General features: G+C 41.9%; 6 protein-coding genes across 6 annotated transcripts; all 6 read right to left on the reverse strand.

The window, feature by feature from the left end:
- Nucleotides 1–6602: 6602 nt before the first annotated feature.
- On the reverse strand, nucleotides 6603–37431 carry LOC142219112 (alpha-2-macroglobulin-like). The gene is made up of 36 exons (XM_075288079.1): nucleotides 37298–37431; nucleotides 35931–36014; nucleotides 33953–34136; nucleotides 33335–33494; nucleotides 31712–31764; nucleotides 30468–30488; nucleotides 29264–29417; nucleotides 27619–27703; nucleotides 27293–27392; nucleotides 27009–27123; nucleotides 25687–25796; nucleotides 25441–25596; nucleotides 24067–24303; nucleotides 22960–23026; nucleotides 21667–21812; nucleotides 20074–20223; nucleotides 19804–19947; nucleotides 18868–18985; nucleotides 17438–17579; nucleotides 16853–17078; nucleotides 14743–14869; nucleotides 14019–14140; nucleotides 13849–13906; nucleotides 13082–13165; nucleotides 11970–12146; nucleotides 10493–10574; nucleotides 10055–10211; nucleotides 9238–9312; nucleotides 8791–8953; nucleotides 8328–8536; nucleotides 8000–8215; nucleotides 7783–7907; nucleotides 7559–7649; nucleotides 6971–7039; nucleotides 6796–6898; nucleotides 6603–6673 (listed from the first exon to the last, which is right to left on the reverse strand). Exons 1-36 carry the CDS (start codon nucleotides 37429–37431, stop codon nucleotides 6630–6632), a joined length of 4488 nt encoding a protein of 1495 aa, XP_075144180.1. The 3' UTR covers nucleotides 6603–6629.
- Nucleotides 37432–39453: 2022 nt separating this feature from the next.
- Nucleotides 39454–66329, reverse strand: LOC142183465 (alpha-2-macroglobulin-like protein 1). The gene is made up of 35 exons (XM_075258565.1): nucleotides 66177–66329; nucleotides 64530–64713; nucleotides 61957–62128; nucleotides 61138–61190; nucleotides 59928–59948; nucleotides 58515–58668; nucleotides 58341–58425; nucleotides 57038–57161; nucleotides 56488–56605; nucleotides 54461–54567; nucleotides 54197–54364; nucleotides 53878–54105; nucleotides 53697–53763; nucleotides 53039–53184; nucleotides 52304–52453; nucleotides 51533–51694; nucleotides 50313–50412; nucleotides 49248–49446; nucleotides 48233–48458; nucleotides 47804–47930; nucleotides 46657–46778; nucleotides 46482–46542; nucleotides 46298–46381; nucleotides 45840–46016; nucleotides 45404–45485; nucleotides 45147–45303; nucleotides 44735–44809; nucleotides 43975–44137; nucleotides 42913–43118; nucleotides 42567–42782; nucleotides 42254–42378; nucleotides 41074–41164; nucleotides 40558–40626; nucleotides 39970–40072; nucleotides 39454–39522 (listed from the first exon to the last, which is right to left on the reverse strand). The coding sequence occupies exons 1-35, from the start codon at nucleotides 66242–66244 to the stop codon at nucleotides 39479–39481; spliced, it is 4434 nt and encodes a 1477-aa protein (XP_075114666.1). The 5' UTR covers nucleotides 66245–66329; the 3' UTR covers nucleotides 39454–39478.
- Nucleotides 66330–76746: 10417 nt separating this feature from the next.
- On the reverse strand, nucleotides 76747–116279 carry LOC142219113 (alpha-2-macroglobulin-like). The gene is made up of 36 exons (XM_075288080.1): nucleotides 116212–116279; nucleotides 114049–114232; nucleotides 113178–113337; nucleotides 112583–112635; nucleotides 112253–112273; nucleotides 111924–112077; nucleotides 110468–110552; nucleotides 110148–110271; nucleotides 107919–108033; nucleotides 107574–107683; nucleotides 107341–107499; nucleotides 106826–107044; nucleotides 106373–106439; nucleotides 105690–105835; nucleotides 104727–104876; nucleotides 104098–104211; nucleotides 100801–100891; nucleotides 98902–99001; nucleotides 97305–97530; nucleotides 96330–96456; nucleotides 94836–94957; nucleotides 94173–94230; nucleotides 93708–93791; nucleotides 92566–92742; nucleotides 91804–91885; nucleotides 91190–91346; nucleotides 90575–90649; nucleotides 84260–84422; nucleotides 82560–82765; nucleotides 81790–82005; nucleotides 80954–81081; nucleotides 80653–80743; nucleotides 79693–79761; nucleotides 79491–79593; nucleotides 78513–78554; nucleotides 76747–76769 (listed from the first exon to the last, which is right to left on the reverse strand). The coding sequence occupies exons 1-36, from the start codon at nucleotides 116277–116279 to the stop codon at nucleotides 76747–76749; spliced, it is 4269 nt and encodes a 1422-aa protein (XP_075144181.1).
- Nucleotides 116280–117469: 1190 nt separating this feature from the next.
- LOC142219114 (alpha-2-macroglobulin-like) lies at nucleotides 117470–179945 on the reverse strand. The gene is made up of 36 exons (XM_075288081.1): nucleotides 179878–179945; nucleotides 177314–177497; nucleotides 172962–173121; nucleotides 171702–171754; nucleotides 168951–168971; nucleotides 168614–168767; nucleotides 168446–168530; nucleotides 166844–166946; nucleotides 166577–166691; nucleotides 154931–155040; nucleotides 154696–154854; nucleotides 153361–153588; nucleotides 148906–148970; nucleotides 148245–148392; nucleotides 146628–146777; nucleotides 146311–146433; nucleotides 144924–145041; nucleotides 142715–142856; nucleotides 141671–141896; nucleotides 140999–141125; nucleotides 130825–130946; nucleotides 129769–129826; nucleotides 128989–129072; nucleotides 128609–128785; nucleotides 128329–128410; nucleotides 126122–126278; nucleotides 124884–124958; nucleotides 124310–124472; nucleotides 123128–123333; nucleotides 120870–121085; nucleotides 120044–120171; nucleotides 119803–119893; nucleotides 118783–118851; nucleotides 118589–118691; nucleotides 118393–118434; nucleotides 117470–117492 (listed from the first exon to the last, which is right to left on the reverse strand). The coding sequence occupies exons 1-36, from the start codon at nucleotides 179943–179945 to the stop codon at nucleotides 117470–117472; spliced, it is 4335 nt and encodes a 1444-aa protein (XP_075144182.1).
- A 5477-nt stretch (nucleotides 179946–185422) lies between these two features.
- Nucleotides 185423–221764, reverse strand: LOC142219115 (alpha-2-macroglobulin-like). The gene is made up of 36 exons (XM_075288082.1): nucleotides 221697–221764; nucleotides 220139–220322; nucleotides 219195–219357; nucleotides 218621–218673; nucleotides 218257–218277; nucleotides 217897–218050; nucleotides 217729–217813; nucleotides 217120–217222; nucleotides 214295–214409; nucleotides 213417–213526; nucleotides 213183–213341; nucleotides 212360–212587; nucleotides 208988–209054; nucleotides 206868–207013; nucleotides 206299–206448; nucleotides 205099–205224; nucleotides 204067–204172; nucleotides 201475–201616; nucleotides 200330–200555; nucleotides 198913–199039; nucleotides 196790–196911; nucleotides 196330–196387; nucleotides 195303–195386; nucleotides 194144–194320; nucleotides 192620–192701; nucleotides 191623–191779; nucleotides 190825–190899; nucleotides 190410–190572; nucleotides 188900–189105; nucleotides 188293–188508; nucleotides 187264–187391; nucleotides 187060–187150; nucleotides 186524–186592; nucleotides 186350–186452; nucleotides 186154–186195; nucleotides 185423–185445 (listed from the first exon to the last, which is right to left on the reverse strand). The coding sequence occupies exons 1-36, from the start codon at nucleotides 221762–221764 to the stop codon at nucleotides 185423–185425; spliced, it is 4329 nt and encodes a 1442-aa protein (XP_075144183.1).
- A 3366-nt stretch (nucleotides 221765–225130) lies between these two features.
- Nucleotides 225131–285625, reverse strand: LOC142219116 (uncharacterized). The gene is made up of 69 exons (XM_075288083.1): nucleotides 285558–285625; nucleotides 283920–284103; nucleotides 282439–282598; nucleotides 282172–282224; nucleotides 281952–281972; nucleotides 281569–281722; nucleotides 281400–281484; nucleotides 280897–281017; nucleotides 279084–279195; nucleotides 278783–278892; nucleotides 278547–278705; nucleotides 277884–278111; nucleotides 277091–277157; nucleotides 276467–276612; nucleotides 275558–275707; nucleotides 274897–275064; nucleotides 273765–273873; nucleotides 272705–272843; nucleotides 271467–271692; nucleotides 270960–271086; nucleotides 270057–270178; nucleotides 269727–269784; nucleotides 268338–268421; nucleotides 266481–266657; nucleotides 265326–265407; nucleotides 264298–264454; nucleotides 264047–264121; nucleotides 263451–263613; nucleotides 262762–262967; nucleotides 262384–262599; nucleotides 261460–261581; nucleotides 260549–260639; nucleotides 259650–259710; nucleotides 258796–258892; nucleotides 254862–255045; nucleotides 253923–254082; nucleotides 253755–253807; nucleotides 253409–253429; nucleotides 253058–253211; nucleotides 252892–252976; nucleotides 252272–252317; nucleotides 251219–251333; nucleotides 250743–250852; nucleotides 250505–250663; nucleotides 249658–249885; nucleotides 249019–249085; nucleotides 248229–248374; nucleotides 247315–247464; nucleotides 244530–244709; nucleotides 242943–243045; nucleotides 241687–241825; nucleotides 239504–239729; nucleotides 239075–239201; nucleotides 238280–238401; nucleotides 237961–238018; nucleotides 235481–235564; nucleotides 234609–234785; nucleotides 233898–233979; nucleotides 232512–232668; nucleotides 231742–231816; nucleotides 230212–230374; nucleotides 229575–229780; nucleotides 228969–229184; nucleotides 228198–228319; nucleotides 227125–227215; nucleotides 226212–226280; nucleotides 225994–226096; nucleotides 225768–225809; nucleotides 225131–225265 (listed from the first exon to the last, which is right to left on the reverse strand). Exons 1-69 carry the CDS (start codon nucleotides 285623–285625, stop codon nucleotides 225243–225245), a joined length of 8541 nt encoding a protein of 2846 aa, XP_075144184.1. The 3' UTR covers nucleotides 225131–225242.
- Between the last annotated feature and the right edge of the window lie 2733 nt (nucleotides 285626–288358).

Genomic DNA, 288358 nt, shown 5'->3' on the forward strand with positions numbered 1-288358 from the left:
CTGCTGGCCCTGGAGATGTTGGTGTTTGTTTATGCTTCTGGAGACCCAGGCCTTCCGTCAGCAGACGGCAGCTGGGGCACCTCCCTATGCTGGGCCTAGCCGTTACTACTTCTCTTGGTGTGCTGTCTCTGCCTTGCGCCTGCATGTGTCCCATAACATCAGTCGGGCCCAGAGCTCTGCGCTTTGCTGCAAGGTCCACTTGACCACCGACACATGGACAAGCGCCTGTGGTCAGGGATGCTGCAGTGCTTATCTTTAATGACAGGCAGGGTGAATGTGGTGGAGTCTGTTCCCCGGGTACAAACTGGGGTGGCCTATCTCCTCTCCCAGGCCAAAATTCATGGCAGGAGTAGACTGAAACCCTACGAAGCTGCAACCTCCACCCCAGCTACTAGCGGAAAACACTGTAACACTGGCATGGGGAGATGTCAGCAGGCCGTGCTGAAACTGATCAGCTTGGGGGACAGACAGCACAGTGCCTCCGAGGTCAGGGATGCCATCCTGGCTGAGATGGCATTTTTTTTTCCCTGCTACACCTGGGGCCTGGCATTTTTGCGCCTGTGATAATGGCTGGAACCTGGTAGCAGATCTGGAGCTTGCCAGACTCAAACACTGTCCACGCATGGCCCACGTTTTCCAACTTGTTGGTGCCATGTTTCTTTGAAACCTACACCATTGTGCCTGATATACAGGTCAAAGTGGGGCCATTTTCGTAAGTGAGAACTAGCCTCTGCTAGGCAGAAAACATTCAGAGCACACTCCTCTCATCTTCGCACCGTTGGCTGGCGGAGGAAGACGAGGGGGTTGGAGTGGCATCTGATGTCCCTATCCCACACGAGGCTAGAGGGTGCACTTCAGTGCATCCCATTGCTTCACCACAAATGGTGTGAAGGGGAGTGGAAAATGGAGGAAATGGAGAGTGACCCTTACAGTTGGGGCCAGCAAAGGCATGCCAAGTAACACACTGGCACACATGGCTGACTTCATCTTGGGTTGCTTTTCAACACATATTTCACATCATGAAGAACAAATAATACTGGATTTTTTCAAGCCTCGAACCCCGGTCTAGGTCTAATGTCTGTTCCTTTCTTATATTAGGGGAGAGGGAAAAAAAATTACTTCAGTGATACGTTTAGCGTACATAGACTGACTATTAATGTGTATCCCACTTAGTGTTGTTAGGGTTACACACCGTCACAACCTGGCTAAAGTTTCTATAGCTGTTAATAAAGTCAACATAACTTTACGGTATCCAAAAAGACAGCTGGTACCGACAGAGAGCAAGACAAATGTCACCCAAAGCTGTGAGCTCTGAACACCCACAGTGACTTTGGCGTCATCATCATTATAAGGGAGCGGGTGGTAATAAATAACTTGGCAGTGCCTAAAACCCAAAAAGCTTATACAACTATATTTACATTAAGATACACAAATGAAACTTTTCAGTAGCATGTCATGAGACAAGCTGATAAGCTCTTCCTTTGTGCAGTGCTATTTGAAAGTTAAACGCTGCCTTTATTTTAATTCTGGAGAAGGTGCAGACATTAGATTTAGAACATGTTGTCTTCATTGTCCAAATCCTCTATATAGGTAACGTGTTTTTCGGGCCGAGCTGTCTGGGAACGAGCTGGTGCAGCACTGACAACCTGGGTGAATATGGCAAGAGCCTGAGATGTAGGGTGAATGAATCCCCAAATTATTTGTGGAATTCCCAGTGAGACAATGGCACTGTATACCAGTATTAAAAATTGTGGGTGCACATAACCCCCATATATTCTTTGAATTCCCAGTGAGACAATGGCACTGTATAGCAGTAGCAAAAATTGTGGGTGCACGTAACCCCCATATATTCTTTGAATTCCCAGTCAGACAATGGCACTATATACCAGTATTAAAAATTGTGGGTGCACATAACCCCCATATATTCTTTGAATTCCCAGTGAGACAATGGAACTGTATAGCAGTATTAAAAATTGTGGGTGCACGTAACCCCCATATATTCTTTGAATTCCCAGTCAGACAATGGCACTGTATACCAGTATTAAAAATTGTGGGTGCACATAACCCCCATATATTCTTTGAATTCCCAGTGAGACAATGGAACTGTATAGCAGTATTAAAAATTGTGGGTGCACGTAACCCCCATATATTCTTTGAATTCCCAGTCAGACAATGGCACTGTATACCAGTATTAAAAATTGTGGGTGCACATAACCCCCATATATTCTTTGAATTTCCAGTCAGACAATGGCACTATATACCAGTAGTAAAAATTGTGGGTGCACATAACCCCAATATATTCTTTGAATTCCCAGTGAGACAATGGCACTGTATACCAGTAGTAAAAATTGTGGGTGCACATAACCCCCATATATTCTTTGAATTCCCAGTCAGACAATGGCACTGTATACCAGTATTAAAAATTGTGGGTGCACATAACCCCCATATATTCTTTGAATTCCCAGTCAGACAATGGCACTATATACCAGTAGTAAAAATTGTGGGTGCACATAACCCCAATATATTCTTTGAATTCCCAGTGAGACAATGGCACTGTATACCAGTAGTAAAAATTGTGGGTGCACATAACCCCAATATATTCTTTGAATTCCCAGTCAGACAATGGCACTGTATACCAGTATTAAAAATTGTGGGTGCACATAACCCCCATATATTCTTTGAATTCCCAGTCAGACAATGGCACTATATACCAGTATTAAAAATTGTGAGTGCACATAACCCCAATATATTCTTTGAATTCCCAGTCAGACAATGGCACTGTATACCAGTATTAAAAATTGTGGGTGCACATAACCCCCATATATTCTTTGAATTCCCAGTGAGACAATGGCACTGTATAGCAGTAGCAAAAATTGTGGGTGCACGTCACCCCAATATATTCTTTGAATTCCCAGTCAGACAATGGCACTGTATACCAGTAGTAAAAATTGTGGGTGCACATAACCCCCATATATTCTTTGAATTCCCAGTCAGACAATGGCACTGTATACCAGTATTAAAAATTGTGGGTGCACATAACCCCCATATATTCTTTGAATTCCCAGTGAGACAATGGAACTGTATAGCAGTAGCAAAAATTGTGGGTGCACGTAACCCCCATATATTCTTTGAATTCCCAGTCAGACAATGGCACTATATACCAGTATTAAAAATTGTGGGTGCACATAACCCCCATATATTCTTTGAATTCCCAGTGAGACAATGGAACTGTATAGCAGTATTAAAAATTGTGGGTGCACGTAACCCCCATATATTCTTTGAATTCCCAGTCAGACAATGGCACTGTATACCAGTATTAAAAATTGTGGGTGCACATAACCCCCATATATTCTTTGAATTTCCAGTCAGACAATGGCACTATATACCAGTAGTAAAAATTGTGGGTGCACATAACCCCAATATATTCTTTGAATTCTCAGTGAGACAATGGCACTGTATACCAGTAGTAAAAATTGTGGGTGCACATAACCCCAATATATTCTTTGAATTCCCAGTCAGACAATGGCACTGTATGCCAGTATTAAAAATTGTGGGTGCACATAACCCCCATATATTCTTTGAATTCCCAGTCAGACAATGGCACTGTATACCAGTAGTAAAAATTGTGGGTGCACATAACCCCCATATATTCTTTGAATTCCCAGTCAGACAATGGCACTGTATACCAGTATTAAAAATTGTGGGTGCACATAACCCCCATATATTCTTTGAATTCCCAGTCAGACAATGGCACTATATACCAGTAGTAAAAATTGTGGGTGCACATAACCCCAATATATTCTTTGAATTCCCAGTGAGACAATGGCACTGTATACCAGTAGTAAAAATTGTGGGTGCACATAACCCCAGTATATTCTTTGAATTCCCAGTCAGACAATGGCACTGTATACCAGTATTAAAAATTGTGGGTGCACATAACCCCCATATATTCTTTGAATTCCCAGTCAGACAATGGCACTATATACCAGTATTAAAAATTGTGGGTGCACATAACCCCAATATATTCTTTGAATTCCCAGTCAGACAATGGCACTGTATACCAGTATTAAAAATTGTGGGTGCACATAACCCCCATATATTCTTTGAATTCCCAGTGAGACAATGGCACTGTATAGCAGTAGCAAAAATTGTGGGTGCACGTCACCCCAATATATTCTTTGAATTCCCAGTCAGACAATGGCACTATATACCAGTAGTAAAAATTGTGGGTGCACATAACCCCCATATATTCTTTGAATTCCCAGTCAGACAATGGCACTGTATACCAGTATTAAAAATTGTGGGTGCACATAACCCCCATATATTCTTTGAATTCCCAGTCAGACAATGGCACTGTATACCAGTAGTAAAAATTGTGGGTGCACATAACCCCCATATATTCTTTGAATTCCCAGTGAGACAATGGAACTGTATAGCAGTAGCAAAAATTGTGGGTGCACGTAACCCCCATATATTCTTTGAATTCCCAGTCAGACAATGGCACTATATACCAGTATTAAAAATTGTGGGTGCACATAACCCCCATATATTCTTTGAATTCCCAGTCAGACAATGGCACTGTATACCAGTAGTAAAAATTGTGGGTGCACATAACCCCAATATATTCTTTGAATTCCCAGTCAGACAATGGCACTGTATACCAGTATTAAAAATTGTGGGTGCACATAACCCCCATATATTCTTTGAATTCCCAGTCAGACAATGGCACTATATACCAGTAGTAAAAATTGTGGGTGCACATAACCCCAATATATTCTTTGAATTCCCAGTCAGACAATGGAACTGTATAGCAGTATTAAAAATTGTGGGTGCACGTAACCCCCATATATTCTTTGAATTCCCAGTCAGACAATGGCACTGTATACCAGTATTAAAAATTGTGGGTGCACATAACCCCCATATATTCTTTGAATTCCCAGTGAGACAATGGCACTGTATAGCAGTAGCAAAAATTGTGGGTGCACGTCACCCCAATATATTCTTTGAATTCCCAGTCAGACAATGGCACTGTATACCAGTAGCAAAAATTGTGGGTGTATATAGCCCCAATTCTATTGCTAGGGGACTTGCAGGGTATTTCTGAGGTGAAGGTGGGGGGCACACCGTTGGAACGGGGATTTGGGGTGTATATATGGGGTATACGGGAATACACTGTCAGTGTGTTCCATTCAGGATCCTGGGAAAGCTGGGTTGCGGCGATTGAGCCCGTCAGTGCCACGTTACACTGACAAGCTTCTCCCTGGAATTGAAGTTATATGTAAGCCCAATATATTCTTTGAATTCCCAGTGAGACAATTGCACTATATGGCAGTAGCAAGAAATGAGGGTATTTGTATTCCCAATATATTCTTTGAATTCCCAGTCAGACAATGGCACTGTATACCAGTAGTAAAAATTGTGGGTGTATATAGCCCCAATTCTATTGCTAGGGGACTTGCAGGGTATTTCTGGGGTGAAGGTGGGGGGGCACACCGTTGGAACGGGTATCGGGGTATATATCGGGTATACGGGAATACACTGACAGTGTATTCCATTCAGGATCCTGGGAAAGCTGGGTTGCGGCGATTGAGCCCGTCAGTGCCACGTTACACTGACAAGCTTCTCCCTGGAATTTAGCTCTTATAAGAGCTGTTGGTTGTCTTCTCCTTCCTATCCTAGCCTGTCCCTGCCTACCCAGAATCTAAGCCCTAGCTAACTGGACGGAAACCTCCGTCCTCGGTGAATTGCAAGCTCAGAATGACGCGAAGCTGGGCGGCGCTGTTCTTTTAAATTAGAGGTCACATGTTTTCGGCAGCCAATGGGTTTTGCCTACTTTTTTCAACGTCACCGGTGTCGTAGTTCCTGTCCCACCTACCCTGCGCTGTTATTGGAGCAAAAAAGGCGCCAGGGAAGGTGGGAGGGGAATCGAGTAATGGCGCACTTTACCACGCGGTGTTCGATTCGATTCGAACATGCCGAACAGCCTAATATCCGATCGAACATGAGTTCGATAGAACACTGTTCGCTCATCTCTAATGGCAAGTTTTATCCTACAATGGCTTATTCATCTTATTCATCTCAAACCTAAAATATTGTAGAATATTTCTGCTGATCGGAAAATTACTTTATGTTGAATATAGCTCATAAATGATCAGGGATATGCACAAGAATCCTAGGACCACAAGAGAACAATAATGGACCCTACTCTCTAAATATATTACAACTATAATATAGATCGTACCCTTGATTCTGTTTACAGGATGACAATTCTGTTCAGAGGAGCTGAATACACAAAACTGTAGGAAATTTCTAATTTTTGATTCTAGATGCATTAGCACAAATAAATTGTGTACAAAAATTGCACAGACTTTTTAAAGAGGACCTTTCATGGTCCGGGGCACAGGCAGTTCTATATACTTCAGTGCACTGTCAGCTTTCCCGATCTGTGCACCGGGTAAAGAGCTATCGGTCCCGGTACTGTAGCTCTTTACAGTCAGAAGGGCGTTCCTGATAGTCAGTCAGGTACGTCCTTCTCCACAGCAGCGCCTATTGCCATGAAAGGTCCTCTTTAAGCCAAGACAATCATTTTATATATATTTGTTACCTTGATGTGTCTGAGTTTGGTCTTACTATCCTCTGCAAGGCGAATTGTATTCTGCAACTGCATGTTCATCTAAAGACAAGAAAGTACTGAAAATCAGAAACTTGACTCCCTTGGAAATACATATAAAAATATATATGTGTATGGTTCTTACAGGCCCACCAAGTGTCTTCAGTTGTATAAATCCATCTTACCAGTCTCATAGTAGTCGTAAATTTTCACTACGGCTGGTTTTAGGTCCTTGACTTTAATATCTTGTTCAACAAGGAATGAAAGATTGACAGACTTTCGTCCGAGCTACAAACAAGAAGACACATAGCATTACAGATCAGCCGGGCATTATGGTGGACGTCTACTCTGTGGACTAACCTCCTCCAGATACAGGGTCACCAGATCAGTCTGGATGTCGCTTCTCTTTATCAATTTATCCATCTCCAACTGTGAAGAAAAGAACATCAGAGATCAGCGTATAGTTCATATTTCTGTTCTTTTTAAATAGTTTTCCAGGATCAGACTTTGGACCTATTTTTCGGACTTAGGATCAGTTTAGACTAGTTGTGGGACTTGTGACGTTGCCTATTTATGTCCTGTTTACTTGAATGAACAAAGTTACAATACCATACACCACTCCTGGACTAGTAAGTACAAGTAGACCCAACTATACAAAGTGACCACAGAGCTCAGACCCTTCAACAGTTGATCAGCAGGGATCCCAGTGATCCGATATCAATCAGATTGTTATCCTGGAAACCCCTTTAAATTTACAAAATATGAATCAACCTGACAATCCAAACCATATATTGCTCTTATTTCTAGGACTGACACTTTTTAGGACTAATCATAGATGTCCCCAATGCAAGGAGTCTCTGAGCTAGATTCAGTCCAGGTAATGGAGGACAACATATGATCTGGATTTTTTCCCCCTAAAGTTGACCATACACCGAAATAGGAACTTACTTTTCTCACTGTGCTCTTTATTGGGATGTATCCAGACAGCATCTTCACATCTATAACAACCATATTGGATTTTTCCCGAGAACCTGTATATCTACAGCGTAAAAATACCAAAAAGTAACCTGAAGGCTTTTTATTGTAATGTGAAAATATGGCAAGTATAGAAAACATTCCCATGATGACAACATGACATCACATACATGGACAGGACAGTAGAGGACACCTACTGAGCAGTGATTTTGACCTCCAGCTTTCTCAGTGGATCTTTTATACAGTCTCTCGATTTAGCCTCCACTTTAATCTTAAAGGTCTCTTCTCGCCTTGGTGGAGGGACATTGTATCTCAGGATTGCCTGTTGGATTACAAAAATGAGTTCAGATGTAGTTTATATGGACTATAAATGGAGGCTCAAGAATGAAGAACCTTAGTAGAAGTTCAACTTACTTGTACAAAGACACAACCGCTTCCAGAAGAGGTCACCGTATACTCTCCAGGTATAGTCGGTAGTGATGTACTCTGTAGAAGTAGCCGGTTATTGTTATCTACATGGAACTGCTTCATAAAGTCTGTCTTGGATGTCACCGTCACAGTCACATCTCCTTTATCGCTATATGTGGCCTCTGCATACTTGGCCAAAGCCTGAAGAGCCACCACCGTGTCCTGTATGGAACAAGTGTTAAGATGACATTAGCAGAAAAGTTACTGTAAATTTCATTAACGTTAGTCAGAAATGGTGAATCATGTAACTGTGTCATGGTAATGACTTCTGTACCTGCGTAGAAGAGAATCCTCCATATGGATTCTGCTGTTTGCTCAACCAGTTCACAATTTCTGAAGATTTGGCCAAATCTGGACCAGTTGGACCAGAAAGGAGAGCCAGGAGCACATAGGAGGTCATCTCCACCTCTGCTGATGGGGCACGGTGCCAGTAGGAGTCTTCAGATTGGGGTTTGGACACTCGTTCCCAGTATCGTCCTAGGTCTACTCATAACAGATAAATAGTAAGAAAGATAAGACTGTCTTTACCAAACCTCATTCACCATTACTGACCATTGTTAGCATGTGATCACATCTATCTATCTATCTATCTATCTATCTATCTATCTATCTATCTATCTATCTATCCATCCAGGGTGCCGGTGGAAGGGGAGATGTCACCAACAAGCCACTATGTTTACTGGCAATGTTTAATGTGTCTGTAGCTAAGGTTTCTTTTATGAATAGATATCACTTACTTCCTCTCACAGCTTGTGCCTCTAGTTTGTCCATCAAATCCTCCCTGAGCTTTGCATCTCCATATAAAGTGAAGGCGTATACCATCAGTGCCTGGCTGTATACATTAGTGACCTTCCCAGCTTCCTTCTCCAGGCAGGACATGGCATCTCTAACCAGAGGGTCCTGAAAGATAAGTTTATATCTCACTAGGGTGGCCAGATACCACCGTTACACCATCATTTTTGGCTAGCTTCCTCGTACCTCCCCTGGGCCTCCGCTTATAATAAATGCACTTTCAGTTTGGACAAAAAAAGTTTGGTCCAAATCAAAATTTGTGGGAGAATCTCAAAAATATTCACAAGGCTTATGTCTGTATCATGTATCGTCCATCTGTTTTACGGAAGACCTTCCAAATATCCATCACCCTCAACTCAACCAAAATGATATCACTGCTTTGGATCCCTTACCTCCTTAGATACTCCAGACTCCAGTAGAGCTATGGTAACATATGCGGAGAGAGAGATTTCATCTGTTACTCCACCCTTGAAGAAAGCAGAATATCACACAAGAATCCACATTTGCATACTTCTTATAATCAGTCGCGCTCACTATTTGGCCATTCAGACACCATTGTATAGTTGTTTAGAAACACTAATAGACAACAAAACCTGCCTGATATACAATGTAAGCTCTGCAATGTCAGAAGGGCGGAGTCAAGCAGGGTGTGTGACTCAGAGCTTTAATCAGAGGCATCCAGTGTCAGAGCTCAGAATCACACCCTTTGTCTGCTCCTGCCTGACACCGCCCACCTGACACTTCGGAGACTAAATACCATATCAGGCACCAAACTAAAATTGATTGCTCCGGAATGGTGGGGGCTAGAGAAAAAATTCCAATTGTGCTGGAATCAGTGGAGCAGTGACTAGTAACTGATGCCCAGAGCTGGAATTGTAGGAGGTGGTAAAAAGATGTCCCATAATCAACTCTTACCAGTATTATCCCCAGGATAGGGAATAAGTACCATATCCAGTGGTGGTAATGTTGACTGTTAGTTTTTAATAGGAGAATACCTCTAAACACCATATTTCAGTGCAAATTTATGTACTCGTCTCACAGAGGGTTCATTGCATAAGGAGCCTTAATAGGATGCAAAAGAATTTAACCTACATACAACATAAATGAACTCAAACTACATCAAGGTTGTCTTCTCAAAGAAGTGGTCTTATGGAAAGGTTTTTCCTTGCACACTGAGGTTATACATAGAACTACATCTCTCCATTGTACCTTCATAGCGTTATTAAAAAGTCGTCCTACGCTCCTAAAACAGCCATTGGCTTGTTGGTTTTTCTTCAGCCAGGATAAGGAATGCTGAAGGTGTTTTTCATCTATGAAGATGTATGGCCGAGCCTTGCTGAAGGATTTCACTACAAAGGCAGTCAACCTGCAAAACAGGGAAATATCTAGTTATGGACTTGCAGTTATTTTTGGTCCAGTTTGCTCATGTGCCATTGGGTTCTTGGATCCAACATTCCCCTTCTTGCTTCTTCCACTTTTACAGAATGATTCCAGAAATGACTCGTGTTCACATTTACACCTCATTACAACATATGGTACCATGGCAATCCATAGTAAATAACAGAGGATCCTTCATCACTCATAGCATCCTGGCCAAACCAATCTTCACCTTACGTTACACAGCAATGATACAGATTAATAACTTACCAGGTGTTTCCACTTTGGTCTCTTTTCCCAAATGCGCTGTATGATCCATCATCACGTTTATAAGTCAGTTCTCTCTGATATCCTGAATGGAAATGTAGAAATGTACCACACATGAGAGGATTAGATACGCGCATCAGCACACAGTACCACATGCTGGAGGATTAGATACGCGCCTCAGTACACAGTACTACACGCCGGAGGATTAGATACACAGCTCAGCACACAGTATCACACATTAGAGCTTTCCTCCAGGTTTCCATAGCAATCCATCCATATTTCTTCACTGATGTATGTCAGCTTTAAAGGGGCAGGGCGCTGTGGATGACACTGTTACACAACATCACATTCACAAAGTTTTACTCCAGTTATCCATAACCAATTGCAGGTTTTTCATTGATATCCAAACTAAGATACATATGATCAAATGATGCTTATGGACACACACAAACAACATACAAAATACACCAGTGCAAAACTGGGCAATTATTATGGGGCCACTACACAAATAAAAAATGAAATATACCCGTGCAAAGCCGGGTCCTCCTGCTAGTCTCTCATATACATAAAAACGAGTTTCTCTCTGTCTGTCTGTTCTTTATGTGCGACCAAACAACTGGACCAATCTTCACCAAATTTGGCACACAGATATATCAGATGTCCGGGAAGGTTTTAGGTTGGGTATCAACTCTCTTGGCTGTACCGTTCCTGAGATATAGTATTCCCAAAACAATGACTTGCATTAGCAATATAAACCTGCAAGTCTTTCACTCATATTCCAACTGCCATACACACGGACACTCCACATTCACACAGCATTACTCCAGGTTTCCATAACAGATATCCAAACTGAGATACACGCATCAGAGGATTAGATACACAGCTCAGCACACAGCATCACAAATCTGACGATTAGATACACAGCTCAGCATACACCATCACATATCAGAGCATTATAGACACAGCTCAGCACACATTATTAAACACCAGAGGATTACCTACACAGCTCAACAAACATCAGAGGATTAGATACACAGCTCAGCACACACCAACACACATCAGAGCTTTATTCCAGGTTTCCATATCAACCCAGCCATTTTTCTTCACTGCTGTATGTCAGCTTTAAAGGGGCAGATGACACTGTTACACAAGGTCACATACACACAGCTTTACTCCAGATATCCATTAAAAAAATTGCAGGTTTTTCACTGATATCTAAACTGATACACACATGATCACATGACGCTTATGGACACACATACAAACGACATAAAAAATATACCAGTGCAAAACTGGGCAATTCTTATGGTACCACTACACCAACAAAAAAATTAATTATACCTGTATGAAGCTGGGTCCTCCTGCTAGTGTGTCTGTGTGTATATATATATATATATATATATATATATATATATATATATATATGTGTGTGTACAGTACATATATATATATATATATATATATATATTCAGTCACTCACCACTTTCAAGAAACTTGGTAGCTTTGTCTTTAATCTCACTATTCAGTTGATGAGTCTTCTCCAGATACTGAAGGATAAAAATATTAGGGGCAAATAGGACCATGTTCTGTTCTCCACATCCATATGGCATGGCCAGGAGACGATCCAAATTTTGCATTGCAGTGCCCATCAGATCTCCTGTTAGAATTCAACTGCTGGTTAATGGGTTCTTCAGGTTTACAAAAAAATATATATATATCTGATTTAACCTAGTACATTTCTCTTTAGGTAGCTATATACTGTCAATTGAATGATTCCCCTACACACATACAAGCTCAGCCAAGGAAGAGAAAGAAAACAACTGCAAAATTCCTGCCTTCAAATTGCCCAGTCTTTTTTTCCTCCAGGATCTACTATCAAGGACGAGTCAGGAAGTCCCGTACATTAGATGGTCAGCTAATCCCTTCGAAATTGGTGGGTTTGGCCAATGGTGACACACATCTAATGTATATGGTAAGCTTTCATTTCTAAGCCAGTCTGCTGAAGTCTCTTCTCCCTTTCCCTTATACGGACTATGGACATATGGTTCACATTATCACTGGGCTCTCTGTCGTTCACCAGCAGCAGTTACCTGCGGACACCCACTGACACCATACACTATAATGGGGTTCACTGGTTGTCTGCTGGGTTTCCACATTTTTACATTGAAACTGATGGAGAGAAGTGTGCTGTGTACAGATTTTATGCAGAATTTTCTAGCGGAACCTCCAATGTAGATGTGAATGTAGCCCAACACAGAGCGGTGTATATAAAGAGAGGGCGCCCATAAGGATCAGACTGGAGTCTTCATTACGCTGGTGATGAGTTTGCCACCTAGTTCTGGGAGTTTGCTTCTTCTTTTTCTATAAATCTTGAAATAATTCCTCACCCCCATGTTTGTTAATACTAGGTGAGGAAAGAGGAGTCCTGAACAGGTTGCTGTCTTCCGATAGGTAATAGAATAGGACCAGTCAGAGCTTTCTCCTTTCTCCTAGGAGCTGCTCCTATGATACATTTGCCCTTATTCACACTTGAACCACAATTCACAGATGAGATTATAGACATGTCATACAGGTATCACAATTCCGTTTTACCAATCACTGCAATATGGGCTCTTTCGGAATCCTTCAGAATGTTTTCGGGAATCTTCAGTGAGATCTCCTCTAATTTAGAGTCATCTAGGACAAAGAGAGATATTGAATAGACATGGATCGCCTTCACAACTTCAAAGAGCAGAGACGTTCTTGTATTGTTCTTGTCTTCACATCAAGCAGACCTCTTGAAATTGAGACGTTATAAAAATAAACCTAAGCTATATTGAAGATTTTGGTACATGGATCTCCTTAGGCTGGGGCTACACAGTAATTTTGGCCACATTGTGATAGCCGTGTAAACATTGCAATTCCGAGAGTATTGTAACTGTAGCTTTTACTTGCAAAAAACCCCACTGAATTGACCTCAAGTGACTTTGCAAACTTTTTTCTCTTATTTATCTAAATCCCCACTGCAACCTCCAAGCTGTACAGACCTGTAACACAGCAACCATACAAGTGTATAGAGCTTTACCGTACCTCCTTGTGCGTATCATCACACAGAGGTTTTCTTTGTCAAATTGCGTACATATCCAATTGTGCAACATATTTCTGGCATATCACTGTATTCCTTCTAGGGGACAATAACTCTGTACGTGCAGGTCCTGACGGAGTCTAATATGGCAGCACACAGACACTGTGCAGCTGTATACTAGATAGCTGTATATATATAGCCTTCAAGTGCTGCCATACAGGTTCTGTGGAATTGAGTGTGTATAAGTTTCCATCACGGCTGGAGTATCATCAATGTAATACATTTCCATTCTTACCTTCCCCCTTGCTGCACAGTAGAGCGCTGTATGATTTCTCCTCCAGGACTCCTCCTGGCTGAGCAGAATAGAAATATGAAGATATACAGTCAAAAAGAGAAAGATGCAGAGAAGATGTCTGTGTTACTGTGTGTCAACGTTTGGCTTTTTTGTGAACATAACATACTGACCTGGACAAGTAGAGGTTTCACCACTGTATCGATGCTCCCCTGCCCGGGGACAACAGGCACCTCATTGTCACATAAGTCTTCTGTGTCCACAGCTTCTGTGGTCACAGTAATGTTCACCTCTCCTGGATATAGCAAAAGAGGAAATGTCATATTATGGAGGAGCGGCGGTACTTGGTCACCCAATATGGTCCCATCTACTAGCCTCACTCTGCAATATGGGGGATGTTTTGATGGCAATGCTTGTATAGATGAATGGGAGAGAAGTTGCTGTAATAAATCTGCTTTGGAGTTCATGCTGCAAAGATCTTTGTATTTGGAATAACAGGGACCTACAGGCAGCAGCAATACCCATAGGACCAAATCTAACATCTTGGTTACTCGAGCATGGCTATAATATTTTTTCCTTGTAAGGACCATTATTTGGTGTGTGCTCAGAAGGATGTTGGGGGGTCAGAGTGAGATACAAAGTAACTACTACATTTTTATTTAAAATTGAACTTAAATTGCATCAGTCACTTTGCAATGACCGCCACCTAGTAGAGACTTTTAAAGGAAACTATGACCATATGATTGTCAGCAGTAGTCCAGTGGCAGGCTCTCTACATGGCCTGATAGGAGGGCTCAGTCTATCTCTGTGGTACTGAAGGGATGTCACTGGCACCTGATGTACACGAGGACTTCTGTAATATTACCCGGACACATCTCCTGCCCTGGAGGACATTACCTAGTTTGGAGGCTTTCAGGTTCCAGTAGAAAGTTTTGCTCCCGTCTACACAGAGGCAGCTGCTATACTGACAGTCATCACATGGTCTCTCCTCCAACTCTACAGATGGGCGAAGTGTCGTCCTGACCTGTCAGTAAGAAAATATAATCTGACGGTGAATTATATTATACCACAAATTAGAGATTGAGAGACAACGAACAGATCACATTATCAGTAACATAAATCAGTAATCGATATTAGTAATAAAGTTATATACTGTATTATCCCTGTACTGAGACATCACTGTGTGTATTATCCCTGTACTGAGACATCACTGTGTATTATCCTGTACTGTGACATCACTGTGTGTATTATCTCTGTACTGTGACATCACTGTGTATTATCCCTGTACTGTGACATCACTGTGTGTATTATCCCTGTACTGTGACATCACTGTGTGTATTATCTCTGTACTGTGACATCACTGTGTGTATTATCCTGTACTGTGACATCACTGTGTGTATCATCCCTGTACTGTGACATCACTGTGTGTATTATCCCTGTACTGTGACATCACTGTGTGTATTATCCCTGTACTGTGACATCACTGTGTGTATTATCCCTGTACTGTGACATCACTGTGTGTATCATCCCTGTACTGTGACATCACTGTGTGTATTATCCCTGTACTGTGACATCACTGTGTGTATTATCCTGTACTGTGACATCACTGTGTGTATAATCCCTGTACTGTGACATCACTGTGTATTATCCCTGTACTGTGACATCACTGTGTGTATTATCCCTGTACTGTGACATCACTGTGTGTATTATCCTGTACTGTGACATCACTGTGTGTATTATCTCTGTACTGTGACATCACTGTGTGTATTATCCCTGTACTGTGACATCACTGTGTGTATTATCCTGTACTGTGGCATCACTATGTGTATTATCCCTGTACTGTGACATCACTGTGTGTATTATCCCTGTACTGTGACATCACTGTGTGTATCATCCCTGTACTGTGACATCACTGTGTGTATTATCCTGTACTGTGACATCACTGTGTGTATAATCCCTGTACTGTGACATCACTGTGTATTATCCCTGTACTGTGACATCACTGTGTGTATTATCCCTGTACTGTGACATCACTGTGTGTATTATCCTGTACTGTGACATCACTGTGTGTATTATCCCTGTACTGTGACATCACTGTGTGTATTATATCTGTACTGTGACATCACTGTGTGTATTATATCTGTACTGTGACATCACCGTGTGTATTATCTCTGTACTGTGACATCACCGTGTGTATTATCCCTGTACTGTGACATCACTGTGTGTATTATATCTGTACTGTGACATCACCGTGTGTATTATCTCTGTACTGTGACATCACTGTGTGTATTATCTCTGTACTGTGACATCACTGTGTGTATTATCCCTGTACTGTGACATTACTGTGTGTATTATCTCTGTACTGTGACATCACTGTGTGTATAATCCCTGTACTGTGACATCACTGTGTGTATTATCCCTGTACTGTGACATCAGTGTGTGTATTATCCCTGTACTGTGACATCACTGTGTGTATTATCCCTGTACTGTGACATCAGTGTGTGTATTATCCCTGTACTGTGACATCACTGTGTGTATTATCCTGTACTGTGACATCAGTGTGTGTATTATCCCTGTACTGTGACATCACTGTGTGTATTATCTCTGTACTGTGACATCACTGTGTGTATTATCTCTGTACTGTGACATCACTGTGTGTATTATCCCTGTACTGTGACATCACTGTGTGTATTATCCCTGTACTGTGACATCACTGTGTGTATTATCCCTGTACTGTGACATCACTGTGTGTATCAACTCTGTACTGTGACATCACTGTGTGTATTATCCCTGTACTGTGACATCACTGTGTGTATTATCCCTGTACTGTGACATCACTGTGTGTATTATTCCTGTACTGTGACATCACTGTGTGTATTATCCCTGTGCTGTGACATCACTGTGTGTATTATCTCTGTACTGTGACATCACTGTGTGTATTACCCTGTACTGTGACATCACTGTGTGTATTATCTCTGTACTGTGACATCACTGTGTTGGTCTTTACCTTTATACATTGTTCCAAGTAGTTAAACACTGTGGCTTTAAGAGTGAAAGTTTCTCCTCTGATCACAGAATACGGCAAAGTGATGTCCACAAAGAAAGGCTGGAAAACACGAAAAGAAGCAGAAGGGGCAAGTCCGAAACCACTGGGGCCCATACAGAAAGCTCCCCCGTGCCAGTCTGTGATGGTGTCAGGAGCCGCATCATGGAGAACGGCAATCCCAGAATCCCTAATCCAAGCAGATTAGAAAGAAATAACAGGCAATGATTATTTATCAGAATCTTAGTGCTCAATGACTAGAGGAATAATAGAATAACTATTGGCTATAACCTATTGTAGTGACTGTAGTATAGAATATATAGTTATTATGTGCCGTGTACTATCTAACCTAGATCTTCACAGATTGCCCTTTAAAATATCAGGTACAGCTAGAGAGATATTAGACAGTCTGGATTACAAGGTGGACAGATGACGGCATCCCCTGCTCCTTCAGAGTCTTAATCCCATTCTCTGGTTTAGGGTGAAAAGTAAGGGAAAGACTTCTTTCGTCCTTTGCTCTGGCCGGCAGTCCAATGAATGGCGTCTTACCCCACGGCTTCCAGCTTCCATATCCATGTTTCCGGGAAGTAATGTCTTATCACTGACTTCTGCTTTTCAAATATAATTATGTTTGACGCTGGAAACATATCCATATATCCTTTCTCATTAGAGGAAAAATGGCGATAAATTCCTAGGATAAAAATACACAATTGACATAAACTGTTTCGAAAGTTGAATAAAAGGGAAGGAACGACGGCTTTTCCTGTTCACACAGCGGTACGAGGGTTTACTTTTTACAGGACAGATTTTACTTCATGGTGTTACCAATTACTATTCTATACTAGATACTGGGAAGCTAAAGAAAATGGGGGGGGGGGGGGGAGATTTAGAAAAAAAAAAACTATTTCCTCCACTTTGTGTTTATGAAGTTCACTGTGTAGTCAAGAGGACACATTACCTATATTCTGCAGGTCAGCACAATTAGGGAAATACTAAATTTTAGGATCTCTTTACATTATTTAATTACATTATTTATTTAATAGGTGCTGCTCCAGTGATTTCGCCACAGTAGGATTTTTTTCTCTAGCCCCCACCATTCGTAAGCAATCAATGTTGTTAGTTTTGGTGCCTGGTATACTATTTAGGCTCTGTACTGTCAGGAGGGCGGAGTCAGTAACAAGGTGTGTGATTCTGAGCTCTGACACTGGCTGCCTCTGATTGGAGCTCTGAATCATGTGCCTTCTCCTGCCTGACACCGCCCACCTGACAGTACAGAGCCCAAGTAGCATATAAGGCACCAAAACTAACTGTACTGATTGCTCAGGAACAGTGGGAGCTAGAGGAAAAATTTCAATTATGCTGAAATGAGTGGAGTGGCGCCTATTAACAGATGCTAAGAACTGGAGCTGTCTCTTTAAGGGACATTGTGTCCTGCCCTAATATGGGGGCATTATGAACTGCTCTGTTTGGGAGGTTTCGTGGAGGCTTTTTAAGGGGTCCACAGGACACTCATCCCCCTGGCAGCTCCTTCAACTTTCATATCATCACTTCCTGGTTGTTGAAGACCATTGTCCACTCCTTTCAACCCAATGATATTGAATTCTCGTCTTCTTATTTGCGATCCCTGCCACCAATGTTCACAAGTCTCAATGGAGGAGACGGGTGCTGAAGAAGAGGATTAGAATGGGAATCACACCGCTGCTTTCCTGCTGATCATCCTTATTATCCATGAAACTGCCCCCCTATGTATGCCCCTGGCTTTGCTCTGCAAGAATCAGTCCAAGGCAACACCAGACAAAACTTGTAAAGCTAAAACGTAGAGCGCTAAAACCTAAGACTAATACTGTAGCACACAGGTCTTTCCAAAGCGTTAGGAGAGCCGGCGTGCCGAAATGTTGTTTATAAAAAAAACACAAACGTAAAAAGCATTAAAATATGAAATATTGGCTCTAAATACATAGATTGCATTAAAAAGTTACTTGTTCCATCTGGGGTGTATACGTAATGACCCCATGCCTTCCTGAAACGATTTCTATGTTCATCATTTGTTGTGGAACGTTTCATTGTAGCGCTTGTCATTATTTTTAGGCTCAAGTCCTGTATGGAAAGAAAGAAAGAAAAAGTTACTCGTCTTCTCTCACATCTCCAGCCAGATAAGGAGTTGTGTCTACTCTTCAAGTCCTGTGTATGTCTTATGCGTCATTAACAGCCAGAGACTAATGGGGACCCCCGAAGTGGTGGAGCTGGAACAATGGGGGATGATGAAGAAGGATACTATACTTTTTATCTTTTGCCATTATTTTTTCCTATTCCGTGTTCTCTTTGGAAAGTTTAAGAAATAAAAATAAAAATCCCTTAAGGCCGTGTCCCCAAGTAGTGAAAACACCATACAGTGCCTGGAAAGTGGATGGGACTCTTGGTATTCCATTCAGGGGGGTGTCTCCATGCGGACTCCTTGCGGACAGAATACAAGCGCTAGTGTGAACCAACCCTTAGATCCCATTCAGATGAATATGAGTTGATCAGCAGTACCTGGTCTGCTTTCTGCTTCCAGCTCTATTCTCTGTGTATCCGTTTCTGAAAACAGGTGATCCATGGAGGGGCCAGATGTTAGACCCCCAAAGATTTGATATTAATAATCTACAGTTAAGATAGGTCACCAATATTTTTAGCCAGGAAAAAATGGGATAAAAAAATCCGGTTTCGCGGCGGAGAGCATAAAACGCTCACCGCCGCTCACGGCCGGACCCGGTCAGAGCTTTCCGACTTCTGGCATGAAGAAGACGGAAAGCTCAGAACGGACAGGTGAACGCTAGTGTGAACTTAGCGTAAGCACAGGATGAGGTTGCATACAGACCATCAAAGTAATCCTCTATATACCTGAATATAATAATTTATAAGATGAATAAATATACCTCAAAATAGGTGCAGACATCAGTGTCTTTTCTATACTCTTTATCATAATATCTGTAACGGTAAGTTCTTGGTTTACATGAATCTTCATCTACAACGCGGCTGTTATATATCTCAGGACTGGGAATCGGGAAAAGGTCATAAACCTTTGGAAATAAAATATTGAGAACGTAATGCGTTAGTGGACCTATGAAGGAGGGTACGAGGAAAGATCACACAGACCTCACACGTGCCTATATCTGCTAACTGACTGTATAGAAAACGGGAATCACCTTGTCGGCCGTCATCTCCTTCTCCGGTTTCATCAGTACCACGCTCTTATCCACCACCCGCAGACCACAGAGAGATCCAGGAGCAGCCCCAACCTGGAGAGACACATCTGATCCTGGAAGAACTTCGCCTGGGAAGAATCCGACTGACACCTGACAACAGAGAAATAATACTCAAAAGACACAATGGGACAGATTTACTATTGTGGTTATCACTTGACTTTGGTGTAAGATTGGCATCTTGAGGAATTTTGGCACATCCAGTTTTAGGCCATACTCTCTAATTCATTTGACAAATGGGTATAGTGTCACAGGGAAAAGAGGCGCCGCACCTCCCATGAGGCGACCTGAAGCGACCGCTTCAGGCGGCGCTATGCCAGGGCCTCGGGAGGACGGCATTTTTGCTGACCTAAGCCAGTCCAGGACAAGCTGCTCAGCCCCACCCCTTTCTTGTGACCCCATCCCCTCAGCTCCGCCTCTCCTGGGGGGGGGGGGGGGCGGCTTTCTGACGTCCGCTTCAGGCGGCAGAAAGCCCAGGTTCACCCCTGAAAGAGGGCATGGCTTAAATGTGACAAAATAAACCAAATTTTACTAAAATTTTGGCACAATGTAATCCAACTAATGGGTAATACTCTGAATTCTGCTGCAAAAAACACAACATTCTGAGAAATATTTCTGGGGTGGAATTTGAGAAAATCCACTGCTTACTCCTCTGAATAGATGTATTGCTCTTCAGGGGCAACACGGTGGCTCAGTGGTTAGCACTGCAGCCTTGCAGCGCTGGAGTCCTGGGTTCAAATCCCACCAGGAACAACATCTGCAAGGAGTTTGTATGTTCTCCTTGTAAACCTGTAAACCTGTGTGAATGTGAATTTGTGTATCAGTGTCATCTACAGCGCCCTGCCCCTTTAAAGCTGACCTACAGCAGAAAAAAAATGGCTGGGTTGCTAAGGAAACCTAGAGTAAAGCTCTGATGTGTGAGTGTGTGCTGAGCTGTGTATCTAATCCTCTGATGTGTGCTGAGCTGTGTATCTAATCCTCTGATGTGTGATACTGTGTGCTGAGCTGTTTATCTAATCCCCTGATGTGTGATGGTATATGCTGAGCTGTTTATCTAATCCCCTGATGTGTGATGGTATATGCTGAGCTGTGTATCTAATCCTCTGATGTGTGATGGTGTGTGCTGAGCTGTGTATCTAATCCTCTGATGTGTGATGGCATATGCTGAGCTGTGTATCTAATACCTTGATGTGTGATGGTGTGTGCTGAGCTGTGTATCTAATCCTCTGATGTGTGTACCTCAGTTTGGATATCAGTGTTGGATATACCTGGAGTAATGCTGTGTGCATGTGGAGTGACTGTGTGTATGGCATTTGGAATATGAGTGAAAGACTTGCAGGTGTGTATTGGCTAATGCAGGTCATTGTTTTGTCAATACTGTATCTCAGGAACGGTACATCTGAGAGAGTTGAGACCTGATCTACAACCTTCCCGGACACCTGATGTATCTGTGGGTCAAATTTGGTGAAGTTGTTTGGTCGCACATAAAGCACAGAAACTAATTTTTATATATATAAGAGATAAGATTGTACTCACTTTATTCTGAAAACACTTCTCCATATTGAACTGAACAGAATCTGCTGCAGCGCCTCCATTAGGAAGCAAAATGTAGCCAAGGATTGTAAAAGATGGAGCTAAGTCGGGAGTCAGAGGGAGCTTCAGTACCGCAGTGCCAGGTTTAGCTGGACAAATCAGAAGATAGTAATGAAGTCTGATCAGAAGGAAATGTGAAATAACCGACAGGAGAAGGAAAGTAAAATGATACAAATATAAGAGGCTGGATATTACAATGTGCTGTGAGCAAAAAGCTAAAATTGTAGAAATGTTCTAGAGCTGTAATACCCATCTGGTGGTGGTCGGTGGGACAGACGTGGTCTGCATATACCTGTAGTCTCTGCTTTCAGATTTGTGCTCAGATACTGATTTAGGGTGATGCAGTTTGCTGGCCCTGCTGCTCTGGTGTGTGTTAGAATTGGACCGGGGGGCTGTGGCTTCTTTGTCAGACTATTGTCACTTGGCTGTCTCTGCCATCACATACTCTGCACAATACATGGATCTGAAGAAAAACTACTCTCTTCATGGCACCATTTGCAAACCTCCGCCTCTAGCATTATCTTCATGCTTCCTGCTCCTTCTACTACAGATTCAATAGCAGGAATCAAAATATTCTTCTCTAACTTCTGGTGCTTGTTTACCCCAACAAAGTAAATTCCAGAGGAGAACATGTTCTTAACACCCACTAGCTAAGGTGGTGAAACCAAAGATAAATTGTTGTTCCCTCTAGGGACTTCCTAGCAGTCACATGGACATCCTATAATGGTACGTAACCTCACTGGCAGCCTACAGTTTGTGCATGGAACAACCAGAGGGTTTATTTCTTGTTCTGTCAATGTCTTGGTTTGTTCTGTTTCTTCTGTAGGGAGCTCATGAGTAGGAGTAGGGAATGTTCCAGAATAATAAGGATATATAGATTAGCTTACGTCTGTAAGAAAGTGTTACCTAGTAGAGGCAGTTAGCCTATAGTCAATGTCCAAGTCTTTAAGAAGCCTTGTCACATGATGAAGGATGTTAGCCAAACCCATACATATATATATATATATATATATATATATATATGTACACACAAGCAGACATTAATATATATATATATATATATATATATATATATATACACACATATATATATATATATATATATATATTAGTACCAGCTCTAGAGTCTGCTATATTCCATCCACACGTGCTGTATCCTAATATCGGGGACACCAGATACTCTAACACTGCAGTCACATTGAATATTGTAGACATGGCAGTAATGTCATTCTTTACCTCTTTTTCTACTTCTTATTGGGATTTCCAGCTGTCCAGAGTGTTTTATTGAAAATCTAGAAATGACCTAAAAATAAGAAGAGAATGCTAAAATGAAATAAAGAAGAACATGTAATCCTATATTATATAAAGTAATTGTATATGTGTCAGTCTGTGGTTATGAATATAACACCACCTGCGGTTTAACCCCCTGCTGTTAGAGAGAGTCTATCATTGGGGATACCGTGTTTCCCCGAAAATAAGACAGTGTCTTATATTAAATTGTCGGCCTAAACATAGGACCAGTCTTATTTTCGGGGGACGTCTTATTACACCCAGAGGTCATGCCGGCACTTCCTTAGCGGAGCGTCAGCATGACTGCCGGTTGTAGGTAGTGTAGGGGAGGGGGGGAAGGTATCCTACTTACCTTTCCCATCTTTATAGTAGCGCTGGTGCTGCTGTTCGTCCCGGCAGTGGTGGGCGGAACTTAGCAAGCCTTTGGGGGGCGGGGCTTAGCGATCCTCACTTCACTGACACAGCAGCCAGCTGGATGCTGTACTCTGTGCTCCGTGTGCAAAGGAAAGCCGGCTGCTGCCTCTGGGATGAGCTGGGAGAACTCATCCTACAGCAGCAGGGACAGTGGACACAACAGCAGAGGCAGCAGCCGGATTTCCTGTGGACACCAAACACATCGCACAGTGTTCAGTCGGCTGCAAAGATTTTTGGGCATGCCTTATTTTCGGGGGGTGCCTTATATTAGGCAATTCAACAGACCCCCCCCCCCGCATACCTTACTTTTGGGGGGTGTCCTACTTTCGGGGAAATACGGTATGTATTGTAAACCAAGCACATGTCGGCATAGCCTTTAGACAGGCAATTATACTCCTACCTTTGGTTCAGTCTTGAACGTCGCCATTTTATAAATAAATCACTTTTCCCATTTATGTAAGGGGTACCCAGGGAGCACAGGAGGAGTTCCCTAGTGCTCTGTGCACAGCTTAGTCATGTCTTGAATGCTGCCTCCTGGATCATTGTGTCACACCCCCTGAGATGTCTTGGTCCTCCTGGAACAATTACCCTGACCTCAGCTTAGTTAGTGACGCACCCATTGTCTATCCTTGTACCCACCAGATAATATAAGGTAAGATGACTGACTCCTTCCTTTATGTCACCCTTTCTGATGATATAGTCCACCTCGATCTCTTGCTGACCGTCACATGGCAGGACGTTATCCAGAGCATTCATCTTGATAAAGCTCCTGCTTTGAGCTTTATAAGGTCTTACATTCAGGTACGCAGGTTTATGACTGGAGAACATGATGGCAGACATAAGAGGATGTTGGTCGTCTGTGCGATTTACTGTTGCCTGTAAGAAAAGAATAAGAACTGATCAAAGGGTCAAAGGATCCTCTCGATCTACCCATATGGCTTTCTTTTAAAAAGCCAAACCTTGTCATCCATATGTTGGCTTGGTTTCCTATTAAAAGGAAATGTATCACCTATATTTTTAGTCATTTACATGAGATATATTTTTTTCTATACTGCTTCTGTTTTCTAATTGCCTAAACTTGTCTATGAGGATAAGATATATGTTGAGTAGTGATCTCTACAGAACAGGAAGTGATCTCTACAGAACAGGAAGTGATCTCTACAGAACAGGAAGTTGTTATGAGAAAATATGTGAAAATAGCAACATATCAGGGTTTTTTATATGCACCATAGACAGTGCCAGGGGGATCCTATATACACACAATGTGGTCCCTTTATAGGGGGATCATGGACAGGGACAGTGGAATATTATCTAGATTACGTAGGTGTCTGCTGCTGTTGCACCTATGGTGTTAGTATGGTGCCCTGTAATTATTTGAGGGTCAGGCTGAGCTCACATGTGCACCAAGTGTCTGTCTGATGCAAAGTTATCAGAAATGCTGGAGGAAAAAAATTCAGCAAATTTCAGGGAAAAAAAAAACTGTGTGTCGACAGACCCCATTACAGTAAGTGGGATCGATTTGAGTCCCCCATTAGCAGGGGTGAACCTGCCCCTTTCGCCGCCCGAGGCGAACAACAGAAAGCTGCCCCCCCGGGGGAGGAGGGGGGCGTGGCAGAGCGGAGGGGCGGGGCTTATCAAAGGGGGTGGGGCTTAGCGCCGTTCGCCGGCAGAGAGCAGGCACGGAGACGACCTGCTCTCTGCCTGAGCGTGAGGGGAGGCTGCAGGAGCAGCGCTGCTCCAGTGGCCTCCCCAAACCACTGCTCGGTGCTAAGCCAGTCCAGGACAGCTTGTCCTGGACTGGCTTGGGTAAGAAAAAATGCCGACCTCCCTGGGACCCTGGCATAGCGCCGCCTGAATAGGTCTCTTCAGGTTGCCTCATGGGAGGTGCGGAGCTGCCCATTAGCCAAACTATTTCTCCAGCAATGGACCAGAACAACAACTAACCAATACAGATATGAACATAGTAACAAAATAGAAAGAAATAAAAGGACTTCTACACACTATGAAAAAAACGTCTCCAATCCAGTTGTTGGTATTGTCTATGCTGTAGAAAGCTTTTCCATCGGGTCCTGTCGTCAGGGATTCCTTTGTTGTATTAGATCCCATTATGTAGGTGAGGTAGACTGGTATTCCTGGTATGATGGCGTCATTGGCATCTGTTACTCTAATCTACATAGTGATGGATAAAGATGGTAAGCACAAGATTGGTAATGGACTATGAAGTTCATTGATCCCAAAGGAAGATTTAGATCACATTACCTGAATTCTAAATGGGATTCCAGACCTGTATTTAGTATCAGAGCCAACCATATGGACTTTAGTGAGAATGTGGGAGATTAGAGTATTGCTCGTTGTTGAAAACTCAATTCCTGAGTGAGGAAGAACAATGAAGGAAACAACAGACATTACTTATATAGGAAGAGGGTGGCCATGGTGGGCTGATGCCATACCTTACACTTAGACATTGGTTTGTTGTTTTTGTTGCATATCCTAAGAGAAAAATTGGACATAGGGGCAGTCACCCAGTCCATGGAAAGGGCTATTTAGGCTCTGGACCCTTGATATCAGGGTAACCGATATGAAACAGAAAGGAAACATTAGAAAACCTGAGCACACAGCTATTTGCTATCAAAGTTACTATGGCATAGAGGAAGCTGGTTGTCATTGGGTATCATCCATAACCCAAGGAGTTGATAAACTGCCATTAGCCCTTAACTTGTGTTCCTTTGTGCATTTCCTAAGTGTACCTTCACCTCAATTCCAGGAATAAAGGTAACTGACCCCCTATCTGACAGGAATCTATGAATCGTGGTTCCCTTTACATGAGGCAGATCAAAAACTGGTGCTTGTATTTGGGAGTTCTCTCTTTTGTTCTGGTCCTTGCCTGACCATGTGACCAACATTCTCCAGTTGACATAGAATCTTATGTGTGGACCAGAAGTCAACTTCTCTATTCATTCCTTTAAGACTCACATTAATACTCTCATAGGAACTTTAGAAAATGACTGTTCACATGTAAGACACTGTGCCAGTTAGAAAGTCTTATTGCTGGTCACATGACACAGCTGAGGACCAGAAGGAAGTTGATAACTCACAAACAAATCCATTACCCATACTTGTCAACTATTCTAAATGGATCTTTAGGAGACCAGGAGAACCCTGGCTGTTCCACCTCCTCTTCACAAATCCCCAACCCATCTGATGGTCCCTTTTTATGACATGGGCATGGTATGTGCCACATGAAGGGCCCTTGTTACATAAAATATATCAGAGAACCCCAGGGTCCTGGGAGATAAAGTTGGCAAGAATTAAATTATGTAACTTGTAAAGTAAAATGTTTATGGGACTATCTTGGGGTGTTTGTTATTTCAGTCTATATGCTGCCAAGAAATTTTTGTAGCTGCAAATAAAAACTTAAGTGATACCTGATTTAGTGTGAAGACATGAAAAGGACAATGTGCAGGACTCGCATGAACGTTATTCTTTTGTTAATACTGAAGATGTGTAATCAGATTGGTTCAAGTGTACATGATACAGCCCTTATATACCCCGATCTATATATATATATATATATATACAACCTGTCTCCGCTTCCTTGATGGACGCTGTCCCCAGCAGATTCATCTCCATTTCAAATTCGTCTAGTTGAAAGGTCTCACAAGGAACTTCCAGGGTTGAACATCCTGAGATATCCAACTAGAGAAAAATTGTCAGAGTATAAGTATCATAGTAATACTAACCTATGGACCATAGTGGCGTAGTTTCTAGAAAAAAATAAAACAAAAAAAAACTATTTTGGAAAAATTTGGATTTTTTTTTCCATTCAACCACTTCAAGTATCTGCTTTTCGTTTAGCACAGCTTACCTCTCCCTTTAGGTCTACACATTTAGCATCTGTGCTGAAAAATTCCTTTCTGCATACTTGGACCTTATAATCCCCTTGAACTGGCTTCCCATAGGTATACCTAATAGAGGAGAGAGACAAAGGTTAGATACACATCAAAGGGTTTTTCCAGGTCTACAGGATAGGTCATCAATATCAGATCGGTGGGAGTCCAACACCTGGCGCCTCCGATCTGCTGACTGAAGAAGCAAGCAGTGCTTGGGTGATTGCCACTTTGGCTTGACAGCTAGTGACATCGTGTTATTTGGTCACATGGTCTGTTTGGTGCGCAGTCAAAGACATCTTACCTGCCACACACTGTTAATGTGAATCGCTCATCGGTGATCACAACAGCATCGGGCATGTGTAGAGTGACCTCGAATTTTGGCAGAACTGTGGAGGCATACAATATATCAGAGAAATCAGGAGAAGGGGCGAGTAATAAGAATCACAAAAGATGTAACCCTTTCTCTGCTGTCCATGTATTTATACGTCCACCCCAGTGTGGCACTTTTGTAGTAGAGGACATATCTAAAAGGAGATATCTTATTAGCAAAGCCAATATCTCAAGATATGAAGATGATCTTGCATTGATTTTAAAGAAGAGAGCCATCTTTAAATTGATACCAAGATCATCATGATAACCCTTATAGATCTGGAGCGATTCACTGGTGAAAACACTATTGGGCACTGAAATCCCAATGCAGATCTCAATTTCTGACAGAATTTTTAACAGCAGATTTTTGACAGCCTTAGTGATATGAATTAACTCTTCACTAGGGTTGAGCGATCCCGATCTTCTTAGGCGGGATCGAGGTCGGAGGTTATTTCCCATAATGCTTTGCTAGTGGCCAAACATTGTGGGAAAAGCTAACAATGTTAGCTAGGTCCCATAGGAATGAATGGATGCAGCTTCTGCGCGCCGGCTGCATCCATTCATTTTAATGGGAGACTGGCTAACATCTCTAGTACTTACCTGCACAGATCGCTGGTCTGGTCCGTGCTGAACAGTGGGGACCGGACCAGCGGCAGCAAATCTGTGCAGGTAAGTGGACAGCAGGGGGGGGGGCCTAAGTAGCCAGAGGAGTTTTTTAAATCACTACACAGGGTGGAGATTAACAGTTAAAGTGTTCAATTTTTAGACTCCATGCTGTGTAGTGAGTAGGATCGTTTTTAAAATACGATCTTCAATTATTAAAAAAAATCCCATTGACTTGCATTGGGATCGGAATTGGGATCGGGTTCGAATGGAAAATGATCGAAAATCAGATTTTAAAAATGATCCTGAAATCTCAAGATGGGCTCAACCCTACTCGTCACATGTGGAACTCTTATTTTTATGAGGTTTGGTCCAGATAACTTTTTGTTTGGTATCCATATTTAGCAATTAATATACATTTATTTGCATTTTTTTTTTAAATAAAACACATACTTTATATCAAAATTGCATGAAGGTGCCTGTTCCTATACAGTACCAAGTGGCATTTTGACAATTCTACAGGTGTCTATTTTAAGAAAATATATACATATGGGGGGGTTGGATGATTTTTTAATTTTCAAGTTTCAAGTTAGGTTTTATTTATCCATCTCAAAACTGTGAAAATTGATCTGGCTACCAGAGGTGCAAAATATTCAGAGACCTGTGGTTACCAAAGGGGTTAAAGTGAATCTGTCACCCAATCTACCGGCATCAAAAATAGTAGGAGAAGCCAATGCAGAGTGATATATAGTCTGTAGAAATATATAGCTTGTAGACCTAAATGTGTACAATGTCTATGACTAGGGTCCTACTCAGTGACAAACTTCCTTGTATGAACATGCACATATAGATAGATAGATGTTAAGTTATTATTTTCCCAAAATACTATATATCACTCTGCTCAGTTCCTCGGGCACCAGAATAGATTACAGATGAATGTGATAGATTCCCTATCTTAGATATCACTTCCTTACCATATTCTTCCACACTGAAGGTATGGACATTGTCTTTCACCTTGATTGAATATTGACCTAATGGAGGCTCAGAGGAAAGAGGGAGAGAAAGCTCAGCAATTCCCTGACGGAGACTCACATTCAGCCACTGGCCGATTCGATTCTTCTCTGGATCCTGAAATATAGAAAATGATGTCCAACATAGAGAAGTCTCCAACCTCGGACTGTCCGGCTATGCCAAAAACTACAACGCTCGGCATGTGCTCAATGGCATAGTTTCGAAACAGCTTGAATACTACAGGTTGGAGACCAGAACCATGGGGGTTCCTCAATAAATTATACTGCGAAAAGCTCATAGGATGCATAGACACAACTTTATTATGGCATGTGAGAGAAATGGCACTGGGGACAGGCGGGTCTACTTGTTACCCAAGTTGCCCCAAATCTTGCACAACCCCACAAGTGTGTGCACCAGTTTTTTAGTTATTTGCAATAATGTGCCTGTATTCAGATGTGACTAGTAATTTGGGTGTAGTGTAGATGGGGCGCAGTTGTAGTCTAGTTCACTATATGAGAACAAAACAGGGCTGGGGAAAAAGGAAATCACAGTCTACTTACTTGAACCTTCAAGATGTACAGTCCAGGTGGGTCAATGCCAAATGTCCAAATATCCTAGGATGGAGGATGCTCGAAAATTGAGCCCATCGGCCATGGGATGTATCCAGAAGAAAAAGGAAAAAATCCAGCTCCACTCCAAGCTTCCTTAAAACGTAGCTTTTATTTGCATCGATTTAAAATTCAAAACATGTTACAAGCACTGCTGCTCTTGCAATGATATCATTCTACTGGGAAAAGCGACCAGCTGACGCGTTTCGAGGATAATGAGTCCTCTTAGTCGTAGTAGAATGATATCATTGAAAGAGCAGCAGTGCTTGCATCATGTCTTGGATTTTAAATCAATGCAAATAAAAGCTACGTTTTAAGGAAGCTTGGAGTGGAGCTGGATTTTTTCCTTTTTCTTCTAGTTCACTATATGGCACTTTTTAAAAGGTTGGAACGTGTGGAATTAAAAAAAAAAATTCTGCTCCTATTGTTCCCTAAACCATTGGTCACTCCAGCGCTTAATGCTCATTATGTATTGTCAAGATGGCTGTGAATACTGAAGTGTAATACAGATATTATCATCCAGATCAAGAACATTTACCCTCAGTATAGAAAGACTTACCTGTATCTCAACAACTGGTATCTGCAAATACAGACGGAGTGAATATTAGTTAAACTGTTAATATTTGTGATGTGAATTTCATCTATCTATCTATCTATCTATCTATCTATCTATCTATCCCTGGTGGTAAGTGAAGTTGCATGTACATCCACCAAGGGGGACTGAGTCATAAAGAGATAATATTATGGAATGAATACGGATACAGGTCTGTTGCTATAACTGGGTTCTTCATGGTCCTGAATTGGCTACAATTCAGACCTGACCAGCAGTAGATATACAGGTTCAATAATAGACCTCCCAAAAAGTAAATGTCTTGAACACAAGACCAATGTATTTTGGTTGACCACTGCTCTGGCCTAAATAAACAGTAAGATTAACCTTATATATTACTTACATCTTCTACTCAAACCTTAAACTCATATAATGCTAGCAGGACCCGACTTCACACGGGTATATTTTATTTTTGTTTGTGTAGGGGCCCCATACGAATTGCCCAGTTTTGCACTAGTGTATTTTGTATGTCATTTGTATGTGTGTCCATAAGTGTCATGGGATCATGTGTATCTCAATTTTGATATCAGTGAAAAACCTGCGATCGGTTGTTATGGAGGCCTGGAGTAAAGCTGTGTGTATGTGAGCTCGTGTAACAGTGTCATCTACAGCGCCCTGCCCATTTAAAGCTGACCTATAGCAGTGAAGAAAAAATGGCTAGGTTGTTATGGAAACCTGGAGTAAAGCTCCATTTGTCATTGTGTGTGCTGAGCTGTGTATCTAATCCTGTGTGTGTGATAATGTGTGCTAAGCTTTGTATCTAATCCTCTGTGTGTGATACTGTGTGCTGAACTTTGTATCTAATCATCTGATGTGTGATGGTGTATGCTGAGCTGGGTGTCTAATCCTCTGATGTGTGATACTGTGTGCTGAGCTGTGTATCTAATCCTCTGATGTGTGATACTGTGTGCTGAGCTGTGTAATCCTCTGATGTGTGATACTGTGTGCTAAGCTGTGTATCTAATCTTCTGATGTGTGATGGTGTGTGCTGAGCTAAAACTTTTTCACAGTATGTTTAGCTTCTGTAAAATTTTACTCTGAAAATAATATTATATTTTGTAGAAATAATGGTTTCTTATACTTTTGAAGTTTGTATAGTCAACGTATTTCTAAATGATTTACAATACATAATCTTCTTCTATCTTTTCTGTGCCATGGTCATCTGCTCCAGTAATATTACAACTCCAGGTTACCTTGATATCTCCAGGCTGGAAATTCTCCTTGAGTGAGAGAACTCGAAATTTCACTGATTAAAAAAGGTAAAACATAAGAATATTCTGTAAATTAAAATCCAATGTGGAATAGAATCAGTAAATTGGCTATAATAGAACAATATACGTTGCAGATGCCGCATCTCAGATAAATAGTTAGTGGTAGAGATAAGATAATCGATTTGGAACATTGGAACATTGAATTTGGTCCAAATTTCTACAATTTTTTGGATTCTGGTGTTCTTGGTCAATAATAGTATGTCATTCATCTAAATGGAATCAACAACAGTAACTGGTGTAATCCAACCAATGACCATGGTAATAGTATTCACACAATAATAATCTATGTATAAGGGTAATATTACACCTATAGATATTTGTGAACCAGAATCTGATTGGCTACATTAGTGATCGGCGCCTGTTTCGCACCGGCCTCGTAACACAAGTCAATGCAGGGGCCTGCAGGAGAAACGATCGATAAGAAAATCATTACTGTGTCATATGCTTTCATTGTCCATTCTTTTATTACACAAGGATGATGTGCGGCCAATGGACAACAATCTTTTGTCAACCGATCACTGAGCAAACATGGGGGAACTGTCTGTTCTATTAGGCAGGCTGATTATAGGAAAAAGACTCTTGTACGAGGGTTAGTTTCCCATAGCTTCCTCCTAAATCGCTCTGTCTAATAAGTCCTTATCTTGGAACTACTATGAAATGATTATTGAATTAATAATATAACTAAAAAAATAATTTCCATGTTTATTTATTTTTTATTTTTTTTACTGCAATACATTTCTCACATTTGTTATATACTTTTTCACTTGTTTTCTGTTTAGGGTATATATTTCATATTAATATATATATTTATAATTCCATGGTACAGCCTGGATTAAATAGTCTACAATTTGATGCCTTTTACACCAGCTATTATTTGCCAACATATACTGTGTGTATTATTTAGGCATTTTTTTGTATAAAGAATATATTTTCATGCTGTGCTAGGTACGTCCCTCACATATTAATGTGATATATATATACTTCTTGTACAATTGGTTATTGTTATATTATTCTGAGAATATTTATATTTGTATATTTTGGATGAATTTTGTTATTTATCTTTGGTGAAATGTTGTCATTGATGTATCAGTATATGAACTGGATCTTATCCAAGCAACTAAGAAACAATTTGCACATTAGCACCTTACATTTGCACTTTGTGCGTCTGAACCTTAGGTCTCGCCATGACCTTCACTTCTCATACAATTTTAATTATATTTTTACAATAGTTCAATTAAATTATTTGATATGACGTTAGATGTGTTTTTGTATTTTAACCCTTAGTTATACTCGTGTAGGTATTCACTTTAGTATAGTGAGATTAAAACAGATAATATATTTTTTGTCTTAGGCCCAGTTCACATCTGCGTTCAGGTTTCCGTTTGGGGAGTCTGCTTAGGAACTCCTCGAACGGAAACCCGAAGTGAACCGGGTCTTGGTAGATTTGGTAGATTTGTAGGTTAATAATGGAATCTAGAAAATAATTTTTACAACTGAGTGTTCATTTGATAAAGTTAGTAAGTCTTTACGTTGAATTAACTTTACCCGTCTGGCCGGGCTTATAGACGGCTTTGTCTGTCTGGATAAGGGTTCTTGTTCCCATTCTCTTTAGAAGAAGTTTGCTTTTTTTGTACATTGTATTTCCAGTATGGTGAATTGTAGCGCGTATGGTGGCGACTTCTTCATTACCATCTGGTTCAGGGACCTGTAAAGAGTCCATCAGTTCTAGATAGTACAGATGAAGGCACTGTCCAGTATAACAGGTAAGGTGACCATCAACATCACATGAATATTGTCCCGACCTAAAGACAATCTACAGAAACACAGAGTTGGATGGAATACCAGACCTGGCTTAACCAACAGCTATCTAAGGTGTATGGCCATCTTTTATCCATAAAAGAAGGTTTATAATTCTGAATGTGTCCTCACCCTAATTTTTTCAATAAATAACCTCCACCATTTTGTATCACAGCTCGTGTGCAGTCCCATGTGTCTCCATGGTCACAGACTACAGAAAACCCCCGAGTAGTCTGTTTCTGCATTAATTTCAGATTCATATTATTGTTTTTTTTTGTTTGCACTATTTTCGACAAGAATATTGGAAATCCAAAAAGGAAGATTGATGATAATGACCTAAAAATAAGATTCCTTGACTAATGTTACCTGGAAAGGAATACAGTTGAAGTAAGTGGTGTCCTCCAGGGTGTTTTCAAAGATGGTTACGTTACTGGTTGCCCTCTCTAAAACTAGCTGGACACTGGTTTCTTCCAACATGCCCTCTAAGTGTAGACAGACAAGTTCAGATTGTTTTGAGTAGACCTCTGATGGGAAGATGACAGCATAGCGCCTGTATAGAACAAGACGTATTAATATGAGCCTAGAGGACTAATATCTGGTATATAATGCAATGATACGAGATCCACAGGCAGGTTTTATAATCCACCATGAGACATTAGCTTCTGAAACCAAGCAAGAGTCTTATAGTGGATGAACTAGAGCATCCATATGTTTTATCTTTGCCTTGAGGGAGCTTATTATGAAGGACCCTTAGATGAACTTCATATAATTTGGCAATCATGTGACCAATCATCTTGTTGCTGAGATCCCTCAACATGGACACAGATCAGCCCCACCACTGACTCTCATATGGATGCCCAAGATACAGTATAAAGATGGCACCATGTGCAAAAAGAAAAGCAAAAATATAAAATGCACATACAATAAGGGAAATTTATCAATCCTTTGGTCCAACATACTTATTATAATTTGCACCAATTTCCATGACAGTTGTAAAGGAAATCTGGTGTCTGGTGTAGGTCTCCATTCAGATACATGGACGGGCAACTGATTTAAGAAGTGAAACTAATCTTATTAACCAGTTGCGCCCTGTGCCAGTTGTGGCATTTAATAAGACAGGAAATGTCGGTGTAACCACATCTATAAAATCACTAAGGTTACTTTGACACCACATTTATGGTAGAAGCCTCCCTGGACACCTATGGGGGACACATTCTACTCCATCAGGTGCATCATTGTCTTTTTGAATAAAATCCTGTTGTGACCTGAGAGCGCCGTCTTTCCATTTCATTGAAAACTCTATCTTCCCTGGCCTTGGCCGGTGTCCATCAGACGTGCTGCCTCCTCCACCTGACGGTAAACCCCAAACGTAGTTGTGAGCGATTGTCACAACCTCATCAGGTGAGAGGCCATTTGGTCCTTTTAAATCTTCTGGTTATTTCCACCAAAATTTATCAGACATTCTACACTATATAGTGTGCTCGGTGTCTCTTTTGTTTTTTACATTCTACTCCATGGCATTTGCTTTATGTGTTGGGAGCTTTCCAATATGATAGACATGGCATACGCTTATCCTAAAAAAGAACCTAGTTTTATAGACCAGATCTCTTGAATGGTAAAAGCTGACATTTATGTGTTTGCAGTTTATCTCATCCCATCTATTTATTGTACATGGAATATAATATTTCTGTAAAGACTGGAGGGTCCTGGGGTCGCTTAGTAAAGTGGAATAAACAGGAATCTCCAACAAGCAGTAATAGCAAATATTTCACTCCATGATCCCTCCTTACACCAGAGACATCTACATACATGTGGTATAAAGTAGGTCAGATGTACTTACAAGTTGGCATCACAGAATCCATAGAATATCACTATGATCAGTCCCGTAAAACCACTCAGAGACAACATTGTTCACGAGATTCTGTCTATTGCTGTTTTCTCCGGTGAACAGATGTCTTATATCCAATTCCCTGCTGATGGACGGGACAAGAGCCAAGGCATTTCAAATATTTGTCGACCTCTTCAAGGTTTGCGGTGGGTGGAATAAAGAGTTGCACAATTTGGACACTGGTTAATAAAGGAATATATTCTTCATAATGAATGCTTCCATATTGCATATGGAATATATTGAGCATAGATGTACACCTCTCTTTTGGTAGATTGTAGTCCAGCCTGTTATGATCTGGGGATCTGATTACTTCTCAGTAAAGTGTAAAAGTAAGGACAAAAGAAAAAAAAACAACTTAGTAATGGATACTCCTGATCCCTGCCTTGCACACTAGAAGTAGCCGTGGTTCCGACTAACTAACCTGAGACGGCAAGAACAGCCGGAGAAATAACTCACCTGCAAGAGAACCAGAAAACCTGACTTGTTTCATATTTAGAAAGGAGAGGCAGATACAAAGCCCCACCCACGTGTCCGACTGGACTAACGGTGAATATGAGGAAACACAAAGTATAGAGCAAAAAATCAATGTGAAACAACAATACTGACACTATGCAAAGGGGTAGGAAAAACTGAACTTATTATCACACAAAAAAACTGAGAGAAGTACTGGTGGCCTCTAGTCTCCGGAAATACCGAAACGGAACGTCACCAGGAAATTAGAAAATGTGCCTGGGGCGGTCACATGGTCAACAAACAGGTCAGCAACAGAGCGGGCAGGCAAGGTACAATAACGGGAGACAGAGATAAATTCAGGGAGTGTAGCCAAATGGGAGCAGGGTAGCAGAATCACAATCCAAGTGAGAGGTTCAGAAATCAAGCCAAAAGTCCAAATCCAGTAGTCAGTATAGGAGAATCAATACAAAGCCAGGTCACAAACGGAGCTAATAGTCCGCACATGTGTCAGGAGGGCATGGCCTTTTAAAGGCCTCCTCTGCTGCTAACTGGACCAAACTAGGAAGCCTATGCAACAGCAAAAGCTTCCCAGGTTGTCCAGGTAACATTAAAGGTGCAGCAGCCAGATAGAGAATCCTGACAGTATTAGGGTGCATTCACACAGAGTAACGTTGGCGTTTTTTGTGCTTATTTTGGCACATAGTGCCGCGTTAACGCCGCGTTTGCGCTGTTTAATGCGACCACAAAATAGCGTATACGGCGTATACGCGGCGCTATGTGCCAAAATAAGCACAAAAAACGCCAACGTTACTCTGTGTGAATGTACCCTTATACATCATGTTGAATCCAATGTGCACCATGCAATACTTATTTTCCCCTGTGGAGGTGCTGCAGGGAATCTGAACACCTGCTGCCTTATTCTTTTGCAGATTACCTAACAAGTGATATGTACAGCAATGGGACAACATATTTTGTAAGAGAGCAATAGCTGAATAATTGGGTACAACATTACACAATACTTTATGAAGAAATATTAACCACTCTGTAGACCAACTTTTGGCAGGTAACAAATATGGAACATTGTGCAAAGTTTATGAAACACAGTGTAAAGTGTAATGCCCTTCATGTATATACGGAAACATGCACACACTACTACATGTGGTAAGAAAGGAGGTTCTGCTGGTATAATAGTAATATGTACAGATTGTAGAGTTGTGTGAATGACATTATTTGGGTGGAGGACTGGAAGCTTGCCTTTGTACCTTGTGTCTGCCTTATGTGATAGCTGTTCTTCCCCTTAGTGGTGACATTCGGCTCCTGATCCTTGACTATGTTTATGGTCTGTTGTCTTTTCTAGTAGTGCTACCAACCTGATCTTCAGCTCTGAACTCTGGCTATACTTCAGCATATCCTTCACCTTGCTTGTTCCTGCAGGGTACTGTTGCAGGACTATACCGGAAACTAGCTTTGAAACATTTTGCACCGAAGTCCATGCTTTAGTCATGTAATTAGTGGTGAATACATGGCTCCTTTCTTCTCTACATGCTAGGAATTGTAGTATTAGGAATCTCGGTGTCTGTGTTCCTGTTCGCCACCTTGAAGTCTACCTTGACCACCAGTCAGACTCTGCCTGGGTGTGATCAGCCTGTCAAAATTTTGAGACACAGACCCAATCACTCTCCGATCCAGGGATGAGACAGGGTATATAAACCTGACTAGTTATTTGCCTGATATTTTCTCTGTAGCTGGACCCCTGGCATACCTTGTACTTCTCCCTGATATCATTGCATGTTTGGTTATTTACATTTGACTTGCTCTTTGTGATTACCCTCTTTTGTTGATTTGACTACATACATGACCCCCAGATATTTTAGGAATATGTCAACTGTTCCTGTTCCTATGTATTTCTATGTAATTTAATTGCTTGCAGGCTTAATTGTAGGTAGGATTCCCTTTATGCAGAGCAAAACCTCAATTCATAGCTCTGGTTCTGTATCTTTGTACCAAAAGCAAATTGGTTCGTTGCTGCCCCACTCCTTTGCACCCAGCAACTGCTCACCAACAGCAACCAATACCTCCCAACTTTTAGAGGACAGAAAGACAGAAAGAGGGACAAAATGTGCATAAAACTTAGCCCCACCTACTGCTTAATAGACACTGCCCATTCCTATCCTATCCCACACAGTATAACGCTCCTACAGTCACCCTAATATTATATGCCCCCACATAATAATAATAATAATAATAATGTTCTTCTTAAATTGACACCACAGTATAAAGTCTATCTCTTGGTGCCCCCTCAGTTTAATGTTCCCTTCCAACTTAATTCAAACTCCAATTTAATGTCACCCTCTAGCTGTTCCATAGTTTAATGTCCCCCTCCAGTTGCCCCAGTTTAAACTGGGGGCAACTAGAGAAGGTCATTTAACTGGGGCAGCTGTAGGGGGACATTAATCCATGGGGGCAAGTGGAAGGGGAAATTAAACTTGGGTATCTAGAGGGGGACATTAATGTCCTCCTCCAGTTGCTCTCAGTTTAATGTCCCCTTCTAGTTGCCCCAATTTTAAAGTCCTCTCCCAGATGTCCCCATTTTACTGCTCTCCTCCAGTTACCCCCCCCCCCCCCCAGTTTAATGTCCCCCTTCAGTTGCCCACAGTTTAATGTTCTTCTTCATCTGCCAAAGTTTAGCATAAAAAACACTGATACTCACCTCTCCTCACTCCCCACTGCGCAGTCTGCAATCTCTTGTCCCGGAATGTTCAGGGAGTTACAGGCACAAGGTGAGTGATGTCATCACATTGTGCCTACAGCTCCTGGAGTCGAAATACGCAGGAGCATAGTGGTGAGGCGCGGGCTGTCCACTCCTGCTTCACCACTGTATTCAACTCATCTGCATCCTCTCCTGAACTGTACCGTTGTATTCGGGATGGCTGGGAGGTATGACAACCTGCCCTAGCTATGGTCCACCCAACACCTGACGCACATTTGTAGGTGGTTTTTCCCTTATCTCTGATCCTGAAACATGTAATGTGTCACTGTACAACATGTCAGGTTTTACCTCCGAAAGTCTGATATTTTAAGTCTGTTTTTATGCATAAAACACAAGGACTAGCATATCATAAGATGTATCATTTTATTATCATCAGCACATCAAACACCATTTATGGTTTCTCTCTATAGACTCAGTTGATATTTGAGGTTGGGATTTTTTGAGGTGGAATCCTTATCTTCTTTTAAAACCTAAAGAAAATAAGATAAGATGGTGTTTAACACCAAGATTTGTTCCTCCTTTCCAAAATAAAGTCTTTTACATGGGTTAAAGTGGTCTCCGACTCATCGATGTTTTTAATACTGATGATCTATCCAGTATCGGATCATGGGATTCTGACACCCAACCCCACACCGATCACCTGTTCCCGTCAACCTTTGCAATTGGGCATTATATGAAGTCAGAAGCAGAAGGTGCCATCTGTTTAATAGAACTGTACTATGGGCCCCACCGTCTGCTTCTAGCATTCAATAAAGAGTGATTTTACCAAAAAGCCAATGTCTTACCATGTACAGGGTGAGTTGTATTCTGCAATGGCATATTCCTCTGAAACAGAAGAATTTTGTCAATTATTTGTACAGGTTCATTTTTTCAGGATTATCTCAGGAGTGATCAGTGGTATGCACATAAATCATAAGGCCACCAGACAACAATAATGGACCCTACTCTTTAAATAGACCACTATGGTGAGCTGACTGCGCCTGGATCTGTAGAGTAAAGCCCCAAGTACACGCAATTGCAGATAAAAGTACGGGCCCATGCATTTCAATGGGACTATACACATCCATAGTTGTGTGTCCATGCCGCATTCAAGAGTCGGGAGCAGGCCCTATACCTGACCACATTAGTGGTGTGGCTTATTCAATAAAATGGATGGGTCAATGAAGACCGTGGATGACACCTGGATATGAATCCTCAATTTAGTTGTGTATCAACCCTCTGTGATACATACTGTATACCACTCAGAGTGATGACATCACCAGACACACTTACCTTTCTCATAGTAATCATAGATCTTTACAGCTGCTGGTTTCAGGTTCATTACAGGAAATTCCTGCTCAACTACTAGAGCAAAACTGGTGACCGTGCGTCCGAGCTATAGATTATATGAAATATGGCAAAAGAAGAAATAAGGCAGAAAGTGAAATAGTGATAAAAGACAATTATATGTTCTTATGGTGATGGAAGTTATGATTTAGGGCCTTGCATTTGTTGTATTATTAGATGTGAAACTTATGGGTCCGTAAAAATGTAAGCCCAAGATTCAGGGGCCGTGAGGTCAACATGGGTTTTTTGGGTGGGATCCAAAGGAATATGTATAAGGGCCCCTTCACACGACGTAAGCGCTCGGCTCATTCCGAGCCGTACACGCGAGCGCTTCTAAACACTTCCCATTCACTTCAATGGGAGCGCTTGTAAAGCCGGCTTTACGCGCGCTCCCATTGAAGTGAATGGGAAGTGTTTAGAAGCGCTTGCGTGTATGGCTCGGAATGAGCCGAGCGTTTATGTCGTGTGAAGGGGCCCTAAGAAAATCAGTCTTGATACAATGACCAATGTTATAAACATAGAAATAGATCAGACCTCATCCATGTAGAGTGTTAAAGTGTCATCCTCTTCTTCTGACCGCTGAATCACCTTATATGCCTTTAGCTACGAAAACATAAAAGATAAAAAATATAAATAAAAATTATACAAATGAAACTCATCAATGAACGTTTAGTCTGAATTACAACTTGGACTGCTCACTTTGACCAATACTATGAAAACAAACATATGGAAAATGTCAATTATTGGTTTTGTGTTATTTGATCATTTTCCAGGAAATTATTTGAAGGGTGTCCATAAATGGCCAAAACATATCTTTGCCGAGGATTTACATATTAAGAGAACAATAATAGGATTAGATGGTATAATGAGTTATCAAGAAAGATGTAGCCATGCTGCCGTCATCAGAGAGATGTCCAAAAGTGAAGGTCCAAGTACCAAGACCACCAACAATAACTTCTTCTGATGTGTTTAATAACCAATAAATCTTTGTAATTTGCATGTTATATGTGAGGACACAGTGAAGCCATATATGAGATATACAGTACTCACCTGTTCGATTGAGCTTTTCACTGGGAAAAAACCTGACAGCATCTTCACCTCAATAAGAGCCATGTTTGATTTCTGTCTTGATCCGGTATAACTATTAAAAGCAAATAAGAAACAATGACGATTGTATAATAAGGGTTTGCTTATTGTTATTACAGAATTCTGTCTAGTCTCTTTAGCTTGTGTACACTCGCTGCAGACTAATGTCGCAATATTACTCTAGGTTCACACCTGCGCTTGGGTATCCATTCTTAGGCTCGAAAAATGTAAACCCAATCCGCTTAAAAAGCGGTTACCCATTATAGACTATAACAGGTCCGCTGGGTTTCCGCTTACATAGTTACATAGTAGATGAGGTTGGATGAGGACATCAGTCCATCAAGTCCAACCTATTGTAAGACTTTTCTCTCTGCATTGATCAAGCAAATTTAGGGACAGAATCCCCAAATGGAATCCAAGCCATTAGTTGCACTGATACTCCATAATAAAGTACAGTGCAAACTAGGACAATAGTATTTAACAACCTGCATTTACTTACAGTGTAACATAGCCACAGCTCATTGTATACACGCTTTAGTTTCTCAAATCCCCAGCATATCCTAAATGTGCAATGTATCTGGTATACCATTCCATGATGAAGTGACCTGAGCAGTCTCGCAAGCTTGCCTTGTACCATTTTTTTTTTATTTCAGGTATCATACCTATTATTTTCTCCCTCTTATTTAGAACAATAATGCATGTCCCAATAAATGGACTTTGTGGAAAAAGATATTACGTAATTTGCAACTTTCCAATTCTCCTTGCGTATTGCTCTATCATGGGTTCTGACTGCTGGGACCCTTGTTGATTGCTAGAATGAAGGACTTGCAGATTTCGATGGGACACCACTGCACCTTCTGAATTTTCTTCCACCATTTCACCCTAATCCAGGCACTATGCAGGTTATGCTGCTTATCCCCATTCACTCTGGTCATAGTATTGCACCTCACCTAGACAGTAGAGGCACTTCGCAGAACAAATACCAAGAGTTTCTCAGTTCCTTTATTTTGCAATACTTGCAGTAGACATTCACAGATCGGAAAGTGATGACACGTCCTAGGGTAAGTCGAATATAAGAACTCTTCTAGGAGTTGGGACACAAACCCTATATTGGATTATTGTGGAGTTACTTATTCATACTCACGCTACAAAAATGTTGATTTGTAGCCTTTTCCGAAGACCTCTAGTGCATTGAATTGTTCTTACATCCAGTCGGATCATGAAGGTAGCCTCGTTCCTCTGGGATGGGACATTATATCTTAGTAGTGCCTGCAAAATAAGAAGCTTAGTTAGATTACCAAGATACTAGAAAGCTACTGTTAGGGTCATACCACCCCCCCCTGCCCCAGTTGCACGGGCTGAACCAATGTAGAATGGCTTCATAGTGAACATCTAAATTACAACTAGTAGAATGGTTGTAGACATTATGAGCAAGTGAGCTGACTATTCTCACCGACCTGTACAAAGACACAACTACTTCCACTCGATGTTACAGTATATTCTCCAGGGATTTCTGGCAGTGTTGTTCTCTGAAGCAAAAGTCGGTTGTCCTTGTTCACATTAAACTGTTCCTGAAAACCTTGGGTGGAAGTCACTGTCACAGTTGCACCTCCTTTGTTACTGAACGTGGCCTCTGCATATAAAGCCATGGCTTGAAGTGCCACAATAGTGTCCTAATGAGAAGGAAAGATTGGAAACACTCAGCGTTAACATTAACATTGGATTGCCTATGTAATATACTGCTGCAGGGTCAAGCTATATGCAGTATAAATACCAATTTTAATAGAATATCAAAGACTTTACCTGAGTGGAAGAGAAGCCTCCAAATGCATTTTGTTGCTTGCTCAACCAATTTACAATCTGTGCTGCGTGGAATAAATTTTTTGTAGGTGCTGAGAGCAGAGCCAGTAACACATAAGATGTCAGTTCGACATCCGTAGAGGACGCCCGATGCCAGAATGGCTCATCCGATGTGGTTTGGGGTTTTGGTTGCCAATACAGTTGCCCATCTTTACCATTGATCATCGTAATAAAAACACAGTAAGGATAAGTGAGAAACAAATATAACAGGTTGCAGTTTTTGCTCACTGGTAGAGATGAGCGAGTAGTATTCGATCGAGTAGGTATTCGATCGAATACTACGATATTCAAAATACTCGTACTCGATCGAGTACCACTCGCTATTCGAATTGAAAAGTTCGATGCAGAACCAGCATTGATTGGCTGAATGCTATACAGTCGGCCGATCAACGCTGGTTCTTCTCCTACCTTTAGAAGTCTTCTCTGTGCAGCGTCCCTGTGGCGTCTTCCAGCTCTGAATTCACTCTGCCAGGCATCGGGCCTGGGCAGAGCCGACTGCGCATGTCCGCTTGTATTGCAGGCCCGATGCCTGGCAAGTGAATTCAGAGCTGGAAGATGCCACGGGGACGCTGCACGGAGAAGACTTCTCGGAGGATCCAGCCCGACCCTCACTCGTGGACTTGGTAAGTATAATTTGATCGAATGTTGCCTACCCTTGAAACGAGCATTTTCCCCCCACAGACTATAATAGGATTCGATTCGAGTAGTCGAATATTGAGGGGCTACTCGAAACGAATCTCGAATCTCGAACATTTTACTGTTCGCTCATCTCTACTCACTGGCCATATAAAGCACAACGTATTTTCTGCTGCTTTTTCCCTCTGCATTTCTACAACATGTGGCCTCAGTCTAAAGAAGTTGCAATTTTTTTCTAGCAAGGTTAGAAAACTTAAGATAAGATTTAATTGGTTGTAATAAAAGACAGATAATACTATAAGATCTGTCGTGTTCATTACGTTTCACATCCACATTGTTGTAATGATCTATCAGTGTTACAACGTTTACCCTTTTTCACAGCTTTCTGCTCCAGTCTATCCAATAAGATCCTTCTGTAATCCGTGTCTCCGTATAACGTGAAGGCGTAGGCCAGCAATGCTTGGGTGTACATATTATTAATAGTCAAAGCAAGCTGTTGTAGGCAAAGAACTGAATCTCTTACAAGAGGGTCCTGGAAAGCAAAACGTCTCTATTAGAGCTTTGTGGATACATTCACAGTTCTTTTCCGTAGATTTCCAATCATCTAACCTCTCAAAATACTGGTATATGGTATTTTTCCCCTCCTTGGGCTCGCTTTTGGGGTCAATAGTACCTAAATGTTCCTGTTTGAATCAGTGATATACCCTTTTTATACAATGTTTGTGATATAACCTTACCATACCAGTCTTTCACTCTAAACCTCTGATGTGCTGGCTCTTGAGGGCAATTGCCACTTTTTGTCTTTTTCTACTTTTTTCAGTACGAATCTCAAAAAGTTCTCAAGTATTCCCATTCTGCACTGGTGGTCCATTTGAAACAAAGTAAGGTGTCCGCTATTTTACAATAGATTTGCACATTTCTCTCTATTAGCGTGCTCAGATTTTTCATAGGGGGGCTCTAAATCTTAGGATCCAAAAAGACAGGGGGCTGTGGGAAACTTCCGGTTTAACCACCTTATAACGCTACCTGTATATTTTACACTAATGTTGCATAGGATATAAATATAGACTACTTAGAACAGAAATTTAATCTGTATATCAAATGAAATTATAAACTGGTGACTACTTACTTGTGGAGATTTACCTGCCTCCAACAGTGCTATTGTTACATATGCAGAAAGGGACACATCATCTTCAACACCCCCCTGTAAGATAAATAGAATAAAATTCATGGACGTATTAATCATTGGAGACTTATTTTCATTTGATTTTTAGGAAACTTCATAAATTTGTCCTCGGCTACAGCAAGCAATGTAAACGCTTCAAGGACTCTCTTCTCTGATGCTTGCAGAATGTTGGCACGTAAGGCAATGGAGAACTGGATGAAGTATTATATGCCAAATTTTTGCCAAAGAAAGGAATGAATTGAGGCTTCTACTAACCCATTAACTTGGGGCCCATTTTATTCTTTGGTTTTCTCTTCATTATATCTATTACTATGCCCTAGATCATTCATACCACAAACCACACAATTGATTGTACCTTCATGGAAGACTGGAACAGCTTGCCCACATTACGGAAGCAGCCAGTATAGTATCGGTTTCTTATTAACCAAGTATAGGAAAGGCTGAGCTGATCTTCATCAATAGTGATATAAGGTCGGGACATACTGAATGACTTCACCACAAATGCAGTCAGCCTAAAAAAAATGGTAGATGAAGGTAAGGGTATATGTAACTTTTTGCATAGATACCCATTAAGCTTGACCAATTTATATGTAAGTATCTTAGAATACTCACCACGTGTTTCCTTCAGAGTCACTTGTACCATATGCACTGTAAGAGCCATCATTACGTTTGTATTTCAATTGTCTCTGGTACCCTGGAGAACAGCAAGAAATTTTTAAAAGTTGTGTGCACTTTATTTATCAACTAAACTCAGGATTATATGTCATCATCCATAACTGCTTCTGGATAGATGGATGTGTTCTCCGTGCCCTATTTATTTGGTCTACTATAGTATGGTACCATAAGATGAGATGAGATCCAGTAGTCTTGAATTTGATTGACAGATGCCAATGGGAGAATACTATTTGGACATGAAAATGGAATTACATGGGAAAGTGGCTACAATCATGTTACTAGGCATGTTGTATCTGGAACACAACTCTCAAGTTGATTTGTCACTGAACTTGAACCGGTGAAAGAAATGAAAGAAATATTTATGATGACTTACCATTCTTCATGAAGTTAGTTGCCTTACTCTGAACTTCATCAGTCAACTGGTTAGTCTTCTCCAGATATTTCAGAACAAAAATATTTGGAGCAAAACGAATCATGTTTTGTTCACCACAGCCAGAAGGCATGGAAAGGAGGTGGTCCAAGTGCTCAAGAGTTGTGCCCATCATATCTCCTATAGTAAAAAGAAGCAACAGTGTACAAAATGTGTTTAACCAACAGAAAATCTGATTTATAGAACAATGAAATGAGTAAATTAGAAAATGTGTTTTTCCATTTTAAGGATGAAATAGAAGACACAGTTTATTTTTAAAGGGGAAGTACATAAAAATGATTAAAACTAATAAATTAAGAAATTTCTGAATGTGGAATTACGAAAAAAAAAAAATTACTGTGCAAATCGTCCAAGCTTAGTTAAGGTAAATTAAAGATGCATAAGTGATAATCTTTCCTTACCCACAACAGTCAAATAAGCTCTCTCAGAATCTTTTAAAATATTTAAGGGTAACTTCAGGGACATTGTTTCGGTTTTTGAATGTTCTAAAGAACAAAGATATAAAATGAAAGCCAAAGTTTCAGTATGTTTGATAATAAATGAACCTCACCTTTAATAATACGTAATAATGGTGCTACTGCTTACCTTGTCCTTCTTGGATACAGATCATAGAGTTGTGAGACTTCTCCACCAACACCCCACCTGGCTAAAGATCCAAAGTAAGAGTAATGGATGAATGTGTAATATACAAACAATTCAGTCTGATAGTGGATCACTTATATTGTATTTGCTTCAATGTACAGTATATGAGGTCACTGACCTTAACAATGAGTGGCTTTATTACTGTATCAATGTTGCCCTCTCTGGGCACAAGGGGCACTTCATTATTACACAAATCTAGAGATCTCACAGCCTCTGTCCTCACAGTGATGTTCACCTTCCCTAGAAAAGGGTATACAAAACATATAACATAATCATGAAATCCTTCAGTAATATGTTGTCCACAATAAAATGAGACTTCCTGTTTTGTAGAGATCACTTTTCCTGTTTATACTGTGAGAAGGATCAGCATTTATCTTATTAGTGTTATGACATTGACAATAATTAAGAAAAATAGTTCAACTACTCGCTACTATCCTTCCCCATATAGTAACTTTTTGCACATTATACAGACATTTTATGTTTTTGTTTAATTATATCTAGAGTCCTCTTCTTAAGCAGATCTCTCAAATATGGCTGTCTAAGATACCCCTATGCCCTAAAAGGTCACATAGACAGGACCAGGGTTCTCTTTAATAGACCACAGATAATATTTTTACCCCATAGACCGACAGATTATTTAAAACATTGAAAGGTTTATGGAACTAAAACACTGAAGGGATAAACTTACTGCATTTTTAGAATTCTGTCCATTGGACAAAGTTCATCTTTTGCTTTGCTTTTTGGCAGAATTTTGTATGTTTTTGTTTCTTATCATAATACAACAATAAATGGATCCTACTGATTTCTATGTTGCTTCGCACTGGTGTTATTGTTTCCATTTTTGCAGATATAAAAAGTCTGACTAATAACTTAGAAATGAATTGATTTCTTACAAACTTTATCTATTTTTCCTACATGTGAACACATAATAAAGTGTGACCAATGTCTTAAGTTTTGCTTATACGACCAATAAACTGGCCAGAGACATTCGATTTTGGATGGCTGTAATGTTACAATCTAATGAATGATGAGATTGTTTGTATATCAAACATCGTATATCATACTGCAGCTGTAAGCCGGTCCCCAATCCATCAAATACCTCATTTATATAATTATTTATTAACAATATCTATTTCTAATTTATCTTTGGGGTTGATGGTTGATGATCTGAAAAAATTCATGAAAGCTCACATCATTTACAAAAAATAAAAAAGTGATAAAAAGCAATAAAGTTTTTGATTTTAGGACAGAGTTTTATATGTCACCTAGTTGGGCAGCTTTGACGTTCCATTGAAATGTTTTACTCTCATCTGCGCATAAACAGCTGCTGTACTGACATTCGGGGCAGGCCTCCAGTTCTAGCTCAAGGGAAGGAAGCAACATTATCTGAACCTGTCCAAAAAACAGAGGTCAGTGAGTAGCAATTTCTTAAATATAGAGATGATCACATGATCCAGTTTCTTGGTGGTTGGTGGACTTGGTGGTCTTGGTTGGTCATAAAAAGTATCAAGCAGGAAATAAAATAAAGAAAGTTCTGCATCTTCAGCACAATTCGGCTGAAGATGCAGTCACTTCTGCGCCAATTTTCTACATATGTTTGAAAAATATGTCCTTACTTCTCTTTACTATGGCCACCGTCAGTCGAAATGTAATGTGTACTGAAATATGTAGATAGTTTATGATGATCTTATTACCTTTATACATTGCTTCAAGTAATTAAATACAGATGCTTTCAGAGCAAGTGTTTCTCCCCGGACCACAGAGTATGGCAAGGCAAGATCCACAAAGAATGGTTGGAAAACTCTCAGGGGTACCGAGGGTGAAAGGCCAAACCCATTTGGTCCTATACAGACAGCTCCTGCTACCCAATCTGTGATGGTGTCTGGAGCCAAGTGATCCAGTTTGGCCTTACCAGAGTTACTGAAAAATACAAAGTAAAGGGTTAGTTAATTACTTTTACTATATCAACTAGTACGGTGGCCTCGTAACCCAAAACAATAAACATCAGCCTGGAACATTGAAGGGGTGCAAATATTTCCATTTTAGTTTTTTTCTTGGTTATGGCTGGTACAAAATACTTACCGTATTTTGCCATGACATGTTGGAATTTTTGAAAAAAATAACTAGTTTTCCTTAGAGTTCTAGAGAGCGGCTATATTAACAATTTTTGAATCAACCAATGAGATAAAAAACAACATCCCCAAATTTGTTTGTCTTCCAGAATATTAAGGCCCTCTTTTATTAGGGGCCTATTTTTGTGCTATTTTTGGTCTAGGAGATTTTCGGTATTCTTACAGAGAAACCCAACCCTTATTAAGCTGCTCTCCTACTTCAGTCAGTCTGTTTGTTTACATAGAGTCCATTTCCATATCCAGCTCACACACAATCTATGGAGAGGGGAGGGGGAGGCTGTTAATTGCTGTATTGCCTCATTTTGTGCAGTGGTAGAGTCTTGTCTTGAACTTAGCAGTGTTACAAGGGTTCCCTCACTCACAAAGTAGCAGAATGTAGCAGCTGCATCTATTAGTATGTCATTCTCCTCCCTTCTCCATAGACTAGTATGTAAAAAGTCATTCTGTCTGATAAGTGCAGAAGGAAGCATATTTCTTATATTCATCCATACTATTAATTAATAGAAAACTGTGTTATCATTGACAATAAGCTTTACATTTGGCTTTTGCTACTTTGCATTTTAAGTCAGTGACTTACCCAATAGGTGTCAGCTCCCATATCCAAGTTTCTGGGAAATACTTTCTAACAACTCCAATTCTTCCAAGGGAATTTGGAATTTCATTGCCAAGTGTAGTAGGGACTGCAACTGGTAAACCAGGTCCTAAACCACCAACTCCAGCAGCTCCAAAAGCAGGTGGTACACCACCAACTCCAAAAGCAGGTGGTACACCACCAACTCCACCAGTTGCAAGTCCAACTCCTGCAGGAAAAGGTGCCATGCCTACACCTCCTTCAATAAGAAGAAAAAGACAAACATTATTTCTACAGTCAAAGCATAATAGACAACTATAAAGAAAAACGTGTCCATTTTATAAAGCAAATCTTACTATAAGAACTGCAATGAATATCCTATACACATAAACATTACCACGACCAATATGTTCTATGACGAACATGTCCATATTTTTCAATTTCTTTAAAGGGTTAATGGGTTTCCTATGAAGAGGTTTTTCCAGGACTTGGTGACCTATCCTTAGGATAAGTCATCAATTGAAGATGTGTGGGAGTCCTGGGTGTCGGCTGTTTGAAGTGGAGGTAACACTTTTGAAGCCCTGATTCCCCTTCACAGGCCATGTGACATCATGTCCATCAGTCACATGGCTTGGTGACACCTCAATCCCGTTTAAGTGAATGGACTGAGCTGTGATACCAAGCACAGCCACTGTATAAATGTACGACACTGTACTGGTTAGTATATAAGAGGCTGCGACACTCATGATCAAACAGTTGGCCAGAGCCAAGGGCCCGGATGTTGGACCTTTGCTGATCTTTAAATGATGACCTATCCAAAGGACAGATCATCAATTCATAAGTCCTTGGAAACCCCTTTCATTTAACATTTCTAAGGATTGGGCTGTATATGGAGACTGTTGAAGCACTACTGATTCATTTTAACCATTAAATGACAACTTCATTCACAATATGCCATCCATCACAATATGTCATGCATGCATTCCATCAGACTATAAATGTGGCTCAATACTTCGATTAGTACTACAAGTGTCTCAGCATATAGAACTAGCTCAGGGCTAAATGGGTTACCTGGAACTAGTATTCCTGGTCCAGCGTCTACCGGTATGGAATGAGGACAATGCATAGGTTTTTTAACTTCAGCACTTGTGATGATTCTTAATTGTATGTCCTGCATTTGAAAGTATTACAGGTTAAGAAACAACACCCCTATCCAAAAAAAAAAAAACAAGGGAGGGGAATGGAACCAAATGCATTTACTGTGTTGTGTACAGCCAAGAAATGGAATAGCCATAAGGTGAGTTATATGTCCTCTTATAGAAGGTATATAGTAATACACATTTCAAATAATGTATAAAATAGTTAAAGGGGCGTCCCTACAGATAAATACCTAAAAAGTGTGATTAACATTTCTAGAACCCTCACCTATTGGTTTGTGGGTCTGATTTTTTGCATGCTAGGCTTTACTTTTATTTATTCTATTGTGCCAAATATTTGCAATGTAGACCCCCTGGCTTAAGTCAGTGATTGTGTCTATACTTCCCAGGGCCTTGTCCTTCTTGGATCGACCCCCTCCTATGGTTACACGTGAGGTCATATTTTCATGTCCAGGGGGACTACATAAAAGGTACCAGCAGACAGAGATGAGAAGAGCTGGAACTTGATCAAGGGGGTATCTTCTAATATTAAGAATATAAAGCTATGTTGTCTTCCGTTGTTTCCATCAGGAGTTATCTAAATCAACTGCCTGCTAGGGTTTATAAGAGAAAAACTCCCCTATATCCTCTATACAATATGTATAGTGCTGTGCAAATGTTTGAGGCAGGTGTGGGAAAAATGCCGCAAAGCAAGAATGCTTTCAGAAAGGGTTAATAGTTTATATTTGTCAATTAACAAAATTAAGTGAATGAGAAAGAGAGAAATCTAAATTCGATCAATATTTGGTGTGACCTTTGCCTCTGCCTTCCATCAGTTCTTCTCAGTACTTGCATACAGTTCTTGAAGGAACTCAGCAGGGAGGTTGTTCCCGCCATCTTGAAGTAACCACAGATCTTTGGCGGATGTAGGCTTGTTCTAATCCTTCTATCTCTTCATGTCATCCCAGACAAACCGGATGATGTTGAGATCAGGGCTCTGTGGGGGTCGTATCATCACTTCCAGGACTCCTCGTCCCAAAAACAAAGGTCACACCAAATATTGATGGGATTTACATGTTACTGGAAATTTATAAAATGTAAAACATTGTGTCATTCTTCTATGATTGCTTCATACTATAAAATGAAATAAAATACCACAAATAGTTTATGTATTTCCTCCTGTCTAGGAAAATACATAAAAGGGTTCGCATGATATGCCCCAGCTGGACCATTTTCACATGGAACGAGCTCGGAATCCATTGGCATTCCAATTCCAAATAGGTGGGTCGACCATGGATCCTGGAAAAGATTGTAGACCTAAAAAATACCATAGACATTAAAGTGTTAAATTAAAAGAACAGAAATTAAAATTAAACATTTTTGTAACTATAAATAACTAAAAATTTTGTAGTTTTAAAGATTTCTTTAACTGTCTTAGTGGTAAAAGTCTTTTGTCTTCATCGTTTGCCAATGGCTATGACCAGGAATGAAAAAACTTTCTAATTTCTGAAACTCAGCCATGACCTCCTTTTTATGGTGAACAGAGATATCATGGTTGAGTTTATAAGGCTCAGTTCACATCTGCACTTGGTTTCCGTTTGGGGATTCCATTCCCCATTGGGCTTGACAAATGTTGATTTGATTTTATGTGCATTTTCAGGTGGAAAATCCTGCGGGCCCCATTATAGTCTGTGGGTCCGCAGGCTTCGTGGGTAACTGCTTTTTAAGCAGATTGGGTTTCTGTTTTTGGGGTCCCCAAGTGGACTTAAAGAACGGAGACAGAGCGTTGGTGTCAACCTAGCGTAAGAAATGCCAGACCACATAAAATTTTTGCATTCATGGTCATATCAGTTTTCCCACTAGTGTCCCTTTATACTATCCCGTGTTTATCACATTTTATCCATTTTTTATTGAAAAAAAACTCACTGATTCAACAGTCAACTCATTTTCTGGTTTCATCAGTATCACACTCTTATCCACAACCCTCATGCCACAGAGAGATCCAGGAGTGGCCTGAACCTCAAGAGACACATCCGATCCAGGAGTGACCATTCCTGACGAGAATTCTACCGTTACCTAGGCAAAAATATAATAAAAAAAATCCAGTATTACATAAAGTTTTTGATGGCTAAAATTTACACATTTTCAGAATATTTCAATTCAAAAAGTTCAAAAAAATATTCAAATTTCTACTTTCAAGTATATAATCTTTATCAATCACTGCTTAGAATAAAAGAACCCCTGTGATATCAGATCACCACAGTTGTGGTTTTTTTTTTGGTTTTTTTTTTTACCTTTTATCACCACGAGAAGCTGCCATGTGGCCACCTATCATACTGTTACTGGATGCCCATTCAAATAAAGGGTGACCATCTAATATGTACCCTTGCTGCCTCTTGCAATGATTCTCTTTGTATTGATGGAGGTTCCAAGCAGGTGACCCTTCTCTGTCATGTTAATTTGCCCTAATGTCTAGAAAGCAAAATCTCCTCGAGGGGTGCCACACATGATGGCACAATAAGTGTTTCCTTCCAGATAAAAAGTGTCTTAAAGGGGTTGTCCGACTCTTTTTTTTTAATGTGTAATAGGTCTTCCAAAGGGGTTATCAAGATTAAAAAAAAAAAAAAAAAAAAAAATCTCAGTAAAATCTTTTTCGCTTACCTTATTCTTAAAACATCTCATCATCTTGATTTCTAAGTTGTCAGCAACCAACTCTCCACTTGGTAGAAAAATATACGCTAATACATAAATGGATGGAGATTCAATAAGATTTAATGAAAAATTAAGGGAAAGCTCTCCTTGTAAATCTGTAAGAAAATAAGAAACTGCTGTAACAAAATGTATTCTTGATAATATTTGGATGATCAATATAAGTTGATTCTATAAGAGAAACAAAATTGGGAAGATTTAGCAAAGTTTTTGCACCAGCTTTCTGGCTTTAAAAAGCTGCCCCAAAAATTTGCAACTTTTTGCAGTTTCACGTTGTCCTTTGTACTTATCTGAAAAGTGGGAATGGCTTTACGGGAGGAGAGTGGCCTTGCATGGCCCAACAATTTACTAGAATTTTGGCAAAAATTGTAGCAAATATGTAGCTTCTAAATGGCATAAAATTGGGTTTCTGGTGCAAGAAGGGCAAGGAATGTGGCTAGTTTATTAAGAAGCATTACCCACTTAAAAAATTTGGTGCTTTAAGATTAGTGTAGATGAGATCAAGACTGACAAATAAAACTCCGTTTTTACTAAATCTTTCCCAATGTGTTAAATATAATGGTTTTAGAATTTTTGAAAATTTCATTGATACATAGGTAAGTATTCTCACCTTTATCAGATGTCTGTACTACTATTTTCTGTGAATCAGATAACTCTACGTGGCCATTGGACGTTACCTATATAGAAAGTAATACGTATCAATAGCTCCATATTTAACAGGTAGCCAAATACCCAAACTCAAATTTAGCAATTCAAATACAAAAACAAAAGAAAGTGAGTTGTGTACTTACCAGATAATATAACTCCAGAACTTTAGTATCCTCCTCTAGTGCTGAACGTCTTATAATATATTGTACATTGACTTCTTGCTTTGAACCACATGAATGGTCCTTCCCTAAAGATTTTAGATTTAAGAAGCTATTACTAGAAGAATAAAAGGGATACACCATTAAATGAGCATCTTCTGGGACCCACAACATAAACGGTCGTCTCGGTTCGGGATCCTTTTTTGCTGAAGCCTGTGAATATAAAAGACAATACGTATAGTGGCAAATCACGGAATACGTATCAGACCCCAGGATTGGTCCTAATTGTATCATAGATATATACCCTTAGCGTAAATGTTTGTGTCCAATTGGCTGTAGTTTGTAAGACGAAAGAAGCTTGGCCATTGTCATCTGTCACCAAAGTCTCCTTTATGCTCGTAGCACCACCTTCACAGGTGACATACACCTCCTGTCCTGGGACCGGCTTCTTTTTGGAATCAGTCACTTCTAACTACAATAGATAAATTTAGAATAGAACCCCACACATTGGAAAAAACAAAACTTCTATTGTGAAGGTTCAGCACATCCAATCGACTACGATACTTACAGTCACAGAGTAAGGCAGGCCAGGCTTGTAAGAAGTCTTTGGATCCAAAAATGATACAGTGTTGCTAGAAACTATGCTGGTTTCACTGTTTGCAGAAAGCTCGACCCCTATATGGAAATGGTTCATCCAAAGCAAATCAATAAAAGCGTAGACATAAGTGACTGTAGTTACAAGACCAATAGCGAGATCACTTTGTCAATAAGTAACTTATGTTCTACAATTTTCTACACTTAATGTTGTAACTGGAGTTAAAACCAAAACATGGATTTTGCTTTGTCATATTGGAGTTTGGGTTAAGACCCTAGGCATGTAGACATTTACGGCTCCGTACGAGCTCCAAGTTGTATGGAGTCATAACAGGGCATCAATGGAGGAAGTCCATAGGACTATATCAAATCAAATAAAATCAAATAGGTTTTATTGGCACGTCCAAATGGATATTTGGCATTGCCAAAGCTAGTAAAGTGTGTGTGGGGGTGTTGGAGTCGAGGGGGGAGTATGGGGGTGGAGGGGTGGGGTGGGTGATTTGGGGTATAACAGTCCATGGAGTCTCATCTTCCTCTTAGTTGGTGACAGCTGTATGGGGTGGGGGGTGATTTGAGTAGAGTTTTGTGGTTTATTGCATTGTTTTTAGTCCATAATATCATGATCCATGGTCCATACATAATAGTATTTATAGTTACTCCTGAAATCTTGTAATTCTCAAAACAATGGGTAGCCTGACATAGGATATCACTTTTTGATTCAATGTTGAAAAATGCTACTGCTATCTTGTGAAACACATACCTGTCCAGCCAAGAAGAAAAGTAATGAAGGGAACATCTGTTTTTTTGGAATGTTAAAGGGTTTGACTGCATTTAAGCTTTGTATGACCTATCAGTAGAATAGGCCATAAGTACCTGATCGTTGGGTTCCGAAAGCCAGCCAACCAGCCAGCCAGACACCATTACTACAATTCACCTCCCATTGAATTTAGTGTAAACTCAGCTACAGCGATAGTGCCCGGACACCATACAGGGTCAGAGATTCTGCTTCCAACCGTGTATAGTGTACAGGCTGGATGGTGGAAGCAACTCTGTACAGCTGTCCAGTCCTGGGCCTCCACCGACTAGGTATTTATGGCCTAGCCTGAAAATAGGTTATAAATAGCTTAGCTGCGGACAACCCCTTTAACAGATTTGGCCTTTGAATGCTAACATTTCATGTGTCCTGATCACATAGCTGCTCAGAAAAAGACAATCTTTCATGAACTTGCCGACCATACAAATCAAGAAAAGATTAAAAAAAACAATAAAAGTCTACGGGTAAAATATTATATAGCATAGTGTTATGAGAACCATGACTTCTCTCCACCAAAACCACATTAACTGTAAGCCCGTAGCTGGTCTTCACTTGTGACTTTCCCAGTTTTCCTTGGGCTCTCATTGACCCGCTGCTCTATTTCTTGGTTTCTCAGTCCCTTTCTTCCCTCCATTACCCTCAGGAATACTTATAACTTCTCATATCATAAAGTAGGAGGCATCTCTTAGCTGTCAGGTCCCCAAAGGATTGCTAAGCTTCCTAGTTATACACATGCAGGTGCACAAGAGGCAGGATAGCGTAAACTTCAACATCATTACACCATCATTATATTCTTGGAACATAGTCAGCGCCGGACCTCCCATGAGGCGACCTGAGGCGACCGCTTTAGGCGGCGCTATGCCGAGCCCCCCAGAGGGGGGGGGGGCGGCATTTTTGCTGACCTAAGCCAGTCCGGGACAAGCTGTCCTGGACTGGCTTAGCGTCACCGTCTCGGCAGCCCGGCATGGGAAGTGAGCGGTGGATTGGGGAGGCCCTGTGGATGCAGCGTTGCGCCGTCCGCTCCACCCAGCCCCCTTCACTCCGCCCCTTCCCTCCGCTCCACCCCGTCCCCTCCACTCTGCCCCTCCTCCCGGGGGGGGGGTTGCGGCTTTCTGTCGTAGGCCTCAGGCGGCATAAAAGCTAGGTTCACTCCTGACCATAGTTATCTCATCTTATGGAGATCTCACCTGTCCCTTCTTCTGTGATAGTGACCACTCCTTCGAGTCTCATGTTTCTATCCACATCACTTGTTAACTGAAAAGTGGAAGATCTTATAGTGTTTGTGGAGCAACCTTGCTGATCCAACTAAAGAAGACATAGTGGTTATTTATAGGATGAAACTACTCATATAACAAGACCATATATACAAAAAATAAGTATTTAAAAGGACAAAGGACAAAGTCATTACATAGATATTAAAAATGCATTCAGATAAATCTAGATGACTATAATATCCAGGAACCAGGCTGGAACCCCCAGGACGTCATTTAAGATTATTCCCTGGACCACCCCTTTAAGACATTTTACAGAATTAGATAATTTTTCAGTTTATTAGAAGGATTTGAGAATATATGCAAAGGTGGACGTAAAATTTAATAGAATAATTATTACCGATATAAAGCATCACCAGAAAATTTCACTGGCTACCAAATATAACATTTTCTCTTTATGTTTATGCTTCCACAATTTCTACAGAAATAAGGTCGGACTTGCTTTACCGGACGCCACAGATCTCACCTTTCCATCAAAGTTAGCACAGGTTCCAGAGGGCCTTGAAGACCCAATCTGGTAGGGTAGATCAACACCTTTGGGACACAAACTGCCCTTATAAGTGCCCCGAACTGGTTTACCAAATGTGTACCTGGAAGACAGAGTAAACAGCAAGAAACACTTGTTTAACAGAGTATAAGGGATCGTCTGGCAGGACAAAGTTTTCACATAAATGGGCAGAAAAGGTCTAGTAGAAGACAATTCTTTTGTTAATGTAGATTGTGAGCCCCATATAGGGATCACAGTGTACATTTTTTCCACTATCAGTATGTCTTTGTAGAATGGGAGGAAAGCCACGCAAACACAGGGAGAACATACAAACTCCATGCAGATGTTGTTCCTGGCGGGATTCGAACCCAGGACTCCAGCGCTGCAAGGGCAACCACTGAGTCACCGTGTTGCTCCCTAGTAGAAGACAATTATATTCAATACTGACTTTTATTATATTCAATACTGACTTTCCAGATAAAAGAGCCTATTTTATTTTAACAGACCAGGAAGGAGCGGGAAGAGACGGGGAGCAGACAGGTAAGTACCAATTCTTACCACTTGTTCTATGCTTGTAGGCCAACTTGGCCTGTTGCCTGCAAGTTGAAGAGTGGTAGAGAATCTTACAGATTTATAAATGCCCAAAAACTGTAGATATTTACTAAGCTATATGTGGTTTCATTTGTACCAAAATACAGCACATTCCATGTGCCAAATTTATTAATGTTGGTCCTGGATAACATTGGTCATTTATTAATGTTGGTAATTGAAGATCCGGTGGGTTGGACCCCTGTTGATCAGCTGCTTGTAGTAGTAGCAGTGCTGTCTTGGTGCAGCATCCAATTCTCAGGCCATGTGACATCACCTTCATTTGTCACATGGTCTGATGGTAATACAGCTACTTTATAAATGAATGGGGCTCTGGTATGTAGATATTGAAGAGGCCACGCCTGAATGTTGAACAGCTGAGGCCCCGGACGTTAGACCCTTGATGATCTTTAATTGTTGGCCTTTCTCTACGGATAGGTCCCCAATTATAAACCTGGAAGACCCTTTAATCAAAGGCCTGTCTAAGTAAAATGCACTAAATTTATTAGGAGGGGTACTTTTTTAACAAAAATTTGGTGCATTTCAGACTGTGCTTGCAGCAGAAATTGAAACCTATGCCTTGTATGAGTGCAGAGCACAAAATGTAGTAAATTTGTCACTTTCCAGAAGACCCCAAGTTCCTGCTAAATCCCTCCTCTTCATTGACTCAAATTCCCACAATGTGATCCCTTACTTGCCGCAGGTCTTTACTGAAAAAGACTGAGATGTTTTTAGAATACTATTTGGGAGCTCAAGGATGACTTCAAATCTTGGCAGCACTAGACCGGAAAGATAGAAAATGTGTTAGTACATAAGCCTAATGATGGAGAAAAATAATCTGTTCCGATGACCTTATAATGCTCCTCACCATATTCTTCCACAGCAAAAATATGGATCTTATTTTTTACCCGAATGGAATATAACCCAAGCTTGGGCTCAGGGGAAAGAGGGTAAAATAGATCAGCCATTCCCTGGGTAAGACTGACGTTCAAAAACTGGCCAACCCTGTTTCTTCCTGGATCCTATGAAGAGAAGAGAGGAATACAAATGTAGGTGTTACATTGTTAAAACACTACCTTAATGCATGGTGCATTGGAGGAGGGCCTTCAGGCCTAGGAGATCTGCTGTTGAAGCTCACGTAGGATGGGTGACGTCATGACAGTAGGAGAATCAACTCTAACTGGGAGCAGGAGGTGGTGGGGAGTCTGTATGGCCTTCAACGAATGGGGCTGTGGTTGGCGTTTAGTGCACTGAAGGCCCGCCCCTAGTGCACTAACTGCCTCATTTACATAAGAATTCTAAGTTCTTTTTTCCTGATCTACAAAAGAGACAGATATAATAAATCTACGTAGTTTATCACTGTAATGTGTTCCTTAACACAGTGATAACAGTGAAGCATGCTGGAGGGAGGTGATAGACTCGCTTTAAAACGACCATTATTACACCTTTTTGCTACCACCATAACCCTTGGATCACACTATGGTTGTCTTACCATTAAGAACACTAGAAACGTAATGGACGCCATTATAGGTTGATAGGTTCTGTCAGGATTGATGGGGATTAGAGATGAGCGAACAGTAAAATGTTCGAGGTTCGATATTCGTTTCGAGTAGCCCCTCAATATTCGACTACTCAAATCGAATCCTATTATAGTCTATGGGGGGAAAATGCTCATTTCAGGGGTAGGCAACATTCGATCAAATTGTACTTACCAAGTCCACGAGTGAGGGTCAGGCTGGATCCTCTGAGAAGTCTTCTCCGTGCAGCGTTCCCGCAGCATCTTCCGGCTCTGAATTCACTCTGCCAGGCATCGGGCCTGGGCAGAGCCGACTGCGCATGTCCGCTCTACAAGCGGGCATGCGCAGTCGGCTCTGCCCAGGCCCGATGCCTGGCAGAGTGAATTCAGAGCCGGAAGACGCCGCGGGGAAGCTGCACGGAGAAGACTTCTAAAGGTAGGAGAAGAACCAGCGTTGATTGGCCGACTGTAAAGCATTCGGCCAATCAATGCTGGTTCTGCATCGAACTTTTACATTCGAATAGTGAGTGGTACTCGATCGAGTACGAGTATTTCGAATACCGTAGTATTTGATCGAACACCTACTCGATCGAGTACTACTCGCTCATCTCTAATGGGGATCCATTCAATAACCTTCTATGGCTCCATTAAGAACAGAAGCCATGACAGTGGTGACCTTTTCCAATGAATGATCCATACACTTATTCTATAAAGGTGAATGTATTTCAGACAGCTACAAAGGTATTAGTTGGTGATTTTTATTACCTGTATTTCTACAAGTGGAAGCTGAAAAAAAAAAAAAAAATAGTGTTAACAATACAAAAATACTTGATTTTCCATTATGAAATACACTAGGGAGATTTACTAAGCTAAATGAGCCAAAAAAATGGTCTACATGATGTTCGCCACCTTTACTATGTTGTTTTATGTGTCCTTACAGGAAAGGAATGTAGCTTGCCTAAATGTTGGTGCAATAACATACTACAGAACGGAATCAAAAACTGATTTGGCAAATTTTTGGTGCATGGAAAGCCAACTAATGGGTCTCATCGTATCTCGTCTCACTATCTCATACACATACACTCTCAAGGATTGAGTCATATCTTTCCCAACATCTGCAGTTGGAGAGGAGTGCCATTGTCTCTTGAAGGACAAGGACATTGTTTCTCGAAGATGTTTTTTTTTCCGGTACTCATACAGATCTCATTCAATCCTTGAGGTTCAGGATGAAATTGTTTGGATAGAACAGGACGTGACATTATTATACTCTGGGGTCTCTTCAGACAAAAGAGTATAATACTTGTAGGCCGATGGGGGTATATAAAAAAATAAAAATAAAATAAATGATTCCTTTATTTACTCGCCTTCTCTCACCTCATTCAAACCTCCTTTTGGTGTCTGGCAATCTATGTCTTCCTCCTCCAGGAACGTGACATCACTGAAGAGCACCAGAGCATGACATCATGACACACATCATGCCCATGTCACAGCTGAGGCCCAATCATAGGCCTCATTGGTGACCCTGGGAACATGATGTCAGAGAAGAGCACCAGAGCACGAGGAGAAGGAAGACACAGTTTTCTGGACACCGCAAGAAGGCCCAAAAGAGGTGAGGGAAGGCGAGCATAAATGCCCAACACTAGGATCTTGAAACAGTGAGAGTGCTAGGAGTTGACCTCCATGGATCTGATATTGAGGCCCCCAAACTCATTTAACCCCTTAAATGTCACTGTTAGTCCAGCTGAGTACTAGATGAACACAATGGTAACCACTTGCTTCCATACTACCCAACCAACGTAGCAAAGACTCCTTCAGAAGCATTAAAATTCCCAAAGTATTATTGGTATTATTTTGTTCCTATAATCCCGTTATGACCTACGTAGTAGACCTTGGCACTAACACTGTAGCACAGGAAAGCTATAACAATGAGAAAAATGGACAAAATACAAGTTGCTAGTGCCATGTTGTGTCTTACCTCCATTTCTTTTGGTTGGAAATTTCCATCAATCGACACAATACGAAATTTAACTGCAAAAAACATAACAAATATAAGGGGCATGCCATGTTTTAGGTATGTTATTTTCTAGCTAAAGTAGTCTGTACTTTCCAATATATGTATAGGGAACATAAAAGCCACATGAGACGAATATATATTTTAGGAGACGCGGACATGGACCATCAGAGGAAGTGATTTGAAGGACCACCATCCATCTATACAGAACATGTACATGTCCACGCTTTAGTTTATCATACTCCTGGTTATCATTGTGAACACCAGATAAATCATCTATGAAATCTAATAGGTTATTTGTGAATGATCCCATAAGAAATAGACTCGAGTAACAAGAGACTGGCCCCGAAGTCACCTCTAATCAGGATGTCTTCCGCTAGATCTCCATAGTATAAGAGCTTGGGCTCACAATATAGTAATGTACTGGCTAGAGATGAGCGAGTAGTATTCAATCGAATACCTCATTGCCATAGGAATGCGTGTAAGTGGATGAATACCAAGGGGTTCAGCGCATCGAATCTTGGTGTTCGGCCGCTTACACGCATTCCTATGGCAGCAAGGTATTCGATCGATAACTACTCGCTCATCTCTAGTACTGGCCAGTCTGAACTGACATGTATACCGTTATTTTCCTCATTATACACACCGGACATATCATTAGTCAAACTGTTTGGCCAGTCTGATCCTTTATTTGACATGGGAGTTTATTTGATAAAAATATAACCCAAATAGAAAGTTGTATTTCATGTACTGGCTTTAACGCTTCTTATACCCCAAATTTACCAGTTTGGCCAGGCTTATATAAAGGTTTGTCTGTCTGGATCAAAATTTCAGCACGCGGGTCCATTTTTTTCTTAATGTCAATACTTCTGCTTTCATGGATCAACTCATCAGCCGTCTGAATGGAAAGGAACAGTCTGCCGGACTGGAGAAAGATGTCCAATTCATTGGGAACCTGTAACGTAATGAAACAGTGCAAACACTTAAGTATAATGTATATAGGTATAAGTATATGCTCAGACTACAATATACCGGCTTTTGGGTAGAGACAATTTTGAGAAAGGGAGGCATACACCCCTCTCCGTCCCATTGTGAATTCAGCCTGACCGCAGCCAGACTTAATGTAGGCACTAGAGATGAGCGAACAGTAAAATGTTCGAGATTTGATATTCGTTTTGAGTAGCCCCTCAATATTCAACTTCTCGAATCGAATATCGAACCCTATTATAGTCTATGGGGGGAAAATGCTCGTTTCAGGGGTAGGCAACGTTCGATCAAATTATACTTACCAAGTCCAGGAGTGAGGATCGGGCTGGATCCTCTGAGAAGTCTTCTCCGTGCAGCTTCCCCGCGGCATCTTCCGGCTCTGAATTCACTCTGCCAGGCATCGGGCCCGCACTACAAGTGGGCATGCGCAGTCAGCTCTGCCCAGGCCCGATGCCTGGCAGAGTGAATTCAGAGCCAGAAGATGCCGCGGGGAAGCTGCACGGAGAAGACTTCTAAAGGTAGGAGAAGAACCAGCGTTGATTAGCTGACTGTATAGCATTCGGCCAATCAATGCTGGTTCTGCATCAAACTTTTCCATTCGAATAGCGAGTGGTACTCGATCGAGTACGAGTATTTCAAATACCGTAGTATTCGATCTAATACCTATTTGATCGAATACTACTCGCTCATCTCTAGTAGACACGTCACTTGGTGGATGGACGAATAAACCCTTGAATTTCTCCATTGCGCCCATAGAAGTGAATAGGAGCATTATCCACCAAGTGACATGGATCAGGATCCATGGAGGGTCTATGGGTGGATATACCATTGGTTCAACCTGTGTACCTGCACAAAGGGCCAGTAGGTCAGGGGGCCCGATCACCTTAACAGCAGCTTATTTGCTAATGAACTTCATGGTTAACTATTAATAGAGGATTGCAACTGAGATGTCAGGTCATGCTCTATGCTGAGATATTGGAAAACAAGGGACCCATAACTGTTCTTGCACAGAGTTTTACAGTAGTCTGTGTCTGTCCTTGGTGTTGCTAGATGAATGGAGATTCACATTATATAGGGTACATGAGATTTTTTGTGTAAACCCAAATAATCCTACTAATATTATAAATGTGAAAGTTTGTGTGATTGGATGTTTGTGTGTTTGGATGTTTGGATGTTTGTTCCGCTATCACACCGCAATGGGTGAACAGATCTGACTGAAATTTTGCACATACCTACAATGGCACCTGGAAAAGAAGATAGGCGCCTCACCATCACCGTATATATTGCCCAGTTTGCAGACCGTGAGCACCGAATTTATGGTCTGTCTGGGCTGAAGGACCTGATCTGACGTCACCAAGTCAGGCGTGGGCCTCCAATTGGACCACGTAACTGCGGGGGTGGAGCTATAGACCTACAACCAGGCTGCACATTCACAGGAAAAAAATAGCGGTGTTCATGCTGGCAGCTGGGAGCCACACATGCCAGTAGCCGTGAGCAGCTGATGCCGGCAACCGGAATCCGCACATGCCGACATCGCTGGAGGCCTATGTGTGACATGCACCGGCGGTGAGTCCGCCCAGGGTTCAGAAGGGGTAGAGGGAACTCCCGTAGCCCACCGTCTACCTGTGCCGTGTGACGTCCGTGGACACAGCAGCTGCGCTGCACGCTCTGCCAGTCCCATGCACCACTGTAACCTCGGTGCACCGGGGAGCCCGGGGGGGCTGTGGTCACAGCCTCAGGTACAGAGGCAGTGGGTAGAGAGGGTAAAAACAGGGCACATGATTGGGGGTGGATTTTTGTAGGGGGAGAAAAGGGGGCACAGGGTGGGGTGGAAAGGGGGCCCAGGGCCATGAGTTAGGAAGGGAGAACAGAGCAAGGGAATGTTGGAGCGAGTAGGGAAAAAAAGTGGGGGGCCAGGGGGAGAGGAAGGCAAGGGGGCCAGTGGAGCGCAAGGTGGTAACCCATGGGCGCACTTCTGTTAGAAGGGCCCACTGTGGCCACAAGGCAATGGCGGGTGGACTAGGGCGGCACTGCAGGTGGGGCACGCGGGGGGGGGGGGGGCGCGGACGAAGTCATGGATAATGCTAGTATTCTGATAGACCTAATACTGATATAACAGTCAACCACCAAGGCATATATAAATCCATATACAGCATGGTGGCTCAGTGGTTAGCACTTGGGTACTGGGTTCAAATCTGACCACGGGCAACATCTGCATGGTGTTTGCATGGGTTTCCTATGAGTACCCATTGGCACCCCATATATAATGTCCTTATATTTATTACAAATATTTGTCATTCATTGATCAATGTAAGATTGTACTATATGTATTTAAGATAACACTAGAGATATATAAAATGATTACGTACCTGGACTGACATACAGGAGAATGATGACTTCTCCTGGTAGAGCCTGGTTAACAAAGGTGTGGTCTTCTTCCCTATGGTTAGCGTGATCATTATGTTGCAATCTCCTTGTATGTTTTCTAAATGCAGACACACACGATTTGGAAGGTTCGAGTGCATTGTGTTGGGAAATATAACAGCATAGCGTCTACAAGGTATAAAGTGGAAAAATATAAGGAATAAGCTATATGAAATGAATCATCCTGCTGTGAAGATTGACTGTACTTGTAATATATTCACTTGTAATGTACATTTCCAATCGAGCACATGGATCTACCAAGTGTCTCTGATAGGATAACACCCCATCATTACCATCGATGACAATATTACTAGAGATGAGCGAACAGTGAAATATTCAAGATTCGATATTCGTTTCGAGTAGAGCCTCAATATTCAACTACTCGATCCAATATCGTATCCCATTATAGTCTATGGGAAAAAATGCTCATTTCAGGGGAAACCACTATTAAACTAAAGGATAGTCACCAGGTCCCCGAGTAGCAGGAGGAGAGTGTTTAGGAGGAGCACTGTACGTGCGCTTTCACTGCACAGCGCTTGCAGTTGCGCTGATAAAAAGTAAGCTCCCTCGTAACCGCAAGCTGCCAGCTCTCCCAACTAGCAAAGACGAGCCTGTGGCAAATCAACACTAGTTCTGCAGCAGGCTCGTCCTTGCTAGTTAGGAGAGCTGGCAGCTTGATGTTACAAGGGAGCTTACTTTTTCTCATAGGAATGAATTGACCAGCGTTGATTGGCCAGTGTACAGCATTTGGCTAATCAACTCTGATCCTGCCGGAGGCTCGTCTGTGAGGAGGCGGTGTCTAAAATCAGACCACAATGGAGACTGCTGTGGTCCGATCTTAGACTTCGCCTCCTCACAGAAGAGCCTCTGGCAGGACCAGCGTTGATTGGCCAAATGCTGTACACTGGCTAATCAACGCTGGTCAATTCAATCCTATGAGAAAAAGTAAGCTCCCTCGTAACAGCAATCTGCCAGCTCTCCTGACTAGCAAGGACGAGCCTGCTGTAGAACCAGCATTGATTGGCCGAATGCTATACACTGTGTACTATTTAGTGTGAATAGCAGCAGTAGTATTCAATATAGTACGAATATTTCGAATACCTACTCTATCAAAAACTACTCGCTCAACTCTAAGTATTACATATCTGTAATATTAACCAAAACCTTGACAAGGGTAACATTATTTCACAACACTGTTCAATGACTTTTTCCTTCTTTGCTTATGTTTCTGTCTTTTATAGTAACATAATAACCAGTACACATATTACAACAAAATATACCAAAATGGGAGGTTGTAAAAGTCCCTCAAGGAGGTGGTAGGAGAGAGAGAGGAGGATTTCCCCAAAATACCAAGAACTAATAACGCCTGGACTAAGGCTGATTCTGACACAGTCAATGGATAAGGTCTTCTGCTCCTCCATAGATCAACCCCATGACCAACCAAAGGTCCCCCCTTACCCAGCACACCCCTGATCAAATACTCTACAATGGGGACATCTCAGATATTACAGCAACATTGAGGCAGATAAAGAATAAAACAATCGCAACAAAGATCAAACAAATACATTGGAAACATTTCTGACAACACTCACAGTTTTGTGTCTACATTGGAGCCCAATTGTAGAAATATCAGAACCATGTAAAGGAACATAGGCAGCATAATGTCGGGACAGACTGACCGTCCGTATGTCTAACTGATATTAACTACATAGCAAACTGAGCACAAGCTGTTATACCCTCCGAGGAAGAGGCGACAACTGCAGAATAAATATTTACTGAGTCAAGGTCTGCTTTAAATAAAGTCGAAAAAAAAAGATTCAATGTAACGTAATTGGTATTATTTTATTATTATTATAGCAATAATAATATGATGATATTCATTTATATATTCATTATCACAATCTGATATATCCTCTGCAGAGTAAATATTTACTGAGTTCTGAGTCTGTTCAAGTAAAGGATAAAAAAATAATTTAATTTATTGTAATTATTATTCCTATTATTGTTAATACAATTTTTTTTTATAATATTAATATTTATTAGAGATGAGCGAACAGTGTTCTATCGAACACATGTTCGATCGGATATCAGGGTGTTCGCCATGTTCGAATCGAATCGAACACCACGTGGTAAAGTGCGCCAAAATTCGATTCCCCTCCCACCTTCCCTGGCGCCTTTTTTGCACCAATAACAGCGCAGGGGAGGTGGGACAGGAACTACGACACTGGGGGCATTGAAAAAAATTGGAAAAAGTCATTGGCTGCCGAAATCAGGTGACCTCCATTTTAGACGAATAGTGGATTTCAAATCCGGGTCATATGAGAATGTGAACTTTGTGACTATGAGACAGGGATAGCTGTACAGGCAGGGATAGCTAGGGATAACCTTTATTTAGGGGGGAATGTTATTAAAAATAACTTTTTGGGGCTCTATCGGGTGTTTAATTGTGATTTTTGTGAGATAAACTTTTTCCCATAGGGATGCATTGGCCAGCGCTGATTGGCCGAATTCCGTACTCTGGCCAATCAGTGCTGGCCAATGCATTCTATTAGCTTGATGAAGCAGAGTGTGCACAAGGGTTCAAGCGCACCCTCGGCTCTGATGTAGCAGAGCCGAGGCTGCACAAGGGTTCAAGCGCACCCTCGGCTCTGATGTAGGAGAGCCGAGGGTGCACTTGAACCCTTGTGCACCCTCAGCTCTGCTACATCAGAGCCGAGGGTGCGCTTGAACCCTTGTGCACACTCTGCTTCATCAAGCTAATAGAATGCATTGGCCAGCGCTGATTGGCCAATGTATTCTATTAGCCTGATGAAGTAGAGCTGAATGTGTGTGCTAAGCACACACATTCAGCTCTACTTCATCGGGCTAATAGAATGCATTGGCCAGCGCTGATTGGCCAGAGTACGGAACTCGACCAATCAGCGCTGGCTCTGCTGGAGGAGGCGGAGTCTAAGATCGCTCCACACCAGTCTCCATTCAGGTCCGACCTTAGACTCCGCCTCCTCCGGCAGAGCCAGCGCTGATTGGCCGAAGGCTGGCCAATGCATTCCTATGCGAATGCAGAGACTTAGCAGTGCTGAGTCAGTTTTGCTCAACTACACATCTGATGCACACTCGGCACTGCTACATCAGATGTAGCAATCTGATGTAGCAGAGCCGAGGGTGCACTAGAACCCCTGTGCAAACTCAGTTCACGCTAATAGAATGCATTGGCCAGCGCTGATTGGCCAATGCATTCTATTAGCCCGATGAAGTAGAGCTGAATGTGTGTGCTAAGCACACACATTCAGCACTGCTTCATCAAGCCAATACAATGCATTAGCCAGTGCTGATTGGCCAGAGTACGGAATTCGGCCAATCAGCGCTGGCTCTGCTGGAGGAGGCGGAGTCTAAGGTCGGACCTGAATGGAGACTGGTGTGGAGCGATCTTAGACTCCGCCTCCTCCAGCAGAGCCAGCGCTGATTGGTCGAGTTCCGTACTCTGGCCAATCAGCGCTGGCCAATGCATTCTATTAGCCCGATGAAGTAGAGCTGAATGTGTGTGCTTAGCACACACATTCAGCTCTACTTCATCAGGCTAATAGAATACATTGGCCAATCAGCGCTGGCCAATGCATTCTATTAGCTTGATGAAGCAGAGTGTGCACAAGGGTTCAAGCGCACCCTCGGCTCTGATGTAGCAGAGCTGAGGGTGCACAAGGGTTCAAGTGCACCCTCGGCTCTCCTACATCAGAGCCGAGGGTGCGCTTGAACCCTTGTGCACACTCTGCTTCATCAAGCTAATAGAATGCATTGGCCAGCACTGATTGGCCAGAGTACGGAATTCGGCCAATCAGCGCTGGCCAATGCATTCTATTAGCCCGATGAAGTAGAGCTGAATGTGTGTGCTAAGCACACACATTCAGCACTGCTTCATCACGCCAATACAATGCATTAGCCAGTGCTGATTGGCCAGAGTACGGAATTCGGCCAATCAGCGCTGGCTCTGCTGGAGGAGGCGGAGTCTAAGATCGCTCCACACCAGTCTCCATTCAGGTCCGACCTTAGACTCCGCCTCCTCCAGCAGAGCCAGCGCTGATTGGTCGAGTTCCGTACTCTGGCCAATCAGCGCTGGCCAATGCATTCTATTAGCCCGATGAAGTAGAGCTGAATGTGTGTGCTTAGCACACACATTCAGCTCTACTTCATCGGGCTAATAGAATGCATTGGCCAGCGCTGATTGGCCGAATTCCGTACTCTGGCCAATCAGCACTGGCTAATGCATTGTATTGGCTTGATGAAGCAGTGCTGAATGTGTGTGCTTAGCACACACATTCAGCTCTACTTCATCGGGCTAATAGAATGCATTGGCCAATCAGCGCTGGCCAATGCATTCTATTAGCGTGAACTGAGTTTGCACAGGGGTTCTAGTGCACCCTCGGCTCTGCTACATCAGATTGCTACATCTGATGTAGCAGTGCCGAGTGTGCATCAGATGTGTAGTTGAGCAAAACTGACTCAGCACTGCTAAGTCTGCATTCGCATAGGAATGCATTGGCCAGCCTTCGGCCAATCAGCGCTGGCTCTGCCGGAGGAGGCGGAGTCTAAGGTCGGACCTGAATGGAGACTGGTGTGGAGCTATCTTAGACTCCGCCTCCTCCAGCAGAGCCAGCGCTGATTGGTCGAGTTCCGTACTCTGGCCAATCAGCACTGGCCAATGCATTTCTATGGGGAAAAGTTAGCTTGCGAAAATCGCAAACTGACAGGGATTTCCATGAAATAAAGTGACTTTTATGCCCCCAGACATGCTTCCCCTGCTGTCCCAGTGTCATTCCAGGGTGTTGGTATCATTTCCTGGGGTGTCATAGTGGACTTGGTGACCCTCCAGACACGAATTTGGGTTTCCCCCTTAACGAGTTTATGTTCCCCATAGACTATAATGGGGTTCGAAACCCATTCGAACACTCGAACAGTGAGCGGCTGTTCGAATCGAATTTCGAACCTCGAACATTTTAGTGTTCGCTCATCTCTAATATTTATTTCTATATTTAGTATCACAATCTGTTCTACTTTCTGAGGCAGGGACGACCTACTGATAACTACAGGATAAATATTTACTGAGTTCTGACCTGTAAAGTCAAGGTCCGGTTTAAGTAAAGGCCATAAAAAAAAAAAAAAAAAAAAGATTCAATTTACCGTAATTGTTGTCATTCCTTTTTTTTTTTTCTCCATTTCCCTATGACAAAGAAAATCCTTAATAAAAGAAGAATCCAGCAAAAACCATGGTGGAATAATAGAAAATTCTTCTCCTTTATTAGTTACATCTTCATTATAAAAAGCGCATTGGTGCACACAGCATGGATATGGTGCGTCAGACTGACGCGTTTCGGACTTCCTCCTTCCTCAGAGTCTGAACAGACTCTGCATAAGCATAGCATACCCAGCTCTGATTTAACTGCATAGGCACATAAGAACCATCTTTGCTACATCTGTGTACAGCCAGCTCTGCTACATTTCAGCATACTCAGCTCTGCTACATCACTGCACAGCCAGCTCTGCTACATTTCTGCATATGCACAACATACCCAGCTTTGATAAATCTCAGGCACAGCATACCGAGCTCTGCTACATTTCTGCATAGGCACAACATACCCAGCCCTGTAACATCTCTGCATAGGCACAGCATACCCAGCTCTGATTAAACTCTGCATAGGCACATAAGAACCAGCTCTGCTACATCTGTGCACAGCCAGCTCTGCTACATTTCTGCATACACAGCTTTGCTACATCTCTGCATAGGCACAGCATACTCAGCTTTGCTACATCTCTGCATATGCACAACATACCTAGCTCTGCTACATCTCTGCATAGGCACAGCATACCCAGCTCTGCTACATCTCTGCATAGGCACAGCATACCCAGCTTTGCTACATCTCTCCATAGGCACAACATACCCAGCCCTGTTACATCTCTGCATAGGCACAGCATACCCAGCTCTGATTCAACTCTGCATAGGCACATACTCTGTTTCCCCGAAAATAAGACAGTGTCTTATATTAAATTCTCTTCCAAAATATATGACCTGTCTTATTTTTGGGGGATGTCTTATGGAGTGGGGGACAATCGACAGTCATGCCGGCGCTTCCTTAATGGAGTGCCGGCATGACTGCCGGTTGTAGGTGGTGCAAGAGGTGGTGGTGGGGAGGTATGCTAGTTACCTTCCCCATCTTCATAGCAGCGCTGGTGCTGCTGTTGGTCACGGTGGTGGAAGTGGTTGGCGGGGCTTAGCAGAGATTAGCGAGGCTTCAGGCGGTTGTGCCGGAGAGCATCACTTAGTGGGCATTGCAGCCGGCTGAACGCTGTGCTCCGTGTGCACAGGAAAGCTGGCTGCCTCATCTGCTGTGATACCACTGTTCCGGCTGCTGTGGGATGAGCTGGGAGAGTGGACTCCCCGCAGCATACAATGCTTTCCCAGCTCATCATACAGCAGCAGGAACAGTGGTATCACAGCAGAGGCAGCAGCCGGCATACCTGTGCACACAGAACATCGTGCACAGTGTTCTGCCGGCTGCAGTGTTTTTGGGGATGTCTTATTTTCGGGGGGTGTCTTATATTATGCAATTTAACAAAACCTCCCCCCATGCCTTACTTTTGGGGGATGTCTTATTTTTCGGGGAAACAGGGTAAGAACCAGCTCTGCCAAATCTGTGCACAGCCAGCATACCCAGCTTTGCTAAGTCTCTGCATAGGCACAGAAAACCCAGCTCTGCTACATCTCTGCATAGGCACAACATACCTAGCCCTGCTACATCTCTGCATACCCAGTTTTGCTACATCTCCGTATAGGCACAGCATACCCAGCTCTGCTACATCTCTGCATAGACACAGCATACCCAGCTTTGCTACATCTGTGCACAGTCAGCTCTGCTACATCTCTGCACAGTCAGCTCTGCTACATCTCTGCATAGGTACAATATACCCAGCTCTGCTACATCTCTGCAAATGCACAGCATACTCAGCTCTGCTACATTTCTGCATAAGCACAACATTCCCAGCTGCGCTACATCTCTGCATACCCAGCTGCGCTACAGCTCTGCATATGCACAACATACTCAGCTCTGCTACATCTCTGCATACTCATCTTTGTACATCTCTGCATAGGCACAACATACTCAGCTCTACTACATCTCTGTATAGGCACAGCATACCCAGCTCTGCTACATCTCTGCATAGGCACAGCATATCTAGCTGTTTTAGATCTGTGTATATCCAGCTCTTCTACATCTGTCAATTTGGATGAAATTGGTTTTCTTATCTCAGTGTCTGAGCAGCTTCTGTGTTATCTGTGTGTTTACATAGAGAGATAACAGAGCAGTATGTGAACACAAATTTATAACAGTCTGAAGCCATGTTATTTACTGGGATAAATAGCAGCCTGTGTGTTAATCGAGGTTACAAACTATCTATGTGCCTAATTTCATTCAAATCCATTCAGCCGTTTTTGCGTGATCGAGTAACAAACACACAAACTTTAACATTTATAACATTAGTAGGATATAGTAGGGGAACAGCTCACACAGTGGGGTCGGCAATGACACAGTTCACACACACAGCAGGTTTCAAACTTCAATGTTGCTTTTATTCAGGTGCTTCAGCACAGAGAAACATTGTAAAAACAGAAAAAAAAAGCCGAAACCTGCCCGACTCTAACTATACAGCTGCCTCACATAGAGCAGGACAAAATGTGTTACCAAATACAGTAGCCAACTGTGCAAACCTCCAGTCCAAGGCTGCTCTCTCTCAGGCTGCATTTTCCAGGCTTCCTCCCCCAGTAATAACCATCAGGAAGCCTCACCTGAGAACACCTGGGACCAGGTATAAAACCTGCAATGGGCTAAGGGTGCGGACTGGAAGACTCCAAGCACCAACCTGTCCTCCAGTCCAGGAAACTCAGCCCAATGTCTTACTAGAGCTGCATTTATACTTCTGGCTGTCTGCTATCCTGCCTGGCTGAGGAAATCAGGTGAGATGTACTCCCTGTCCATACCTCTACTACAAATTTTATATATATATATATATATATATATATATATATATATATATATATATATATATACACACACACCACCTATATTCTCCTTGTACAGGGTTCGTTATTGTCAACTGGACTGTCTATTAGTACCAACAATTACCCGAAGAATTAGTTTTACTTATTCCCTGTGTGATCGACTGATTTTTACGGCACATCTAGAGCTGCAGTTACTATTCTGCTGTTACATTATGTCTTATGCTCCAGTCACATCTAGAGCTGCAGTTACTATTCTGCTGTTACATTATGTCTTATACTCCAGGCACATCTAGAGCTGCAGTCACTATTCTGCTGTTACATTATGTCTAATGCTCCAGTCACATCTAGAGCTGCAGTCACTATTCTGCTGTTACAACATGTCTTATACTCCAGTCACAGCCAGTTCTGCTACATCTGAGATGTAGCAGGGTTCAGCACACAGTCAGCTCTACTGCATCTGAGGGTGTAGCAGAGCTCAGCGTGTGCTCAACGCTGCTTCATCTCAGGTGTAGCAGAGCTGTGCACTCAACACTGCTACATCTGAGATCGGACCACAATGGAGACGGCTGTGAACCGATCTTAGACTCCGCCTCCTCACAGACAAGCCTCTGGCAGAACCAGCGTTGATTGGCCGAATGCTGTACTCTGTATGGCATTCGGCCAATCAACACTGGTCAATGCATTCCTATGGGAAAAAAATCAGCTCCCGCATATCGCAAGCTGACAAGGATCCCGACGAGATGGAGCCCCAAAGAGTTGGGTGAGTAACAGCTCTTAGCTAGGGATTACCTTTATTTAGGTGGGAATATTACTCACACAGCTCTTTGGGGCTCTCTCTCGTCGGGATCCCTGTCAGCTTGCGATATGCGGGAGCTGACTTTTTCCATAAGGAATGCATTGACCAGCGTTGATTGGCCGAATGCCATATGGAGTACAGCATTCGGCCAATCAACGCTGGTTCTGCCGGAGGAGGTGGAGTCTAAGATCGGTCCACAGCAGCCTCCATTGTGGTCTGATCTCAGATATAGCAGTGTTGAGCGCACAGCTCTGCTACACCAGAAATGTAGCAGGGCTGAGTGTGCGCTGAGCTCTGTTACACCCGAGATGTAGCAGACCTGGCCGTGCACTGAGCTCTGCAACATCTCTGGTGTAGCAGAGCTGTGTGCTCAACACTGCTACATCTGAGATTGGTCCACAATGAAGGCTGCTGTGGACCGATCTTAGACTCTACCTCCTCCGGCAGAACCAGCGTTGATTGGCCGAATGCTGTAGTCTGTATGGCAATCGGCCAATCAATGCTGGTCAATGCATTCCTATGGGAAAAAGTCAGCTCCCGCATAACGCAAGCTGACAGGAATCCTGACCAGATAGAGCCCCAAAGAGCTGGGTGAGTAACATTCCCCCTAAATAAAGGTAATCTCTAGCTAACCCTGCCTGTAGATCTGTCCCTGTCTCACAATCACATAGTTCACAGTCTCATATGACCTGGATATTAAATCCACTATTCGTATAAATTGGAGTTCACCTGATTTAGGCCGCCAATTACTTTTTCCGATTTTTTTTTTCCGATGCCTCCGTTGTTGTAGTTCCTGTCCCACCTCCCCTGCACAGTTATTGGTGCAAAAAAAGCGCCAGGGAAGGTGGGAGGGGATACAAAATTTTTATTACGTTCACCTCGTGGTATTCGATTGGAATCGAATACCTCGAACGGCCTGATATTCGATCGAACAGTGTTCACTCATCTCTATTGTGGATAAAATGGTAAGTTAAATTGTATTCTGTAGTAGAGAGGCAAGAAGTGCAGGGACTGGCAGTAGTGGAAGAGAAGAACCACAATAAGGTAAATAAAGCTCTCAAAATAATATACAAAAACAGACACAATTTTATTAGAATAAGCACATATAAAAATATAGGAATATACAGTATATACACAAAAGACAGCAGTACAAGGGATTCCCACAAGGGGTCAGCAAAACAATGGATCCCTGTATCACCCAATAATATGGGCTAGTTCACATTATCCCCCATAGTGGCCCCTGCACACAGTATTATAGCCAATAGTGGCCCCTGCACACAGTATTATCCCCCATAGTGGCCCCTGCACACAGTATTATCTCCAATAGTGGCCCCTGCACACAGTATTATAGCCAATAGTGGCCCCTGCACACAGTATTATCCCCCATAGTGGCCCCTGCACACAGTATTATCTCCAATAGTGGCCCCTGCACACAGTATTATCTCCAATAGTGGCCCCTGCACACAGTATTATAGCCAATAGTGGACACCCATAAACAATTATTATACTCTGGCATCTTTTCAGACCCCAGAGTATAATAATTGGTGACCCGGGGGAATAAAAACATAAAAAACTACTGTTACTTACCTGTCCCCCGGCTCCTACGCTGTTGGCCTCCGCTGCCATCCTTGTTCAATGACGTCGGACGTCAAATGACCTGGGACGCAGGCCGGGTTCATGTGACGTCAGAAAGGACGTCAGGAAGGAGGCCTGACAGGATTGTAGAGAGGTAAGTAACAGTGTTTTTTATGTTTCTTACCTCTCCCGGTCCGCCAATCATTACACTCGGGGGTCCGAAAAGACCACCGAGTATAATGATAGCAGCGGTAGTGGCTGTCACCGGGCCCCTAATGTCCCGGGCCCTGCTACGGCGGTAGTTACGCCACTGGAGGAGAGCATCATCATTATCTATATGATATCCCATGTGATGCTGCAGTGCACTTGGCATTTTATTATTGGGTGATACAGGGATCCATTGTTTTGCTGACCCCTTGTACTGTTGTTTTGTTATCTTTTGTGTGTATATATATTCCTATATTTTTATATGTGCTTATTCTAATTAACTTGTGTCTGGTTTTGTATATTATTTTGAGAGCTTTCTTTACTTTATTGTGGTTTTTCTGTGTCTGAGTAAAGTGTTAAGGTAATGGCACGCCTATGGAGGGGTTATGGTCGATACATATGGTGAATCCACTATCCTGGTCATTCGTAAGTTAAATTTTCCCCATTCATGCAATGTTTTTGGTTTTCATACTGGCAGTAGTGAAGGTATTGGTTAGGGTTGAGCCAATCTTGAGATTTCAGGATCGTTTTTAAAATCTGATTCTCGATCATTTTCCAGCCGATCCCGATCATGAATTTTGCTTGATTGCCGACAGTGATCCAATCTTTCCCGATCCCTCAACCCTAGTATTGGTGTAGCATTTGGACTGGAGGATGAGCATGGCTGCCGAATTCAGGATAGATCATAGCAGGGAAAAGTTAATAAGTGACCGACCAATTATAAGGAGTCACAGTCATCTAAACAAGAAGAATTCAAGGCAACAATAAGTGTTTTTGTTCATATTAGGAGTCTGTGTCTGTGTTCCGGTTTCTCCACCTTGCAGCCATCACGTTAAGGTTACCTTGCCCACAGTCAAACTCTATCTTGGTCAGCTCAGCCTGCCAGAACTTTGATCCGGGGTTGAGCTGGGTATTTAAACTTGACTTTACCACTAGTGATTTGCTTGAGATGACTTCTGCCGTTGGTCTCCCTACGTTCTTCTGTTGCTCCTTATGTTCCTCTGTTATTCTGTTGACCTAGGCTTGTTGATATCCCTCTGAGTTTCTGGCTCGGTTCTCTCTCTGCAGGTTCACTTATTTTCTGGCACCTAATTTTGGGGTTGAAGCAAATCCAACCTACTTTGTGGTGCACTCTGGTGAATACATTGCAAGTGTCTTAGTTTCTGCAAACCAAGAACATAAAAGCTCCATGCAGAAGTTGTCCTGGGCTGGGCTTGTATATACAAGGTACCATCAACCGTAGCACTTGGACTGTATATACATATGTATATACACGTTTGGTGAATAAAATGAAAATGAATGCTACTTCTTTTAACATAATATATATATAATCTATATACACACACTATACGTTAATTCTTTTAATTAGTTTTACCTAGAAATCTATCGGCTATGAGTTGTATTTTACAGAAAGTTAGAAAATGATGGTAAGATACAAGACACAATTGATCTTCTCTTTTTACAATGATTTTTATAGTTCTTTTATCCTGCTGTTTCCAGTGCTGAGTTGTTGGCTTGTACACACACCATCCCGGTGTTATCTTGTATTTCCAGACTTATCTGTAGCCAAACAAATAAGAGAAGGGTTATATACAGAATATCAGCACAGGGTCATATAATACTATATCATCTTTACAGTATTCCTATTTTACATCCCTCATTGACCTGCAGTCCTGGTGGCTGACCACTATACAGGGGCCAGGGCTACCTGCTTCTGGCCCATGTTGTGTATAGTACGGACATCGGAAGCAGCACCATGTCACTGATCCTTGCAAGGACTGGGTTTTTTTGATTTTCGTTTTTGACTTCCCTCCTTCCAAACCCCATAACTTTTTTATTTCTCTGCTCTCAGAGCCACATGAGGGCTTAATGTTTGCGGGACAAATTCTTCTTCATGATGCCGCCATTAATTATTCTGTATAATGTACTGGGAAGCTGGAAAAAAATTCAGAATGGGGTGAGTTTGAAGAAAAAAATGCATTTGTGTGTTTTCTTACAGGCTTCATCTTTACAGCATTAACTGTGTAGCCAAAATGACATGTCACCTGTATTCTGTGTTTCGGTTCGATTCTGGGGATACCAAATTTATATGGTTTTATTTAGATTTTAACCCCTTTCTAAAAGTCGCCATATTCCGACAGCCGTAACTTTTTTATACGTCTGTGTGCATAGGGTGTCTTTTTTTTTTTTGCGGGGCGGGGTGTACTTTTCAGTTCAACCATTTTCGGGAAATGCTATTGCTTTGATCATTTTTTATTCAAATTTTTATCAGAATCAAAACAGTGAAAAAATGGCTGTTTGGCACTTTTGACTCTTTTTCCTGCTACGGTGTTTACCAAACAGGAAAAATATTTTTATAGATTTTTAGAACGGGCGATTTCGGACATGGGGATACATAACATGTATGTGTTTCACAGTATTTTACTACTTTTATATGTGTTCTAGGGAAAGGGGGGTGATTTGAATTTTTAATACTTTTTCATTTTTTTTACTTTTTAAAAATTTTTATTTTTGCATTTATTAGACCCCCTAAGGGTCTTGAACACCAGGGAGTCTGATCCCTAATGCAATGCATTGCAAAACATTGTCATTTCAGCCTGCAAAAGAAAATCACTGCAGACAGGCCGGGGAGCCTTTACAAGGCTCCTGGCTGTCTGACGTCAGCCCTGGAGCATGCTCCAGGCGCCGGCGATCACCGGAAAAATGGTGGCACCCATGGGCCACCAGGAAAATGACGCCTCGGTCAGCTTGAGGCCCTGGAGGGCTTAATGCCTCCGATCGGTGCGGGGACCGACCGGAGGCATTAGCGCTGGGTGTCTACTGTGTAAAACAGTAGACACCCGGCAGCTATGGTGGCCGCCCGCCATAGTTAAATACCCGGCGTGCGCCATATTAGTATGGTGGATGTCGGGAAGGGGTTAAAGATCGAAAGCCCTTTTTCTTAAAAAAAAGTCCCAAAATATAAGCAGATTAGAGAGAGTCCGGCTGCTGAACTGTGGCACCATCATAGGACAAATGAAGTATTGTAGGTGCACGTCTCCTTACAAAACTGAGCTGTGATTACTGAAGTGTCCATCACACGACCATGGACTGAATTTTATCCTCTTGAAGTAAACAATGAATAACTGCAAGCAGAGATCTAGAAAACCGTAACGAATTGATACAGAAAGTATATTGGAAAATTGTATAACTTATTTGCTGTAACTGGAAAACTCCTCCCTGTAATGTGAGACATGTAAATATAAAGATTAATTTGATATTTTACATATGTGACAGACCTTATAAACCTTTATTGTCACTTACCATTACTACAGGGTAGGTTGTATTCTACAGTGGAATATTCATCTGGAAGACAAAGGTTACAAGTTTATATTGTAATACTAATGCAATAAGGCTTAGTTCCATCGGTGCACATAGAAACCATGGGGGTCCGGTTCCATATGGAGAGGTAGAGGGGGACAGCAATGGTGGAAATGTATTTTCTCTTGATATTTTTAAGTAAACTCAACAATAGAGATGAGTGAGTACTGTTCGGATCAGCCAATCCGAACAGCACGCTCCATAGAAATGAATGGATGCACCTGGTACTTCTGCTTTGACGGCGGCCGGCTGCTTAACCCCCCGCGTGCCGGCTACGTCCATTCATTTCTATGCGAGCGTGCTGTTCGGATCGGCTGATCCGAACAGTACTCGCTCATCTCTACTCAACAACAATTACTACAATGACATGCTTACCTCTGCCTATGGAGTCCATTAGTCCAACTGACCGGCAGAATATTGTAACCCTTTAAGCTACAGTATTCTCCATAGCTTACCTTATTTGACTATATGCTGAGATACTGCTACTTCTTGATTAAAGGGTTAATGATCTCAGTTAACAGGATGGGGTGGGGGCATTTACTTAGACTGTCATAAATCAACAGAGATCAAAGTTTTGTGAGAAGGCCCAATGGCCCCATAATAATCGCCTAACCTGCCTCCATGGTAGATACACCTTTGCTTAGATCACATGCATGGGAAGCCCTATCAGGTTCGATCTAATTTTACCATAGAAATCATGACTGAACTAGACATATCTCCTCTATTACAGAGTTCTGCAAGCTACAATGCCTTACATAGTTATATAATAGGACTAACTAAACTCGACACAAGCCCAAGTTTAACCTATGATCCTACAGCAATGATCCAGATGAAGTTGTGTGCTACAGTATAATACAACACTAGCCCAGGATTTCTATAAAAATACTTGTGGTTTAACATCTAGACAAAGAAGAGATTTACCTGTCTCATAGTAATCATATACTTTAGCTGTAGCCGGTTTTAGGTCCTTCACCACCATGTCCTGTTCCACCACGAAGGCAAGGGTTACTGGGTCACGACCAATCTATAGTGAGATAATATTCTCATAAGTAAAACTTCAATGGATCAAAATGTTGCTTTTAGTCAGGCAGTTATAGACACATTTATAGTAAACTATACAGACCTCGTTCAGGTACAAAGTCACCATGTCCATCTGGATCTCACTTCTCTGTATTAACTTGTCCTTCTCCAGCTGTGAAGAAAAACTGGTGTTACAACTGGGAAAAAAGTGAAAAGTGTGGCAATCCTACTATTATAAATGTGAAAGTTTGTGAGTTTGGATGTTTGTTCCTCAATCACGAAAAAACAGCTAAACGGATTTGGATGATATTTGGCACATAGATAGATTGTACTATGAATTTATGTTCACATACTATATTACACTGCTCTTATCTCAGCTTCTGAGACAGCCAGGGCTGTTATCTCTCTGTGTAAACACACGCTAACCCTCAGTGTACACACAATTGCATATTATCTGATCTGCTCCAGGCACTGCTGAAAATCTGACATGGGCAAACACTTTTAATCCAAATTGGCAGTTTGCCAATTTTCAACATGCCTGGAAAGAGAAAATCTAATTTGTCGCAAACAACAAGAGTTATGAAGGAAGTCAGAAGTCACAGAGTTCTCCTCAAGAGGAGCTGAGGGAGATCATCGGCGCCAACAACACACTCATTATATGGCATCCCAGCGAGCTGCTGAGATACCACAACAATCACGGGCACAGTGCGAGGAACTAGGTCAGCAGCAGGACCATGGACAAGGTCAGCAGCAGCAGCAATTTGCTGAATATAGGTGGAACGTCGATGCCAACAACACGCAGACGAAGTCGCGGGGAGAGGCTAGCATTTTATATTAATTCCTAAATAATAGAAGGACGTCTTTTCTTATTCTATATAGATTCAATGTTCTTACCAGAACTTGATTTTGGGGACAAGAACCTACCCACCACTTACTGTATCATGTGGCCTTTATGGTATTAGGGTCTTTGAGTGTGGTATTGTTGGCCAATAAAAGCTCTGAGGTCCTATAGTATGGTGTAACCATAAGCTTCTTTCTAGAGTTTTTAATTCTTGTGACTTACTTGGTTCACTGTGCTCTTCACTGGAATATAGCCAGACAACATTTTGATTTCAATAATGGCCATGTTGGATTTCTCCCGGGTGCCAATGTAACTATAAGAATGTAAATCCAGATATGACGTATTTATTCATATTTTATTATAGGTTACCTTCCAATTTTATTAATGTAAGGAGAAGATTAACAACAGGTTTGAGAATTTTTAGCAGTTTGCCATAATTTTTGATACATTATGATAGGTTCATACGTAAAATAACCGTATGTGGTGTGGAAGACTAAAAGCGTAGATGATAGAAGTTACTCACGTGGCATTTATAACAATTCTAAATGCCGTCACAGAATCCTCCAGACATTCTCTTTCTGAAGACGATTTTACACTGAATGAAAATGTGGCCTCACTTTTTGGAGGGGGAACGTTGTACCTCAATACCACCTGTGAGTAAGAAAAGTACTTTTCAATTTTGGGAAAACTGTAGATGAATAATGGCCTACAACTTCCTAGATTGACTATAGCATAATACAACAATTTCTTAATGAGGGACGTTTACATGACTGCCTGGTTTTAGAAGTGACCCATGTGAAATTTATGTGACCTTAGTAGACTCTAAAACGTTATTATAATCAACCTCCTAATTCATTGAGCAGATCAACGGCAAAAATTTTTATTGCGCTTTTCTCTTGATCAGGACAAAAAGTGCAGAGAGTTGTGGAGCAGGGACCACCTAGGATATATTGTGTGGGAAGTCAGTTGAGGTCTCTGTATATTTTTTGAGTGTGGAAGGAAACCAGATGCCACACCCTGGAACCTAGCAGGATATGGAGCAGGTTGACAAGGCCCAAGATGGTGACAACATTGGTCGTGGAGACTGTTGCCAGTCTTACCGGCCCTAGGGTGGCACAGTGATGAGGAGGTCACACAGTGGTAAGTTTCCTGTGTGATGGTGTTTGGGGGTGCTCTTGATGAGAATGACTCTAGTCTTCTGCAGTTGTCTGCTTAGGCTGTCACTCAAGCATCCTCATAACTCAATAGTCTGGATATGGGTCCACCAAAAACCTAAGCTTGGTACAGAACCTGAGGCACATGTAGGGGCACTGCAGGCCCAGATTATAACATTAGAATTTTACATATCTTTCTACTTACTTGAACAAAAACACAACCGCCCCCTGTTGCGGTTACAAAGTAGTTTTCAGAGTTTTTAGAGAGTAAGGCCCTTTGCAGTAAGAGTCGGTTATTTTTGTCTACATAGAACTTCTCAAGGAATCCTGATTTGGAACTGACTGCGACAGTAAAATCTCCTTTGTCAGAATATGTCACCTCTGCATACTTGGCCAGAGCCTGGAGAGCCACCACTGTGTCCTACAAAAGGAAAAAGTTTTAAATTTACAATAGGTACAAGTAAAGTATGATGTGCAGCTCCTCTTTCTTGATCATCCAATAAATGTCGTATATGCTGTCAGGAAGTTTCCATATAGCTTGCTCTGCCTGTGCTGGTGAATTTGGGCCACATATTGGCCTCTTGTGTGATGTTATGGCCTATGGGGGGATACTGTTATCAGGCCTCAGCATTCACATAGTGCATCAACATCACAACACTATGTTGGAAGTGACATGATGTTGGAATGTCCCATGTAATCATTGAGGGGCCCCCATCACTGGACTTAGTGGCCCTCTATGTCATTCAGGAGGCCCAATGAGGATGGACCTCTTTTATTATGTTTGTTATGTTTCTGCAGCTCCCCTGGGCCACCACTTATACTCTGTGGATGAATTCAGTATGAATGACTCAAAAGTATAGGTCAGTGAGAAATGGCCCAGTCATGTGCATAAGGTCTAAAACCTCCTCTTACCTGGTGAACCCTTACACGTCTTCATGTTCATTAGGAAATTACTGCTTAGATTCCTTTCTTTACCTGTGTAGAAGAGTATCCTCCATATGGGTTCTGCTGCTTGGTCAGCCAGTTCACAATCTGTGAAGCTTTGTCAATATCTGGAGATGGACCAGACAGAAGAGCCAGAAGCACATAGGAGGTCATCTCCACCTCTGCTGATGGAGCTCTGTGCCAGTAGGAATCCTGATAACGAGGAGTAGAGTCCCTCTTCCAGTGCAGCTGTCCACCTGTATGGGAGCAGTTATTGAAAGCTTTGAAGAAATCTATCTATCTATCTATCTATCTATCTATCTATCTATCTATCTATCTATCTATCTATCTATCTATCTATCTAGGGGAAGCCTGATGAAGTGCATTTAGCACGAAACGGTCGTCACTTCATTTCTTCTACATTCCATCTACCCTACCCCCGTCTGTAAATGCTGTTCAAGTGCCTATTTTTATGGAAGATTATTAAAGTTTGGTGAATTTTACTACTGGCTGGTGAGTGCCCTGATTTTTTTCTATTTTTTTGCACAGTATTTGAAGTGACCACCCCCACTTTGGCAAGTACTACTGCTCTACATACTGGTAATGCAAATGTATATGGATATTCCCTGATAACTGCTTGGTTAGAGGGTTGATAGGGACAGCATGTTTTCAAGGGAAAGGAAGTTATTTAGGTTATATGACTATATAATAAAAATTTTCACCAAACAACCCCCAACACAAAAGCAAAAAATAAAATGGGATTTACTCTTTAAATTTTTTTTGCAGATATAAATAATCTGGGTTTCTGACCAGCCTCACACCATAGAAAGTTCCTGCATTCATGGTCGGATCCATTAGCAACCAATCGAAATAAAAGATAAAATTAAAGATTTTTTTATTTTATTTTTACATTTTAATTTTCTAAAAATTTAAATGTGGTTAAGTTTATGCAAAACCCCTGTAATAAATGGCAGATAGTAATCCCTACTTACAGTACACTTCAAAAGCACCTGATTTTTTTTATTTGATTTTTTAATAATTGTAAAACCAAAATAAATCCTGAATACATGTCTGTATCTCCGTATAGTGATATAAAAATATTACCAGCAATTGCTATCAGCTGTAAAATGATCAATTTTCCACCACCTTCCAAAACAATTTATAGTCACCTGCACTGAAAATTTTCCGATGTACGGTCTATGCAGAAATTTAAAGATGCTTGAAACCTTGGTCAGTAGCACACACAATATACAGTGTTATAAATTACATACAGAATACTAGTCTAGGTTCACGCTAGCATTTGGCTTTACGTTTTTCTGGTCCGGAAGAAAATGTGGGGTCTATGGGGTCCACTGGATTTCAGCTTGAAAAATGCAAAGAGAAAAGACCTTCTCTTTGCATTTTTCAAGTGGAATCTGGAACGGAAACCCAAAACACAGACCAAGCGCTAGTGTGAACCTAGCCTTAGATGTCATGACCTATAAAATGCACTCATCCTATAGTCCAGGGGTAGGGAACGTACGGCTCTCCAGCTGTTGTAAAACTACAACTCCCAGCATGCATACTTGCTCTACTGTTCTTGGAGCTCCCATGGAAGTGAATGGAGCATGCTGGGAGTTGTAGTTTCACAGCATCTGGAGAGCCGAAGGTTCCCTACCCCTGCTATAGTCTAATGTTGTTCATGACCATGTTACTCCTCAGTGATATTCTTAGAACTTGCACTATACTAGTAGTATTAGTAGTATTCTTACCTCCCCGGACAGATTTTTGGTCCAATTTGTCCAACAAAGTTTTCCTGAGTTCAGTCTCTCCGCACAATGTGAAGGTGTAGGCCAGCAGAGCCTGGGTGTATACATTACTGACATCCTCCGAGGCATTCCTCAGGCAGGATAGAGCATTGCTCAGTAAGGGATCCTGTAAGGAAATAAAATACAAGTTTTCTTTTTACTTAACTATAAGAAACACCAGAAGACAAGTTAAACCTGTAAATATATTCATGATTACAATAATTGTAACAAAATGTTTTTGCTATTGTAGTTTTTGCTTTTCTTGAGGTCTTGTTAGCAAAATCCTTACTTGGTTGGTTTTATTTCCTTCTTTGCTTATGTTTTATGTTGCTTATGTTTAACTAAAACTGAGATGGGCCCGCTTTAACTTAAAGGGGTTTTTCTATCTCACCATTTCAGCAGTTTGCCTGCTGTGTCTTCTTCTCACTTCCTGTATTCCCCCCTCCCCAGGTTGCTGAACAGGACACTATGAAGTATCACAATACTTATGCAGATCAGATAATATTAGAGATGAGCGAACACTAAAATGTTCGAGGTTCGAAATTCGATTCGAACAGCCGCTCAATGTTCGTGTGTTCGAACGGGTTTCGAACCCCATTATAGTCTATGGGGAACAGATACTCGTTAAGGGGGAAACCCAAATCCGTGTCTGGAGGGTCACCAAGTCCACTAAGACAACCCAGGAAATGATGCCAACACCTCTGGAATGACACTGGGACAGCAGGGGAAGCATGTCTGGGGGCATCTAACACACCAAAGACCCTCTATTACCCCAACATCACAGCCTAACAACTACACACTTTACACATTCAAAAAAACCTCTATCAAAGTGGGAAAATACCTGGAAACCTTCTTTACTCCCCAAATGGATGGACACAAACCCCAATTTAAGCTCAACAAACAGTAACAACCACCCCTTTAAATCACGTTCCCCATGACAACCACAAATGGAATAGGCAATGGGAATTCCAAAAGCCCTCACCCTTAACTGTCATTTTGAGTGTGTGTGTGTGTGTGTGTGTGTGTGTGTGTGATGTGGTAAGACCTTCCAAAATTCACTTTTCTAGCCCTTAACATGAGCCCTTCCAAACAAAGTTACAGGACCTTAAGCTGAGCTACCAGCAGAGATTGAGGCCCTTGGCATGAGTAGAGCCTTGCACCAGCAGTGTTTTTTGCACTTAGGGTGAGTTGAGCCTTGTACCAGCGTGTGTCCCTTAACATCAGGCGGGCCCTAAGTTCTGCGCTTTGCACAAAAGTTCCACATTAACTAGGCTGAATGGTACAAAGATTAGTAGGCCCGAGAACCAGGAACAGGTCTTGCAATGGCTGTCGGATAACGCTTAAAGCACATTGTCCACCAGCCAGGCAGCCTCTACTTCCTCTTACCCAACAGTCTTGTCCTCCTTCCACCCAAAATTCCCAATCTTCCCAGAACAATAACCCCAACTGTCCCTGCTCCCCAGAGCTGTTCTCCCTTCCTTTGACTGTACCGTAACCTGCCCCTCCATTTCGCGATTCCACGGACCTAACAGACGAGTATCTGTGTCCAGATGCTCAAACACTAGAGTCTCCTCCATTCCATCTCCGGTCGATTTGGTGGCGGATGACCAGCAACCCACCCTCATCGACGACGATGAGACGCAGTTGCTGTCAGGGCAGCCAGTTGACATGCGCATTGTGCAGGAGGAGGAGGCGAGACAGGAGTTGGAAGAGGAGGTGGTGGACGACGAGGACACCGACCCCACCTGGACAAGGCGGATGTCAAGCTGGGAAAGTAGTGTGGATGTTGAGGCAGGTGCAGCACCAAAAAGGGTAGCTAGAGGCAGAGACATGTCCAGAGGCAGAGGTCAGCTGCTTTGCCGAAGCCAGGCCAGACCCGGAATGTCCGAAGATGTTCCTTTTTGTACCCAGCCCAGAAAAACTCCCCCATCGAGGGCACATTTCTTGAAGGTGTAGAGTTTTTTCAAGGAATGCGCCGAGGACAGATATTGTGTCGTCTACACAATTTGCCTCTCGAAATCGAGTAGGGGCCCTGAGAAGAGCAACCTGTCCACCACTTCAATGCACCGTCATTTGGAATCCAAGCAATGGAATCAGTGGCAGGCAGCAACGGCAGGACAAACGTCGCCCGCCGTTCATGCCACTGCCTCTGCTCACAGTGCTGGCGATGCACTCCAGAGGACGAGCCAGGACATCACTTCATCTGCCTCCGCCACTTTGTTGACTTCTCCCTCATCCTCCCCTGTTTCTGTCTTATCTCCTTCTCCTGCACCATCAAAGGCACCATCAGTCGCTTCTTTACAACAACCCACCATCTCTCAGACATTGGAGCGCCGGCAGAAATACACCGCTAACCACCCACCCACGCAAGCCTAGAACGCCAACATCGCTAAACTGCTGGCCCAGGAGAGGTTGGCGTTCCGGCTTGTTGAAACTCCCGCCTTCCCGGACCTGATGGCAACTGTGGCACCTCACTATGCCGTCCCTAGCCGTCTCAACTTCTCCCGGTGTAGCGTCCCCGCCTTGCACCAGCACGTGTCACTCAACATCAGGTGGGCCCTTAGTTCCGCGCTTTGCTGCAAGGTCCACTTGACCACCGACACTTGGACAAGCGCCTGTGGTCAGGGATGCTGCAGTGCTTATCTTTAATGACAGGCAGGGTGAATGTGGTGGAGTCTGTTCCCCGGGTGCAAACTGGGGTGGCCTATCTCCTCTCCCAGGCCATGGCAGGAGTAGACTGAAACCCTACGACGCTGCAACCTCCACCACAGCTACTAGCGGCAAACGCTAAAACACTGGCGTGGGGAGACGTCAGCAGGCGGTGCTGAAGCTCATCAGCTTGGGGGACAGACAGCACAGTGCCTCCGAGGTCAGGGATGCCATCCTGGCTGAGATGGCATTTTTTTTTCCCTGCTACACCTGGGGCCTGGCATTTTTGCGCCTGTGATAATGGCTGGAACCTGGTAGCAGATCTGGAGCTTGCCAGACTCAAACACGGTCCACGCATGGCCCACGTTTTCCAACTTGTTGGTGCCATGTTTCTTTGAAACCTACACCATTGTGCCTGATATACAGGTCAAAGTGGGGCCATTTTCGTAAGTGAGAACTAGCCTCTGCTAGGCAGAAAACATTCAGAGCACACTCCTCTCATCTTCGCACCGTTGGCTGGCGGAGGAAGACGAGGGGGTTGGAGTGGCATCTGATGTCCCTATCCCACACGAGGCTAGAGGGTGCACTTCAGTGCATCCCATTGCTTCACCACAAATGGTGTGAAGGGGAGTGGAAAATGGAGGAAATGGAGAGTGACCCTTACAGTTGGGGCCAGCAAAGGCATGCCAAGTAACACACTGGCACACATGGCTGACTTCATCTTGGGTTGCTTTTCAACACATATTTCACATCATGAAGAACAAATAATACTGGATTTTTACAAGCCTCGAACCCCGGTCTAGGTCTAATGTCTGTTCCTTTCTTATATTAGGGGAGAGGGAAAAAAAATTACTTCAGTGATACGTTTAGCGTACATAGACTGACTATTAATGTGTATCCCACTTAGTGTTGTTAGGGTTACACACCGTCACAACCTGGCTAAAGCTTCTATAGCTGTTAATAAAGTCAACATAACTTTACGGTATCCAAAAAGACAGCTGGTACCGACAGAGAGCAAGACAAATGTCAACCAAAGCTGTGAGCTCTGAACACCCACAGTGACTTTGGCGTCATCATCATTATAAGGGAGCGGGTGGTAATAAATAACTTGGCAGTGCCTAAAACCCAAAAAGCTTATACAACTATATTTACATTAAGATACACAAATGACACTTTTCAGTAGCATGTCATGAGACAAGCTGATAAGCTCTTCCTTTGTGCAGTGCTATTTGAAAGTTAAACGCTGCCTTTATTTTAATTCTGGAGAAGGTGCAGACATTAGATTTAGAACATGTTGTCTTCATTGTCCAAATCCTCTATATAGGTAACGTGTTTTTCGGGCCGAGCTGTCTGGGAACGAGCTGGTGCAGCACTGACAACCTGGGTGAATATGGCAAGAGCCTGAGATGTAGGGTGAATGAATCCCCAAATTATTTGTGGAATTCCCAGTGAGACAATGGCACTATCTACCAGTAGCAAAAATTGTGGGTGCACGTAACCCCCATATATTCTTTGAATTCCCAGTGAGACAATGGCACTGTATACCAGTAGTAAAAATTGTAGGTGCACATAACCCCAATATATTCTTTGAATTCCCAGTGAGACAATGGCACTGTATAGCAGTAGCAAAAATTGTGGGTGCACGTAACCCCCATATATTCTTTGAATTCCCAGTCAGACAATGGCACTGTATACCAGTAGTAAAAATTGTGGGTGCACATAACCCCAATATATTCTTTGAATTCCCAGTGAGACAATGGCACTATATAGCAGTAGCAAAAATTGTGGGTGCACGTAACCCCCATATATTCTTTGAATTCCCAGTCAGACAATGGCACTGTATACCAGTAGTAAAAATTGTGGGTGCACATAACCCCAATATATTCTTTGAATTCCCAGTGAGACAATGGCACTGTATAGCAGTAGCAAAAATTGTGGGTGCACGTAACCCCCATATATTCTTTGAATTCCCAGTCAGACAATGGCACTATATACCAGTAGTAAAAATTGTGGGTGCACATAACCCCAATATATTCTTTGAATTACCAGTGAGACAATGGCACTGTATAGCAGTAGCAAAAATTGTGGGTGCACGTAACCCCCATATATTCTTTGAATTCCCAGTCAGACAATGGCACTGTATACCAGTAGTAAAAATTGTGGGTGCACATAACCCCAATATATTCTTTGAATTCCCAGTGAGACAATGGCACTGTATAGCAGTAGCAAAAATTGTGGGTGCACGTAACCCCCATATATTCTTTGAATTCCCAGTCAGACAATGGCACTGTATACCAGTAGTAAAAATTGTGGGTGCACATAACCCCAATATATTCTTTGAATTCCCAGTGAGACAATGGCACTGTATACCAGTAGCAAAAATAGTGGGTGTATATAGCCCCAATTCTATTGCTAGGGGACTTGCAGGGTATTTCTGAGGTGAAGGTGGGGGGGCACACCGTTGGAATGGGGATTTGGGGTGTATATATGGGGTATACGGGAATACACTGTCAGTGTGTTCCATTCAGGATCCTGGGAAAGCTGGGTTGCGGCGATTGAGCCCGTCAGTGCCACGTTACACTGACAAGCTTCTCCCTGGAATTGAAGTTATATGTAAGCCCAATATATTCTTTGAATTCCCAGTGAGACAATGGCACTATATGGCAGTAGCAAAAATAGTGGGTGTATATAGCCCCAATTCTATTGCTAGGGGACTTGCAGGGTATTTCTGGGGTGAAGGTGGGGGGGGCACACCGTTGGAACGGGTATCGGGGGTATATATCGGGTATACGGGAATACACTGACAGTGTATTCCATTCAGGATCCTGGGAAAGCTGGGTTGCGGCGATTGAGCCCGTCAGTGCCACGTTACACTGACAAGCTTCTCCCTGGAATTTAGCTCTTACAAGAGCTGTTGTGGTTGTCTTCTCCTTCCTATCCTAGCCTGTCCCTGCCTACCCAGAATCTAAGCCCTAGCTAACTGGACGGAAACCTCCGTCCCCGGTGAATTGCAAGCTCAGAATGACGCGAAGCTGGGCGGCGCTGTTCTTTTAAATTAGAGGTCACATGTTTTCGGCAGCCAATGGGTTTTGCCTACTTTTTTCAACGTCACCGGTGTCGTAGTTCCTGTCCCACCTACCCTGCGCTGTTATTGGAGCAAAAAAGGCGCCAGGGAAGGTGGGAGGGGAATCGAGTAATGGCGCACTTTACCACGCGGTGTTCGATTCGATTCGAACATGCCGAACAGCCTAATATCCGATCGAACATGAGTTCGATAGAACACTGTTCGCTCATCTCTAGATAATATGTACATGTTTGTAAAGAACGTTCTCAGTGTTATCTGTGGGTTTACATAGAGAGATAACAGACTCGGCTTTATCCCCAAACTGCAATTTGTTGAAATGGTTGTCCTGCTGGCAGAGCAGTGAGTGATTTCACTTGTCCTAGCTCATAGGTCCGTGGTTATGGAATAAGTTCACATAGCAGGAAAACAAAGCAGCATTTCTAAAGCAATATATTACATATATATATAATTACATAAGCGTATAGATAGGATCCTTGAGATGGGAAACCCATTTAAGGTTTCCATGGCACATGCATCCATTCTCCTTTCAAAGCCTTATAACTTACCTTCAGAGATAACCTGGCGTCCAAAAGAGCAATAGTTATATAGGCAGAAAGAGAAATGTCATCTTCTACTCCTCCCTGAAACGCAAAGTTATTGGTTTTATATATTTGTTAAGGAGAATTAATTACTTTATATATTTTATGCATTGCTAACCTTAAAAATACCATGAATATCAAGTTTTTTCTAAACATTTTTCTGTTATTAAGGGGCAGTCATTTTGCTTGAGTTGATATAATGACCATTTCAGAGATTTGCTGCACAACTTTCTGTTAGGGTTGGTTCAAACTACTATTAACCCCTTAAAGACGCAGGGTAGTTTTTACAATAATCTAGCTGAGGAGTGATATTTCAACCCTGTTCCTTCTCCCCCAGGTGCCTGCTATTAGGTTGCACTTTAGTTTAGCTCTTATGGGCAGATTGTTTGTGCTGGACTGTAGTTACTTTGACCCTGTCTTGTTATTGGAATTCCACACTTCTGTATTTGACTCTGTTACCTCTTGGACTGACTTTTGGCTTGGACACATTCACTCTTACAATATTTGCAATTATTTTACCCATTTTACAATTGGATAATAATATCACCTTTATTACATTATAATATGACTTTCTGTGCCTACCTTCATGGCATTATTGAAAAGCCTCCCCACACTGCGGAAACATCCCGTGTCTTGCTGATTGTTCTTCAGCCAGGAGAAGGAATGGTTTAGGTGACTTTCATCTATGAAGATATAAGGTCGGGCTTTGCTGAAGGACTTCACTACAAATCCAGTCAACCTGTAGAAACATAATGGAGGTATAGAAAGGGTCACTTTCTATAAAACTTACAGCACTGTTCGCACACTAGAAGAATCTGAATTCTCCATTCACCAAGTGTTATCTTCTTTTGTATCTTAATCTTAGTCAAGAAATAGGATTGCTCTGGTTAGCAATGGGGTGTGCTCAACATGGTGACTTAAAGGGGTTATGCCATGAAAAGTATTATCCTCTATACATTGGGGGGTGGGGGTGGGGGGGTCTTACAGTGATTTCCTTTTTGAATTGTTACAGGGTTCCCAAGATAACTCTCATTTACGATGTCCATATGTCCAAATAGGCATAATGATAGAGGCTGTCCTATTCACTTCATTAAGGCTAGGCTGCAACCCATTGATTAGGATCTAAAATATATATTTTTCTAATCTCACACAACACTTGTTATTACTAAATGCAACGTATAGCCAAATCCACCAACCAAGTTTTTCCTACTGTGTCACGTTTTCCAAAAGCGCTGTATGATCCATCATGATGTTTGTACGTAAGTTGGCGCTGATAACCTGTGAGAGTTAAGAAAAACATATTATATATGTCCTACTATGCAAACTAGGACTTTGGAGACACAATTCTTAGTTATTGATATCCGGTGCCTCATTCAGTCCCATTGACACAGGTGTATAAACTCCGGCACCTAGTCATGCGGTCACCCGTAGAAACATTAGTGAAATAGTAAGTAGACAAAAACATCAGCTCACCATGTTTTCAGCTACACGTGACAGTATGGGTGCACAGCAACTCCAGCAAGATGTGTTATCCAAAATTGAAAAAAAATTCCAGCAATCCAAAAAATATGAAAAAGGTCTTGATTTTAATAGATATTAATTAAAGCCATTGGATACCTTTTTAATATTTCTGGAGCACTGGCATTTTTTTTCCTTTTGGCTTATTTTGATGAACTCAATGAAGTCTAGTGTGGTACTGGAGGATTTCATGGTTGATAAATTTGTTGTATTCTTAGACTGTCTAGTCTTACCTTACACATTGTATTAGGTGACTTAGTTTAAGCTAGAAATATTGCTAAAATTCTGGTGCAGTTTTGGCTCATCGCCAACACCCTCTTTGTGAGAAGTAAGGTGCTTTTCCAGTTAATAAAGTGCTTTTCCAGTTGGCCATGAAATCTTTTATATACAAGGCTACTGGGTAACATAATTCCAATAGTATTCAGTGTAGAATTTCTCACCGCTCTCCAGGAACTTCTTGGCTTTGTTCAGGATTTCATCGGTCAGTTGATGTGTCTTCTCCAGATACTGCAAGATGAAGATATTGGGAGCAAAGAGAACCATGTTCTGTTCTCCACATCCATACGGCATGGCCAGGAGATGATCAAGGTTCTGCAGGGCTGTGCCCATCAGATCTCCTGCAGGGTAACAACAGGATTTCTATAATATATTATCCATTCTTAACATAAAAACCGTCTTCCTCAGGTCCCCCAAACATATAAAATATGATAAAATACTGAGGTTGATGGCGATAATACACATGCCCATTAAGGGCACTTAAAGGGGTATTCCCACGTCGTATACTCACCAGTCTTCGTTGCTGTAAATTCTTCTTTCTTCCGGCTTTGTTACGTCATTGGTGGGCGGGGTTACATATGCAAAGCCAGTGGCGAGATGCCGCTGGCCCTGCGTGCACGCTCATAGACCAGTCTAGCCTTCACAATGCGAATACAGACCCGGCATCCGCTGTAATAGAGAGAGGCAGATGCCGGGTCTATATTCGCATTGTGAGGGCTAGACTGGTCTCACCATCTATGAGCGTGCACGCAGGGCTAGCGGCATCTCGTCGCTGGCTTTTCATATGTGAATACAGACCCAGCATCCGCTGTAATAGAGAGGCGGATGTCGGGGAGTGTAGACGCCGGCACAGATGCACAGATGCCTGCAACATTGCTATGCTCCTGCCCTGCATGAAGCCTGCAGGGCAGGAGCATAGCGATGTTGCAGGCACCTGTGCCGGCATCTAACCCTCTATTACAGTGGATGCCGGGTCTGTATTGGCGGCCCCTTCCCCCCAAAGGGTAAACTACCCCCCCCCCTCCAGGCTCGCTCCCGTGCACTTAGCCCCTCCTCCCTCAGAGCAGCAGATACATCACTTGACTTATGACCAGATAAGTCAAGGGATGTGTAAAAAAAAAAAGAATAAAGTAAGATGGACAAACAAAGCAGTTTTGCTGAAGCAATGTATTTAGGAAAAGTCTTACATCCACATTAACAAGCAGTATAGATAGGATCCTTGTGATGGGACAACCCCTTTAATACTTTTACAGATAGTTCTGATAATATTACTAATAACAGAATCCTAATATTGCAGAGAGCTTACCCAATACTGTTATATAAGCCCTTGCAGAATCCTCCAGAATATTATCAGGGATCTTCAGAGATATCTCCTCCACTTTAGATTGACCTAAAATATCATTGCAAAAGGGTTTAGAATAGTATTAACTAATGTTACATTTTTCATATCTTAATATATGTCTATTCATTAAAAAAAAAATCAAACATTCCTCATTGACAGACACATAACTCTCCTCTATTTCCCAAATGTCACCTCATAATTGCAAATAGTGCACATGGCAATGAAAACATACTGTGTTAATAAGGTAGATTTTACACTTTTCTTATACCCCTTTTCAAGAACCTTTCAAAAAATAGTGGAGAAATTGTAGAAAACACATAATAAGTTTGATGTACACAATGTTTTTGGTATTATTTTTGCTTAGTAAATCCTTCCAGTGTTTCATACTTCGCTGCACTACACGTCCATCCCTAGGTAATGTCCTCTTACCTTCCTCTTTGATGCAGATCAGAGAACTGTGTGACTTCTCCTCCAAGACACCTCCAGGCTGAGAAGACCAATACGTTAAACATTTTTGAGTAATGGATAAACTTCTTAATTACATTTGAAGAAATTAAGGACCATTCAGATGTGAATTACAATACGCTCGTGTAAGTGGCCACAAGAAACTGGCTGCAGACATGTGGAGTTGACTTTGCCCGATGGCAGAGCCGACTGCGCATGCGTGACATTTAAATCCAGAAGAAGTCATCAGAAGAAGAGGTTGCAGAGAGGGCGTGCCAGAAGAAGGCAGAGACGGTACTGGAGAGTTCTTGCAGCACTGGGGACCGCCCCCAGTGCTGCGAGAAAACTCATTTACATAAGGAAGAAAACCGGGATATCTGCAGAATGGCGGCGTGGAGAAGACTTCTAAAGGTAGGAGAAGAATATTCTTTCTTAAAGCTATTCCAATGTGTTAGTGTTAAAAAATGTGTGAATGATATAATCCCTTTAAAGGTGAGCTATTGCGGCATATCCCCAGGTGTTAGTTGCTATAAAAGTGCCAACAAACCACTTTACTCAGGATATTTACATATAGGGCTAGTTCATTAAAACCTAAAGCCAGATGAAGGAAACAGGGATAAAATGAATTTCCAGTCATTACACACTCACCTGCACTAGCACTGTCTTTACAATGGTGTCGGCTTTGCCTTGCTTTGGAACAAGAGGGATCTCCTTTCCACAGAACTCTTTTGTGTCCACAGCTTCAGTCCTTACAGTAATATTTACTTCTCCTAGAAAGGGATTCAGTTGGGAAATTATAATGCAAACAGAATTAATAAGAAACAAAAGCAGCCCCAAAGACCACAATTGCATATCTAGTTTATAGACAATATAAAGGGGTTCTCATGGCAAACGAAAGAGAAAACCATCCTGATCATCATGAACCAGACATCGGAAAACACAAGGGGAAATTGCGGCCCTTCTAACAAAAGTAATATTACAGGCATCTAGTAAAATGAAATGTCAAAACTAACATGTCATATTTGAGTTAAAGGGGTTCTATCATTGGAAAAAGTCATTTTTAACTACTCACATCCTTGCATAGCCTTTAGAAAGGCTATTCCACACCTACCTTTTGTACGTAAATTGCCTCAGTGGATTTTGAATAAGTCCGTTTTTATTCATATGCTAATTAGCTTCTCAGTGCACCCCAGAAGTCTCTTTGTGCACTGTATTTTGTATATACAGCACAGGCTGCTGCTGCTGACTCCTCCTCCCTGCTCTCACACACAGCATAGAGAGGAGAGCTGGCTGACAACTTCCTGTGCACCGAGGAGGCTAATTAGCATTTATATAAAAACTTATTCAAACACTACTGAGGCGATTTACATACAAAAGGTAGGTGTGGAATAGCCTTTCTAAAGCTTATGCAAGGATGTGATTAGTTATAAATGACTTTTGCCAATGATAGAGCCCCTTTAACTTTCATAGTAAAGGGGATCTTCCTTTATATGTTTATATCTTCTTATATGGCACATGGTAAAGGCTTACCTTATGGATGTCGATGTTGTTCTAATCAATATAGAAAGAATTCCATACACAGCTTCTAAAGCAAAATTGTAACCTTGTGATGTTGGCTAAGTACAATTGTGGAATGCCACAGCCCTAAGTAAGGTGCTTAAAGGGATTCTATGATTAGGGTGACGCCTCTGTTTTGTTCTTCCGACACTTCTCCGCTTCGTCATCACACGTCATCAGCTGGAAGAGCTGACTGCACATGTCCATTCGGCCATTTTCCTGTGGTCTCTTATATGAGTGTTTGTTTGGCTACAGGAAAATGGCTGAACTGACATGTGCAGCTGGCTCTGCCAGCTGATAATGCAGTGGAGAGATGACGGCGGAACAAGACAGAGGCATTACTGGAGGGTCTTCAGGGAGTACAAGGAACGCCTCCTGTGTATTCTGAAGACTCATTTACATAAGAAATAAATAACAAATTTGTCAGGAACGGCGGAGCAGATCAGAATAACAAAGGTAGGAGAAGAATAACCTTTCTAAAGGCTATTCTGAGGTGGCATTTGTAGAAAATGAGATTCTACTGATAGAATCCCTTTAAGTACACAATATTACAGAGTTGACATAGTCTCCCGGGTCCCATCATACCCAGTTTGGTGGCTTTCAGGTTCCAGTAGAAGATTTTGCTCTCATCTGCACAAATACATCTGTTATACTGGCAGCTATCACACTTCTGCTCTTCTAACTCATTGGTGGTCTTCAGGGTGGTTTGTACCTGGCAAATAAAGGTTTAGAAACATTAAACACAATGCAAAGCAAATTGTACCAGAATTGTAGTATAATATGAGCCAAAAACTGATTAACTTGCCCAAGTCACAGTTATCAATTGTTTAAGACACTTTTTCACCTTGTACAAAAAGGTGTGGCTTCAAGGGAAATTGTTGTGTGAGGAGGCCTGAAGGGCACCTGGTAGTGGTTGTGCTCCTTATGGTCTTCATTCTTCCTGAGCCAGGTGGAAGTTATTATGGCCTATGATTGTAGTGCAGGTAATGACTCAGGAGATGCAGAGTTGCAAATTAAAATAGCTGAATTTTGCTGGCAAATGGTGTGAACAGAAACCAACAGCTTCAAATAAAACATTATAATAGTTCTACTGTGAATGAGGGGTGAGCCTGGTCATCGTTCCCCAGCAGTATATGACCAGATAAGGCTTTCAATATCTCCTTTTTCTCTAATTGTAATAATGAGTTCATGCAGAGGTAGGAGTGAGCAGCCGGTCTCCCCAAAGAGAAGGCCGGGGCAGTTTGTTATCACCCTTATCTTCCTCATGAATTAACGTTGTGTATATAGCAATGGAAGCCTATCACATGATCACTGGATGCCAAGAAACTGCAGCAAAGTTGGATGCTCGAAGACCTAGTGTATGTAATGTATTCCTTCTGTTACCTTGGCTAATGTATCAGACCCAGTTACAGCAAGGAAAAAAAAAAGTAGTAATTCTAAAATGTCCCTTGATTACCTGAAAAAGTGTCTTGTCATGAGCCAGGTAATGTAGTTCAGTTATGAAATGGCTAACCCTTGTATAACATAACGAAAAATGTTAATAAGATGCTTTATATTTACCTTTATACAGTGTTTCAGGTAGTTGAAGACTGAAGCTTTGAGGGTAAATGTTTCTCCTCTGACAACAGAATATGGGAGGGTAAGATCTACGAAGAATGGCTGGAAAACCCGTAGGGATGATGTAGGAGACATACCAAATCCACTGGGTCCCATACATATGGCCCCTGCACTCCAGTCAGTGATGGTGTCCGGAGCCTTGTGATGGATTTCTGTTTTGCCAGATTCACTAGATAAAGGAATGTAAAAAAAAATTTTTAAAAAAATTATTGTACAGTAATGAAATTCATTTGAAGGTGCTAAAGTGATCGATCAGTGGTGGTTTGACTGCCAAGAATCCCATCAATCCTTGTTGGGAAGGAAGGAAGGAAGGAAGGAAGGAAGGAAGGAAGGAAGGAAGGAAGGAAGAGAAGGGAAGGAAGGAAGAGAAGGGAAGGAAGGGAAGGAAGGGAAGGAAGGGATGGAAGGGAAGGAAGGGAAGGAAGGGAAGGAAGGGAAGGAAGGGAAGGAAGGGAAGGAAGGAAGAGAAGGGAAGGAAGGGAAGGAAGGAAGAGAAAGAAGGGAAGGAAGGGAAGGGAAGGAAGGAAAGGAAGGGAAGGAAGGAAAGGAAGGGAAGGAAGGAAGAGAAGGGAAGGAAGGGAAGGGAAGGAAGGAAGGAAAGGAAGGGAAGGAAGGAAGGAAGAGAAGGGAAGGAAGGGAAGGAAGGGAAGGAAGGGAAGGAAGGGAAGGAAGGGAAGGAAGGGAAGGGAAGGAAGGAAAGGAAGGAAGGAAGAGAAGGGAAGGAAGGAAGGGAAGGAAGGAAGGGAAGGAAGGGAAGGAAGGAAGAGAAGGGAAGGAAGGAAAGGAAGGAAGGAAAGGAAGGAAGGAAGGAAGAGAAGGGAAGGAAGGAAGGGAAGGAAGGAAGGGAAGGTAAGGAAGGGAAGGAAGGAAAGGAAGGAAGGAAGAGAAGGAAGGAAGGAAGGGAAGGGAAGGAAGGGAAGGAAGGGAAAGAAGGAAGAGAAGGGAAGGAAGGAAAGGAAGGGAAGGAAGGGAAGGAAAGGAAGGAAGGGAAGGAAAGGAAGGAAGGGAGGGAAGGAAGGGAAGGAAGGAAGGGAAGGAAGGGCATAGGAGGCCTCCTGGCACTTCAGCACCATGTGGAACTGGTCCACTCAAAATGAATCTAAAAAATTTGGGTTTTCAATGAAGCAGAACAATAATAAGTTCAAAGGAAGATTGGTTCTGAGAGCTCAAGGTACAAACAGGTACATTTACTATCATAAAGCAAGGAAATCTATTAAATAGATTAAGGCAAATATTATATCTCAATAGAAGGTTTATACCATGCAAAAAGTACTGAAGATTTTAAAGTTTTCCCTTGCTGAGGTTATATCTTCGAAGATGGATATATCATATATACAGGCATGGACACAACAGAACTGAATGGGGATGAGTTCCCATATTATATACAGTACAATCTGTGGACAGGTATGATGGGCAATAATGGCAATGAAGGAGACAACTAAAAAGGTGCAAAGTGATGGGATTCCATGGAATTTCCTTATTTTATGACTTATATATGACGTAAATCACATCTCCTTAGATTTTCCAGTATATAACTTACTCAACTGTAACAAGTTCCCAAATCCAGGTCTCAGGGAAATAGGTTCTTAATCTTTCAGTGTTTTGGGCTCCAAATTCTGTGTTTTGGTCAGAATCTTCGTCTTAAGAATAAATTGACACAAAGATTAAAAAGGCAAAAAGTATAGATTTAAAGGAAGTTTACCGCCACACAAATACTTTCTATGTTGCTGTAGGGGCTGCTACTTACATACCGCACATACATTTCTCGTGTGAAAGTCCCTTATGGCTGCTGACTGAGAAATTCAACTTTTATCCCAGACAGAACCAGGACACAGTTCTCTTGCCGAAGCACCAATTTTGTTTGTGGCTGCCGACCATCAATCATCCTGTTTAGATAGTGGGACTGGGCTGTGACCCCGAGATAGAGGGTCCAGCAGATGTGGCCACAAGGTGGGAGCACCAAATAGATTATCTGCTTGTTTTTGTGGAATAAGAGTTGAATTTGTCTGCAGCAAATACAACATATTTAGGAAAATACATGCAGCATGTATGTAACTGCCCCTACAAATGAATATAGGTGGGTAAAGGGTTATTTTTTTTTAAGTGGATTTGGGAACGGAAATCTCCGCTATATCTGTACTTCTTCACCATCTTTGCCATATCTGTTTGGAGTAAGAGAATAAATCATTGTTGTTGGAATTTTAGACTTTTAGTGAATTTCCTTGAAGGTAAACATAGTATTTAGCACAAAAAATAGATTCTTTATCTGTTCTTATACAAATCAGTTCTATGAGCTGTATAAATTGACTAGCTGGTACCCGCGACTTCGTCTGCAGTGATTGTAGAAGTGGGTATATACAGGCGTGGGTAAGGTTTTCGTACTGTGTATAAGGTATGTGATATGAAATGTAAGTTTGTATCTTTTTGCTGTAATTCAGAGAATACGTGAGACTTTTGTGTTGAAGTTAATTTGTATTTGAGCTGCTATATATACGGTGTTGTGAGAAACTGTACATAGTGACTTTGGGACAGAGGTGTTTCAAGTGAACAGACTTCGATATACAACATTGTACGCTTTGTTATTTTCTGCCAGAAGTGTGTTGACATTTTTTTGTATTTAAAAGTCGCCATATTCTGACAGCAGTCACTTTTTTATACATCTGTGTCGGGGGAAATGCTATTGGTTTGATCACCTTTGATTGATATTTGTATGATAATGAAAATAGTAAAAAAACAGCGGTTTTGGAGTTTTCAGTATGTTTGCCGCTATGGCGTTAAGCGTTCAGGCAAAATATTTGTCTAGCTTTGTAGAGCGGGCGATTTCGGACACAGGGATACCTAACATGTATGTGTTTCACAGTATTTAACTACTTTTATATGTGTTCTAGGGAAAGGGGGGGGATTAGAATTTGTAATACTTTTTATTTTATTTTTTTTCCTTTTTTTTTTTTTTTTTTGCATTTATTAGACCGCCTAGGGGTATTGACATGGGTGGGCGGTGTCGCAGATTGTCAGAGTGGTGGGGGTCGGCAAACATGGCTGCTCCGGAGCATTAAAGAGAGCCTCCTGGAGTATCGTTAAGTTGAGGGGCAAAGTGGTAAAGTATATGTAAATGTGATTGTGTGGGGTTAGGGGCTAAGCTGTAGAGGGTAATATGAATTTTGTGGCTTGCTATGGTCCAAAGTGTGTGAGATTGCAGAGATAGTGATGTGAGTTTGGGTTTTGTGGGGGTCCTGGCACAAACGTATGTGCACTATTGTGACGAAAAGTAGCCTATTGCGCAATCCTGTGTAGTAACTATTTTTGTGGAAACTTTCAGCCAAATCGGTGGAGCGGGTTTTGCGTGATTGAGGAACAAACATCCAAATACACAAACCCACAAACTCACAAACTCACAAACTTTCACATTTATAATATTAATAGGATTAGAATAACTTACAATGTATGACGGGTGAAGCGTGCTTTTGTTCCCTTCGACACATCAGAGGCTTCCTAATCTTTGCACTTGTACTTATTTTTAAGCTCAGGGCCTATAGGGAAAAGCAAAGCAAGATATGTATATATTATGTAGTGTATATATCGTGAGGTGTTAGGTAGCAGGAAGGGTGGGGGCTATAAACTATCTGTAACCAAAAGTAATGGTAGTCATTTCACTGGTCACAGCTAAAATTCCTTCTAGATTAGGTTGTTATTTTTTTTAGACCTTCTTTTGAGACCTTCTTTTGACCTTCCCTGTCAATGTATATGAGTGTGGCTGCCAACCCACTAGAGGAGGAGGTGGTAGAGAAGGTGGCGGTAGAGGAGGTGGCAGTAAAGGAGGTAGCTCACAAAGACTCCAGAGATGGGGTCAGCCAAAGGCATACTTGTGAATAGACAGCAAGGAAGACGATCAAGGAGCTTCCAGAGAAGCCAAGCAAGAAACCCTGTCATAGAGATGCCTTCAAGAGACGGAGGATTGCAGAAGGCATTTCCCCTATAGAAACTGTAGCAAATATTTTGAGTTGTTTGATCCTGCACTTACTACATTTCCTTATTCACTGTATCTCTAGTTCTTGCCAGTAAAGTTCTCCATAAATAGAGATGAGCGAACGCCGTTCGATCGAATATCATGCCGTTCGAGGTATTCGATTCAAATCGAATACCACGCGGCATATGCAGTAAAAATTCATATCCCCTCCCACCTTCCCTGGTGCTTTTTTTCACCAATAATTGCGCAGGGGAGGTGGGACAGGAACTACGACAATGGAGGCAATTAAAAAAATTTTTTAAAAAACCCATTGGCTGCTGAAAACATGTGACCTCCCATTTATAAGAAAGGCTGCCGCCCTATTCGCCATTTTTGTGGTCAGAGATAGGGAGAGAAACATATCTGCTGAGGGCTAGATAGCGATTAGCTTCAGATAGGCAGGGATGAACTAAAGAAGAAAACCAACAGCTCTTCTCAGAGCTATACATTGCAGGGAGAGGAGTCCAGCTTTCCACGGATGGTGGAAAACAGGGATACAGAACAGTTACAACTTCATATACAGCGGAGAAACAGCTTTCATTTTTGGCTGTCCGCACACAGAATAGCCGGAATACACAGCAATGACTACATCATCTAGAGCTGAAAAAAGCCTTGAATTTTGGGGGGGCCTGAAAAATAGCAGCAATCCACTGCATTTACAAGTTCATATAGCTGATAAAAACCTTGCATTTTGTTGTTTTTTGAAAAATTGCAGCAATCCACTGCATTTGCGCTCAACCAACAGCGTCTACTGCGCCTACAGCTCTGCGGTAGCAAGCATTGCACTTCCCCACAGTCCCTGGCTTGATGGCCACATTGAGTAGGCTGCAGGCTACAAACCTAAGTAGGCCCGAGCACCAGGAAGAGGTGTTACAATGGCTGGCAGACAATGCTTCCAGCACATTCTCCACCAGCCAGTCAGCCTCTACCTCAACTCCTCCTCCTACCCAACAGTCTAGTCCTCCTTCCTCACAACATGCCCAATCTTCCCAGTAACCTAATCCCACCTTTCCCACCTCCCAGGAGATGTTTTCGGCTCCATTCACTGTCCCACCATGTCCTGAATCACCAGAGGTAACAGATGAGTTCTCTGATGCACAAACACTGGAGCATCCGTTATCTCCTGTTGTTGTTGTTGACCAGCAATCGTCCCTCAGTGATGACGATGACGAGACACAGTTGCCATCAGGGCAGCCTGTTGCCGTCATCATTGCGCAAGAGGAGGAGGAGGAGCCGTCGGAGGATTTGGAAGAGGAGGTGGTGGACGATGAGGCCACTGACCCGACCTGGACAGGGCGGATGTCAAGCGGGGAGAGCAGTGGAGATGTGGAGGGAAGTGCAGCACCAAAGAGGGTGGCTAGAGGCAGAGGCATGTCCAGAGGCAGAGGACAGCTGCTTCACCGAAGCCAGGCCACAGCCAGCAGTGCCCAAAATGTTCCCTCTTGTACCCAGCCTAGAAAAACTCCCATATCGAGGCAACGGTCTTCGGTGGTGTGGAATTTTTTTTATGTATGTGCTGACAAATATAGTGCCGTTTGCACACTCTGCAATTCAAAACTGAGTAGGGGCTCTGAAAAGAGCAACCTCACAACCACTGCCATGCGCCGTCATTTGGAAGGCAAGCACTGGGCTCAGTGGCAGACTGCAAACGCAGGACAATCGTTGTCCGGCGTTGCCGCCACTGCCTCTCCCGCTGTTGCCAGTGCTGGCGCTGCAGTCCAGACCACCAGCCAAGAAACCTCCACATCTCCCTCCAGCACTTTGGGGACTTCTCCCTCATCCTCCCCTTTTCCTGCCTCAGCTCCTCACTGCTTTTTAAAGGCTCTACTCATGCCAAGGGCCAAAAACACTGCTGGTGTAAGGCTCTACTCACTCCAAGGGCCAAAAGCACTGTATTTTAAAGGCTCTACTCACGCCAAGGGCCAAAAACACTGCTGTTTAAAGGCTCTACTCACCCAAAGAACCAACAAATCTCTTCTGGTGCAAGGCTGAACTAAGTTAAAGGGCCTAAAACTCTGCAGGTAAAAGGCTGAAGTCACCTAAAGGGCCTCAATCTCTGCTGGTAGCTCAGCTTAAGGGCCTGTAACTTAATTTGGAAAGGCTCACATTAAGGGACTTAAAAATGAATTTTACCACATCACACACACACACACATCCACAATGACAGTTCAGGGTGGGTATTGATGGATTTCCCATTACCTATTACATCTGTGGTTGTCATGGGCAACGTGATTTACAGGGGTGCTTGTTGATGTTTGTTTAGCTTAAATTGGGGTTTGTGTCCATCCATTTTGGGAAAAAAGAAGATTTCCAGGTATTTTCCCACTTTGATAGAGGTTTTTTTGAGTGTGGAAAGTGTGTAGTTGTTAGGCTGTGATAGTGGGGTAATAGAGGGACTTTGTTGTGTTAGATGCCCCCAGACATGCTTCCCCTGCTGTCCCAGTTGCATTCCAGGGTGTTGGCATCGTTTGCTGAGGTGTGATCGTGGACTTGGTGACCCTCCGAATAGTGGGATCCCCTGAAATTAAGCATTTTCTCCCATAGACTATAATGTGGTTCGATATTCATTTGAATAGTCGAATATTGAGCGGCTATTCGAAACGCATAACGAACATCAAATATTTTACTGTTCGCTCATCTCTATCCATAAAGTATCGCTGGTTATCTGAGTTTGTGTCCTTGAGTTCCTGCATGCTACAGGACGTTTGAGTTCATTTAACCATATTTTACCTTAAACAAGATGTGTTCATCCCCCATGTTGCTTTCATACATTTCATATTCACATGATTTTTCCCGGAAAACACGATCATACCATCCATCAAAAGTGTTAAAGGTCTCAAAAACCTTGTAAATAGTAAACAGAAAAGTTCTATGTTAACAACATCCTGACTAAAAACTTATTTTGTGCACATCTTCTTGTTGCAGCTCCCTCCACATTATTCCTTACTATTTTCCGGGCGACACATTCCCATTTAATTGAGGCTGAACAGAAATACCAAAGAGAAGCCATGGACAAGAGTGGCACAGTGTCTGAATTTCATACAACTCCTAAAACTAGATTATAGTAAAAGCCACTGACTATAGAAAGTAAAATGGATGTATTTCAGGTCTAGGATTAGGACTTGGGTTATTGGATATTACTATAGTTAATAAATTATGAAGCCGTTACCCTTACATAGGGCTACATATTTAGCAAAGAAGTTGCTTTGAGAGCCCCAAAATGGAAAGAACTAATATATGCCAATGTATACTCTCTGGACACATTTGCAGACTATGGTGCCATTATATATACACAGCACAGAATAATATAAAGCGGGTAGTAGTACACAGTATCAATGCAAAAACCAAGATGTCCTTACTCTGTCAACCGTCAGCTCTAGCTCTGGTTCCATCAGTACCACGCTCTTATCCACCACCCGCAGACCACAGAGAGATCCAGGAGCTGCCCCAACCTGGAGAGACACGTCTGATCCTGGAAGAACCTCATGTGGAGAGAACTCAAATGATACCTGGAAATAGCAAGAAATGCAGCTAAACGTTGACAGTCCACCAGTGTCATTCCCATTACCTGACCGGACAGTTTTGTAGGATCCTCCATGGATCCATATAGATTTGAATTCTCTTTCAAATCTATGTGTCTCCCTGGTTATACTCTACAAATAAACCTTTGTGTTTCCTTATCCTGTGTATGAGAGAACCGGTAAGGGAGGACACCTATAAAACTGGTGGAAACCCACTGGACACCCGGCAGACCCCATTATTGTCCATAGGGTCTGCGTGTGTTCGCAGGTAAACTCCTGTGTTAGCAGACAGGCTCGCCATCATTCGGGCCCCAAGGCAGATATGAACGGCGGAGAGCATGGAGAAAGTGTGAACCCAGCCTTAAAGGGACAAGCAAAGAGAGGCCAAGTACAGCACTTTCCTATTTCTTTTAGTCCCATAGAGATGAATAAAGAGTCAGAAACAGTACATGGGACCACGTCCATATGGCTGAAGGGGTCACCAAATAACCAAACATTTATCTTTTGCCATGTGACTAATGGATAAGAGTAAGAAGTCTTTGTTGGAAAATGTCTTTAAGTATTATCATTCTAACACATAGACACCTGTCACATTTACCCTGGGACCACAACTGGTTAGCCAATGTGAAACCTCCAGTAAAGGGTGTATACTACGGAAAATGCAGGAATAATTGATTTCAGGTGCTTATTGCCACGCTGGCTTGGAAAACATGCTGCAGTATTTTCTGCATGTCTGTGAACCTGACCTTACTTATGTTGCGGTCAGTCACCTATTGTAGTCAATAGAAGTACATAACTTACTTTATCCTTGAAACATGGAAGAACGTCGTATCTTTCAGACTCTGTTAATATTTCTCCATTAGGCAAGAGGATATAAACAAGCACATAACAAATCTTAGAAGTGCCTTTACTTAAAGTGAGGTTCAATGTGACTTCTCCATTGATATCTGCAATAGAAAGACCATTGTTAGTCAAAAAGCATTTTAATAGGAGTCCACAGTCTCCCATACTGACTCTTAAGATGGCCTTATGATCATCCCGTAGAGATCCAGAATGCTCGATCCACAGCAGGCTACAGTATGGGCTCATCTGTCTAAATTTATAGGTACAGGTTCACCAAAGAAATTGTGGCAAGCTTCAATGGAAACCTTATGAGGGTGGGATTCCCTCCAAAAGAAAGGTTTTAGGCAGAATACAATACATCACAGAGAACTATAGAGTAGCACAAGAAGTGGCTTCAAATGGGTAACATAGACCCTTAGAGACTTCATGTTACGCCTCACAGGGTCAATGTGATCTGATCTTAGACTCTAGCCTTCACTATACAATCTCTTACTATGTTTAGCATAAGAAACCAGAATAGTTAACGTATTTAGTGATTATCTTGGAAAAAAATGTTATTTCAATTATTTTGAGTAAGGTTGCAAAAATTGAGAGAAGCATATTTCTGTAGACTTCATTGTCTTTTTAAGTCCACGCCTTACCTTGGTTCATGTTTTCAATTTTTATTTCCACGGTGCCTGAATTTTTAATAGAATCTTTGGAAATCAACTGTGGAAAAATCATAGCCATAGTCAGTAGAATCGGAACCAACATTGCCAAGAGAGAGCGAGCTTGTTGTTTTAGGCAAAATGTGAGTGAGCTATTTGGAGCAACATTGTTGTTGCCGATTTCCTTTTTGGAGCAATGACAATGCCTATGTGGCTCCAACAAGCTCATTTGATCCCACACCCTTACTTGGTAACATCATACATCGTTTGGACAGTAGTTTCTGGGCAGGTTCTCACCACCTATAGTGCCTATCCCCTTTAATCTAATCTTTACCTTCACCACAAAAGGTCTGTGATGAAATTCCATATAATGTGCCTAACGTCATTGATAATAAACTAGTCAACAAAGAAAATTCGGGTCAAAGCTTCATTTCAATAAGGTCTTACCAGGTAATTCAGGGATAATTTCTTGGCATCTTTAATCTTAGCGTGATTAATGTTGTATTCCACATGGACCTCTTGATGGCCCTCACATGGGAGAGCATGATCCAGAGAATTGAGTTTCAAGAACCTCTTTCTCTGGGAGTAGACATCTTGGAAGGCTTCAACATAATCTGGCTGAAATTTGTCATTGGAATATGGTTGAATGCTTGAACTTGTTTTAGCCTTATAAAAAAAAAAAAGGAAATAATGTATTTCAAGGTCTTTTAGCAGAAGAATCCATATAATCCTAATAATCACTTATGTTATTTTCTATATTCAATACTGTAGGTCAAACATCAACTGGACCTCTGTATACTTGAGTGCTCCATTATTCGATGGCTTTACAAGTTACATTATTAAAGAGTCTTAGTATCTGTACCAAGACCTGTATGTGTCCTAGAGACATTCTACCTTATTGTCTATCCAATGTAATATTCTCTATTCCGCAACCTACTGCAGATAAATACCCATACTCCTACCATCAATTGCATTGTGCCTGTCCAGTACGTTGTATCTAGAGTAAATGATGCTTGGCCACTCTCATCGGTCACTAAAGTCTCGAACCACCAGTCAGAAGAAGATTTCATATAAACTGTAATGTTTGGTTTAGGAAGACCTCCAGCATCCTCCACTCTAATCTGGAATAAGAGAATAATATATGAAAATTGAGTTTGACCTTCAGAACATGTTATAGAAGGACAAAGTGACTCACCGAACCGTTATATGGGCGTCCGCTCTTGTAGTAACGGACAGCATTGATAAAAGACACTTTAGTGATGTCATTTGTTATTTCAGTTTGACCGCTTGACGTTAGCTCCACCCCTGTGTAAATAACAAATATTAGACTATATTCACATGACCGTGTCTGTCTCTCAGCCATGAAAAATGAACAAGCTAGTCCATTTTTATTGCCCATTTTGTGTCTGTTTGTTCAGTTTTTTTTTATGCCTGAATGTCTTCTGTTTTACATCATTTTTTAATCATATGCATTTCATGGATCAACCCATAAATAAGTAATAAGTAGATAATTTTTTTTTAAAGCCTCTAAATTACTTACCAGTCCCTTCCTCCTTGATGGAAACTGTACCTTTGAGTCTATTTTTCATGCTAAATTTACGTATCGTAAAGAGGCCATCCTTGACTTGAATGGTGTGACACCCAGATCTGTCCAACTGTGTGCAAGAAATAATTCAGATTCAAGAGCCTTGAAATATATCTGTCTGCATTACAATGAAAAGAATTAACCAGGTGTATATGATGGCTTAAAGGGGACTTATGATTAGGTGGTATGTACAGTACAAGCCATGTTAATGAGATATGCCCATGCATATCTACTGTATAGTTCAGAAACCTTGGCTACTTTATTCCATCCTATTCTGGAAGTGATTCCTTACTATTGCCCCTGCTGGCCTCCTCTCTGCAACAATGCTCTGAAGACCTTCCATAGAAAAGGACCACGAGTGGTGACCATAGCTTGCAATCTGCAGCCCTTGTTTTCCTTCTCAGGTCCCACCACATCTATCCATCCCCACCATACTGTCCTACTGTCTTCTTTTGCACTTGCCCTGTTCTCTCTTCAGGTCCATATCTCTGCTTTGATGTCACATGGCTTATGAAACAGCTGGCCCTTTGGGGCACTAGGTTTTGGACGTCTGCTAATCTTTGATTGGTGACTCATTGAAAAGGAAATCTTGGAAAAACCCCTTCAATGACTTTGCTGTGGTGAAATATGTTAAGCTGCAACAAGTTAGTATCAAATTAACCTTTGATACCTCTGAATGTTCCTTGGCTTATGAAGTATGACCTGGCAGTGTATATTGTATAACTGGTCTTTGCACTTTTCTTTATGATTCATTTTTGAATTTTAGTTTGAAGTAGAAGAAGATCCATCCAAAATTGAAATATTTAATCGTAGATTTTTAAGAACTGATATTTGATGCCAGAAGTGTAAATGTAACAATGAACATAAGGAAGAAAAAATTGGAAAGGCACTCACCCATTGGAGACATTCTTCTTAAAAGACATCCTTTATTAGGGTAGACATTAAAAATGAAAAACAACCTTCTGGGACGGAAGAACAGCATAAATGGCAGCAGAAAGGGCAACAGCAAGCACTTTTTCAAGCCTCCAATGCAATCACAGAGTAAGCAGAAGTGCAGGTTTATTTAGACATAAGACATCATTACCTTAATTGCAAAATACTGAGCCGGCTTCAAAATTAACCAATCTGAGCTATAGAGCTCTGTTAGAGTCACATCTCCTTCTTTTTCCCTCCCCCTCTACTCATGCTAGAACGAAAATTTGTCCATAGCCCGTAGTATACATACAAACAGGTGATGTTCAGCATACCTGTTTGTATGTATACTACGGGCTATGGACGAATTTTCATTCTAGCATGAGTTGAGGGGGAGCGAGAGAGGGGGAGGGAAGAAGAAGTTGATGTGACTCTAATGGAGCTTTATAGCTCAGATTGGTTAATTTTGAAGCCGGCTCAGTATTTTGCAATTAAGGTAATATGTCTATATAAACCTGCACTTCTGCTTACTCTGTGATTGCATTGGAGGCTTGAAAAAGCGCTCGGAGGAGTGCGAAACGGCTGTTGCCCTTTCTGCCGCCATTCATGCTGTTCTTCCCAACCAGAAGGTTGTTTTTCATTTTTAATGTCTACCCTAATAAAGGATGTCTTTTTAGAAGAATGTCTCCAATGGGTGAGTGCCCTTCCAATTTTTTCTTCATTATGTTCATTTTTCATATGCTATTTTTGGATGCTGAGCACTCCTAAGACTTCTAGACTTGTTCGTTTCTTTGTGGACCTATCTTCTAACTATTATCTAAAACAATATGCATATTGAATCAGCAGTGCCATCCTAACTCTTTTACTACAGTAAATGTAACAATGTTTACCTTTACCATTTAACACATTAACAACATTTAGGTACAAAAACTAAACTGAGTTCATTTGTTCGCTTTTATGTGATAAGACATCACCTTACTGTAATTGTCAATCGGCAGGTTCACAAAGACTTGGGCCTGAAGCTGAAGATCAGGAAAAAAAAGCAGCTGACTAGCCCTCCAAAAATCCCCAAAAATAAAGTGGATTCTTTATTCTTTGTCACAAATAGCAAGTTTCAGTCCCAAGGGACCGGACCTCCCTGAAAACTCTATTTATCTACCATGTCTGTCATTTCTATGATGTAATTTCTATAAGAAATATTAGATATGAGAAGAAATTCTTTAGTTATCTAATATTTTATCACAATTCTAAAGTATGAAAAATAGATCTCACCTTTTCGCTGAAATTAGCACATAAAGGTTCTATAGTTGTGTCCAACCAATAACCATAATAATATTGCAAAGGTCGACAAATAGTAACTGTAAAATTTCCACGTACTGGTTTTCCATAGGTATACCTAAAATATCAAAAAATGGAAAGCTCGTGGGTCTCATTACAGTCATTGGGATCCAATATAATCCTTTAAGTTACTACTTTGATTATTTAAAAATGTGCATTATAGATCTACAAGAAATGGGATCCTTAAATCAAATATAAATTTTGTAATTTGTAATAAAATATTTTGCTTTGGGGTTTGTTTGTTTGTTACTCACTTGCCGCAAACTTTAACTGGAAACTGCTTACTGTTAAAGAGAACATACTTAGGAAAATGGATAGTAACCTCAAATTTTGGAAGAACTGAAAAAAAAAAAAAAAAGATACAAGTTAGAAATAATTACATTAGAATTCTTGCACATTTTTTTCATTCTTTGGCCCGTTAGAATGAAACATGATAGAAATTGTAATGAAGGTTTTATTCTTCAAGACTAATCACTGAGTAAAAGTGGAGTATATACAGATATACATGGTAAAAACATAAAATATAACAATGATATATGTTAAAGGGACTACTAAAGGGATGCATTACTGTCCAGGCAGCCCAATAGAAGTTAATGGAGAGCTGGTTATGCAAGTGCACTGGTTCTCCATTCACAAGGTGGTCTTAGAGGGACTTTCAGTCGTCTGTCCTTCTGATCACTATGGGATCCGCCAATCAGGGCCTCAGCCATTGGACACTTATCCCCTGTCCTGTGAATAGGGGATAACTATCCATAATGGGACAACCTCTTTAATGGCAGTATTTATGAGTTGCCCACTTTATCCCAATCTACAGCTGTGTCGTGGGACCAACAATCAGATTCTCCAACTGCCAAACTTCTGTTGTGTAAACAGCGAGTCTGTTTCCCTATTCATTCCTATGAGACACATTAGGGTTTGTATAGGAAAAAACAGAGAAATTGACTTCCTGTTAAAACATGAAGTGCTATAGCAGGTGGAGAGTCTTCTTGTGGGTCTTGTGGCATGTGGATCAGAAAAGGGAAGATCACTAAGATTCACTAAGATAGTCTTCTGTACAACTGAGAGAATAAACTTTTCTGTTCGAGTTCTATTTTAAAGGGGTTGTCCCATCACAAGGATCCTAGCTATACTGCTTGTTAATGTGGATGTAAGACTTTTCCTAAATACATTGCTTCAGCAAAACTGCTTTGTTTGTCCACTATCTTACTTTATTCAATTCTTTGTGGCCACAGCCCTGACTTAGCTGCTCATAAGTCAAGTGATGTATCTGCCTGCTCTCAGGGGGGAGGGAGGAGGGGCTAAGTGCAGGGAGCCAGCCTGTGTATCTAGCTATTCCTGTGTCTACACCACGTGACCTTCCTGCTATCAGATAGGGGAGAGGAGCTGCTTTCATTTCTTCTGTTCTCCCAGTTCTCAGGCTAGCTAATTCAATTGTGTTCATTATGGCAGAGACAGGCAGTCTCTGTATGTAACACAGAATGGAGTTGCATCTGCCTGTACTTCATAGTCCAATATGGGTGGGCGGAACTACACACAAATTTGGGGGTGGAGTTAAACGGCAGGTTGCATGTGAAACCCCGCCCACCAAATGATGCAAGAAACCAGGAAGAAAGAAGATTTTACAGCAGTAAAGACTGATGAGTATGTGAGGTGGGAATACCCCTTTAAGTAAATACATATTAGAAAATGGATATAAAGAAGTTTCCTCACCGTATTCCTCAACATCGAAGTAACGGAGTATGCCGTTCACGTTAATGGAATATAACCCCAGTGTGGGCTCAGAGGAAAGAGCGAAGGAGAGCTCTGCTATGCCCTGAACAAGGCTCACATTTAACCACTGACTTATCCTGTTAGAGTCTGGGTCCTATAAGAAACAGCCTCAGATTGTTTACATTAAACTAATAAGATCTTGTACAGTTTTAATAATTTAAAAACATCAAATATTGCGAAAATTCACAAGAAGCTCAAAACTTGTAAAATTTGGAGGCAATGTATCTGTGTTTACCATATTCATCCAATGCAACCACCATTATTATTACCTTTACTTCCACCACGGGAATCTAAAGAAAAAGAAAACACATTGTCTTTTAAAAATTTCTCAGGTTCTTTAAGGCAAAGTGAGTTTTTCATAAATGTATTCCGTATTGGGTTCAATACAGAAAGCCACAAACGTAGATTTTGATTCTGGGTGATAATAATGCTATAAAGCATGTCATAATTTTTTTCTGTATATTACATTGACAAACAAGCCAGATGAAAGAATAGTATCTTCATATAACATGAATTAACTTACAAAAAAAAATCTTATTTTTATTTTTAACAAAAAATATTTTGATTTTATTTAGTTATCCATTTTATTTTTAACTTACCATTGTATTTTCTGGTTTGAAATCTTCATACAGGGACAGAATTCTAAATTTTACTGTGAAAAAAAACCCCAAACCCCAAAGTTTTTAAAACAATCAAATATAGATATTGCAACATCAACAATAGATGATTTAAGAAGTTGTTTCTTAACAGTGAAGTTAATAAATATGTTTAATGTTGCATATAATTAACTAATATATCTGTTTTCAAAGTGGTGTACTGTTTATATTTATTAGTTAAACTTTGCCCCCTTATTAAGGATGGCACTTGGTTCCATCCAAATGGTGCCCCCATCCATAAGAGGGATGCAGATGAAAGTGCTTCTAACCATACAAGTCATTCACCCTCCTCCATAGTAATCCGGAAACTAGAACGATGGCTGAGCAAGGGGGTGAGTGACGTGAATGGACATTGTAAATTAGTAAGTAGAAGAAATGCATCTTCTTGACTTTGATGGATGACATCTTTAAATATGATATTATTCTTAGTCTTAAATTAGCTAAACATGTATGTTCTTGGTGATAGCTGACGCTAGTGGTAAATAATATCGAGGATACTCTGTAAATATCCTCATTCACATCATCAGATTTTTCTCACCGGTTTGCCCTGGTTTGTAGATGGCTTTGTCAGTCTGGACTAGAATATCGGATGACTTTTTTGTTATGAAAACTTCTTTAGTGTTAGTTAGTGATTCTCCTGAACTTTCGATAGTGAGAGTTAGTGTTCCACGTTGTACATAATCTTCAGGAAGTGGAGCCTACAGAAATAAAATCAAATTACTTATTTAGTTCTAACATCTTTGTAACTTGTCTTCTTTGCCTATTTTTCTGTTATGCCTGGTCTCCACTCTTTTGCACAATCCCCAAGATGGTGTAAATAAAAAGTACAACTAAATAAGATGCCTTAGGCAAGGGTCAAACTAGTGCTTGGTTTCCATTGGGGGTTTCTATCCCCCATTCCACTCAAAAAACGTGTAGAGAAAAGTCCTGCAAGCAAAGATGGACCCCATTATAGTCTATCTATAGGAAACTGCTTTTATAGCAGATTATGTTTCCATTCTTCGGGTCCCCAAGTGGACCCAAAGAACGGAAAGCGACTCAAAGAAACTCCTTTTTGTTTCCCAAAGATTTGGATTTTTAAAAGTATTAAAACATATCAAAAACTATATAAAGTTGCGGTATATAAATCACTGTGATTGTACCAACCAGCAAAATATAGGTAACCTAGCATTTTGGATACAAACTGAATACTGAAAAACAGATCCCATAAGAAGATGGTGCAATAGCGCCCCATTCTAGATTCTCCTCTATGAATGGAAAAATTAAAAAATTTTATGCCCTTTCAGAAGGTGGGGAGTAGAAAATGAAAATGCAAAAATATTATATTGTGTAAGATCTCTTGTACATAGAATTGTCCCAAAGATACAATATTTTTGTCGCCTATATTGACCTATTACGTCCACTTTTACCTGGACACTGAGGCAGGTGAATAGATCGTCTTGCTGGAAGTTTTTTTCTATGAGTGTGATGTCCTTGTTTTCCATGTTTAATGATACTTTGACTTTGCTCTCTCCTTCTGCACCGGTCAATTGTAAGCAGATGTTTTCGGTATTCTGGGCATGTAAGTCTGATGGGAAAATGGCGGCATAGTGCCTGGAAAGAATAGCAAGGAAGAGAATATCATTAAATGCGTATGAAGAGACAATGAACAGTATGAAAGCTAAAGCTAAAGACGGTAGGACAAAATGTTATTGCTGTGGCCTTGCCCTCTAGCATGGCTGATGAAAATATTAAGGGAGATGTACTGAATATTTTATCGTAGAGATAAGCAACTCTTCCAAAACTAGTTTCGGGTCAGTTTCGCTCCAATAAGTTCAGTAAAAATTGAAAGTTTCAAGATAGTCTGAAAAGTCAAGTATGCCATGTGTCCAAAAAAGTCCAAAAGTAACTCCTGGTCATTGACTTAGTTTATGCTGCCAATAGTAAACAATCTTAACCAGCCAATCAGAATTGATATTTTAAATCATGTGGTCTAGGAATTTTCTGTCACTGAAACTTGTCTTAAGAATATGAAACACGACCTAAACTTAACCACTTCCGGACCGCCCATAGACTATATACGTCCGGGAAGTGGTTGCTCAATGAGCGCTGTATACACAGCTATGGACGCTGCCATAATTCAGCTGCCCTCTGACCCGGCGGACACGTGATCTGCTGGGAGCAGAGTCTTACTAGAGCTGCTGGGTCCTACAGGACCCCAGATCAGCCAGTAAGCTGTGTATACAGCGTGCAGGAGGCTGGATTTCTCCTGTAACTGGGGTTAAATGTAGCAGCCCCAGTTATAGGAGAAATCAGCCTCCAGTACAAAAAAATAAGTGATCAGATGTCCCCAAAGGTCTCTTATCACCTTATGGGGACACAATCTGGGAAAAAAATAAAATAAAAATATAATAAAAAAGTTTAAAAAAATGTAAATAAAATAATAATAAATAAATAAATAATACGCTAATAAAACGCCGTTATTAAAGATTATAGCCCCACCCCCGACGACACCATACAAAATAAAAATTACCATAACGGAGAGGAAAAACTATATTATAAAGTTTTTCAGTGACACTTTGTGTTATTAAATTTAAAAAAAATAAATTGAAAACCAGACACAATTTCCCTCCTATTATGTTTATATTTGACCGGATATAAAAAAAATTAAAACGCATTCAAAAATAAAGATAACATAAAAATAAAGCCCTATGTGTCCCCCCCCAAAAAAAACGCAAAAATTAGTTGAGTGAGACATACGGGAAAAATGTTACAGACCTCAAAACCGCACATACAAAATAAACCTAAAATGTGTCTGGTCCTGGACCACAAATTGGCCCGGTACTGAAGTGGTTAAGCAAGCAGTCGACTGCTGTCATTGGTTTGGGTAGGTGCAGCCTGGGAGGTTACTCATGGTCTTTGAAATAGGTCATTGACACTGTTTTAATAACTGAGTATGTCTTGGGACACATAATCGAAACCAGCCAGCTGTAAACGGGTGACAGCTTTCATTGGCAGGTTAGATTGGCTACTCTCGGGCATTGACAGTAGATCAAGGACAGTTTCAATGGCCAAGAGTACTGTTGTCGTTTTGTGCAATTTGTACAGAACAAATACATTTTGGGAAATTAGAATTCCATTTAGTTTGGGCTGAATTGATTTTGTAGAAGAGTTGAATTTTCTATTGTAGAAGAGTTGAGTCGCTCCCCATTCTATGTATCTTCTTAAATAAAAAATTAAATCTGGTTCATGTCATGGATCACTAGTTCAGTTGAGATCTTTGTGTGTGGGGTGTAGGTGTTGACAATTACATATTCTTAAGGTTCAAAGTTTTAAAAGTTCTTTTTTTTATCAACAGGGACATCAAAGTTATAGTCAGCAACTAACCTAATGTATAAATTCAGATCCAATAAAAGTAAACTCTGTGAAAACTAGGTTTATAAAGAAGTCCATCTTTCTAACCTTCTTCTCACCCACCCCCTCTAGTACCAGCTACAATTTTACATAGATATCCACACCGCTGTATCGTGCCATAAAGTATTATACAATTCTATGAAACATAATGCAAGGTAAAACACAACTACTGTACTTACAGCTTTGCTTCCAATGTCCCAAAGATCTGCAACATGACCAAACCGATACACAAGCTCCAGCACCCCATTGTGACAGTGTACGGGGCAGTGATTTTTGTGTGTCGTCTTTCTACTATTTCATTTCGTCTTTACAACCCCGGACTGTCTTGTATTCATATACTCTCCATGGACATTGTACAGTAACCTCACCATGGACATTGTACAGTAACCTCGCACAACAAATATTTATTAAGCACTGCCTGACAATGATCACATGGGCACAGTAAGAGAACATACCAGGAGACAGAACATAGGAGAACATACCAGGAAATGGAAAATGACTGCTATACTATATGCAAACAGCAGCCTGACTGCTCTAAAAAGCTAACTGATAAAGTGAGTATGGAAGATTGCAAGTGTGTTTTCTTAAAGCGGCTCTATCATTGGGAAAAGTCATTTTTAACTAATCACATACTTGCATAGCCTTTAGAAAGTCTATTCCACACCTACCTTTAGTATGTAAATTGGAAATGGTCACCTGATGTGCAGTCCATGGTCACCTGATGTGCAGTCCATGGTCACGTAGTGTGGAGTCCATGGTCACATAGTGTGGAGTCCATGGTCATGTAGTGTGCAGTCCATGGTCATGTGAAGAAGGCAGAGGTACACAGCTTATTATAGTCATGACGCCATACTGATAGGGAGTTTAGATTATACAAGACATACTTGAAACAGTATCTGTAAAGGCTCGTTCACATCTGCGCCAGGACTCCGTTATGCAGGTTTCCGTTTCCTGCATAAAACTGAGGCAGGAGACGGAAACCTGCAGGAGTCTCTCACCCATTCATTTGAATGGGTGAGAAAGATGTCCGGCCGTGAGCGGCAGTGAGCGTTTTATGCTCTCCGCCGCGAAACCGTGTTTTATAATCCGGACACAGAGTCGGACATGCAGTACTCTGTGTCCGGATTAAAAAATCCGGTTTCGCGTCGGAGAGCATAAAACGCTCACCGCCGCTCACGGCCGGACCCGGTCTGTGCTTTCCGTCTTCTGGCATGCAGAAGACGGAAACCATAGAACGGAGACCCTGAACGCAGGTGTGAACCTAGCGTCAAGCTTTCCAAAATAATTTGCTGAATAGCCTTCATTTAGAGTAAATAAACAGATTATTACAAGACAAATATTTGCTGCATTATTTTTTTCTTTTTATTGTTACAGTTTTATTGTTTTTCTCAGATTTTTAGTCTCCACTGGTAGGTTGTATGTACTAACAGCCAGGTCTTATCTTGAATTTCTGGAATAATCTGTAGTCAAAAAAATAACAAACATCAGATTTTATACAAAGTAGCATAAAACTTTAATTCCATATTGCATCGTCCTAACGTCTGATTTACTATCACATGGCCATATTTGCAGTTTGGCTGAAAATCCCTTTAAGTCTTAATTCCAAAACAATCTTTGAGCATTCATTTTTGGAGAAATCTTCACATGGATTGTTTCCTCTAGCACTACTTTTGACAAGATTGATTCGTATAAATCAATGCCTGGTTTTCCAGAAATCTACTGACATAATGTGAAAATAAAGTCAAGCCAGAATATCACCTCCAAAACTAAGAGAGACCCATGTGCATAGAGGTGTAGTTACAAGAGATGGCAAGTTTTTGTAGACGCCTTCCCACCGCAGACATTTTTTGCTTTTTGCTTAATTTTTTTACTTCACATCCTCCAAAAGCCATAGCCTTAAGATGACTTGTTTTCTGTGGGACTAATTGTACTTTCTAAGGGCACTAGTTAATGTTCCATATGATATATTGGAAAACTGAAAATAAATAAATAAAATTATGGGGTGGATTTGGAAAATTAATGCTATGTAGCCGATGCAGACTGACTGTGCCACTGAATGGATTTGGCTACTCCTGGGGGGGATTGTCTAAATGATCTCTTTTCACCCGTAACCCCCAAATGGATCTGAAGTTAACTCCATGGAACCGTCAGATAGTTACTGTATCTCTAGAAGTAACAGCCATTCAGTGCTGCAGCTATTAAGAAGTATCAGGACTTAGGGGACAGTGGATGGGAGATAAAGGGTTCTCCCGCCGCTGTCCTAATTATATGGCCAAAAGGCAGCGGACTGGACAGCTGGTGGTCATGATCCACCACGAATAGAGCATAGAGCATTTACAACCAACTGGGAAATCACTTACCATAACTGCAAGGTAGACTGTATTCTAGAGAGGAATGTTCATCTAGGAAACCAAAAAAGTTGCATTAAGTTCTATCTTGTAATATTTAGTTTTACAATAAGAAACTTATAACCCTACAGTGCTGATCCAGAAAAATGTCATAATAAACCTATCCATGTGCTATGATAGGACTTTAGCTTGAAACAAAGAAACTTACCGGTCTCATAGTAATCATATACTTTGGCAGTAGCCGGTTTTAGATCCTTCACAACGTTGTCCTGTTCCACCATGAAGGAGAGGGTTACTGGATCCTTACCAATCTACAATAAAATTATATTTCCATAATTAAAACTTCATAGACCTGAAAGTTAACAGTGAAATATCAAAGTTATAATAATGACCGATTCAGACCTGGTCCAGGTACAACATCACCAAGTCGGTCTGGATCTCACTTCTCTTTATTAACTTATCCTTCTCGAGCTGTAAAGAAAAACTGGTGTTACAATAGCCGCAGATAATTCTAAACTTCACAATATATTTCAATGCGAGGCAATTGTCCATCTAGAAATGCATGTGTTTGGCAAGAGATTTTGCCACTTTTTTGGTCACGTACTAAGCCAGCTTAGATGGTGTAAACTTAGACTAGACAGTCCTAGGCCAGAATTATCATTCATCATTAGGGTTGAGCCGATCTTGAGATTTCAAGATCAATTTTAAAATCCAATTTCCGATCATTTTCCAGCCGATCTCGATCATGAAATTTGCTCGATCGCCGATCGGAATCCGATCTTTTCCGATCCCGATCTTCAACCCTAGTCAAATGCTTTTCTATGGGAAAAGTCACTTTTAGGGTTGAGCCGATCTTGAGATAACCTCCGATCTCGATCCCACTGGAAAAGATTGGGTCGGAATTCCGATCTCGATCGTGAAATTTACTCGATCGCCGATCGGAATCCGATCTTTTCCGATCCCGATCGCTCAACCCTATTCATCATCAATTGATAAAGTTTGCACATCTTTAGACTGCCTATATTTGCACTAACATGAAAAGACCTCAATGCAAAACTGTAGCGGGTCAACTTTCCCCCCCGCTTACCATGAGGTTCTTGTAATACAGAGGGGCCTAGATATGGATGTGAATCACATATCTTCCTATAGCACATACTGCTGTTAAATATCGGCACAAAATTTTATTTTATTTTATCAGAACGTAAACTCCAACTGTACTCTATAGTACAGTGTAACCATTATCTTCTTTCTAAAGAGGTGCTTAAAGAGAACCTTCTCAAACCATCACCATCTTCAACTCTTTGCATCCTTCAGGAGACGCCTTGCTGGTTACTCCGGCACAGTTGGAGTTTCTCTATAACCTATTGAAGGAAGAGATGGTGAGATGGTAGCGGACAGTTCTCTTTGATTCCTGTAACTTACCTTTCTTATTGTGCTCTTCACTGGAATATAGCCAGACAACATCTTGACTTCAATAACAGCCATGTTAGATTTCTCCCGAGTACCAGTGTAACTGTAAAAGTAAAAGTCTAGACATGATAGTCATATTTATAGGTTGCCTGACATTTGACAGCTTTGAGGACTTTTAGCACTTTGGCATACTTTAATATAGATTTTATATAGATTGTCGTACGAAAGAGTAAATAAAAAAAAAAAGACTCACGCGGCAGTGATAAGAATTTCAGATGTTCTCACAGAATTTTCCAGACATTCTCTTCTTGAAGATGAATTTACGCTTAGAGAGAAGGTGGCCTCATCTTTTGGAGGAGGGACATTGTACCTCAATACTGCCTGTTAAACAAGAGTTATACAAGTAATTTTCTATAGTCCAGATGATAATAAAGTCATACTATACTATACAAGGCTGCATAATCCCCTCTAATGTAGAAGCTGGGAAAGCTGTGTGGAAATCTTTCAAATGTGCTGAGGTTGTAAAGAGGAAACTGCCCCCTCCCTTCCGTTGACTGTGTGAAGATAGTCTAGCTCCTCCTCCCTTTGTGAACTGATCAGGAAGGTAACTAAGGATGGAACATCCCTAGAAACTGGAATGGAACAGCAAATTAGCTAGAAGGGAAACAACTAGTGACAGGAACTTTAGAGAGATTTTTAAGTAAAATGCTTTACAATTTTGTCAGGGACCATTTAACCCTTTCCCAACCACTGTCTTACTGCAACAGATATTGCCAGTTCTATAAATATTTTTGATAATAAATTTTCCCAGCTTCCCAGTACATTGTACAGAATGTTAAATGGTACCGGTACAAAGTGAAATTTTTCCCACAAAAATTAAACCTCCATATGGCTATGTGAAAAAAAAACAACCAAAAAAATGCTTTCTTTTGGAAGGCACAGAGTCAAAAGCAAAATTTGAAAAATGCCTGAAGCGGAAGGGGTTACGGGGTTTGTAGCCGTACCAGAGTATTTAGTGTTGGGCTCTCTTATCTTTTACGTTTGTCTATGTCCATCAGGATAAATATATTTATACTCACCTGAACAAAGATACAGCCAGCCCCTGTTGTGGTCACAGTGTAGTCTTCTGGGATTTTAGAGAGTGCTGCCCTTTGGAGTAGGAGTCGGTTATTCTTATCCACATGGAACTCCTCAAAGAATCCTGATTTAGAACCGACTGTCACAGTAACATCTTCCTTTTCAGAATATGTCACCTCTGCATACTTGGCCAGGGCCTGAAGAGCCACCACTGTGTCCTACAAAAGGAAAAATTTGCAAATTATAAAACAACTTTCATAAATGAATAGTGCAGGTCAATGAAGGTAATTTTCTAATATACATTGTTAAAGGAAAATGCTACTTTTTCCACTTTGGCTGTTTTCACTCCCTTTCCTTTTAGTCAGTCGCTCACCACTATTACAATCCATGTCCATATAAGTCTATGGAGAGGAGATGGGGAGAAAGCAGTTTCTAGCACTTCTATCTTAGACTTCTATGTTAGATGTAACTCTAAAAGCTAGTAAAAGGTGAATGATGGAGAAAAAAGCATTTTTCTTTAGAGATATTACAAACTTTCTTAAATTCATTTCTCATGTTCTTATGTTTTTCATATTTGTTAATATTCATTTATGAAAAGTTGTTTTTATAATTGGAAGTATGCTATAAAATAAAATATGGGGGTGACATTATTTTCACCTGAGTCTCTGAAAAACAAAACATATAGGTGTTAACCCCTTCCTGACATGCGCCGTAATAGTACGGCGCGTGTCGGGTCTGTAACTATGGCGACCGCCCGGGAGGCCGTCATAGCCGCCGGGTGTCTACTGCTTTAAGCAGTAGACAACCGGCTCTAATGCCTCCGATCGGTCCCCGGACCGATCGGAGGCATTAACCCCTCCGGCGCTGCTGTCAAAGGCACCGGAGGCGCCATTTTCCCGGCGGCGCATGGGCGCCGCCATTTTGGCCGGGATCGCCGGCTCCTGGAGCATGCTCCAGGGCCGACCCCCCGTTGCCATGACAGCCGGGAGCCTTGTTAAAGGCTCCCAGCCGGTCTGCAAATTCTCTCTTTTGCAGGCTGGTGTATACAGCCTGCAAAAGAGATGATGATTGTTTGCAATGCATTGCAATGCATTAGCATTGTAATGCATTGCATTAGTGATCAGACCCCCTGGGGTTCAACACCCCTAGGGGGTCTAATAAATGCAAAAAAAAAATAAAAAAAAAAGTTAAAAAAAATATTAAAAAATATAAAAAGAATTAAAAGTTCAAATCACCCCCCTTTCCCTAGAACACATATAAAAGTAGTTAAAAACTGTGAAACATATACATGTTAGGTATCCCCGCATCCGAAATCGCCCGCTCTACAAATCTATAAAAATATTTTTCCTGTTCGGTAAACGCCGTAGCAGGAAAAATAGTCAAAAGTGCCAAACCGCCGTTTTTTCACTGTTTTAATTCTGATAAAAATTTGAATAAAAAGTGATCAAAGCAATAACATTTCCCGAAAATGGTAGAACTAAAAAGTACACCCGGCCCCGCAAAAAAGACGCCCTATACATCCCCGTACACGCACGTATAAAAAAGTTACGGCCGTCGGAATATGGCGACTTTTAGAAAAAAAATTTTTTAACACCGTTTTGGAATTTTTTTTAGGGGTCAAAATGTAAATAAAACCATATAAATTTGGTATCCCTGGAACCGTACCAAAACACAGAATATAGGGGACAGGTAATTTTGGCTGCACAGTGAACACCGTAAAACCAAAGCCCGTAAGAAAGTCGCAGAAATGCATTTTTCTTCAAATCCACCCCATTCAGAATTTTTTTCCTGCTTCCCAGTACATTATATAGAACAATTAATGGTGGCATCATGAAGAAAAAATTGTCCCGCAAAAATTAAGACCTCATATGACTCTGGGAGCGGAGAAATAAAAAAGTTATGGGGTTTAGAAGGAGGGGAGTCAAAAACGAAAAACGAAAATCAAAAAATGCCATCGGCGGGAAGGGGTTAAGAGCTACTGCATATACATGGCCAGCTTTATTCTTTGCTTACCTTGCATTAGATATTTACTTTGTAAGAATACTTCAAAATGGATTTTTGATGTATAGCAGCCAATGTACAGTATGCCAGAAGGACAAAGTCTGGCTTATACAGGGTGAAAGGGCTAATGCAGTTCATAAATGTGATGTGAGCCCAGCTCTAGCTTAATGGGCTGGACAGGCAGCCTTGGTGGATTGTTTGCTTGTTATGTTCATTAGGACCAGTAAATATTTACCATACAGTTTATTCCTTACTTTACCTGTGTAGAAGAGTATCCTCCATATGGGTTCTGCTGCTTGGTCAGCCAGTTCACAATCAGTGATGCTTTGCCTATAACTGGAGTTGGACCAGACAGAAGAGCCAGAAGCACATAGGAGGTCATCTCCACCTCTGCTGATGGAGCTCTGTGCCAGTAGGAGTCCTGAGAAGGAGGAGTAGAGTCCCTCTTCCAGTGCAGTTGTCTATCTGTAGGAGAGGTCAACAATTATTTGAAATTCTTAAAGTCAATTCTATATATAGTGTATAAAAGGTGTTATACACTGAAGGCCACTTTATTAGAGGCCCTTGCCTGATTGGAGCTTCAATTTACAATATGGAAATTAGACTGTGCAGCATAAAATCTTGTGAGAAAGTTTTCTGTCAATCAGTCTTAGTGTAAAATCACATTAGAATGGGAAAATTTAATGTTCCAAGTGTCTTTTGAATGAGGCCTCAATACTTGTGCTAGGTGAGCCAAGGACGGTATGTTAAACACTCCCTATAGGATCTTCTTAAACAATTTTGTCAAGAGTTGACCAAGCATGGTGTGACTGAGGAAAATAAATCCAGCTAACCGGGAACATGTGGATATCAACTCATCAACGAAAGGAGTCAGTGGAAGATCTCAAGAATTGGTAGCATATAACAGCAAATGACTCAAGCGATCCGAGGGGAGGCTTTCTTGTTTTGATGCTTTGCCCTCTAAGACTAGATTCACATGAACGTTGTGGAAAACGGCTGTGACACATGTACATATAAAAATACGGTTTTCATGGATAGAACCTAACCCATTTTTTTTTTCCGGTCCTTTCGGACCTTCCAAAAATTGCTCATGTGAACAGCCCCCAGTCATATGAACAGAATTTAATGCAGACGTTAAACAATGACGGCCGTCACACCCGATTGTGACGTTTGTGTGAAGGTAGGCTAACGGAAAAATAAAGGAAAGACTGCATTAGGCAAAAGAGCAATGAAAAAAACTTTACCTGGTCAGAGTCCAGAGTCCAATGGACTACTAGATCTTGGTGGCAGCTTAGTGGACAAGCAACATCATATACATCTTAAATGTACAATTATTTGCATCGGTGAACTTTAATTCCCCATTACTCTTAAAAAGAATTATGTTCTCTAGCTGTGATGAGACAAGGATTAATGTATAACTTGAAGATAAACATTTTCTTACCTCCCTCCACTGATTTTTCCTCCAATTTGCCCAACAAAGTATTCCTGAGTTCAGTGTCTCCACACAACGTGAAGGTGTAGGCCAGCAGAGCCTGGGTGTATATGTTACTGACATCTACAGAGGCGTTCCTCAAGCACGATAGAGCATTGCTCAGTAAGGGATCCTGAAAGGAAAGGAAATAAAATACAGATAAACACAACTCACAGCATTATAGATCTTTATAAGGTTGTGACTTCAGTTCATTCAAGCCATAGTTGGTCCAGGAAATGTGTCCGTCACACAAATTGTGTTTCAACCCTCAATCACTTCAGGGCTGACATGGAGTTACCACTTCACAACAGAGTTCACTACTATATAAAGATTTCTTGGTAATAAACTGAATTGGGTTCTTTCCCACAGGGCTTCAAAGCAGATGCATGGGCTCTCTCTGGGGTACACGTATCCTTGTCCCAACATCCATTTAACCTTGTCTTTACATTCATCAATCTCCTTGGTCCACTTTACGACAATTAGACAAATCCTAAATATAATGGTCTAAAAAATATCTATTTTTTGCCAAAACTTTAGAACCTACCTTCAGAGATACCCTGGCCTCCAGAAGAGCAATGGTTATATAGGCAGAGAGAGAAATATCATCTTCTACTCCTCCCTAAAACACAAAGTTTTTGGTTTTACATATTTTTACTATGACCTTATTTATTAAGGTTATGTATCTACTTTTTACTAATTTGAAAAATACGAAATATATATATATTTTTTCTAATCAGTTTTTTCTTTTCTCTCCCCCCCCCCCCTAGTCATCCTGTTTATCTGCTGCTACAACCGTTGTAGAGATTTGTTCGACAGCTGGCACCTGGACATAAGAAAGCTTTATTAGATACCAATTCATTGACTTCTATATACAGTCCTATGAAAAAGTTTGGGCACCCCTATTAATCTTAATCATTTTTAGTTCTAAATATTTTGGTGTTTGCAGCAGCCATTTCAGTTTGATATATCTAATAACTGATGGACACAGTAATATTTCAGGATTGAAATGAGGTTTATTGTACTAACAGAAAATGCGCAATATGCATTAAACCAAAATTTGACTGGTGCAAAAGTATGGGCACCTCAACAGAAAAGTGAAATTAATATTTAGTAGATCCTCCTTTTGCAAAGATAACAGCCTCTAGTCGCTTCCTGTAGCTTTAAATCAGTTCCTGGATCCTGGATGAAAGTATTTTGGACCATTCCTCTTTACAAAACAATTCAAGTTCAGTTAAGTTTGATGGTCACCGAGCATGGACAGCCCGCTCTCAAATGATCTGAAAACAAAGATTGTTCAACATAGTTGTTCAGGGGAAGGATACAAAAAGTTGTCTCAGAGATTTAACCTGTCATTTTCCACTGTGAGGAACATAGTAAGGAAATTTTGGTCAAATTTTGGTTTAATGCATATTGCACATTTTCTGTTAGTACAATAAACCTCATTTCAATCCTGAAATATTACTGTGTCCATCAGTTATTAGATATATCAAACAAATGGCTGCTGCAAACACCAAAATATTTAGAACTAAAAATTATTACAATTAATAGGGGTGCCCAAACTTTTTCATAGGACTGTATGACTTCATGAGCAGAGGTTCTTGTGTAGGAAGAGAGGGAAAAGCTAGGCTTTCCTTATCACAGGGAGGACATACAAACTCCAGGCAGATGTTCCCCTTGGACAGATTTGAACCCAGGACCCCAGCGCTGCAAGGCAACAATGCTAACCACTGAAATCAGTCTCAAACTCTTATACTTTTAATCTCCTTTCAGAGTTCGGCCTACCTTCATGGCATTATTGAAAAGCTCCCCGACGCTGCGGAAACATCCCGTGTCTTTCTGATTCTTTTTTAGCCAGAAGAAAGAATGGTATAGGTGACTTTTATCTATAAAGATATAAGGTCGGGCTTTGCTGAAGGACTTCAATACAAATCCAGTCAACCTGTAGAAACATAATAGAGGTATAGAAGAGACCAATTTCTATAGAGTAATAAAACACATTACAAAAAACTTTGTACTCTTAAGACAATCAATGAGCATTGTTGAATTTTATTCTCCAGTCATTTCAAGTGTTATCACTTTCTATACCTTGATCTTATTCAAGATGTACAGATATTCTGGATAGTAAAGGGGACAATCACTTCAAATAGCTGTATCTTTTAAAAAGTGAGAATCGTAGCTTTTATATGATGCCAGAACCACTCTTCTTGGTGGTTCCAGAGTTACAGCCATTCAAGTTGACCACCATTGGCAACTGCTCCATCTGTACATACAGCATTGACTATGGGTGTTTGGGAAAGTTTCCCACTGGCAATTCTTGGTTAAAACATAGCTAAAGGGTTTTCCCCCTTTCATCCCTTTCTTGTCTTCTCGTAGAATTGGTGTCTTTGTAGCGTTTGTATATCTGGTCCTTTGGTCTTTGTATGTCTGGTCCTGTTTGTGTCATTCTTGTTTTTTGATTGCAGCCCGACGTCCCAGCTTACGATTCCTAAAGTATTATTCGGACTTATGCCGATTCTTCTTTTGTTTGTAGTTGCTTTTTTTATTCTATTGTAAAAGCTTTCTTCTTTTCAATAAAAATCATATTTAAAATAAAAATAAACATAGCTAAAGGAACATCTTGTACATCTTGTTTTTTATTAAAAGAAAGTTAGGTTAATAAAGCATATTGCAAAATTGTTCACTAAACAAAAAAAAACAACACACTTTACAGGTTTTTCCAGGATGTATATATTCAGGACCTATCCTTAGGAAAGCCATCCATATGTGTTTCATAGGAGACATCCCGGATTCCCACCAATCAGCTGTTTGAAGAAGTTGGGGCTCTCAAGAGTGGTGCAGCCTCCAACCTGTGTCGATGACATCACACTCATCAGTCACATGATGCAGTAGCAGCAGCTCAGCCAAATGGGACTGAGCTGCAATACCAAGCACAGCCCTACAACATGTACTTTTCTTGCTATTCAATAAAGGGGACGTAGTGCTCACCTGGATACTGCAGCTCATAAACACCAGTTTATCTGTGGGGGGCCTCCAGTGTTGGACCCCCACCAAGCACATATTGATGATCTATCCTAACAATAGGTCATAATATACAAGTTCCATATACCCCTTTGAAGCTCAAGGCTTACAGCTACTGTGTTCTTATGCATTTAATGTAAATGGTAGTTTGTTTGCCCTGATCAGTATTGTGGGTTGGCCATTGCCCTCCTTTGGGGTCTTGAGTAGAGATGGGTGATATGTGAGATCAAAACAGATTTGACCAGAACCACTAACCAGAAGTGAAATTATTATAGTCTGGGGTTTCTTCAGATCTCAGAGTGTAATAGGTGGAGGCCTAGGAAAGGCTTAACAATATAACACTGTTATATTCACCTTCCCTAACCTCTTTGGTCATCCACGCAGCATTCAGCCCTCTCTCTGGGTCCTCTTATAGCCTCTTCCACCCTCCTGCATGAGATCATGCGCCCTGGTGTCACTACTGAATCACAACCCTGATGCTGCAATGTTCAACACGACTCACTCCCTGGCCTCAGTGGTGATCCTGGGGTGCATGACATCACCCAGTGGGCTTTAGGAGGCCAGAAGAGGACTTTGCAAGACGATGGAAGGAGGTGAAGAAGAAGTGAGGGAAGGTCAATAAAACAATTTGCTTTGTTTTTTTTTTACACCTTTCCCGCGCCTCCATATATTAAACTCTCAAGTCTTAAGAAACCGCAGAGGTTAATAATATCACTTCCAGTTCTGAACAAGTTCGGCCAGAAACAAAAATTTTCATTTCTAGTGATTGGTTTGCAGTGATAGTATTTTACGCCTTAGCTACTTGCGGTGCCTGTCCATAAATATATAAATACTTGTGCTTTTAACATGCAATGGCAAAATACATGGTGTACAGGAATTCTGAAAGCAAAGAGATGAAAATTAATAAAAAAAAAAAAAAAAAACTTATAGATTCATGCACTATGAATAAAAATATATCCAAATCCACCAACCATGTATTTCCCTCTTTGTCACTCTTTCCAAAAGCGCTGTATGATCCATCATCACGTTTGTATGTAAGCTGACGCTCATACCCTATGAGAAATGAGAATGTCTTACATCTCAATAATAACAATAACTAAAAATGTGTCATCTTAAAAATTATGTACAGTATGCATACTATATGTATTACAATTATCCTGCTCTCTCTATCTTTCTACGACCTATCCTCAAGCACCAGGATCCCCTAGTGGGTAAATAAGATACAATACTATTCATTGTAAAATTTCTCACCGCTCTCCAGGAACTTCTTGGCTTTGCTCTGGATTTCATTATTCAATTGATGAGTCTTCTCCAGATACTGCAGGATGAAGATATTGGGAGCAAAGAGAACCATGTTCTGTTCTCCACATCCATATGGCATGGCCAGGAGATGATCGAGGTTCTGCAGGGCTGTGCCCATGAGATCTCCTGCAGGGGAATAACAGGATTTCTATCTTAATATATATTCCAAATAAAACATATACATGTAGTAAACTACCAGATGGACTTGTGCAGTTGATGATGATGAATTTATTTCTGAAACATATTTAGGTTTATTGAATATTTGCCCAGATAGATCCCATATATTTTGTACAGTGGTCCTGTGGAGATCCATAGAATGCAGATTATACCCAATACTGTTATATGAGCTCTTGCAGAATCCTCTAGAATATTATCAGGGATCTTCAGAGATATCTCCTCCACTTTAGGTTGGCCTGAAATGTAAAAGCCAAAGTGTTTTAGTGTAGTATTAGCTAATCATATTAAAAAACCTCATATGTGTCCGAGCATTCAACACTATAATAATAAAAATTCTCATTAACAGCAGATACATAACAGTATTCCCCCATCTTCCTGATGCTATCTCTTAAATGGGGTTTCCATGAATATAACCATATATACATTTGTAGGCAACTAAAAGCGAAACATTTTCAAACTTTAAAGATTCTCTTAGTGGTGACATCTGCTATGTTAATAGGCTGCCAATGGATAGGATCATGAATGCAGGAACTTTCTATGGTCTAGGACTTTCCTTATTGTGGTCGGATTATCTTTTCATACATGCGTTTTTTTTTAGCTGGACACAAAGTTGGACATGCAGGACTTTGTGTCCGGCTTAAAAAAACGGCTTCCCTGCAGACAGGCCGCAGGCGAACACAGTCAATCACCTTCAAGTAAATGAGTTTTAAAGTGGACCACCGGGTTTCGAGTCTCCTGTCCAGTTTCGCCAGGGCTGAAGGTGGAAACCCGGCGGAATGCACACACCGGACACCGGGCGCAAGTGTGAACGAAGCATGACTTTAGCCTCAGCCACATAATAAATTTGGTATATTCTTCATTTCAGTGGAAGTTCATTGCTTAGTAAGTCTCCAGTTGTATGACACGTCTATCACCAGGTCATGTCTCCTTACCTCCCTCCTTGATGCAGATCAGAGAGCTGTGCGATTTCTCCTCCAGGATACCTCCAGGCTGTGGAGACCAACAAGCAGTCAAACATTTTTGAGTAATGGATATGTTGAACATATTTAGAGCATTAAGGGTAAGGTCAGAAATAGTGGATATTTTTTTCTGCCGATTTTATTAACCCCCTAACAGACTCATTAGAATTGCAAAACCCTCCCGAAAATGTCTTTTTTTTTTTTTTGCAGATTTTAAATGTAAGGCTCAAATCCATATTGCTGGCACATAATTCCAGAGTTTCCTGTTACACCTTCACTAGTGGGGCATATGCCCCAAGTGCGAGTTGCCATAGGGGTGCCAGTGAGCCGCTTATACCATAGCCACATATATGGTGTCAGGGTCTGGGGTTGCTAGGTGGGGTGGCATAGACACACAAGTCCAGTTTCTTTAGTCCAAAACAAAGATAGAGTTTATTTTCACTGAAAAAGGTAGAGCAGCAACAAAAGGAAACAATACAAAAATAAATACCTGCCCGGCTAGGCTCTAACTAAACATAGAATAGGTTACCTCACCTACAATAACAGAAATCCAAAAGCCAGTAGAATCATTCAGGACACAGCTCCAAAAATATGACCTCTGTGTCAGCTCTCCAGCCAAACTCTGCCCAAAGTCTGCTGCTGGAGCTGGCTTCTTAAGCCTCATTGATGAGGAGACTCTCGACAGCTGAGTCGCTGCCAGAACATCCCCAAAGTGTGGACTTTAGGGGGGTGGAATGACAGGCCCCACTACCAACCTATCTGCCATTCCTAAAAATCCAGCCCAGTAACCAGAACTTTGAAATAACCCTCAGCAGACAATAGTTATCTGCTGAGAAACGTTCTTTCTGGAGTTTTCTCATCTCACCCACCTTAGTAGTCTGGGTGAGATGTACACCCCCTCCATTACCTGACCAGTCATCGGCTTACAATAGCTAGTGAATTAAATTTTTCACCCAGGTAAAGGAACCCTAACTTTAATTCCAGGCAAGAGAGAGAATTTTTTTTTCAGCCCATTTTTTTTACACTTACCTGCACTAGCATCGTCTTTACAATGGTGTCGGTTGTATCTTTCTTGGGAACAACAGGGATCTCATTTCCACAGAATTCTTTTGTGTTCACAGCTTCTGTCCTTACAGTAATATTTACTTCTCCTAGATAGGGAGATAGATAGTAAATTATAACCAAACAGGATTTCTAAGAAATAAAAGAGGGCTCAAAGACAACTGAAGACACAACAAGATTATTTACAATGATTATAGAAATTTGAGAGCTGAATCCCATGAGAAGCTTTGGCCATCCTTGGAAGCATATATCACACACATTCAGAACTGGAGAGGTCTATTACTTCATCCTCCAAATCTACATTCCCGACCTCAGTCCTCTTTCCTGTTGATACTAGTATCTCTTCAAGCTTGGACAATTGGATGCTCTATCTAATACTCTTCCCGTCCTATATCTACTCTGGCCATTCCCATACAAGCTGTAGCCTATCAAATTCCAGATGTGTCATTAACTGGGTTGATATTAAAGACACTTAGACACATTTCTGATCTGTTTCAGAATAACACAAATCATACCCTTTAAGCAACTTTCAAACTAATTCTCAATTCCTTCCAGTGATTATCAAATATACCCAAATCAAAGACTTTCTAATCTCTAAGGGTATGTTCACATGAAGGAACTCGCCTTAGATTCCCATCAGATTTTTGTGGTGGGTAGCCCACTAGTGAATACGGTGTTGGAAAATGAAGAGGAATCCCTCTTCAATTCTTGTTGTGTGAACTAACCCTAACCCTACTATGACTATATCAATCCTCGGTCTTTGGGGGATCACTTTCAACAGACACTTACCTCTTGTCAGAAAGGGGCCAAGCCTCTTCACCTTTTATTTGCTATTGCTAATGATCCTTTCTGCTTAACCAACATTTACAATCCATTAATAAAGTGTAGAGATGAGCGAACACTAAAATGTTCGAGGTTCGAAATTCGATTCGAACAGCCGCTCAATGTTCGTGTGTTCGAACGGGTTTCGAACCCCATTATAGTCTATGGGGAACAGATACTCGTTAAGGGGGAAACCCAAATCCGTGTCTGGAGGGTCACCAAGTCCACTATGACACCCCAGGAAATGATGCCAACACCTCTGGAATGACACTGGGACAGCAGGGGAAGCATGTCTGGGGGCATCTAACACACCAAAGACCCTCTATTACCCCAACATCACAGCCTAACAACTACACACTTTACACACTCAATACCACCTCTCTGACAGTAGGAAAACACCTTGAAACATGTGTATTTGGCACTTGCAGTGAGGAGAGCTTGTCACCAGCAGTGAATTTGGCCCTTGTAGTAAGTTGAGGTTGGCACCAACATTTGTTTTGAAAATCAGGGTGGATTGAGCCTCTAACCAGCAGAGTTTGGGCAAATTCATGGTGGAGGGAGCCTCTAAAAACCCCAGTTTGGACCAATTCATGGTGGAGGGAGACTCTAAAAACCCCAGTTTGGACCAATTCATGGTGGAGGGAGACTCTAAAAACCCCAGTTTGGACCAATTCATGGTGGAGGGAGCCTCTAAAAACCCCAGTTTGGACCAATTCATGGTGGAGGGAGCCTCTAACCAGCCCAGTTTGGACCAATTAATGGTGGAGGGAGCCTCTAAACAGCCAAGTTTTGGGAAATTCATGGTGGAGGGAGCCTCTAACCAGCCCAGTTTGGACCAATTCATGGTGGAGGGAGCCTCTAAACAGCCCAGTTTGGGCAAATTCATGGTGGAGGGAGCCTCTAACCAGCCCAGTTTGGACCAATTAATGGTGGAGGGAGCCTCTAACCAGCCCAGTTTGGACCAATTAATGGTGGAGGGAGCCTCTAACCACCCCAGTTTGGGCAAATTCATGGTGGAGGGAGCCTCTAACCAGCCCAGTTTGGACCAATTAATGGTGGAGGGAGCCTCTAAACAGCCCAGTTTGGGCAAATTCATGGTGGAGGGAGCCTCTAAACAGCCAAGTTTGGACCAATTAATGGTGGAGGGAGCCTCTAAACAGCCCAGTTTGGGCAAATTCATGGTGGAGGGAGCCTCTAAAAAACCCAGTTTGGACCAATTCATGGTGGAGGGAGCCTCTAATTAGCCCAGTTTGGACCAATTAATTGTGGAGGGAGCCTCTAACCAGCCCAGTTTGGACCAATTAATGGTGGAGGGAGCCTCTAAAAAACCCAGTTTGGACCAATTCATGGTGGAGGGAGCCTCTAATTAGCCCAGTTTGGACCAATTAATTGTGGAGGGAGCCTCTAACCAGCCCAGTTTGGACCAATTAATGGTGGAGGGAGCCTCTAACCACCCCAGTTTGGACCAATTCATGGTGGAGGGAGCCTCTAACCACCCCAGTTTGGACCAATTCATGGTGGAGGGAGCCTCTAAACAGCCCAGTTTGGGCAAATTCATGGTGGAGGGAGCCTCTAACCAGCCCAGTTTGGACCAATTAATGGTGGAGGGAGCCTCTAAACAGCCCAGTTTGGACCAATTCATGGTGGAGGGAGCCTCTAAACAGCCCAGTTTGGGCAAATTCATGGTGGAGGGAGCCTCTAAAAAACCCAGTTTGGACCAATTCATGGTGGAGGGAGCCTCTAATTAGCCCAGTTTGGACCAATTAATTGTGGAGGGAGCCTCTAACCAGCCCAGTTTGGACCAATTAATGGTGGAGGGAGCCTCTAAAAAACCCAGTTTGGACCAATTCATGGTGGAGGGAGCCTCTAAACAGCCCAGTTTGGGCAAATTCATGGTGGAGGGAGCCTCTAACCAGCCCAGTTTGGACCAATTAATGGTGGAGGGAGCCTCTAAACAGCCAAGTTTTGGGAAATTCATGGTGGAGGGAGCCTCTAACCAGCCCAGTTTGGACCAATTAATGGTGGAGGGAGCCTCTAACCAGCCCAGTTTGGACCAATTAATGGTGGAGGGAGCCTCTAACCAGCCCAGTTTGGACCAATTAATGGTGGAGGGAGCCTCTAAACAGCCAAGTTTTGGGAAATTCATGGTGGAGGGAGCCTCTAACCAGCCCAGTTTGGACCAATTCATGGTGGAGGGAGCCTCTAAACAGCCCAGTTTGGGCAAATTCATGGTGGAGGGAGCCTCTAAAAAACCCAGTTTGGACCAATTCATGGTGGAGGGAGCCTCTAATTAGCCCAGTTTGGACCAATTAATTGTGGAGGGAGCCTCTAACCAGCCCAGTTTGGACCAATTAATGGTGGAGGGAGCCTCTAACCACCCCAGTTTGGGCAAATTCATGGTGGAGGGAGCCTCTAACCAGCCCAGTTTGGACCAATTAATGGTGGAGGGAGCCTCTAACCACCCCAGTTTGGACCAATTCATGGTGGAGGGAGCCTCTAACCACCCCAGTTTGGACCAATTCATGGTGGAGGGAGCCTCTAAACAGCCCAGTTTGGGCAAATTCATGGTGGAGGGAGCCTCTAACCAGCCCAGTTTGGACCAATTAATGGTGGAGGGAGCCTCTAAACAGCCCAGTTTGGGCAAATTCATGGTGGAGGGAGCCTCTAACCAGCCCAGTTTGGACCAATTAATGGTGGAGGGAGCCTCTAAACAGCCAAGTTTTGGGAAATTCATGGTGGAGGGAGCCTCTAACCAGCCCAGTTTGGACCAATTAATGGTGGAGGGAGCCTCTAACCACCCCAGTTTGGGCAAATTCATGGTGGAGGGAGCCTCTAACCAGCCCAGTTTGGACCAATTAATGGTGGAGGGAGCCTCTAAACAGCCCAGTTTGGGCAAATTCATGGTGGAGGGAGCCTCTAAACAGCCAAGTTTTGGGAAATTCATGGTGGAGGGAGCCTCTAACCAGCCCAGTTTGGACCAATTCATGGTGGAGGGAGCCTCTAAACAGCCCAGTTTGGGCAAATTCATGGTGGAGGGAGCCTCTAACCAGCAGAGTTGGGGGAAATCAGGGTGGAGGGAGCCTAGTATTAGCAGAATTGTGCAACGCTTATGGTGGATGAGTATGAGGATGCGGAGGAATTGGAGAGGTTGAGTACAGACATGGAGTTTCATGTTGGGGTGCTTTACACAGGTGGGCACAAAAATGACGGCTCTACCCAGTGGTGGTTCATTTTTATCAAAGTGAGCCGGTCGGCACTCTCAGCTGACAGACGGGTGCGCTTGTCAGTGATGATGCCACCGGCTGCACTGAACACCCTCTCAGATAGGACGCTGGCGGCAGGACAGGACAGCACCTCCAAGGCATATAGGGCAAGTTCAAGCCACAGGTCCAACTTCGACACCCAATACGTGTAGGGCGCAGAGGGGTCGGAGAGGACAGGGCTGTGGTCGGAAAGGTATTCCCGCAACATGCGCCTATACTTCTCACGCCTGGTGACACTAGGACCCTCCGTGGCGGCACTTTGGCGAGGGGGTGCCATCAAGGTGTCCCAGACCTTAGACAGTGTGCCCCTCGTTTGTGTGGACCGGTGAGAACTTGGTTGCCTACTGGAGGAACTGCCCTCCCTGCCGCCAACGTCACATGCTGGAAACATCTCCATCATATTCTGCACCAATTGCCTGTGGCAAGCATTGATGCGATTGGCCCTCCCCTCTACCGGAATAAAAGACGAGATGTTGTTTTTATACCGGGGGTCAAGGATAGCAAAGATCCAGTACTGGTTGTCCTCCATGATTTTGACAATACGCTTGTCGGTTGTAAAGCACCCCAACATGAACTCAGCCATGTCTGCCACAGTGTTAGTTGGCATGACTCCTCTGGCCCCACCGGAAAGTTCAATCTCCATTTCCTCCTCATCCTCCATGTCTACCCATCCGCGCTGCAACAATGGGACGATTCGAAGTTGCCCGGAAGCCTCCTGTATCACCATCACATCATCGGACAACTCTTCTTCCTCCTCCTCCTCCTCCTCCTCCTCCATTAAACGCAGTGAAGCGGACAGATGTGTGGACCTACTCTCCAGCTGTGACGGATCGGATGCTATCCCTAACTCCTCTGTGTGATCTGAGTTATCCCTGATGTCAATCAGGGATTCTCTCAGAACACACAAGAGCGGGATTGTAAGGCTCACCATCGCATCCTCAGAGCTCACCCTCCTTGTGGACTCCTCAAAGACCCGTAGGATGTCACAAAGGTCTCTCATCCATGGCCACTCATGGATGTGAAACTGAGGCAGCTGACTTTGTGGCACCCTAGGGTTTTGTAGCTGGTATTCCATCAAAGGTCTCTGCTGCTCAACCACTCTATTCAACATCTGAAACGTTGAGTTCCAGCGTGTGGGGACGTCGCACAAAAGCCGGTGTTGTGGCACATGCAGGCGTTGCTGGAGAGATTTTAAGCTAGCAGCGGCTACTGTCGACTTGCGAAAGTGGGCGCACATGCGCCGCACTTTCACCAGTAGCTCTGGAACATTGGGGTAGCTCTTTAGGAAACGTTGCACCACTAGGTTGAAGACGTGGGCCAGGCATGGAACATGTTGGAGTCCGGCAAGCTCCAGAGCTGCTACCAGGTTCCGGCCGTTATCACAAACGACCATGCCTGGGCCCAGGTGCAGCGGCTCAAACCATATTGCCGTCTCATCGAGGAGGGCATCCCTCACCTCGGAGGCAGTGTGCTGTCTGTCCCCCAAGCTGATCAGCTTCAGCACAGCCTGCTGACGTCTACCAACGCCAGTGCTGCAACGTTTCCAACTCGTAGCTGGGGTCAATCTAACAGCGGAGGAGGAGGCGGTGGCGGAGGAGGAGGCGGTAGAGGAGGAGGAGGAGGAGGGGGGTGTTCTTCTCGTGTCCCTGCCAGGAATGTTAGGCGGGGAGACGAGGTACACCGGGCCAGTTTGGGAAGCAGTCCCAGCCTCAACTACATTCACCCAGTGTGCCGTCAGTGAAATGTAGCGTCCCTGTCCGCATGCACTTGTCCACGCGTCGGTGGTCAAGTGGACCTTTGTGCAAAGCGCGGAACTAAGGGCCCGCCTGATGTTGAGTGACACGTGCTGGTGCAAGGCGGGGACGGCACACCGGGAGAAGTAGTGACGGCTAGGGACGGCATAGCGAGGTGCCGCAGTTGCCATCAGGTCCAGGAAGGCGGGAGTTTCAACAAGCCGGAACGCCAACATCTCCTGGGCCAGCAGTTTAGCGATGTTGGCGTTCAAGGCTTGCGCGTGTGGGTGGTTAGCAGTGTATTTCTGCCGCCGCTCCAATGTCTGAGAGATGGTGGGTTGTTGTAAAGAAACGCCTGATGGTGCCTTTGATGGTGCAGGAGAAGGAGATAAGACAGGACCAGGGGAGGATGAGGTAGAAGTCAACAAAGTGGCGGAGGCAGATGAAGTGGTGTCCTGGCTCGTCCTCTGGAGTGCATCGCCAGCACAGTCAGCAGTGGCAGTGGCAGAGGCAGAGGCAGAGGCAGTGGCAGTGGCGTGAACGGCAGTCGGCCTTTGTCCTGCCGTTGCTGCCTGCCACTGATTCCAGTGCTTGGATTCCAAATGACGGCGCATTGAAGTGGTGGACAGGTTGCTCTTCTCAGAGCCCCTAATCAATTTCGAGAGGCAAATTGTGCAGACAACACTATATCTGTCCTCGGCGCATTCCTTGAAAAAACTCCACACCTTCGAGAAACGTGCCCTCGAGGTGGGAGTTTTTCGGGGCTGGGTACGAACTGGAACATCTTGGGAGATTCCGGGTGTGGCCTGGCTTCGCCTAAGCTGCTGACCTCTGCCTCTGCCTCTAGCTACCCTTTTTGGTGCTGCACCTGCCTCAACATCCACACTACTTTCCCCGCTTGACATCCCCCCTGTCCAGGTCGGGTCAGTGTCCTCATCATCCACCACTTCCTCTTCCAACTCCTGTCTCATCTCCTCCTCCCGCACAATGCGCCGGTCAACTGGATGCCCTGACGGCAACTGCGTCACATCATCGTCGATGAGGGTGGGTTGCTGGTCATCCACCACCAAATCGAACGGAGATGGAGGAGACTCTAGTGTTTGAGCATCTGGATACAGATGCTCCTCTGTTAGGTTCGTGGAATCGTGACGTGGAGAGGCAGGTTGAGGGACAATGAAAGGAGCGGAGAACAGCTCTGGGGAGCAGGGACAGTTTGGGTTATTGTTCTGTAAAGCTTCGGAATTTTGGGAGGAAGGAAGACAAGACTGTTGGGTAATAGGAGGAGAGGAGGCAGAGTCTGACTGGCTGCTGGACAATGTGCTGTAAGCGTTCTCTGACAGCCATTGCAAGACCTGTTCCTGGTTCTCGGGCCTACTAAGGTTTGTACCCTGCAGTTTAGTTAATGTGGCAAGCAACCCTGGCACTGTGGAGTGGCGCAATGCTTGCTGCCCCACAGGAGTAGGCACGGGACGCCCTGTGGCTTCACTGCTACCTTGCTCCCCAGAACCATTCCCCCGACCTCGCCCACGGCCTCGTCCACGTCCCTTTCCGGGAGCCTTGCGCATTTTGAATTCCTAGTTAGAAATTGGCACTGTATACCAGTAGTAAAAATTGTGGGTGCACGTAACCCCAATATATTCTTTGAATTCCCAGTCAGACACTGGCACTATATGGCAGTAGCAAGAAATGAGGGTATTTGTATTCCCAATATACTCTTTGAATTCCCAGTCAGACAATGGCACTGTATACCAGTAGTAAAAATTGTGGGTGCACGTAACCCCAATATATTCTTTGAATTCCCAGTCAGACACTGGCACTATATGGCAGTAGCAAGAAATGAGGGTATTTGTATTCCCAATATACTCTTTGAATTCCCAGTCAGACAATGGCACTGTATACCAGTAGTAAAAATTGTGGGTGCACGTAACCCCAATATATTCTTTGAATTACCAGTCAGAAACTGGCACTATATGGCAGTAGCAAGAAATGAGGGTATTTATAACCCCAATATATTCTTTGAATTCCCAGTCAGACAATGGCACTGTATACCAGTAGTAAAAATTGTGGGTGCACGTAACCCCAATATATTCTTTGAATTCCCAGTCAGAAACTGGCACTATATGGCAGTAGCAAGAAATGAGGGTATTTATAACCCCAATATATTCTTTGAATTCCCAGTCAGACAATGGCACTGTATACCAGTAGTAAAAATTGTGGGTGCACGTAACCCCAATATATTCTTTGAATTCCCAGTCAGAAACTGGCACTATATGGCAGTAGCAAGAAATGAGGGTATTTGTATTCCCAATATACTCTTTGAATTCCCAGTCAGACAATGGCACTGTATACCAGTAGTAAAAATTGTGGGTGCACGTAACCCCAATATATTCTTTGAATTCCCAGTCAGAAACTGGCACTATATGGCAGTAGCAAGAAATGAGGGTATTTGTATTCCCAATATACTCTTTGAATTCCCAGTCAGACAATGGCACTGTATACCAGTAGTAAAAATTGTGGGTGCACGTAACCCCAATATATTCTTTGAATTCCCAGTCAGAAACTGGCACTATATGGCAGTAGCAAGAAATGAGGGTATTTATAACCCCAATATATTCTTTGAATTCCCAGTCAGACAATGGCACTGTATACCAGTAGTAAAAATTGTGGGTGCACGTAACCCCAATATATTCTTTGAATTCCCAGTCAGAAACTGGCACTATATGGCAGTAGCAAGAAATGAGGGTATTTGTATTCCCAATATACTCTTTGAATTCCCAGTCAGACAATGGCACTGTATACCAATAGTAAAAATTGTGGGTGCACGTAACCCCAATATATTCTTTGAATTCCCAGTCAGAAACTGGCACTATATGGCAGTAGCAAGAAATGAGGGTATTTATAACCCCAATATATTCTTTGAATTCCCAGTCAGACAATGGCACTGTATACCAGTAGTAAAAATTGTGGGTGCACGTAACCCCAATATATTCTTTGAATTCCCAGTCAGAAACTGGCACTATATGGCAGGAGCAAGAAATGAGGGTATTTGTATTCCCAATATACTCTTTGAATTCCCAGTCAGACAATGGCACTGTATACCAGTAGTAAAAATTGTGGGTGCACGTAACCCCAATATATTCTTTGAATTCCCAGTCAGACACTGGCACTATATGGCAGTAGCAAGAAATGAGGGTATTTGTATTCCCAATATATTCTTTGAATTCCCAGTCAGACAATGGCACTGTATACCAGTAGTAAAAATTGTGGGTGCACGTAACCCCAATATATTCTTTGAATTACCAGTCAGAAACTGGCACTATATGGCAGTAGCAAGAAATGAGGGTATTTGTATTCCCAATATATTCTTTGAATTCCCAGTCAGACAATGGCACTGTATACCAGTAGTAAAAATTGTGGGTGTATATAGCCCCAATTCTATTGCTAGGGGACTTGCAGGGTATTTCTGGGGTGAAGGTGGGGGGGCACACCGTTGGAACGGGTATCGGGGTATATATCGGGTATACGGGAATACACTGACAGTGTATTCCATTCAGGATCCTGGGAAAGCTGGGTTGCGGCGATTGAGCCCGTCAGTGCCACGTTACACTGACAAGCTTCTCCCTGGAATTTAGCTCTTACAAGAGCTGTTGGTTGTCTTCTCCTTCCTATCCTAGCCTGTCCCTGCCTACCCAGAATCTAAGCCCTAGCTAGCTGGACGGAAACCTCCGTCCTCGGTGAATTGCAAGCTCAGAATGACGCGAAGCTGGGCGTCGCTGTTCTTTTAAATTAGAGGTCACATGTTTTCGGCAGCCAATGGGTTTTGCCTACTTTTTTCAACGTCACCGGTGTCGTAGTTCCTGTCCCACCTACCCAGCGCTGTTATTGGAGCAAAAAAGGCGCCAGGGAAGGTGGGAGGGGAATCGAGTAATGGCGCACTTTACCACGCGGTGTTCGATTCGATTCGAACATGCCGAACAGCCTAATATCCGATCGAACATGAGTTCGATAGAACACTGTTCGCTCATCTCTAATAAAGTGACTCCTTACTTAACCCTCCTATTATTAGGAAACCCTACAATTCTGCTTCATTCTAGTCCCCTCACATGTCATATATTCCATGCAGCTAGTCTTCTTATGGCGCACCATTGGAAAGCCTCTAGTATAGCCCCCTTATCAAAACTAATATCTGTAGTGTCCTCTAACAATCAAAATTGCAACTCCATACTTTTGGTTCAGTAGAATTGGGAAGTGTTGGCCATAAAAAGGTACTGAATTATTGAATTGTATTGAAGAGATGACATAGGCTCTCAGGTCCCATCATACCCAGTTTGGTGGCTTTCAGATTCCAGTAGAAGGTTTGTCTCTCATCTGCACAGATACACATACTATATCGACAGTCATCACATTTCTTCTCTTCTAGCTCATTGGTGGTCTCCAGGGTCGCTTGTACCTGGCAATAAAAAATATTTAGAAACCGTAAAAACCAAGAGATTTATTAAACAAAATGCACCAAAATTCTTGCAGAATGTTCACCAAAAGCTGTCCAACATGCCAATTGGGGATAGTACGTGATCAAACTTGGACTGGTTTACTGGAGAACCAAAGTATCTTCTGTTGGATAAACCTTCTTAAAAGGGTTGTCCAAGATTAGAAGAACATGACTGCTTGCATTGAAAACTTCACTAAGCCTGCCTATGGGTCACACCTGGTATTGGAACTTATCTCTACTGAAGTGAGTGAAGGTTATCTCCAATACCACATATACCTGTCAACAAGAGTGCCGCTGCTTTTGAAAGAATTGAGTCATATTTTTGTAATCCTGGACAACCACTTTATATCAGGTTCATAACAATCATCGGCAGCTGGGGTATATCACCTGCTTTTGGATAGATGGATTCTGTTCCCTACAGCTGAGGAAGAGGGCCGACATTGAAAATCTTTCAAATTAATTATTTTTAAATATCCCGAATGAAAAGAAAACTGTTATAGCTTTACCTTTATACATTGTGTCAGGTAGTTGAAGACTGAAGCTTTGAGGGTAAAAGTTTCTCCTCTGACAACAGAATATGGGAGGGTAAGATCTACGAAGAATGGCTGGAAAACTCTTAGGGACGACGAAGTAGAAATACCAAATCCACTGGGTCCTAGACATATGGCCCCTGCATTCCAGTCAGTGATGGTATCCGGAGCCTTATGGTGGATTTCTGCTTTGCCAGATTCTCTAGATAAAATAAAAATAATTTTTTTTGGGTAGTTTTCTGGTAATAGTTTAACAAGTGAAGAAAGGGGTTTTCTTACTAGAAGAAGTGATAACATATTGCTTGACATGAGTTTGCAACCAGTGGTGGTCTGACAACATGGAATTCCATCAATCCTCTCTATGAAGAGACCCCTGCTGTGCAGAACATCTATCAAAGGTTTTTTTTTTTCACCTTTATTCATAAGATCAAGCAGGACTTCCAGGATTAAACTTATACAAACCGCAAAACATTGACATGGCATATTCTAAGTGATGGGTCTTTAAGATAGGAATAACTTTTTAGGAAAGATCCATTCACTGGATTAGTATACCGCCTTAAAGAAGGTTCCTAAGAGCTTTTTTTTTATAATACAGATATACAGGACAGTAGCCCTAAACATTAAGGCCTCTATACTCTACCTGTATGGTAGTCCCCGATGCCTGTTATTATAAAGAGACATTATTTTGGCTCCCAATGGATAGACTGTTAGTACAGTAGTATACGTTTCACTGAGGAGGGATTGACTCATCCACCAAAGGAATACTGCTAGATAAAACTATACTTTTATTGAAACATCATTAAAACTGATACACAAAAAGCAAAACAAAACTGTATCCCACACCAAAACCCACTGTTTACAATTTGAACGATGTGTGAGGAAGGGAGGTTTGATTCTGCTCAGATTATTAGTAGAGAAGTATAGCAGTATAGTATAGCATCGTATAGTGTAGTGTAGAATTACATAATGGAATAGTTGGGCTCTGTCGCATTTCCATAGATTCTCCGGTATGTAACTTACCCAAGAGCAACAAATTCCCAAATCCAGGTCTCCGGGAAATATTTTCTTACTTTTTTAATTTTTTTTGGCTCGTGTGTTGATGACCCTGGTCTCAATTCATTTTCTATCTCAAGACTAGACAAATAACCCATACCGTATAGGTCTTAAAAATAAATACATACATAAATTAGTAAAAAAAAATAATATACATATATGTATAGAAACAGAAGTGTAAGGATGACACATATTAGAAACTACTGTTTAAAGGGAAAGTCTCAACGAAAACTTATTTCCATCCCCTTACATGCTGTTTTAGGGGGTTGTATTTTTTTTTTTATTGTAATTTTTATTAAAGTTTTTAGACATTACAGATCAAAAAATGCATAAATTGAGACAAACCAGTCATACCGAATGTGGGCCAGAAATAATAGGCAAAGACACAGCAAGAATAGTCAAAATGGCAAAACACAAACCAAACGGACAAGACGTGATCCATGAGGAAAGGGAATACAGTAAATTGCTAGCCTTCTTGTAATCCAGTTTTTATTCCAGATACAGATGATCGGTTTAGGGTACCAGGACATGGGTCTCCTTTCGAAGGACCCGTTTTCTATTGTGAATGCCAACCATCAATCTTTCTGTTTAGATGGTGGAAATGGACGACAACCACAAAAGAAAACGAAAGATTCAGCAGGAGGGGCATAACTTAAAGCTCCTTGGCCCCAGTGCAAAATCTATACTAGGGCCCTACCTAACTTGTGCCATTTATAATAGTGGTATATTTGATGTGAAAGAGGAACCTTTGGGGCTCATTGCTCTAAAGCTGTAAGTGGTAATGACCTCATTGCTCCAAAGAACTCATTTGTATATTGATAAAAATAGAACTATATCAGCAACACCTATTCACAAGGAAAAAAACACTGTTCGACTTACTCTCCTTTAGGGATGAGCCGATCTTGAGATTTCAAGATCGATTTTAAAATCCGATTTCCAATCATTTTCCAGCCGATCCCGATCGTGAAATTTATTCGATCGCCGATCGGAATCCGATCTTTTCCGATCCTGATCCTCAACCCTAGTCAGTGCTTCTCTATGGGAAAAGTCACTTTTAGGGTTGAGCCGATCTTGAGATAACTTCCAATCTCGATCCCGCTGGAAAAGATGGGGTGGGAATTCCGATCGTGATCGTGAAATTTACTCGATTGCCGATCAGAATCCGATCTTTTCCGATCCCTCAACCCTACTCTCCTTACTGTCTTACTTGCATTAAAGTGCTATGACATCATGCCCTACTAACCCCTGGGACCCAATCACCCTCAGTGGCCCACCAGTGCTTGTGGCATCAGCCAGAAGGCTGGAAGAGGATCCAACAACCAAATAGGACCCCACTGGATGCTGTGAAAAGAGCCCAGAAGAGGTGAGAGAAGGTGAGTATAGGTGTTTATAATGTTTCTGCACCTCTCCTAAACCTCCAGGTAATACATTTTGGGGTCTGAAGAGACCCTAGAGTAAAACGACAGTCATCACATTTCTTCTCTTCTAGCTCATCGGTGAATATTCTTTGAACCTTGCAAGGTTCACCCATTTCTAGATAAGATATACTGAAACCTTTCACACAGCTTCTGCTCTATATGCTCTATATACGCTGCCTGCAAATTAAACATCATTTTCCAACAGGTTCCCTTTAAATACTGAAGTCTTATCTTACAGATTCCCTCCAGCACCTTGGACATCGTGCCCAGAACCACTAATTAGTTGATTTCATCTTAAAGATGCTGAACAAGTATATTGGAATTTCAGAATGATAAGTGAAATGTATAGGGTTTGTATCCTAAGCATGGGTCAACCATATCAGATTGGTGGGGGTCTGACACCTGACCCAATTGGCTGATACTCTGAGAATGGAGTAGGAAGCAGACAGCTTTGTTCTCTGTGTAGTCACCAGACCAGACTAGTTCTCATTCATTTCAATAGGGTCACGCTGCCTGAGCTGGATAAACTCATTAACAGTTCCATCATCACACAAAGAACAGAGCTGTCTGCTTCCAGCTGATTATCCACTACTGAGAATAGCTAATCAGTGGGGTATTGGATGTCTAACACCTACCAATCTGGTATTGATGGTCTATCCTTAGGAGAGGTCATCAACCTTTTCACCCCTCAAAACCCTTTTCCTTTGTTCTTCTATCTCCTGAAAGAAACTATACAATTATTATTATAACTTACTTACTATCAATACGGGATTTGTCTTCATCAATAATGTATACAAGTCTATTTAGAAAATCAGGAATCGGACAAAACGGAGGCATCTCAATATCTGCAGTTGTTATTATTTTTAAGCGCAGAGCCTATGAGAAAATGCAAAGCAAGATATGTCATTATTATATAGTGTACAGTATAGTGTACAATATATATTATGAGGTAGTGGGAGTGTCATCTCCTGGGGTACACAGACACACACACAAGTAAATGGCAGTCCATGCAGTGAGATTCTCATACAACTGGCCACAACTAGTTTTATTTTCTGGGGTAACAGAAATAAACATAAGCCAATAAAATCCTATGTCTCTACCCATACATAAAGCGGACATGTCATGTAACCTGGAAGTCAACCATTCTTTAGGCTCCCACTTGTCGTTTTAGGCTTTTGTTTTCACCATATAAAGAAATTGCCCCCCAAACCCCAAGAGACATCTCAGCAAAAACTAGAGGATCTGTGAGGTTTATACTTTTGGGGTTTTTTTGTACTTCACCTTCCCTGGCCTCCTGCCCAGATATTGGGATTCCTGGACAACCCCTTTAAGATCTGGAAAATGTGTATACCCTACTTGGGATTCACCGGGTTATTTCTTTTAGCATAATCATAAGCGGATTTTCGAGCCCCATATGGACTTTCATTCTGTTGATCTATCCACAGGATCGGTATTCAGTATATGATATTTGGGGATCCAACATTTGGACCTCACAAAGATGAGCTGTCCTGGCAGCCTCCAGGTACCAGAAGCTGATGCAGAGGGGAAGGAGCATGTGCAGGCTACTCCTAATCAGGTAGTGCAGCCCTATCCACTGTATAGTGGTGGTTTTGGGGAACTGCAGCTCACTTTTGGTTACTTTAATAGGACCAGACTGCATTTGCTCCTCACGCACTGCTGCAGCATCTGGTGCCTGGAGTCTGAAGATTTCATCGGGGTAAAGGTATTAGGGAGCATTCACACGGAGTTACGCCATGCTTTCAAAAATCCTCATTGACTGCCGTACACGCGAGCGTTACAAGTGCTCCCATTGAAGTGAATGGGAAGTGTTCGGCAGCCTGCCGTAGCGCTCGCATGTACGGCAGTCAATGAGTATTTTTACAAGCACGGCGTAACTCCGTGTGAATGCTCCCTTACATCCCAAGGATCAGATACTATAGATTGGCCATCAGTGTCAAAAATTAATTTGAGGCCAGAAAAGCCTTTTAAGGCTAAGGTCCCACATAGTGAAACACATGAGAAAAACAAGGCAGGAAAGCATAGCCTTTTTTTGCCAGTAAAGCCAAGCATAACAAGTTGTCTGAGTCGGTGTCCTGAAGGCCTTACATGTTAAAGAGATTCTGTGTTACTTTGACCATATTTCACCTTAAACAAGCTGTATACATCTGCCCTGTCATATCCAGCCTTCATCCTTCGCTCAGCACATTCGTCATGAGCCTGGACACGATTATCATATCGTTGAAAATCATATTGAAAGAGGTCAAAAACCTTGTAAAAATAAACAGAAAGGTTGAATATTAACAGAATCCTAAATAGAAGCCTACTGTAGGCTTGTCACTGCTCTCTCCATGTTATTCTCTACTATATATCTCCATTATAGCTACGCACAAACATACTTTATTCCATTAAAATAAAGCTTTGATAAACCTAATTGTTGTGCAATAGATCCCATCATCACTTACTTTGTCAGCCGTCAGCTCTTTCTCTGGTTTTATTACTACCACACTCTGATCCACCACCCGCAGACCACAGAGAGATCCAGGAGCAGCCTCGACCTGGAAAGACACATCTGATCCTGGAAGAACCTCATGTAGGGAAAATCCAGCTGATACCTGGAAAAAAGTTACAACTTAAAGGGGTTTTCTGGCCCTGTATATAGTTCATCAGTATGGAAATTCAATTTGGGGGTCAGAAGACCTCTTTAATAAGGAAATTCAGATGAACAAGGAACCACCAGTGACTGTCCAGTTACCTGACTTTTACTTTGTGTCTATGCCATGACACCCTATCTCTGTGTTTTGGGTAGACCAACACCAGGAGGGATTTCACGGCTTAAAGCAAACATTTTGACTAAACTTTCTTCCTATATACCATGGGAGAAGCCTAAAGTCTTAGCAACATCTTACATCATGCCCTTGCTGCAATTGTGCTTTTAATCACTTGTACAATTTGCAACATCCCATTGGTGGCGTGGAGTGATGATGGGAATAGTAGTCATAAATGGGCTCAGGTGGCTGTTGACTGGCTCATTGTACCTTGGTTATTCCACAGGAGCTGGTGCAATAGCAAAGAGGGGCCTGTAGTATGAATGGTGGTGGCTGTATAGTAAATCTCCAGCCTGATGTTGGTTGGCGTGCCCTTGATGTTTTACCAGCAGTGAAGACTCACAAGATATGAAGGAATGGTACAAAAGCTCACAGGTTTACAGAAGTAAGACAGGTGAACAGTCATACAAAAACCTTGGACAGGCAAGCTTCGATATCACTGGGCTAGAGCTGAGGTTTGGCGATGGATAGCCTTTCGGTCAGTCCTGGTTTGTCTCTGGTTCTCTAGTCTTCTTGTAAACTAGACTCTTTTCTGACCCACAACAACACCTGTAGCTGCGTTCCCTCTTTGCCCAGAAAGTACAGGGAGCGTCCCTTGTGCTCTCTGAAGACTCTCGAGTGATGCCTCTGTTTTATTCTCCCAATGACTTTTCCCAGCACCATCAGCCAGCAGAGCTGACTGTGCATGTCAGTTTCCTGTGGCCAAACAGAAGATCGTGTAAGAGGACACAGGAAAATGGACGAACTGACATGTGCAGTCAGCTCTGCTGGCTGATGATGTGGCGAATACGCTTATGGAGAAGAAGACAGAGTCATTGCTGGAGAGTCTTCTGATGAAAGAATCCCTTTAAATGCAAAAATTCAAAGCAGTTTTCCAAAGAGCTTTGTTTCAAAATATTCTCCCATTTGGTGCATACAGATGCAAGCCTATGTGACTCCATGGTTATACAATATAAAAATACCTTGCAGGGGCACCTATCTCCTGCAGACCCAAAGAAATAAATAGGGCATGTCAGAGGTTTCTTACAATTCGTGGAAGTTCCCAAGTGATCACACACTTATCTCTTATCTTGTGGATAAAGAATAAGTTGTCCTTGCAGGAAATTTGGCTGCAGAAGCTTATTGCCACACCAGTAAATGCTTCGAATATCCCATATGTCTGTTGAGTGTGTCCTTGGCCTTGCCATTTCCATATTGTGCCCAATTGTAAAATATTATATTTTGCTACAATTCAGATGTTAAAAAAAAACTTACTTGATTCTTGAAATATTTAACTATGTTGAATTTTTCCATATCTGCAATTATTTCTCCATTAGGCAGGAAGATGTAGACAAGGACATGAAGAGTCTTAGTAGTGTCTGCATTTATAGGGAGGTTCAAGGTGACTTTTCCATGGATATCTGTAATAGAATAAAATATTTTATTGTATTTTATATTTTTTATTTTCTAATAACATAGTCCCATTTCTCTGCAGAATTTCACCTCTCCCATACTGAATCATCTTCTTAAGACTTTATGCTTATGTTGTACGCATTCAATTCCTCATGGAACGGTTTTCTAGATCTCTGCTTGTTGTCATTCATTTTGGTTACTTCCTGTCTATAAAAATCAGTCCATGGTCATATGATAGTAAATGTCTCATTACTGTGCTATGACTATAGTGAGCTGTGCACCTGTATGTTCATCACATGTCCAAGGGGTGTATATGATATGACCATGAACTGTATATCACATGACCATGGACTGTACATCACATGACTATGATCACAATTTTTTCTGCTGAGATCTAGGAAACTTTGAGGATTTGCTACAGAAAGTATATTGGAAAATTGTCCAACATTTCTTTATACTAACATTAACATTTGTGTCTCAATATTTGTTTGAAACTGGAAAATCCCTTTAAGTCCACGCCTCTTCATTCATGTTTCCAGTTTCAATTTCCATGGTTCCTGAGTCTTTAATAGAAAATTTGGAAACCAACTGTGAAAAAATCATCAAAGGATTAATGATGATAGGAATTAGGATAATTAATTTAATTGATCAGTTAAAAATCCATTAACATCAGTCAGTGTCCGTTAATGTTCGTTAGAATACCGTCCATTTTTTTTTTTTTTCGGCTTTCTGAGCATGTGCAAAAATAAAAATAATGGTCAGTATAACAGATGACCGTACATTACCATCTGTCATATTTCCATTAGCATAGACATTAATATAAAAAAAAATAATGGACAGTTCACGTCCATCATGAGTCCATTATTTTCAAAGTTCAAGCTATTAAGAGCATTATAAGAAAGCAAGTTGTGTCCACATATAAATAAATTATTAAAGGTTAAAGTAAACACTTGCTATATTTTATTTCTTTGGATTCCTCTTCTTTGCTATTTTCTAGTTTACTAGATATCCAAGATGTCTTGTTAAGTAACTTATCAGTGTATCTTTTAGGTATATTCGGCGCCCTCTTTGTAATTTACTACATAATGACTCTTTCAGGAGCATACTATTGGTATGATGAGGTATCATGTATCCGTATATGGAAGCATTATCTTGGCCTAAAACCTCTATGAGGATTCTTTAACACTATTGCTCCTATACAGTATATCTAATTCAGGACCAACTTCAAGTCCAAGTAGCTCAAAAGTGACTATTTTGACTACTGCAAGCTAATCTATTATATCCTGGTCCTAAATCATATTGGGATTGTGAGAAGACCCAGCGCCGCACCTCCCATGAGGCGACCTGAAGCGACCGCTTCAGGTGGCGCTATGCCAGGGCCCCGGGGAGGGCGGCATTTTTCCTCCTTAGCATCACAGAGCGGTGGATTGGGGAGGCCGCTGGAGCAGCACTGCTCCAGCGGCCTCCCCTCATGCTCAGGCAGAGAGCAGGTCCTCTCCGTACCTGCTCTCTGCCTGCTAACGCCGCTCCGCAACGCCCCCTTCGCTCCACCCTGCCTCCCTTCGCTCCGCCCCCTCCTCCTAGGCGGGGGGGGGGGGGCGGCTTTCTGTCGTCCGCCTCAGGCGGTGAGACATGCAGGTTCACCCCTGAGAAGACCCCCATATTGAAACCAGTAAAACTAAAATGGGCTTTCATATATCGAAGCCTATTAGACAAGCAGGAATTCCTCTGGGTTTTTCACCTAAGCTGGTGAAATTCTGAACTTTCATTTCATCACATTATGGTTGAGCGATCGGGATCGGAAAAGATCGGATTCCAATCGGCGATCGAGTAAATTTCACGATCGGAATTCCGATCCCGATCTTGTCCAGTGGGATCGAGGTTGGAGGTTATCTCAAGATCGGCTCAACCTTAAAAGTGACTTTTCTCATAGAGAAGGATTGACTAGGGTTTAGCGATTGTGATCAGAAAAGATTGGATTCCGATCGGCGATCGAGCAAATTTCACGATCGGGATTGGCTAGAAAATGATCGGAAATTGGATTTTAAAATCGATCCTGAAATCTCAAGATCGGCTCAACTCTAACCACGATATTTGAGTTGCTTTCTCATCCCTTTGTTTTCTAAAGTAATAATTTCTAATGAAATACTGTATAAGGTCCATAGTGTCATTGGTAATTAATAGAGATGAGCGAACACTAAAATGTTCGAGGTTCGAAATTCGATTCGAACAGCCACTCACTGTTCGAGTGTTCGAATGGGTTTCGAACCCCATTATAGTCTATGGGGAACATAAACTCGTTAAGGGGGAAACCCAAATCCGTGTCTGGAGGGTCACCAAGTCCACTATGACACCCCAGGAAATGATACCAACACCCTGGAATGACACTGGGACAGCAGGGGAAGCATGTCTGGGGGCATAAAAGTCACTTTATTTCATGGAAATCCCTGTCAGTTTGCGATTTTCGCAAGCTAACTTTTCCCCATAGAAATGCATTGGCCAGTGCTGATTGGCCAGAGTACGGAACTCGACCAATCAGCGCTGGCTCTGCTGGAGGAGGCGGAGTCTAAGATAGCTCCACACCAGTCTCCATTCAGGTCCGACCTTAGACTCCGCCTCCTCCGGCAGAGCCAGCGCTGATTGGCCGAAGGCTGGCCAATGCATTCCTATGCGAATGCAGACTTAGCAGTGCTGAGTCAGTTTTGCTCAACTACACATCTGATGCACACTCGGCACTGCTACATCAGATGTAGCAATCTGATGTAGCAGAGCCGAGGGTGCACTAGAACCCCTGTGCAAACTCAGTTCACGCTAATAGAATGCATTGGCCAGCGCTGATTGGCCAATGCATTCTATTAGCCCGATGAAGTAGAGCTGAATGTGTGTGCTAAGCACACACATTCAGCACTGCTTCATCACGCCAATACAATGCATTAGCCAGTGCTGATTGGCCAGAGTACGGAATTCGGCCAATCAGCGCTGGCTCTGCTGGAGGAGGCGGAGTCTAAGGTCGGACCTGAATGGAGACTGGTGTGGAGCGATCTTAGACTCCGCCTCCTCCAGCAGAGCCAGCGCTGATTGGCCGAATTCCGTACTCTGGCCAATCAGCGCTGGCCAATGCATTCTATTAGCTTGATGAAGCAGAGTGTGCACAAGGGTTCAAGCGCACCCTCGGCTCTGATGTAGCAGAGCTGAGGCTGCACAAGGGTTCAAGCGCACCCTCGGCTCTGATGTAGGAGAGCCGAGGGTGCACTTGAACCCTTGTGCACCCTCAGCTCTGCTACATCAGAGCCGAGGGTGCGCTTGAACCCTTGTGCACACTCTGCTTCATCAAGCTAATAGAATGCATTGGCCAGCGCTGATTGGCCAATGTATTCTATTAGCCTGATGAAGTAGAGCTGAATGTGTGTGCTAAGCACACACATTCAGCTCTACTTCATCGGGCTAATAGAATGCATTGGCCAGCGCTGATTGGCCAGAGTACGGAACTCGACCAATCAGCGCTGGCTCTGCTGGAGGAGGCGGAGTCTAAGATCGCTCCACACCAGTCTCCATTCAGGTCCGACCTTAGACTCCGCCTCCTCCGGCAGAGCCAGCGCTGATTGGCCGAAGGCTGGCCAATGCATTCCTATGCGAATGCAGACTTAGCAGTGCTGAGTCAGTTTTGCTCAACTACACATCTGATGCACACTCGGCACTGCTACATCAGATGTAGCAATCTGATGTAGCAGAGCCGAGGGTGCACTAGAACCCCTGTGCAAACTCAGTTCACGCTAATAGAATGCATTGGCCAGCGCTGATTGGCCAATGCATTCTATTAGCCCGATGAAGTAGAGCTGAATGTGTGTGCTAAGCACACACATTCAGCACTGCTTCATCACGCCAATACAATGCATTAGCCAGTGCTGATTGGCCAGAGTACGGAATTCGGCCAATTAGCGCTGGCTCTGCCGGAGGAGGCGGAGTCTAAGGTCGGACCTGAATGGAGACTGGTGTGGAGCGATCTTAGACTCCGCCTCCTCCAGCAGAGCCAGCGCTGATTGGTCGAGTTCCGTACTCTGGCCAATCAGCGCTGGCCAATGCATTCTATTAGCCCGATGAAGTAGAGCTGAATGTGTGTGCTTAGCACACACATTCAGCTCTACTTCATCAGGCTAATAGAATACATTGGCCAATCAGCGCTGGCCAATGCATTCTATTAGCTTGATGAAGCAGAGTGTGCACAAGGGTTCAAGCGCACCCTCGGCTCTGATGTAGCAGAGCTGAGGGTGCACAAGGGTTCAAGCGCACCCTCGGCTCTCCTACATCAGAGCCGAGGGTGCGCTTGAACCCTTGTGCAGCCTCGGCTCTGCTACATCAGAGCCGAGGGTGCGCTTGAACCCTTGTGCACACTCTGCTTCATCAAGCTAATAGAATGCATTGGCCAGCACTGATTGGCCAGAGTACGGAATTCGGCCAATCAGCGCTGGCCAATGCATCCCTATGGGAAAAAGTTTATCTCACAAAAATCACAATTACACACCCGATAGAGCCCCAAAAAGTTATTTTTAATAACATTCCCCCCTAAATAAAGGTTATCCCTAGCTATCCCTGCCTGTACAGCTATCCCTGTCTCATAGTCACAAAGTTCACATTCTCATATGACCCGGATTTGAAATCCACTATTCGTCTAAAATGGAGGTCACCTGATTTCGGCAGCCAATGACTTTTTCCAATTTTTTTCAATGCCCCCGGTGTCGTAGTTCCTGTCCCACCTCCCCTGCGCTGTTATTGGTGCAAAAAAGGCGCCAGGGAAGGTGGGAGGGGAATCGAATTTTGGCGCACTTTACCACGTGGTGTTCGATTCGATTCGAACATGGCGAACACCCTGATATCCGATCGAACATGTGTTCGATAGAACACTGTTCGCTCATCTCTAGTAATTAACTAGTCAGCAAAGAAAACCTGGGCCATAGGACTTGTTTCAATATAATCTCACCAGGTAATGCAGAAATAATTTCTTGTCCTTTTTCAGCTCAGTGTGCCTAATGATGTATTCCACATGGATCTCTTTATAGCCCTCAAATGGGAGAACCTTATCTGGAAAATTGAGTTTCAAGTAGCTCATGCTCCGAGAATAAAAGGAGACAACGTCTTTTGAGGCTGAGCCATACTCTGGTTGAAATTCACCATGAACATGTGGCTCAGGGCTTTTGCTTGTCTCCGCCTTAAAAAAAAAAGTAAAAAAAAAAAGTTCTTTTAGTAGTAGAATGTATATAATCCTATCTCATGAGTCACTTATATTGTTACTACTATTGTAATAATGCATATCAAACATCTACTGGACTTCTGTATACTTGAAGACACTCCCTTATTTATTGGCTTTACCAGTTGCATTAGTAAACAGGCTTAGTACTCAGCCTCTGTTCATATTTTTTTCTCTTCCAACTAGAGATGGGCAAACCTTTCAAGATATGTTTCATTTCGGTATGGGTAGCTCAGACCCCAGAGTATAGTAGGTGGAAGACCAGGAGATACGTAAAAATAATCTAAACTACCCAATCCCTCCCCTCCCCGCCTTCCTTCTAAATTACCTAGGTTATCAAAATTCTATATTTACCTAGATCACCAGGGCATGTGACCACCCCAGGCACATTTTCTGGTGATATTCAATAAACAGAATGTCACCTATAAAACCCACACCCCTACCCTATCATACTTACCTGTTTTCTGGTCCAGAATTTCTGAGCATGGGACATCTCTTCTTCTCTATTGCACAGGCGTACAATACGTGACATCCGATGACCAGAGGATCCAGATCAGAAGACAAGTATGATGGGGTGGGTGTTGAGTTAGTTAGGAAGGGCTAATAGTGGGTGGGCTAGCTAGGGAAACAGGGAGGGGACATAAGGGAGAAAGGGAGGGAAGTGGTGTGGGTCAACTCTGAGTGGCCATCATTGTAGTTGTGGGAAAACAGAATGGGAGATCTACATAAATTTAGAAGATGCCAGGAGCTCACAGAGAAACCCAGAAGTCACTCAAAACACTGCGAAAGGTGCCTATTAATATCACTAACAGACCTTTTATGAAAAATGATTTATTTTTTAATTCGGAAAACCCCTTTAATATAAAGAGAAGTAGATAATTAAGGTATTTTCTTCACAATGCATGGTGCAATAGTCAAAAGCTAAGCAATGTATTGGCGCCAAGTGCTATGTATGTTCTAGGGACTTTCTGCATTACTAAATGTCAAATGTAATAAATAAATCTATTATGTGTTATACAATACTTCTCTTAAGTATACCTTACAGTAGATAAATGTGCATACTCATACCGTCAATGTCATACTGTGCATCCAGTCCGTTGTATTTAGAGTAAATGATGCTTGGCCATTCTCATCGGTCACGAATGACTTGTACCAAGACATATGTGTACATTTGAGATAAACTGCAACATTTGGTATCGGAACGCCTCCAGCATCCTCCACTTTAATCTGGAATAAGAAATTGTAGTATATGTAAACAGAGTCTGACCTTCATTACATAGTGTATGAAAAAAAATTGACTTACCAAACCTGTGTATGGGATGCCGGGCTTGTAGATACCTCCCACATTAACAAAATGCACCTTATTGATGACATTTGTTATTGTGGTTTCACCAGTTGATGTTTGCTTCCCCACTGTGTAATGATGGAATATTAATAGAGATGAGCGAACAGTGTTCTATCGAACTCATGTTCGATCGGATATTAGGCTGTTCGGCATGTTCGAATCGAACACCGCGTGGTAAAGTGCGCCATTACTCGATTCCCCTCCCACCTTCCCTGGCGCCTTTTTTGCTCCAATAACAGCGCAGGGTAGGTGGGACAGGAACTACGACACCGGTGACGTTGAGAAAAGTAGGCAAAACCCATTGGCTGCCGAAAATATGTGACCTCTAATTTAAAAGAACAGCGCCGCCCAGGTTCGCGTCATTCTGAGCTTGCAATTCACCGAGGACGGAGGTTTCCGTCCAGCTAGCTAGGGCTTAGATTCTGGGTAGGCAGGGACAGGCTAGGATAGGAAGGAGAAGACAACCACAACAGCTCTTGTAAGAGCTAAATTCCAGGGAGAAGCTTGTCAGTGTAACGTGGCACTGACAGGCTCAATCGCCGCAACCCAGCTTTCCCAGGATCCTGAATGGAATACACTGTCAGTGTATTCCCGTATACCCGATATATACCCCGATACCCGTTCCAACGGTGTGCCCCCCCACCTTCACCCCAGAAATACCCTGCAAGTCCCCTAGCAATAGAATTGGGGCTATATACACCCACAATTTTTACTACTGGTATACAGTGCCATTGTCTGACTGGGAATTCAAAGAATATATTGGGAATACAAATACCCTCATTTCTTGCTACTGCCATATAGTGCCAGTGTCTGACTGGGAATTCAAAGAATATATTGGGGTTACGTGCACCCACAATTTTTACTACTGGTATACAGTGCCATTGTCTGACTGGGAATTCAAAGAATATATTGGGAATACAAATACCCTCATTTCTTGCTACTGCCATATAGTGCCAGTGTCTGACTGGGAATTCAAAGAATATATTGGGGTTACGTGCACCCACAATTTTTACTACTGGTATACAGTGCCATTGTCTGACTGGGAATTCAAAGAATATATTGGGAATACAAATACCCTCATTTCTTGCTACTGCCATATAGTGCCAGTGTCTGACTGGGAATTCAAAGAATATATTGGGGTTACGTGCACCCACAATTTTTACTACTGGTATACAGTGCCATTGTCTGACTGGGAATTCAAAGAATATATTGGGGTTATAAATACCCTCATTTCTTGCTACTGCCATATAGTGCCAGTTTCTGACTGGTAATTCAAAGAATATATTGTGGTTACGTGCACCCACAATTTTTACTACTGGTATACAGTGCCATTGTCTGACTGGGAATTCAAAGAATATATTGGGAATACAAATACCCTCATTTCTTGCTACTGCCATATAGTGCCAGTGTCTGACTGGGAATTCAAAGAATATATTGGGGTTACGTGCACCCACAATTTTTACTACTGGTATACAGTGCCATTGTCTGACTGGGAATTCAAAGAATATATTGGGAATACAAATACCCTCATTTCTTGCTACTGCCATATAGTGCCAGTGTCTGACTGGGAATTCAAAGAATATATTGGGGTTACGTGCACCCACAATTTTTACTACTGGTATACAGTGCCATTGTCTGACTGGGAATTCAAAGAATATATTGGGAATACAAATACCCTCATTTCTTGCTACTGCCATATAGTGCCAGTGTCTGACTGGGAATTCAAAGAATATATTGGGGTTACGTGCACCCACAATTTTCACTACTGGTATACAGTGCCATTGTCTGACTGGGAATTCAAAGAATATATTGGGAATACAAATACCCTCATTTCTTGCTACTGCCATATAGTGCCAGTGTCTGACTGGGAATTCAAAGAATATATTGGGGTTACGTGCACCCACAATTTTTACTACTGGTATACAGTGCCATTGTCTGACTGGGAATTCAAAGAATATATTGGGAATACAAATACCCTCATTTCTTGCTACTGCCATATAGTGCCAGTGTCTGACTGGGAATTCAAAGAATATATTGGGAATACAAATACCCTCATTTCTTGCTACTGCCATATAGTGCCAGTTTCTGACTGGTAATTCAAAGAATATATTGGGGTTACGTGCACCCACAATTTTTACTACTGGTATACAGTGCCATTGTCTGACTGGGAATTCAAAGAATATATTGGGGTTATAAATACCCTCATTTCTTGCTACTGCCATATAGTGCCAGTTTCTGACTGGTAATTCAAAGAATATATTGTGGTTACGTGCACCCACAATTTTTACTACTGGTATACAGTGCCATTGTCTGACTGGGAATTCAAAGAATATATTGGGAATACAAATACCCTCATTTCTTGCTACTGCCATATAGTGCCAGTGTCTGACTGGGAATTCAAAGAATATATTGGGGTTACGTGCACCCACAATTTTTACTACTGGTATACAGTGCCATTGTCTGACTGGGAATTCAAAGAATATATTGGGAATACAAATACCCTCATTTCTTGCTACTGCCATATAGTGCCAGTGTCTGACTGGGAATTCAAAGAATATATTGGGGTTACGTGCACCCACAATTTTTACTACTGGTATACAGTGCCATTGTCTGACTGGGAATTCAAAGAATATATTGGGAATACAAATACCCTCATTTCTTGCTACTGCCATATAGTGCCAGTGTCTGACTGGGAATTCAAAGAATATATTGGGAATACAAATACCCTCATTTCTTGCTACTGCCATATAGTGCCAGTTTCTGACTGGTAATTCAAAGAATATATTGGGGTTACGTGCACCCACAATTTTTACTACTGGTATACAGTGCCATTGTCTGACTGGGAATTCAAAGAATATATTGGGGTTATAAATACCCTCATTTCTTGCTACTGCCATATAGTGCCAGTTTCTGACTGGTAATTCAAAGAATATATTGTGGTTACGTGCACCCACAATTTTTACTACTGGTATACAGTGCCATTGTCTGACTGGGAATTCAAAGAATATATTGGGAATACAAATACCCTCATTTCTTGCTACTGCCATATAGTGCCAGTGTCTGACTGGGAATTCAAAGAATATATTGGGAATACAAATACCCTCATTTCTTGCTACTGCCATATAGTGCCAGTTTCTGACTGGTAATTCAAAGAATATATTGGGGTTACGTGCACCCACAATTTTTACTACTGGTATACAGTGCCATTGTCTGACTGGGAATTCAAAGAATATATTGGGGTTATAAATACCCTCATTTCTTGCTACTGCCATATAGTGCCAGTTTCTGACTGGTAATTCAAAGAATATATTGTGGTTACGTGCACCCACAATTTTTACTACTGGTATACAGTGCCATTGTCTGACTGGGAATTCAAAGAATATATTGGGAATACAAATACCCTCATTTCTTGCTACTGCCATATAGTGCCAGTGTCTGACTGGGAATTCAAAGAATATATTGGGAATACAAATACCCTCATTTCTTGCTACTGCCATATAGTGCCAGTTTCTGACTGGTAATTCAAAGAATATATTGGGGTTACGTGCACCCACAATTTTTACTACTGGTATACAGTGCCATTGTCTGACTGGGAATTCAAAGAATATATTGGGAATACAAATACCCTCATTTCTTGCTACTGCCATATAGTGCCAGTGTCTGACTGGGAATTCAAAGAATATATTGGGGTTACGTGCACCCACAATTTTTACTACTGGTATACAGTGCCAATTTCTAACTAGGAATTCAAAATGCGCAAGGCTCCCGGAAAGGGACGTGGACGAGGCCGTGGGCGAGGTCGGGGGAATGGTTCTGGGGAGCAAGGTAGCAGTGAAGCCACAGGGCGTCCCGTGCCTACTCCTGTGGGGCAGCAAGCATTGCGCCACTCCACAGTGCCAGGGTTGCTTGCCACATTAACTAAACTGCAGGGTACAAACCTTAGTAGGCCCGAGAACCAGGAACAGGTCTTGCAATGGCTGTCAGAGAACGCTTACAGCACATTGTCCAGCAGCCAGTCAGACTCTGCCTCCTCTCCTCCTATTACCCAACAGTCTTGTCTTCCTTCCTCCCAAAATTCCGAAGCTTTACAGAACAATAACCCAAACTGTCCCTGCTCCCCAGAGCTGTTCTCCGCTCCTTTCATTGTCCCTCAACCTGCCTCTCCACGTCACGATTCCACGAACCTAACAGAGGAGCATCTGTGTCCAGATGCTCAAACACTAGAGTCTCCTCCATCTCCGTTCGATTTGGTGGTGGATGACCAGCAACCCACCCTCATCGACGATGATGTGACGCAGTTGCCGTCAGGGCATCCAGTTGACCGGCGCATTGTGCGGGAGGAGGAGATGAGACAGGAGTTGGAAGAGGAAGTGGTGGATGATGAGGACACTGACCCGACCTGGACAGGGGGGATGTCAAGCGGGGAAAGTAGTGTGGATGTTGAGGCAGGTGCAGCACCAAAAAGGGTAGCTAGAGGCAGAGGCAGAGGTCAGCAGCTTAGGCGAAGCCAGGCCACACCCGGAATCTCCCAAGATGTTCCAGTTCGTACCCAGCCCCGAAAAACTCCCACCTCGAGGGCACGTTTCTCGAAGGTGTGGAGTTTTTTCAAGGAATGCGCCGAGGACAGATATAGTGTTGTCTGCACAATTTGCCTCTCGAAATTGATTAGGGGCTCTGAGAAGAGCAACCTGTCCACCACTTCAATGCGCCGTCATTTGGAATCCAAGCACTGGAATCAGTGGCAGGCAGCAACGGCAGGACAAAGGCCGCCTGCCGTTCACGCCACTGCCACTGCCTCTGCCACTGCCTCTGCCTCTGCCACTGCCACTGCTGACTGTGCTGGCGATGCACTCCAGAGGACGAGCCAGGACACCACTTCATCTGCCTCCGCCACTTTGTTGACTTCTACCTCATCCTCCCCTGGTCCTGTCTTATCTCCTTCTCCTGCACCATCAAAGGCACCATCAGGCGTTTCTTTACAACAACCCACCATCTCTCAGACATTGGAGCGGCGGCAGAAATACACTGCTAACCACCCACACGCGCAAGCCTTGAACGCCAACATCGCTAAACTGCTGGCCCAGGAGATGTTGGCGTTCCGGCTTGTTGAAACTCCCGCCTTCCTGGACCTGATGGCAACTGCGGCACCTCGCTATGCCGTCCCTAGCCGTCACTACTTCTCCCGGTGTGCCGTCCCCCGCCTTGCACCAGCACGTGTCACTCAACATCAGGCGGGCCCTTAGTTCCGCGCTTTACACAAAGGTCCACTTGACCACCGACGCGTGGACAAGTGCATGCGGACAGGGACGCTACATTTCACTGACGGCACACTGGGTGAATGTAGTTGAGGCTGGGACTGCTTCCCAAACTGGCCCGGTGTACCTCGTCTCCCCGCCTAACATTCCTGGCAGGGACACGAGAAGAACACCCCCCTCCTCCTCCTCCTCTACCGTCTCCTCCTCCGCCACCGCCTCCTCCTCCGCCACCGCCTCCTCCTCCGCCACCGCCTCCTCCTCCGCTGTTAGATTGACCCCAGCTACGAGTTGGAAACGTTGCAGCACTGGCGTTGGTAGACGTCAGCAGGCTGTGCTGAAGCTGATCAGCTTGGGGGACAGACAGCACACTGCCTCCGAGGTGAGGGATGCCCTCCTCGATGAGACGGCAATATGGTTTGAGCCGCTGCACCTGGGCCCAGGCATGGTCGTTTGTGATAACGGCCGGAACCTGGTAGCAGCTCTGGAGCTTGCCGGACTCCAACATGTTCCATGCCTGGCCCACGTCTTCAACCTAGTGGTGCAACGTTTCCTAAAGAGCTACCCCAATGTTCCAGAGCTACTGGTGAAAGTGCGGCGCATGTGCGCCCACTTTCGCAAGTCGACAGTAGCCGCTGCTAGCTTAAAATCTCTCCAGCAACGCCTGCATGTGCCACAACACCGGCTTTTGTGCGACGTCCCCACACGCTGGAACTCAACGTTTCAGATGTTGAATAGAGTGGTTGAGCAGCAGAGACCTTTGATGGAATACCAGCTACAAAACCCTAGGGTGCCACAAAGTCAGCTGCCTCAGTTTCACATCCATGAGTGGCCATGGATGAGAGACCTTTGTGACATCCTACGGGTCTTTGAGGAGTCCACAAGGAGGGTGAGCTCTGAGGATGCGATGGTGAGCCTTACAATCCCGCTCTTGTGTGTTCTGAGAGAATCCCTGATTGACATCAGGGATAACTCAGATCACACAGAGGAGTTAGGGATAGCATCCGATCCGTCACAGCTGGAGAGTAGGTCCACACATCTGTCCGCTTCACTGCGTTTAATGGAGGAGGAGGAGGAGGAGGAGGAGGAAGAAGAGTTGTCCGATGATGTGATGGTGATACAAGAGGCTTCCGGGCAACTTCGAATCGTCCCATTGTTGCAGCGCGGATGGGTAGACATGGAGGATGAGGAGGAAATGGAGATTGAACTTTCCGGTGGGGCCAGAGGAGTCATGCCAACTAACACTGTGGCAGACATGGCTGAGTTCATGTTGGGGTGCTTTACAACCGACAAGCGTATTGTCAAAATCATGGAGGACAACCAGTACTGGATCTTTGCTATCCTTGACCCCCGGTATAAAAACAACATCTCGTCTTTTATTCCGGTAGAGGGGAGGGCCAATCGCATCAATGCTTGCCACAGGCAATTGGTGCAGAATATGATGGAGATGTTTCCAGCATGTGACGTTGGCGGCAGGGAGGGCAGTTCCTCCAGTAGGCAACCAAGTTCTCACCGGTCCACACAAACGAGGGGCACACTGTCTAAGGTCTGGGACACCTTGATGGCACCCCCTCGCCAAAGTGCCGCCACGGAGGGTCCTAGTGTCACCAGGCGTGAGAAGTATAGGCGCATGTTGCGGGAATACCTTTCCGACCACAGCCCTGTCCTCTCCGACCCCTCTGCGCCCTACACGTATTGGGTGTCGAAGTTGGACCTGTGGCTTGAACTTGCCCTATATGCCTTGGAGGTGCTGTCCTGTCCTGCCGCCAGCGTCCTATCTGAGAGGGTGTTCAGTGCAGCCGGTGGCATCATCACTGACAAGCGCACCCGTCTGTCAGCTGAGAGTGCCGACCGGCTCACTTTGATAAAAATGAACCACCACTGGATAGAGCCTTCATTTTTGTGCCCACCTGTGTAAAGCACCCCAACATGAAACTCCATGTCTGTACTCAACCTCTCCAATTCCTCCGCATCCTCATACTCATCCACCATAAGCGTTGCACAATTCTGCTAATACTAGGCTCACTCCAACATGATTTCCCCCAACTCTGCTGGTTAGAGGCTCCCTCCACCCTGATTTCCACCAACTCTGCTGGTTAGAGGCTCCCTCCACCCTGCTTTCCCACAACTCTGCTGGTTAGAGGCTCCCTCCACCATGAATTTGCCCAAACTGGGCTGTTTAGAGGCTCCCTCCACCATGAATTGGTCCAAACTGGGGTTTTTAGAGGCTCCCTCCACCATGAATTGGTCCAAACTGGGGTGGTTAGAGGCTCCCTCCACCATTAATTGGTCCAAACTGGGCTGGTTAGAGGCTCCCTCCACCATTAATTGGTCCAAACTGGGCTGGTTAGAGGCTCCCTCCACCATGAATTGGTCCAAACTGGGGTTTTTAGAGGCTCCCTCCACCATGAATTGGTCCAAACTTGGCTGTTTAGAGGCTCCCTCCACCATTAATTGGTCCAAACTGGGCTGGTTAGAGGCTCCCTCCACCATGAATTGGTCCAAACTGGGTTTTTTAGAGGCTCCCTCCACCATGAATTTGCCCAAACTGGGCTGTTTAGAGGCTCCCTCCACCATGAATTGGTCCAAACTGGGCTGGTTAGAGGCTCCCTCCACCATGAACTTCCCAAAACTTGGCTGTTTAGAGGCTCCCTCCACCATTAATTGGTCCAAACTGGGCTGGTTAGAGGCTCCCTCCACCATGAATTTGCCCAAACTGGGCTGTTTAGAGGCTCCCTCCACCATGAATTGGTCCAAACTGGGTTTTTTAGAGGCTCCCTCCACCATGAATTGGTCCAAACTGGGCTGTTTAGAGGCTCCCTCCACCATGAATTTGCCCAAACTGGGCTGTTTAGCGGCTCCCTCCACCATTAATTGGTCCAAACTGGGCTGGTTAGAGGCTCGCTCCACCATGAATTTGCCCAAACTGGGCTGGTTAGAGGCTCCCTCCACCATGAATTGGTCCAAACTGGGGTTTTTAGAGGCTCCCTCCACCATGAATTGGTCCAAACTTGGCTGTTTAGAGGCTCCCTCCACCATGAATTGGTCCAAACTGGGCTGGTTAGAGGCTCCCTCCACCATGAATTTCCCAAAACTTGGCTGTTTAGAGGCTCCCTCCACCATGAATTTGCCCAAACTGGGCTGTTTAGCGGCTCCCTCCACCATTAATTGGTCCAAACTGGGCTGGTTAGAGGCTCCCTCCACCATGAATTTGCCCAAACTGGGCTGGTTAGAGGCTCCCTCCACCATGAATTGGTCCAAACTGGGGTTTTTAGAGGCTCCCTCCACCATGAATTGGTCCAAACTTGGCTGTTTAGAGGCTCCCTCCACCATGAATTGGTCCAAACTGGGCTGGTTAGAGGCTCCCTCCACCATGAATTTCCCAAAACTTGGCTGTTTAGAGGCTCCCTCCACCATTAATTGGTCCAAACTGGGCTGGTTAGAGGCTCCCTCCACCATGAATTTGCCCAAACTGGGCTGTTTAGAGGCTCCCTCCACCATGAATTTGCCCAAACTGGGCTGTTTAGCGGCTCCCTCCACCATTAATTGGTCCAAACTGGGCTGGTTAGAGGCTCCCTCCACCATGAATTTGCCCAAACTGGGCTGGTTAGAGGCTCCCTCCACCATGAATTGGTCCAAACTGGGGTTTTTAGAGGCTCCCTCCACCATTAATTGGTCCAAACTGGGCTGGTTAGAGGCTCCCTCCACCATTAATTGGTCCAAACTGGGCTGGTTAGAGGCTCCCTCCACCATTAATTGGTCCAAACTGGGCTGGTTAGAGGCTCCCTCCACCATTAATTGGTCCAAACTGGGCTGGTTAGAGGCTCCCTCCACCATGAATTGGTCCAAACTGGGCTGTTTAGAGGCTCCCTCCACCATGAATTTGCCCAAACTGGGCTGGTTAGAGGCTCCCTCCACCATGAATTGGTCCAAACTGGGGTTTTTAGAGGCTCCCTCCACCATGAATTGGTCCAAACTTGGCTGTTTAGAGGCTCCCTCCACCATGAATTGGTCCAAACTGGGGTGGTTAGAGGCTCCCTCCACCATTAATTGGTCCAAACTGGGCTGGTTAGAGGCTCCCTCCACCATTAATTGGTCCAAACTGGGCTGGTTAGAGGCTCCCTCCACCATGAATTTGCCCAAACTGGGCTGGTTAGAGGCTCCCTCCACCATGAATTGGTCCAAACTGGGTTTTTTAGAGGCTCCCTCCACCATGAATTTGCCCAAACTGGGCTGGTTAGAGGCTCCCTCCACCATGAATTGGTCCAAACTGGGGTTTTTAGAGGCTCCCTCCACCATGAATTTGCCCAAACTGGGGTGTTTAGAGGCTCCCTCCACCATGAATTTGCCCAAACTCTGCTGGTTAGAGGCTCAATCCACCCTGATTTTCAAAACAAATGTTGGTGCCAACCTCAACTTACTACAAGGGCCAAATTCACTGCTGGTGACAAGCTCTCCTCACTGCAAGTGCCAAATACACATGTTTCAAGGTGTTTTCCTACTGTCAGAGAGGTGGTATTGAGTGTGTAAAGTGTGTAGTTGTTAGGCTGTGATGTTGGGGTAATAGAGGGTCTTTGGTGTGTTAGATGCCCCCAGACATGCTTCCCCTGCTGTCCCAGTGTCATTCCAGAGGTGTTGGCATCATTTCCTGGGGTGTCATAGTGGACTTGGTGACCCTCCAGACACGGATTTGGGTTTCCCCCTTAACGAGTATCTGTTCCCCATAGACTATAATGGGGTTCGAAACCCGTTCGAACACACGAACATTGAGCGGCTGTTCGAATCGAATTTCGAACCTCGAACATTTTAGTGTTCGCTCATCTCTAAATATTAAGCTATATTTACATCACTGTATTCAGTTCTCGGCCAAGAAAAATTGATGAATTGATGGATTTTTTACGGCCTTTTTTTTTATCCATTTTGCATCGGCTCAGTGTCTGTTTGTGTGTTTTTGTTGTCTGTTTGCTTCCGTTTTATAACAGAATGTTAAAAAAAAATATCAGATTAGGTTCATTATTCTTTTACTCAAATCAATGATCCATTTTTAACACCCATGATCCACATGTAAATCTATTTCACATCCATTAAAAATGGGCAAATTGAACAATATGGAATATTGTTGATTCAGCGTCTTCACCCATCTCTACTTACAGTTTTATTGTCAAAGGGAGTCTATTATGTCCCAAACGCCTCTCAAATCTATAATAGTGTTGTTTAGGGGCTTGTAATAGGAGATGTGACCTACCTTCGGGCTAATAGAATGCATTGGCCAGCGCTGATTGGCCAGAGTACGGAACTCGACCAATCAGCGCTGGCTCTGCTGGAGGAGGCGGAGTCTAAGATCGCTCCACACCAGTCTCCATTCAGGTCCGACATTAGACTCCGCCTCCTCCAGCAGAGCCAGCGCTGATTGGCCGAATTCCGTACTCTGGCCAATCAGCACTGGCTAATGCATTGTATTGGCGTGATGAAGCAGTGCTGAATGAGTGTGCTTAGCACACACATTCAGCTCTACTTCATCGGGCTAATAGAATGCATTGGCCAATCAGCGCTGGCCAATGCATTCTATTAGCGTGAACTGAGTTTGCACAGGGGTTCTAGTGCACCCTCTGCTCTGCTACATCAGATTGCTACATCTGATGTAGCAGTGCCGAGTGTGCATCAGATGTGTAGTTGAGCAAAACTGACTCAGCACTGCTAAGTCTGCATTCGCATAGGAATGCATTGGCCAGCCTTCGGCCAATCAGCGCTGGCTCTGCCGGAGGAGGCGGAGTCTAAGGTCGGACCTGAATGGAGACTGGTGTGGAGCTATCTTAGACTCCGCCTCCTCCAGCAGAGCCAGCGCTGATTGGTCGAGTTCCGTACTCTGGCCAATCAGCACTGGCCAATGCATTTCTATGGGGAAAAGTTAGCTTGCGAAAATCGCAAACTGACAGGGATTTCCATGAAATAAAGTGACTTTTATACCCCCAGACATGCTTCCCCTGCTGTCCCAGTGTCATTCCAGGGTGTTGGTATCATTTCCTGGGGTGTCATAGTGGACTTGGTGACCCTCCAGACACGAATTTGGGTTTCCCCCTTAACGAGTTTATGTTCCCCATAGACTATAATGGGGTTCGAAACCCATTCGAACACTCGAACAGTGAGCGGCTGTTCGAATCGAATTTCGAACCTCGAACATTTTAGTGTTCGCTCATCTCTACTATTGAACCTTTCCACCCTTTTATAGCTAATAACTTGGCAACAGTGGTTATACAGTATAAAGTCAGGTCACTCTTTGTTCTTTTTCATATTTGTCATGAATGACAATAATAGTTGAGATGCAACCAAGTGTGTCATAAATCTGACTTACCAGTCCCTTCTTCTGTAATAGAAACTGTACCTTTAAGAGTTTTTTGCATGCTAGTTTCTCTTATCTTAAAAAGTTCAGACTTGACCTCAATGGTGTGACACCCAGATCTGTCCAACTGTGTGAATGAAATCATTCATATTCAGGAGCCATTAAGTGACTATATCTGTATACAATGCAAGAAGAGACCGAGGGAGAGGAGAGACCAGAGGGCTACAATGCACCAGGTTATGGCATATCTACTGCATAGCTAAGAAAAATGGACCTTACCTTTTCACTGAAACTAGCACATAAAGGAGCCACCTTATATCTACCAGACTCACGACAAATAGAAGCTGTAAAATTCCCACGTACTGGCTTTCCATAGGTATACCTAGGAGATAAAGAATGGATATCTTGAGGATCTCATTGCAGTCATTGGGATCCAATCAGGTGTGCACCTGCCATGAGGCGACCTGAGGCTCCTCCTGGTATAAACTCAGGGGCAACATTTTTTCAATCATTCATACTTACCTAAAATATCTCTGTTTGGGGTCCAAAAAATGGGGGCATTTAATTAAGTGAATGCCAAAAAGAAGAGGACAATATTATGTGCTTGGGCCTAAAAAGGGAAAATATACTGTGTGGGGCCCATTAATGGGGTGTTTTACCAGTAAAGGGACTGTATGGGAGCCAGTAATGGGGGCAATATACTGTAGATGTCAGTAAAGGGGGCATTATACTATTTATGGAGACAATAAACTGGGTAATACAATATATAAGCCTTTAAAGTCTGTTTTATATTGCGCGGGGTTGAGTAAAAGAGGTAATACACTGTGGAGGTCAGTTAAGGAGGTGTTATATTGTGTGTGGGCCAAATAAGGGGACTTTTTGACCCACAAACTAAGATCGTTGGGTTCCCCTGTGACTACTTCACTACTGTTGGTGAATGGGGATGCATTGCAACCCCTAGTCTGCGTATCGATGACTTCTAATCATCGAAATGTTAAACAGAGTTTGACTTGTAGTTGTGATCATGATTTTTTTTAGCTTATGTGTTTCTACAGTTTGCCTCAGGCAGCAGAGAGGCTCGGTTCACCCCTGGATCCAGTATAATCCGTCATGGTTCTATTTTAACCCATGGAAATGGAACTGCCAGGAATGAGAAACCAACAGTACCGTATTTTCAGCACAGTTTTTGTGCTGAAAAAGCCCCCCCTCGGCTTATACTCGAGTCAAGCAAAAAAAAAAAAAAAAAAAAAAAAATGGAGGGGGGGGGGGAGGGGAGTCTATGACCAGCCACAATAGTAATGTATACTCCCATAAATAGTAATGAATCTCCCATAAAATAGTTAATATATATATATATATATATATATATATATATGTTAAAAAAATAAAGTAAATAAAAGTTCTAAATCCCTCCTTTCCCTAGAATACATATAAAAGTAGAAAATGACTGTGACACACATACACATTAGGTATCCCTGTGCCTGATAGTGCCCGGTCTACTGAATATAGGCGATCTGCAGCGCTCCTGTTCTGTCGGGAAGGGTTTAATAGGAGCACTGCGGATACCCTATATTCAGCCAGGCTGAATTCCAAGTGGGAGAAAAAACCCCAGTCCTCAAGCTCAGGGAAGGGGCAGACAGACAACCAAAACACCCTCTCCCCTTCCCAGCAACTACTATACCCAAAAACTCTGACCATTTTAATTTTTGAAATTTTCCAGTAGCTGCTGCATCCCCCCCCCCCCCCTTGGTTTATACTTGAGTCAATAAGTTTTCCCAGTTTTTTGTGGTAAAATTAGGGGCCTAGTCTTATATTCGGGTCAGCTTATACTCGAGTATATACGGTAATTTGTAGTCATTTTTTTTTTTTTTCTGGACTCACTTGCCACAAACTTTAACTGGAAACTGCTCAGTGTAAAACAGAACATACTTAGGCAATTGGAGTATGACCTCGAACTTTGGAAGTACTGAAAAGACAGAATGGATACAAGTTAGACATGACTAATCAAAGACTTAAGACATAAGTCAAGAAATATAGAAGTTTCCTCACCATATTCCTCCACAGTGAAGGTATGGGATGTGTCTTTTACTTTAATGGAATATTCCCCCAGTGTGGGTTCAGAGGAAAGAGCGAAAGAGAGCGCCACAATGCCCTGAACGAGTCTCACATTTAACCATTGACTGATTCTGTTTTCTTTGGGGTCCTATAAGAAATAGCCCCAAGTTGTATATTATGAATTGATGAGACTTTGTATAGGTTAAATTACTAAAATTCACCCCCCTCCCCCCCAAATCCAAAGGTTTGATATGAATGTATCTGTCTTTACCATAGGACTGCAATACTCATTCATTAATTATTATTATTATTATATCATGTTTTTTCATACCTTTATTTCCACCACAGGGATCTAAAGAAAAAGAAAAATTGTATTTTATAATTTTCTCAGGATCTTAAAGGCCAAAGTCAGTTTTTGCTCATCCTATTTTTCTTATAGGGTACAACACAACTACAAATGTACTTTATGGTTTTCGGAAAGAATAACTCTGTAGAACAAAAGAACACGCCATTATTTTTTTTTTATTTTTTTTTATAAATTTTTTATTTAGAAGAAAATAAACAGGGTAACAATACAAATCTGAAAGGCAAACAATCCGGCATAAATCTGGGTACCAGAGGTAAAACAGAGCAAATACAAATGGCCCAACAGATAGAAGAAAACAAATACGAACAGACAGGGGAAGACAGCAAGAGGAAAAGGGAGAGAGAGAAAACAGCAGATAGGAGGTGAAGAAAGGAAAAAGAGAAAGGGAAAGCGAGGCTGTGAGATCCCCCAAGTTCTGGACGCCCGTCCAGGTGCAGGTCCAATGACAGAGTGATGGTGGATCGGACGACTTTCAGAGTGATGGAGAACCAGCCCCAGCGGCAGCGAGCAAATATCATAAAGACAACCTCCGACAGGCACGACAGAAGGGATCCGAGAGATGAAGCAAGAAGAGGGCAAGAGAAAAAGGACCGGACTCCCAAACCAGAGGAGTCAGAGCAGGGAGGATCTCCACACTGGGGTGGATAGCTCCTGAGCAGTGACAGAGGAAAACACAGAGGCAACCACCAACAGGAGCCAGAGACTTGTGGGGAAATGGGGAAAGAAAGAGAGAGAAAGAAACAAAAAAAAGGAAGGGAAGAGAGAGAGAAAGAAGGACGTGGAACAGACAAACAAAGCAAATCAACCCCGGCCCAGGATAGTCCCAGGGCGGGTAACACCAACCAGTAAACAGTGAGAAAAATCCCACTAATGCAGGTCTCGGGGGAACGCCGCAGCACATCCCCAGAGAGCTGCCAAATACCTCTAAGGGGGGGAGAAATGAAACAAACAATCGCTACCCGTCCCCTAAGCAGAAAAACCACAAAAGAAGGAAAAAGGGAACCGCACAAAATGAAACAAGGGAACAGAGCCCGCACAATTGAAAAACATGAAGATTAAGGCACATAGAAGACCAGCAACCAGGAAAAGGAAGAAAAGTCCCAAAGAGGAGGCCAGGCCAAAAGGGCGCACCCCTCACTAAGAGGCTCGCTCGGACTCTTCAGATGGTGGCAGTCAAGCCTGACGGGAGTCCGAAGAGGAGCAACCAGTCACTGGCACTAGAGGCAGAGGGTAATCCAGCCAGTTCGGTAGGGTCAAGTCCGGTACATCCAAAAACTGTGCCAGGGAAGCCGCCTGGTCAGGACAGTGGAGAACAAACACCGCCCCATTGCGGCGAATTTGGAGGTGAAAAGGGTGACCCCACCTGTAAGTCCCGCCAGAGTTGAGAACGGCTTGGAGGACTGGCTTAAGAAGTCTGCGCATAAATAAGGTTCTGCGAGAGACATCTGGGAGTAGCTGTACAGTAGAGTCCCTGAAGGAAACCGGACCATGTCGCCATGCTGCCTTAAGGATGTCCTCCTTTTCTTTCTAAAAGTGAACTCGGCACAGGACGTCACGCGGGCCCGCAGCAACAGAACGCTTCAGACCCAAGACCCGATGGACCCTGTCCAGGTTAATCTCCGTATCCATGGGGCGGGAGAGGACCGTGTTAAAGATGGAAGAAAGAGTGGAGTGGAGTTCAGCTGGAGGAACAGAGTTGGGGATACCCCGCAACTTGATGTTGTTCCTGCGCCCCCTATTTTCCTAATCATCTACCTGAAGAAGGATATGTCTATTGAAAGCACGTTGAGTGGCCAAGGATGACTCCACAGCAGCAAGGCGTTGATCAATGGAGGTAGTCTGTTGTTGTTGAGCAGCAACCTGCCCCGACAGGGAGTGGAGCTCTGACTTAAATGCCGACATAATCCTGTCCTGTTTCTCCTTAACTCTACGAACAATAGCCTCCATATCCAATCTAGTAGGCATAGTACAGAGCAAGTTCCAAATGTCCATGAGTTTAGGGCATTTAGAGCGGCAGGGCAGTGCAGGTGTTTCCTGGAGTAAGGCATCCGAGAGGTCAGAGGAGGCAGGAGAGCACAGTGCCACATTTGAAGAGACATAGTCCAGGTCCTGACTGTCTGGCACAGTAGAGGCATCAGGGGCCACGGGCATGGGGGCACACTGGGGCAGGGTAGAGCTGTGGGGACCCAACTATAGGAGCGGAGGCGAGACCCCCCATCCCCGCAACCATGGTCAGACCACTGGAGGACCAAAGCACAGGAGGAAGACCTGGAGCAACAACATTAGGTGTCTGGAGGGTAGAGGAAGGTAGGGGCAGGAGCTGGGGAGGAGGAATAGTAGGCACAGTCAGTAGGAGAGCAGAAGCTGGAGACGAGGAGAGGACCTCTGCAGCAGGCAATGGAGCAGGCTGAGCAGCAGACAACGAGGAAACTTGAAACCACGCCTCCTTCACCCGTCTGGCCCGGCCCTCCTTTCCTGCTGCTCATATCTCGCTCCAACAATGAAGCCACACAGGAGGGAAGGAGGGGTGGGCCATACAGCTCTTCTCTCCTTTTGCTTCGCACGGACAGGACAGGGACGGGACACAGACTTCACACAGCACAGCATTCGGACTATAAGACGCACCCCCATTTTCCTCCCATATTTGGAGGAAAAAAAATACGGTATATATAAAAAAAGATTTTACTCCAGATATTGAATTTATTTTAGACTTACCAAAATATTTTTTGGCATGAAATCTTCATTAAGGGACAGAATTCTAAATTTTACTGTAAAAAAAAAAAAAAAAAATACTTAAAAAAATTTAACTTTTTTTTTTTTATAAACAATCAAAATATAGATATTACAACAAAAACCATAGGCTCTTTAAAATGCCGGCCACTTTATAGCAAAACGAAAAAGTGTGTTTTAAAGATGCACATCTATCTGTTCTTGAAGTTGTGTCCTTTATTCGGACCATGCGGGGAGGCAAATGGACAGGTGAGTATGTTTTGGTTTTCTTTCACCTCCCCGAGCCTAATTATTAAATAAAATTTTATGCTGGACAACCCCTTTAAGGGTCACTCCGCTTATACCAGGGGTGCCCACACTTTTTCAGCATGCGAGCTACTTATAAAATGACCAAGTCAAAATGATCTACTACCCACTACGGGTGCGGTCTGCTGTGTGGGCGGGGCCTGGGCCACAGCATTGTCAGTCTCGCCTAGTTTCCGTGTCAGACTGGAGAGCGGGGAGCGCTGCTGCTTCTGTCCCATGTGTTTCGGCGGTGGAGCGGAGGGAAGATGTCTGCGCTCTCGGCCTGGTTCTGGAATGAACACTTCTGGCTGCCACAAAACCTCACCTGGGCAGACCTGGCGGACACGGAGAGCGGGGAGCAGTCTAATAGTGAGGATGTCTGATAGGCTGGCATCTATTTATTTTATGTCACGCGATTGACCGGTAGATCGCGATCGACGTATTGGGCACCCCTGCCTTATACAGTTCAGCATTTTAGTTCCACACCAATGGCATTTCCATACATAATATGGAGGGACAGGCACCCCGACCTCCACTGTAATATACTGAGCACAGTAAGCAACTTATATACCACACCCCTCCCCTCTGTGCAAATGTCCTCTGCACAGGTCGTAGAGCATGCCCACAACACATAGAAACAGTGTCCGATCCAGACCTTTGTGTCTATGGCCCATCGTCCTTTGATAGGAAATCCTAAACTATTTTAATATATCTAATATAAAAGCGTAAACCATAGGTCATATCCTGGTAACACCATCCCTTTAAAACCTATAGTCTTACGCTGGTCTTACATTGGTCATACATGTTGTATGTTCTTGGTGATAGCTGACATCAGTAGTGAACAATAGAGGATTCTCTGTAATACTTCCCTTTCACATCATCAGAAGCAATTTTATGTGATAAGAATTAAAGGAGAAGTGAACATAAGAACGCAGTGAGAAACCCTTTAGTTTTTCTTACCAGTTTGCCCTGGTTTATACACAGCTTTATCAGTCTGGACTAGAATTTTGGATGCCTTCTTCTTTACAAGAACTTTAGTAGTGTTGGTTACTGATTCTCCTGAACTTTCGATAGTGAGCGTTAGCACGCCGATGACTTCATCTTTCTCAGGAATGGGAACCTACAGAAATGAAATCAATATAGTTGCTTAGTTCTAATATCTTTGTAATAGATCTGCCTAGTTTACTGTTTACTTTATAACATGCATAATATATCAAACTCAAAATCTGTCCACTCTATACAAATCCACAGTTCTCACCCGATATTTGGGTGAAATTTGGCACGCCCCCTCTCCACCCACAGGAGCAGAATACTGCGCACGTTACATCTCGCTAGCGTTCCCCTCGTCATGAGATTGGGGCTCCCGAAGTTACGCCCTATACATATAATGGGGAAATGTGAAGGTGAAAGTGCTGAGGGGAAAACAACAGTTGTGACTGGCAGGGACGGAATAAAGCGATGGAGCCAAAGAGTCGCTGCTGAAGGGACCGCACTACCATACACAACACACAAACACTTCACAAACACCATATAAACATCACACAGACAGCACACATACACCAACCCACAAGTACAACACCACACAAATGCCACAACACACCACACAAACACCAAACCACTCTAGACACATACAACACAAACACCACCCCATAAATTCCACATGCACACACACATGCAATGACCGCACACGCACACAAACACACTTAGATGGATGCACCTTACGCACACAGATGAACAGAGCACATGCATACTCACACACAACTACTGCACGCATGGACACTTGCAGTGCGCATGCACAAACATGTGGATCACATGCGCACATACATGCATACATACACGGACCACACATGTGTATGCACACACATATACATACACATGGATCACACACACACATACATATACATGGACCACACACGTATACATACACATGGATCACACGCATGCACACACACACATACATGCACGCACTGACAAACATCTGGTATCAGTGTCGGACTGGGGTGTCTAGGGCCCACCAGTGGAATTGTTTCTAGGAGCCCACCATCAGGACCCCTGCAGAACAGCTATACCGAGATAGGACGGCTAAAGGTAATAACATGTTGGGAGCCATGATGCTCACCCACTATACCATGTGCACCACTGCACTACCTAAACCCACTGCTACACACTGTATGGAAAGTGAACAGTGCGGCTCCTAGAAATGTTACCATTACCTGTAGCCACGCTGTCCTGGAAGAGCTGATCTGCAGAGGTCCTGGCTCTTGTATCATCACAGATGTAATATTGATGGCCTATCCTAAGGACAGAACATCAATATTAGAAAGATAGATAAATCCTTTAAAGATTTGTCCAGGAGTTGAAGTAACTCATGTGCCGGGCGGGAGGTGTAAAATAAAAAAACAAATAAATAAAAAGCACATTCACCTGTCCCCGTTGCTCCCTTGTCCGGCACCAGTGTCCATTCAGTCTCGTGCCGGCACCTCCTTGCTGGCAGTCCTGCACCTCATGTGACTACTGAGACCAATTAGATACAGGATTTCCAGAAATGTGGCCATGAGCCCGAATAGATACAGGAGGGGAACAATGGGGTGCTGCTGGGGACAAAAGCGCAATGAAAGGCACTGTGGACAAAAATACATTGTGATTCACTGCTATTTTTCTGCAATGTGTGGATAGGATTGCATATACTATTTACCTAAACACTCATAGATATACACTCATAGGGTCCATTCACACGGAGTAACGTGGCGCTCAATTGGTGCTTATTTTCACGCCGAGCGCCGCGTTTACGGGACTTTTTTTACGGTGCATGTTTGCGGTCGCGTTTACGCGGCGCAAACGCGACCGCAAACATGCACCATTAAAAAACGCGGCGCAAACGTCCCATAAAACGCGGCGCTCGGCGTGAAAATAAGGACCAATTGAGCGCCGCGTTACTCCGTGTGAATGGACCCATATATATATAATAGCATGTGTACATTTATATACATTCATATACCATGTATGTCAAATATATACTTATATACTCATCTATATCCATAGACTCATACATACACATTAACCCTTTCCCGACATCCGCCGTAATAGTACGGCGCATGCCGGGTGTGTAACTGTGGTGACCGCCTGGGAGCCGAGCGGCTGCCATAGCCGCCAGGTGTCTACTGCTTTACGCAGTAGACAACCGGCGCTAATGTCTCCGATCGTTCCCTGGACCGATCGGAGATGTTAACTCCTCCAGCGCCGTGGTCAAAGGTGCCATTTTCCTGGCGGCACATGGGTGCTGCCATTTTGCCGGTGATCACCGGCACCTGGAGCAAGCTCCAGGGCCTACGTCAAATTTCCATGACAGCGAAGAGCCTTGTAAAGGCTCCCGGCCGGTCTGCAGCTTCTTTCTTTTGCAGGCTGGTCTATGCAGCCTACAAAAGAAATGATGTTTTCTTGCAATGCATTATGGTTCAAGACCCCTAATCTAATAAATGCAAAAAAAAAAAAAAAAAAAGTATTAAAAATTCAAATCACCCCCCTTTCCCTAGAAGTTAAATACTAGTAGTTAAATACTGTGAAACACATACATGTTAGGTATCCCTGTGTCCAAAATCGCCTGCTCTCCAAATCTATAAAAATATTTTTCTACGGTAAATGCCGTAGCGGGAAAAATAGTCAAAAGTGACAAATCGCCGTTTTTTCACTGTTTTGATTCTAAAAAATTTGAATAAACAGTGATCAAAGTAAAAGCATTTCCCGAAAATGGTAGAACTAAAAAGTACACCCGGTCCCGCAAAAAAAAGACACGGACGTATAAAAAAGTTACGGCTGTCAGTGCATGGCGACTTTTAGAAAAAAAATTTTTTAACACAGTTTTGGATTTTTTTTAAGGGGGTTAAGCTGTAAATAAAACCATATAAATTTGGTATCCCCGGAATCGTAACAAAACACAATACAGGTGACATGTCATTTTGGCTGCACAGTGAACGCTGTAAAACCGAAGCCCGCAAGAAAGTCGCAAAATTCATTTTTTCTTCAAATCCACCCCATTCTGAATTTTTTTACAGCTTCCCAGTACATTATACAGAATAGTTAATGGTGGCATCATGAAGAAAAATCTGTCCCGCAAAGATTAAGACCTCATATGGCTCTGGGAGCGGAGAAATAAAAAAGTTTTGGAGTTTAGAAGGAGGGGAGTCAAAAACGAAAAACGAAAATCAAAAAATGCCATCGGCGGGAAGGGGTTAATATAGCACATATATATTTATATAAGTCATATGTATACATATATGAATGTATTAATACTATATAGACTCACATCTACACAATATTATAGCATACTGTATATACTCACACATACATGTATACAGACATACAGTACTCACACAGTATACAAGACACACACCTTAACCCTTAAGTACTATCATGGTGTCTATCATAATGATATGAGACTCATGAAAAACACTGTAGTGTGCGAGCCGCCTTACGCTAGGTTCACACCTGCGTTCGCTTCTCCGTTCTGTGGTTTCCATCTTCTGCATGGCAGAAGACGGAAACCACAGACCGGGTCCGGCCGTGAGCGGCGGTGAGCGTTTTATGCTCTCCGCCGTGAAACCGTTTTTCTAAATCTGGACACAGAGTACTGCATGTCCAGATTATAAAACCCGGTTTCGCGGCGCAGAGCATAAAACGCTCACCGCCGCTCACGGCCGGACATCTCTCTCACCCATTCAAATGAATGGGTGAGAGTCTCCTGCAGGTTTCCGTCTCCTGCTCAGTTTTATGCAGGAAACGGAAACCTGCATAACGGGCGCAGATGTGAACGAGCCCTTACTGAGCAGTAGAGATGAGCGAGTACTGTTCGGATCAGCACGCACGCATAGAAATGAATGGACGTAGCCGGGTGCTTCCATTCATTTCTATGGAGCGTGCTGTTCGGATCGGCTGATCCGAACAGTACTGGCTCATCTCTACTGAGCAGCCATATTGGTCAGGTGAAAGCTGCCTGATAGTAAAGGTGTCAGTATTGCTTACTATACAGGAGCTTACATCACTGAAGCTGCTGAGGTAAAGTGAAAGCTGAGCTCTGATTGGCTGCTATGGGCAACTCCACAAGTCTGCCTGTGAGGCGGCTCTGGATTACTAGTCATCCTATTACATCTCTATCAGTGTCAGGTGAATACTAAAGGCTCACAATAGTATATATATATATATATATATATATATATATATATATATATATATATATATATATATATATATATATACTGTATATATATGTAGTGTCTTTGTTGCCTCTATCAACCTATCAAGCCTATCACTTCTACCTGGACACTGAGGCAGGTGAATATACCGAGTTGCTGGACGTTCTTGTCTATGAGCGTGGTGTTCTTGTCATCTAGATTTAGAGATATTCTGACATTGCTCTCTCCTTCCGCTCCCTCTAATTGTAAGCAGATTTTTTTGTGATTCCTGACACGTAACTCTGATGGGACAATGGCGGCGTAGTGCCTGGAACGAATAGCATGGAAGAAAAAATATCATTAGAAAGAGTTTGATGAAATAATGTACAACACAGGTAGGGCACAATATTATTTCTGTGGCATTGTCCTCTAATATGGCTGATGACAAATATTAAGAAGGATGTACTAAAAATAATGCCGTAGAGATGAGCCTCGGGTCAGATTCATTGAAATAAGATGTCAGACTCGATTTAGGCAGAATAAATTCAGTCAAGTGTCCTCAAAAGTCAGGCCTGCACTCTTTTTTTTGGACAGGTGTTCAAAAATTTCCAATAGTGACCCACAGGGGTGAACCTGCCCCTCTCGCCGCCCAAAGCGAACGACAGAAAGCGGGGCGGAGCAGAGGGGCGGGGCTTAGCACCGTTCGCAGGCAGAGAGCAGACACGGAGACGACCTGCTCTCTGCCTGAGCGTGAGGGGAGGCTGCTGGAGCAGCGCTGCTTCAGCGGCCTCCCCAATCCACCGCTCCGTGCTAAGCCAGTCCAGGACAGCTTGTCCTGGACTGGCTTAGGTAAGAAAAAATGCCGCCCTCCCTTGGGCCCTGGCATAGCGCCGCCTGAAGCGCTCACTTCAGGTCGCCCCATGGGAGGTGCGGCGCTGGTGACCCATGGTCATTGGCTTACTTTCAATGACAGAGAATAACCGGCCAATGACCGCTCTCATCCGCTTGCAGCAGTCACTGGATTGTACCATTGTGTCATCCAGAAGGTTACAGTCACTGAAACTACATGTAAAACATAAAACCTGAAATAAACCAACCAATCAGCTTATAGCAGTGGTCTGGAAGGTTACTATCGGTCACTGATACACTGACATAGTTTCATGGACTGTGTGGGTAATGTCCTCAGACAACATGGTATAAACTGGCCAGTCGTAAGCTGACTACAGCTGTTATTGATTTTAGATTGGCTCCACCTGGTCATTGAATGTAGATCAAGGACTTAAGTTCAATGACTAAGAGCACTGGTGTCTTTTTTTTTTCTCAAAACAAAAAGTTTTGGATTCACCTGAATCTTACATTTTTTTCTGGAAAATTGCAACAAAATTTGAACACATTGTGAAATTGAAAAAATGGAATTGCTGCCTTGATATTTTTTTCAAGAACTTAAGGATGAAATCTATTGCCATGGACTGCTAGTATGTGCAACACCTGAAATGACACCATATAGGGCATTCAACAACACCAAAAATAAAAAATATTTCATGTTTTTGTAATAGTTTTATGGCTTATGATTCTATGTGAATAGAGAGTGTGTAGGGTGTAGCTGGCAATTAAGCATTCACAGGATTCTAACTGCGTTCACACTGAGTTTTTTGGTCAGGAAACGGATTCAAATTCCTCCTTCTATAAAAACACCTCACCATAGGACTGTATGGTGAGGCGTTTTTTGGAGGAGGAATTTGAGTCAGTTTCCTGACCAAAAAAACTCAGTGTGAACGCAAGGGTGCATTCACACTGAGTAAACGCTAGCTTATTTTGTAGAGTAAAATTACACTTGTAAATTTTGCTATCCCATTGACTTCAATGACATTTTACAGGCGTATTTTTACAGGCGTATTTTTTACAGGCGTATTTTTACACTTGTAAAAAAATATCATTGAAGTCAATGGGATAGCAAAATTTACAAGTGTAATTTTACTCTACAAAATAAGCTAGCGTTTACTCAGTGTGAATGCACCCTCAGGGCTAGTTCACACGTAAAAACCTCCTGGCTTATTTTGGTCCTGAAAAAAAACGCTTCCTAATTAGGAAGCTTTTTTTTGACATTGCCAAGCTTTTTTTGGAGCTTTTTTTTTGTAAAAACCGCTTCCAAAAAAAGCCAGGCTGTTTTCCCCTCCCATAAAGTGAATGGGCTGAAAAAACCGCTAGCGTTTATTTTTGCAAAAAAACGCGCAGTTTTTTCCTCCCATTCACTTCTATTGCTTTCTTCAGGCGGAAAACGCCTGAAGAAAGGTCACGTCACTTCTTTTTTCTGCTAGCTGAAAAATAACTAGCAGAAAAAAAAAGCTAGCGGAAAAAAAAGCTAGCTGTTCACATAGGGCTCCATTGTAAAGGGGCTGATTTTGAAGCGAAATCCGCTGTCAAAAAACTCCCCTTTGCCCACGTGTGAACTAGCCCTAAGCTAGGATTACAGAGAAGCACAGTTTTTAGGAGGTTTTTTTTTTCTCACCCACCTCAACAGTTTTGACCATTCAAGCCCATGTGATATTACACATACTGTATAATATAGTAAACTCAATCTCAATTTGTTATGAACTTTGACCTTTTTTTTAATAAACTAAAAAGTGCAAAAAAGTAAGTTGTCCACACTGCAGAAAAGTACAGCAAAGTTCAAATCCTATGAAATATAAAACAACTACTGTACTTACAGCTTTGCTTCCAATGCCCCAATGATCTGCAATATGACCAACCCGATACACAAGCTCCAGCGCCCCATTGTGACAGTGTACGGGGCAGTGAGTTGTGTGTGTGGTCTTTCCCCTATTTTATATTGTCTTGAATCCCATAGACTGTCTATCATGTATGCTCACCATGGACATTGTACGGCAAACTAGCACAACAAATATTTATTAAGCACTGACTGGAAATGATCATGTGGGCACAGTAAGAGAACATATCAGGAGCTGGAAAACAACTGCTATACTATATGCAAACAGGGTCATTTGCTGCCTGCAATGCATCAGAGTGGGAAAAGCAGCTTTAACTGATGAAGGGCGTATGGGAGCTTGCCTTAAAGGGGTTGTCCCCTCACAAGGATCCTATCTATACTGCTTGTTAATGTGGATTTAAGACTTTTCTTAAATACACTGCTTCAGCAAAACTTCTTTGTTTATCCACTATCTTAATTTATTCACTTCATTGTTGACACTGCGTTTCTATGGCCCTTGGGATTAACTGATCAAATGTCAAGTGAAGTAGCTGCCTGCTCTCAGGGGAGGGGCTAAGTGCATGAGAGTGAGCCTGTGTCTGTAGCTGTTCCTGTATCTGTGTCCTGTGACCTAGCTTCCTGCTCTCAGATAAAGGAGGGGGGAAATGAGTGCTGCTTTTTTATATAAAACAGTCTAAATCCTAGTGGGACCTGGTCCCTCTGCTCACTAGGATTTAGCTTTCTTATATAGAGGAGGCTAAAAGGTAGTGGGCAGACGGTCCCTTAACCCACTAGGATTTAGACGACTCTATATAGAACAAGCTAAATCCAAGTATTATAGGACCTTTGATGACATCACAGACCCTTCAGTTGTCCCATAGGATCACGCTATGTGGTGGGCGAAGCTAAACTGGAGGTAGTCGGACAGTATGGCTTTGCATATGAAACCCCGCCCACCAATTGACGTCAAAAACCAGGAAGAAAGAAGTCTTTGCAGCAGCGAAGACTGGTGAGCAACATGGGAATACCCCTTTAAGTAAAGCATGGCTCTAGATCCGACTTGCCTTGTTTTCACATTGGTAGACCTATTCTGGGTCCAACAGAAATATGTTCACTTAGTGTATTGTCCCACCTGAATGAGGACACATTGTGGGGGCAGGTACAAGTATGTCTAATAAAGAATCTCTTATTTATGTCTAGTTGTAAATCCTATTAGTATGACCAATAATAGCAGTAATGCAATCTCTATTCTTTATATGACCTGGTGCAGTGTGCAGGGGCTGCTGCATTTTTTGCATTTGTAATATTGTCACAGTAACTTGCACCTGTTCACATTGGGATGTGCTGTCTAATTTTTTTTTTTTATATGTAGATAAATATAGATATAGAATCCATGTTTTTTGTATCTTGTCACTTAAACCTTAGGTACTGGTTCTAAGTAATATACTGTAGGAAACAGCTCATATGTGGGAGTCGGCAATGACAGAGTTCACACTGTTCGCAAGTTTCATACAGTACTTCAATGGTGGTTTTATTCAAAAGTTTCAGCACAAAAAAAGGAACACGTGCAAACAAAGCAAAACCTAAGCCTGTCCGTCTCTAGCTATATACCAGCATATACCACTAACCTAGTATAGGCCAACCGTGTATCTCCAAATACAGCAAAAACACCATCCACTTCAGGGCTGCTCTCACTCCATTAGGCTGCAAACCTGTCAGCCATCTTTAGGTTTCCTTCCTTAGTAATGAAGATCAGGAAAGCTCACCAGAGAACGCCTGGGACTTAGGGAAAAACCCGTAATGGACTGAGGGTGTGGACTGGAAGACTCCAAGCACCAACCTGTCCTCCAGTCCAGAAAATCCAGCCCATGTCACTTAATTAGAGACCTAACAGACCGCGTCCTGCTAGAGCAGCAGTTATACTTCTGGCTGTCTGCTATCCTGAAGAAAGATAACATTTCCAGCACTCTGAAGGTTCCAGTTTATGAATAAAACGTAGCTTTTATTTTTCAGTCACAATATGGCAGGTTAAAAATCATGAAAGGTAGATACAAATCCCATAATGTGCAGGAGAGATTCCAATACATCTATAAATGTGTATTCTATATGATGAACACTGTAATAGGAAATAAAAGCAAAATGCCACTTTGTCATTCAATAAAAAAGTAATCCCTCACAATAAACAGTGTCGCAGCCTGTTCATCTGAAAAAAAACCCCACCATTTGTTAAGGTGTTTGTTTTTGGGCTCCCTCGATAAAAGATTCGCAGCCTATGCTAATCTGAAATAATCTCCGTTTCTTAAAAACCAGGGGTAATCAGCTGTCCCCAAAGAAAGGGGTCATTTTTTTTAATGTTAAAATGAGTAAGGGTAAGTTCACACGGAGTAAAATGGAGTGTATTTTGGAGTGTAATTTTACGCGTTGACGGAGCGGTTTTTGGAGCATTTACGGAAGCGTGTTTTTCTACATGCGTAAACGCTCCAAAAAAGGCTCCGTAAACGCCATGTGTAAAAAAAACGCTCCAAAATACGCACGTAAATTTTTTTACACGTGTAAAATTACACTCCAAAATACACTCCATTTTACTCCGTGTGAACTTACCCTAAAAGTGAGTGTCAGTGCCGTGTATGGTTAAACTTGGAGTTTGTATCCACTGCTTACCGTTACTTACTGTTTTTCCATAGACAGTATTATACACTATGTTTTATAGATAGGTTCCTATTAGAGATGAGCAAACAGTGAAATATTCGAGATTCGATATTCATTTCGAATATCCCCTCAATATTCTACTAATCGAACGAATATCAAACCCCATTATGGTCTATGGAGAAAAATGCTTCGTTTCAGGGGAAGCTACACTTCGACTCAGGAGAGTCACCAAGTCCACTATGACACCTCAGGAAAGGAGGACAACACCTCTGGAATGCAACTGGGACAGCAGAGGAAGCATACCTGGGGGCATCTAACATGTCCAAGTCCCTGTATTACGCCACTATCTCGTCGGGATCCCTGTCAGCTTGCGATATGCGGGAGCTGACTTTTTTTTCCATAGGAATGCATTGACCATCGTTGATTGGCCGAATGCCATACAGAGTACAGCTTTCGGCCAATCAACGCTGGTTCTGCCGGAGGCTCGTCTGTGAGGAGGCGGAGTCTAATATCGTTCCATAGCAGTCTCCATTGTGGTCCGATCTCAGATGTAGCAGTGTTTAGCGCACAGCTCTGCTACACCTGAGATGTAGCAGCGTTGACAGCATGCTGAGCTCTGCTACACCCTCAGATGCAGCAGAGCTGACAGGGGGCTGAACCCTGCTACACCTGAGATGCGGCAGAGCTGACTGTGTGCTGAACCCTGCTGCATTCCAGATGTAGCAGGGTTCAGCACACAGTCAGCTCTGCTACATCTGAGATATAGCAGGGTTCAGCACACAGCCAGCTCTGCTGCATCTCAGGTGTAGCAGGGTTCAGCACACAATCATCTCTGCTACATCTGACATGCAGCAGGGTTCAGCACACAGTCAGCTCTGCTGCATCTCAGGTGTAGCAGGGTTCAGCACACAGTCCGCTCTGCTACATCTGACATACACCAGGGTTCAGCACACAGTCAGTCCTGCCGCATCTCAGGTGTAACAGGGTTCAGCACACAGTCAACACTGCTACATCTAAGATCGGACAACTATGAAGACTGCTGTGGACCGATCTTAGACTCCGCCTCCTCCGGCAGAACCAGCGTTGATTGGCCGAATGCTGTACATTGTATGGCATTCGGCCAATCAATGCTGGTCAATGCATTCCTATGAGAAAAAGGGGATCCCGACGAGATAGAGCCCCAAAGAGCTGGGTGAGTAACATTCCCATCTAAATAAAGGTAATCCCTAGCTAACCCTGCCTGTAGATCTGTCCCTGTCTCACAGTCACATAGTTCACAGTCTCATATGACCCGGATCTGAAATCCACTATTCGTATAAATAGGAGGTCACCTGATTTCGACAGCCAATTACTTTTTCCAATTTTTTTTCGATGCCTAGTTGTCGTAGTTCCTGTCCCACCTCCCCTGCACAGTTATTGGTGCAAAAAAAAGCACCAGGGAAGGTGGGAGGGGATACAAATTTTTAGTGCGTTTGCCGCCTGGTATTTGATTGGAATCGAATACCTCGAACGGCCTGCTATTCAATCGAATATCAATTCGATTGAACGCTGTTCACTCATCTCTAGTTCCTATGAGCCCTGATAGTGTCATACACTATGTATTATAGATAGGTTCCTAGGAGCCCTGACAGTGTTATACACTATGTATTATAGATAGGTTCCTAGGAGCCCTGACAGTGTCACACACTATGTATTATAGATAGGTTCCTAGGAGCCCTGACAGTGTTATACACTATGTATTATAGATAGGTTCCTAGGAGCCCTGACAGTGTCACACACTATGTGTTATAGATAGGTTCCTAGGAGCCCTGACAGTGTCATACACTATGTATTATAGATAGGTTCCTAGGAGCCCTGACAGTGTTCTACACTATGTATTATAGATAGGTTCCTAGGAGCCCTGACAGTGTTCTACACTATGTATTATAGATAGGTTCCTAGGAGCCCTGACAGTGTCATACACTATGTATTATAGATAGGATCCTAGGAGCCCTGACAGTGTCATACACTATGTATTATAGATAGGTTCCTAGGAGCCCTGACAGTGTTCTACACTATTTTTTAAGCCATTTTAAGTTGTGGTTCATGCCAGACTTTGATCCAAAACAAATCTCGGACCCAAGCCACCCCAACCCGAAATGAAACAAATCATGATAGGCGCGACCATCTTTAGTAACATCATTTTTATCACACAATGGATACAATAAAAACAAACCTGCAACAATTTTTTTTTTCAATTCCACCCCATTATGGGTTTTTTTTAATGCATCAAATGGAATATTAAATGAACCATTGGGAAGCACAGTCTGTTCTGCAATATAAGCAAGTCATCATATGGTAGACAGGAAAATAAACCTATCATGGACACGTCATTTCCCTCTTCCCAATAAACAATAGGGCACAATACTGATTTATGGTCCTTTCACACGGAGGAAAATGCTGAGAAACTTGGTGCGGAATTTCAGCGCTGAAATTGACTTCAATGGCTTCCTTTTTCTGCTACCAAATTCCTCACCACTTTCCTCCGTGTGAATGTACCCTTTGTGGCCAGCACTGTTCTTTACAGTATTGGGGTCCTGGTTTTGAATCCAGCTAAACTCAACATCTGCAAGGAATTTCTTTCTAGTTTCCTTTCACGCTCCAACAACATATTGATAGGGAATTTAGGTTGTGAGACCTACTTGGGACAGTCAGATTATGTTGGTGCTAAATAATACAAGCTAGCTGAATATCTGTCACAGTAAATAAGAGAATTAGTTCAAGACGTTACACACGTTTGATGCTTTATTATTTTCTATTTTATTATTCTTGCAATTTTTATTATTACAATTTTCTTATTTTTCTCAGATTGTTAGTTTCCACTGGTAGGTTGTATGTACTGATGCAATATCCAGGTCTTATCTTGAATTTTGAGATTGATCTGTAGTCAAACAAAACAGAAGTCAGGTTATATACAGAATAGTATCACACTTTAATTTAATACAACATCATCCTAACTTCTGATTTACTATCACAGTCCTATTTACAGCTTGGCTGGAGATCCCTTTAAAGTCTCAATGGATAAAGAATGTTTGACCATTAAGCTTTGGAGGTACATTGATGTGGATTCTTTAGGTGCACACTCTACTCCACATGTGTAACTTGAAGCTCCTTGGTTCCAATGCAAAATATGTAAAGGGGCCCCCACTTACCATGTGCATCTATAATATTAGTATCTTCTACAGGTCTTTAGGCCCTCTGATGCTAGAGGGCCTGATATGAATTGCGACCTCTGCACCCCCTTTAGCTATAGCCCTGTGTAATCTCACTTTTAACTAGATGTCTTAAAAACTAGGTCATTCTTTAATGCTGATAACCCCTTTTTGTTAGAGGGGTGCCTCGATGATTGGAAAATCAGATGTCCACTCTATTCAGTAGTAGATGCCAAGTCCATCCCCACAATCTGGGGCTCTGGTGAACATCTCTGTGGGGTTGGAGTTGGTGCAGTCCAGGGTGTATTGGGCACGTGGTGCCGTTTGCCGTTTTGATCAGTGTGTCTAGTACTGGTTCTCACTATTGGCTTGGTACTGCATCTGCTATCCTAACACTTCTCTGTGCAATGAATGGGCAAATAGGGTGTGCCACTTACCATAGCTGCAAGGTAGACTATATTCTACAGAAGAATGTTCATCTAGGAGATCAAAGTAGTTGCATTAAGCTCAATCTTTTAGAATTAAGTTTTACAATAAGAAACTTATAACCCTACAGTGCTGATCCAGGAAAATGTAATAAACCTATCCATATGCTATGATATGACTTTAGCTCCAAACAAAAAAGAGATTTACCTGTCTCATAGTAATCATATACTTTGACTGTAGCTGGTTTTAGGTCCTTCACAATGTTGTCCTGTTCCACCATGAAGGAGAGGGTTACTGGAATCTTACCAATCTACAATAAAATTTTAAACTTAAACGTAACACAAAAGCAACATCAAAGTAATAATAAAGACCAATTCAGACCTGGTCCAGGTACAACATCACCAAGTCCGTCTGGATCTCACTTCTCTTTATTAACCAGCCCTTGTCCAGCTGTAAAGAAAAACTGGTGTTACTGGAGGTAATTCTAAACTTCACAATATATTTCATCATGAGGCAATTGTCCATCCTAAAACACTCATGTTCGGCAAGGAATTTTACTACTTTTTGTGGTCAAATACTAAGCCACCTAACAAGTTGGCTAGACAGTCCTAGACCAGAATTATCATCCAGCATCAAGCCCATTGATAAAGCTTTGCACATCTTTAGACTGTCTAGATTTGCATTAACATGAACAGACTCTATAATGTAAACTCTATAATGAGGTGTAACCATTATCTTCTTCCTAAAAAAGCTGCTTAAAGAGGAACTTCTCAAACCATCACCATCGTCAACTCCTTGCATCCTTCAATAGGCACAACGCCGGTTACACCGGCGCAGTTGGATTTTTTTTTTTAACCTATTGAAGGAAGAGATGGTGAGACGGTAGCGGAAAGTTCTATTTACTTCCTATAACCTACTTTTCTTATAGTGCTCTTCACTGGAATATAGCCAGACAACATCTTGACTTCAATAAGAGCCATGTTAGATTTCTCCCGAGTACCAGTGTAACTGTAAAAGTAAAAATCCAGACATGACATATACAGTCATATCTTGAAACATTTTCATCAAGTTAAGGATTGACAGCTTTGAGGATATTTAGCACTTAAAAGAAAAAGACTCACGCGACAGTGATAAGAATTTCAAACGTTGTCACAGAATTTTCCAGACATTCTCTTCCTGAAGATGAATTTACGCTTAGTGAGAAGGTGGCTTCATCTTTTGGAGGAGGGATGTTGTATCTCAATACTGCCTGTCAAACAAGAGTTACACAATTAATTTTCTCCATACCAGATAGTAAAGTCATAATAGATTAAGAAGCTGCACAGTCCCCTCTAATGTAGAAGCTGGGAAAGCGGTGTGAAAATCTTTCAAATGTGCTGAGGTTGCAAAGAAGAAGCTGCCCCCTCCCCTCTACTGACTGTGTGAAGATAGTCTAGCTCCTCCTCCCTTTGTCAACTGATCAGGAAGGTAACTAAGCATGGAAAATCCCTAGTAACAGGGAGGGAACAGCAAATTAGCTAGATGAGAAACAACTAGTGACAGGAACTTTAAAGAGGTTTTTAAATAAAGCGCTTTACAATGTGGTACAGAATCACATATTCTATTAGATGAGACTGAAAAGTGAGAGACCATTTAACCCTTTCCCAACCTCTGCCTTACTACAATGGATTATGACTATTAACTATGGCAGGCATTCAAGAGCTGAGCAGCCACCAAAGGTGCCAGTTCCCCCTAAGGGGTTTAAAAATTACAGTATATTAAAAATATGTTAAAAAAAAAAAAAAAAAAAGGAATAAAAATTGCAATCACCCCCCCCCTTTCCCTAGAACATAGATAAAGATGCATAAATAAAAAAACAAACATCTGTATCCAAAAATGCCAGTTCTAAAAACTGTCAAAATTATTTTTCCCTTATGGTGAAATTTATTTTTTTGGCAAAGTTTTGGAGTTTTTGAAGGTTTTTTTTTTTCTCAATCTTGCCCCATTCAGAAATGATTCCAGCTTCCCAGTGCATTGTACAGAATATTAAATGGTACCAGTACAACATGCAATTTTTCCCACAAAAATTAAGCCCCCATATGACTCTGGGATTGGGAAAAAAAAAAAAAAAACTGGCTTCAGGCCATCAGGATAAATATATTTATACTCACCTGAACAAAGACACAGCCAGCCCCTGTTGTGGTCACAGTGTAGTCTTCTGGGATTTTAGGTAGTGATGCCCTTTGGAGTAGGAGTCGGTTATTCTTTTGGACATGGAACTGCTCAAGGAATCCTGACTTGGTACTGACTGTCACAGTAACATCTCCTTTGTCAGAAAATGTCACCTCTGCGTACTTGGCCAGAGCCTGAAGAGCCACCACTGTGTCCTACAAAAGGAAAATTGTGCAAATTATAAAAAAAACTTTTCATAAATGAATAGTGCAGGTCAATAGAAGTAATTTTCTAATAAACATTATTAAAGTACAATGCTACTTTTTCCACTTTGCTATTTTCACTCCCCTTCATTTCAGTCAGTCTCCCACCACAATTACAATCCACAACCATAATAGTCTCACACACATAAGTCTATGCAGCTGTACAGTATGTTAAAAGGACACAGTCTGGCTTATACAGGGTGAAAAGGCTAATGCAGTCAATAAATGTGATGTGAACACAGCTCTAGCCTAATGGGCTGGACGGGCAGCCTTGGTGGATTGTTTGCTCTTTATGTTCAATAGCACCAGTAAGTACTTACTATACTGATTTTTCTTACTTTACCTGTGTAGAAGAGAATCCTCCATATGGGTTCTGCTGCTTGGCCAACCAGTTCACAATCAGTGACGCTTTGCCTATATCTGGAGATGGACCAGACAGAAGAGCCAGAAGCACATAGGAGGTCATCTCCACCTCTGCCGATGGAGCTCTGTACCAATAGGAGGCCTGAGAAGGAGGAGTAGAGTCCCTCTTCCAGTGCAGCTCTCTATCTGTAGTAGAGGCCAACAATTATTTCAAATTCTTATAGTCACTTCTATATATGGTGTATAAAGGTATTATACACTGATGGCCACTTTGTTTGAGACATGTACTATATGCTCGTGTAAGAGGCCACAAGAAAATGGCCACAGACATGCGCAGTCAGCTTTGCCCGATGCCAGAGCCGACTGCACATGCCTGGGATTTAGATCCAGAAGATGCCGAAAGAAGAGTCATCAGAGGATGTGGCGGAGAGGTGTTCCAGAAGAAGATGAGGCTTTCCCCATCTTCATGCTGCAAGAAAACTCATTTGCATACCAAAGAAAACCAGGATATCAAACGGTGACGCGGAGAAAACTTCTAAAGGTAGGAAAAGAATAGACGTCTTTACGGCTATTCCTACATGTTAGGGAGAAAAAATGGAATGCTAATGATAGAATCCCTTTAATAAAGCTATTGAGTTTAATATCCTTGGGCTGCAAAACGGTTTCATTACCTACAAGTAGTAAGAGAGTTTTATAAGTAGAGTTTTCCTAAGTCTAAGTAATTCAAGTAGGGGCTTTCTTGCTTTGATGCGTTGTTCTCTAAGGCTGGATTCAGATGAATGTTGTACAAAAGTCTGTGATAAATGAACATGTGCATATACAGTATTCATTAATCCCTTACACAATTGGGTACATTGAAGGATCTGTGTAAAAAGACAAAAAAAGAACCTAACCCATTTTTTGTCAATCCTTTAAATGGTCATGTGAACAACCCCCAATCATGTGAATGGATTTTAATGCGGGCGCATTAATGGCCGATTGTGAAGTTTGTGTGAAGGTCGGCTAGGGAAATTGGGATTGATGTAATGGTATTTGATGGAATGTTTTATTGGGGCACCTTGTGTCCTCTAAAATCTGTGAATGATAACAATGTATGCCAGAAAATTGCCGAGGTTCTAAAGATCAATAGAGATCCAATTAGACTATTAGAGCTTCATGGCAGCTTAGTGGAGCAAATGTAGAATATTTTGCAACGGTGAAAGATTGTGAGCCCCGCATAGATCTCACAATGTACATTTTTTCCCTAACAGTATGTCATTTTTTTTTGGGAATATGGGATGGAAATCCATGCAAACACGGGGAGAGCATACAAACTCCTTGCAGATGTTTTTTTTGCCCTTGGCGGGATTTGAACACCAGGACTTCATCGCTGCAAGGCTGCAGTGCTAACCACTGAGCCACCGTATGGGCCCCCTCTTAAAACAAATTATGTTCTCTAGCTGTGATGGGACAAGCATTAATGTATAACTTGCAGATAAATATTTTCTTACCTCCCTCCACTGCTTTTTTTTCCAATTTGTTCATCAGAGTGTTCCTCAGCTCAGTCTCTCCGCACAATGCGAAGGTGTAGGCCAGCAGAGCCTGGGTATACACGTTACTGACATCCACAGAGGCCTTCTTCAGGAAGGACAGAGCATTGCTCAGTAAGGGATCCTGAAAGGGAATAAAATACAGATAAACAGACCTTATGGCATTATACATCTCTATGAGGTTGTGAGTCCAGTTCATTGGTCAGACCATTAAATGTGTCTATCACACAAATTGTGTCAGCTCAAACATGAACATTTAACCTCTTTACCTTCACCAATCTCCTTGGACCACATTACGGTAATTAGACAAATCCTACTAAAAATATAATGGTCTTTAAAAAATGGATTTGTTTTTTTTCAAAATTTTAGAACTTACCTGTAGAGATACCCCGGCCTCCAAAAGAGCAATGGTTATATAGGCAGAGAGAGAAATGTCATCGTCTATTCCTCCCTGAAACACAAAAATGTTCGTTTTACCTTTTTTTTAACTATCACGTTATTTATTAACGTTATGTATCTACTTTTTACTACTTAGAAAATACTGAAGCTGTTTTTTTCAATGGAAGGCAGAGACCGAAGCATCCTACATGGTTTTACCATGAATTTCACGACTGATTCAGAAAGCCGGATGGACGTAAAGTAAAGTAAGTGAGGCAGAAATGACAATGACAAATATTTGTAATGGGTGCAAGGAACATTGTCAAGAAAGGGAGTTGGTGGCTGCCATGCAGGTGTTCATCCCCAACACTCACAAGGGCCAGTTAATGGTATGGGCCAAAAGTATATTTTTGGCATGTGAGAGGAAACCAGAGTACACACACGTGAACACAGAGAGAACGTACAAACTCCATGCAAACTCAAACTCTTGTTCACGTTCTGCCATGTGAACATACCCTAACCATTCATTCTGCCACTTAAAGGGTAGCAGTTGTCACTTTCCTGTTGTGTAGGGGAGATTTAGTAGGGCTTGACTCATCCCCGTCTGAGGTCAATTTCTTTGTACCTCAACGCAACCCTGTCATGTCCAATTACAAGAATAACCATACATTTGATACAATTGCAACTCATAACGTGTATCGTTGCTCCAGGAAGAATAGACCATGGTGCTAGATATGTTGGATCAGTTGGTTGCCATGTTTGTACACTTTTAACCTCCTTTCAGAGTTTGGCCTACCTTCATGGCATTATTGAAAAGCTCCCCCACACTGCGGAAACATCCCGTGTCTTGCTGATTCTCCCTTAGCCAGGAGAAGGAATGGTGTAGGTGTCTTTCGTCTATGAAGATATAAGGTTGGGCTTTGCTGAAGGACTTCACTACAAATCCAGTCAACCTGTGGATATATAATGGAAGTATAGAAGAGACCAATTTCTATAGAGTAATAAAACATAACATTACTTTTAAAAAAAATTACAAAATATTTGTACTTTTAAGACAATCAATGAGCATTGTTCAATTTTATTCTCCAGACATTCCAAGTGTTATCACTTTCTATACCTTGATCTTACTCAAGATGTACAGATATTCTGAATAGTAAAGGGGGACGATCACTTCAAATAGCTATATCTCTTTTTTAATTGAAAAGTGAGAATCATAGCTTACATGCGATACCAGAACCACTCTTCTAGGTGGATCCAGAGATACAGCCATTTTAAGTTGACCACCATTGGCAACTGCTCCACCTGTACATACAGTATTGACTATGGGTGTTTGGGAAAGTCTCCCCCTGGCAATGCTTAGCTAAAACATTGCTAAAGGAAATTTACATCTGTTTTTTTATTAAAAGGAGGTTAGATAGGTTAATAAAGGATATTACAAAAATGTTCACCAAATACCCCAAACACAATAGCCTCAGTGACATCACCGACTAGGCTTGAAGAGGCCAGAAGAGGACCAAGGAGACCCCAGAGGTTAATAATATCACTTCCAGTTCTATCTGAATGAGTCCGGCCAGAAACAAAAATTTTTAATTTCTAGTGATTGGTTAGCAGTATTTTACTCCTTAGCTACTTGTGGTGTCTGTTCAGGAATACATAAATATATAAATAAACACTTATGCAATGTCAAACTATATATCATGTGCCGGAATTATAGAAGAAAACAGATTAAATGGATTAAAGAATAACTCATAATTTCATACACCATGGATAAAAATATATCCAAATCTACAAACCATGTGTTTCCCTGTATGTCGTTATTTCCAAAAGCGCTGTATGATCCATCATAATGTTTATATGTAAGCTGACGCTGATACCCTGTGAGAAGTAAGAAATATATATATATATATATATATATATATATATTATATAATAACAATAATTAACCATATAATATGTATTACAATTATCTATCTATCTATCTATCTATCTATCTATCTATCTATCTCCTGTCTATCTATCTATCTACACTCACCGGCCACTTTATTAGGTACACCTGTCCAACTGCTCGTTAACACTTAATTTCTAATCAGCCAATCACATGGCGGCAACTCAGTGCATTTAGGCATGTAGACATGGTCAAGACAATCTCCTGCAGTTCAAACCGAGCATCAGTATGGGGAAGAAAGGTGATTTGAGTGCCTTTGAACGTGGCATGGTTGTTGGTGCCAGAAGGGCTGGTCTGAGTATTTCAGAAACTGCTGATCTACTGGGATTTTCACGCACAACCATCTCTAGGGTTTACAGAGAATGGTCCGAAAAAGAAAAAACATCCAGTGAGCGGCAGTTCTGTGGGCGGAAATGTGTTGTTGATGCCAGAGGTCAGAGGAGAATGGCCAGACTGGTTCGAGCTGATAGAAAGGCAACAGTGACTCAAATAGCCACCCGTTACAACCAAGGTAGCCAGAAGAGCATCTCTGAATGCACAGTACGTCGAACTTTGAGGCAGATGGGCTACAGCAGCAGAAGACCACACCGGGTGCCACTCCTTTCAGCTAAGAACAGGAAACTGAGGCTACAATTTGCACAAGCTCATCGAAATTGGACAATTGAAGATTGGAAAAACGTTGCCTGGTCTGATGAGTCTCGATTTCTGCTGCGACATTCGGATGGTAGGGTCAGAATTTGGCGTCAACAACATGAAAGCATGGATCCATCCTGCCTTGTATCAACGGTTCAGGCTGGTGGTGGTGGTGTCATGGTGTGGGGAATATTTTCTTGGCACTCTTTGGGCCCCTTGGTACCAATTGAGCATCGTTGCAACGCCAAAGCCTACCTGAGTATTGTTGCTGACCATGTCCATCCCTTTATGACCACAATGTACCCAACATCTGATGGCTACTTTCAGCAGGATAATGCAATGCCATGTCATAAAGCTGGAATCATCTCAGACTGGTTTCTTGAACATGACAATGAGTTCACTGTACTCCAATGGCCTCCACAGTCACCAGATCTCAATCCAATAGAGCATCTTTGGGATGTGGTGGAACGGGAGATTCGCATCATGGATGTGCAGCCGACAAATCTGCGGCAACTGTGTGATGCCATCATGTCAATATGGACCAAAATCTCTGAGGAATGCTTCCAGCACCTTGTTGAATCTATGCCACAAAGAATTGAGGCAGTTCTGAAGGCAAAAGGGGGTCCAACCCGTTACTAGCATGGTGTACCTAATAAAGTGGCCGGTGAGTGTATCTATCTATCTGAGTACCAGGACCCGGTAAATAAGATACTATAATATTCAGTGTAGAATTTCTCACCGCTCTCCAGGAACTTCTTGGCTTTGTTCAGGATTTCATCGGTCAGTTGATGAGTCTTCTCCAGATACTGCAAGATGAAGATATTGGGAGCAAAGAGAACCATGTTCTGTTCTCCACATCCATATGGCATGGCCAGGAGATGATCAAGGTTCTTCAGGGCTCTGCCCATGAGATCTCCTGAGGGTAATAACAGGATTTCTATATTAATATAAATTCAGAATAAAAACCATATACACGTAGTAAACTACCAGATGGACTTGTGCAGTTGACGATGATGAATTTATCTTCTAAAACATGTTTAGGGTTATTGAACATTTGCCCATTGTAGGCAGGCAAAGGGAAAGGTTGTGGAGGGAAGATATCTCCCATTAATATGGCTCCTCTCCACTTGGTAATGGACTGGAATCCATATCCAGGTTTTGGGTTTGATTGTAGACCTGGGCCCAGAGCGCTAGTCCTGGGTTTTGGTTACAGCAGCAGTTGGAGCCTTAGGGAGCAATCACACGGAGTTACGTGCCGCGAGATTTGGCACGTAGACGCCGCGTGACCCTTTGCGTGCCGTACACGCTCCCATTCATTTCAATCGGAGCGGGCAGCGTATGCGCCGCGCTAGTTTGCGGCCGTGCATTTATTCACGGCCGCAAACTAGCGTGGCGCATACGCTGCCCGCTCCCATTGAAATGAATGGGAGCGTGTATGGCACGCAAAGGGTCACGCGGCGTCTACGTGCCAAATCTCGTGGCACGTAACTCCGTGTGATTGCTCCCTTAGCCGCATCCAGATAGGAGGGTGGGGTGCACTTTCCTTCCTGCTGCTGACAGTGGAACCGGAGCACCAAACACTGTGACTGTGTGGAGAAACAAAACTGGCCACAAAGTGCAAACTTGGTGAACCTCTGAGACTGCTTTGTGTTGTTGGTGTTCTGCCACGTGGCTGAAGTAAACCATACTATTTGAGTTACATTTTTGCTGATGGAAGCTATTTTGTGTTTGGCCTTTGCAAACTGCACCCAATAAAAGCACTGGTGTGAATTTGTAGCAAGCCTATACGCGTCTCACTTGCCTGGTAACCAGCCCCCAGGGTTCCGAAGTTACACCTTATAAGGTATACAGATATTTTTATAGCGGCCTTGAGGAGATCCATACATTGTAGATCTTACCCAATACTGTTATATGAGCTCTTGCTGAATCCTCCAGAATATTATCAGGGATCTTCAGAGATATCTCCTCTACTTTAGGTTGGTCTAAAATATAATAGCAAAGTGTTTTAGTGTAGTATTAACGGAACATATTAAAAAACTCCATATGTGTCCAAACAGTCAACACTATAATAATAAAAGTTCTTACTGACCTCAGATACATAACAGTATTCCTCCATCTTCCTGATTTATTGATAGCCAAATGTATTTTATGTGATGAAAATGCAAATAGTATACAAAATTTGGTGCCACTCTTTGACACTAACTATGGTATACAATTGTGTAAGTCTTAGGCCACACATTGTGGAAATGCCGCACATAGGCCGGGTTCACACGATGTCTTTTGACTCGTAATTTGGCACGTAGTCGCCGTGGGAGCTTTTGCAGGCCGTATACGCTCCCATTGATTTTAATGGGAACCGGGACTGTATACGCGGCGCTATTTTGCGGCCGTGATTTTGTGGCGGCCGCAAAATAGCGCCGCGTATATGGTCCCGGCTCCCATTGAAATCAATGGGACCGTATATGGCCCGCAAAAGCTCCCACGGTGTCTACGTGCCAAATTACGAGCCAAAAGACATTGTGTGAACCCAGCCTTACTGTATAGCTGTTGTGGGAATACAGCCGAAAAATTATTCTGTTTTCTGGTGCTGGGAAAGTGAATGAGATTTTGTATGAGGTCATCCACACGTTGTAGAAAAAAATTGCAGAATTTTAAAAAATAGTTGCACTTGGGTTTATTTTTTCCATAGATTTTTATGGCGTGAGGAAGGTAAAAATGAAAAAAAATCACCAAAAAAGCAGAGAAAAATGCAAGCGTTTTTTTTCTGCTGCGTTTTTGCAGCATTTGTTTCCGCAGTGTTTGCTACATGTGACTTTAGCCTCAGATATATAATAAATTTGTTATATTCCCAATTTTAGTGGAAGTTTATCGCTTAGTAAGTCTCCAGTTGTATGACACGTCTATCAAAAGGTCATGTCTCCTTACCTCCCTCCTTGATGCAGATCAGAGAGCTGTGCGATTTCTCCTCCAGGATACCTCCAGGCTGTGGAGACCAACAAGCGGTCATACATTTTTGAATAATGGATATATTGATCATATTTAGAACAATAAGGTCAGATTTAGGGGAAATTTTTCACCGTGGCTTTTTATTAACCCACATTAGAATTGCAAAAACCCTCCCAAAAATGTCACTTTTTCAAATTTTAGGCTCACATCCATATTGCTGGCACATATCTCTGGAGCTTCATGTTACACCTCCACTAAGGGGGCATGTGCCCCAAGTGCGAGTTGCCATAGGCATGCCAGTGAGCCACTTATACACCACATATATTGCTAGTGAATGAAATATTTCACCCTGGTGAGGGAACCCTAGCTTTAATTCCAGACAACAGAGAGAGAATTATTTTTGAGCCCATTTTTCGGAATCCAATCCTTCTACACTCACCTGCACTAGCACCGCCTTTACAATGGTGTCGGTTTTGCCTTCCTTAGGAACAAGAGGGATCTCATTATCACACAGTTCTTGTGTGTCCACAGCTTCCGTCCTTACAGTAATATTTACTTCTCCTAGATAGGGAGATAGATAGTAAATTATAACCAAACAGGATTTCTAAGAAATAAAAGAGAACCCAAAGACAACTGAAGACACAACAAGATTATTTACAATGTTTATAGAAGCTTTGGCCATCCTTGGAAGCACGTTCAGCCTGGAGAGGTTTATTACTTCATCCTCCGGACCTAGACTCCATCCTTAGTCTGCTCCCCTGTCGGTACTAGTATCGCTTCTAGCTTGGATGATTGGGTGCTCTTTCAGATACTCTTCCCTCTCAATATCTACTCTAGCCATTCTACAAGCTTTAGCCTATTACACTCCAGAAGTAATGGTAACTGGGTGGATGTTGAAGAGACTTGGACACTAGAGATAAGCGAGTACTATTCGAAATGGCTGTTTTGAATAGCACGCACCCATAAGAATGAATGGAAGCGGCCGACACGCAGACAATTCAGTACTTTCTGTGCAATATATCGATTAGTGTGGGTTTTCATGGATCCTATTATCTTTTAGGCCCTGGTTGGTTTTCTACCCATTATTCCTGTTCCACTAATCCTTTTCCTAGATTTTCCTTTAGTTGTTAATAGAGATGAGCAAACACTGTTCGGAACAGCCGTTCCGAACAGCCCGCTCACAGCACGCTCCCATAGAAATGAATGGAAGCGGCTGGCACGCGGGGGGGTAAGCGGCCAGCCGCCAGCAAAGTCAGCGTCACAGGTGCTTCCATTCATTTCTATGGGAGCGTGCTGTTCGGATCGGCTGATCTGAACAGTGTTTGCTCATCTCTAGTTGTTAACTGTACAGCTGATACTCAAGTCATGATTTCTGTTTGCTTTTTTACATTCTAGACATTACATTTATACATCTATAAGGGACATATTAAAACACGTTTATAGTTTGTGTATTCTAAAAAAAGGAGCTATAAAGAGGATATCATAACAACTAGAGATGAGCGAACACTGTTCGGATCAGCCAATCTGAACAGCATGCACCCATAGAAATGAATGGAAGCACCTGTGATGCCGGCCGGCCGCCGGCAAAGTCAGCGTCACAGGTGCTTCCTTTCATTTCTATGGGTGCGTGCTGTTCAGATCAGCTGATCCGAACAGTGTTCGCTCATCTCTAATAACAACCAAAAGAGGGAACCATCCTGATAATTATGGGGCAGCATCTGATAACATTTCACCAGAGGAAATTGTGGCCATTCACACAGATGTAATATTACATAGGATTTATTAGGGAACAACTATGTAACATACATCCTGTTTGAGTCCTCCAGAGTGGGAACTGCCAAGTCTTAAAGGGGCATTCACACGATGTAACGTGGCGTTGATTCTGACACATAAACTCGTGTCAGAATCAGTGCAGCTAAACAGAATCCAATTGACTTCAATGGGTTCCATTTAGCAATGTGTAGTGTGCGTAAGACAGAACCCATTGAAGTCAATGGGATTCTGTTTAGCAGCGCTGATTCTGACATGCGTTTACGTGTCAGAATCAACGCCGCGTTACATCGCGTGAATGCCCCCTTAGGAGGATCTTCCTTCAAGATGTTGATATCTTCTAATATAGCATTTGGACAAAGAGTAATTTACAGAGGCAATTTATGTTCTATAGTCTATGGGCTCAAGTTAATTCCATACATCTAAGGCTGCATGCACTCGGAGTTACGCCGGGCTTGTAAAAATACTCATTCTCAGCCGTACACATGAGCGCAGCGGACGACTCCCAAACACTTCCCATTCACTTCAATGGGAGCGCTCGTAACGTCGGCGTTATGAGCGCTCCCATTGAAGTGAATGGGAAGTGTTCGGGAGCCGTCCGCTGCGCTCATGTGTATGGCTGAGAATGAGTATTTTTACAAGCCCGGCGTAACTCCGAGTGCATGCAGCCTAAGAAGCAAAACTGTAACTCTATAATGTTAGTTGATTAGAATTTTGAAGTGTTGGCCATAAAACGTTACTAAAAGACAACTGTATTACAGAGATGACATAGGCTCCCGGGTCACATCATACCTAGTTTGGAGGCTTTCAGGTTCCAGTAGAAGGTTTTGCTCTCATCTGCACATATACAGCTGTTATATTGACAGTGATCACATTTCTTCTCTTCTAACTCATCGGTGGTCTTCAGGGTGGTTTGTACCTGGCAAATAGATTCTAAAGATTTAGAAACCGTAAAAACAATGGGAGATATTTACTAAAAAATGCAAATTATTGGACTAATATGACAGATAGTAAGTGCTTTGATCAAACCTGGACGCTTCTGTTGGATGGACTAGCTTAAAAGGGTTGTCCAGGATAAAAACATGACTGCTTGTATTGAAAAATGCTCCAACCCTGCCTATGGTTCATGCCTGGTATAGGAGCTTATCTGTATTGAAATGAGCGCAATGCCACATATACCTGTCAGCAAGGGTGGCGCTGCTTCTGAAAGAATGGAGCCATAATTTTGTAATCCCGAGCAACCGCTTTATATCAACTTTAACCAACTTGCCAGTTGACCATCCAGAAGGAGGTCATTTAACTCTGCAAGAAAGTACCTGCACATCCTTGCAGAGTTATAAACTGCTGGAGCCAGGAGTCAATTGCCAGTGACAACTGGACCCCTATAATGGAAAGCAGGGACTGTTTTGATCACTGTATTCAAAGCACTGAGTGCGGCATCGACAGCAATTGAAGGCACTATCTTGCAACTTTACCCCAGCCCAGAAGCCAACTGATTCCTGGATGCTGGGGAAATGCAGGAGCTGCTAGGTCCTAGATTCCTAGAAAACCCAGATCATCTGTGCAGTGTATGCTAGAAGGGGAACTCAGCTAAAAATATAAATAAATTAAAAAATATTATATTAAAATGCCCCCCCCCCCTTGAAGGGTTATCATGACCTTATGGGAGCATAATATGTGAAAAATAAAATTAAAAATTTAAGACAAAAACTAAAAAAAACTAAATCTAAAAGAATGGCACTGTTTGGAAACACTTTCTATCACTGCCCTCTTATTTCCCATGATATATACATAACAAGAAATAAAATTCAATCCAGATATCCTATGACTAGAATTAATGCAATGATATAACACTTCTTGAGAAGATACGTCCACTATTAGGACCAATGACTAATGAATCCACTACTTGCTGCGTGTCCTGTGGGCTTAGCCATTGGGGCACTTCAAAGCTGTGATAAAATGTATTTCTGAAATTTGTGGGGTTGGTTGCTTTTTGGAAATTTTATAAAAATAAAGAGGTTTGTATATAAAAAAAAAATCTGCAAAAATTATTTGAATAAACCGAACAAAATTATTATTTTTTTTATAAATCTGAAAACCTCATGAAATGAAAAAAAAAAAAAACAGAATTGGAAAATGGCCCAGTAATGGTAACTCTGGTATAACAACATAAAAATTAAGAATATACTTCACACATTGTCAGATTTACCTTCATACATTGTTTCAGGTAGTTGAAGACTGAAGCTTTGAGGGTAAATGTTTCTCCTCTGACAACAGAATATGGGAGAGTAAGATCCACGAAGAATGGCTGGAAAACCCGTAAGGATGATCTAGGAGAAATACCAAATCCACTGGGTCCCATACATATGGTCCCTGCATTCCAGTCAGTGATGGTATCCGGAGCCTTGTGATGGATTTCGGCTCGGCCAGATTCTCTACATAAAAAAAAATAAATTAAAAATTAAAAATTTTCCAGTAATAGTTTACCAATTGATGTGAAGGAGCTTTCTTCCTAAAAAAAATAATACTATATTGCTCGGCTCGGCTTGTGACCAATGGAGCTCTGACGGCCAGAAATCCCATCGATCCTCTCTATGAAGTTATTGAAGGTTTTTTTTTTTTTTTCTCTTTCGTTCATAAGATCGAGGAGGACGCCCAAGAGTGAACTTCTATAAGTCGCAAAGCATTGACATAGCCTATTCCTAACAATACAACTTCAGATTTTAAGATAGAATAACTTTTAAGAAAAATCCACAAGTTCAGAAAAAGAACATTCACGCAGTACTCTTGAAGTCACGGCCATGAGGTGGGTGGCATTACAGAAACAGCGGACTGTGCTACACTGTTTTCTTAGCTCCCATAGAAGTGAATGTGAGATATGGAAACATTGTCTCCACAACTCGCAAGCAGAGTATCTGGTTTGGCCACGTTGGTCCCAAGATCCAGTTTGGTCTACATAAATTTGTTTCAAATCTTCAGTATCGGGGCCCTACTGAGCTTTAGGGCCACTATACTGTATCGGTATGGTTACTCAGAGCTGTTGTACAATTCTGTTATATAGCACAGCAGCCCTAAACAATAGGGCCACTATACTCTACCTGTATGGTAGCCCCCGGTGTCTGTCAATATATAAATTATTATATAGATACATTATTTTGGCTCCCAATGGATAGATTGTTGGTAGAGAAGGGATACTTTTGATAAGATATTAATATTCGGTATAGCATTGTATAATGTCATGTAGAATTATATAATGGAATAGATGGGCATTGACGGCAATGAAGGATATAAAAGGTTGTGAACAATGGGCGCCATGTCGTTTCCATAGAGTAGAGTCTCCAGTACGCAACTTACCCAAGAGCAACAAGTTCCCAAATCCAGGTCTCCGGGAAATATTTTCTTACTTTTTCACTTATTTTCGGCTCTTGTGTTGATAACTCTGGTCTCAATTCATTTTCTATCATAAATCCATCCACCTGATCACTATCCGTTGTGTCTTAAAAATAAATGCATAGTAAGATGTAAGAAACATATCTATAGAATCTATATCTATAGTAATTTTTATTAAAGTTTTGAGCAATTACAGATCTATCAAAAAATATATAAATTGAAACAAACCAGGCATAGCGAATGTGAGCCAAAGAGAATAGGCAAATGTGCAAAACACAAACCAAAAACGGACAAGGGGACTCAAAAGACGTGAACCAAGAGGAAAGGGAATATAATTGAGATTTTTCTTGTAATTCAGATCTTATTCCAAATACAGATGAGCTGTTTAGGGCACCCAGAGACATGGGTCTCCTTTCGAAGGACCTGTTTATGTTTTATGAATGCCGACCATCAATCTTTCTGTTTAGATGGCGGAACTTGACATTGACCACAAATGAAAACAGAAGATTCGGTAGGAGGGGCATAACTTAAAGCTCCTGGGTCCCAGTGCAAAATCTTTAATTGGGCCCCTACTTACCTTGTGAAATTTAGAATAGAGGTATATTTGATGTGAAAGAGGAACCTTTTATGGCCTCTCATGATCCAGGACCCAGTAGTGACTGCTGCCACTGCACCCTCTATAGCTACAGCCTTGTGCAGAAGACTCAGGCCTCAGCGGTCCACCAAAGCTTGTGGCATCACCCAGAAGGCTAGAAGAGGATCCAAACAACCAAATAGGACCCCACTGGATGCTGTGAGGGAGGCCAGAAGAGGTGAGGGAAGGGGAGTATAAGTGTTTATTATGTTTCTGTACCTCTTCTGAACATCCATGTGATACATTTTGGGGTCTGAAGAGACCCCAGAGTATAACAATAGCCCTTCTGGAAATGAAGCAGGCAGAAGAACCCTGTGAATATTTGTAAATTGAATCTGGCAAGGTTCACCCATTTCTGGATATGCTGAATCTTTTCACACAAAACTATATCCTCATCCACATCTACTGCTCTATATACTCTATATACACTGCCTGCAGATTGAACACCATTTTCCAACAGGTTCCCTTTACATACTGAAGTCTTATCTTATAGATTCCCACAAGCAGCTCAGACATCGTGCCCAGAACCACCAATTGTTTTATTTTATCTTAAAGATGGTGAACAAATGTTAGGATGGGGTCCCGCAGGTTTTCCTTCCGGCGTACAGCGCCACCTGCGGGTCAATCCAGTTCTCGCCCTTGGCATTGGACGGTGAAGTTTGTGGAGTCTAAATCCAGCATTTGGCCTACTGAGCATGCTCAGACTTTTTGGAGACGCTCTGAGGCTAAGTCTCATTCTCACCCTACTGAGCATGCTCAGACTTTTTGGAGACATTCTGAGGCTAAGTCCCATTCCACCCATACTGGGCATGCCCAGTGAGGTTATGGCCACTGCCCTGTGGGTGGGGACTTGCCTTTATATGGTGTGAGCAGACGCCCGCCGGGTGCTCACACTTTGACTATTACATTAAGACAGAGAGGTTCAGGGCTAGGTTCCTGTCAATGCCAGGTTACCAGTGCAGGTATTCTAGTGTAGGATTCCTGGGTACTGCCGGTAGGGAACTGTATAGCCTGTTGGGTCTGTCTGGTAATATTGTAGCTCCAAAGCTGTTGTGGAGCCCTTTGTGATTCTGACCAGGGGTGACATTTAACCCTTGGCAGCCTTGGTTGCAGCCTATACTCAGGTGCAGTTCCCCAGTAAGTTACTGGTGAACCAGTATTGCCACCTGTTCACATTCAAGCTGCACAAAAAACACTTGCCCAGTGAAGCCAACTGGTGTAAGCCACATTGCAGTCAATTCCCATTAAAGCTGCACAAAACACTTGCCCAGTGAAGTCAACTGGTGTAAGCCTCCTTTGCAGCCGGTTCACAGTGGAGCTGCACGAACGCCTTCACCCAGTGAAGTTAACTGGTGAACGTGCGTTGGTCCCTGTTCACACTTGAGCCGTGCGAACATACTGCTGCTTCGCTCAGGCAGACGGCCGCCCTTCTGGGGCTTGTGGACCTCGACTGCAGCCACTATTGCAGTCAAGAGGTTCTGTCAAAATAATTATATATATATATACAGAACCATAACAACAAGTATATTGGAACTTCAGAATGATAAGTGAACTTAATAGGGTTTTCTGGACTAAAAACATTTTTGATGTATCCTAAGCATGGGTCATCCATATCAGATTGGTGGGGGTCTGACACCCAACCCAATCAGATGAAACTCAGAGAATGGAGTGGGAAACAGACAGCTTTGTCCTCTGTGTAGTCGCCAAACCAGTTACTACTTACATTCATTTGATTGGGCCTAAGCTGGTGTGACTCAGATCCACCATTACACAAAGAACAGAGCTGTCTGCTACCTGCTCCATTCTCTGTTTATCCAGTGCTGATCAGTGTGGGTATTGGTTGTCGAACACCTACCAATATAGAATCCTTATCCTATCCTTAGGAGAGGTCTTCCCCCCAAACCCCTTTAAATATAACTTACAAATGCTATAGGCAATCTCCTCAACGTCGAAACTTCCAAAATCAGGAATAAGACAAAACGGAGGCATCTTAATATCTGCAGTTGTTATTATTTTTAAGCGCAGGACCTATAAGGAAATGCAAAGCAAGATATGTCGGTATTGTATAGTGTGCAGAATATATTATGAGGTAGTGGGAAAGTCATCTCCTGGTGAGGTAGACGGACACACACAAGTAAATGGCAGTCCATGCAGAGAGATTCTTGTACAACTGGCCGCAACTAGTTTTATTGTCTGGGGTTACAAAAATGTAATAAGCCAATAAAATTCTGTGTCATTACCTACATACAAAGCAGATATGTCATCTTACCTGGAAGTCACCCGTTCTTTAAGCTCCCACTTGTGTCATCTGATCGGGTAAGCCTTTATTTATCACCATATGAAGAAATTGGCCCCCATACCCCAAGTGGTTTCTCAGCAAAAACTAAAGAATTTGTGAGGTTTATACCTTCCTACATTTTTTTTTTATGTTTCACCTTCTCTGGTCTCCTGCCCAAGTATTGGGATTCTTGAACAACCCCTTTAAGATCTGGAAAACGTGTGCACCCTACTTGGGATTCACAGCGGGTTTTCGAGCTCCATATGGACTTTTCAATCCCATTCACTTTGCAGGTGCTGTAATACGCTGCATAATTTTTTTGACTCCTAAATGTTAAGGTGGAGTCAGCCAAAGGTATTTCGGCAATGGCAGCAGGGGTGCATGGCTGTAGATGCCTAGGAAATGAAGAAGACAACCAAGAATCTTCCCAAGAATCCAACCAAAACTGGCTGGTGTGGAGAGGTTTGGTAGAAGGGAAGAATTGCAGAAGACATGGTTGCCTGTTGAGATGATAGCAAGTATTTTGAGTTATTTATTCTTGCTCTTATTTGCATTTTCTTATTGACTATATCTTTAGTTCTGGGCCAGTAAAGCCAAGTATAACTGGTCGTCTGAGTCTCTGTCCTTCAGACCCAACATGTTAAAGGGATTCTGTGTTACTTTAATCATATTTTACCTTAAACAAGCTGTATACATCTGCCACTTCATGCACAGTATTTATCCTTGTATCAGCACACCAGTCCTCATAATCCTGGACACGATTATCATACCATCGAATATCAGAGTGAAAGAGGTCAAAAACCTTGTAAAAATGTACAGAAAGTTGAATATTAACAGCATCCCGAATAGGAACCTACTGTAGGCTTGTCATTGCTCTCTCCATATTATTGTCTACTATATATCTCCATCCTAGCTTTGCACAAACATAGTAGTGGCGCTTAGACCTTCATAGGCCCCATATGTTAAAGGGGTTGTACCATTACAAACACGTCCCCTATCCACAGAATAGGGAATCAGTGTGGGATCGCTGGGGGCAAGCCACGGGAATGCTCAGTGGTCAGCAGCTTGTCATCCCAGCAGTCCTTTAGGCCACTAATAAATGGTCACTTTATTAGAGACACTCATTGAATAGTGTATTGGGAAGTTTGGAAGGTGTCTCTAATAAAGTGGCCCTTCAGTGTATATAGAAATAAGCACATTGCTATGTATTACAACAATACTAGGTATATAATTTCAACTCTGACTATTGCGTACGTTTCTTTTTTCATTTGATCTTTTTGGATTTTTTAGTTACAGGTTAAAAAAAAAAAATAATTGCCCTAACATTTACATAGTAAAGCAAATCTATAATGCCTCATGCACACAGTGTAAAGCATATTTCTTGACATCCATTTTTAGAAGAATTGAGTACATACACGTAAATGTCTGTGAATTAACCTAATGGACCCAATACAAGTCTATAGGTCAGTTTTTAGCATTTATTTTTTGGATAGTGTGCCATTTGGGCTAATATGAGAGTTGACATGTCCCTTCATATCCTGACCTTACATAGGGCAGTTAACTGGTACTGTATATTTGCTGGACACTTGTGCAGTTTCTGGTGACACGAATATACAGTGTAAAATGTATAAAACCAGTAGTAGCCAAACAAATCTTACTTCATCACACTAAAATAAAACTTTGATCAGTGCATAACTAGGAATGGTGGGGCCCCAAGGCGAACATTTGATGGGTTTAAAAAAAAAACACATCAAGGGCCCACTAGTCCCCCTAATGTCCTGGGCCCTGCAGCAGCTGCTACCGCTTTTACCCTGGTAGTTATGCCCCTGGATTTAATAAGCCTACTTGCTGTACAATAAATGGAATTATCACTTACTTTGTCAGCCGTCAGCTCTTCCCCTGGTTTCATCAGCATGACACTCTGATCCACCACCCGCAGACCACAGAGAGACCCAGGAGCCGCCCCAACCTGGAGAGACACATCTGATCCTGGAAGAACCTCATGTGGGGAAAACCCAGCTGATACCTGGAAAAAAGTTACAACTTAAATGGGTTTTCTGGCCCTGTGTATAGGTCATCAGTATGAAACAAGTATGAACACAAAAAACAATCAACAACAGGGAAGGGAGCCAAAAGCAAGGTAAAACTAATAGCTGGCAAGGAGGAGAGAAATGGAGGGGGATTATAAAGACCCAGACTAGCCCATAAATTAAAGCATAATTTCTTAAAGGGCAATTTATCTCTGTGTACCCTGCCAAAGCAGATATTACAACCCTATCATTAAGAACACATGAAGGGTGAAACACATGACTGCAGGATCCAACTAAATAGAGAACTGTTGGTTATGCCACAAAAATTATTTCAAATGGGAGAGGGATCAAAGTCTTTCATATATTGTGCTCAATCACAAAATATTTTGCTAAAATTCAGAAGCAAAAAACTTACCTTGTTCTTGAAATGTTTAACTACATTGATTTTTTTCATATCTGCTACTATATATCCATTAGGCAGGAAGATGTAAGCAAGGACATGGAGAGTCTTAGAAGTGTCTGCACTTATAGGGAGGTTCAGTGTGACTTTTCCATGGATACCTGTGATAGAAAAAAAATTGTTATTGGTTGAAAACAAATAGCAGTTACATAGTCCCATTTCTCTGCAGAATTTCACCTCTCCCATACTGAATGATCTCTTGATCATGATGTTCATTTTGTATGAATTCATAATGCCTAATCCACATCATGCCACAGTATGGACATATGTATAAATTATAAGCACGGGTTCCATCAAAGAAGTTGTATCTATTACTTTTTACATGCCTTATTATGTCTATATTTCCCCCTAAAAGAAATGTTTTTAGGTCAAATACAATGTATCACAGAGAACTATCAAGAGACTTCAGCTGGGAAAAACAGACCCTTGGAGACTTTGAGTGGTGCTGCACGGGGTCATTGGGAGTGGATGGCGCTGACCTTACAGATCACTACACAATATCAGGTCAAGACAAAATCAAGAAATATCAGAAGATACATGCGGTATGCAGAAAGAATATCAAGATAAAACATTAAACAAATAAGCAAGGCAAAAAGCTCCCATGATCTTCAGGGAACCCTCTAGAATTTATTACAATGAAAGTAGCGCAAGGTTCTGGATATTCCAGGTTCCAAGTGGGACAACTCTTATAAATCTAATCCAAAGTTATATACCCTGATGAACTCCATGTCCCTCTATGTATTAGAGCCAGTGAAGAAATCTCAAAATAGTCTAGCCCTGTGTGTTCATCACATGACCATGGAGTGTATATCACATGACTATGGATTACTGTTAGGATGGGGTCCCGCAGGTTTTCCTTCCAGTGCACAGCGCCACCTGCGGGTCAATCCAACTCTCGCCAACTCTCGCCAGTCTAAGTCCAGTGTTTTACCTACTGAGCATGCTCAGACCGTTTGGAGTCGCTCGAATTCTAAGTCCCATTTTTCCCCTACTAAGCATGTTCAGTGAGGTCATAGCCACTGCCCCTGGGGGCGGGGACTTGCCTTTTTATGGTTTGAGTTGACGTCCGCCGGGTGCTCACACTTTAACTAAATGACTTTAAGACAGGAGTTCAGGGAAAAGTTCCGGCGAAGACAGGTTGCCAGACTAGGCTTCTAGAATAGGATTCTTTGGCTAAACCAGGGCACCGCCGGTAGGGACCAGAAAGCTTACTGAACTGTCTTTTCTAAGTCAAGGAGACCTGAGTTCATTTCCGCTGCAAGGCACGTTGCCTGCCTAAGGGCTTCTGAGCAGTAGTTGCTGTTCCAGCCCGTGGCGCTGCCGGCAGGGATCTGACGTGGTACGGCTATGCCTTGATAGTTTCCAGGCTAGTCCGCAGTCTATCCCTCTATCACTGTAGGGGTCTGTGAGTACACTGTCTTCCATGTATTGACACTGTAGCTTTTGTGGAGCATTTTATGTTGCTGACCTGGGGTGATGTTTAACCCCTGGCAGCCTTTACTGTGTAGCAGGGTGAAGCATTTTTTAGTGTCTACTCTCTGCTGAACTTAAGTAGATAACTATTTCAAGGCTTCATTTGGCTTCGCACAGCATCTATACACAGGTGCGGTTTCCCAGTGAAGTTAACTGGTGAAAGTTTATAGCAGCCTGTTCACACTAGAACTGCACAAACATAACTACCCAGTGCGGTTAACTGGTAGTTCATTTTCAGCCACACACACTAACCGTACCTGTGAGATAAACTGGTTCAATGTGTACTGTGGCTTATAAACCGCTGCTTTGCTCAGGCAGACGGCTGCTCTCCTGGGGCTTGTGGACCTCAACTGCAGTCACTATCGCAGTCTAGAGGTTCTGTCGGCGTTTATACTTTTATTTTTATATATATAGACAGAACCTTAACAATTATATATCACATGACTATGGTCTCAATATTAGCTGCTGAGATCTAGAAAACTGAGACTTTGCTAGAGAAAGTATGTTGTAAAATTGTACAACTTTCCTTTATACTAACATTAGCATTTGTGTCTAAATATTTGGATTAGAAACTGGACAACCCCTTTAAGTCCACTCCTTACCTTCATTCATGTCTCCAATTTCAATTTCCATGGTGCCTGAATCTTTAATAGAAACTTTGGAAACCAACTGTGAAAAAAAAAAAACAGATGATGATAATAGGAATTAGGATAATGCATTGGATCAGGTTAAAAAACAAAAACATTACCATCAGTCAGTGTTCGTTAATGCTGTTTTTGGTCTATTTTCTGACTATAGGCAGAAAAAAAAACGGACAGTAATAATGGACAGCATGACACATGACCACCCGTTACTATCTGTCATATGTTCATTAGCATAGACATTAATATTAAAAAAATAATGGACAGTTCCCATCCATCATAAGTCCATTATGTTGAATGAACCTTAAAGTCCAACACCCTGAGTTATTATCTCCACCAAAATAACAGACCTGTGACAAATTTAGTGAAAACAGACAACAGATCAAATCAGATCAAATTTTAACAGAGTTTTGATGGATCTGTTAGGATCCATGGTTAACATTTTTTGACAACGGACATTAACAATTGTAGTGTGAATCCTCCCTAAAGACCCACCTTGTGTTAATGCCGAATTTTTGGCTGTTGCAGAAATACAGCGGAAAAAACACTGCATTTTACAGTACCAGAAAAGTGAATGAGATTCTGGTTAGTCTTACTTCTTAGGGTTTCCTCCTCTTTGCTATTTTCTAGGGTACTAGATATCTAAATATGTACTAGTTATGTCTTTTTAAGTAACTTAATGCTCAGTGTTTGTCAGGGATTTACAGTTATTGGCAGTTATTATAACTACTTTTTAAGTGTATTGAGTTTGCATTTTGGGGTATCCAAATGGACCCGAAGAATGGAAACCCAAAGACAGGTGTGAACCTAGCATAAGCCTAGTAGACAGCAGGAATTATTCTGGGTTTTCAACTAATCTGGTGAAATCCTGGACTTTCACTTCACCACGATCTTTGGATTACTTTCTCAACACCTTGTTTTCTAAAGTTTTACTTCCTGTGGAAAGTGATTTTTTGACATCATACCGTCACCCAGAATATATATATCCCCTTTAGTCTTTTTTTTAATTTTTTTATTTTTTATTTTAAATTTGTTTTTTATTGAATATTTGCAATAAAAAAATAAAATAAAAACATCAAGGAAAAAATACGACTGTGGGGCACAAAGGGAAATGTAAGGGGAAGGAGGGAGGGAAAAACAGGACACAGCCTGACTGTAATGCCGAGGTCAGGCGAGGACAAGAAGGTCGTATCCTGGCCAAAATGTCCCGAGACAAGTTCACAAAGTCCAATGGAGTGCACGAGAGTCGTGGCCAACAGTGAAGGAGCTAAATACACAATAAGGCATCTGGCTAAACAAAAACAAAGTACAGTCAGCAGAGGTAAGACGGGGGGGGGGGGGGGGGACAACAACAATATAAATGTGAGAACAAACAAAATTTCAACGAAGTAAGCAAGTAGTACAAAGTATAACAATGCATAGCTCTATATGGTTATACAACACAACCTAAATGGATAGTAGTATAGATACTCGTATGAGCCCGTGCAAACCACCCCAGACCAGTGCGATCAGAAGCCAGTAACTGCATGGGGGGCAGAGTGAGAGGGTGTGAGTAAGGCAGTGGGACTACTCCCCGTAGTCGAAATAGAGAGCCAAAGGGTCTATTTGGAGCGAAATTTGGTGAAAGAATGGTTTTTGGAAGCCAGCATCCTCTCCAAGGTGCAGGCTAAGTTAACATGGTACGTCAACTCATTCACCGTCAAGCAAGGCGTAGACCTCCACTGCCGGGCAATAATGTGTCTGGCTGCTACTATGATCTGACCTAGAACAGTATGGGAGCCAATCGGAAGTGCGCCAGCACCCAAGAAGCAGAGGGCTAAGCCAGGCGATGGCGAGATATTGAGGCCGGCCACAGAGGACATGAGCTGAAATACAGCCATCCAAAAAGACTGAATCGGGGGGCACTCCCACCACATGTGGATAAGGGATCCTACCTGACCACAAGCCCACCAGCAGAGCTTCCAGTAAGTGGGATCTACATGTGCCAGCTGGCTAGGGGTCCTACACCAGTGTAGTGAGATTTTCTGCGCTGTCTTCCAGTAAGCTGCCCCCCTTGATATGCGTCTAACAAAACCATTGGCTTTGTACCATTCCTCGAGGGAAATTGGCCTTGCAAGATCGGACTCCCATCGCAACAGGCATGTGGGTTTGGACTGTCCAGATGGGACAGAAAGGAAGCTATAAAACGTGGATGTACCGCCTCTAGTAGGGGTCAGCTGTCTCCAGAGGCACAGGGCTACCTTAGGAAATACAAGCCTCGAGACATCGTTAGTTTGGAAGAGATGTCGTATTTGCAAATATTTAAAGAAATCGTTACTAGGAAGGTCAAATTCTTCCCTCAACATGGAGAAAAATTTGAGATGGCCTTCTATAAACAGTTGAGCGATTTTGTAAAGACCTTTAGCTACCCAACCCCGCACGTCCAGTTGTGGGATATACACTGCCAAGTACAGCAGCGGAAGTTTCACCAGGGGAGCCAGATCTTCCAAGGAGGAGTGTAACAATAAATATCGCCATGCCCAGAGAGAAGTCCGTACATCTAAAAGGGAGGACGGCCTCTTCGGAGGACCAAGCTCCTTGGGGTGCAATAAGCTAAGAAGCAGAACACCAAGCATATCCTCCTCAATCTCCGTCCATCGCCAATTAAGGGAGTTGTCCCACCAGGTTCTAAGCTGCTCTAATACTGTGGCCACATAATACCTCTTAACATCCGGGACTCCGGCCCCACCCTAAGTCTAAGGTCTGGTCATGACTTGGAAGCGGACCCTAGATCTCTTACCTTCCCAAATAAAGTGTGACAAAATACGTTGGAGGTTAGCTAAATAGGAATCTGGGATGGGAATGATCACCTTTAGGGCTAGTTCACACGTGAGTATAAGGGGAGGTTTTTGACAGCGGATTTCGCGTCCAAAACCTCCCCTTATAATGGTGGTCTATGGAGACCGCCGGGCTTCTTTTCTCCGCTAGCGGCAGGCTGCTGCTAGCGGAGAAAAGAAGCGACATGCTCTTTCTTCAGGCGGAAGCCGCGCGGGCTGCGCCGCACGGCTTCCACCCGGCTGCAGCACCCTCCATGTTGGCTCATTCATTTGAGCCGACAGCGGAGGTGAAAGCCGCGACCGCGATGGTCGCGGCGGGCGGGTTTTGACAAGAGAGACGCGGCGAGCCGCGTCTCTCTCTGTGTCAAAACCCGCGCGGGCAGTTCACGTGTGAACTGACCCTTACTCTTGACTCTTTTACAGATGATATCTGATGAAATACTGTATAATGTCATTGATAATTTACTAGTCAGCAAAGAAAATCTGGGCCATAGGACTTTTTTCAATATGATCTCACCAGGTAATGCAGGAATAATTTCTTGTCCTTTTTCAGCTCCGTGTGCCTAATGATGTATTCCACATGGACCTCTTTATGGCCCTCAGATGGGAGAACCTTATCTGGAAAATTGAGTTTCAAGTAGCTCTTGCTCCGAGAGTAGAAGAAGGTGACATCTTTTGAGGCTGAGCCATAATCTGGCTGAAATTCACCATGAACATGTGGCTCAGGGCTTACGCTTGTTTCCGCCTTAAAAAAGTAAATACGTAAAGTTCTTTTAGTAGAAGAATGCATATAATCAAATCTCATGACCTACTTATATTGTCCCGATAGAACAAGTTTGATATGAACCAGAAGGGAAATTATTATAGTATTATATTCTTGTCACACCCCAGAGGAAGTGTAAAAAATAACAAAATATTTATACTCGCCTTACCTTAGGTAGAATTCCAGAGTATAATGATTTACTGCAATGCATGCCGCGGTTCCCAATTCAGCTCAATCCAGACAAATCCCCAATTGCTCAATTTTATTAAAAATCAAACAATTTGGGTTGAACCCAGATCTTGCTGAAGTGGTTCGCCCATCTCTAGCGGCATATACATTGCTGTGTATTAATATAAAGAGAAGTAGTTAATGAAGATACTGTATTTTCTTCGCAACGCATGGGGCAATAGTCAAAAGCTAAGGAATGTATTGGCACCACGTCCTGTATATGTTCTGTATATGTTCTATACATTTGTTCTTTCTGCATTACTAACTGTCAAATGTAATATTCTCTTATGTATTGTACAGTACTTCTTTTTTCCTTTATCCTAAAGTCGATAAACGTGTATACTCATACCGTCAACATCATTGTAAATATCCAGTCAGTTGTATTTAGAGCAAATGATGCTTGGCCTTTCTCATCGGTCACTAAGGTCTTGCACCACGAGACGTGTGTAGCTTTCAGGTAAACTGTAACATTTGGTTTAGGAACACCTCCAGCATCCTCCACTTTAATCTGGAACACGAAATTATAATGTATGAACACTGAGTTTGACCTTCATTACGTAGTATATGAAAAAAGTTGGCTTACCGAACCTGTGTATGGGATGCCGGGCATGTAGGTGTTATCTACATTAAAAAAATGCACTTTATTGATGACATTTGTTATTTCGGTTTGACTGGTTGATGTTAGCTCCACCCCTGTGTAAAGATGGAGTATTAGACTATATTTACATGACTTTTTTCCATCCATTTTGCATCTGCTCGACATCCGTTTGTTTGTTTTGATGGCCAAGTGTCATCCTTTTTGCATCTGTTTCTTAACAGAATGTACTATACATATTATAGAAGCAATCCAGCGATTATCACCTTATTATATAGAAGCAAATCAGGCTGTAAGTGCAGTAGAGGCGGAGCCTGATTTAGCAGACTTTCCTACAGACAGGAGGCTGAAAATGCAATTGTGCTGGGATTCTAAAGGAAAGCCAAAACATTTACAGATGTCTGTTGGGGAGTCAGGTGCGTCCTCAATACCCTAACAGGATGATTTACGTATCCATGTAAATATAACTTCTTTATACCAATGTCCGACAGAGGAGTTCAAGTGTAACTGCTCCTCAGAGGCATAACCTGAAACTCCTAGGCCCCATACAGAACCTATAATGGGGTCCCTACATAGTGTACCTTGCTGTACCTTGTGCCATTTTAGTATAGTGATATATTTCATGGGGCTCCTTTAGGGTCCTGGCCCCGGTAAAACTGATATCTCTGCACCCACCTATAGCTACACCCCTGATGCTGCTATGACTTTCCACCCTTTTATAGCTACTACCTTGGAAGCAGCGGTTATACCATATAAAGTCAGGTTGCTCTTTGTTCCTTTTCACCTTTGTGATGAATTACAACAATGTTCTAATACTGTAATAACACAGCTGAGATACAACCAAGTGAATCATAAATCTGACTTACCAGTTCCTTCTTCTGTAATAGAAACTGTACCTTTAAGACTTTTTTGCATGCTATTTTCTCTTATCTTAAAGAGTTCAGACCTGACCTCAATGGTGCGACACCCAGATCTGTCCAACTGTGTGAATAAAATAATTCAGATTCAGAGTCATTAAATGACTACACTCAACGGCCACTTTATTAGGTACACCTGTCCAACTGCTCATTAACACTTAATTTCTAATCAGCCAATCACATGGCGGCAACTCAGTGCATTTAGGCATGTAGACATGGTCAAGACAATCTCCTGCAGTTCAAACCGAGCATCAGTATGGGGAAGAAAGGTGATCTGAGTGCCTTTGAATGTGGCATGGTTGTTGGTGCCAGAAGGGCTGGTCTGAGTATTTCAGAAACTTCTGATCTACTGGGATTTTCACACACAACCATCTCTAGGGTTTACAGAGAATGGTCCGAAAAAGAAAAAACATCCAGTGAGCGGCAGTTCTGTGGGCGGAAATGCGTTGTTGATGCCAGAGGTCAGAGGAGAATGGCCAGACTGGTTCGAGCTGATAGAAAGGCAACAGTGACTCAAATAGCCACCCGTTACAACCAAGGTAGCCAGAAGAGCATCTCTGAACGCACAGTACGTCGAACTTTGAGGCAGATGGGCTACAGCAGCAGAAGACCACACCGGGTGCCACTCCTTTCAGCTAAGAACAGGAAACTGAGGCTACAATTTGCACAAGCTCATCGAAATTGGACAATTGAAGATTGGAAAAACGTTGCCTGGTCTGATGAGTCTCGATTTCTGCTGCGACATTCGGATGGTAGGGTCAGAATTTGGCGACAACAACATGAAAGCATGAATCCATCCTGCCTTGTATCAACGGTTCAGGCTGGTGGTGGGGGTGTCATGGTGTGGGGAATATTTTCTTGGCACTCTTTGGGCCCCTTGGTACCAATTGAGCATCGTTGCAATGCCAAAGCCTACCTGAGTATTGTTGCTGACCATGTCCATCCCTTTATGACCACAATGTACCCAACATCTGATGGCTACTTTCAGCAGGATAATGCGCCATGTCATAAAGCTGGAATCATCTCAGACTGGTTTCTTGAACATGACAATGAGTTCACTGTACTCCAATGGCCTCCACAGTCACCAGATCTCAATCCAATCTTTGGGATGTGGTGGAACGGGAGATTCGCATCATGGATGTGCAGCCGACAAATCTGCGGCAACTGTGTGATGCCATCATGTCAATATGGACCAAAATCTCTGAGGAATGCTTCCAGCACCTTGTTGAATCTATGCCACGAAGAATTGAGGCAGTTCTGAAGGCAAAAGGGGGTCCAACCCGTTACTAGCATGGTGTACCTAATAAAGTGGCCGGTGAGTGCATATCTGTATGCAATACAAGAAGAGTCAGAGGGAGAGGAGAGACCAGAGGGCTACAATGCACCAGGTGTCCCAGTAATCCCATTAAAGATAGTTATGACATATCTACTGCATAGCTAAGAAACTTCTACTTTTAGCAGAAGAATAGGGGACTTCATTTTCATCAAGTCTAGAAACTGATGCAACACAGAAGCACTATGTGAAACAAACCGGACTGTCTCCCTGCGAATCCCAGTGGGCGACAGAACAGAACCGATCACAATGACTACTCTTTAACCTCCTATTCTAGAAGTGATGCTTCACTATTGCCCTTGCTGAACCACTTCACTGCACCAATTCCCTGAAGACCTGTCCTAGAAAAAGACCACATCTTTCCTACCCTACCAAATTGTCCTCTTTTGCATCAACTCTGTTCTCTCTTCTGGCCCTATCTCTTCACCTTCCTCTGGATTCATTAATGTCTCTATCTCACTAGAGCAAAGAGATAAGGGGACCCACCAAACTGGGACTTCTGTCTCAGTTACTGGATTTTTGGGGATGCCATTTTAACGCCTAAATTTCCTACCAGCCAAGCGAAGGCCACTTTATTTATTGTACCCAGTCTCCACACCATCAGAACATTGCCCAGGGTACCCCAGGATACGTGTCCTCCTCTACAAGACTGCACTGTCTCCCTGACTTCCTGTTGTAGAAGGATTTCACAATCCATTGGGAAAACCATGGGATAAAAAAACTACTGCACTTTTGCACTATTATGCAGACACACAAACAAATGCACAAATATCTTTAAAGGGATTCTACCATTAAAACATTATTTATAAGACGTCGGAATAGCCTTTAGAAAGACTATTCGTCTCTTACCTTTAGACGTGGTCTCCGCCGCGCCGTTCCTTAGAAATACTGTTTTTTACCGTTATGCAAATGAGTTCTCCCGCAGCAATGAGGGCATCCCCACCGCTGCCAGAGAAGTGTCTCCAAGAGCCGCCTCCTTCTTTGTCCACTGCGTCATCTTCAATGTCTTCTTCCGACGCAGGCTCGTAACTTCTAGCAGAGCAGAGCAGGTGCACAGGTCACGGGAAAATGGCCCCTTGCACAGTATTGTTAGCGACTATTTTCCCGTGGCCTGTGCGCCTGCGCAGTCTGCTCTGCTCTGCTAGGTTACTAGCATGTGCCGGAAGAAGACTTTGAACAATCCCTGGTTGTAGACAAGTTCACCAAAGCCATTACCTGGCACATCTATCTATCTATCTATCTATCTATCTATCTCCGCTGTATATAATAGTGATCTGTCATTTATACAAGGTGTATATGGCTTAACAGAGCTTATGGACCAGGGCTGTCCAACAGGGTCAATCAACTAGTATAACAAATTGCATAAAAAGTATCAGATATGGGGAGGAAATCTCTATCATAAATATAAATATATTGAGTATATAGGAAAAGTAGACCTCACCTTTTCACTGAAACTAGCACATAAAGGAGCCACCTTATATCTATCAGACTCACGACAAATAGAAACTGTAAAATTCCCACGTACTGGCTTTCCATAGGTGTACCTAGGACATAAAGAATGGATATCTTGAGGATCTCATTACAGTCATTGGGATCTAATCAGATGTGCACCTGCCATGAGGTGACCTGAGGCGGCTCCTCCTGGCATAAACTCAGGGACAGCATTTTTTTTTTTTCAATGATTCATCCATCCTTACCTAAAATATAACTGTTTGGAGTCCAAAAATAGGGACAGTAAACTGTGTGAAGGTCAAAAAGAAGAGGGTAATATTATGTGCTGGTGCCTAAAAAGGGAGAATATACTGTGTGGGGGCCAGAAATGGGACAATCAGTCATCAAAATGTTGAACAGTGTTTGACTTGTAGCCGTGGTCATGATATTTTTAGCTTATGTGTTTCTACAGTTTGCCTCAGGCAGCAGAGACGCTACGTTCACCCCTGGGTCCAATATAATCCTTTATGGTTCTATTTTGACCCATTGAAATGGAACTGCCAGAAATGGGAAACCAACAGTCTAAGTTGTATTATTATTATTATTTTTTTTAACTCACTTGCCACAAACTTTAACCGGAAACTGCTCACTGTTAAACAGAACATACTTAGGCAATTGGAGTATGACCTCGAACTTTGGAAGTACTGAAAAGACAGAATAGATACACGTTAGACATGACTAAGCAAAGACTTACGACATAAGTCAAGACATAAAGAAGTTTCCTCACCATATTCCTCCACACTGAAGGTATGGGATGTGTCTTTCACTTTAATAGAATATTCCCCCAGTGTGGGCTCGGAGGAAAGAGCGAAGGAGAGCTCCACAATGCCCTGAACAAGGCTCACATTTAACCATTGACTGATTCTGTTTTCTTTGGGGTCCTATAAGAAACAGCCTCAGGTTGTATATTTTGCATTGATGAGAATTTGTACAGTCTCACTTTTTTTTTTTTTTAACAACAAAAATTACTAAAATTCACCCCCAAATCCAAAGGTTGGATATGAATGTATCTGTCTTTACCAGAGGACTGCAATAGTCATACATCATTATTATTACAATTATTATTTTATCATGTTTTTTTTCATACCTTTATTTCCACAACAGGGATCTAAAGACAAAGAAAAATTGTATTTTATAATTTTCTCAGGATCATAAAAGCAAAGTCAATTTTTGCTCATCCTAAAAGTAATCCTTACTGGGTACAACACAACTACAAATGTACATTGTGGTTTTAGGTGAGAATAACTCCATAGAAAAACAGGTGATAGAACACGCCATTATTTTTTCTTGCATATCCCATGTATAAGTTTTACAAATAGAAGTACAGTATCAGTCAACATAAGGCTATGGGATAATTATATAGTTGAATTCCTGAGAACTCACACCAGATAAATATCAAATTATTTAACTTTTTTTTTTACTCTAGTTCTAGTTCCTAGTTTTAGACTTACCAAAATATTTTGTGGCATGAAATCTTCATCAAGGGACAGAATTCTAAATTTTACTGTTAAAAAACATAAAGTTACTTTAAAAAAATGTAACTTTTTTTTATAAACAGTCAAAATATAGACATCACAGCATAATCCACAGACCCTTTAAGATGTCGGCTACTTTATAACAAAGCAAAGAAGTGTGCTTTAAAGATGCAAATATATCTGTCCTTGAAGTTGAGTCCTGTATTCTTTATTAGTCAAAGAGGTTGTCCAGGCTAAAACATAATTTTCTAATTAGGCCGAGGGGAAGGTGAAAAAAAAAAAATACTGACCTGTTCTCAGTGCTCATGTGGGGAGGCACCGGAGTCAGATTTTTTGTTCTTTTCTTCACCACCCCTCCACCTAATTAATAAATAAAATTAAAAAAAATAAATTAAATTTTTAGGCCTTAATCCCCTTACGCAGGTCAGCATTTTGGTTCCATAAGAATGGCATTCCCATACATAATATGGAGGGACAGGTACCCATACAAATTACTCCTTATGTGATAAGAATTAAAGAATAAGTGAACCTAAGAACTAATTTTTCTTACCAGTTTGTCCTGGTTTGTAGATGGCTTTGTCAGTCTGGACTAGAATTTTGGATAGTTTATTATTCTTTACGAGGACTTTAGTAGTGTTGGTTACTGATTCTCCTGAACATTCGATTTTGAGAGTTAGTGTTCCGACAACTTCATCTTTCTCAGGAATGGGAACCTACAAAAATGAAATCAATATAGTTGCTTAGCTCTAACATCTTTGTATATATATGCCTAGTTTTTCAGTTTTTACTTTAAAAGGGTTGCTTTACAAAGCAAGTCTTTCCATATGGTTCTCTCTAGTAGGTCATAGTGTAGGCCATGACGATTTGGTGTTGCTGTTGGCCGTGATTGACTGGCATGGGCGATGCATGGGCAGCAAGCGGATGTAACCTGTGTGCCGCCTGCACAGCGGACATGATTCCATGGCCTCATTCATTCATTCAATGAATTGGAGCCACGGAAGTACTGCCACAAAACTAGAAAGGAATAGGACCAGTCCTGAATTTTGTGGCCCGGACTGAATGGGTCAGTGTGCTACTGGAAAAAGAAACAAATAGCACACTGAACTTGCGTATGGCCATCTACAAGGGGCCTAATAGTACAACAGATGTCGAGTCTTCAATGAAAGCGCCTGCTGAGCAGCCTATAGGGTGCGAATAGCCACAGGGTCTCCATGAATGGAAAAATGCAAGAGAAGAGTTATAAGAGTTATAGTTGTGGCAAAGTTAGGAGTAAAAACCGAATATTGCTGTATTGCGAAGGGATTATACAAAAATGTTGCTTTGGTTTGAATGTTCTAAGAAGCTGATTCCCAGAAAATAGAGTGGGATGCAGACAGCTCCATTCTGTGTGTAGTGGCCAGACCAGATTACTGCAGCTCCTATTGAACAGACAATCAGATGTCCAATGTTAATGTTCCACCATTCTGATATTTATTAATTCAAGCCCACTTTTACCTGGACACTGAGGCAGGTGAATATATCGTGTTGCTGGATGTTTTTTTCTATGAGCGTGGTGTTCTTGTCATCTAGATTTAGAGATATTTTGACTTTGCTCTCTCCTTCCGCTCCCTCCAATTGTAAGCAGATCTTTTCGTGATTCCTGACGTATAACTCTGATGGGACAATGGCGGCATAGTGCCTTGGAGAGAAAATGACATTAGAAAGAGTTTGATGAAATAACGTACAACATGAAGACTAGAGCTTCTTCTAACAAATCAGAACAACTTTTGAGTTAGATTCAGGTGGTAGCTATGGGAGTAACAAATACTATTGGGACCTGGACATTAAGGGGACCCAAATACTCTCTACAACATAAAAGAAACTAGTATGATTGATGGCACATAATAAGTGGGGCCTCAATACAAATTCTGCATTTGGGTCCAGAAGGTTCTAGTTACTCCTCTGTTTAGACATTCTGCTTAGAGATGAGTAAAATGTTCGAGGTTCGATATTCGTTTCGAGTAGCCCCTCCCCTCAATATTCGACTACTCGAATCGAATATCGAACCATATAATAGTCCATGGGGGCAGAAATGCACGTTTCAGGGGTAGGCAACGTTCGATCAAATTATACTTACCAAGTCCATGAATGAGGGTCAGGCTGGATCCTCTGAGCAGTCTTCTCCTTGCAGCGTCCCCGCGGCGTCTTCCGGCTCTTCATTCACTCTGCCAGGCATCGGGCCTGGGCAGAGCCGACTGCGCATGCCCGCACTACAAGCGGACATACGCAGTTGGCTCTGCCCAGACCCGATGCCTGGCAGAGTGAATTCAGAGCCGGAAGACGCCGCGAGGAAGCTGCATGGAGAAAACTTCTAAAGGTAGGAGAAGAACCAGCATTGATTGGCCGACTGTATAGCATTCAGCCAATCAATGCTGGTTCTGCATCGAACTTTTACATTTCAACAGCGAGTGGTACTCGATCGAGTACGAGTATTTCAAATACCGTAGTATTCGATTGAATACCTACTCGATCGAATACTACTCGCTCATCTCTAGTTCTGCTTTTATGAATTCAACAACCACAAAAATACTTTTTTTTCTTGTTTTGTAACAGTTTTATGGCTTCTGATTCTATGTGAATTGCTTGCTATAGTAATAGAGAGTGTAAGATCTTTGAATGTAACTGGAACATTGAAATATTATTAGGATTCAAAGGCTTAAAAGTCCAAATTGGTCTGTTTTGGGGTCAAAATTGTAAGGTGCAGTCACTACCAAAGCTATCGGCCATTCCAAGAAAACTGAGGACCAATAAAAAACCTTCTCTATACTAGGATTACAGAGCACAGTTTTGTAGGAGGTTTTGTAGGAAGTTTTGGCCATTCGAGTCCATATAATATTGCACACATTATACAGTACCATAAACTCAATCCCAATTTCCCAAAATATGAACTTTGACCTTTTATAATTAACTAAAAGTTGCAAAAAGTAATCCACACTGCAGAATATTACTGTAAAGTTCTAATAAAGAATCCTATAAACTGTAATGTAAGATAAAACACAACTACTATACTTACAGCTTTGCTTCCAACATCCCAAAGATCTGCAATATGACCAACCCGATACACAAGCTCCAGCGCCCCATTGTGACAGTGTACAGGGCATTTGGTCTTTCCTCTATTTTATATTGTCTTGAATCCCATAGACTGTCTATCATGTATGCTCACCATGGACATTGTACAGCAACCTCGTACAACAAATATTTATTAGGCACTGACTGGAAATGATCACTTGGGCACAGTAAGAGAACATGACTTTTGGCTATGGGATGTCCCTCCCATATCCTAAAAACACCCAAACTACAGTAAACATTGATTTTGGAATAAATGCACAAAATACTTTATTTTGGGTGTCACAATGGCCACAGCTTTATTAAACTCACAGAAGTAAAATAATAACAGAAGGAGTGAGGTGAAGTGCTAGACCATTGGGATTCACGAATACTGTGAGATCCCCAGCTGTCTGACATACAGCGCCTGACCAGACAGCAATAAATAAATAAAGGGGGCGGCATGCACCGGCTTGCAATTCTAGCAGAGCTGTTTGAGCGCTGGGGCCTGCCCCCAGTGCTGCGAGAGAACTCATTTGCATACCAACAAAAAACGGGATTTCAGGTAAACGGCAACACCGAGAAGACAATGAATGGTAGGAGAAGAGTAGCCTTTCTTATGGCTATTCCGACATGTTAGAAAAAAAGCGTTTGTAAGGTAGGATCCCTTTAAGATAATACTGCACCATATACAGTATAGTTGGTGATACTAAACTAGTAGTGATGTCTAATATGAATGTGGTCACACCAGTGTTGTGTGAGGTGATAGACCCCAGTCTTATACTCCCTGATATAGCAGACATGTTTCCTCCAGGTCTTGTGATGAGAGAAAGAGGATGAAGATGGAGGAGACAGGAAGTTACATCTATTCCTAAACTGCTCCCTCCCTACAGTAACACACTAGGCATTATATACTCCTAAAGCTGACAATACACACATGTATACTCCTAAAGCTGAATATACACATATACAGTATACTTTTAAAGCTGAACCAGTCTGTATAAATCTACACAACTACTGCACAAAGAAGAAACTGCAGGAGTTATTGCTTCCCCCATCCCAAAGTCATGTCCCCCTTTGCTGATGGCTCCGGGGGTGTCTGATGTGCATCCTTACGGACAGTATTGAGTGACACAATACTCCCAGATGCCTGTTGAAACTCCTGGTGTATGTGAGCCATCGGTTGGGTGCGGTTTCTCTGGCCAGCACTCATCGGTCTCTATCTCCCAGTTTCGGAGGTCTGCCAACTCGGGGCACAATCCAACAATCACTGTTCATCTTCCACTTCGTAATCACATAGGCCACTGTCGATTTTGGGTAATTCAGTTCTCTTGCTATGTCCCTAAAGGATCGACCATTTCTGTGGTCCCCACAATTACCCCTCTCTCGAAATAGGACAACCCTGCACTTGGTGGCATCTTGCATGTGACTAATGCCAATGCTGTTTCCTATTTAACAGTGGAAGGCGTGACATACATCATGACCGCAGATATCTTCATTTATATGGGTGTCCAAATACTTATTGGTAGACAGTGTATGAACAATAAAAAAAATACAGATGGATCAGTAATGAATCTGCTGTATACACGAGGTTAGAGCTCCACCGCCCCTTCCTAACTTATCTACTAAAGCTGGAAATTGAAGAATAAACTGAAGAATAGCAAACAATATATTGTACCCATACTCTACAGCCAGACAGCCACCTGGACTGTACAAGGGAAATCCCCCCTTCCTAACACAGAGTTCATTGTGCCGCCACTATGACCTCTTTTCTGCTGAATTACCATTGCACAACCCTTGAACTCCTACCTCACTCATGAGCTTCTATGTAATCTGGTGTTTGACCTCCACCCTGTGCGATTGGGGAAGGAGGGGGCAGAAGAGGGGGAAAGAGTGACCAGCAAAGGATGAACGCTGGCTCTAGTTCACATGACCCGGGGTTAGTGACATCGCTGGAATCCCTGGGGCCATCTTCAGCATTTCTGCAACCAAGAAAGTAAATAAATACTCCCCAGATAAACTCTTTAAATATCAACCCCCATTACATGATTTTCACAGGCACTGAAAATAGTACCATGGATAATATTTGAGGTAAAACACATGTACTATGAATATTATGCTGACATTAATCTGAGAATATCAGCGTACTTCTCTGCTCAAATCAAACTATCTAACCCCTCGTTCACATCTGTGTTCGGTATTCCATTCGGGGAGTCCGCATGGGGACTCCGTGAATACCAAATGCAAATGCAAGCGGTGTGCCAGTGAAAGTAGATGGACCTCATAGACTATAATGGGGTCAGTGTGCTTACCGCACAAATCATGCGGACAGGAAAGTAGAATGTAAACTACTTTCCTGTCCGCATGATCCCTGCGGAGATCTGGCGGCAAGCACACGGACCCCATTATAGTTTATCGTGTCCATGTGCTTTCACTAGCACACCGCTTGCATTTGCATTCGGTATTCCATTTGGGGGGTCCTCATGCGGACTCCCCCGGACAGAATCCAAACGCAGATGTGAACGAGGCTTAAGCTGCATTATAAATTTGAGAAGTCCTACACAAAACTATTCTTCTCCATAGAATGTCAAATGTCACAAGTCAATAATGGGGAGTTACAAGACCAACCCTTGGTTGTATCTCTGCCAAACATTAACCTGACAACCTACACTGCAGTATACGGTAGCTCTTAAGAGTTCTGTATATATGGCTGGTCTGTTCTGCGGCATATAATGTCAGATGTCACCAGACAATAATGGGGAGATACAGGCGGACCAACCCATGGATGTAGCTCTTTTGGACCTCAGTATATCTCCAACTCCCTATCATTGTCTGAAAAATATGTTGTATGTTACATTATGTTTAATTATATTGTCAAACTGTTCTCTCTAACTTCTATTGATAGATACATCAGCAGCCAATATGCTATGTGAGAGAGTGAAGGGTGTGATTTGGGAGGACAAGTATCTAAAGGGTGTATGGTAAAGACCCACACCAGGGAGGTCATCTGACTGCTTAAGGCCTGATATTAGGTTGTAAGTGCTAGGAGCTATGGCACCACACTAACAAAGCTGAAGAGTTCCTGTGTGAACTTAACCTACAAACTACATACTGTGCCACTGTTTCATGTATCCAGAGCACGAGTTTGGCAGCCAGGCTCCTGTATAGTCAGGGTACAGTTTCGTATGTTAGTTAGTTCTCAGCCGAGAAGGCTTTTGTTTTGTGAAATAAGTGAAATAAACGCTGAACTTGTGTGCAACCCAGTCTCTGTGTCCCTGTTTCCTGCACTGCTACCAAGTATCTACCTGAGGGATTCCCCACAGCTAGTTATATAGGGAAATGTTGTCCACTACAGCAAGTGAGTAAAATACTTCAATAATTCAGACACATGTTCAATGTTTTATTTCTTCTTTTTATTCTTGTTATTATCACTATGGTTTTATTATCTGTGATGTCATGTTAGTTTCCAGTGCTGGGTTGTTGCCGCTTGTGCAGTATGAACAACATCCAGGTCTTATCTTGAATTTCCAGACTGATCTGTATTAAAACCAATAAAAGAAGCCAGGTCATACACAGAGTAGAAGCAGCACACTATGCTACTCACCATGCAACCCAAGCAATTGCATGGGGCCTTACAGACCAGGAGCCCCCACAAACCACATAATGTTATTATCACATTCTGATACTGTCAGCATCTGAACATAATGTGCAGCAGCTTCTGCAGCCATTCCTGGATGGACGTGCCAGGGAATTACACTACATATTGGCAGGCAGGTGTAGGAACCAGTAGGAAGGAGGCAGTATACTGTATGTGGGGATGCTATGGGGAATTATACTGTATGTGGGGACGCTATTGGAAATTATACTGTATGTGGGGGCACTAAGCAAACAGTATGCTGTGTGAAGGAACATGAACAAGGCAGTAGACCATGTGTAGGGGCACAAAGGGGGCAGTATGATGTGTGTAGGGGCAGTAAGCTAGCATAATACTGTGCAATCGGGGAATATAACATTTATAAGCAAACAGGAATAGACTTACCATCATTGCAAGGAAGGCTATATTCTACAGTGGCATGTTCATCTGGAAGACAAAAATAGTAACTATAAGCCACATGCTATAATATTGTGCTATACAAAAACAGTCATATAATAACACAGGTCCATCAAGTTCAACCTATAACCCTACAGTGTGGATCCAGAAGAAGGCAGCAAAGAGAATGCTAGCTCAGGACTGCAAATAACATCTAGACAAAGAAGAGATTTACCTGTCTCATAGTAATCATATACTTTAGCTGTAGCCGGTTTTAGGTCCTTCACCACAATGTCCTGTTCCACCATGAAGGAGAGGGTTACTGGGTCATGGCCAATCTATAGTGAGATATACAAATGTTCCAATGAGTAAAGATTAGTAATTGTGGACTCCCAGGTGTTCTTAGTCAAGAAAGAACAGCAATATCAAATTAGACTAATGATCGATTCAGACCTGGTCCAGGTACATCATCACCACGTCCGTCTGGATCTCACTTCTCTTTATTAAATTTTCCTTTTCCAGCTGTGAAGAAAAACTGGTGTTACATCTGGTATAACAGTGACCGGAGGAAAGAAAATATTATTGCTGCACATGAGACAGTTTTCCTCCTAGAAATACATATTTATCAAGGATTTTGCTCTTCTTCAAGTAAGAGAACTTGTTTTATGGGATCTAAATCAGATAAATAGAATTGAACTGCAGTACCAGAAATAACCCAAGGATAGAGGGGGCGCTGTTTATGACCTTTAGTTGTCTATAGTGTTCCCTAATTTATTACACAAGAATAACCACCTCTCTTTCTGGTATAGTATATAAGATCTCAGCTCTCATTAGAAGTTTTCAGTCTCGATGTAAAATCTACGTATCCATCCATCCAATATTAGTGTCACCTGTCAGCAGAACCCAAAATATCAATTCATGTCAATATGAAAATGAGCTCTTTGGAGCAATGAGGGCGTTGTCAATGCTCTAAAGAGCATGGCAACACCATTGTTGCTCCAAAGATCGAATTACACTGTGAAAGAAAATGGCAATATCACGGCAATGGAGGTCGTGATTCACAAGGGGAAGATGCTGTTTGATTCAGGTGACGGTAACCTATCTATCTTCAGCTATGATGGATTCATATACTCAGTTCTGGCCATATAAGAAACAAAAAGCCTTTGGACATGTTCAGGTGTTATGACCACTGTATGACTGTTACTTCTGCACCCCCTATGGCCACCTGGCTATTACAGTCATCCTTTATGAATACCCTGCTCTTCCATACTGAGCCCAAAGAAGTCTACAGTGAATACGTCTATCCTATAGTACAATGTAACCCTTTTTTTTGTTCTTTCCAAAATAACTAATTCTTGTAACTTACTTTCCTTATTGTGCTCTTTACTGGAATATAGCCAGACAACATCTTGACTTCAATAACGGCCATGTTAGATTTCTCCCGGGTACCGGTATAGCTGTTAGAATAAAGATACAGACAGGACATATACATTCATATCTGTTATAATAGGTTACCTTTCATATTGGTCAATAGAAATAGAATATCGAAAGAAGAATATTCCTCCGTTTGACATAATTTTTGATAGTTTTTAATATGATGGAACAAACCAAGGGGCAAAACATGGGATGTTGACTGCTGTTCTGTTAAACTTCATATTGGTTATGATGCAAGCTGTACAACAGCCCAGGGGCCTAGTAGTTAGGAGGGCCCACTGTCACCTTCAAAGCAGCAAGCATCCTCCTTTGTTCTATTAAATTGTATGAGCTGAGCTAATGAAATTACACAATTACAAGGTGCAAAAAGGAGACATCTGTACAGTAGAATTCCAACTTTCAAACAAAAGTGAGGCAGAATTCTACAGCTAAATCTCTCTTTTTGTGCCTAGATGGGCAATTGTTTTTGCAAAGGTTGGACCAACTTATACTAGTGCACCAGTGGGAAACTTCTTCTAGGACTATCAATTTAATGGGGAATCAGTTGTTAGGCAATTTACTGTAGCTCACATTTCCTGGTCATTTTAGGTGTGCCTCATGATCAGCTATGGGACAGCAAGGGGCCCATACAGGGGGCTTATTTTATCTAGTTCCACCCAGTTAGGTTCTACAAGGTACATTTTATGGATTGGAAGTGGATAGTGGTCCAAGTTGTTGTCTCATATTGGAAAAAGGAAAAGAGACCCAAAAGGAGAAGGTGACCACATTTGGAGTCCAAATATACCCCATAATTTGTGAAAGACTGCTCAGTTAGAGAAACATTTAGGCATCATACCTTCTGTGGGAATAACCTGAGGTGTCTCTTACCTACTCCCATGCCGCTTTCCATCCCTATTAACGGCTGGAGTAATAACCTCATAATCAATATTACAAGCTCATTAGTCCCTATTAGAAATTATTGTACACAGTGTAGAAAACTGCAAGAGTACAAAAAAGAAAACTCACGTGGCAGTGATAAGAATCTCAAATTTCATCACAGAATCCTCCAGACATTCTCCTCTGGATTTCACACTCAATGAGAAAGTGGCCTCGTCTTTGGGAGGAGGAACATTGTACCTCAATACCGCCTATGAGTTAAGAAAGTACAAAACATCTCAATGGACAGTGACATTTCATAGACTATTGAAATATTTGTTTGCTGATCATGTTGAACTGAGGTTGCCCCATACTGGACTCCCAACCATGAGTTACGTCTAATGTGGTTCTTGACTCTACAATATCACAGTTGTTCGATGAAAGCCCTCATGTCAAAAATCTTATATCAACTTGCAAATGCGGTGTAGATGGTATGAACCTATAACACTTATTCTCTCAATAATCATACATGGTAAGATATGTTCATTATGTAGCTTTAGAATTCTTTAGAATATATTTTCATATACTATGGATACATGGGAGTATTGTTGGAGGTCCCAACCAAGTCCCAACCTGCAACAAAAAAAAGAGAAAAAAACAGGCACAGCCCACACACGATATTCCTATTTACAAAGGTACAGTCCTCCTGGGTCTTCTCATGCATGGACAAAAAACCTTGTTGGCTCAAGGTTGTTTTCCAACCTCCAAGAGTCAAGGAAAAGTGTCCACTCCTCAAAGCTTGCGATGAACCATTTGTGGTTTAGTTTCTGCTTAGACTGACCCTCAGGTATATTTAATAGTCCAATTTTAGCTCCTTCACATCTGGTTGAGCTCTCAGAATCAGAATATATTTCTACTCACCTGAACGAAGACACAGCCAGCCCCTGTTGTGGTCACAGTGTAGTCTTCAGGAATTTTAGGTAGTGTTGTCCTTTGCAGTAGGAGTCGGTTATTCTTGTTGACATGGAACTGCTCAAGGAATCCTGACTTGGTACTGACTGTCACAGTAACATCTCCTTTGTCAGAATATGTGACCTCTGCATATTTGGCCAAAGCCTGAAGGGCGACCACTGTGTCCTTCAAAAGAAGAAAGTTGTAAACCTTAACAAGCAGTTGTCCGGAAGCTTAAAACTTTGTTCACACTGCACTGAAGCCTTCCTTCATAGTATACAGAATTAGCAAAATTTAACTTGCCAAAACAAGACTTTGGGTGAAGGTTCTATGGATACTTTCAGCTATATATGTGGAACGTACTTCATGAATGTCGGGAAGCCATGATGATCTGCTTAAAAATTATTCCTTACTGCTTACTCTCAAACTTTAGTAGTAATAGCTTACGGTATAAAATAATCAGCGTATTAGTGAATTCTCTGGTGAAGCCTTATCATGCTTCATGTTCAGTAGGGCCCTTCATTGCTTGCCCCTTACGTGTTCAGTAGGATCTACTTCTTAGATTCCTTACTTTACCTGTGTAGAAGAGTAGCCTCCATATGGGTTCTGCTGTTTGCTCAACCAGTTCACAATCAAGGAAGCTTTGCCAATATCTGGAGATGGACAAGACAGAAGAGCGAGAAGCACATAGGAGGCCAACTCCACCTCTGCCGATGGAGCTCTGTGCCAGTATGAAACTTCAGAAGGAGGAGTAGAGTCCCTCTTCCAGTGCAACTGTCCATCTGAAGTAAACATTTTTGGAAAATTTTTAGATCACAATCCTGTTTATGGTTTATAATAGGGTTATATACAGTACTGATCAATTACTCCAGTATTCTAGGTTTTATTTTAATAATTATAATAACATCACATTCTGGTATCAGACCCTCACAATCCTACAGAGATGGCCAGCGTTACCTACAGTGTAGACTATGTACTTGTATGTCCTTTGGTGAAAAACAGTCTAGTCTACAAAAGATTTGTACTGCGAGCAATGCCTTGGAGACCAGAGTAGGAGGATTATCTAGAATGTTAATCTTAGACCTTTGGCAAACAGAGAGCAAAGTTTGGGTGGAAGACTTGGATGAGGAAAGACATGTATCCCTGTGCTGAGCTTACAGTATAGGGAAAACTCTATATCATGCAGTATGTTTACAGCTAAATATTTTCTTACCTCCCCGCACTGCTTTTTTTTCCAGTTCTCCTATCAGAGTGTCCCTGAGTTCAGTCTCTCCGCACAATGAGAAGGTGTAGGCCAGCAGAGCCTGGGTGTACACGTTACTGACATCCACAGAGGCCTTCCTCAGGCAGGACAGAGCATTGTTCAGTAAGGGATCCTGAAAGGAAAATAAAAGACAAACCGGGTGAAATTGTGGAACCAATGCATATGTTGTTTGCCACAGACGTTTCTGCCGCACCATTACTTCAAGTATGTTGGTGTCCAAAGGAAATTCCTAATCTTCCATTATTATATAGGGAGATAGGGATTAGTGACAGTAAAGCAATATAAGTCTGCCATACTCTTGGTTGTATACAGTAGTTTTGATGTTAAAGCTGTAGCTAGCATTTTAAATGACCTAGAGTGATAATTTTATTAAAGGGATGCTATCATTAAAACTCAATTTTTTGTCCCTAATACGTAGTAATAGCCTTAAGAAAGGCTATTCTTCTCCTACCTTTAGATTTTTTCTCTGCACCACCGTTCCGTAGAAATCTTGGTTTACGTCGGTATGCAAATGAGTTCTCTCGCAGCACTGGGGGCGTCCCCAATGCTGCGAGAGAACTGTCCATCTCCGCCTCCATCTTTTTCAGGAACGTCCTCTTCACGCGTATTCTTCCGGAGGTGGCTTCAAACTTGTAGGCCTCAGACCTAGGGCAAAGTCGATTGCGCATGCCCGCCGGCTACAAGAAAATGGCCGCTTACACAGAATTGTAAGCGATAATTTTCTTGTGGCCGGCGGGCATGCACAGTCGGCTGCCCGAGGCCTAGAAGTTTGAAGCCACCGCCAGAAGAAGACATGAAGAGAGCCCGTTCCTGAAGAAGATGGAGGCGGCACTGGAGAGTTCTCTTACAGCATTTGGGACGCAATTTTTACCCCTAGTGGTCTATGGTAGTTAGACTTTCCTTCACCCATGGAAATGGTTCATTGTATTGTTGGCAAAGACTTGACAACCAACACCCAAGACACTTGATCCACTTGCCCACCCCAAGTTATGCCTCTCATTAAAAAGGTTTTCCAGATTTCGTTAGTTGATCCTTTATTAATTATCCTTGTATTACCAGGGATCTGAGACCCACTTCTGTACGTCACAGCCATTGGTTACATGGCCTGTTCGCAACGCAGTCCCTTTCAAGTGAATGAGCTCAACTAAATTACATAGCACTTCTGCTATACAATGTTCTCTGTGAAGAGGCCGCAGAGCTCACCCAAATGGTCAGGTCTCTTCATACAGCTGCTTGGTGGACGGCCAAGGTGTTGAACCTCTGCCGATCAATGACTGTAGGCAGTCATTGTACAAGACATCAAGAGATAACTCAAGGAAAACATCTGAAAACAGAGGTCATACAGAGAGAAGACAAAGCTCTGTATTAAATTTTGCAATAAAACTCCTTTTTTGGGGCCATTGTGGTCAAAGATTTTTCATTCAACGGACTAGTCATCCTTTAGTCTTGTAGTGAAATTCTTTGCCTTGTATAACTTACCTGTACAGACATCCCACCCTCCAAAAGGGCTATAGTTATATACGCAGAGAGAGAAGTTTCATCTTCTACTCCTCCCTGAAACACAAAGATATCAGTTTTATATTTTTGTTTCTGGATAGCAATCATCTTTTGTAGTTACTATTAGAACTATACTGAAACTGGCCCCTTTTTACCCATTTTTTTCATTTATTATATATATCTTATATTCTCTTTCCATGATTATACTATACATGCAACCGGTTTGCCGGAACTACTGGATTAAATATTTGTCACAATTTTTTTTTACAGTAGTCACTTGAAAATTCAAAGTGAAAGTGGAATTTATAGATGCTGGGGATCGCTTCAGAAGAGGGGGAGAGATGTCTTTGGATCAAACTTTGTAATCCTTGGAAAAATCTTCATATTGATCTGGGCCGAATGGAGAAGAAAAGGTAAGGGAGCAAATCCAATCAGAGAATATTTCACCTATAAGTTTTTTCATCCCTCCTGACTATTCTTTATAAAACAATTTGCATAGCCCAGGCCTAATTGACAACTGGGTGTTCACTTAAATGGGAACAGGCTGCAGATAGGACATGTGATAGACGAATGTGACATCACAGGTTTCTTTGAACAGCTGATTGATGGGGATGCTGAATGTTTGACCCCCACTGTTTTGATATTGATGACCTATCCTAAGTAATACGGTCCTAGAAAAATCATTTATCTAAGTTTGTATTTTGACAATGATGTCACCTCTATGACATTGTTATATCACTTTCTGCGCCCACCTTCATGGCATTATTGAAAAGCTTCCCCACACTGAGGAAACATCCCGTGTCTTGCTGATTGTTCTTCAGCCAGGAGAAGGAATGGTTTAGGTGACTTTCATCTATGAAGATATAAGGTCGGGCTTTGCTGAAGGACTTCACTACAAAGCCACTCAACCTGTAGAAACATTACCGAGGTATATAAATTGTCGATTTCTATACAATTGCAAAATATGACAAAATTAACTTTTTCTCCTGAAGACCATCCATATAGACAATACTGAATATGACTCTAAATTCTCCAACCAATTCTATGCAAGAAAAGAGGATCCTCTTCATATTAACCCCTTTCAGCTCTGTAGCATACATGTATGGTGCAGACAGGAGGTATTTCACACAAGGCACTTATATGGTGCAGAATTAAAGGGGTGTTTTAGTCCCTATTTTTAACCCTAGAGAAGGCTTAAAATAACAAACACTCTATACTTCCCTCTGAGCTGGACATTCAGCTGGGAGTCTCCTTTCAGATCCCCAATTTTCTTGACCTTTGTCCAATCCATGGTTGAGCAGGGATCTTGAATCCAATTGAAGCATTTGACTGATGTACTTGACATGCACAGAATGTCAACAAAAACTGGAGACCAGAACGGAGACGCTTTTTTCTGGATCACCCACCGAACAGAGATGTGAGTATACAGGGCTTGTTGTTGTAAGCGTCCTCATGGTTAAAAAAGGAAACTGGAACACCCATGAGAGTCATCGGTAGTATGCAGCTAAGCTCCAGCTATCACAGCCATTTAACCCCTTAGATGTCACAACCAATAGGGATCATTTCATGTACCTGAATAGACAAACAGAGGGGAATCCTTCTATCACCCCATTAGTCCTGCTACAATGTGACTGCAGGATGCTAATGTGTTGCAATGGTTGTCTAACAAGAGCCTCCAGATCTGCCATGTATGAAAGTCTATTAGTTCCTGCTGGATGCATTACATAGGTAGGAAATGGTAGCAGCAAGATAGACACAACAAGAAAAGGTGATGGTTGGAATGGGGAGGACAAGCTAGGGAAGAGCCCAGGGTCTATAGACTACAACAATTAATTCATCATTGACTGTGTCTTGTATATTAATCTCCTGTTCAATATCCGATACATCCCATAGGTAAGGGTTTCATTTCCTAATCTTATACAGCCCTTGATAATCATAACATTTGGTTTCCTCTAAATCTGAATAATCTTATCAATAACACAAACCAAGTACTAATAAGGAAACACAAGTCATAAATAGCCTCATCTGCCGCCTATGCCCAGGTTATTGGTGCGTGAACTGGGAATCTAAAAGTAATAGTTTAACCATATTCAGAACAGTCTGTAATATCAGGCACTGCGATACAAATAAAGACAAACCAAGTGTTTCCTTCTTTATCTTTCTTTCCAAAAGCGCTGTACGATCCATCATCACGTTTGTATGTAAGCTGACGCTGATACCCTGTGAAGAAGAGGAAAACACTGTGACTAACCTATCTACAGTATCTGCAGGTGTGGGTTGATATGCTGGGTTATGGTGACAGACTCCCTTTCAATAATACCTATTATATTGCATACTGATAATACTGATCTATCTATCTATCTATCTATCTATCTATCTATCTATCTATCTATCAATCATCTATCTATCTATCTATCTATCTATCTATCTATCTATCTCCTATCTATCTATCTATCTATCTATCTCCTATCTATCTATCTATCTATCTATCTATCTATCTATCTATCTACATTTTATTAGTCCCACTAACATTGTAAATGTCCATTGCTGTCTTTCATCATAGGATGACAGCGATGGACATTAGACTGTTGCATACAATGGTCACAGACTAATTCGGTGTCCATTCTCATTGACATTAATGTAAACAAGCATGATGTAAGATCGCTTCTGTCTCTGTCTTTGCAACAGTTTAATGTCTGTTACTGTCATGATGGAACACAGCAACGGACATTTACAATGATAGTGTGAACTCCCCCTAACAGTTATACTGAAACCAATGCCATCACTGAATTCCAGTACCAACTACTGGGTATTTGAAAATCAATAGTACTCAGTGTAGAATTTCTCACCGCTCTCCAGGAACTTCTTGGCTTTGTTCAGGATTTCATCGGTCAGTTGATGAGTCTTCTCCAGATACTGCAAGATGAAGATATTGGGAGCAAAGAGAACCATGTTCTGTTCTCCACATCCATATGGCATGGCCAGGAGACGATCAAGGTTCTGCAGGGCTGTGCCCATGATATCTCCTGCAGGGGAATAACAGGATTTCTATATTGATGTAATTTCAAAATAAAAATGGAATTAACACGTTATACATAGGTTATCTAATAGTCATGGGGGGTTATCTAATAGTCATGGGGTACCAATTGCCAAATAGAGCGAGCCCGCTGCCTTTGTCAAATACATTAGATACTGCAGCTACTAGTGACTTAACTACCAGGATCAGAGTTATCGTCGGTTCACCAGTTACAGCAGGAACCCAGATGTGTATTAAAATCATGATTCTGCAGTTACAGCAGGAACCCAGCTGTGTATTACAGTCATGACCCCGCAGTTAGAGCAGGAACCCAGCTATGTATTACAGTCATGACCCAGCAGTTACAGCAGGAACCCAGCCAGCTGTGTATTACAGTCATGACCCTGCAGTTACAGCAGGAACCCAGCTGTGTATTACAGTCATGACCCTGCTGCTGATCATGTGGGCACAGTGACAGTACCAATGAGACCAATATAATAAGTAAGGAGTCAGGAATTCCTAGAGAATCTACTCTATACTATTTTACTTCATAGGTCATAAAGACTGTTTCTTTGGGTGCCACTTACTTCCAAACCTATACAATGTTGTACAACATTGAGCTTGATGAACAAGGGGAATTGACATATTTTCTAGATAGTTTTGACAGTGAGCTTGATGAGGAGATTAATACATTGTAGATCTTACCCAGCACTTTTATATGAGCTCTTTCAGAATCCTCCAGAATATTATCAGGGATCTTCAGAGATATCTCCTCCACCTTTGGTTCGCCTAAAATATCATAGCAAATATTACATTTCTCAAACAAGTGCCAGGCCATTCAAGAGTCCACCATGTCAGATCACATACACATTAGACTCAGTAACTGTGTTTTTCTATTGCATTTCCCTGATGCCTTCTCTGGCAGTGCCTAATAGAATTACTAAGATAGGAGATCTGAGAATCCCAAAGAGAAGACAGATGGAGTTCCTTTTTGTTATGGATTTTGATGCAACTTTAATTGTGTTGCCCCATGTCTGTTCTGGAATTTTATAGGAGGTCGTGTGATCATTTCCCAAACATGCAAAATTATGTTTCACCTATCGTCTGTGTCACGGGTGGTGCCTTTTGCACCTCCTAAGATACAGTGATCACATACTGAAGGCATAATGAGGTTTTGTGCAACTGCATTTGATCAGTCCTGTCTGGGATTTTGTTGGGTCCATTTCGGCTACCCTCCTGGGAGATATTTGACTTGTCAGTTCATGGGTTGGACCCTGGGCTTTACCCAAAAGCTAGTGCAGTGGCGGATCCAGGGTTTGCGGGGCCCTGGGCAATTGACTTTGGCGGGGCCCTACTTACTGGGAGTCTCGCACTTCTAACCTGTACTTCCCAACTGTTGAAGACTAAAAAGAGGGAACAAAACGTGCAGCGCTCGCAGCGCGCCACAGCAAATTAGGCACCGCCCACTTTTATGTTGACTCCACCCATTCTCATTCAATTTTCATGTGATTCCACACAGTATAATCCTCCTACAGTCACCCGTAAATTATATCTCCCCCCCATTTTCATATACACCCTTCATCTACGCCTAGTTTCATGTCCCCCCCCTCTATCTCTGTCCCCAGTTTCATGCCATTCTCCCCCTTTATCTGCCCAGTTTCATTTCCCCCCCCGTCTCTGCCCCAGTGTCATGCCGTTCTCCCCCCTTCATCTGCCCCAGTGTCATGCCGTTCCCCCCCTTCATCTGCCCCAATGTCATGCCATCCCCCCCTTCATCTGCCCTAGTGTCATGCCGTTATCCCCCTCCATCTGCCCCAGTGTCATGCCGTTCTCCCCCCCCCTCCATCTGCCCCAGTGTCATGCCGTTCTCCCCCCCTTCATCTGCCCCAGTGTCATGCTGTTCTCACCCCCTCCATCTGCCCCAGTGTCATGCCGTTCTCCCCCCTCCATCTGCCCCAGTGTCATGCCATTCTCCCCCCTCCATCTGCCCAAGTGCCATGCCATTCTCCCCCCTCCATCTGCCCCAGTGTCATGCTGTTCTTCCCCCTTCATCTGCCCCAGTGCCATGCCATTCTCCCCCCTCCATCTGCCCTAGTGTCATTCTGTTCTTCCCCCCTTCATCTGCCCCAGTGTCATGCCATTCTCCCCCCTCCATCTGCCCCAGTGTCATGCCATTCTTCCCCCTCCATCTGCCCCAGTGCCATGCCATTCTCCCCCCTTCATCTGCCCCAGTGTCATGCCATTCTCCCCCCTCCATCTGCCCCAGTGTCATGCCGTTCTCCCCCTCCATCTGTCCCAGTGCCATGCCGTTCTCCCTCCTCCATCTGCCCCATTGCCATGCCGTTCTCCCTCCTCCATCTGCCCCATTGCCATGCCGTTCTCCCTCCTCCATCTGCCCCATTGCCATGTCGTTCTCCCTCCTCCATCTGCCCCAGTGCCATGCCGTTCTCCCTCCTCCATCTGCCCCAGTGCCATGCCGTTCTCCCTCCTCCATCTGCCCCAGTGCCATGCCGTTCTCCCTCCTCCATCTGCCCCAGTGTCAAGCCGTTCTCACTCACACACACTCACACACACACTCACCATTCCTCGTTCCCTCGCAGCTCTCTCCCTCAGACACATATTGTAGCCGCGATGTGATGACGTCATCACATCGCGGCTACAAATGCCGGAGGCCGGAGCTCAGCGTTAAAGCCGGAGCTGAGCTGTGACAGCTCCGGCTTTAAACGCCTATGTATTTCATCTCATCGGTGTCCTACCGCCGATGAGATGAAATACATAGGCGTTTAAAGCAGGAGCTGTGAGCTCAGCTCCTGCTTTAACGCTGAGCTCTGTTGGAGTCGGGACATGCCGACCGGGACCATTTTGTTAGGTCCCGGGCGGTTGCCCGGCTCGCCCGGCCCTGGATCCGCCCCTGCTAGCTGACAGAGTATAGTGTGAGCCTGGAGATTTGGAATCCGTTTTAGTACTGTGTGATACCTCGGGCCTGAGACTCTCAAGTTAGTTAGGTTTACCCAGTGTACGATCTTGAATTGAACTTAAGACTTCATGTAACCTGCACCTACTTCAGTTAAGTTGCATGTGTGTTTCTTCAGCCTAACCACTACATGCACCAGAGAAGTGGGGAGCTGACCCCCCTGTACCCCAAGATTAGGCTGTTACAACTAGGTAATATAATGTCTCCTTACCTTCTTCGTCTATGCAGATGAGAGAGCTGTGTGATTTCTCCTCTAGGACTCCTCCAGGCTGAAGATACCAATAAAGCATTTTGTGTATTAATTGTTTTTAGTAAAATTTCAATATTTGGTAAAGTTAGAAGGGACCAACATGGAATCAGATCTGGGTGTTGGGTGCAAAAGGACACCCATAGTCTCTCTACATTAGCTAGGAGAAGTTATTTGTATACAGGGCTAGTCAGACAGTAAAACTTTGTCCAGGTGGAGGAGAACTTTAGTAGTAGAAGAAATAACTTATAGCCCTTTTTTAATATATTTTTTGGACACTCACCTGTACTAGAACCTTCTTTACAATGGTGTCGGTTTTGCCTTGCTTCGGAACAACAGGGATCTCATTTCCGCAAAAATCTTGTGTGTCCACAGCTTCTGTCCTTACAGTAATGTTTACTTCTCCTATAATGGGATCCAGATGGTAAATTGTATGCAAAATAGAGTTTTTATACTAACAAGGAGACCAAGACCATAAAGATCAGAACTGAACATGTGAAGTTAAGGAATTATATGTATTAGTTACTAGAAATGAGTGAACCTCACGAGAATCCATGAATATTTGTGAGGTTCACCAGGAACCAGAGGCATGATTACTTTATTTTGGGGTCTCGCTCGGGGAGGTGAGTAAAAATAAATGTGATATACTCACCTTACCTTACTTCTCCTGGGAATCCTCTCAGCATCCATTGATCTCCTAGCACCCTCTATTGGCCTCTTCAAGGCTCTGGCTGATGTCAGGTGCCTCAGGGTCACAGATTAGTGATGTCAGAGCACCCCACATAACACTGAGGCTTCAGTGATGACCCTAGGGTGCCTATGCCAGACAGAGACCTAAAGAGGATGCCAGGGGTCCAGTGGCCACCCAACGAAGGTTAAGCAAGGTGAGTATAAGGTGAATATGCATTGGTACATTAAAATGAATGCCAAAATACTGGACATATAATGCAACTGCACAATTTATATCCCTATAGAGATCTAACTCAGTTTAGAAGAACTTGGGGGTGCAGCTTCTGTGGATATAGGATAATATTACTGTCATGTGACAACTACCATATCCTCCCAATTCCCATCATACCCAGTTTGGAGGCTTTCAGGTTCCAGTAGAAGGTTTTGCTCTCGTCTGCACATATACAGCTGCTGTAGTCACAGTGATCACACTTCTTCTCCTCTAACTCATCGGTGGTCTGCAGGGTAGTTTGCACCTGGCAAAAAACAGGTATCAAGAAATAAAATCTTATCTCATTGAGGTACAGGACATCACTGCTTTGGGTTATATCAACACAGGTAATATATGATCCCTCATCTTTAAGATAGGATAAGTGATTTTATCAATGGTAGCCCGTCCGGCCAATGGACCCAAAGGACTGGAGCGCTTTATGGTGGACCATTCTAAATGGGATTCAGTAGGTTTAGAAGTGGTTAAGATTAATCAGAATCACTGCTGTAATGGTTCACCCTTGGCGTTTAACAAAAGTTATGACATTTCATGCATCGCCATATTTACCATTATACATTGTTTCAGGTAGTTGAAAACTGAAGCTCTGAGGGTAAATGTTTCTCCTCTGACAACAGAATATGGGAGGGTAAGATCTACGAAAAATGGCTGGAAAACCCGTAGGGATGATGAAGGAGAGATACCAAATCCACTGGGTCCTATACATATGGCTCCTGCATTCCAGTCAGTGATGGTGTCCGGAGCCTTATGATGGATTTCAGCTCGACCAGATTCACTAAATATCAAGAAAATAGAATTATTTTTCAGTAATATCTCAGCAATTCATTTTAAGAGGTTTCATATTTCTTGCCATCATTTCTTGGGAGTCGGAACTTTGGAACGCCAGTGATACTTATGAAGAGAGCAGGGCTCTTCCAAAAAGCTTTTTACCTTTGTGGGATTGATACAGGCCCCAGTGATTGGACTGTCACAATATGACATCACATTTTCGGGTTGGAATCTACCGATGTCTCAAAATCAATTTTACAAGTTTTATGGAAAAAAATGTGGGGTTTTTTGTATAATGAAGTTTTTCCATATACATTATGTGTTGTTCCTCAACATTTTTGAGATCAATGCTTTTTCTTATTATATGGATTAATTCTGAAAATATATCAACAAATTTCTATCTTGCTGAAGAGATTTTCTACAAAGTATCAAAGTTGGTAAATATATGTAACATGGGCTTGTTTTGATAAGACATCTCCTTCACTAACATTCATTAGGTTACTCATTGATACAGTTGCTCATGGTTAGGTTTTTGAAGAGATGAAGAATCTTAAGATACGGCCCTAAGATAATGGATCCCTGGGCTATTCTTAATAATATGGATCAGATTTTAAATGCTCCAGACAAAAAATAAGTTGAAATGGTCAATAATGTTTCAGACAACAGTCTCATTTTATAGAGCATGTGATTCTGGACCAAAATGTAATACACTATAATTAAACATGTGACGATTTTCTGGCTGAAAAACCACCCTAAAGCTCCTGCCAGTAGGTGTTACCCTTCTATCTAATTTGCAATTTATTCTTTTGTTACCAAAGAAGTCCATCCATAGATATAAGATAGAAGCCAGACGTCTGGAGTAGAGATGAGTGAACACCGTTCGATCAAATACATATTCGATCAAATATCAGGCCGTTCAAGGTATTCTATTACAATCGAATACCACGAGGCAAACGCAGAAAAAATTTGTATCTCCTCCCACCTTCCCTGGCGCATTTTTTGCACCAATAACTGCGCACGGGAGGTGGGAGAGGAACTACGACAACGGAGGCATCGGAAAAAAAATCGGAAAAAGCAATTGGCTGGCTAAATCAGGTGACCTCCAATTTAGACGAATGGTGGATTTAACATTCGATTAATTTGTGACTGTGAACTATGTGCGCTCTGCTTGGCTGCATCTCCGGAGTAGTTGAGCTGAGCACATGGCCCGATGTAGCAGTGCTGGCTGATGTAGCAGTGTCCAATGTAGCAGTCCAATGCAACGGAACTGAGTGTGTAGCAGGTTGAACTGGTTGGACTGCTACATTGGACACTGCTGCATCGGCCAGCACTGCTACATCGGGCCGTGTGCTCAGCTCAACTACTCTGGAGATGCAGCCAAGCAGAGCGCACGCCCAGCTCTGCTTCATCTCCGATGTAGCATTGCTGTGTCAGCACTGCTACATCTGAGTTCGGACCACAATGGAAACTGCTGTGGACGGATCTTAGACTCTGCCTCCTCCAGCAGAACCAGCGTTCATTGGCCGAATGCTGTACACTGGCCAATCAATGCTGGTCAATGCATTCCTATGGGAAAAAGTCAGCTCGCACATATCGCAAACTGACAGGGATCCCGACATAATAAAGTGACTTGGCCTTGTTAGATGCCCCCAGACATGCTTATATCTGATTTGCTGTTCTCTGCTGACAGACTCCATTCAAATGTATTCCTTTCTGAGGTTATGTTACTTTATATATTGACATTTTGGGATACATTTGAAGTGAATAAGACTGAGCAGCTGCACTGCAATGCCATATACAGCCTGTTGTCAGGTGTGGCGCAATGATTTTATGGTCCTTGAGAATCCCTTAAAATGAAAGAAGTGACAAAGAAGGTGTATAGCAATGGGCATCTGTGCTTTCCTTATCTTGATACAATCTAGTCATGTTACTAATAGGACATTTATATCAAGTCTACAACTTACCCAAGAGCAGCGAGTTCCCAAATCCAGGTCTCAGGAAAATATGTTCTTACTTTTTCAATTTCTTTAGGCTCTGTTGGTGCATTAGGCAGTGCTTTTCTTGCTAGAGCGGGACTGCCCGGAGGACCAGGAAGTCCCCTTTCTTAATAAATACAAAGATAAAAATAGAGAGAATTATATACTACATTACACTGAACAATATATATAATACAATCTATGTCTATTTTTCTCTGCCCTTAGAAGATACCCCCAGGTTTGGGTACACGATTGACCTTAGGAGGATGTCACCTTTGTCGCCACATTAGACAGTCAGGGTGAAGGATGCACCACAGATAGTCTGACAATAGTGTTATGGATGTGTTATTTGGATACCTTACTGTCAGGTGGGTGGTCCTGGGCTCGAGCAGAAAAACAGGGACCGACTACCAGACAGTAGAGAGCATGACTGTGCTGAAACTACAATAAGTTATTGCTAAAGTGCTAAGATGGTTGGAGAATATCTTTAAAATTCTGCAAATTTTATAAATTTTATATTTGCAAAAATTTTCTCTACAAATTTAAATATGGTGATCTCCATGGGAAAAACCATTTGAGTGGCTAAAAAAATCAGTCATATTAATCTATTACTGCCTACAGTAATACAGATGTGGCACCAATCCAAATTCTTTTTGTCTTTTGTCCTTTATACTTTCTTTTCTTTTATGACAACCTGATTTTGGTTCCAAAACGACATTAAAAATTCCGTTCAGAGTCATGAATGAAAAGATCCGCAAGTACAATTTTTTCATCTGATGAAATGATAAAGGAATCCATTGATATCCAACAGATTCCATTATATTCCATGGGGTCCCTCGGGGTCTGTTATTGGATGGATCCAACTTAATGTTTAGTCCGATCTTCTGATCCTACAAAACTGAAGAACGGACTATAATAATTCAGATATGAACTCTAATCTGCGTATATGACAGTACTCGGCTACATTGTAACAAACTGTACAAGGTCCGGCAGTGCCAAGCTTGAGGAGCTGCCATGATAACGGCATGAAGGGAACCATATGTTCTTTGTGTCCTTTGAGGTGCTGAGTCTAAGACCCAAAGAGCTAGGGATGCCATTATGGTTAGTTAGAAGCCAGGCTGTCTAGGATTTGATCGAAACCAAAATCTATTGCACGTGAATGAACATTTTTCTAAAACACTCTTCTAATCCAAAATAAGTCAAATATAGAAAGTTCCTAAAAATGATTACTTTAATTAACTTACCAGCAATAAGCATAGGTCCTCCAAAATTCATGAACATTGGATAGTCATTACATGTCAGCGCCTTCTTAATATCAGCACTTGTTACTATTTTTAAGCGGAGGTTCTATGAGGAAATGCAAAGTAAGATATATACGATATATATGGAAAATTGGAGAATCTATTGTGAAGATCAGATTGAGTCCCACATTATGATGCCGAGCTTTGCCACCCAAATCCAACAAGCCTGATGATTACTTTCTCCTCCATGTTTTTTACATAATACCTTGGCCAACTTTTCACCCCCCTTTGCTTGAAAAAAACGCAATTCCTCTGAATTGAGACGTCTTGCAGATCTGATCTCATTCTGTATATTTGGAAATAGTACTATCTTTCTTTTCTACATGTTGGGTATAATTTTCTGTATATGGACACTGCCCTTCTTATACCCTCTATACTGGGTGTAATTCTCAGTATTTGCTCCAATTCCGTATTGTGTATATGGACCACTTATTTTGTAATGAATACTGAGTGAAATTCTTGGTATCTGATTTTTCTCCTTACGTTTGGTTCACAACTGTGCTCAGGTTTCCATCCTATGGGTCCGCATGGGGATCCGAAAACGGAAACACAATCCGCTTTAAAAGCGGTTACCTGAAGAAACCTGTGCACCCCATAGTCTGATTTCTTAACCCTTTAAGGATGCAGGCTTTAATGTTTGGACACTAATGCTCAGTGATTGTTTCAGATTTTTCCATCCCCGTCTTTCAAAATTCATAACTTTTTTATTTTTCAGTTGACATAGCATATGAGGGCTTATTCTTTGTATGACGAGATGTACTTTTATATGGCACCGTTTTGGGGTACATATAATATATTGATTAGCTTTTAGTCAAGTTTTGGGGGGAATCCAAGTAAAAAAAAAATTTACTAAATAAAAAGTGATAAATAATAGAGATGAGCAAGTAGTATTCGATCGAGTAGGTATTTGATCAAATGCTACAGTATTCAATTGAATACTACGTTATTCGGAATACTCATACTCGGTTGAATACCTTTTACATTTACCGCGTGGTATTCGACCAAGGACGAGTATTTCAAATACCGCAGTATTCGATCAAATACCTACTCGATCGAATACTACTTGCTCATCTCTAATTAAAACTGCAACCCCACGTTACGGAAATGCAGCTTTTTTTTTTTTTGCAGATTTTGTCGCAGTTTTTTTGAGCTAAAGCCAAGAGTGGCTACAAAAGGAATGGGAAATGTATAGGAAGTTCTTACACTTCTACCTGCCACTCAATCCACTACTGACTTTGGTTCAAAAACAGCAGCAAAATCTGCAAAAAGTTGCATTTTTCGCAATAAGGGCCTTAACCTAAAAAAATGAAAAGAAAAAAAAAAAAGTTCAGGAGACAATGATATTCACATTGTACTTGGTGATAGATATGTCCTCCTATAGCTAGAGACATTTAAAAAAAAAATCTACATTATAGTAAAGGAAAAACTTTCTTAAGATCCCCCAATGTTGTTTGGTCTTTTGACCTTTCTTTTACATGTGTATAATGAATCTTTATGTAATTTTTGTGTTACTTTGATCATGTATTTTACCTTAAACAAACCATGTACATCCTCATGCTCATCCCTATGGAACCATGGCCGAAATGGCCTCCCAAAAGAGGGACTAGAGAAAGAAGGACGTCCAAAATGTCCAAATCCACACGTATCTTTATCTTCATCGATACGAGAATCATACCATCCAAAATCAATGGCTGGGAATAGGTCAAAAACCTTGTAAAAAAATAAAAAGAACACTTAAGAATGTTAAACATTAAATGGACTTTGGAGTCCAACACCTGCCCCCCCCCCCTCCATTAGATGTTCCTACAGAGAATGGAGCAGGAAGCAGACAGCGCTATTATCTGTGTAGTGGCCACATCAGGTACCGCAGATCAACTTCCAAGCTGCACCTAAACTGCAGTGAGTCAGTTTCACCACCACACAGAGAACAGCGCTGTCTACTTCCTGCTCCATTCTCTGTCTATCAGCTGCTAAAAACAACTAATTGATGCGTGTGCCAGGTTTTAGACCCTAACAGATCTGATATTAGTCACTTATCTGTAGAATAGGTCATCAATATTTTTAGCCCCCGAAATCCCCTTTAATAGCAACCCCAACCTACTGAATAAACACATTCACAGTATATACTACATGTCTACTTGTCTCTACTTTCTCCACGTTCATCACTATTATATAATGCCTAACTGAGACACAGATGAGCAAATATCAATAGAGGGTATACCCACTCCTCAACCATCGCCCCATTCAGGATGTCCCCTGATCTGTAAGTTATCCCCTAACCTATGGATCAAGACATACAAATGTGATAAATACTAGTTGGTTCTACTAAATTATTGGGTTTATGGGTTCTATCCTGGTCATTGTTTACATACAGTCCTATGAAAAAGTTTGGGCACCCCTATTAATCTTAATCATTTTTTGTTCTAAATATTTTGGTGTTTGCAACAGCCATTTCAGTTTGATATATCTAATAACTGATGGACACAGTAATATTTCAGGATTGAATTGAGGTTTATTGTACTAACAGAAAATGTGCAATATGCATTAAACCAAAATTTGACAGGTGCAAAAGTATGGGCACCCTTATCATTTTATTGATTTGAATTCCCTTAACTACTTTTTACTGACTTACTGAAGCACAAAATTGGTTTTGTAACCTCAGTGAGCTTTGAACTTCATAGCCAGATGTATCCAATCATAAGAAAAGGTATTTAAGGTGGCCAATTGCAAGTTGATCTCCTATTTGAATCTCCTCTGAAGAGTGGCATCATGGGCTACTCAAAACAACTCTCAAATGATCTGAAAACAAAGATTGTTCAACATAGTTGTTCAGGGGAAGGATACAAAAAGTTGTCTCAGAGATTTAACCTGTCAGTTTCCACTGTGAGGAACATAGTAAGGAAATGGAAGACCACAGGGACAGTTCTTGTTAAGCCCAGAAGTGGCAGGCCAAGAAAAATATCAGAAAGACAGAGAAGAAGGATGGTGAGAACAGTCAAGGACAATCCACAGACCACCTCCAAAGAGCTGCAGCATCATCTTGCTGCAGATGGTGTCACTGTGCATCGGTCAACTATACAGCGCACTTTGCACAAATAGAAGCTGTATGGGAGAGTGACGAGAAAGAAGCCGTTTCTGCACGTACGCCACAAATAGAGTTGCCTGAGGTATGAAAAAGCACATTTGGACAAGGCAGCTTCATTTTGGAAACAAAAATTGAGTTGTTTGGTTATAAAAAAAGGCGTTATGCATGGCGTCCAAAAAGAAACAGCATTCCAAGAAAAACACATGCTACCCACTGTAAAATTTGGTGGAGGTTCCATCATGCTTTGGGGCTGTGTAGCCAATGCCGGCATCGGGAATCTTGTTAAAGTTGAGGGTCGCATGGATTCCACTCAGTATCAGCAGATTCTTGAGAATAATGTTCAAGAATCAGTGACGAAGTTGAAGTTACGCCGGGGATGGATATTTCAGCAAGACAATGATCCAAAAAACCGCTCCAAATCCTCAGGCATTCATGCAGAGGAACAATTACAATGTTCTGGAATGGCCATCCCAGTCCCCAGACCTGAATATCATTGAACATCTGTGGGATGATTTGAAGCGGGCTGTCCATGCTCGGCGACCATCTAACTTAACTGAACTTGAATTGTTTGTCCAAAATACCTTCATCCAGGATCCAGGAACTGATTAAAAGCTACAGGAAGCGACTAGAGGCTGTTATCTTTGCAAAAGGAGGATCTACTAAATATTAATGTCACTTTTCTGTTGAGGTGCCCATACTTTTGCACCGGTCAAATTTTGGTTTAATGCATATTGCACATTTTCTGTTAGTACAATAAACCTCATTTCAATCCTGAAATATTACTGTGTCCATCAGTTATTAGATGTATCAAACTGAAATGGCTGTTGCAAATACCAAAATATTTAGAACTAAAAATGATTAAGATTAATAGGGGTGCCCAAACTTTTTCATAGGACTGTATCTGTATTCATGAGGTCTCCGTTATATGGCTACTTGGGGAATTGGGTAGAATCCTTCATTCATCAATCGGTTGTGATTTTTAATTACTTCTGTGAGACAAATGGCACCATGGTCCACCTGTCCCTTTAATATGTTGCCCTTACATAGGTAACAGATCCACTTTAATTGTGAGCCTCAAACAAGAAAGGACCAATGAGGGTGATCAGGTGATTCTTTTCACAAGGCTGCAGAATATGGCGGCCCCTTAACAACATGATAAAATGCAGTATTAATGCATAAGCAGCTAATGGCTAAGTGATCTTTATCTAGTAACCATTATAATTCACTTACTTTGTCAGCCGTCAGCTCTTTCTCTGGTTTCATCAGTACCACGCTCTGATCCACCACCCGCAGACCACAGAGAGATCCCGGGGCAGCTTCAACCTGGAGAGACACATCTGATCCTGGAAGGACCTCATGTGGGGAAAACTCAGTTGACACCTAAAAAGCGAAATAAACATAGTGACAGTCCAGATACCTGACTCTGGAGTGAGTAGGTAAATGCTCCAACATTAAGTGACTTCCCATCCCGTGGCTTGTTGTTTTATAGGAAAGACTTCTATGATTAAGTGTAAGCACTAAGCAGAGTCAAGGGGAACCAGTGACACTAAAATTTATAACTTTGACCCACAGGAAAGAAATATGCATATAAGTCATCCTTGGTGGTAGAAGGAAACTTTCTCTAGCATCACCTTTTGGAAGATAGCACCCTATAGATCAATGCTTGGTTATCCTGAAATCTAGTAGCATAAACTGGGAATAAAATCAGGCTCGAATAACGCCTCCAAAAGTAAGAGACACCCACTCGCAGATCGCTGTTTCAGAGTTGTTTCCTGTCATCAATATGAAGCAGAGTACAGGCTGGCTGGGTGAGTGAGTGGTCATAGACCTGGCTCAGAAGGAGTTCTGTGTCTCATTAAGAAGTGACTGTCTCAAAGAGACTGCTTTGCAATGAACAGGAACTTATTAGGCATTGCATGTCCTGCTAAGGATTCTTGGAATATGCAAATAGTTTCTCATTGATGGAGAAGGGGAACAATCTGTGCCTTACGTGGGAATCCTAAAGTCTTAGCAACATCTTTCAACCCCTTTCATTTTAGCACAGAGACACGGTCACATTTACTGCCAATAAAATCTAGCCACGTATCATAGTCAATGACGGAATGTTCTATGTTGTTACAATTTAGAAAATGAATACAGCTTACTTTGTTCTTGAAACATTTCTGTACATTGAATTTTGCAGTATCTGCTACTATTTCTCCATTAGGTAAGAAGATGTAAACAAGGATATGAAGAATCTTAGAATTGCCCGCAGTGAAAGGGAGGTTCAAGGTGACCTTTCCAACGATATCTGTGATACAAAAAAACAAACAAAAACAAAACATTATTGGCTTAAAAACAAGGATTAACTAAGTAACTAGTGGTCCCTCTGTCTCGGAACTACTTTAAGTGTAAAGTGGACCTCATTGGGTAAGGAGGAGAGTGTCCCTGCTAGGGAAAAGGATCTTGCGGTATGGGGTAATAAGGGGGACAATTCTGTTACCAGTGGTGGAAGAGTGAAAATTCTGATTTGGTGGGGATTTGGAAGGGGGACAATTCTGCTGCCAGTGATGGAAGGATCCGAATAGGGACATCTCTACTAATAAGAGAGATGGGGTTAGAAAGACAATCTTGCCCATTCCAGAGGGGTAGGAAGTTAATCAGTTTTGCTTTGTGTGGGGTTAGGAAATGGGACAATGCTGCTGCTGCCATTTATAAGAACGCTCCAAAATTTTGCCTATTTTTTGTCAGAAACTAAGCCAACTAATATTAGACTTGACTATCTAAAAGAACACTGGGTTTTCAAACAGTATCAGACACTTTGTTATAAATCTGGTGCAGTTTAAAGCTGTCTAGTCTAGACTTGCACTGCCAAAAATTAGACAGTATTAGCTTATATGCCCCACTGTAGTTGTAGACTTTTATTTCGTAACCATATTTAGGTGCATGCTTTACCTTCATTGGTATTCTCAATGCCAATGTCCACGGTCCCTGAGTCTTTGATAGAAACTTTGGAAACCAACTGTGAAAAAATGATATAGTCATAGGATGGTGGAGATAAGTGATTGAATAATAAAAATGATGAAGATGAGGAAAAGGAGGACAATAGACAGACACGGGTAACTCTACTCAACTAGCTCTGTTAGATCTTCCCTTGAAGCTTTATCATTCTTTATCAGGGCTAATTTTAGAAAATAGCAAAGTGTAGTATATGCAATGCATGTAGTCTTAGACTCGCTTGCTATCCACTACACCACCAGGTTGGTCTGATGAAGACACCAGGTTGGGTGTCGAAACGCATTGCCATACACAGTATGGAGTAGAGATATCGGCAAAGGTCCTCTCTTGCCACTCTGAGCCCATAGCAGTTGCATTGGTTTTTCCTTTAGTAGACTCTATACTGTCCCATCTCAGCTCTATCCTTTACTTTGTTGTACAGAAAGTCACTGAGCAGATGATAGTATAAAATATGGTACAACAAATAACATTTGGGTCTAAGCACTCATCTCAAATCCTGTGTTTTTGGACCTTTGAATAACGTGAGCACTCGAAAAGCCAAACTGATGTGCTGATCAATGGTTTTATATATCTCACCAGGTAATGCAGGGATATTTTTTTGGCCTCTGTAATCTCAGTGTGACTAATGATGTATTCCACATGGACCTCTTGTTGGCCCTCACATGGCAGAACCTTATTCAGAGAATTCAGTTTCAAGAAGCTCTTGCTCCGAGAGAAGAAGGGAAGGACACGTTGTGAGGCTTGACCATAATCGGGCCGTAATCTACCATAAACATATGGATAAGTCCTCAGGTCTGTTTGCACCTAAAATAAAAGCAAAAAAATCAAGGTTTTTCTTTCAGAATAAAGTATAATACTGTACAATTCCACCATAACTCACTTATTACTTATTGTGTTGTCAAATTGAAGACATTTCCCCTTTTAAGTAGCTCCTTTAGTTGTATTATTAAAGAGGCTTAGTACTTAGATTCACAAGTTATTTTTGTTCTTTACATTGGAGATAAGTGTGATAAATACCGCACTATGTGATATACAGGGGGAGAGTCAACGGGGAGATTTCCTTGTCAAATGGAAACCATGGACAACATTGGCTTGAGACTTGTAATAATATAATATTGTAAAAATTGTGATATTTCCTTATGTATTGTACTTCTCTATGACGCTAGTTTCTCACGTTAGTTGCGGAAACCTGTGGACCCCATGGACTAAAATGGGGTTTGTCAGGGTGAAAAATGTGGAGAAAAAAATGCTTTTCGCTCTGCATTTTTCAAGCAGAGAGGGGAATGGAATCTCCTAATGTAGAGCCAATGCTGGTGTGAACCCAGCCTGATAATGTATTATAACATTGTGTTCTAAGCATAGATAAAATGAATATTTTTTTCCAAGGTTTGTTAAAACCTACAACTGATGAATATATTCATACCGATAATGTCATGGCGTCTTTCCAGTCCGTTGTATTCAGAGTAAACGATGCTTGGCCATTCTCATCGGTCACTAAGGTCTGGCACACCATGTTATAGCTACATTTCAGATAAACTGTGATGTTTGGTTTGGGAAGACCTCCAGCATCCTCCACTCTAATCTGGAATAAAAATATCAAACTATATAATACCGGAGTATGACCTGTAGAACATGGTATATGAAGACAACGTGTCACTTACCAAACCACTATATGGGCGTCCGGCCTTGTAGTTACTGTCAGGATCAACAAAAGACACTTTATGGATAACATTTGATATAGTGGTCCGACCACTTGACGATAGCTCCACCCCTGCATAAAGAGGGAGAAAAGAAAGGCCGAACTTGAAGCCGCAGGCAAAATCTGCAACAGGGACCCCTACTTACAATTTGCCATTTATAATGCCAGGGTCTTCTTATATGACAACTGCAACTTTTACTGGCCACGGATTGTATAAAACCATATAGTCAATGAAGACCAGCAACAATGTAAGTGCCCTTTGCCTTTGTTGCCATCTATTCAAAGGGATAGTCTTCACGAGACCACCCTTTAAACTCCTGTTATCAGCCAATAAATCCAGTGAGATTGCGGATTCCGTGTACCCATTTCCATTTTTGCCATGAAAAAGCATCAATCTATTTGTACTGTAATAACACAGTTGAGTTACAACAGACTTACCAGTCCCTTCCTCTGTTATAGAAGCTGTACCTTTCAGTTCATTTGTCATAAACGTTTCATTTAGCTTAAAGAGCCCAGAGTTGATTACAATGGTGTGACAGCCAGATCTGTCCAACTGCGTGAAAGAAACAATTCAGATTCAAGAGTTATTGACTTAATACATCACTAGGCATTGCCAACATGACATTGGAAGCTGCATAAGGGGTCTACTGGACGGTCTCTGGACTTACCAATAACAATACTGTTACGTATAGCATTAATCTAAGAGACCAGGATTTCCTTTTCATCAGGTATGGCAACCACCAGTCACCCCATTAAGGGTAAGAAAATATATGCATAGGTGGCTCGCTTGTGTTCAAGGCTCAATTTCCTGATGCTTTTTAGGTCAAACAAGATCAGTATGAGCCATACCTTCAATTGGGTTGAAATATAGTGTAGAACACTCTTGGGGCTCCTAGAATCCTATCTATCTATTTTCTATCATTCTGTCAGTAGAATCCCAGTAGAATCAGGAAAATGGCTGAACTGATATGCCCAGTCAGCTCTGCCAGCTTATGACACGGTGGAAAGGCATCGGAAATAGAAGACAGAGGCGTCACTAGAGTGTATTCGGAGAGCACAAGGGACGCCTCTTGTATTTTCTCAAGACTTTTTGCATAACAACTAAAAAAGGAAATTCCCAGGAATGGCGGCACGGATCAGAAAAAGAAAAGTTGGGGCAACACAGTGACTCAGTGGTTAGCACTGCAGCCTTGCTCGGGGTCCTGGGCCTTTCTAAAGGCTGTTCCAACGTGGTCTTTGTAGAAAAAGGGATTCTAATGATAGAATCTGTTTAAATGAATATACAACCATATGATATAAATTGTATTGAACTTTCCAAAGCGAGATCTGCATTGTCTATGGTATCCGTATGGCTTAATAGAGCATAAGGACCAGGGCTATCAACTTAGGACTGTCAAGTAGCTTGATCAAAGACTGTATAAGTAATATCACATAAGGGGATCTTTTTGGGTTGCTTGATATTTTATCACAATGATGGAAAACAGACCTTACCTTTCCAGAGATCTGAGTACATATGGAAGGTTCTTTTGAGCTTAACCTCCAATGATAAATATGGGCTTCACGACAAATTGAAGCTGTAAAATTCCCCTGGACTGGCTTCCCATATGTGTACCTAAGGGAAACAAAGAATATATATATATATATATATATATATATATATATATATATATATATATATATATATATATATTTTAATTGTTAAGACATTCAAGGGAATCCATTCAGCCATTCCAACGGTATAAGTCCATCTAGTGTTGATACAAATCTGCAGCGAGATCGAGCAGGACACTGATTTTTTTCTGCAGGGATCTCTGTCTCAATGGGAGGCAGATTCGGGACAGAATCTGCCACAGATGTGGGGTCAGTCAAAACACAAAGAAAAAAAGGGGAGGATTTGAGGGCAGAATCCAACCCCAAATTCATGGCAGATTTCTATGTGTGAATGTACCCTAATAAACATGTCTAGATGAGTTGTTTCATGACCCCTTGGTAACTAGAAGCAATATGGTGGTCAGCTTTCATGATGGTAAAGAATCTACCAGAAATCGGATCCTTGAATCAAATATAATCCAATGCTAAATTGTATTAAAAGAAATTTAATTTTAACTCACTTGCCACAAACTTCAACCGGAAACTGCTCACTGCTAAACAGAACATACTTAGGGAAATTGATATTGACCTCAAATTTTGGAAGAACTGAAAATACATAAAAAAATGCAACTCAGAAATAACTGAAACACACAGGGTAGTAATTGGCCAAATTAGTCATTGCCTCACCATATTCCTCCACACTGAAGGTATGGGATGTGTCTTTCAGTTTAATGGTATATTCTCCAATGGTGGGCTCAATGGAAAGAGGAAAGGATCGCTCGGCAATGCCCTGATCGAGGCTCACATTTACCCACTGACTAATCCTGTTTTTGTCTGGGTCCTAAAGGCGACAATTGTAAATTTAAAATTACCAATTGGTGAAAACAGGTATTGTAATTGTTCCGAAAAATAAAAAATCACAAAAAAAAAAACCTGAATAAAAAAAGCAGTGATGTGAATGTTTTTTACCTTTGCATGCAATATCAATATCTTAGATTACTATTACTATTGTTATTATTTCTTGATATATTTTCCTACCTGTACTTCAACCACGGGGATCTAAGGTAAAAAATAAAATATATTGTATTAGAATTTCGCCAGATAATATGATATGATACAATGGAACATAACATGAATTTGGTAATTTTGGCATATTTGATATACAACAATAGATGCACAGTATGGCTGAAATACAGAAACCGATTTTGCTCAAAATTTGAATTTTTAGGTAATTGGATATATCATACAATGGAACATACCATGATTTTTTTTTTTCATATTTCATATACAACTAAAAGTACAGTATGGACCCATCTAGAGTAACTCAAAATCAATCAAATGACATCTGATTTTATTCATTTTTTTGTTTTATTTTTAGACTTACCAAGATATTTTCAGCCTTGAAATCTTCATTAAGGGACAAAATTCTAAATCTCACTGTGATAGAAAAAAAAAAAAGTCACTGTAAATTTTTTCAAGAAAAAAAAAAAATAGACTATTCAATATTGTATGCAGAATTTATTTTTTTGTTAGATTCCTTTCTTTGTCTTACCAGTTTGTCCTGGCTTGTACACGGCTTTGTCTGTCTGGACCAGAATTCTAGATAATGGCTTCTTTACAAGAACTTTACTGGTGTTGGTTACCGATTCCCCTGAACTCTCAATGGACAGAGTTAGTGTGCCGACCGCCTCTTTTGTTTCAGGAATTGGAACCTATAGGGATACAATTAATATAAACTAGTTGCTTTGATGAAATTGCAAAATTTAACCACAAATATATAGAGATTATTTCCCCTTCCCGTAGACTGGTGTCTGACTATAAAACAATACGCTCACGCGTTTTCTCCTCCTAATTGCTACAATTCTTTTAGAATTAAATTCATATTTATATTCGCATTTCGAAAGTTTTTTCCAGTAATTTCTTCATTGCATTGTTTGGGCAAACTGAACACAACATTAAAAAATGGGCAAAACTGTTGGATTTTAGGGTCTTTTTTTGTCTGATTTTTTATGTCCATTTTGCATTAGTTTTTTTTTTATACTTTTTTAACTGTTTGTTAAAACAATCAAATGAGCCTCATTGTTCTATGTTTTGTTACCCACTCAAAGCCATCAAAGGGGTGCAAATAAGATTTGAAAGACATTAAAAATGGACCCATTGACTGTATTTCATTGCCCCTCGATAACAAGGGAGAAAAACAGGACATGTCCTATTTTTTAATATACCATTAGAAAACACAGACTGGTATAGATACCTATTGACTATCATTGTTCTAAAAATGGATGTGTAACAGGTAAAAAATACCTAATTTTATAAATATTTTCAATTAATAATAAAGTAAATATTGTGATATATCTCCGCTAAATCTTCACCTTTCAGTTAAGGATATTACTCGTATATTCCACTGTATAATATCCATATTTTTCATAGGATTTCCCCAGGCAAGCAATTTCCTTCTTGCCCATAGTGACCTATCTTAGTCCATTTTTACCTGGAAGTTGAGACAGGTGAATAGATCTTCTTGCTGGAAGTTCTTTTCAATGAGTGTGGTCTCCTTGTTTTCCAGGTTTAGAGATATTTTCACATTGGATTCTCCTTCGGCACCCTCCAATTGTAAACAGACGTTTTCGGGGTGGTCGGTGTGTAACTCTGATGGGAAGATGACGGCATAGTGTCTGGAAAGAATGAGGTAAGATGGATATCATCACTATAAAGAATTAAGTGACACAGAAGGATACAGCTCCAGAGCAATGAAGAGAAGAAACCCCACAGTATAATAATTTCACTTCAGGTTCTATCCAAACTCCAAAGGGTTGACTCTTCTGATCCTGAGAAAAATTGAATCTTCAGAGGTTTGCCCGTCTCAGGTTTGTGATGCATTAGATAGTTGTATGACAAGAGTTAATTCCCTGTCTATATTGCCCTTTTGGTATTGGCCACACCTCGGCACAGTACTGCAGGTTGGAGGATTATTACTCCATTACTTATTGGGAAATGTTGTTATTGCATCACGTGTTGTGTTATATCAATGTCACTCTAAAAGGTGCAGGTCATTACAGTTCTAGTGTTTTCTAGAAGCTACATTACGTAATGACTCTCTAAAGGGGGAATGAAACCTGTGAGTTGCCCAGAGGGTGAAATTGTTTCTTGCCTCCCCTATAGTGAGACCCTTTGACGTCAGGCATTACCCAGATTACCATGGTTCTGTATTTAATGTGAACTGCTCGCCAGTCAGTTCGTGGAGTAGAGTGGTCCCACAGCTGAAGAGACACAAATTGGTTTCCCAATCTGATGCACCTTAGAGAAACTCATTGGAAAGAGATTGTGTCCTACAGTAATGGACACTACCACCATCACATCAGAGGAAGCGTGCTCTTAGAAACCTAAGTCTGTGATCTTGTAAGCTGAGCCTAATGTTAGGCTGCTTTACATATGTCAGCTGTATTCCACTGCTTTAGTGTTCCTTTAGTTTTCCTTATGTGTTTCTTAATCACCAGTGGTCCGAACTGCCACTGACACACATACCCATTACAAGGACAGGGACAGTCACACAACTACTCTTCTTAGGAATCTGCAGAAACCTAAATATTTGTACTTCTGCCTTCATTGGGCGGGTAGTAGTTACTGAACAGTCCCATGTCTGCTAGATGGTAGTGGAATGTGGGGTGTTTGCTGGGCTATACACAGTAGTCCTGACAGTGTCATGGGTGTGTAGGGGAATGCACAGATAACTTATTTCTTGTCCTTTCGCTCCAATATAGGATATTTTAATCTTATACTCCTTCCTTGCATCCAACAGTAATCTCTTCAGGAAGGCAACATACGTGTCAAATCTCCTGATTTGTTGCTGCCATTAGCAAAAGCCATTGATAAGAAGACATAACGCCCCTTACCTTGTTACAGTACATAACAGGAAGGATCTCTCCACCTATCGCACCCAATATAATCCACACACTGAGGCTACGTCCAGGTAGATAGACATAGAAGTATAAAAACTCTAACGGGACATACCCTAAGCAGTAATTATACAACTGATAAAGAATTTCATATATATCACACAAACCTGACAAATATTCTTCCCAACCACCATAAACACTGACCAGATATCACTTTACATTCTACAATCAAATATTCAAAAGTCGTTGTACACCACGACATTGTTTTTTGGGGTAATTTACAAAGCATACGGTGATTTGAGCATGTATTTACTTATTTTAGATATATTTCCATAAAACACAAAAAACTTAGTAATATTACACAACTAGTAAACTCAATACCCTAAACTTTTTGATTTTCAGAAAACTAGAAGAAAAGAGCAAAAAGTCATATCCATGCTCCAGGATACAATAAAACTTTTTGATATATGAAAGGAAGAAAGTCAAAAAATTTTAGAAATATAACAGAATATAAAACACAACTACTGTACTTACAGTTTTGCTTCCAATGTTCCCAATAACTGAAATAGGACCAACACAACACAGAAGCTCCAGCGCCCCATTGTGAGACTGGACAGGGCAGTGAGGTCTGTGTGCGGTCCTTCCAAAAGTTTATATTGTTTTACTCCCCCGCATGTTCTTGCTCACCATGGACATTGCACATCAACCTCGCATTACAAATATTTGTTAAGCCCTGACTGGTCAGTGAAAGGTTTTCTAGGTAGTTTCACAGAGATACAGTATAACAAAACAGTATTTTGGCCAACTTGGAGCTGTTTAAACCTACGAGGACTCACAGCAAAGTAGCAAACCTATTCTATACTATTCCAATGTAATGGTCACATGGGGATGTAGTACAGATCAGAAGATGGAGAACAGTTTTTGTACTATGATCTCTGCTATTTAACCCTATCTCAAAAACAGATTTGATGTAGTGTTCTCCTGATAACCAGCCAGGATGTCCTTATTGTGATGGGGTTATCTTCTCATACATGTAGTGTCCTCCTGATAACCAGCCATGATGTTCTTATTGTGGTCAGGTTATCTTCTCATACATATAGTGTCCTCCGGATAACCAGCCATGATGTCCTTATTGTGATGGGGTTATCTTCTCATACATGTAGTGTCCTCCTGATAACCAGCCATGATGTCCTTATTGTGGTCGGGTTATCTTCTCATACATGTAGTGTCCTCCTGATAACCAGCCATGATGTCCTTATTGTGGTCGGGTTATCTTCTCATACATGTAGTGTCCTCTCCTGATAACCAGCCATGATGTCCTTATTGTGGTCGGGTTATCTTCTCATACATGTAGTGTCCTCCTGATAACCAGCCATGATGTCCTTATTGTGGTCGGGTTATCTTCTCATACATGTAATGTCCTCCTGATAACCAGCCATGATGTCCTTATTGTGGTCGGGTTATCTTCTCATACATGTAGTGTCCTCCTGATAACCAGACATGATGTTCCTATTGTGGTCAGGTTATCTTCTCATACATGTAATGTCCTCCTGATAACTAGCCATGATGTCCTTATTGTGGTCAGGTTATCTTGTCATACATGTAGTGTCCCTGTCTGACAACCTGTCCACAATAAGGACATCATAGCTGGGGTTTCAATGTCCACCCACCAGTTCTGGGATACTTGAACATTAGAGATAGAGCCATGATAGGGAAGAACTATAGAAGACATAGAATACAGATCATATAATGGGCAAAAATATTATTACTTCTCATGTACACATACTATATTATGGATTTATGTAAAGCTTCTTGAAATGTTAGATACATTTTATCACAGTACACAACATTTATGACAAGTTACGGTTTCCTACGTTGGCATACAGTGCGGCTTATCTCTTAGTAGAGAAAATATTCCAGTCCGCGCTCCTGAGATTTTCTTAAAATTTAACTTTTAATTTTCCATATAAAAATGGGTAAATCCAATGCAAAAAGATAAATGTGACAGTGATAAACACAAAAGTGCGTTTAAAAACCCATGAACCGGCAACCGGTTTTAACTTCCCCTTTTCTTCGGCTTATCTCTTATTTGCTAATGGATTAATTATTAGACAATAGTGAATGAACCCTTAGCTGTGAGTGTATTGATCCTAAATTACCCCACAGTTTTAACCACTCGGGGCCGATTCTTTTATGTAAACATTTTTTTAATTGGACATTTTTAACGTCCAATTAGACATCACAATCATAATTCTCAGTAGTCCATACAAGACCTGAATTAGCACAAGGTCACATTCTACATAATAAATTGCACCAAAGATTAAACTTTTAGGAATTTTTTTGCAATAAGCAAACATAAGGGACTGGAATCCTGGATGAACTAAGGAAGTACTGTACACCACACCACATGATTTATTGGATCCTGGCCCTTTCCTCAGAGGACCCTTTAAGCGACACCCTAAATATTTCTCTCCTAACTCCCCTTATCCTCCTCCCACTTTGCTGCCCATTGAGGCTTTCTATTCTTACATGTTAGAATTTGCTTTCCTTACTGTTGTAAGCCATTGAGCCTCCATTGGTATTGTGAATTTCTCGTAGAAGTCTCCACCGTATTGCTTGGATATTGCTATACAAAAAATATGCAAAAAATTTTTTTAAAAAAACACAGGTTGTCAAGCATCCCATGAATGCGTAGCCTCTGATGGAGAGCTTAGAGAGTGTTGAGGCTTGACCCTTGGGGTAGGAGGGAGGGGTTCTGTGATGGTCCATAAGTCACAGAATTTGACCAAGCCCATCCATATCTAGTCAGGTTGCCCTGTCTACCAGCCACCAGTAGTTCTATAGAATATTCAAGCTAAATAGTTATTTCAGGAATGCTGGAGAGTTCCGTTCCCTTCCAGTATCCGTCCACAAGGGACCTAATGAAAGTCAAGATGTGAGAGATCAAAGAGGCATCTGGATGAGGCTCCCCATCCAATCCCAAGGACAAAAGAGACAGCATGTGGCTGCTCCAGCCTCCATCTCAACATAGAGTTTACAAGACCGGTTGCCAGAATGTGCGTATAATGTTGCATTCCCACGAGATGTGGACATAATGTAACACATGTAAATGTATAAACATAGGCCATGTAATAGGGTAGACTAATGATAAACTACTTGTTCTTTTGCCAACAAAAAGGCAAGACTACCACAATCAATATTAAAAATCTGTCCAAACTTTATTAACAAAAATGTTAAAACAGAAATATCCAATAGCAAAAAGAAAAGAAGAAAAAACACACAAAAATGGACCAGCATTCAGGTAAGTATGGTATATAATGACACAAGTCACAGCAATAGGGGCAATAGAAATGCAATGACTGGTATTTTAAGGGTGCATTCACATGGAGTAACGTGCCGCGTGACCTTGATCTCACTTCTCTTTATTAACTTGTCTTTCTCCAGCTGTGAAGAAAAACTGGTGTTAGAATGGGTGGAACCAAGTCAAAGAAAATATTATTTCTGCACATGAGGCACTTGTCCTCCTAGAAATACATATTTATCAAGGATTTTGCTCTTCTTTATGTAAGAGAACTTGTTTTATGGGACCTAAATCGGGTAAAAGATTTGAACTACAGTACCAGAAACAACCCAAGGAAAGAGAGGGCGCTGTTTAAGACCTTTAGTTGTTTATAATGATGACTAATTTATTACACAAGAATCACCACCTCCCTTTCTGGTACTGTATATAAGATCTCATCTCTCTTCAGAAGACATGCGCACCAATGAAAAATCTACCTACCCATCCACCAACCATGTGTCCTGTATAATACTAGTTTTATCTGTCGCCAGAATATCAATTCATGTCAATATGAGAATGAACTCTTTGGAGCAATGAGGATGATGCCATTGCCCCCAGGAGGTAAGCAGGAACACTGTTGTTTCTCCAAAGACCTCACTTGTATAGTGAAAAAAAATTGGCATAGTCGGGAATGGAGGGAGTGAATCACAAGGGGAAAACATTGTTTGATTCAGGTGACTGTAACCTATCTATCTGCAGTTATTGTGGATTGATATACTCAATTCTGGTGACAAACTCATAAGAGAAGCCAAAAACCTTTGGGCACCTTTAGTTACTATGACCACTATAACTGTTACTTCTGCACCCCCTACTGCCACCTGGCTCTTATGAATGCCTTACTTTTCAATACTGAGCCCAAAAATGGTAAATAAGTCTACTCTAGTACATTGTAACCTTTTTTTTTCTTCTTTCCAACATGTTGCTTAATTCCCCTTAACTTACTTTCCTTATTGTGCTCTTTACTGGAATGTAGCCAGACAACATCTTGACTTCAATAACAGCCATGTTAGATTTCTCCCGGGTACCGGTATAGCTGTTAGAATAAAGATACAGACAGGACATATACATTCATATCTGTTATAATAGGTATAATACCTAATAGTTTCGTCAATAGAAAGAAGATATCGAAAGAAGAATATTCCACCATTTGATAGATTTTGATAGATGAGCTTTTAATTTGTTGCAACACCCCAAGGGGGTGGAGAGCCTAGTTGGCTTCTACGAGGTTTGGAAAGCTTACATTTATGGATTGGAATTGGACAGAGGTGCAAGTTGTTGACTATTGGAAAGCAGGTAGACAAGAGGAACCCACATACTGTAAGAGAGGGAAAGAGAGCCAAAAGGAGAAGACAATCACATTAAATAATGGTTACAGGAGCATTCAACGCACCAAAAAAAAAAAAAATAAATAAGAAATTCAGAGGGAAGGGAATATAGGATGATAAAAAAACAGGTGTCATAGTCACCATTCCTTCACCCTGACATCCCCTGTCCTCTGCAATAGTCTCTGGTTCTGGCTCTCTAGTGATGATGGGTAGTCAGATATGTCATTGGTGCAGTGTCAGAACTTCTGCAGTGATGAGATATTGACTGATGTCAGTGGCTGGTTGAAGTGGCCACATGGTGGTTATCAATGTCATAGCAGGAGTGCTGAAACTGGAGACCATCACAAAGGATCAGACACTGCAGTTGTGATGACTTGGTGAAGGACATGTGAGTATGACTTTCACGCCCCATCCCCATTAATGGCTGGAGTACTAACCACATATTCAATACTACAAGCTCATTGGTCCTTATTAGAAATTATTGTACACAGTGTGAAAAAGTGCAAGAGTACATAAAATAAAACTCACGTGGCAGTGATAAGAATCTCAAATTTTATCACAGAATCCTCCAGACATTCTCCTCTGGATTTCACACTTAATAAGAAAGTGGCCTCATCTTTTGGAGGAGGGACATTGTACCTCAATACCGCCTGTGGGTTAAGCAAATACAATACACGGCAAGTTAATTCCTCAGTGGGCAGAGAAGTTTCATACACTTGCTGACCTATTAGGGGAGGCTTTGTAACCCATTGATTTCAATGTGTATCACGCGTATTCGGGCACACATTGAAATGAATGGGATCAGTTTGAAAGCGCCGCGCCCTGACACGTGTATACGTGCCAGAATGCAAGGCATGTTACTCCATGTGAACTGCCCCTTAGACCATGTTGAACTGTTAGCAGTTGTCCCACTGTGGACTCCCATCTAATGTGGTTCTTGACTCTACAATATCACAGTTGTTCAATGTAATCTGCAGTGATCCTGGGAAAACACTAAAGGTGAACTCACAATACTGTTCTATTTACCAATTTGTGAAAATTGTGCAAAAGACTGTGTTTTTCATGACTTTATATTAGGTTTAGGCCCTCACGTGAACCATCTTATTATATCAACTTACAAATGTAGTGTAGATGGTATGAACCTATAACATTTAATCTTCTCAATAATGATAAAAGTTTAATCATACATGGTAGGATATGTTCATTATACAGCTTTAGGAATCTTTAGAACATATTTTCATATACTCCGGATGCATGGGATACATATACTACCAGACTTTATGGTAGTATTACTGGAGGTCCGAACCCCATAGACCTCAAAGAGTCAAGGAAAAGTGCCCACTCCTTGCTAAAGCTAAGAGTGACTCTCAAGTATATTTAATAGTCCAGTTTTAGCTCCCGTACAGCTAGACGAGTTCTCAGTATCAGAATATTAAATATCTTTCTACTCACCTGAGCAAAGACACAGCCAGCCCCAGTTGTGGTCACAGTGTAGTCTTCGGGGATTTTAGGTAGTGTTGCCCTTTGCAGTAGGAGTCGGTTATTCTTGTCCACATGGAACTGCTCAAGGAATCCTGACTTAGAACTGACTGTCACAGTAACATCTCCTTTATCAGAAAATGTCGCCTCTCCATACTTGGCCAGAGCCTGAAGAGCCACCACTGTGTCCTTCAAAAGGAAAAATGTGGAAATTTTACATTGGGTACAAAAGTATATGATCATCTTCACCAGATCCTCTAGTAAATAAAAAAAAAAAAACATTGTGAGGGTTCCAATGCAGAATTCGGCCAGACGTTCACAGTTTCATATATATGACTCCATGCTGTATACCTGTGTAGAAGAAAATCCTCCATATGGGTTCTGCTGTTTGCTCAACCAGTTCACGATCAGGGAAGCTTTGCCAATATCAGGAGATGAACCAGACAGAAGAGCCAGAAGCACATAGGAGGCCAACTCCACCTCTGCTGATGGAGCTCTGTGCCAGTACGAGACCTCAGAAGGAGGAGTAGAGTCCCTCTTCCAGTGCCACTGTCCATCTGTAGAGGAAATTTTTAGAACTAAGTCCTTTATATGATATGTAATAGATTTATATACTGTACTGATCTATTACTCCATGAGTCTTGACCATAAATGGGTGAGGTTTTATTTTATTAATTGTAAAAACATCCAAGGATAATTTCCTATTGACATACTGTATCTATAAATAATTTTAGTATAAACATCACATTCTGATATCAGACCCTCAAAATCCAAAAAGAGATGGCCAGTGCTACCTAAAGCGTAGCCTACTTACGTCCTCTTCTAAAATAACAGTCCATAAAAGACTCGTAGCGCAAGCGATGCCTTGGAGACCAGAGTAGGAGGATTATCTAGAATGTTAATCTTAGATCATTGGCAAACAGAGAACAAAGGTTGGGTGGAAGACTTGGATGAGGAAAGACATGTAAACCTGTGCTGAGCTTACAGTATAGGGAGAAATGTATATCATGCAGTATGTTTGCAGCTAAATATTTTCTTACCTCCCCGCACTGCTTTTTTTTCCAGTTCTTCTATCAGAGTATCCCTGAGTTCATTCTCTCCGCACAATGTGAAGGTGTAGGCCAGCAGAGCCTGGGTGTACACGTTACTGACATCCACAGAGGCCTTCCTCAGGCAGGACAGAGCATTGCTCAGTAAGGGATCCTGAAAGGAAATAACAGACAAACTGGGTACATTGGAGCATCCATGGCATATGTTGTTTGCCGTAGAACTTTCCATGGTGATAGATTGGTAATAATTATAATATAGATCATTACTATATCATCTGTGACGCTATGATGTCACAGGACAGGGATAGTATTACAAATTAATGGTAGTGGGTGAAAAAAAAATTATAGTGGAGCCACCGCCAACCGATTTACCATCACTATGACTGTACAGGGGAGTAAAAGAGAACTCAAAACATCCAGAAACAGGGGTCATAGAGAGAGAAGACAAAGCCCTGTGTTGGGGAGATCTTACCATTAAACACCCACCATCTGTGGCTGATGATTTTTTACTCAACAGACTAGTTATCCTTTAGGAGATAAAATATACTATTAGTCTTGTACTGAAATTTGTTCCTTATATAACTTACCTGTACAGATACCCCGGCCTCCAAGAGAGCGATAGTTATATACGCAGAGAGAGAAATGTCATCTTCTACTCCTCCCTGAAACACAAAGATATTGGATTTATATTTTTGTTTCAGAATAGGAATCACCTTATGTAGTTACATTATTATTATTATTATTATTATTATTATTATTATTATTATTATTATTATTATTATTATTTGATGTCATGATGTCACCTCTATGACATTATTATATCACTTTCTGTGCCCACCTTCATGGCATTATTGAAAAGTCTCCCGACACTGCGGAAACATCCCGTGTCTTGCTGATTGTTCTTCAGCCAGGAGAAGGAATGGTTTAGGTGACTTTCATCTATGAAGATATAAGGTCGGGCTTTGCTGAAGGACTTCACCACAAATCCAGTCAACCTGTAGAATCATAAATGAGATACGGAAATGGACGATTTCTATACAATTGCAAAATATGATAAAATAATTAACTTTTTCTCCTGAAGACCATCCATATACACAACTCAGATACTGAATATGACTCTAAATTCTCCAACCACTTCTATGAGAGAAGATCCTCTGTTTATGTAACCCTTACATGTAACACACATTTATGGTGCAGACATAAGGCACTTATATGGAGTGTTCCAGTTCCTATTTTTAACACTAGAGAAGGCTTTACATGACAAGCACTGGATACTCAGCTTGGAGTCTCCATTTAGGTCTCCAGTTCTCTTGACCTTTGTCCACATGTGATTGATGTAACCAATCCATATGTAATATTATTTTTGTTATGGCTGTCTAACAAGAGCCTCCAGATCCGCCATATATGAAAGTCTATTAGTCCCTGCTGGATGCATTACATAGGTAGCACCTAGATAGACACTCCAAGGAAACGCAGTGCTTGGAATGGTGAGGACAAGTTAGAGGAACCACCTAGGGTCATGGACTACAGCATTTAATTCATCACTGACTGTGTCTTGTATGTTGAGCTCGTATACATTGAGACTGAGTTGCAATATCAGATACATCCCAGAGGTAAGGGCTTCTTTTCCTAATCTTATACAACTTCTGATAATCATAATATTTGGTTTTCTCTTAAGCTGAATAATCTTATCAATAGTACGAACCAAATTGCAATAATGAAACACAAGTTATAAATAGCCTCATCTGTCGCCTATGCCAAGATTATTGGTGCGTGAACTGGGAATCTAAATGTAAAAGTTTAACCATATTCAGCACAGTCCTTAATATCAGGCACTACGATACAAATAAGGACACGTATACAAACCATGTATTTCCTTCTTCATCATTTTTTCCAAAAGCGCTGTACGATCCATCATCACGTTTGTATGTAAGCTGACGCTGATACCCTGTGAGAAGTAAGAATGTATATAATATAATAATAATAGAAACTATATTTTAGTGTAATAGAGCATTGGATTTAAAGTCCCCAGAAACCAGCACCCTGCAGATAGATAGGTTACAGTCACCTTAATAAACAGTGTTTCCCCCTTACGAATCGCTTTCTTGTCAATATGAAAATTACATCTCACGCCATGGCTTATTTGTATGGACCAATAGGGCACTTACATTACTCCAAAGAGCTAATTTGCATATTGAAAAAAAATTGAGATTCTCGGAAACAAAGGCACCAATTCACAAGAGGAAAACGCTGTTTGATACATTTTAACCATCCATAACCTATCTATCTGCAGGCTTGGGTTGATTGAAGGAGCATTACCAGAGATCCTTCTTCCCAACCGTGGTCAGGCTGTATAATCATCATCAGACTAAGCAGAGATCACTCCGCACAGAGAACTAAATGATCCTAGAGGGGCCACACCGTGGCTCAGTGGTTAGCACTGCAGCCTTGCAGCGCTGGAGTCCTGGTGTTCAAATCCCACCAAGGGCAGAAAACCATCTGCAAGGAGTTTGTATGTTCTCCCCGTGTTTGCATGGATTTCCATCCCATATTCCAAAGACATACTGATAGGGAAAAAAATGTACATTGTGAGCTCTATGTGGGGCTCACAATCTACATAAAAAAAAAAAAAAAAAAAAAAAAAAAAAGAGAACTAAATGATCCTGACGTCTATCTTTTCCTTTTAGTTGCTATGACTCCTAGTATCTTTTCTATCTGCTATGACCTTGTATGTGTTCTTTCTTGTAATATTACTGTATTATCCATGTTGCTGTAACACATTGAATTTCCCCATGGTGGGACTAATAAAGGATTATCTTATCTTATCTGCTGGGTCATAGTGACAGGCTACCTTTCTATATCTATATCGCATACTAATAATCTATCTATCTATCTATCTATCTATCTATCTATCTATCTATCTATCTATCTACCTACCTACATTTTATAAGGCTACCATTCAATATACAACCCACTACTGGGTATATGAAATACAATAATATTCAGTGTAGAATTTCTCACCGCTCTCCAGGAACTTCTTGGCTTTGTTCAGGATTTCATCATTCAGTTGATGAGTCTTCTCCAGATACTGAAGGATGAAGATATTGGGAGCAAAGAGAACCATGTTCTGTTCTCCACATCCATATGGCATGGCCAGGAGATGATCGAGGTTCTGTAGGGCTGTGCCCATGAGATCTCCTGCAGGGGAATAAACACGTTATACATAGGTTATCTAATAGTCATGGGGTACCAATTGCCAAATAGAGGGAGCCCACTGCCTTTGTCAAATACGTTAGATACTGCAGCTGCTAGTGACTGAACTACCAGGATCAGAGTTATTGTCGGTTCACCAGTTACAGCAGGAACCCAGCTGTGTATTACAGTCATGACCCTGCAGTTACAGCAGAAACCCAGTTTTACGGTTCTGTATATATACAAGATTATTTTGACAGAACCTCTTGACTATGGTAGTGGCTGCAGTCGAGGTCCACAAGCCCCAGAAGGGCGGACGTTTGTCTGAGTGAAGCAGCAGGATGTTCGTGCGGCTCAAGTGTGAACAGGGGGCAAGGCACGTTCACCAGTTAACTTCACTGGGTGAAGGCGTTTGCGCAGCTCCAATGTGAACCGACTGCAAGGAGGATTACACCAGTTGACTTCACTGGGCAAGTGTCTTTGTGCAGTTTTAATGTGAATTGACTGCAATGAGGCTTACACCAGTTGACTTCACTGGGCAAGTGTTTTTGTGCAGCTTTAATGTGAACAGGCGGCAACAATGGTTCACCAGTAACTTGCTGAGGAACTGCACCTGAGTATAGGCTGCAACCTAGGCTGCCAAGGGTTAAATGTCACCCCTGGTCAGAAACACAAAGGGCTCCACAACAGCTTTGGAGCTACAATATTACTGGACAGAACCAACAGGCTATTCAGTTCCCTACTCGCAGTACCCAGGAATCCTAACTAGAATACCTGAACTGGCAACCTGGCATTAACAGGAACCTAGCCCTGAACCTCTCTGTCTCAAAGTGTGAGCACCCAGAACACACCATATAAAGGCAAGTCCCTGCCCACAGGGCAGTGGCCATAACCTCACTGGGCATGCCCAGTATGGGTGGAATGGGACTTAGCCTCTGAGCGCCTCCAAAATGTCTGAGCATGCTCAGTAGGGAGAGAATGGGACTTAGCCGCAGAGCATCTCCAAAAAGTCTGAGCATGCTCAGTAGGGGGAGAATGAGACATCACCTCAGAGCATCTCCAAAAAGTCAGAGCACAGGACGTAGACTCCACAAACCTCACCGTCCGACGCCGAGGGTGAAAGCTGGATTGACCCGCAGGTGCTCCGGAAGGAAAACCTTCGGGACCCCATCCTAACACCCAGCCAGCTGTGCATAACAGTCATGATCCTGCAGTTACAGCAGGAACCCAGCTGTGTATTACAGTCATGATCTTGCAGTTACAGCAGGAACCCAGCTGTGTATTACAGTCATGATCTTGCAGTTACAGCAGGAACCCAGCTGTGTATTACAGTCATGATCTTGCAGTTACAGCAGGAACCCAGCTGTGTATTACAGTCATGATCCTGCAGTTAGAGCAGGAACCCAGCTATGTATTACAGTCATGATTCTGCTGCTGATCATGTGGGCACAGTGACAGCACCCATGAGACCAATATAATAGTAAGGAGTCAGGAATACTTATTGAATCTACTCTATACTATTATGACATAGGTCATAAAGAGGTTACCTACTAAACCTATACAACATGGTACAACATTGAGCTTGATGCACAAAATGGAAAATTTAGGGACATTGAGCCATTGGCATAATTGCTAGATATTTTTGACAGACACTTGATGAGGAGATTAATACATTGTAGATCTTACCCAGCACTGTTACATAAGCTCTTGCAGAATCCTCCAGAATATTATCAGGGATCTTCAGAGATATCTCCTCCACTTTAGGTTCACCTAAAATTTTTATATTAATAGGTAAATATGAAATTTCTCAAACAAGTGCCACACAATTCAAGATCCCATGTATATTAGACACATTATCTGTGTTCTTCTATTGTATTTCTCTAATGTCACCTCTGGCAGTGCCTAATAGGATTACTAAGATAGAAGATCTGAGAATCCCAAAGAGAAGACAGTTGAAGTCCCCTGACTTTGTCTGATGGTTTTGATACTGAACTCACTGAGTACCGCCATATCTTATAAGTTGAACAATCTGGTTTGGAACTACATTCAATCATGGACATTAAGGCAGGATCATAGCTGATAGTGTATGTAACAAACGGAATATGTGATGGTCTACTGGACCACTAAATTGTCTTGACTTGGGGTTACTCCTGTGTGCATTGTCTAAGTGATCCCCTTGTACAGGGATCTAGTCAGGTCCCTACCTCAGGAGAACTTCCTGTTGAGCAACAGATGACCTGGATAGCTCAAGAGACACTGGTTACTGGCACCAAAGGACTGTGGATAAGCCAAGGTCAGAGAAGTGTAGTTCTTTCACAACAGTATAGCTAATAGAGGTCAGAGCAGATGAAATAAGAAAAGGTATGATTCATACGCAGATTTCAGTGCAGGTGGAACATGTCCAGATATTAGTATGTAGGCAGAAGTTAGAAAATGAGCATACAAACTACTGTGTACAACCAAACACTTTCACAGGAATACAAGAAACCTCATTGCTCAGGCACCTTTTAGTGTGGGAAGGTATATTAAATAACACAGAGGTGCAGAAGATTGGCAGGCACATATTATTGAGAGCTTTACCCTTTGAGATAGAGCCAGGGAACATGTATACCCTATGGGCAGCAAGAGAGTATGGATACACAATGTTGTGATGGCCGTATGGGATGCAGATATGGTGGGAAGAGCAGGAATGTCAGTGGGCAGAAGTAAGGGAAGATTCAGGCATGCGTAGGAACAACCTTTACATGCTGAAGCCTGAGACTTTACTGTCAATTCAGGGCAGAGCAGTAAAGGAGGTTTCCTGCACCTTTCAGCGGAGTTTGGTCTGTCCTGTCTGGGATTTTGGTGGGTCCATTTTGGCTACACACCTAAGAGATGTTTGGTATGTTAGTTTACAAGTAGTACCTTGGACTTTACTTGGAAGCTAGTAGACTGAGAGTACAGAGTCTGTAGATTTGGAACCAAAGAAGTAGGGAGCTGACTACCCTGTCCACCCCATGATTAGGCTGGCACAAGTGACGGCGCAGTGTCTACACCGGGCCTCCATTACAACTAGGTAATATAATGACTCCTCACCTTCCTCGTTGATGCAGATGAGAGAGCTGTGTGATTTCTCCTCTAGGACACCTCCAGGCTGAAGATACCAATAAAAGATAAAACATTTGGAGTATTAATAGTTTTTAGAAAAAAATTCAATATTAAGGGCTTAAGGCTAGAAGGGTCCAGATGGGCATCTGATATGGGTGCTAGGTGCAAAAGGACACCCATAGCCTCTCTACATTAGCTAGGAGAAGTTATTTGTATACAGGGCTATTCAGACAGTAAAACTTTGTCCAGACGAAGAAAAACTTTAATGGAGGAAGAAATAATTTATAGCCCTTTTTAATATATTTTTTGCACACTCACCTGCACTAGCACCTTCTTTACAATGGTGTCGGTTTTGCCTTGCTTTGGAACAACAGGGATCTCATTTCCACAAAAATCTTTTGTGTCCACAGCTTCTGTCCTTACAGTAATGTTTACTTCTCCTATAATGGGATCCAGATGGTAAATTGTATAAAAATAGAGTTTATATACTAAAAGGAGTTCAAGACCATGAAGACCAGAGTATAATAAATGGAGGCCCAGCGAAGCAGAGTAAAAATATCAAACTGTTATACTCACCTCTCCTAGAAATCTTCTCAGCGGCTGGTGGTCACTTGGTGTCCTTTTCATTCTTCTTCCAGGCTCTGGCTGATATCAGGTGCCCCCCTAGTCACAGCTTAGTGAAGTCAGCACACCCCATGTGACCACTAAGACCTCAGTGCTGACCCCAGGATGCCTGACATCAGCCAGAGACCTAAAGAGGATGTTGGGAGACCACTAGACACCCAAGTGAGGCAAGGTGAGTTTGTGTTTGTTACTCACCTTCAATGGACTTCCAGTTATTATTCTCTGGGGTCTGAGGATACCCCAGAGTATTAAGGTGCTTAAAGAGTGACGAACTCCAAAACATTTGGATAATGTAGGGCCCTAAACTCTTGGAAAACTCTGGTTGAATACAGTTGTAATCAAATTTGTTCACTCTAAAATGAAATATTGACTGAAAAGCCAGATATGTATGTAAGCATTTGTTATTTAGTTGAATACATGTAGGTACAATGGAATGAATGCCAAACTATTGGACATATAATGCAACTACACAATTTATAACCCTATAGAGATCTAGCTCAGTTCAGAAGAACTTGGGGTGCACCTACTGTAAACATAAGACAACGAGTAAACTTCAACTGTATTATTGTCATGATATCCCAACAAGTCCCATCATACCCAGTTTGGAGGCTTTCAGGTTCCAGTAGAAGGTTTTGCTCTCGTCTGCACATATACAGCTGCTGTAGTCACAGTGATCACACTTCTTCTCCTCTAACTCATCGGTGGTCTGCAGGGTAGTTTGCACCTGGCAAAAACAGGTCTCAAATAATAAAATCTACTCTCGCTGAGGTACAAGACATCACTGTTTTGGTTATATCAACACAGATAGTATACAAGCCCTTATCTTTATGATAAGTTATTTTATCAATGGCAGACTGTCCGGCCATTGGACCCAAAGGACTGGAGCGCTCTATGGTGGACCATTCTAAATGAGCTAGTTCACAAATACTGTGCCATGAAATCTATCACAATAAATGTTCCATATGCCTAGAGTATCGGATTAGCCCTTATTCACATTAGCCTGACCTCATTTTTTGGCATTATACTGTAAACCGAATCATGGTTGGAATGCTTCACCCAGCCCTTTAACAAAAGTTATGACATTCCATACATCGCCATAGTTACCTTTATACATTGTGTCAGGTAGTTGAAAAATGAAGCTCTGAGGGTAAATGATTCTCCTCTGACAACAGAATATGGGAGGGTAAGATCTACGAAGAAAGGCTGGAAAACCCGTAGGGATGATGTAGGAGACATACCAAATCCACTGGGCCCCATACATATGGCCCCTGCACTCCAGTCAGTGATGGTATCCGGAGCCTTGTGATGGATTTCAGCTCTACCAGATTTCCTAAAAAAAGATAATTGGATTATTCTCCAGTAATATCTCAGCAATTCATTGACTTCAGTTTCACTCAGTAAAGTTCATTAGAGTTCATACAGTTGGGATCTTTTTGTAATTCACTTGTTACCATAGAGGTCCATGCATAGATACAAGATAGAAGCAAGACATCTGGAGGGGAATAATTGGCTCTGTCTTCACACAATGAATGTAGATGGCAGTGGCTCATTCTCCTCACAGCATACACATATATGTCTGAAAATGGTTGCTCTGTGTAAAGTACTGAAGATTCTGCAAATTGCACAGCTTATGCTGGGTTCACGCTAGCGTTCGTCTCTCCATCGTTTGGGTTCACATGGGGACACAAAAGATGGAGCTCTTGTCCGCTAAAAAAGGAGTTTCCAGCACACACCCACAGACCCCAAAGACTATAATGGGGACTGCCCAGTGACTGTTGGGTTTCTCAGCTATTTGTTTGATATTCTATAGTTACTCCTGGCAGAATTACAAAACAGTAATATCAGTAGTGGATAGGTTGGGAGGGGGGGCAGACTACTCTTTATTATACATGCCCACAACCTGAGAGATAAATGTAAACTGGGTTTTATCTATAATATGATCACTAGCAGCAGAAAACCTGATAGGACACCATGTATGAAGGCCTTTATAGTCATAAAATAAACCATGCACATATTTCAACTTTAACCCTTTAAGGGGGAGCGGCTCTTATGATAAAAAAAGACCAAGCTACTTAATAAATGTGGGCACACCATACGTTATAACAAAGGAAAACATCTTATTGAAAGGAATATTTTAATGAAAGTTACACTAAGATCTTTAAATGGAGTCTGTCGCCAGAACCCAACATATCCTCCCAGCTCCATAGATAGATAAGCTTAATATGAAGGAAGTGGCAAAGAAGGTGCAAAGCAATGGGCGCCTCTGTGATTTCCTTACCTTGTTACGACCTGGTCATGTTACTAATAGCACATTACCATCAAGTCTTCAGCATACAACTTACCCAAGAGCAACAAGTTCCCAAATCCAGGTCTCAGGGAAATATGTCCTTACTTTTTCAATTTCTTTTGGCTCTGGTGGTGCATGAGGCACTGCTGCACTTCCGCCTTGTGGTCTGCCCACTGGACCAGAAGCACCCATGCCTTAATAAATACAAATAGAATAGAATACAAATATAAAAGAATTAGAGAAAATCCTATATTACAGTACACTGAACAATATATGGGAAAAAGGACTGTATGTAGAGTAAGACATAGTAATTGGGATTGCTCTTTTTATGGGAATCTTCTGAATATTTTTTGTAATCTGTATGTATGACAATACTCGGATACATTGTAACAAACTGTACAAAGTCCGTCAGTGCCAAGCTTGGGGAGCTGCCACCATAATGGTATGAAGGGAACCATATGTCCTTTGAGATGCTGAGTCTAACACCCTAAAAGTTAGGGATGCGTGATGGTTAGTTAGTAGAGATGAGCGAGTAGTACTCAATCAAGTAGGTATTCAATCGAATACTACAGTATTCGAAATACTCGTACTTGATCGAGTACCACTCACTATTTGAATGTAAAAGTTCGATGCAGAACCAGCATTGATTGGCCGAATGCTATACAGTCGGCCAATCAACGCTGGTTCTTCTCCTACCTTTAGAAGTCTTCTCCGTGCAGCTTCCCCGCGGCATCTTCCGGCTCTTCATTCACTCTGCCAGGCATCGGGCCTGGGCAGAGCCGACTGTGTATGTCTGCTTGTAGTGCGGGCATGTGCAGACTTCTCAGAGGATCCAGCCCGACCCTCACTCAAGGACTTTGTAAGTAAAATTTGATCGAATGTTGCCTACCCCTGAAACAAGCATTTTCCTCCCATAGACTATAATAGGGTTCGATATTCGATTCGAGTAGTCGAATATTGAGGGGCTACTCGAAACGAATCTCGAACATTTTACTGTTTGCTCATCTCTATTAGTTAGTAGTCAGGCAGCCTAGAATTTGATCTAATCACTCAGCTAATCCAAAATAAGTCAAATATATAAACTTCTTATAAAATGATTATTTTAATTAACTTACCAGTAACACGGAAGGGTGAGAACCCTCCAAAACGCGTGTACATTGGAAACTCGTGGCATATTGGAGGTTTCTTAATATCGGCACTTGTTACTATTTTTAAGTGCAGGTTCTATGAGGAAATGCAGAGTAAGTTTTATATATATACGATATATAAGGGAAATCGGAGAATCTATAGCGAAGATCAGATTGGACCCCACATTATGATGCTGAGCCTGATGATTATTTTCTCCTCCATGTCTTTTACATGATCCATTGGCCAACTTTTCACCCCACTTTACTTGGGAAAAAAAATGAGGAGAGACGTCTTATGCAGATTCTTGCAATTTAAAGGGGGTTGTGCAGGATAATTTTTTTTTTAAAAAATTAGGCCAGGAAAGAAATTTTTTTTAAAAAAACATACCCATCCCCAGATGCTCCAGGGCCTCCCAGCATGCTATTTTTATTTTTATTTGGTTTTGTTTTATTTGTAGGGGTTTTTTTAAAAATAGGTTTTTCGAACTCCTCATTATTTTTTATTTTTTGCACTTTATTTTTAACTTTTTCAACTTTTTTTCTTAACTTTTTTGAAAATGAAAATGGGATCTCTTATCCACAGTGCAAGGTACTGCATTGTGCATTAGGTAAAAGCAGTCAGGAGCCATTGCTCGGCCTCCTGAATACCATGGCATCCCCTCAGACCCCTCAGTCTCATCGCAGGGTATTCGAGGGGAAGCGATCTTGCCCCCGAACTGTGATCGCTATTGCCACCAATGTTGGATACTTTCTCACTACGGCGGCTAGTCTTGGGTCTCGGCTGTGTAATGTCCGGAAGCAATCTCGCAAACACATCCCCTGTGCCCACAGCAATACAGCACTGTACTATTTCGATGTTGAGTGTATTTTCCTGTGTTTTTTTTCAGCCAATGCCAAGAATGGCTACAAAAAGAATGGGAAATATACAACATTGTATAGGAAGCTCTTATACTTCTACCTTCCACTCAATCCATTCAAGATTGTTATATTCTATATTTTGTTACAGACAAAATTTTCTTAAGATTCCCCAATGTTTTTCAGTCTTTTGGCCTTTCTTTTACATGTGTATAATGAATCTTTATGTAATTTTTGTGTTAATTTGATCACGTTTTTTTTTTACCTTAAACAAACTGTATACATCCACATGCTCATCTGTATGGAACCATGGCCGAAATGGCCTTCTAAAGGAGACATCAGGGGAAGAAGGTCCAAATGCACATGTATTTTCTTCTTCATCAATACGAGAATCATACCGTCCAAGATTAATGGATGGGAATAGGTCAAAAACCTTGTAAAAAAATATATATAGAAAATTTAAGAATGTTAAACATTGAAGGGGTTTCATGGCTAAAAACATGGATGACCTATCTTAAGTGTAGGTCATTATACAGTATAGTCTGACACCTGGCGCCCCCATCCATTAGTTGTTCTCAGCAACTGTTACACAGAGAATGGAGCAGGAAGCAGACAACACTGTTATCTGTGTAGTGGCCACACCAGGTACTGCAGATCAGCTCCCATTCATTAAATAGAACCTAAGCTGCAGTAATTCAGTTTCACCACCACACAGAGAACAGCGCTGTCTATTTCCTGCTCCATTCTCTGTCTATTAGCCACTCAAAACAACTAAATGAAGTGTGTGGAGGAAAACGGACCAATGAGGGTGATTGGGTGATTCTTTGCACAACTCTGCAGAATATGGCGATACCATAAACACTTAATAAAATGTAGTATTGATGCATACACAGTCAATAGCTAAGCCATCACTATAATACACTTACTTTGTCAGCTGTCAGCTCTTTCTCTGGTTTCATCAGTACAACGCTCTGATCCACCACTCGCAGACCACAGAGAGATCCTGGGGCAGCCTCAACCTGGAGAGACACGTCTGATCCTGGAAGAACCTCATGTGGGGAAATCTCAGTTGACACCTAAAAAGCAAAGTAAACATAGAGACCATCTTAAATAGTTTCTATCTCAAGATTCCCTACATTATTGTTCCGTACCGCAAAGTGGAGTAGCAGGTAGATGGTCATACAGTCAGTGACTTCCCATCCCATGGCTCATTGTTTTATAGCAAAGACTTCTACTATTATGTACCAGCACAATCTCTTGCTCTAAAATTCCTACCTTTGACCCACAGGATGTAAATAGACAAATAAGTCCTCCATGGTGTAAAAAGAGAACTTTCTCTAGCACCGCCTTTTGGAAGATAGCACCCTATAGATCAATGCTTGATTTTCTTGAAATCTAGAAGCATAAACTGGGAATAAAATCAAGCCAGAATAACACCTCTAAAAGTAAGAGAAACCCATCCGCAGATCGCTGTTTCAAATATATTGCCTGTCATCGGTACGAAGCAGGGTGCAGGCTGGCTGAGTGAGAGGTCATAGACCTGGGTCAGAAGGGGTTCCATGTCTCATTAAGGAGATGCTGTCTCAAAGAGGCTGCTGTTCAAGAAACAGGGACTTATTAGACCTTGCATACTACCAAATCTAAAAAAAGAATTTCCAAATAGGTTCTCACTTTATCTATAGCTCATTTGGGAATCCTAAAGACAACCCCTTTTTGGATTATGTTTTTAGCACAGAGTCACTATCACAATTACTGCCAATAAAATGTAGCCACATATGATGGTCAATGATAGAATGTTCTATGTTGTTACACTTTAGAAAATGAATACAACTTACTTTGTTCTTGAAACATTTCTGTACATCAAATTTTGCGGTATCTGCTACTATTTCTCCATTAGGCAAGAAGATGTAAACAAAGACATGAAGAATCTTAGAAGTGCCCGCACTGAAAGGAAGGTTCAAGGTGACCTTTCCAACAATATCTGTAATACAAAACAACATTATTGGCTAAAATCAAAGACTAAGGAAATAGTGGTCATGCTATCACAGTATTTGGGGAGTGCTGGGGGAAAGAGTAATGGGGGACATTGCTGTTATCAGTGGTGGAGGGTTAGGAAGAGAGGCTGTTTCGGTGGGGGCTAGGAAGGGTGACAATGCTGATGTAAATGATGGAAGGATTGGAATAGGGACACCTCTACCAATAAGAGAGGTGTGGATAAGAAGACAATCCTGCCCATTTTGGAGGAGTAGGAGGTTAATCAATACTACTTTGTGTGGAGGTGGGAAGAGGACAATGTTACTTCAAGTGGTTGCGATGGTGGTTAGATAAAGCATCTGTGCCCTTATTGTTGTATATTTTAAAGCTGTCTAGTCTAGTCTAGCACTGCTACAAGTTAGACAGTATTAGCTTATCTGCTTATCTACTTTTATTTTGTATCCATTCTTAAATGCATGCCTTACCTTCATCGCTGTTCTCAATTTCAATGTCCACGGTCCCTGAGTCTTTAATAGAAACTTTGGAAACCAACTGTGAAAAAAATGATATAGTCATAGGATGGTGGAGATAAGTGATCGAATAATAAAACTGATGAAGATGAGGAAAAGGAGGACAATAGACAGACACAGGCAACTCTACTTAACTAGCTCTCTTAGATCTTTCCCTTTACCATTCTTCTACAGGGCTGGTTTTAGCAAATGGTAAACTAAGTAAGTGCACAATATGGAGTAACATGCTATACGTGGTCTTAAATGATAAGAATAAGTTGTCTAGAATGTTCTCTACATGTTGCACAGGGCCCACCAATTGGAAATAACTGGCTTACCCTTTAAAGCAAGCCTTTTAAGTTTGCAAAGAATACTCTGCCATTGATGAATTTTTTAATACATCTGCTTTTCAAGATTATTTTTCATATCTGTAATTCTGGACTTTTTAGAGCTAAAAGTTCAAGAAAAAATGTTGTACACAGTGTCGAGGGGGATATCGGCAAAGGTTTTGTCTTACCCCAATGAGAGAGCTCCATAATGGTTTCCTTTGATTTATCTTTTCATTGACTGTTTACTGTACCTTCTCGGCAATGTCCTTTACTTTTTTTTTATGGAGAAAGTCAATGAGCAGATGACATTATAAATTATTGTACAACAAATAACATTGGGGTCTAAGCACTCATCTTGAATTGCTTTTTTGAGCATTTGAGAAACGTGAGCACCTGAAAAGCCAAACTGATATCCTGATGAATGGTAATACATATCTCACCAGGTAATGCAGGGATAATTTTTTGGCCTCTGTAATCTCAGTGTGACTAATGATGTATTCCACATGGACCTCTTGTTGGCCCTCACATGGCAGAACCTTATTCGGAGAATTCAGTTTCAAGAAGCTCTTGCTCCGAGAGTAGAAGGGAAGGACACGTTGTGAGGCTTGACCATAATCGGGCCGTAATCTACCATGAACATATTGCTCAGTGCTCAATTCTGTTTGCGCCTAAAACGAAAAACAAAAAAAAATCAAGGTTTTCTACCAGAAGAAAGTATAATACTGTACCATTCCATCATGTCCCATTTTGTTTAATTTGTCAAATATCACCTGGAACTTTATCTTTGAAGACATTTCTCCACTTAAGTGGCTTCTCTTGTTGTATTATTAAAGAGGCTTAGTACTTTGTTCACAAGTTATTTTTTCCTTGATATTGGAGATAAATGTAATAAATACTGCACCATGCGATATAAAGGGGAAGAGTCAACAAGGAGATGTCCTTGCCAGGATGGCAGTTTTGTGGAAACCAAGAACAGTATTGGCTTGAGATTTTTTCAATGCTTTTAATTCCAATGTAGTATTTCCTTATGTATTCTACTTCCATCTTATAATGTTTCATAACATTGTGTTCTGTGTTCTATACATAAATGAAGATGCTCGTACCGATAATGTCATGGTATTTTTCCAGTCTGTTGTATTCAGAGTAAACGATGCTTGGCCATTGTCATCGGTCACTAAGGTCTGGCACACCGTGTTATAGGTACATTTCAGATAAACTGTGATGTTTGGTTTGGGAAGACCTCCAGCATCCTCCACTCTAATCTGGAATAAAAATCAAAATATATAATACCGGAGTATGACCTGTAGAGCATGGTATATGAAGACAATGTGTCACTTACCAAACCAATGTATGGGATGCCAGCCTTGTAGTTACTGTCAGCCTCAACAAAAGACACTTTATTGATAACATTTGATATAGTGGTCCGACCACTTGACGATAGCTCCACCCCTGCATAAAGAAGGAGAAAAGAAAGGCCGAACTTGATGCCCCAGGCAAAATCTGTAACAATATCTTCCCATGATCACCCTTTAATGTTCTGTCAGAAGACAATAAATCCAGCGACATTGCAGGTGCCATTACCATTTTTGCCACAAAAAAGTAATAATCTATAATACTGTGTTGAGATACAACAAACTTACCAGTGCCTTCCTCTGTAATAGAAGCTGTACCTTTCAGTACATTTGTCATAAAGTTTTTAAGATTAAAGGGTTCAGTCTTGAGTTCAATGGTGTGACAGCCAGATCTGTCCAACTGCATGAAAGAAAATAATTCAATGGCAGCCACCAGTCACATGTGCATGACTCTATATTCAAGTAGGAAACTATTGGGCCTATGAGGCAATTATGGTATACTGTATTGTGTAGATATTAGTAGGAAATATGACATAAAAGTCCTAGAGACTAGTCCTCTGCTCCTGTGCCTTACTTGTAATGCTAGTTTAGAATACTGTCAGGGCTCCTGGGAACCTATCTACAAAACATCGTGTAGAACACTGTCAGGGCTCCTGGGAACCTATCTATAAAACATAGTGTATGACACTGTCAGGGCTCCTAGGAACCTATCTATAAAACATAGTATAGAACACTGTCAGGGCTCCTAGGAACATATCTATAAAACATAGTGTAGAACACTGTCAGGGCTCCTGGGAACCTATCTATAAAACATAGTGTAGGACACTATCAGGGCTCCTAGGAACCTATCTATATAACATAGTGTAGAGCACTGTCAGGGCTCCTAGGAACCTATCTATAAAACATAGTGTAGAACACTGTCAGGGCTCCTAGGAACCTATCTATAAAACATAGTGTATAACACTGTCAGGGCTGCTGGGAACCTATGTATAAAACATAGTGTAGAACACTGTCAGGACTAGAAACTAGAGATGAGCAAGTAGTACTCGATCGAGTAGGTATTCGATCGAATACTACGGTATTCGAAATACTCGTACTCGATCGAGTACCACTCACTATTCGAATGGAAAAGTTCAATGCAGAACCAGCATTGATTGGCCAAATGCTATACAGTCGGCCAATCAACGCTGGTTCTTCAACTACCTTTAGAAGTCTTCTCCGTGCAGCTTCCCCGTGGCGTCTTTTGGCTCTGAATTCACTCTGCCAGGCATCGGGGCCTAGGCAGAGCCGACTGTGCATGCGCAGTCGGCTCTGCCCAGGCCCGATGCCTGGCAGAGTGAATTCAGAGCTGGAAGATGCCGTGGGGACGCTGCATGGAGAAGACTTCTCGGAGGATCCAGCCCGACCTTCACTCGTGGACTTGGTAAGTATAATTTGATCAAACGTTGCCTACCCCTGAAACGAGCATTTTCCCCCCATAGACTATAATGGGGTTTGATATTCGATTCGATTCGATTCGAGTAGTCGAATATTGAGGGGCTACTCGAAACGAATATCGAATTTCGAACATTTTACTGTTTGGTCATCTCTACTAGGAACCTCTCTACAAAACAAAGTGTAGAACACTGTCAGGGCTCCTAGGAACCTATCTACAAAACCTAGTGTATGACACTGTCAGGGCTCCTAGGAACCTATCTATAATACATAGTATAGAACACTGTCAGGGCTCCTAGGAACCTATCTATAAAACATAGTATAGAACACTGTCAGGGCTCCTAGGAACCTATCTATAAAACATAGTGTATGACACTGTCAGGGCTCCTAGGAACTATTGTACCAGAGAAAGAGAAATGTATTATTACATAAGCTCATGTAAATGAATATACAACCATATGATACAAGCTATATCAAACTCTCCAAAGAGAGATCTGCGTTGTCCATGTTATCCATATGGCCTAATAGAACATAAGGACCATGGTTATCAACTTTGGACAGTCAAGTAGCTTGATCAAAGACTGCATAAGTAATATCAGCTAAGAGGAACTTTTTTTGGTTATTTGATATTTTATCACAATTTTAAATTATAGAAAATACATCTTACCTTTCCAGAGATTTGAATACATAGGGACGGTTCTGGTGCGACCCATGTCCAATAATAATTCTGGGCTTCGTGACAAATAGTAGCTGTGAAATTCCCCTGGACTGGCTTCCCATATGTGTACCTAAGGGTGACAAAGGAAATACATTTTAGTCAAAACGAGAATTATATAAAATGTAAAGATATACAAGATGTATAAATGATATATGAAAGATATGAAATGGTATGTATCACTTTATTTAAAAAAAATTAAAAAAAAAGAAAAATCCTTTGTTAAGGCATTAAAGGGACTTATTACCAGGTCTATACATATCTCACTTTGAAAGGTGGATTTGGTGTTTCAATTATCCAAATCCATTTAGCCGTTCCAAAGATATAGGCTCTTCTAGTGCTGATACAAATTAGTATATACCAGCTAGTTAGACCAAAATTGTATGACATGCAGCACACAAAAACCCCTCCCCCAGAGAAACCAGTGTTCCCGCCCACTTGGCTAGTATACTCACTTGCCACAAACTTCAACCGGAAACTGCTCACTGTTAAACAGAACATACTTAGGGAAATTGATATTGACCTCGAATTTTGGAAGAACTGAAAATATATTAAAAAAATGCAACTCAGAAATGACTAAAAAAAACTTGGGATAGAAATTGGACAAAATAGTCGTTGCCTCACCATATTCCTCCACACTGAATGTATGGGATGTGTCTTTCAGTTTAATGGTATATTCTCCAAGTGTGGGCTCAGAGGAAAGAGGAAAGGATCGCTCGGTAATGCCCTGATGAAGGCTCACATTTACCCACTGACTAATCCTGTTTTTGTCTGGGTCCTAGAAGTGACAATCGGAAATTACACATTACCAATTGAGGAAAACGTGTATTGTAATTGTCTATAAGGGTTAAGAAAAAGAATGCTATAAAAATATTCACTTAAAATATATATATATATATATATATATATATATATATATATATATATATATATAACCTTTGCATGCAATATCATCATCTTATTATCTACTATTACTATTGTTATTATTTCTCCATCTATTTTCCTACCTGGACTTCAACCACAGGGATCTAAGGAAAAAATAAAATATATTGTAATATGATATATCATACAATGGAACATACCATGAATTTGGTAATTTTGGCATATTTGATATACAACAATAGATGTACAGTATGGCTGAAATACAGTAACCGATTTTGCTCAATATCAACCAAATGACATCTGATATTATTTTTCTTTGCTTGATCAGTTTTATTTTTGACTCACCAAGATATTTTTGGCTTTGAAATTTTCATTAATGGACAAAATTCTAAATTTCACTGTGAAAAAAAACCAAAGTCCCTGTAAATTGTCTCAAGAATAAAAATAAACAAGTATTATAATCACTATATGGCTGGTGCCCCCCTTTACATCCTGGCTGCTGGTGCGCTGTGTGTTGTAATGGGTTACACATAGCTAAGGCTTATCTGTAAATTTGCAATTTCTCCCCATTAGCGGTTTAGAATTAGTGGATTTCTTTCTTTTATGTCTTACCAGTTTGTCCTGGTTTGTACATGGCTTTGTCTGTCTGGACCAGAATTCTAGATAATGGCTTCTTTACAAGAACTTTACTGGTGTTGGTTACCGATTCCCCTGAACTCTCAATGGACAGAGTTAGTGTGCCGACCGCCTCTTTTGTTTCAGGAATGGGAACCTATAGGGATACAATGAATATAAACTAGTTGCTTTGATGAAATTGCAAAACTTAACCACAAATATCTAAAGATTATTTCCCCTTCCCATAGACTGGTGTCCGACTGTCAGACAATAAGCCTCATGCTCTTTCTCCTCCAAATCCCAAAAATTCTTCTAGGAGTTAATTCACACCTATGTTGGATTTAGTATTCTATATATCAACAGTTTTTCCCAGGAATTCCTTCATTGCATGATTTAGGCAACGTACACAAAAAATTAAAAATGGAATAAACTTCCATGTTTGTCCATTTTATTATCGATTGGCCAATTATATTCCAATTTTCTGGCCATTTGTCTGTTTTATTGTCCATTTTGCATCAGTTTGTTATGCCTTTTTAACTATTAGCTAAAAAAAAAAACAAATTAACCTCATTGTTCTCTGTTTTGTGACCCACTCATCTGTTTAATGGACATCACAAGGATGTTAACCCATTTTGATGGACATTAAAAATGGACCCATTGACCCAAGGGACAAAAAGAGTAGTAGATGGTGAAGGTAATGGTGAAGGCTGCTTTCTCTGGATTCCTTGTATAGAGAGTAGTAGAGCAGCTTCCAACACACCCAATGTGCGGACGTATGGTAGACCTCGATATGGCGCGCCTCACCAAAGACCAAATTCAGTCAATATTATGAAACAAAACGAATACTCAACCAACCAGGTTCTCAATGGTTGGTTTATTGAATAAAAATAGGATAAGAGATGTACAAAGATGAGAACCTTGTTGTTTGAGTTGGTGAGGAGAGCTATACCTGGTTCTACCATATGTCCATGCATTGGATGTGTTGGAAGCTGTTCTACTACGATCTTCACCAGGAAACCAGAAGATCTCCAGGGAGAGACCAGCTGAGGCAGCCTTCTCCATTAATCTTGAGACGCACGCAAAGTGGTTGGTACAGTTCACAACCACATGAGGTGAATCCCAAACCGTAAGAGAAAGAGGGTTTATTGGACCATTACATTGAAACCTAAAAGGTCTCGCTTTGTTCTGCTTTTTTCTTTTCCATACGAGGGCCAAAAAGAGGACATGTCCATTTTTTAAGTCTGTTAAAAAAAAGTCCATTAAAAACAAAGACTTGTGTAGGTACCTATTGATTCCCATTGTGCTAAAAACATGTGTGATGGATGTTGAGAAGATTAAAAAATATACTTTACTAAATAATTTTAATTAGTAAAAAAGTTAAAATTGTGAAATATCTTATTTACATCTTCTCCTATACAATTTCCCCAGAGAAGCAATTTCCCTCTTGCCCATATTGATCTATCTCAATCCATTTTTACCTGGAAGTTGAGACAGGTGAATAGATTGTTTTGCTGGAAATTTTTTTCTATGAGTGTGGTGTCCTTGTTTTCCAGGTTTAGAGATATTTTCACTTTGGATTCTCCTTCAGCTCCCTCCAATTGTAAACAGATGTTTTCGGGGTGTTTGGTGCGTAACTCCGATGGGAAGATGACGGCATAGTGTCTGGCAAGAGGGAGATAAGATGGATATCATCATTATAAAGACTATGCAGAAGTAAGTGACAAGGACACCAATGTATAACAATTTCACTTCAGGTTCTATCCAAACTCCGAAGTGGAGGGTTGACTCTTCTAATCCTGAGATGAAACAAGTCTTCAGAGGTTTGCCCATCTCAGAGGTTTGCAATGCATTAGATAGTTGTATGACAAAGGCTGATTCCCTGTCTATATTGCCCTCTTGGTGTTGGCCACACCTCGGCACAGTACAGCAGGTTGGAGGTTTATTGCTCCATTACTTATTGTGAAATGTTGTTATTAGATTATGAGTTGTGTTATATGTCAATGTCACTTTAAAAGGTGCAGGTCAAATCAAACAAGCTTTATTGGCACGTCCGAATAGATATTTGGCATTACCAAAGCTAGTAAAGTGGTGGTGGTGGGGGGAGTTGGATTCGGGTGGGTGGGGGTGGTTTGGGAATGTCACCACCACATCAGAAGAAGCGTGTTCTTATACACCGCAGTCTGTGATCTTGTAAGTTGAGCCTGTTAGGCTGTTTTAACTGTATTCCACTGAAGTATTCCATTTGTTGTATATTCAGTGTTCCTTGTGTGTTCCTTATATGTTCCTTCATCATCAGTGGGTGGCTTCAGGTGACATAGACGGTAGGTGTCTGAGCAACCTGGAAACTGAAGGACTTTGACTGCAGAGGAATGCAATGAAGGTCACAGCAGACACCAGCCGAACTGCGGAGGGGAGGGTTTGCTGGGAAATACGCAGTAGTCCTGTCAGGGTCATGGGTGGGTGGGGGATATACGTAGATAACTTGATTATCCTATCACTCCAATGTCTCTTTATAAATGAATTTTGTTTATTGATGTAACAATTTGCATTACGTTACCCTTATACTCCTTCCTTGCATCTAACAGTCATGAAGGCAGTGTAAGGGTTAAATATGTACAGTACATAACATTTAGGATCTCTCTACCTATCCCATCGACTATAATCCACACACTAAGGCTATGTCCAGGCAGAGTTTTCTTCATCATAAACAACTGCATAAAAGTTTTAAAAAAACAAGGAGTAAAAGTGCCCATATATGTCATACACCGAAGTGACACTGTGATCCCATAGCACAAAAAGCCACTGAAAGGGTTAAGAAACTTTTGTGCCACAGGTTACTGCCAAAGTGAAACTTTTGCTACATCTACACATTAGAAGCATACTGGTATTCGAGCTTGTATGTTTTTTTAATTTTTATTTCAGATATTTGTCCATAAGACACAAGTAGTAAACTCAATACCCTAAACCTTTAGATTCTCAGAGAGTCAGTAAAAAAGTACAGAAACTCCAAATCCATGCTCCAGTATAGAATAAGACTTTTGGATATATGAAAGAAAGAAATTAAAAAAACATTCTATGAAATATAACACAATATAAAACACAACTACTGTACTTGCAGTTTTGCTTCCAATGCCCCCAATAACTGCAATAGGACCAACACAACACAGAAGCTCCAGCGCCCCATTGTGAGACTGGACAGGGCAATGAGGTCTATGTGTGTGGTCTTTCCAAAAGTTTATATTGTTGTTACACCCCCCCGCACATTCTTGCTCACCATGGACATTGTACAGTACAAATATTTGTTAAACTCGGACTGGTCATTGAAAGGTTTTCTAGATAGTTTTACAGAGATACAACAAAACAGTGTTTCAACTTCCGTGAACTCTATGTGGCAAGGCCATACTATCTATTCCAATGTAACAGTAACATGGGGTTGTAGTACAAGTTAGAAACTTGAGTTGTTATATTATGATCTGGGCTATTTCATCTCAAGTACAGATTCCATTTTGTGGCCACTGCAAATGGAGAGGGGGCCACATATGTGCTGCGCTCTTCATCTACTTTTTTGGGAGATTAGTACCCCTTGTGGGGAAAGTAGATTGGTAGAAGCAGTGTTGTGAATCCAAACAGTCAAAGACAGGGATATAAAATATGCAGCAAAGCGGTTTATTTAGAAAGAATGGCAAAATAAATAAAACTTAACTTCAGGCACAAAAGGAGCAAAACAAAATACAGCCGTAACTTCAGGCAAAAATAAAACAAAATCCTGCTTAACTCAGCTAAGGTGGTCGTGTTATTGCTGCGTTAATGCCGTGCATAATTCAGCCACCGCTCTTACTGCAAGGACAAACGTCAGCAGGAGATAGGGAAGGAGTTAGAGAACAGCTAGAAGTAGTGGGCAACATGGTGGCTCAGTGGTTAGCCTTGCAGTGCTGGAGTCTTGGGTTCGAATCCTGCCAGGAACAACATCTGCAAGGACTTTGTATGTTCTTGCCGTGTTCGCATGGATTTCATCCCACTCTACAAAGACATACTGATAGGACAAAAAAAAAAGTACTTTGTGATCCCTATATGGGGCTCACAATGTACACAGGAATAGAGGATTACAAGTGTAGGGAAAGTATAGGAAGGAAATCATACAAGATGTGGGGTGGTTGCAGTGTCATTAATGGGGTTGGCCACTTTCGGACATATTTTGACAAACAAATATACAGTAAAAAGATATACAATTTTCCAATATACTTTCTGTATCAATTCCTCACGGTTTTCTAGATCTCTGCTTGCTGTCATTCATTCTGTTACTTCTAGAAGATAAAACTCTGACCATGGTCATGTGATTTATGGTCCATGGTCATGTGATGAGCACACAGGTGCACAGCTGATTACCAGGCAGATGTCTGATTACTGTGCTGTGACTAACGAGAAACACCTGTGTGTAAATCACATGACCATGGTCAGAGTTTTATCCTCTAGAAGTAACAGAATGAATGACAGCAAGCCGAAATCTAGAAAACCGGGAGGAATTGATACAGAAAGTATATTGGAAAATTATATATATTTTTATTGTACATTTGTTTGTCAATATTGGTCTGAAAGTGGCCAACCCCTTTAACAGGAGGAATCTTAATACACATTGAAGCGCTCACTGCCATTATACTGCTGCTCATTACTCATACCCATATTTCAAGATGGAACACAACAAGCCTTTTGCAGTGCAGTACAACAAAATAACCAGTGAATTATCATCCACTAATATCTGTAGTTATCACTAGAGCAGTATGCAACTCCTGGGAATAGACTAAGTGCCTCCTCCCTCATTGGACCCCTCTCCATATTGGTGACAGACCTAATAATTTCTACACTGTCCCTTATAGACTCATACCGCTACCTAGCTAAAGCTAACAGGAATCTTCCATATGATACTATATTAACAAATGGCACTTTCCCCATCTACCTTGACAATATACAAACAAAAAAACACAGAACCAAATAAAGTAACATAAAAATTCAGAAATTTTTATTAAATACTCCAAAAAATAAAAAACATATAAGACACTGGAGGACAACAGAGGAGGATCCACCTAGATGTTTATAGGTGGACAAATACCGCAACCCTCCCACAAATGACTAGCTGGGAGTAACCCAAAAAATGACACAATATATATAGAGACCCCAACACTTATAAGTAATAATGGAGATATGTCCATACATACACTGTCCTAAAGAAATAACATTCAGATGGTATCATGTATCCACAATATAATATGGTGACTAGTCTGAATAATAAATCATGTTTGCCACGCATTATATGTACACCGAAAGGATCAGACAAAGATAACACTGATAAGAATATCTACAACAAAGAGACCAGTCATAATAGATAACAATACATACCAATTGACATGCTGACAGCGTAATACTATGCACAGGGGAACTCCCAGGGTGCCACTTGTGGGACAAAAGAAGAATGCCTTGACAATATGCTTATGTATCTGTTTATATTGAAATATCTCATATTGATGCAATGCATTGTATCTTGTTTTCTTCTTTTAAAACCAATAAAAAGGTATTGCATATATTTCCATCTATTCTTATTTGTATAAATTCCCACAATGCACTGCTTGAGTTTCTCCTTAGGTTAAATACTGGTTGCGCTGAGGTTGTGCCTGTGAGGATGCCTCATCTATAGATGTAGAGAATGGTCTGCTCTTGTGAGGGTTGAGTGGCTTTATATAGAATTGCCTACAGCTAGGGTCATAGAGTTACTGCTGTGTATGGAGGTTGAGCTGTGGAGTTAGCCTTTCTGTATATGTGGCTTCTTTGTCCAAGTTGCTGTAACAATTTTGTATAAAATATTTTTGAAAAAGAAAGAAAATATCGAACGATCCTCCCAGCAAACATATATGAGCAAAAACAG

This window comes from Leptodactylus fuscus, chromosome 10, assembly GCF_031893055.1.
Source record: "Leptodactylus fuscus isolate aLepFus1 chromosome 10, aLepFus1.hap2, whole genome shotgun sequence".
Lineage (NCBI taxonomy): Eukaryota > Metazoa > Chordata > Amphibia > Anura > Leptodactylidae > Leptodactylus > Leptodactylus fuscus.

Bases quoted from the DNA above. Each gene is read 5' to 3' on its own strand.
- LOC142219112 (XM_075288079.1), bottom strand. From the start codon at position 37,431: ATGACTAAAGCATGGACTTCGGTGCAAAATGTTTCAAAGCTAGTTTCC. The intron at 17,580-18,867 runs GTAACTTTTTAA...TTTTTATCCTAG, and splicing joins ATACACCCCAGATGGAACAA to GAATTTATCGCCATTTTTCC. The intron at 8,537-8,790 runs GTAAGTGATATC...TGTTATGAGTAG, and splicing joins GGCACAAGCTGTGAGAGGAA to ACCTAGGACGATACTGGGAA.
- LOC142183465 (XM_075258565.1), bottom strand. From the start codon at position 66,244: ATGCTGCCTATGTTCCTTTACATGGTTCTGATATTTCTACAATTGGGC. The intron at 58,426-58,514 runs GTGAGGAGCATT...TTTCCGGTCTAG, and splicing joins TTTTGCTGTGGAAGAATATG to TGCTGCCAAGATTTGAAGTC. The intron at 39,523-39,969 runs GTAAGTGTGTCT...CTTCTGTTTCAG, and splicing joins CTATGATTACTATGAGAAAG to AGGAATATGCCATTGCAGAA.
- LOC142219114 (XM_075288081.1), bottom strand. From the start codon at position 179,945: ATGGGGCGCTGGAGCTTGTGTATCGGGTTGGTCATATTGCAGATCATT. The intron at 171,755-172,961 runs GTAAGAAAAACT...TTTTTTTTACAG, and splicing joins GTATAAACCAGGGCAAACTG to TAAAATTTAGAATTCTGTCC. The intron at 129,827-130,824 runs GTAAGTGTAAAA...TGGTCTCCACAG, and splicing joins TAAAGACGATGCTAGTGCAG to CCTGGAGGTATCCTGGAGGA.
- LOC142219115 (XM_075288082.1), bottom strand. From the start codon at position 221,764: ATGGGGCGCTGGAGCTTGTGTATCGGGTTGGTCATATTGCAGATCTTT. The intron at 212,588-213,182 runs GTATGAGTATAC...TACTTTTTTAAG, and splicing joins TATTTACAATGATGTTGACG to GCGGAAACAAGCGTAAGCCC. The intron at 190,900-191,622 runs GTAGGCCAAACT...TTTGTGTTTCAG, and splicing joins TTTTCAATAATGCCATGAAG to GGAGGAATAGACGATGACAT.
- LOC142219116 (XM_075288083.1), bottom strand. From the start codon at position 285,625: ATGGGGCGCTGGAGCTTCTGTGTTGTGTTGGTCCTATTGCAGTTATTG. The intron at 275,065-275,557 runs GTAAGTGTATTA...TTTTTTTACAAG, and splicing joins AAGAGCTGACAGCTGACAAA to GTTTTTGACCTATTCCCATC. The intron at 225,266-225,767 runs GTAAGTCTATTC...GTTTTAATACAG, and splicing joins TAGCCTTCCTTGCAATGATG to ATCAGTCTGGAAATTCAAGA.
- LOC142219113 (XM_075288080.1), bottom strand. From the start codon at position 116,279: ATGGGGTGCTGGAGCTTGTGTATCGGTTTGGTCATGTTGCAGATCTTT. The intron at 113,338-114,048 runs GTAAAAGTGGAC...TTATTTCTGTAG, and splicing joins TCACCTGCCTCAGTGTCCAG to GCTCCACTTCCTGAAGATTA. The intron at 94,231-94,835 runs GTGAGTGTGTAA...TGGTCTTCTCAG, and splicing joins TAAAGACAGTGCTAGTGCAG to CCTGGAGGTGTCTTGGAGGA.